The sequence below is a fragment of the Daucus carota genome, chromosome 6 (genome assembly GCF_001625215.2).
Source record: "Daucus carota subsp. sativus chromosome 6, DH1 v3.0, whole genome shotgun sequence".
NCBI classification, from domain to species: domain Eukaryota; kingdom Viridiplantae; phylum Streptophyta; class Magnoliopsida; order Apiales; family Apiaceae; genus Daucus; species Daucus carota.
In genome coordinates, this window is record NC_030386.2 from 30213064 (window position 1) to 30489712 (window position 276649).

The 276649-nt window shown below is 33.7% G+C and overlaps 24 protein-coding genes, 5 long non-coding RNA genes and 20 other non-coding genes across 86 annotated transcripts; 29 read left to right on the top strand and 20 right to left on the bottom strand.

Annotated features, from left to right (window-relative positions):
* Nucleotides 1–3072: 3072 nt before the first annotated feature.
* On the bottom strand, nucleotides 3073–4391 carry LOC108226974 (uncharacterized). The gene is made up of 3 exons (XR_001807767.2): nucleotides 3911–4391; nucleotides 3495–3725; nucleotides 3073–3399 (listed from the first exon to the last, which is right to left on the bottom strand). It is a non-coding gene; the product is annotated as an uncharacterized LOC108226974 (long non-coding RNA).
* Nucleotides 4392–6053: 1662 nt separating this feature from the next.
* LOC108225584 (gibberellin 2-beta-dioxygenase 1) lies at nucleotides 6054–8039 on the bottom strand. Its single transcript, XM_017400487.2, has 3 exons — nucleotides 7400–8039; nucleotides 6976–7315; nucleotides 6054–6485 (listed from the first exon to the last, which is right to left on the bottom strand). The coding sequence occupies exons 1-3, from the start codon at nucleotides 7798–7800 to the stop codon at nucleotides 6234–6236; spliced, it is 993 nt and encodes a 330-aa protein (XP_017255976.1). The 5' UTR covers nucleotides 7801–8039; the 3' UTR covers nucleotides 6054–6233.
* Nucleotides 8040–16824: 8785 nt separating this feature from the next.
* Nucleotides 16825–21673, bottom strand: LOC108225582 (pentatricopeptide repeat-containing protein At1g53600, mitochondrial). Of its 2 annotated transcripts, none has more exons than XM_064078930.1 (2): nucleotides 19229–21673; nucleotides 16825–17240 (listed from the first exon to the last, which is right to left on the bottom strand). In XM_064078930.1, exon 1 carries the CDS (start codon nucleotides 21382–21384, stop codon nucleotides 19261–19263), a length of 2124 nt encoding a protein of 707 aa, XP_063935000.1. In that variant the 5' UTR covers nucleotides 21385–21673; the 3' UTR covers nucleotides 16825–17240; nucleotides 19229–19260. The 2 variants fall into 2 exon arrangements, with proteins under 2 accessions (XP_063935000.1, XP_017255974.1); XM_017400485.2 differs by lacking the exon at nucleotides 16825–17240 and adding an exon at nucleotides 17701–17738.
* A 9809-nt stretch (nucleotides 21674–31482) lies between these two features.
* LOC108227214 (pentatricopeptide repeat-containing protein At3g14580, mitochondrial) lies at nucleotides 31483–34623 on the top strand. 2 transcript variants are annotated; one of them, XM_017402250.2, is made up of 2 exons: nucleotides 31483–32774; nucleotides 33313–34623. In XM_017402250.2, the coding sequence occupies exons 1-2, from the start codon at nucleotides 31586–31588 to the stop codon at nucleotides 33339–33341; spliced, it is 1218 nt and encodes a 405-aa protein (XP_017257739.1). In that variant the 5' UTR covers nucleotides 31483–31585; the 3' UTR covers nucleotides 33342–34623. The 2 variants fall into 2 exon arrangements, with proteins under 2 accessions (XP_017257739.1, XP_017257737.1); XM_017402248.2 differs by having other exon boundaries at nucleotides 31484–32832.
* Nucleotides 34624–35909: 1286 nt separating this feature from the next.
* LOC108227215 (ribokinase) lies at nucleotides 35910–40452 on the top strand. 8 transcript variants are annotated; one of them, XR_001807835.2, is made up of 6 exons: nucleotides 35910–36712; nucleotides 37448–37633; nucleotides 38619–38814; nucleotides 38904–39042; nucleotides 39707–39751; nucleotides 40207–40452. XR_001807835.2 is itself a non-coding variant. In XM_017402252.2 (5 exons), the coding sequence occupies exons 1-4, from the start codon at nucleotides 36071–36073 to the stop codon at nucleotides 38993–38995; spliced, it is 1116 nt and encodes a 371-aa protein (XP_017257741.1). In that variant the 5' UTR covers nucleotides 35910–36070; the 3' UTR covers nucleotides 38996–39042; nucleotides 40207–40452. The 8 variants fall into 8 exon arrangements, 4 of the variants coding, with proteins under 4 accessions (XP_017257741.1, XP_063935823.1, XP_063935824.1 ...); XR_001807833.2 differs by lacking the exon at nucleotides 40207–40452 and adding an exon at nucleotides 39860–40192; XR_001807831.2 differs by lacking the exon at nucleotides 40207–40452 and adding an exon at nucleotides 39880–40192.
* Nucleotides 40453–40818: 366 nt separating this feature from the next.
* On the bottom strand, nucleotides 40819–50672 carry LOC108227216 (uncharacterized). Of its 2 annotated transcripts, none has more exons than XR_001807837.2 (3): nucleotides 50499–50672; nucleotides 48771–49003; nucleotides 40819–43893 (listed from the first exon to the last, which is right to left on the bottom strand). It is a non-coding gene; the product is annotated as an uncharacterized LOC108227216 (long non-coding RNA). The 2 variants fall into 2 exon arrangements; XR_010284610.1 differs by having other exon boundaries at nucleotides 44402–49003.
* LOC135147398 (U2 spliceosomal RNA) lies at nucleotides 41904–42099 on the top strand. Its single transcript, XR_010284976.1, has one exon. It is a non-coding gene; the product is annotated as a U2 spliceosomal RNA (small nuclear RNA).
* Nucleotides 42760–42875, top strand: LOC135147410 (U5 spliceosomal RNA). The gene has a single exon (XR_010284987.1). It is a non-coding gene; the product is annotated as a U5 spliceosomal RNA (small nuclear RNA).
* LOC135147415 (U6 spliceosomal RNA) lies at nucleotides 43430–43532 on the top strand. The gene has a single exon (XR_010284992.1). It is a non-coding gene; the product is annotated as a U6 spliceosomal RNA (small nuclear RNA).
* LOC135147396 (U1 spliceosomal RNA) lies at nucleotides 46338–46502 on the top strand. Its single transcript, XR_010284974.1, has one exon. It is a non-coding gene; the product is annotated as a U1 spliceosomal RNA (small nuclear RNA).
* LOC135147400 (U2 spliceosomal RNA) lies at nucleotides 47014–47209 on the top strand. The gene has a single exon (XR_010284978.1). It is a non-coding gene; the product is annotated as a U2 spliceosomal RNA (small nuclear RNA).
* On the top strand, nucleotides 47870–47985 carry LOC135147412 (U5 spliceosomal RNA). The gene has a single exon (XR_010284989.1). It is a non-coding gene; the product is annotated as a U5 spliceosomal RNA (small nuclear RNA).
* On the top strand, nucleotides 48540–48642 carry LOC135147416 (U6 spliceosomal RNA). Its single transcript, XR_010284993.1, has one exon. It is a non-coding gene; the product is annotated as a U6 spliceosomal RNA (small nuclear RNA).
* A 6100-nt stretch (nucleotides 50673–56772) lies between the features above and the next one.
* Nucleotides 56773–65308, top strand: LOC108227628 (mitogen-activated protein kinase 19). The gene is made up of 10 exons (XM_017402873.2): nucleotides 56773–57416; nucleotides 59194–59602; nucleotides 59760–59887; nucleotides 59979–60038; nucleotides 61830–61979; nucleotides 62067–62222; nucleotides 62409–62620; nucleotides 62765–62860; nucleotides 63927–64090; nucleotides 64588–65308. The coding sequence occupies exons 1-10, from the start codon at nucleotides 57393–57395 to the stop codon at nucleotides 64950–64952; spliced, it is 1764 nt and encodes a 587-aa protein (XP_017258362.1). The 5' UTR covers nucleotides 56773–57392; the 3' UTR covers nucleotides 64953–65308.
* A 6931-nt stretch (nucleotides 65309–72239) lies between these two features.
* On the top strand, nucleotides 72240–74002 carry LOC108224374 (bifunctional dTDP-4-dehydrorhamnose 3,5-epimerase/dTDP-4-dehydrorhamnose reductase). Its single transcript, XM_017398958.2, has 3 exons — nucleotides 72240–72288; nucleotides 72561–73024; nucleotides 73331–74002. The coding sequence occupies exons 2-3, from the start codon at nucleotides 72563–72565 to the stop codon at nucleotides 73772–73774; spliced, it is 906 nt and encodes a 301-aa protein (XP_017254447.1). The 5' UTR covers nucleotides 72240–72288; nucleotides 72561–72562; the 3' UTR covers nucleotides 73775–74002.
* Nucleotides 74003–78185: 4183 nt separating this feature from the next.
* Nucleotides 78186–80072, top strand: LOC108225213 (bifunctional dTDP-4-dehydrorhamnose 3,5-epimerase/dTDP-4-dehydrorhamnose reductase). Of its 2 annotated transcripts, none has more exons than XM_017400039.2 (3): nucleotides 78186–78289; nucleotides 78611–79092; nucleotides 79399–80072. In XM_017400039.2, the coding sequence occupies exons 2-3, from the start codon at nucleotides 78613–78615 to the stop codon at nucleotides 79840–79842; spliced, it is 924 nt and encodes a 307-aa protein (XP_017255528.1). In that variant the 5' UTR covers nucleotides 78186–78289; nucleotides 78611–78612; the 3' UTR covers nucleotides 79843–80072. The 2 variants fall into 2 exon arrangements, with proteins under 2 accessions (XP_017255528.1, XP_017255527.1); XM_017400038.2 differs by lacking the exon at nucleotides 78186–78289 and adding an exon at nucleotides 78306–78432.
* On the bottom strand, nucleotides 80053–82151 carry LOC108225212 (uncharacterized). Its single transcript, XM_017400036.2, has 4 exons — nucleotides 81728–82151; nucleotides 81007–81590; nucleotides 80414–80929; nucleotides 80053–80331 (listed from the first exon to the last, which is right to left on the bottom strand). Exons 1-4 carry the CDS (start codon nucleotides 81984–81986, stop codon nucleotides 80188–80190), a joined length of 1503 nt encoding a protein of 500 aa, XP_017255525.1. The 5' UTR covers nucleotides 81987–82151; the 3' UTR covers nucleotides 80053–80187.
* A 4702-nt stretch (nucleotides 82152–86853) lies between these two features.
* Nucleotides 86854–101578, bottom strand: LOC108224734 (alpha,alpha-trehalose-phosphate synthase [UDP-forming] 1). 3 transcript variants are annotated; one of them, XM_064080502.1, is made up of 18 exons: nucleotides 101189–101578; nucleotides 98234–98603; nucleotides 97970–98067; nucleotides 97445–97833; nucleotides 96767–96881; nucleotides 96243–96344; nucleotides 95112–95259; nucleotides 93311–93399; nucleotides 92300–92348; nucleotides 90952–91052; nucleotides 90027–90214; nucleotides 89564–89681; nucleotides 88832–89011; nucleotides 88630–88752; nucleotides 88466–88553; nucleotides 88248–88375; nucleotides 88028–88123; nucleotides 86854–87418 (listed from the first exon to the last, which is right to left on the bottom strand). In XM_064080502.1, exons 2-18 carry the CDS (start codon nucleotides 98592–98594, stop codon nucleotides 87152–87154), a joined length of 2640 nt encoding a protein of 879 aa, XP_063936572.1. In that variant the 5' UTR covers nucleotides 98595–98603; nucleotides 101189–101578; the 3' UTR covers nucleotides 86854–87151. The 3 variants fall into 3 exon arrangements, with proteins under 3 accessions (XP_063936572.1, XP_017254936.1, XP_063936573.1); XM_017399447.2 differs by lacking the exon at nucleotides 101189–101578 and adding an exon at nucleotides 99562–99850; XM_064080503.1 differs by lacking the exons at nucleotides 96243–96344; nucleotides 101189–101578 and adding an exon at nucleotides 99562–99849.
* A 1807-nt stretch (nucleotides 101579–103385) lies between these two features.
* On the bottom strand, nucleotides 103386–105708 carry LOC108226407 (E3 ubiquitin-protein ligase CCNB1IP1 homolog). Of its 5 annotated transcripts, none has more exons than XM_064080505.1 (8): nucleotides 105576–105708; nucleotides 105411–105483; nucleotides 105098–105143; nucleotides 104902–104932; nucleotides 104408–104663; nucleotides 104118–104281; nucleotides 103602–103869; nucleotides 103386–103525 (listed from the first exon to the last, which is right to left on the bottom strand). In XM_064080505.1, the coding sequence occupies exons 1-8, from the start codon at nucleotides 105643–105645 to the stop codon at nucleotides 103519–103521; spliced, it is 915 nt and encodes a 304-aa protein (XP_063936575.1). In that variant the 5' UTR covers nucleotides 105646–105708; the 3' UTR covers nucleotides 103386–103518. The 5 variants fall into 5 exon arrangements, with proteins under 5 accessions (XP_063936575.1, XP_017256852.1, XP_063936577.1 ...); XM_017401363.2 differs by having other exon boundaries at nucleotides 103602–103899; XM_064080507.1 differs by lacking the exon at nucleotides 105098–105143 and having other exon boundaries at nucleotides 103602–103899; nucleotides 105576–105601.
* A 3746-nt stretch (nucleotides 105709–109454) lies between these two features.
* On the top strand, nucleotides 109455–110666 carry LOC108226229 (NAC domain-containing protein 55-like). Its single transcript, XM_017401176.1, has one exon. It carries the CDS (start codon nucleotides 109455–109457, stop codon nucleotides 110664–110666), a length of 1212 nt encoding a protein of 403 aa, XP_017256665.1.
* A 636-nt stretch (nucleotides 110667–111302) lies between these two features.
* On the bottom strand, nucleotides 111303–111375 carry TRNAA-UGC (transfer RNA alanine (anticodon UGC)). The gene has a single exon. It is a non-coding gene; the product is annotated as a tRNA-Ala (tRNA).
* A 251-nt stretch (nucleotides 111376–111626) lies between these two features.
* LOC108227166 (probable leucine-rich repeat receptor-like serine/threonine-protein kinase At3g14840) lies at nucleotides 111627–124476 on the bottom strand. 3 transcript variants are annotated; one of them, XM_017402175.2, is made up of 25 exons: nucleotides 124328–124476; nucleotides 124001–124063; nucleotides 123720–123861; nucleotides 123472–123546; nucleotides 123271–123339; nucleotides 122845–122916; nucleotides 122692–122763; nucleotides 122422–122493; nucleotides 122259–122330; nucleotides 122110–122181; nucleotides 121943–122014; nucleotides 121788–121859; nucleotides 120961–121035; nucleotides 119629–119697; nucleotides 118642–118695; nucleotides 118525–118560; nucleotides 117945–117985; nucleotides 116556–116926; nucleotides 116050–116245; nucleotides 114145–114282; nucleotides 113875–113993; nucleotides 113555–113765; nucleotides 113196–113433; nucleotides 112797–112947; nucleotides 111627–112203 (listed from the first exon to the last, which is right to left on the bottom strand). In XM_017402175.2, exons 2-25 carry the CDS (start codon nucleotides 124050–124052, stop codon nucleotides 111814–111816), a joined length of 2931 nt encoding a protein of 976 aa, XP_017257664.1. In that variant the 5' UTR covers nucleotides 124053–124063; nucleotides 124328–124476; the 3' UTR covers nucleotides 111627–111813. The 3 variants fall into 3 exon arrangements, with proteins under 3 accessions (XP_017257664.1, XP_017257663.1, XP_063935724.1); XM_017402174.2 differs by lacking the exon at nucleotides 124328–124476 and having other exon boundaries at nucleotides 124001–124258; XM_064079654.1 differs by lacking the exon at nucleotides 124328–124476 and having other exon boundaries at nucleotides 123472–123556; nucleotides 124001–124257.
* Nucleotides 124477–128247: 3771 nt separating this feature from the next.
* On the bottom strand, nucleotides 128248–138881 carry LOC108227165 (probable leucine-rich repeat receptor-like serine/threonine-protein kinase At3g14840). The gene is made up of 24 exons (XM_017402172.2): nucleotides 138631–138881; nucleotides 138148–138322; nucleotides 137146–137220; nucleotides 136971–137039; nucleotides 136745–136816; nucleotides 136594–136665; nucleotides 135972–136043; nucleotides 135810–135881; nucleotides 135654–135725; nucleotides 135491–135562; nucleotides 135348–135419; nucleotides 135159–135230; nucleotides 134806–134871; nucleotides 133644–133709; nucleotides 133502–133537; nucleotides 133292–133329; nucleotides 132066–132439; nucleotides 131502–131697; nucleotides 130407–130553; nucleotides 130086–130204; nucleotides 129780–129990; nucleotides 129440–129677; nucleotides 129011–129161; nucleotides 128248–128800 (listed from the first exon to the last, which is right to left on the bottom strand). Exons 1-24 carry the CDS (start codon nucleotides 138752–138754, stop codon nucleotides 128402–128404), a joined length of 3060 nt encoding a protein of 1019 aa, XP_017257661.1. The 5' UTR covers nucleotides 138755–138881; the 3' UTR covers nucleotides 128248–128401.
* Nucleotides 138882–142301: 3420 nt separating this feature from the next.
* On the bottom strand, nucleotides 142302–151086 carry LOC108227167 (glutamine--tRNA ligase, cytoplasmic). 2 transcript variants are annotated; one of them, XM_017402178.2, is made up of 23 exons: nucleotides 150811–151086; nucleotides 150650–150700; nucleotides 150475–150546; nucleotides 150219–150318; nucleotides 149376–149471; nucleotides 148910–148971; nucleotides 148708–148809; nucleotides 148506–148601; nucleotides 147337–147489; nucleotides 147170–147225; nucleotides 147006–147096; nucleotides 146843–146929; nucleotides 146329–146526; nucleotides 146144–146242; nucleotides 145605–145736; nucleotides 145379–145515; nucleotides 145202–145280; nucleotides 144469–144564; nucleotides 143854–143954; nucleotides 143668–143773; nucleotides 143440–143529; nucleotides 143232–143361; nucleotides 142302–142678 (listed from the first exon to the last, which is right to left on the bottom strand). In XM_017402178.2, exons 1-23 carry the CDS (start codon nucleotides 150931–150933, stop codon nucleotides 142584–142586), a joined length of 2352 nt encoding a protein of 783 aa, XP_017257667.1. In that variant the 5' UTR covers nucleotides 150934–151086; the 3' UTR covers nucleotides 142302–142583. The 2 variants fall into 2 exon arrangements, with proteins under 2 accessions (XP_017257667.1, XP_017257666.1); XM_017402177.2 differs by having other exon boundaries at nucleotides 145181–145280.
* Nucleotides 151087–158853: 7767 nt separating this feature from the next.
* Nucleotides 158854–168124, top strand: LOC108227132 (probable LRR receptor-like serine/threonine-protein kinase At1g53440). Its single transcript, XM_017402133.2, has 24 exons — nucleotides 158854–159167; nucleotides 160041–160212; nucleotides 160633–160704; nucleotides 161057–161125; nucleotides 161322–161393; nucleotides 161483–161554; nucleotides 161983–162054; nucleotides 162130–162201; nucleotides 162312–162383; nucleotides 162496–162567; nucleotides 162646–162720; nucleotides 163097–163171; nucleotides 163299–163364; nucleotides 163490–163549; nucleotides 163637–163675; nucleotides 163751–163800; nucleotides 163914–164275; nucleotides 164437–164632; nucleotides 164709–164846; nucleotides 165526–165647; nucleotides 165922–166132; nucleotides 166230–166467; nucleotides 166894–167044; nucleotides 167490–168124. Exons 1-24 carry the CDS (start codon nucleotides 159071–159073, stop codon nucleotides 167901–167903), a joined length of 3039 nt encoding a protein of 1012 aa, XP_017257622.1. The 5' UTR covers nucleotides 158854–159070; the 3' UTR covers nucleotides 167904–168124.
* A 2546-nt stretch (nucleotides 168125–170670) lies between these two features.
* On the bottom strand, nucleotides 170671–173785 carry LOC108227134 (uncharacterized). The gene is made up of 7 exons (XM_017402135.2): nucleotides 173648–173785; nucleotides 173225–173348; nucleotides 172896–173107; nucleotides 172578–172737; nucleotides 171622–171736; nucleotides 171313–171514; nucleotides 170671–171047 (listed from the first exon to the last, which is right to left on the bottom strand). Exons 3-7 carry the CDS (start codon nucleotides 173008–173010, stop codon nucleotides 170926–170928), a joined length of 714 nt encoding a protein of 237 aa, XP_017257624.1. The 5' UTR covers nucleotides 173011–173107; nucleotides 173225–173348; nucleotides 173648–173785; the 3' UTR covers nucleotides 170671–170925.
* A 10897-nt stretch (nucleotides 173786–184682) lies between these two features.
* LOC108227133 (probable LRR receptor-like serine/threonine-protein kinase At1g53430) lies at nucleotides 184683–194039 on the top strand. Of its 3 annotated transcripts, XM_017402134.2 has the most exons (24): nucleotides 184683–185004; nucleotides 185369–185549; nucleotides 187022–187093; nucleotides 187462–187530; nucleotides 187646–187717; nucleotides 187790–187861; nucleotides 188265–188336; nucleotides 188414–188485; nucleotides 188603–188674; nucleotides 188793–188867; nucleotides 188951–189022; nucleotides 189281–189355; nucleotides 189528–189593; nucleotides 189728–189787; nucleotides 189867–189905; nucleotides 189976–190028; nucleotides 190140–190498; nucleotides 190650–190845; nucleotides 190930–191067; nucleotides 191369–191490; nucleotides 191710–191920; nucleotides 192017–192254; nucleotides 192897–193047; nucleotides 193436–194039. In XM_017402134.2, exons 1-24 carry the CDS (start codon nucleotides 184920–184922, stop codon nucleotides 193838–193840), a joined length of 3027 nt encoding a protein of 1008 aa, XP_017257623.1. In that variant the 5' UTR covers nucleotides 184683–184919; the 3' UTR covers nucleotides 193841–194039. The 3 variants fall into 3 exon arrangements, with proteins under 3 accessions (XP_017257623.1, XP_063935491.1, XP_063935492.1); XM_064079421.1 differs by lacking the exon at nucleotides 189281–189355 and having other exon boundaries at nucleotides 184777–185004; XM_064079422.1 differs by lacking the exon at nucleotides 185369–185549 and having other exon boundaries at nucleotides 184864–185004.
* A 767-nt stretch (nucleotides 194040–194806) lies between these two features.
* On the top strand, nucleotides 194807–197677 carry LOC108225135 (uncharacterized). The gene is made up of 6 exons (XM_017399953.2): nucleotides 194807–195180; nucleotides 195339–195405; nucleotides 195528–195579; nucleotides 195995–196152; nucleotides 197219–197332; nucleotides 197417–197677. Exons 1-6 carry the CDS (start codon nucleotides 194855–194857, stop codon nucleotides 197564–197566), a joined length of 867 nt encoding a protein of 288 aa, XP_017255442.1. The 5' UTR covers nucleotides 194807–194854; the 3' UTR covers nucleotides 197567–197677.
* Nucleotides 197678–199952: 2275 nt separating this feature from the next.
* Nucleotides 199953–205501, top strand: LOC108192764 (uncharacterized). Its single transcript, XM_017359241.2, has 5 exons — nucleotides 199953–200269; nucleotides 201359–202276; nucleotides 202686–202886; nucleotides 203124–203319; nucleotides 204956–205501. Exons 1-5 carry the CDS (start codon nucleotides 200174–200176, stop codon nucleotides 205138–205140), a joined length of 1596 nt encoding a protein of 531 aa, XP_017214730.1. The 5' UTR covers nucleotides 199953–200173; the 3' UTR covers nucleotides 205141–205501.
* A 555-nt stretch (nucleotides 205502–206056) lies between these two features.
* Nucleotides 206057–207499, bottom strand: LOC108226987 (BES1/BZR1 homolog protein 4). The gene is made up of 2 exons (XM_017401982.2): nucleotides 207065–207499; nucleotides 206057–206895 (listed from the first exon to the last, which is right to left on the bottom strand). The coding sequence occupies exons 1-2, from the start codon at nucleotides 207287–207289 to the stop codon at nucleotides 206221–206223; spliced, it is 900 nt and encodes a 299-aa protein (XP_017257471.1). The 5' UTR covers nucleotides 207290–207499; the 3' UTR covers nucleotides 206057–206220.
* A 5263-nt stretch (nucleotides 207500–212762) lies between these two features.
* Nucleotides 212763–216929, top strand: LOC108224366 (protein GRAVITROPIC IN THE LIGHT 1). 3 transcript variants are annotated; one of them, XM_017398947.2, is made up of 3 exons: nucleotides 212764–213191; nucleotides 213285–213333; nucleotides 215279–216929. In XM_017398947.2, the coding sequence occupies exon 3, from the start codon at nucleotides 215279–215281 to the stop codon at nucleotides 216647–216649; it is 1371 nt and encodes a 456-aa protein (XP_017254436.1). In that variant the 5' UTR covers nucleotides 212764–213191; nucleotides 213285–213333; the 3' UTR covers nucleotides 216650–216929. The 3 variants fall into 3 exon arrangements, with proteins under 3 accessions (XP_017254437.1, XP_017254436.1, XP_063935891.1); XM_017398948.2 differs by lacking the exon at nucleotides 213285–213333 and having other exon boundaries at nucleotides 212763–213191; XM_064079821.1 differs by lacking the exons at nucleotides 212764–213191; nucleotides 213285–213333 and adding an exon at nucleotides 213362–215085.
* Nucleotides 216930–217988: 1059 nt separating this feature from the next.
* Nucleotides 217989–226780, bottom strand: LOC108227262 (uncharacterized). 4 transcript variants are annotated; one of them, XR_001807848.2, is made up of 4 exons: nucleotides 226390–226595; nucleotides 222123–222253; nucleotides 219205–219854; nucleotides 217989–218739 (listed from the first exon to the last, which is right to left on the bottom strand). It is a non-coding gene; the product is annotated as an uncharacterized LOC108227262 (long non-coding RNA). The 4 variants fall into 4 exon arrangements; XR_010284350.1 differs by having other exon boundaries at nucleotides 226386–226595; XR_010284349.1 differs by having other exon boundaries at nucleotides 218119–218739; nucleotides 222123–225609; nucleotides 226390–226404.
* LOC135147401 (U2 spliceosomal RNA) lies at nucleotides 220359–220554 on the top strand. Its single transcript, XR_010284979.1, has one exon. It is a non-coding gene; the product is annotated as a U2 spliceosomal RNA (small nuclear RNA).
* LOC135147414 (U5 spliceosomal RNA) lies at nucleotides 221281–221395 on the top strand. Its single transcript, XR_010284991.1, has one exon. It is a non-coding gene; the product is annotated as a U5 spliceosomal RNA (small nuclear RNA).
* On the top strand, nucleotides 221857–221959 carry LOC135147417 (U6 spliceosomal RNA). The gene has a single exon (XR_010284994.1). It is a non-coding gene; the product is annotated as a U6 spliceosomal RNA (small nuclear RNA).
* A 1891-nt stretch (nucleotides 226781–228671) lies between the features above and the next one.
* Nucleotides 228672–239733, bottom strand: LOC108227263 (uncharacterized). Of its 4 annotated transcripts, none has more exons than XR_001807856.2 (4): nucleotides 239514–239733; nucleotides 237543–237696; nucleotides 230129–232946; nucleotides 228672–229303 (listed from the first exon to the last, which is right to left on the bottom strand). It is a non-coding gene; the product is annotated as an uncharacterized LOC108227263 (long non-coding RNA). The 4 variants fall into 4 exon arrangements; XR_001807852.2 differs by having other exon boundaries at nucleotides 239518–239732; XR_010284352.1 differs by lacking the exon at nucleotides 239514–239733 and adding an exon at nucleotides 238283–238681.
* On the top strand, nucleotides 230992–231187 carry LOC135147402 (U2 spliceosomal RNA). Its single transcript, XR_010284980.1, has one exon. It is a non-coding gene; the product is annotated as a U2 spliceosomal RNA (small nuclear RNA).
* LOC135147413 (U5 spliceosomal RNA) lies at nucleotides 231760–231876 on the top strand. Its single transcript, XR_010284990.1, has one exon. It is a non-coding gene; the product is annotated as a U5 spliceosomal RNA (small nuclear RNA).
* Nucleotides 232396–232498, top strand: LOC135147419 (U6 spliceosomal RNA). Its single transcript, XR_010284996.1, has one exon. It is a non-coding gene; the product is annotated as a U6 spliceosomal RNA (small nuclear RNA).
* On the bottom strand, nucleotides 236035–236247 carry LOC135147469 (small nucleolar RNA U3). The gene has a single exon (XR_010285043.1). It is a non-coding gene; the product is annotated as a small nucleolar RNA U3 (small nucleolar RNA).
* A 4107-nt stretch (nucleotides 239734–243840) lies between the features above and the next one.
* Nucleotides 243841–250821, top strand: LOC135146998 (uncharacterized). Its single transcript, XR_010284243.1, has 3 exons — nucleotides 243841–244044; nucleotides 247849–248002; nucleotides 250592–250821. It is a non-coding gene; the product is annotated as an uncharacterized LOC135146998 (long non-coding RNA).
* Nucleotides 249550–249762, top strand: LOC135147470 (small nucleolar RNA U3). Its single transcript, XR_010285044.1, has one exon. It is a non-coding gene; the product is annotated as a small nucleolar RNA U3 (small nucleolar RNA).
* Nucleotides 250822–250971: 150 nt separating the features above from the next.
* On the bottom strand, nucleotides 250972–251074 carry LOC135147418 (U6 spliceosomal RNA). Its single transcript, XR_010284995.1, has one exon. It is a non-coding gene; the product is annotated as a U6 spliceosomal RNA (small nuclear RNA).
* Nucleotides 251075–251810: 736 nt separating this feature from the next.
* On the bottom strand, nucleotides 251811–251926 carry LOC135147408 (U5 spliceosomal RNA). Its single transcript, XR_010284985.1, has one exon. It is a non-coding gene; the product is annotated as a U5 spliceosomal RNA (small nuclear RNA).
* Nucleotides 251927–252966: 1040 nt separating this feature from the next.
* Nucleotides 252967–253162, bottom strand: LOC135147404 (U2 spliceosomal RNA). Its single transcript, XR_010284982.1, has one exon. It is a non-coding gene; the product is annotated as a U2 spliceosomal RNA (small nuclear RNA).
* Nucleotides 253163–253628: 466 nt separating this feature from the next.
* LOC135147394 (U1 spliceosomal RNA) lies at nucleotides 253629–253787 on the bottom strand. Its single transcript, XR_010284972.1, has one exon. It is a non-coding gene; the product is annotated as a U1 spliceosomal RNA (small nuclear RNA).
* A 6199-nt stretch (nucleotides 253788–259986) lies between these two features.
* LOC108226401 (protein ZW2) lies at nucleotides 259987–261141 on the top strand. Its single transcript, XM_017401356.2, has 2 exons — nucleotides 259987–260509; nucleotides 260764–261141. Exons 1-2 carry the CDS (start codon nucleotides 260054–260056, stop codon nucleotides 260995–260997), a joined length of 690 nt encoding a protein of 229 aa, XP_017256845.1. The 5' UTR covers nucleotides 259987–260053; the 3' UTR covers nucleotides 260998–261141.
* A 5711-nt stretch (nucleotides 261142–266852) lies between these two features.
* On the top strand, nucleotides 266853–270353 carry LOC108226392 (uncharacterized). 8 transcript variants are annotated; one of them, XR_010284082.1, is made up of 4 exons: nucleotides 266853–268790; nucleotides 269546–269664; nucleotides 269851–269967; nucleotides 270118–270353. XR_010284082.1 is itself a non-coding variant. In XM_017401345.2 (2 exons), exon 1 carries the CDS (start codon nucleotides 266929–266931, stop codon nucleotides 268762–268764), a length of 1836 nt encoding a protein of 611 aa, XP_017256834.1. In that variant the 5' UTR covers nucleotides 266853–266928; the 3' UTR covers nucleotides 268765–268790; nucleotides 269546–270353. The 8 variants fall into 8 exon arrangements, 2 of the variants coding, with proteins under 2 accessions (XP_017256834.1, XP_017256833.1); XR_010284080.1 differs by having other exon boundaries at nucleotides 269546–269967; XR_010284081.1 differs by having other exon boundaries at nucleotides 269546–269967; nucleotides 270121–270353.
* Nucleotides 270354–271728: 1375 nt separating this feature from the next.
* On the top strand, nucleotides 271729–276169 carry LOC108226397 (uroporphyrinogen decarboxylase 1, chloroplastic). The gene is made up of 5 exons (XM_017401351.2): nucleotides 271729–272157; nucleotides 273872–274254; nucleotides 274406–274690; nucleotides 275151–275386; nucleotides 275671–276169. Exons 1-5 carry the CDS (start codon nucleotides 271998–272000, stop codon nucleotides 275837–275839), a joined length of 1233 nt encoding a protein of 410 aa, XP_017256840.1. The 5' UTR covers nucleotides 271729–271997; the 3' UTR covers nucleotides 275840–276169.
* Nucleotides 276170–276649: the final 480 nt, after the last annotated feature.

Consider the following 276649-nt stretch of genomic DNA (forward strand, 5'->3'; position numbering starts at 1 on the left):
ATAAATTACCCGTAATTTAAAATTTGTCATTTTTAAAGTTTGCATTTTGAAAATCGACTTCGGAAACTAGGATTCTAGACGTCTAAAAGTGATTTGAGTTAATTAATTAGATAACGGTCTTTCTAATGTGTGCCCAGGACACACAATAATCACTAAATTCTATAAAAATTGTCTATTCTGATTGGTGGAGTTGATGTGAATGCAGGGGGGCCATTATCATTTATTATTCCTTCACCAATCAAAAAGAGCTATTTTATTGGAGTCAGGGACTATTGTGTGCCATTGGGCACACCATAGAAAATCCCATTAGATAAATATGCAAACTTGTGACCAGAAATATACTACTCCGTCCCATTTTATGTGAACGGGTTTGACTTTCACGATGATTAAGAAAAAAGTAGTAAATGTAGTTGAAAAGTTGGTAAAGTGGTGGGACCTATCAATATTTAATAATAGATTTGAGATAGTGGAGAAAAGTAATGGGTGTAATAGTGTTTATTTAATAATAAGAGAGTAGTATAAAATATGGAGTTAGTGGGTGTAATAGTGAAAAGTAGTGCTCAAAAATAGTAAGTATTCTAAGTTCATTTTTTTTGAACGTCCCAAAAAAGAAATGAGATCACATAAAATGGGACGGAGGGACTATATACTGAAGCAGAGTTACTGATCTGAACCAAGAATCAACTGATTATGGACAGAATGTATTAGACATGAGGTTACTGAAAGTAAAAATAAAATATAAAAATATAAAATATATTTAAATTTTGAAATTACAGGCCAGCTGCCCCGGAACTCATAGTGTACATGTGTCCTTGATTTCAGCCATCACATTTTCATTCTTCTATCTTCGGGACCGTTCGGGCAAGTTTAAAAAAATTGATTCTGTGCTTAAAGTAAAGAAGTGGATTAGAAGTGAGAAGTAAATAAATTAATAAAGTGTTTGGAAAAAAGATAGAAGCTGTGAGAGAGAAGGTAGTATTCTCAGCTTCTTAAAAATACTTCTACTTATTTAGACAAACGGATCAATAGAAGTAGAAGCTGAGAAGCAACTTTCACTTCTCGTTACCAAACAGGGGCTTCAACTCCTTTAAAATTCTAAAATCATTGGGCCAACTGCCCCCAAAACTCGTAGTGTACATGTGTGCCCGGTTCGAGTCATCAATTTTTCATTCTTCTTTCTCTCCTTAGCAAATTAAACTCTTCTTTCTTTCGTCATCTTTCATATTTACCAGTTTTCTAATAAAATCAAGATCCGATCATTTTTGGATGAGTTTCCGTAGAGTACTTTATTATCAAGGTTGTTGGTCGTGATTATCTTTTTTGGATGTTATTGTATTATATTCAAATATTTCTGTGTGTATTGTATGAATTTCGGTAACTTTTCTAAAAAGAACTTACATGATACTTTGATTAATTCGTAAGACTTGCATCAAATATGAGACCGTGGTGATTACCGTAAAAATTCACTTTTCACAACAAAATTGTTCACATTTTTGGTACATTTGTTGTCATAATATTAGTTGATGTAAGTGATAGTTTTGAATATTAGGCTATAGATGGTACTTGTGTGAATGTCAATTTTAATACAGTTATGTTCACAGCTGATGTAAGTTAGATTGTTCGAGATGTCATTGTAATAATTTTCAAATTAAAAATTTTCGATACTCTATATGTTAAACGATGTAGAAATAAATCGGTTATTTATTGAGTTCGCTTTCTTTTTCATAATCATGTTGTAGCTGAGTCGAATGGATAGTATAAATTTTCCATAACATTTGAATTGAAAATGAGAATAAAAATAAATATTAATTCATAAAATGGGGTTTGGGCTTACGGGAACAAAAGGGCAGGATGAACAAAAATTTAAATATTAGATATATTTTAATTTAAATTTCATTTTAGTCACCCAATCAAATATTTAAACATCATGTTCCATCTCGGGTAGTTGCAGGCCAGAACTAGGCGTAGCACGTGGAAGTTGGAACCTAATTAACTGGACAGGAGCATCATGGCAGATTTCTTTCTGCTTCCTTTTTTCTCTTATGATTTTGGTGCTTTGATTTATAAGAACAGATCACAAAACGCAGTTCCATGCCTAATATGTAGTTGCTATCAAATGTTTACAATTGAGACTGAATCCAACTTTTCCAGATTAAGATTGGAGCAGATGAAACGAGACGTCTGGCTCATTGGGCCGGCAACCGGCTCATGGACCTTGGAATATGTAATTTATGCGGGTCTGGCTTGTTTAAAGGCCGGCCTATACCTGAAACAATTTAAAGCCTGTTTGGGCAGCTTCAAGCTAGGAATTAAAGCTGTTTCTAATTTTAAACCGAAACACGTCTATGTAATAAGTCAGAAGTCGGCTTAAAGTCAAAAATAAGTTAGAAACTGACTTAAAGCCAGAAGTTAGTTTGAGGTACTTTTTTCAACGACTTAATTTTTTTGAACTTTTTTTCCGATAAAAATTACCCTTAAGTCACAAGTTACTCATAAAACACTTTTATTTTTATTATTATATTTGTAATAACCCATAAACCGTTAATAATTCAAAATTATCCAAACAGACATTTTAAATTCCCAGTTTATCAAATAAGTCACGTTAAGTCATAAGTTATAAGCTCAGCTAAACGATTTCTTAATTTTATGAGTAGTTCAATATTATAATAGGCTGGAACCAAAATTTATTAATGTATTTTGTTTCGATGGTCTGAAGATTGATTATATTTTAACAGTTTGTCTTGTGTGTACTCATGGGCACATGTTAAGCGCAGAAATTTTTGCATTTAGATCATTTTGATTGGTGTATTTGCAGGGGGTCCACCATTATTAAGAAGTAGAGCCAATCAAAATGATCTAAACACAAAATTTCCGCGCTTAGCATGTGCCCATGGGCACACCATAGAAAAACCAATATTTTAAATACAATATATTATGTTATATGTATATCAAAACTTTAGTTTTATGTTTCTTTTCAAAATTTATAAAGAAAAATATTTTTTGTTTTTATATTTATTTGCACAATATACATTTCCAATTTTAATTTATATCATGATTCATGTGTTTCAAAATTATATTTTAAATACACAGCACAGTAGAAAATGATACACTATATGTCTATATGTGGACAGTGGGCCACGTGTCTAACAAGCAGCTATAGACCACGTCTTAAACAATTTACAGAAAAGCAGTTATATAGTCTCATTTATAAATTGCAGCTGAGATTAAAAGTTACCCGGTTACGATGATTATAAAGTTCCTCGAACTATTACTCGCCTCTTTTTTTTTCTTTCAAAAATTGCCTTTAACTTTCATTGTTTTCTTTCATCTTCACTTATTTAATTCCATTCCTCCAAACATGCACGATCAGACAGTGCCAAAACTCCATCAAAGAGAGTTCTGAATAATGAGGCCGAGTCATTTTCAGGAAAAAGCGAACAAATTATATAGCTATAGCTTTCCAAACTGCAGCTCAGTCCATATCTAAAAGTTACCTTGCAGACAAGAATCCTATTGTTGCGCACACTGCATCACTGCATGTCAAATTGTAGATGTAAGAGAGAGTTGATTCCGTTTGCAGTAGTCAAATTATTGTACAATCTTTCAGAATCTGCTACACCATGGTCCAGAATATTGTTAGCAGCATACGTCCAGTCGAAAAAAATTGTCCAACATTAAAAATCCTAGAATGTGACAATCTTCCGCTCAATGATATTGTAGGACTCCTGTATATACATCAAAAAATTTAGGTTAACCTGTCCGGCGTTTTTTTTCCGTTGTATCCTACTAACATCCGGCGTTCCCGGACCCTTATTATGTAACGCTACAGTACTGTTACAATGCTAAAAACTTGTAAACAAGGACCTTGTTATATAGAAAGATCAAACAAGAAATAAGACTTAAGCATCACCTTCTGATGTAGGACTCCTTATCTGCTTGAACTGCAATTCAAGAGCATTCTCTCAGTCCTGTCAACAATATATAACGGTCTGATCATGGATATGGATCAGCGAATGAGTGTGCTCTCGGAATCCAGTCAAATTCTACCATAAAACCTTGGACATTAGGGATAGTGGTTTAGCCTAAAAGCAGTAGCACTGTTGTTTCATCAATAGTTCACTAATCAAACACAATCTCTTCTCAGATCATCAGCCCATCTGCTAACAGTTGAAGAATGTCATAGGCCACAACTTTCTCCAAGCTTTCACATAATTATTCACTAAAAGATAGAAAGACAGGACCCTGACGTCCCACCTGCACCTGATGCAAGAACTCTGTGAAGCTATAATGCGGGGCACAAAGAAAATTAGCTTCTATTTTGGCACAATTATTTTTGCTAAATTACAAATTACTTTCTTTCTTTTGTTTTTGTGATAATTACAAATTAGCTTTTGCTTTCACCCGAAATATTGCGCCTAGTAGGGTATGTCTGATTATAGTGACGGACCCAATCTCAGTACGGTCTAGGTTGATAAGCTCCAAAAAGGTTTATACAAACAAATTTAAATCTATTATGTTAAAATGCTGTATTTCAAGAAAGTTTTGCATTCTATTTGTAAGCAAAAATGGACAAGGTTCATCCCGGGAGATTAAAAAAATAGCTTCATTTGAATATCATTTGGTTGATGAATCTTCCAAAGGCCAGAGAATGTAGCAGTTTTTTGGTCGGAGTACTGAAATTGCATTTGCTTCTGAAGGAAATTTCTTTAAATGTTCTGAATATTAGTAGCGATATTTCTTAGTTTTGTTTCCAGACACATTATATAGACTTCTTATGTGGAATTTTGCAATGCCGCACTGAAATTTTTGGTCATGAACCACTTAAAAATTCTTTTAAATCATGACACACTGTAAATGTGTTAATATTTCCGTAGTGGATTCATGTCTGGTACACGGCTATTTCTAATTTTAGCATGGCTGGTACCTGGTTGTACATTGAAGTCATATTCCAATGTCACCGTGTAGCATTGTGTGCCTTGTGTTTAATCATCCACAACCACAATGACAGTATCAGCTGCATTTTCAAGTTCAGAAGCAAATGTGTCCTGCATCTATTGTGTCACTTCCATATTGATTCGTTTTTATGGATCTGACGCTTCACCAAGGCTTTGCGCTGTTGTTCATTTATTATTTTGCGATGAAAATGACAAAGAATAAAACTCAAAATGAAGAGAAGGATCCTCTGGTGAAATTCTTAATCTGCATTCCTCTCACTATTTTTAATGCAAATCATTGGGCTCGATTATCTCTTATTTTTAGCTGCCCATTGGCTTTGCTTGACCAGAAGCTAGATAATGGAGATCAGACGAGTCATGTTATAGCATGGATTTCAGGTGGGCAAACTGATGTAATACTTTGCCCTCGCAGTTGCAAGTTAAGCAGCCGATTGGCTTTGCTTGACCTGCAGTAAAATTCAAATAATTTACTCCTGAAACCAGCATCTTCTTTGAGTCAATATAAAATTTAAAAATAACAAACTGTTCTGCAAACTTTGATAATCAGATAAGTTGAAGCTTTTCTAAAGTAGCAAAGAACTCGTAAAGCAAATGAGCATCCGAGCATAAATAAAAGCTACTAGTACTCAAGCAACTGCAGCAGAACTAAGCTGTAGCTTTCCAGAGCAACTACTGATATGAAAGAGGCTGTACAAAATTACCAGTTTCATCTAAACAATGTTATCAGCAGCATCTAACAGGATATTCAGATGCAAAGCACAAGGACCACCAGACTTGCATTTCTGGCCCCTTCTCAATAACCATTCTTATTTATTCAAAAGAAAGAAAATTTCCGAGATAAACCAGCCTCTTTGCTTATCATGATAATTAAACAGCATCAGTAAATGTCTCGTCGTATATCTAGACATGGGTCCGCCATGCATGGGAAATACTAACTACATAAACGCATTGGAATTTTAAGAAATCTGCAGAACCTCAACAACATTAAGTGATAACACCCTTTATAACATTTTGCATCGATCCACACTCTTTAAGTAATAGTATACTATATGAAGGATTTCAATCTGATGATACTCTTTAAGAGAAAAGGGATGCATGGTATCTAAAAAACAGCTTAAATCAAAATTTGGATACAAGAAATAAGAAATAGAATTACAGTACTCGATAGACTTCTTTCTCAAAATCTTCGGAGGATACCAGCTACTCCTAAAACCTATGTGCTTCTATCAGATAGTAGCATCTCGTAAACGAGGCAGGAAGAAACTTTAAGTATTTCAATTAGGCTATGATTTTCTCAAATAAGCATAATCTGTTGTCAGCAAGCTTCGACTTGTATGCAGATTTTTTGTACTCAAACCAAGTGAACTCCTTGTACAAACTGTTGCTATTTCCTTGCTTGAGCAGTGAAGGCAATGGGGCAATCTTCTCACTCAACGGTGGTCCTCCAAAATATATCATTGATACTCTTGATTTATGACTGTTTGCCAGAACCCTGTGCCGCACACTTTTAAATCTCCCATTGGTCATCACCTGTACAGTCAATTTATAAGAAAACCCCATCAAACAGACTGTAATGAATAACAAGGATATGTCCTTTTCCCAAAAACAAAGACTATATGGCTGCTTAAATGCACTCGTACCACAGTACATATTTTTAAAAATTACCATGCAGACAGAACCCTATATAGCATGCCCCTCAATATCAAGTTGATACTTTAAATAGATATATTTCAAGAATCCACAGAGATTCACATGACTCACCTTCTCAATCATTTTATAACAACCTGTGGTCCATCACACACACACACACAGAGAGACAGAGAGAGAGAGAGAGAGAGAGAGAGAGAGAGAGAGAGATGCTACTAGATATACAGATAAAGTTGAATTCATTAAAGTATTTATTTCGAAGATTGTAGAAACTGCAAGATATTATTGTATCAAAGCAAGAAGCCCACAAACTTGGCATCAACTATATAGAACTGAAATTCACTATTGTGGTAGGGTTTCCTTTATATTTTACCTGCAAGGAGTCACCGACATTGATGAAAAATGAGTCTTGGTCTGCTGGAACTGAAATCCAAGAGCCTTCTTCCAATGATATCTGAAGGCCTGATGTGTTATTGGATCTCAAAATTGATATGATTTGTGGATCAGTGTGTTCTCCGAAACCAATCAAATTTTTACCATTATGCATTGGACATGGTGGATAGTGATTCAGCCTAAAAACAGAGTCACTCTGCTTATCCATCAAGAGTTCACTAAAAACATTTTTTTGCTGAATCATTAGCCCGTCTGCCAGCATTTCAAGGATGTCACAGGCCATCTTTTTCACCTCTTTTACATAATTATTCACACACAAACTGCAATAACATCGAGAAAGCTCCGGTTAGTAAATAAAACTAAATTTTATGACTGCCATGAAAAGGTTTTTCAGTCTTTGTTACCTAAAGTTTTCAGGGGTTTCACCAACAACTGATGCAATTCTTTGACAATCATTCTCAGAATTTGTGGACAAGAGAAGGTATTCAACCCATCCCACGTCGCCATTCGGGCCAATGCTTTTATTTCCATAGCCAACAGGGTCAGGAGGCCCTGCCTTCTCTTTCTCAGACATGGGTGAAGAAAAAAACTCAATTGCTTTCGATTCAAGTTTGGATATAAATTGAGTAGGAATGCCATGGTTGATGACTTTAAAAATGCCGAATTCTTCGCAGGCCTTAACAAGACATGATTTTGAGTCAGGCTGAGAGAGGTCAATGAGGGGAATCAATGTGTTGGCAGACTGCTTAGAATTCACTACACAAAACTGTTCAATCTTTGGAGATTGCTTAGACATGACAACCATAGTTTTGAATGAGAGAATGTAAAGATTTAAGAATGTAATGGTGTGGAATGATGACTTGTATAAGTACTGGTTTAGTAAAGAAATAGGTGAAGATACGAAAATGCTGTACTATGTTTGGTTGTGCAGAGATAGGTGAAGGGTATGGTGGTTTTGCTTGCCTATTTATAGATGTGAGATGGGAAAGAGATTTTGGTGCAACAAGGTAAGGTGGTCTGTGCCCTTTGTTTGAGATATGCTGAAGTATATAAAATGATCTTATTTATACTCGCTTCATACAGCTATCTTTTTACAGTTTTTCTCATGTTGGCAGGTGTTTTAGAGTGTATAAAGTATAACTTTTTAGAATTTTTTAAGTTTTTTCCGGTATTTAGAAGAGTATCTATATTATACATATATATAATTTTTACTATATATTCTCTCCGTCCTATCAGCCTTCTTCCTTTTTTCCTTCTTCCTTTTTTCTAAACTAACTCATCGTACTATTAGGACTGTAAATGAGTTGATACGCTCGATAACCGCTCGATGTTCGGTTCGAAAAAAGCTCGGTTTGATCTCGGTTCGATTCATAAACGAGTCGATCTTGAGCACAATTTTAAGATTCGTTTTATAAACGAGCTGAACTTGAGCACAGTAGAGTTCGACTCGATAGTTCGCGAACAGGTTCGAATTATGAGTTCGTAAACATGGTTCGTGAACTTGGCTCGTGAACCTGGCTCGTGCACATGGCTCGTGGATGTGGGAGTTTTATTAATGGATGATTTATTATGAATTTATGATTCTTTAGAGCATAAATTAAAATATTGTTAGAATTTTAATTTATTTTTTTAATTAAATTAAATAACAAACAAGCTCGTAAATAAATTTATGAGCATAAGCTAGCTCATTAGCAAAGTTTATTAAACAAGCCCGTGAACAAAATTAATGAGCGGTTGATGAACAAAAATTTGTGAGACATATTCATGAGCGTAAGTTAATGAGCGGTTCGTGAGCAAAAACTCGCGACACAACTCGTGAGACATGTTCGTGAGTGGTTCGTGAACAGAATTGTTTCTTAATGAGTCGATACTCAAACAGTATTTTTGGCTCGATCCAAGCTCGAGTTCGAGTTCGTTAATTTTTTAACAAACGATACACGAGCACCCTAGAATTCGGCTCGGCTCGACTCATTTACACCCCTACGTACTATGACATAGTAATATTACAGTATCGGGCTGATATACGGCGGGAATACAGTACCGTATATCTCCGTACATCAGCCCGATATTGTACTATGTAATAGTATATATTCCCTACATTATAGTTGTGTTATTTGCACGTATTTCGAGTTTCTTATAAAGTACTCCCTCCGTCCCCCTGAGTTGTATACATTGGGGGACGGGGACGCGGCACAGACTTTAATGCTCTTGTAAAGTGTAGTTGTGTAATTTATTTTTGAAATTTTCTTTTTCTGAATTAAAGTTTGGATGTTATATTTTTATTCAGAAAAAGAAAATTTCAAAAATAAGTTACGGCACTGTATTTTATAAGAGCATTGAAATGCGTGTCGAGCAGTTGAAAAGAAACGTATACAATTAAATGGGACAGAGGGAGTATTGTTTTATAATGATTTTTTAAAATTGTATATTTTTTTAATAAAAAACCTAAATTTTGTTCAGGAAAAAGTTCATAAAAAATGTTATAAAAATAATACCTCTTAAAAACTGTTAAAATAATGTATAAATCAATATCAATATACTTATATAAAGGAGAAGCGAGGGGCGTCTAGGTGGCGCCTCTCACATCGCTCCGTTCTATTTTTCTAATTTTCTGAAATTTCTGGATGAAAATATCAAAAATTAGAACTACTTTTTTTAGTTTCGGGTATATTAGAAGCAAGTTTCAGAATCTGATTTTGTTTCAGATTATTTATGGAATATAGTAGCTTGAAAGTTTTAATCTGATTTTGTTTCGGATTATTATATTAGAAGCAAGTTTCAGAATCTGATTTTGTTTCAGATTATTTATGGAATATAGTAGCTTGAAAGTTTTAATCTGATTTTGTTTCGGATTATTTAATTATGGGAAATATAGATTATTTATGGAATACAATAACTTGAAAATTTTATTCTGATTTTGTTCAGATTATTTAATTATGGAAAAGAGTAGCAAACAAGTATCTCTGCACCTATAAATACCCGTATAGATCGTAGGGTTTTGGATTATCTAAACACAACCTCCTCTCTCAATACCACAAACCTACCTCTTTCTCGTGATAGTTCTCTTACTCGATCTCGATTTTTAAAGGAGAAGCGAGGGGGCGTGTAGGTGGCGCCTCTCACATCGCTCCGTTCTATTTTTCTAATTTTCTGAAATTTTTGGATAAAAAATATCAAAAATTAGAATTATCTTTCTCTTGCTCGATTCTTCTGCAACGATAAGTGAAGGCTGTTTATACAGTATTAAGAAAAACAAAGATTGTTGCAAACAAAGGTAGTTATAGACCGTTATATCGGAGTCCACAAATCCAAACACGGAAAAGAATATAGTCTTGACATGATATTGATGGTTGATATCAACAAAATAAACTGTTAGTGATGTATGTTTGTTGGTTATTCTTTTATAATATATGTTTTGTTCATCAGACATGTTTGTTGTCGTTAATTTTTATATGATTTACTTTGTATACAGAAAAAAATTATTCATGCATTATCTGTTTGCTCCGTTCAAGCAGCTTTTAAGAGGGTAGTTATAGACCGCTATCTCACAGATTTAAGTTAGATGTTTTTGTGCACAATCAATCAAAAAAATTGGAGGAAAGTGACAATGCAAGAACATGATTACTTTTCAAAAAAAATAATTAAGATTCGTCATGCTTTAAATTGTTAATTACGTGTAAAAATTTATTTTCATTTTTTCACCATGAACTATAGTCCAATTTTGCAATTTTATATATTAGTATTGGTATTATATCAAGATTTTTATAATATAAATTTATTTTATCGTACAAATATTAACTTTGAAACATTAATATACTTTTTATAGACCGCCAAAAAATATTTTATTCTATAAATATTAATATTGAATCATTAATATAATTTTTATAGGCCGCCGCAACGCGCGGCTTATCAACTAGTCAATATACTTATATAAAGGAGAAGCGAGGGGCGTGTAGGTGTCGCCTCTCACATCGCTCCGTTCTATTTTTCTAATTTTCTCGAATTTTTGGATGAAAAATATCAAAAATTAGAGTTACCTTTTTTAGTTTCGGGTATATTAGAAGCAAGTTTCAGAATCTGATTTTGTTTCGGATTATTTATGGAATATAGTAGCTTGAAAGTTTTAATCTGATTTTGTTTCAGATTATTTAATTATGGGAAAGACAAATTATTTATGGAATATAGTAGCTTGAAAATTTTGATCTGATTTTGTCAAATTATTTAATTATGGGAAAGAGTAGCAAACAAGTCTCTCTGCACCTATAAATACCTGCATAGATCGTAGAGTTTTGGATCATCTACAAACAACCTCCTCTCTCAATACCACAAACCTACCTGATAGTTCTCTTACTCGATTTTTAAAGGATAAACGAGGGGCATGTAGGTGGCGCCTCTCACATCGCTCCGTTCTATTTTTCTAATTTTCTAAGATTTTTGGATGAAAAATATCAAAAATTAGAAATACCTTTCTCTTGCTCGATTTCTAACTCGGGGTTGTCGTTCTTCCAACAATAAGTGAAGGCTGTTTATACAGTAAAGGTTGTTGCAAGCAAATTAAGTTATAGACCGTTATATTGGAGTCGACAAATCCAAATACGGGAAAAGAATATAGTCTTGACATGATAATGGTTGATGTCAATAAATTAACTATTGGTGATGTATGTTTTTCGGTTATTCTTTTATAATATTTGTTTTGTTCATCGGACATGTTTGTTGTTGTTAATTTTTATATTATTTACTTTGTATACATAAAAAAATTATTCATGCATTATCTGTTTGCTCCGTTCAAGCAACTTTTAAGAGGGTAGTTATATTTAAGTTAGATGTTTTTGTGCACAATCACTCCAAAAAAATTGGAGGAAGGTGACAATGTATGAACATGATTACTTTTCAAAAAAAAAAACAAAAAAAATTAAGATTCGTCATACTTTAAATTGTTAATTACGTGTATAAATATATTTTCATTTTTCATCATGAATTATAGTCCAAGTTTGCAATTTTATATATTAGTATTGGTATTACATCAAGATTTTATAATATAAATTTATTTTATCCTACAAATATTAACTTTGAAACATTAATATATTTTTTATAGATAATCATAAAATTATTTTATTCCACAAATATTAATATTAAATTATTAATATAATTTTTATAACCCGCCGCAACGCGCGGCTTCTCAACTAGTTTAATATGAGCGGGAATAACACAAAACAACGGGGAACAAAGGGTGGAATGACAACGTTGCCCTGTCAAAATACACAATAAAATCCGGAAAAGAATGGGATTATAACCGAACTAAAGCAATGTCGTGTCACAAATGTCATCCACTAGTACCGGTATGGTGGGGGGCGGATATGTTATAACAGATGACGTGGCTTCTTTATAATCATGTATTTTCCATGTCGGCTTCAACTTTATTCTTTACTCAAGTTGCTCATTTTAGTCCACGTCACGCTGTTCTTCCCCACCCCATGCAATATATTTAAAAAATCGAATTAAATTCCATTTTTTATAAAATATATTATCGAAAAACACAAATTTAAGACATTTACTTGAGAAAAACTAATGGTCTTTCATGTTCTGTCGTAAAACCACTTAAATTTGTTAAAATATTAAATACTTCTCATTAACTGAAGTCAATCTTTATAAATGGAAACTATGGGTCGTTTGCAGGGACGGATACAGGGTGGGGGCAGTGGGGTACTTGCCCCCACTGACTTTCAGCTTAAATCCATATCTCTACTACTAATTTAATCAAATGCTTAAGTTGCCCCCACGGTTAGTATGTTGTACGTTCTCACTATAGGTGCAGGTTCGATTCCTCAGGACATTTGTGTAGTTGATTATTTAGTTTTTTGCCCTTGAAAAAAAGAAGCAGAAGCTGTGAGAGAGAAGGTAGACTTCTCAGCTTTTTAAAAGTGATTCTACTTTTTTATACACAGATCAAGAAAAGCAGAAGAAGTCAGAAACAACTCCAAACTTCTTGTGAACAAACACCACCTATGTTGTGAGCCAAATTAATGGAAGTGGATTGTGAATTGACCGGAAGTTTCTATTGTTGCTTTTGTCACAAATATCTGAATTGATTAGGAGCATCTATTGTTGTTTGTAACAAAAATCTGCAGCTACTTGCTACTTGTGCTTTACAACGTGATTCTCATCAACAATACTATTCCTGTTTCCTCCACTGACATGTGTATTTATAAATTACCAGCATTGCCAGTTATATAAAATTTTCAGTTAAAAATATTTTATAAGAATTATATATTATATATAAAAACTTATCAATTCTGATGAGAAACTTTTTTTGATTAAAAAGTTATTCTGATTATATTTGTCGGACAATTTTAGATTAATTTATTCGAGTTGCATAACAAAATTTCATAAAATTCTCTTATCATATTAAAATAATTTAATTCACAACAATTTAAAATAAAAATTACATATTTTATTTAAAATATAATCAATCAAATTTTATCCGACCACGAAGTAATATAATTTTATATTTTATATAATTGATATTTAATATCATTTTTGCCAGTTTTCAGGATTGTTGAAAAGATCTTGCATGTCATTGAACTTTCTTTATTCATGTCAAATCGAATCGAATAACTGGACTTTGGCTGCTTTGCCGCACAACTCCCTCAGATTATTAAATAAATCATTTATGCGAAAATTTTAAATTTCATACTTAGATAATAATAATAATTATTATTATTATTATAAACGAATATAACGAATGCTGTGTTACAGAAATCGGGAATCGGACCTAATCGGCTGAGCTACCGATTCAGGGATTAATCGGAAATCGGGGATCAATCGGAAGGATTAATCGGAGTGAAAATCGGATATATTTTAATATTAAAATATTTAGTTATTATTATATTAGCTATTTAGTAACTATTATATTTGTTATATTCATAAACTCTATAATTATTCATATTTAAGTAATATAGTATTTTAATTTTAATAATTTATCATATATACTTCGATTAAGGATATATATAAGGATTAATCGGATTTCAAAGATCGAATTGGTGGCCGACCTTGCAGGGGATTAATCGGGGATTAATCGGTTAAATCGGGGATTTTTAGAACAGTGCGAATGCATGTTCACGGTTACTTCCGTACGAGGTTTAAAAAGTGGCTTTATATTACGCATAACTTCTGGAGAATTATTATGAAAAATATAGGAAATTGATAAATAAGCTTCACATTTTACTATTTAAGCTCCAATTTCATATTTTATACCACATTTACCCATGCTTTCTACACATGTTTCATCCATATTATAGGTGATTATGCTATTTGGGTAAAAGAAAAAAATTGAAATGGAGTTTAAATAGTAAAATTTGGAGCTTATTTATCAATTTCTAAAATATATTGTAAAATTGATATTTAGGGTTTAGCTGATCTTTTCACTGAATTCAAAGTTTAGCCAATTTACAGACTCATCTTGAATTGAATTTGAATTTATAATGAGCCCCAGCGGATTATTAGTCGAAGGCGATTATTATAAGATGAAGATACAATATGTTTGATGGATTGAACTGGCGGCCGTTTAGGTATTATCAAGTTCCGTTTAGATATTTCTTCTAATTCTTCATGGCGTCAAGCCGTCAATTGCTTTGATTTACAAACTATCGATCCACAAAAGGAAGAAGATAATACACCTGTGCATGGTCCTATTTTGCAAGATATAATCAACAAGTAGGCCAAATTTAATCAGAAGACATCTCTTACAACTTAATTATATGCTACGGACCCGTTTCTTTGTTCATAATGCAGCTCCATATAGTATTCATTACCCCTTACTTACTCATGTCACGTCTATAATTTTGTTAGGTGCATTAAGAATCCATGATTACATGAAGGTTCTTTCGATTTCTGAATGTATCTTTTTGTTGTTGGAATATATATTAAGGTTTTGGATAGTTTAATCCTCAATATTTTGAGAATATATTAATATGTCTTCAATATTTTAACTCGGCCGATTCAACTCTCCAAATAGGTGATATATTTCGAGTAGACCTCAATACTAGGAAGAGTAAAAAAAAGATATATGACAGAGGGTAAACATGACAATTACTGTTGAAGATTAAGTTGTCCGCTTCTTTTAACCCAAAAGAATATATTAAATGTTCTTTTTAACCCATGAAAATATATTAGATATATAATTTAACGTTTTTAATCCTTAATGTTTAATGTCCTTTTAACCCTCACGAGTGTGAAATGTCATAATTGAATCGGTTGAATTAAAATATTGAGACCGTATCAGTACACACCCAAAATATTGAGAATCAAAAGAGCATTTAGCATGTATATTATTCCATTCGTCCCACTCAATTATATATATTGGATGTGGACACAGAGACTAAACATTGTTCGTTGCAAACGTGCAAATGAGAATAGAATACTATTATCTTAACGGTTTTTCTATTGTGTGCTCATGGGCGCACACACTAAACACAAAATTTAATAAAGTCCTCTTGTTTTAATTGGCCTACACTCTTGAATAATGGTGGATCCCTGCAACTACAACAACCACACCAATCAAAAACATCCAATTTCATTGATTTCAGTGCTTAACATGTGTATATGAGCACACTCTAGATAAATCTTTATCTTAAATATATACGCTCTGTCCAAACAATTGTATATATTGGGTTGGAACACGGAAACTCTGAAAATGTGTAAAAAAAAATGAGTAAAGTTAGATGAAAAATAGATAAAGTGATGAAATTAATTTATATTTAACAGTAGATTTGAGAATATGAGGGAAAGTATTTGGTTTAATAATATTTTATATTATATATTATTATTGAATAGAGATAGTGGGAAGAAAGCTGTGGATATGATAATATTTTATATTATTAAATTATTATTTTATAATATATCGAAATGAATGGGGAGCAGTAGGCAGAGTAGTTAGCCAGGTTGTAGGATGGTACCATTATAATTGGTGGTTTTATATAAGATGTCCCCCAGTCTTGTCAAATAATTTGGTAACAGGAGTATGAAAGATGGGATGTGACTTGTGAGCGTAGAATATATATGATATTAAATAATTAACAAAAATATTTTGAAGCTTATTATTATAATTTCAATAAATATAATTTCTAATATTTTTTTGATAAAATAAATATAAATGTCAGTCAAAATTTAATTAATTTAACTAATTAAAAGTCAAATATTCAAAATCGGGAACATATAATAAAGTATAGAAGAAAACAGTCAAGTTTTCGAATTAACATTAATTCAAATGACGTGAGGCAGCTGTGAATAATTTAAATATGACATTAATGTGAATTTAGAATTGGTGCATTTTATTTTATTATGACATGATCAGTTATAAAATGTCATGTATAATCTAGAGCCGTTTAAACATCTAATCTAATCACAGAATTTTAGGATTTTTTTAAAAACCGAAATATCGTACTTAATTGGTGAAGTCACTGAATAAGAATTAATCGAAGATTAATTAGATTGATGAAATTAATCAGATGATTAATTGGATAATCAATTATTTAATTAGTTTGATAAGTTACGGAACATGGATTAATGGGTGATTAATCAAAATTAATCAACTAAAGTTTTGATTGGATAAGTCATAAGATGTTGTTAATGTCTATTCGCAAATCTTGTGTGCATAAATTTCAATGAGAGATCGGCGGTACTATTTTTTAAGAGATTCTTTAATCATAAACTTTTTGTGTATTTCATCACAATTTCGCATCAGACCTGTCTCGTTTCACCTCGAAGCCGGATTGCAGCACCAAAGAGTCTATTATTATAGTCTCTCTCTAAATGAATAAACAACTGAAAACAACGGCAATTTTATTTATATTACGACAGTTGTGTTATCAATAACCTTAAACAAGACCAAACCAGTACAATTGATACTAGCATCCTTTCTTGTAAGTTTTAGTCTGAATGTATTTTTTTTCTTCTCACACACTGTTCATATATGCCGATTTATAAGTGCATAGCCGAACTAATTTGTCTTTATGACTATTCAAGTCCAATATTTTTTTAAACCTATATAGAAGGTTCTGAATGCATATATATCTCCAGTTGCACTTCTTCATTTTGTTCACATTTCTGGAATCTTCTATGAACAAGATCCCTGTCTTCTCTCGATCCTTACGGTTACAGAGACTACTACTAGACCTGAAACCCCTGTTCACAAGTGTTCGTCGACTTTTGGTGCGACTTCAGTTGTCTCATCATCAGGCATCAGCACTATATTATATGGGAATATGATGTAGTTAAAGTAACTCATCCTTGATGTTATATGGGAATATGAGCAAGTCCAATGCTAGATGCTATATATCTATTGCTATTGCTATAATATAGCATCAAAAAGTGTTTTTTGGTGCTAAAATAAAACTTGCACTCCAATGCTAAGTTCTATAACTTGTTTCAAATTTAACCAACTCATTAACTTTTACCTAACTTCTATATAGAACCAACTCTTTAACTTTTACCTAACTCATTAACTCATTAACTAGTTTCCAATTTCTATTTATTGATGATGTGGCAACATGGATGGATCCATCCTTGGTTTCAAATATAGAACCAAGGATGCATCTATGCATGGATGCATCCAAATATAGCACCCCTTTGGAGTTGAGTTTTTTTACTTTTGATGCTATAATATAGCAATAGAACCAAGTATAGCATTGCATTGGAGTTGCTCTAAACTACGAACACCACGAAGTCCTTATGTAACTCATTAATCTACAACAAACATGAACGGGTTAATACTAATCAATCATGCAAGCCAACAGTGAAATTAAAAACTCATTTGTTACTCCAACAAAATCTAAACATTTGTAAATATACTCTTTCACACATATCCTAAACAATATCGATATAGTGTACAAAGACACCTTTATTTCCCTTGATTCATTATAGAACTTCTCTAAGCACTTCAGAATAAACTTTGTATATCAATAAGAACCATGTCTATATTATAAAATGAGTCCCCTACCGTTGATCCTGTGACATAGAACCAAATGAGTTCTTGGATATCTGTAAAACTTACCTAGGTATAAACAGTATTTCCCGAGATAAGAATTTTATTATCGTATGACGTATGATTTTAGTTCCGTGGTAATTGGAACTCTCAGTATCACATTCGGTTTATATAAAAGAACTAAATGTAGTCTGACCTTGTGAAAAAACTGAACTCTGCCTCACAGCTCGCATTCCTTTAATGTACAACTCTCTACCAAGCTATCGAAGATTAAAATGTTAACAAAACTAACAGTCATTCATAAGCATCCCTACCTATAATGTTGTGTTTAGTTGGGGTGAATGAATTCAGGAGGAATGGAATGAAATTTAAACTATGTTATAAGCAATTGTTTATAAATCTTAGCTCTTCCTCCATTCCATTCCTTATACCCTCTACTAGACATCACACAACCCCAATTTAGGAAGGAATGGCCCATTCCCTACTATACTCAATTTCTTTTCAAATCTCATCATAACAATTTTGCACTCACTCGATTTTTTTCAAAACTTTCCTCCTGCCTCTATTATTTTCATTTATATTTAGTCATTCCATTCTCCCCAACCAAACACAACATAAGAGAATGATAACACAATTTGTACTCTTAGGTTGAATCTTCATGGCATTCTGTACTTGTTTATATTGTTAGGACTTAGAGAGCCATAGATAAAACTTAATCGACCATAGATAAAGCTTTGGCAAATTGCAAGGCTCGGGTATTAATATAAGAAAAGTAAAACCTTAATTGTTACTTTACACTATAATATGGCTGTATTGTTATTTGTGTAACTAATGTAACTAATAAGCTAATGTTCATATTTCTGTAACAACAGCATAAGAGAAAACCATGATGTCGAAATTCTGATGGAATTTTTATATATTTCTCTGTTTACAGTTGAATTCATTTGAAATTACTTTTTTCTTGTATGATCTAATTATATATTGTATATTAAAGGCACTCACAAAATATTATTGATCTTTATTTTTAATAGAATTGCTCTTAATATGTATTAGTAAATATTGTTTAAAATTATTTTGTGAGTATATCATTTTATAATAAAATAGCATCTATGGTTATAATATATTAGAGGATATTAGCTTTTGAGAATCACAAAAGCACCCCCCCCCCCCCCCAACCCCAAGATACAGTTATGGAGAAGCAGAACAGATTCTGAAAATCAGGGACAGCCAAACAGTATAATCAGAAACTTACCTTGTAAATAGTGTTTATCGAGTCTAGTTTGTTTAGCAGTAGTGTAAGTCATTTGTTTGAAAATCCTTCTGCTTCATTTCGTCAACAATATGCCTCAAACTACTTCTAATGTCTGCAAATTCCATATGGGATTGATCACCCGAAAGAAACAATAAGATCTTGTCCTTTACAATGATCCAGCTGCATCCAGGATTCTTTTTAATCCCTTTCAGTTTTTTAAGTATCCTCACTTGTTCCTCATCCTCCTTTTTACCTGCAATAGAGTAGAGGTCTGATAAGACCACGTAAGGTGTTGCGTTATTAGGATCCAAGTCAGACAGATGTTGAGCTGCGACCTTTGCAATATCAACCCGTAAAAATGTTCTACTTGCAGCAAGGAGAGCACCCCAGACTCCACAATGAGGCTCAACTGGCATGGAATAAATTAACTTGAAAGCATCATTCAGCAAACCAGCTCTTCCAAGGAGGTCAACCATGCATGCGTAATGATCAGGACCAGGTTCGATGTTATATGAGCATTTCATGGACCTGAAGTGGTGCCACCCTTCTTCCACCAGCCCCACATGAGTGCAGGCTGACAGTACTCCAAGGAATGTAATTTCATTTGGACTTACACATTTCTCTTCCATTTTTCTGAACAATAAAAGTGCTTCATTTCCATAACCATTTTGAGAATATCCGGTAAGCATCGAGTTAAAAGAAACAACATTTGGGTCACTGATGGATTTGAAAACCCTGCAGGCATCACCGAGGCTTCCACACTTAGAGTACATTGAGACCAGCGTGTTTTGGATGGACAAATCATATTCCATATCCATTTTCACAACATGAGCATGTAACTGCTGGCCTTGGTTTAAGATTGCCAAACTAGCTGACGAACTGAGTACACTGCTTAAAGTATGAGGATTTGGTCTAACATCTCTACGGAGCATATTCATAAACCAGTAGATAGCCTTTTCATATTCTCTATTATTCTCCAATCCTGAAATAACGGCAGTCCAGGCAATAGCATCGCGTTGATCAGGCATCATTTCAAACAATTCAATAAATTTCTGAGTTGACCCACTGCTAGAAAACCCCTTTATCACAGTAGTCCAGGAAACTACATCTTTATCAGGCATTTGCTTAAAGAGTTCAAAAGCCCCATCAATGTCACCAGCTTGAACATACCCAGCAATAATAGAATTCCAAGACACTGTGTTCTTTTTGTCAATCACATGAAAAATGTTAGCAGCTGCATCTACACAACCAAATCTACAATACATGGTAATAACTGTATTTCCCAAAAAGACATCAAAACCTAATCCCATGTGCAAAACTAAAGCATGTAGTTGACAAGCCTCTACATATCTACCAAGCCTTCCACAAGCTTCAAACAGTATAGTCAATGTATTACAATTAACCTCTACACTATCTTCATGTCTCATATGCACAAACAATCCGAATCCATCTTCAAAGCACTCCAACTTCAAATACCCATGAATCATAGTACTCCATGTAACCACGTTTCTCTCCGTCATTCTATTAAACAATTCTCTCGCTTCACTAATTCTCCCTTCTTTGCAATACCCATCAAGCATTGAGCTCCAAGTAACCACATTTTTCTCCCCCATACCCTCAAAAACTCTCACCGCCTCCTCCAACTTCCCCATCTTTACATACCCAGATATCAAAACATTCGAAGAAACCGGATCACGCAAACTCAACGGCACTTCATTATACAGCTTTTCAGCCTTATCAAACCTCCCAGCCTGAACAAGCCCATTCAACATCGCCCCATAAGAAACTGCATTCCTCTCAGGCATTCCAAGAAATATCCGAAGGGTTTCATCTACCCCAACCCTATTACGTATATAACCCGATAAAATCGCGTTCCACGACTCAACACTTCTCTCAGGCATTTTATCAAACACTTGACGAGCTTTCTTGATTAGACCATTCCCAGCGTACGCTGTGAGCATGGCAGTCCAGGAAATAATGTTTTTGCAGGGCATGCGATTAAAAACAAACTCGGCTTGTTTGATATCACCGGATCTGGCATGCTTAGAGATGAGGGAGTTAGAGTAAATGATAGCTCGCGTGGTTTTTCTTGAGAGGGGAGAAGCTGAAAAGAAGCGGAGAGAGATGCGCGTACAACCTCGCTTGGGTGACAACATTTGAATCAAGGCACCCCAAACACAAACACGGCGATTATATTCACTTATATAGCTGTTACAGTCTCTTTCCCGCGCGAACCGCGCCTTCAAATTTGTTTTTTTTTTTTTTACAAATCAAATTTGTTTTTTTGGTAATCATGAATAATGATTAATTGAATTGTTGCTAAAAAAAATGATTAATTGAATTAGAACATATCCAACCATACAAACCCCTTAGCTAAAAAGTGAGTTGACATTCCAAATATAAAAAGTTTAGCCAACTTGTTGAAAAAATCATATTCCAACCACGTGAATCTGTTATCTATAATTTTAGTCAACCTCCTGTGGATAACTATATTTGTCGAACCTCTACAGGTCTGTAAAATATCTGTAGAATGATTACATATCATTTATTATCATATTAAACTAATATATTCTATTTTAACAAACTAAAATATTAATAATATTCTATTTTTAAATTATAACCAACGAATATAACCAATACTGTTGAAGTACAATGTCTTACAGGTTGAGCAAATTTTACATAATGTCTTACAGGTTCAATTTAACCAACGATTATAGCCAACGCCGTTGGAATGCTCTTACTATTAATTTCTAATGGGTCAATAATGTTGGCCGGGAAGGCGAGTTCAACAATATGTTAAAACGATATCTATAAAACTAAAAATATTCATGAAAATTAAATATTTCAATAATAAAATATTAGAATATTATGTCTTAGTTTTGATATACTGTTATGCATTATTCAAAATTTTATCAATAAAAACCTGGTTTCATCCTTTTAACAAGTCTATCTCTTTTCATCTTTTCACTTCCCTCTATAACAATTCAAATATATTATTATTTTAATAAGAATGCACATGTTGCTGAAATTCAACATCAAAATAATGTTCTAAATCATTACTTTTCCTGGTTTTAAATAAATAAATCATTACTTCGTATATTACACACCTGTAACAAATTACACAACTAATTGAAATCTTTTAATATTTCTTACAAAAAATCGGTTTTGATATAAAGAAAGCATAAACAACCATACTTACGCAGAAACAACTTGTCTATATCAAGAACTTGTTATATATGTACCTTTGCCTTCAAGAATCAATTTAGTCAAGGTATAATTTAATCAATCACAAAAATAATGCTAAACCACTAAGGGGTCGTTTGGTTCACGAGACAGTATGGGTTTGGAATCAGGAATCGGGTTAAGCTGGTATGGGGTTGAGGAATCATTCTTGATATCTTGTGTTTGGTTTAGTACCGGAATGAAAATAAATAATTTATGTACTGGAATGAAAATAAATAATTAGTAATAACTAATATTACTAATTAATAGTAAATAAAAATAAGTATAACTTATTTCAATTCTCAAAAAAAAAAAAGTATAACTTATTTCAAATTAAAAAATATCATATTTAATTTATGTGTTTTGAGATTGTATTTAACTTTATAAATAAAAATTATTAATAAAATTTTCATTTGATACCTCATACCCCTCTCTCATACCCACCTCCCCCCTAAGGTATCAAATCTAATTCCAAGTGGGTTTGAGGTATGGGTATCAGATTATAAAAATAAACAACCAAACATCAGGTATGGATTTGGAATGAACAAAACCCATACCTGATACCAGAATCAGCTGAACCAAACGACCCCTAATACAGTTAAGCTGCGGAAATGTGAGGCTAGTTATTTTATGTGTTTGGGCTCTTTTGTAATTATGGATCATATCAAGCATTATTAGAGCATCTCCAACCATACAAACCCCTTAGCTAAAAAATGAGTTGTCATTCCAAATATAAAAAATTTAGCCAACCTGTTGAAAAAATCATACTCCAACCACGTGAACCTGTTTTCTATAATTTTAGCCAACCTCCTATGGATGATTATATTTGTCGAACATCTACATGTCTGTAAGAAATCTGTAGGATGATTGCACATCATTTATTACCATATTAAACTGATATATTCTATTCTAACAAACTAAAATATTAATAACATTCTACTTTTAAATTATAGTCAACCAATATAGCTAAAACCATTGAAGTACAATGTCTTACAGGTTCAACAAATTTTACATAATGTCTTACAGGTTCAATTTAGCCAACGATTATAGCCAACACCGTTGGAGATGCTCTTATTCACCAAAAAAAGCATAAACAGCTAATTATCAAACATCAAAATTCACATAGATGGAATTGGATATTTGGATGGTACATCTCCATAATAGAAACTTGGTTGGTGTGGGAGCTTCCTTGAAACAAAAAACAATTCTATATCAAGATCCACCTAAGCTGTCTACATACATGTACGAGTGTCTACTACTCCCTCCGTCCCTCCCATTTCTTATCGAATGGGTTGGGCACGGAGGTTAAGAAATATGAATAAAGTAGTGGAAAAGAGAAAGAAAAATGGGTGAAGTGGTAGGACCCATTGATTTTTAATGCATAAAAAGAAGATAGTGGAGTAAAAGTAGTGTGAAAAGGAAAGAAAAGTGAAGAAGTGGTGGGACCCATTGACTATTTTTGGTAAGTTTTGAAATGTAAAGAATTGGATGGGACACCCAAAAAAGGAAAGTGTAAAGAAATGGAAGGGACGGAGGGAGTAATTAAAAACAGATCTTCATGCAATCATTTTTCAGTTGGAACAAATAATTAAAGGCCTAGTTTGAAGAATTACAATATATAAGTGGGTGTGAAGAGCATCTCCAACGGTGTTGGTTATAATCGTTGGCTAAACTGGATCTGTAAGATGTCATGTAAAATTTGCTGAACCTGTAAGACATTTCGCTTCAATGGTATTGGCTATATTGGTTGGTTATAATTTAAAAATAGTATGTTATTAATATTTTAGATTGTTAAAATAGAAAATATCAGTTCAATTTGTTAATAAATGATGTGCAATTTTCCTACAGATTTCTTACAGACCTGTAGAGGTTCGACAAATTTAGCCATCCATAGGAAGTTGACTAAATTTATAGACAACAGATCACTATGGTTAGAGTGTGAACTTTTGAATTGGTTGGCTAAATTTTTTATTTTTGGCATGACAACTCACTTTTTAGCTAAGGGGTTTTCATGGTTGGAGATGCTCTAAAAGAACAACTTTAAGTCACTTGAGGAGATAGATTTATATACATTCTTGTAAGCTTTTTTTAAATTAAAGCAGACATCAACTGAACTATATTCCTCTTGTTAGGAACCATCAAGTGAACCGTTTTCGCAGGCACATGGCGTTGCCTGTGATACCACCACCAATAAATAATGTGAATTATATTCTAAATCATTTTTGGGGATATTCCCTAATTCCCGTTTTTTAATCAAGTACTTCGGGCTAGACATTTGGGCAACTACAAGTAGTTTAATACAGACACTTTCTCAACTTGCATACGCCGTTGAGCAAGTTCGAATTAAAATCAGTTTCGTTATATAAACAAATGAGTTTAAGTTAGAATCAGTTTTCAGAGTTTAATTGATTAGACTCTAATTGATACATATTCTGCACATTTTATAGAGACAAGAATAGTGTTTAAGTTGTTATTCATACAAATGTACTATCTTGAATAGATCCGATTCAATAATTTGAACTTATTTTTGTAGACAGGACTCGTATATAAGTTATTCAAGCAAATGTAAGTATATTATAGGCCAGACTCAATAATCTCGAAGTCTGTGCAAAATTAAGATATTAATTTTTAACATAAAGTTATAAATTTAATATATATGGGTACTGGTCCCTGGCATGTGATTGCCAGGAACATGTTAAATAACACATAGTTTTTTGACTGTTGGATGAATATCCAGCGGTCAGGATTATAACATTTTTCTTAATCCGTCTAGCGCTTTTTAACCGCTAGACGGGGATAACGGTGAGCGCTAGACGGGGATAACGGTCAGAAAACCATGGGCCAGTTAACCAGTCCACAGCTATCGATGACTGTGGACCAGGACCCAATATCAATACCCTTTATTAATAAGCGAAACCACATTTCGGTGGAACATCGGTACTTTTAGTACCAAAATTTGGTCACTTTCATATTAATTAGGATTTTATAATCATTATTATACTATTATCAAAAGACTTCTATATTGAATAGGATTTTATATTAAAGACCTCAATATTCATTAGGACAGCGAAAGACTTCTATATTAATTAGAATTTTATGTAAAGACTTCTATATTGATTCGGATTTTATTATTAAAAATTTCAATATTGGTCGGATTTTATTATTAAAAATTTCAATATTGGTTAAGATTATTATACTACTATAAAAAGATTTTTATGGTGTTTAGAATTTTGTAATATAACAGTTATCCTATCCGCACAGTTAAATCGCTAACAATTTAACTTACGAAACAATTCTATAAAATTCATATCAAAATTTCGCTATCATCATATTATTTTTTATTTAACAATTACTATTATAAAAAAAACTTCTATATTTGACAGGATTTTATATTATAACAATTATCTCACTAATAAAAATATATTCCCAACAAAATTATTTGTTTTAAATTTTTAAAACTCAAATAATTTAATATACGGAACAACTCTATAAATCTTTTAGCATGCTTCAGAGTTCAAATAAATAAGGAGTTCATATTGATATTAATGTAATATCCAATCAATAGAATAATAATGTCAACGGAATTATTCGTTTTAATTTTTAAAAATCATACAATTTAATTTATGATAAATTTATAAATTTTGTATCATATTTCATAATTAAAATAAACAAGATTCAATATTGATACTAAAGTACCTGATCATATATTTTTTTAATAATTATTATTATTATTATTATCATTCAGTATTTTTTAGAAGATTGCCATAAGGGGGTGGTAACACTACTTGACAAATAAGAACTCAAAGAAAAGGAAGTCATTGTCCATATTACAACATATAATAAAAGAACCGAAAATCTAGACATACGTCAAATATTCGTTTTAATTTTTAAAATTCATACAATTTAATTTACGAAACAAAACTATAAAATTTCTATCATATTTCAGAATTAAAAACCTCAATATTCATTAGGACAGTGAAAGACTTCTATATTGATTCGGATTTTATTATTAAAAATTTCAATATTGGTTAAGATTATTATACTACTATAAAAACATTTCTATGGTGTTTAGGATTTTGTAATATAACATTTATCCTATCCGCACAGTTAAATCGCTAACAATTTAACTTATGAAATAATTCTATAAAATTCATATCAAAATTTTGCTATCATCATTTTTTTATTTAACAATTATTACTGTTATCAAAAAACTTCTATATTTGACAGAATTTTGTATTGTAACAATTATCTTACTAATAAAAATATATTATCAACAAAATTATTTGTTTTAATTTTTTAAAACTCAAATAATTTAATATACGGAACAACTCTATAAATCTTTTAGCATGCTTCAGAATTCAAATAAATAAGGAGTTCAAATTGATATCAACATAATATCCTATCACTAGAATAATAATGTCAACGAAATTATTTATTTTAATTTTTAAAAATCATACAATTTAATTTACGATAAATTTATAGAATTTATATCATATTTCATAATTAAAATAAACAAGATTCAATATTGATACTAAAGTACCGAAAAACCTGGTCATATATTTTTTTAATAAATAATAATTATTATCATTCAATATTTTTCAGAAAATTGCGATAAAGACGAATAAGTCGATGGTAAATGACTTGACAAATAGAAACTCAAAGAAGATGAAGTCATTGTCCATATTGCAACATATAATTAAAGAACCGAAACTCTAGACATACGTCAAATATTCGTTTTAATTTTTAAAACTCATACAATTCAATTTACGAAACAAATTTATAAAATTTCTATCATATTTCAGAATTAAAATAAACAAGATTCAATATTGATATCAAAGTACCAAAAAATCTGGTCATATATTTTTTAATAATAATAATCATTATCATTCAAGTGTTTTTCAGAATATTGCCATAAAGACGAATAAGGCGGTGGTAACACTGACTTGACAAATTGAAACTCAAAGAAAATGAAGTTAATGTACATATTGCAACATATAATAAAAGAACCGAAACTCTAGACATACGTCAAAATATTTGATATCAAATTAGTTTTGAAAAGTTAATTAATTTTGTCAAAGTTACAATATTAGTTTATCAAACAACTACAACAACTGTTAGATCTACAAAAACTCCAACTAGAATTATATATAATGTTTGCCTATTAAATGAATAAAATAATTGCGACTTAAAATTCTAAATTTTTGTTCAAAATTAAAAACGCTATAAACGAACTTATATGTGTTGATCTTGAATATTATTTTCACAATTTAATAATCATCAAACAACATAGTAATTTTACTAAAATAAAACATACTATTAGAGTTAAGTTCCATAAAATCCGCAATTAAGCCATAGTAAGTAACAGTCATAATCTTTTAGTTTAATCATAAATAATATCTTTAATTATTCAAATCAATATACTTATATAAAGGAGAAGCGAGGGGCGTGTAGGTGGCACCTCTCACATCGCTCCGTTCTATTTTTCTAATTTTCTGGAACTTTTGGATGAAAAATATTAAAAATTAGAACTACCTTTTTTAGTTTCGGGTATATTAAAGCAAGTTTCAGAATCTGATTTTGTTTCAAATTATTTATGGAATATAGTAGCTTGAAAGTTTTAATCTGATTTTATTTCAAATTATTTAATTATGGGAAAGACAAATTATTTAAGGAATATAGTAGCTTGAAAATTTTAATCTGATTTTGTTTCAGATTATTTAATTATGGGAAAGAGTAGCACACAAGTCTCTCTATACCTATAAATACCCCTATAGATTGTAGGGTTTTGTATCATCTAAACACAACCTTCTCTATCTCAATATCACAACCTACATCTTTCTGGTGATAGTTCTCTTGCTCAATTTTTAAAAGAGAAGCGAGGGGCATGTAGGTGGCGCCTCTCACATCGCTCCGTTCTATTATTCTAATTTTCTGGAATTTTTGGATGAAAAATATCAAAAATTCGAACTGCCTTTTTTTAGTTTTGGGTATATATATTAGAAGCAAGTTTTAGAATCTGATTTTGTTTCAAATTATTTATGGAATATAGTAGCTTGAAAGTTTTAATCTGATTTTATTTCAGATTATATAATTATATGAAAGAGTAGCACACAAGTCTCTCTGCACTTATAAATACCCCTGTAGATTGTAGGGTTTTGGACCATCTAAACATAACATCCTCTCTCTCAATACCACAGCCCTACCTCTCTCCGGTGATATTTTTCTTACTCGATTTCTAACTCGAAGGTTCCATTCTTCTGCAACGATAAGTGAATGTTGTTTATACAATATTAAAAAAATAAAGGTTGTTGCAAGCAAAGGTAGTTATAGACCGCTATATTAGAGTCGACAAATCCAAACACGGGAAAAAAATATAGTCTTGACATGATATTGATGGTTGATATCAATAAATTAACTATTAGTGGTGTATGTTTGTTGGTTATCCTTTTATAATATTTGTTTTGTTTATCGTACATGTTTGTTGTTGTTAATTTTATATGATTTACTTTGTATACATGAAAAAATCATACATGCATTATCTGTTTGCTCCGTTCAAGCAGCTTTTAATTAAAGGTTGTTACAAGCAAGAGTAGTTATAGACCGCTATCTCACAAATTTAAGTTAGATGTTTTTGTGCACAATCAATCCAAATTTTTTTGAGGAAGGTGATAATGTAAGAACATGATTACTTTTAAAAAAAACAAATAAAAATTAAGATTCGTCATGCTTAAATTGTTAATTACGTGTATAAATTTATTTTCATTTTTTCACCATGAAGTATAGTCCAATTTTGCAATTTTATATATTAATATTGGTATTACATCAAGATTTTTATAATAGAAATTTATTTTATCCGACAAATATTGATATTGAAACATTAATATATACTTTTTATAGACAGCCACAAAATTATTTTATTCTACAAATATTAGCATTTTTTTAATATAATTTTTATATGCCGCCGCAACGCGCGGTTTCTCAACTAGTTTATATATAATTTACCATCTTTGAGTACTTTTAAATATATAATTATCAATTAATCATTAACATTTTTCAACATTAACAATCATTAAAATCATTTTTTACTTATGAGTTATATGTTAGAACATATATAATGTTTAGTGATTTATAAAATAATTATTTTATCTTTTGATTCCAATGATTATATTGTGGAACATAACCTGCAAATTGTCAGATGTTCACAAATATTGTAGACTAAAAAAATTAAAATTGAAATGAGTAGATTATTTTTAAATAATTTTGAAATCCAATACTCTTATTTTGTGGACTCCGTAGAACGAGTACCCATATTATTATGAAATAAATTTGAAGTAGGATCAAATTTTAATATATAGAAAGTCTTATATTAAATAACAATAATTTAAATATCATTTAAAAATAATAATTTAAATAGGTATGATAAAAATATGATAAATAATTAAAAAAAGATATTATTGTTTCAATAAATAACAAATTTTAAAATTTTATTTAAGCTCTTGCTTGGCACGGGTTATCAACTAGTATATATAATTATATATATATATATTAATACATATAACATATAAAAAATAATTATCATAACGTGATAAGGAATAAAAGTTATATTAGTTCTTCAATCTTCACTAAAGGTCATGTTCCTGGCTTACATTTACGGGGGCCGGGCAGTTCCTGGCTTGCACTTTGGTTCCGCCCCTGCAAAATTTTATATTTATATCGAATATCAAGACTAAGAATCTAAAGGCCATGTTTGGAAGTTAGAGGTTTGAGGTGATTTAGAGGTTTGATCACTAGAATCCGCTGATATAAGTGTTTAGTAGTTGGCGGATTGTAACAGAGGTTTGAACCCAAAAAGCTAATTTTGAAAAAACTACTTTGAGGAGTTTTTTGGGTTAGAAGTTTTGGTTTGTGTCAGAAAAAGCTAATCAATCAGCTAATAACCAAACAATTTTACGGAAAACAGCTAATTCAGTCCGCTAGTCAAAACATCTTATTAAATCCGCTAACCGCTAACAACTAATTCCCAAACAGGGCCAAAATTACTACAAACGCTTGCACACCTTGTAGCTGAAGGGAAATGATCTTTTGTCACTCCACGCATCCAATGCTTAACAATTCATCGTACAAATAATTAACCTAAATATTTATTAGGCCATAGCCCATATGGCTGTTTGGTCGACTCCAAAGGCTGTCGACTCTTAGTCATTACCTTAGCACTTTAGTATATATAAACCTGGTTTAGTATCCTCTGAACTCATCTATATCTCTTGCTTTCATTTCCTGCAAAGAGCAGATTGTTCTTGCAAAATATCATGGCCTCAGTTGTACCTCAAAACTGGCCCTTAATCACTAAAGACGGACATGCTTTCAGCGCGCTTGAAGCCATGGAAATGGATGATAGTGCTCTTATAATGTCACTACTCCAAGATTCACAGGTTGAAGATATCGACGATGAAAGACTGTGTAGCGCTATTCAATCATTAGAAGCCGAGATTGGTACCAATGATATGATGAATGATCATGATCACGGAATTTCCTCTGCTGTACCAAGCCTAGAGGACTTTCAGCCATCTGATGTGTTGCGAATGAAGGATCAACATTTTTCGATATCATTGGATGATCATATGGATTTTAGTTGGATTAATGATGTGGAGATGGTCATTTCTTCTCCAGGAGAAGATGAGATGAATTTATGGTCCATGGACATGAATTGCGATTATTATGAATTCGGTAATAGAGTCGAATTCGGAGAAGCTGCAGATTATTTTTATCAAAGTAGTTGTCAGCAAATGTTTGATTTGGAAGAGCCTGCAGAACAGCACACTTCTTTGTGGCAAGAAACTTATGAACCAGTTTTCTACAGCTAGTATTCATCAAAGATCAATCTGTATTAGATCCACAAAAATAAATTAACTAAAATTTCGCAAAAAATGATTTCTTTGGATTTTATTTTGTCAAGTTAAAAGTTTACTCTGTTCCCGCAGTTAAAATAAGAAGAATGCTCTATAAAATATTTACCGAACATAAATAGGCTTAATATCAGATAGTACATTTCAAAAACTCTCACTATATAAATGCCATTTTGATCTGAAAGAAAAATCCTAGGGCAAGAAGACCTCATTATCTAATTCATAATCCATGACAAAATTCATCAATTCAAACATGATGATACCATTAATTGTTTCTGATGTTGCCAAAATTCAAAAACCCATGTATCAAGTTTTACTTCTTTACTCAAATCTTGCATCAAAATCATCTTCTACTTCACTTTCTTCATCTGGGTCAATTCAAGAATTCGATAATTTCAACATTCTCAAACACAAAGACTGGTTAAGCCCAACTGAGCTTGTCAAGATATTCCAAAACCTAAAAGATCCAAACTTGTCTCTAAATCTTTTGAATCAAGTCTCGAAACGCAAAGATTACAAGCCCAATCAACTTTTCTACACTACTGTGATCAATAATCTTGCTGCAGCTAAAAATTTTGATGGGGTTGAAGAAGTTATGAAGAGGATTAAAGTTGAAAAAAGGTGCAGACTTGATGATGATTTTTTCTATAATGTTATTAAAATTTATGGGCATTTTGCTGGTAGAATAAATAGAGCTGTTGAGACTCTTTTTGCTATGCCTCAATATAGTTGTTGGCCTACTGTGAAAACTTTTAATTTTGTATTGAACTTGCTTGTTACGTCGAAGCAGTTTGATATTGTACATGAGGTTTATATGGGTGCTTCAAATTTGGGTGTTGAGGTTGATGCTTGTTGTTTAAATATAATTATTAAGGGGTTGTGTGAGTGTGGTGATGTTGAGGCTGCGCTTAAGGTGCTTGAGGAATTTCCCAAGCAGAATTGTGTTCCAAATGTGAGGACTTTTTCGACATTAATGCATGGATTGTGCAGGCATGGGAAGGTTGAGGAGGCGTTAAGGTTGTTTGAGAGGATGGAAAATGAGGGTGTTGAAGCTGACGCTATCACGTTTAATATTTTGATTGTTGGACTTCGGAAACATGGGAGAGCAGAAGAGGGGATTAAGCTTTTTGATAGGATGATGCTTAAAGGTTGTGCACCTAATCCAGGAACCTATCAGGAGGTCTTGTATGGTTTGCTTGATATGGAAAAATTTGTAGAGGCAAAGGAGTTCATGAGTAGTCGAATGTTTCAAAAGGGTGTTAAGCCGAGTTTTGAGTCGTATAAATTGTTATTACAAGGTATTTGTGATCAAAACCTTGTGGAGGATGCACACTGGGTTCTCAAGAAACTGGTGCACCAAGGATTTTTGCCAAAAATGAAGATGTGGAAGCAGCTTATCCAATGTGTAGTGTCAGGAAGTAAGAATATCGAATGTATCTCATATGAAAATATAACTGAGAAATAGTCAACAGAAAGGTGAACTTTTGCTAACAGAAAGTAAATCAAATGTTATGGTTTATAAGATTTTTAATGTACTGTGACAAACAATTTTTATTTTACTTTCAGGTTCTTGCATTTCCCAAGTTCTCTCTATATAAATATTTTTGAAAAACATTGGGTGATCATGTATGCAATCATGCAAGTTTTTAACTGAACTTGCCCATACTTTAATTTCTTAGTACTTTCTAGGTTTTACTACATAGCCAATTACAAAGTCTGCCCCCTTTCATAATTTTGATGCAGCTACTAAGCTATAAAAGGGACTTGTTAAGATAAGTAAATCTCATTTCCTCTCCACAGAGTTTTAAACATTACTAATATCCATGAAATTAGGTGATTGCATGGAGGGCCAATAAATTTGGATTTTAGGTTAGCAGGATTCCCAATATTTTAATTCTTTTTCAAAAAAGATAATAAGTTGTTACTCATAATCTACCTGTATAACCAATATTGCAGGAATACATTGTACCCTAGTCCCTGGATGATGCAAGCTGTGCCAACATGTTCACGGCTGTAAACAACAAACTAAATTGCTACCTAGTTGCATCAAATTGCATTCTGCTTCTTAAAACCATAAACAAATAAACCTCACTTCTGCTTTTGATGATAAAGCTGTTCACAAGAATGATTGTCGTCATTTGACCTCCAAATATCAGGCTAGGGGGTTCTGATAGAATGATCAGATTCTGCACGGCTGTTCCTCCCCATTGTCTTTATTGCAGTTCTACATCAGAATTAATTCTACATCTGTTCTTTGAGTGTACTTTCATTTCTCTGAACTTGTCATGTTGAGATCACAATTGGAATTGGATGTTAGATGATCAGTTCTTTCTAAACCTGCATTGCCAAAACACACGACAAGTCAAAGCTCCCTGGCAGCTAGTTGTTGATATTCTGAAGATGGTTCTGGTCTTCTGGACTTCTGGTTAAGTTCTTTAAATCTTAATGTTGTACTAGTTTTGTTTTGTTCGTCTCCTTTGTGGTTTAGTTCTTTAAATTTTAATGTTCTAGTTGGGATTGTGCACTCTTATTGCTTTCCTAGGGTATGCCCTAGCATTGATGTATTTTTATGTTAGGTTGATAGAATTATCACTTGGCAAACTCCAGTGTAAATGTATTATTCGGCAGTGACTATGTTGCTGTCAGGATCTTGAAGCTCAAATTTCATGATCGAGCCAACATCTTTCCCTTCTGTGTCTGATGCCTGTTTCTCGTCTCATCTGAACCTTCAACACTAATGTAGTGTAACACTGTTGTGGCTGCAGGGTTATCCAAACTTTTCTGAGCCGAATGTACTCTTTACTTGATAAAATCACTCCCAAGTGCCAAAGCCAGATGCAAAGCTGGGAACATAGAGCTTGCCTGAATTGGTTACCAATGTGACGCTTTAAACTCGTCAAACACAGCCATGTCAATGCCAGGAGTCTCTAAGCCTAATTCACCTTATGATCTGTCCAACTCTTTTCGTGAGAGTGCACACTTCAAGCTGCAAGTAAAATTTCCCCAGTATGCTTCCACAGTATGCCTGCTTTCTGGTTTATTTCACTCCATGTTTCTCTTCGATTCCACATTTCCACTCACACTGAAATAAATTGGCTCGGACATGAGTTGAAGAATGACTTGGTACTGGCTTTGTTTTTGTTCATCACCAGACACGGATCCAAGGGGGGATATGGGGTGCCCCCCCAAACCTTCCCCAAGCCCTTATATATAATCAATTTATATGTATTGACACGGATCCAAGGGGGGATATGGGGTGCCCCCCCAAACCTTCCCCAAGCCCTTATATATAATCAATTTATATGTATTTTGTCCTTCAAATTTTTTTAGTAAAATCCCGCCCCCCGGAATTTTTCTGGTTCCGTCCCTGTTCATCACAATTATGTAATTCTTGAGATCTTGTGTTTGCATGCGAAATTATATAGCTCGTAATTTGGAGAAAGGAGCAAGGAGTAGAAGAATGAAGCAAACAAAGTTAGGAAATACCAAAATGTACTCCACTTAGTTCCCACATCGAGAGAAAGGAAGGAAAAATAGAGAGCAGGGCCTATAAATAACAGGGGAGCCCAAGTTAACAAACCAACCCGTCCTGTCAGGGTGAGGGGCGACGCGTCAATGATCGTATAGAGACGGCGGGTCGTGCCAACACCTATATTAACGAACACACTTTTAGCGCGAGCGAGCCCCTGCCCTCTTTTGGCATGCTTGCCCGTCACTTTTTGGAAGCCCACTTTACTCTAGTGGGCTCACAAACCTCAAAGCAAAAATAGAAGTTAAATCGAAATTTAATTAGTTAAACGAACGATTAGTTTTTTTTGTGTGTATGTTTTTATAGGGAATTTTCTAAAATTGTTTTTTCAAACAAGATGAAGTATTTGTTGAAGCTTTTCAGAAAATATTTGCAACAAACTAATCCTCGTCCCTTTTTACTTATTTTGATGTTTTGCACGTCATAAGGTGATTGAAAAACTTATTTCTCCTTATTATTTTTAAGATATTTTTTTTCTGAATAAAAATATAAGCTGTAGATCTCAAAAAGAAAAAAGAAAAATATGAGCTATAACTTTAATTTTGAAAAAAAACATTTTAAAAATAATAAGTGGAAGTATGTTTTTCAATCAATTTAAATCACGTGTAAAAAGTCAAAATGACAAATAGAAATGGACGAAGGAAGTATTAATTTTGAATTTATGATTTTCAGGAACTAATCGGTAAAGTAGGGATATAATATGAGAAAATGATTATGTTTTAGCACAAAAATAATTTGTAAAGTTAAAATAAGACTTCGACAAGTATTTAATATAACACAAATTATCTACATATAATTATATTTTACTCGTCAAATCTTTAAATATATCAATTTATTTGTCAATAATGCATTATATATTAATTTCCTTCCTTGCATACTTCGACAGCTTCCTTGAACTTACGCTAAGATGCAATTAGTTGGCCTTTGGTCCTTTACCTCAAATATTTGTAGACTTTAACAAATAAATATTAAATAAAAAACAAGAAAACATTATTTAAGAATAAATTAAACATCAGTATTCTGTGTTTATACAAACACTCTTTGTTTATGTCAAGGTTGCTCCTATGTAATTTGGGCGGGTTCAGTTAACCAGGATCCAATCTCCAAGTTACCAGTCAAACTCAGCATCACAGAAACAATCAGAGCAACAAGTGAAGAACACAAGAGCACCCAATTTGTGACACCATGGAAAGCATAGCTGCAATTTCACCATCAAAACACTTTCATCTTACACAATCAAACACCCCCACTAACCCCTTTCTTAAATCAATCAAAACCCAAGTCCCAACCCAATTCATCACGAAATCAACAACCCCATTTCGAAGATTCATCATAAAAAGCTCCCTAAAAGCCCAAACCAACCCAAGCCCAAAACCCCCACTCGTAGTTGTGGGATCAGCCAATGCTGATATTTATGTAGAGATTGATAGACTTCCATTAGAGGGGGAGACTATTTCAGCCCACACTGGTCAAACATTGGCTGGTGGGAAAGGTGCTAATCAGGCTGTTTGTAGTGCTAAGCTTGATTATCCTACTTTTTTTGTGGGCCAGGTTGGGGAAGATGCTCATGGGAAATTGATCATTGGGGCACTTGAGGATGGTGGGGTTGGTGTTGATTATTTGAGTGTTGTGTGTGATGCACCTACTGGGCATGCTGTTGTTATGCTCCAGCCTGATGGGCAGAACTCGATTATTATTGTTGGGGGTGCCAATATGAGTTGTTGGCCCGAGAGGTTGGGTGACGGTGGTTTGGAGGTTGTGAGGAATGCTGGCATTGTTTTGCTTCAGAGGGAGATTCCTGATTCTGTTAATATTCAAGTTGCCAAGGTGGGACTTTTAATTGTGTTTTAATGCTGTCGTATGTTTGTTTTAAGGCTTTGAGCTAAGTGCAGGATTTGGGGATTTGGAAATAGGTTTCTGGCATTTTCTTATGCTCTTTATGTATAATGTGATCATTTATAGTGGTGATGGTTATTAATTTGTAGGTCTTATGCAAAAGTAGATTCATATCTCATCTAAGATGATGCATATATGCTTGTGTCCTTTACTCGTTGTCTTGTCTTGATGTTGGATTTTTATAGCTTTTTGTTTAAATGATACTGTAAATGTTTTTTTGTTGAATATGGAGATAAAGAAGATAAAGGGGTACTTGTTGAGCTGGTTTTATAACTCTTGTTCGGATTTGAACTCTGCACTTTATGTTTAATATTGAGAACATCGAGATGCAAACTTTATCATGGATGTGGAATAGATGCCACAACTTGAAAGTGTGATTAATTACTGTACAGATGAACCTATCCACTACAAGTAACTTTTATCTATATTCTCTATAAATAAAGATGAAGATAGTTTTGTCATTTTTGATTGTTTACATACATTACATCATTGTTTGATTTAGTTGCAACTCTGATCAGAACATCAAGACGGAACATTATATTTGTTTAAATACATTAAATTGTAGTTTACCTGCTTTTTCTTGATTTTCTCTTCAGGTTGTTAAGGTGATATTATTGGTACTTTTTGTATGATACTAACGGTTTCTTCCATCCATTATATAATCAGGAAGCCAATAGGTCAGGTGTTCCAGTCATTTTGGATGCTGGAGGTGCAGATGGACCAGTACCATCAGAACTTCTGAATTTTGTTGATATATTAAGCCCAAATGAAACCGAGCTTGCTCGTTTAACGGGGCTGCCAACTGAAAATTTTGAACAGATCAGCCAAGCTGTGGTTAAATGTCACGAACTAGTAAGTTTGACTTTCAATACTATTTAATAGCATTTATCCATTGTCAGTTCTAATGTCCATCCAGACCTGGTCTTAGTGCATGTACAAGTTGCAAAACAAACCATCCCATCCCTTTCTCTTCTTTTTTCCTTGGGAGCAATTATTAAAATCCAAGTAATGCTGACATTATCTTCAAGGATTGGAATTTAAGGAGATGGATTGTGCTCTGTATGTCTTTTCTATATAGACTGATCCCCTGTTGTTTTACTTCTCCGATTTTAGAAACAACTTGAATTGGGGAAACAAGGACATTATAAGATCTAGATAGAAGCTTTTTTTCCCCCTAAATAATTAATAGAAGCTTTTATCAAATAGAACTTTCTGTATATTTCATTGGTGCATATTTTATATGGTTCATATGAAGCAGATCAGAGCGTGGGGGCGTACAACATATTTTCTTATGTTATAGGTGCAAATGTAGTTTAGTTTGGTTAGAAGCTTGAAATGATGAAGGTGCAGTTATATTTTATACATAAACCCAAACTTTATAAAGCAACAAAAGGAACCAAGTTCTATACAAACTTCAAAAGTTCTCTCGGTATAGGCCCTGTTTGGAAGCTGGAGGTTTGACCATGTGAATAAGCTTTTTGGATTAGAGGATTGACATGTGTCTACTTAAAATACAAAAAGCTAATTAAACATCTATTTACCAAACAGTTTCACAAGAAACAGCTAATTCAATCGGCTAGTTAAAACAACTACTTCAATCAGTTAGTCAAAAGAGCTAACTCAATCCGCTAAGAGCTAACCGGCTAACCACTAATTGCCAAACAGGGCAATAGTAGTCGAGGGCCAGATTGCTTCTAGATATACCAAAGATCGGACTAGTTAGACTCCTTGTCACAAACATAAAAACTTATATTAGACCTGTTGGATGCTGGTTGACAATCCATCTGTTTTTTAATGGTCCATTGTTTTCACCATGTAACAAGGTTCCTTTTTTCAGGGAGTTAATAAAGTTCTTGTGAAACTTGGAGCCAAAGGGTCGGCTCTATTCATTAAAGGTGAAGAGCCAATTAAACAACCAATAATATCAGCTTCAAAAGTCCTAGATACAACCGGGGCTGGTGATACTTTTACTGCTGCTTTTGCTATAGCTCTTGTAGAAGGAAAATCCCAAAAGGATTGCATGAAATTTGCTGGTGTGCCATTTCTCGTTAAGTTTTTCTATACTGTAATAGTTGTACTTTCAGTCACAACATTTTTGATACACTTCCTTTCTATTTTGCAGCTGCAGCGGCCTCTTTGTGTGTTCAAGTGAAGGGAGCTATTCCTAGCATGCCTGACAGGAAATCAGTCTTGGACCTTCTTCAGTCTGTTTGAGACTTTCCTTGAACTAAATTATGCGAATTTTAGCATATAAATAAGAGGTGACTATTTTTTCTTGCAGAATTTTCAACCCCACAAGTTTCTTTAATTTCTAGATTTCATTTCAGTCATCATGCTTATGTAAATGGGATGTGAAGGCCTTTTATATTCTTTTCTCTGTCATTCTTTTAAATCGTAATTTATCAATTAATCAACTAGTCACACTTTTGGTTTTGCCTTGCGGTTGTGGCAGGAGAAAAATTAGAGCCATTTGGTCTGCCCTGCTTTTGTTTTTTCGAGAAGCATCGCTAAATCATGAATTGCACTTCTGCACTGCTCATATCTAAAAGAGTGACCAAATAACACACTAAAACATTTATACCCATTAGTGCATTATATGCTTATGGGATAGCAGTCTCTCGTTAATACATTGATTTGTTTCAATATATCCATCCCTTTCCATCTTTTATACTTTGGCTACTCCTTTATCAATCTCTTTTTCCCTCTTGCAAAAGTTTGACAGCTTATTCTGTAGGAACTTCAAGTATTTATAGATAAGATATCCATTATTATTATTGCACTCTCTCGTCTGTCCCCATATCCAAACTTTTTGATGAGAATTCCTGGAAGTTGTAACTGGTCTTCAGAGTTTCTTTGCAATTTCTCGGATTGTTTGTAGACTGTAGTTGTGCCCACAATTTCTGATGATTTTACCCCTTAATGCAGAGGCTTGACATATTAGGTACGTCAGATAAGAATCTGCTAAACAAGGTAATCATTGCTGTATATATCATATAAACAGAATTCTTTTGCCATTAGGTTTCTTGTTTTCATTCGTCTTGTTCCACCATCCTCCTCTTTGTGTTGTTGCCAACATAGTTCTCTCAACTGTGATGAAGGAGAATTATGGTTGCACAAACTACCTTCTGGATCCGATACTACCAGTAGCTCTCACCCATTCAAGGGAACTGTAAGAAGCTAGCCAGAGCCAGATTTTATTGGCTTTTTGTATCTCACGAGTCAGCGTTCTCCAATCTCCAATAAACAAAGCTTAAGACTAGGAACTGCATGATACTCAGAGAACTGACCATTTATGTTTGTGTTTGTGTAACAATTTCATGATTTTCTTCATCTCCTAAATAGTATATAACAAGATTTTACCTCTTAAGTTTTCCGGTATTTGGATATATATCTCATTGTAGTTTTCGGCTATGTACATTTTTCAGGAATTACATCATCTTGATTTAGAAAACCCGAGGAAAGATTGCCAGTCCAGCTAGTTTAATATATTTGGCCCACGGAGATTCGTTCAGCTGTTAAATTTATGTGATGCATAAATGCCTCATAACCGATCTTCTCTTTTATTCTAGTATTTTATGCAGTTAAAATTATTTTTGGAAAACTTCGGTTTTGTAAATTGTAGTCTTCACTAAATGTTTATATTCACAAGATTAAACAAATGATTCCAACAAGGTGGTCAAAGATCTAGCGTCGAAAAGCCGAGCAAGTAATGTCTAAGAACGTAATAAAAATAGATAGGAAGAAAATGGATTGAATTTAAACAAGACAGAAAATTAAAAGAATAATTCAAAAGATTTTGCATCTATAAGTTTAAATTCTGTTTTACATAACCAAAGCCATATAGATCTTTTGTAGTAGGGTAATTACATAACTTACGAAACCTAGGTTCTTTTTAAAAAGTATGTTGATTACTACGACAACCTATTCCAAAAGTATGCAAGTATACACCCATTGTAACCAATCAACCAAAATCAATAACAAATACAACTCAAAAAATTAATACGGCTTTCAACTATTTTAACCATATTTACAACCAATCAACCAAAATCAACCTAAAATACATCTTTAAAATTTTAATATTTGAAATCATTTATCAACCAAATTTACAACCGATCAACCAAAATCAACTACAAATACATCTTTAAAATTTAATATTTCAAATCATATTTGAGTACATGCTATGTTGAATAATAAGTTGCGCTTGGTAAAGATGTTCGAAGTGAATCTGAAACCCTTGCGGACTCGAATACTAACTCTATTTCAATAAATTTAATCCAGTGTTTAATCTCCCAAACATTTCTCTCCTCTCTCCTCTCTCCCACTCTCCACACTGCTCTCTATCAGCTCACTAAGCTTCAAGGTCTCAATACTCAAGCGCCATATATCATATTATATTGAGTAATTTCTCCAAAATTTAATAAACTATACATCATACAAGGTTTAAAATATGTCTCAAAACCTCTGCACCCAATATAAAAAGAATCTAGGTGACACAGAGCATTAACTATAATATACAACGATCTGTAAGCCAGTAACAGTGTTTCTATTTTTGCTCGTAAAATTATCATACTCAGTACTAGTACATGTTCCGCTGCAGCATCGCTTAAATTTTAATAAGAAAACAGAGCGATCATCCACTCAAGCAGCTGTCTTTACTCGAAGTTTGACATAAAAAGGGCTACTAGAATGACAACTTTCTGTGAACAATCAGCAGCAATCAAATGATAGTTCATTGCATAAAGGTCATTTTCTGAAATGAAGTGGAATGAAACTAGCGGAACTGCAGACAAAGCTACAAAGCAATTAATTCCAGAACACTGATCAGGAGTATACATTTTCCACCACCTGACAGAGCCATAGGCCAGGAGTATAGATTAACTTCTCTTTCAAAATTTCAGACTCGCGAGGTTGTTTGAGTAGTTGGTATCAAACCATAAACCTCTAGAAGTCTAATACCCGTTTTCCTCCAACTAATTTTAGAACATGTATCTTGCTCAAGCTGTCTTGCAAGCAGTGTCTGTGGACTATGATATTCTTGAAGTGTCTTGTACCACCCCGAGATAAATTTGGCAGAGGTACAAGAGCTGAGCTTTAAAGGGAGAATCACACATTGAAAACAGTCATACCTTTCTCGGCCTTTTGGCTAAGATCAAGTGTAGTATCTGTTCTTATCAGTTTAATATCTGATATGTGGGCCATAGGTCCACATGATATTAAATTTATTTTTTAAGGGGGAAGTCCCACCACAATAGCTTGCTATTGGGGTCTTCGCGTGTCGCCCAAGTGTTGCACTACTGCTCGGGCCTGGCACACCCCACCAAATCAAGTATTCAAATATAATTTGCTAAATTAAATTACTTTGAACCTGCCCCAATTTCAATGGTGGAATCCTGATGTTACCAAATTTGCAGAAGGGAAGAATCAGTCGGGTACATCTGAGCCCCAACTGGAGTATGCAGAAGAGTGGCTGAAGAAATGCACACTCTTGACCCAGTTTGCAGAAGAGTAGAATCTGATGGTACATCCGAAAGGGCATAAGATACTGTGCCAGTATTGGGTCGAACATTGGATCTTTTAAAGAGAAATATGGCAAACATCATGTTTGTTCCCCGGGGAGGGTCCTAAAAGGGATGAATGAACCTCGAATATTGGATCTTTTAAAGAGAAAATTGGCAAACATGGTGTTTGTTCCTAGGGGAGTGTCCTAAAAGGTATGAATGAACCGAACTTGGCATTTACTCGGGATTTAGATCAGTCTTAGGAGTGCCTAGATTCTTGAGGGAGGATAAATTTTTGCACTCCACAAGCAGAGCTACAGACAGGGCATGTTGCAGGGAAAACAAAACCAAAGTGAAGAATGCTCGATAACAGGCCTGCTCAGAAAATAGGACCAAAAAGACCCATATTGAAAAGCATAATCATACTCGCTCCTCTCACAGCAATATCAAGGGACACAAAGCTTCAGTAGCATTTCACGCAGCCATGTAGTGAGCACAAAGCGAACTATTCTTTCGCCTTTTACTAAAGAATACCGTGTGCTCGCTACTTACAGTGGCATACGACCATTTTTGGAGGGAAGTTCCAGTGGAATCATCCCCTACAGTTCAGTTCAAATATTTTTGTCCTACATGCAGCCTATGTTCAAATAAATATTTATGTACGTTGATTCCCCAAAGCTATGATGTCGCATGCCCATTGTCCTATCTATTAATTTTCAAAATCTAAGTCCACATGTTTATTTTGTTTTGGGGACCTTCAAATTCGATGCATTTCCTTTCGACAACGAAGTACAGTTTTGTAATAACAAGACTAGGTGTTAGTATGACATATCAGTACATAGACAGGATTACTTGAACAAAAGATTTCCAAAATTATGTAATAGCAAGACTAGGTGATGAGATGACATATCAGCACATAAATATGATTACTTGATCAAAAAAATTACCACCAATTCACCCATTTGTGCACTACATATAACTTATAATTGGTGATTCCGAAAGTTGGACTCGAGACCGTGTAGAAGTGACTTTCGGAATTCTGGAAAGGTCCCCCAGGACAACTTTCCTTAGATATTGAACAAATGTCCCACATAGGCTAATGTCAGTTACCCTAAGCGATTCATATAACACAGTTCAAAGTCATGTGGTTGTCCCTTCGGGGACATCCGATAAAATTGGAACGATACAGAGAAGATTAGCATGGCCCCTGCGCAAGGATGACACGCACAAATCGAGAAATGGTCCAAATTTTTTTTTCCCCAAAAAAATATATTCAAAACCCCCCTTTTAGATAAAATCACACACACTAGGAGCAACTCATTTGATATGTAAACACAAGATGAAGTTTTTCAAATGCATATATGTATATAGATGATGTTACCTTCATGCTTCACTTAGACCAAGCAACCGCCCATTGGAAAGTAAATCCAATAAATGCTTCCTGGATCCAGCCGATCCTTATTCCTTTGTTCATTTCTTCATCTTCGTCGCAACTTCAGAAAGGCAGAAGACTGGAAATGACTAGTTCACCGATAATTGCTGGTTGTCCAGAGAGACCAAACCAAAATCTTGAGCTTGGAGGTTACATTGGGGCTTTGACATTTGATGAAAAAACTGAGTCATACAGGAAGAACACTTGTATAAGTAGTTGTGCTCGAGAACTATATAATAACAAGCATTACAAACACGATTGCCAAAACCATCAAGCTTTAGAAAAAGATTCATCTTAAAAAATTGCGAAGAAACTTTTTGAGCATATAAATCATATACAACTCATAAGAACCTATTCCCTGCGATTCAGTATTCTTAATCCCTTATAAACTATGCAATTCGTAAAGACAGTTGATGTAAAAAACAAAATCCCACGGAATATTCTTAGTTCTTAAATATTTACATGCTCTTTAGCATTTTTCAAAAGGCATTTGGAGCAATACATGGAAACAATTCATGGAAAAATAGCGCAACAACTATCAGACTTGTATTATCCATAACATAGGTCACGGTAGCTGATTATAAGCCAAAGCAATGGAGGGTTAGAGACACGAATTTTCATTTTCTAAACAGGCAAACAAAGGATCAAGCAAAAACCAAAACAAAGAGAACGAGGGAATCATTTCCTAACCGCAGAAGACAGGCAAGTGTTTCGAAACACTGTAACATGACCGAATACCTGAGTATCATATTTTTCATTTCCTAGGAACCCCACGCAATATGTAGATGCAGAGAATCCTTTGTTGCTGTTTCGGCCCCACTACACCAGCACTTCGACAAACTTATTACACACTCTTTCTATGTGTGATCCACAACATGTTTGCCTACTGAATAAATTATGGCCTGAACATAAAGCTCGCGTAAAGTTGTCTAATTATTAATGAATAAAAGTAATTTCTCCTTATTTATAGTATATAACTAAAGCCTAAACATTAAGTCTTGTTCAGTCCGTCAAGCATTATTTTAGTTAAAACACATTTAACTCTTTTCTTATTTAAAAACATCTCCGGGGCCTACTTAGTTCTAGAGCATATTGTAACGGGCCTATTAAATTGTAGCACATATAACTATTTAAATTTAAACACATTTTTAGGCCTACTTATTCAAAAAATACCTAGTTAACCGGCCTAATTACTTTACATACCTATGCTAATTAAAACACAAATACTTCCTCATATACAAAAACGTACTTTGAGCAAAAGTAAATATAAACTAAAACACAAATATTAAAATCACAAAAATAATAACGTAAAATATATTAGAACTAACTCATGCATGGCTATAAGCTAGCAGATTATTAACAAGTAAATTAACAATTTATTTACATTTATACTTTATACTTGCTATGCTATTAAAAGCCAGGTCAGTGCAATAACGTTTTTGTCTTTCCGTACATTTGGCTACGACATAGACATTATAATAGAAAATCCATATCATGCTATGACAATCGAATCAGGCTTCCTTGGTGGTGGGCCACACTGTAGGTCTCAGATTTAAAATTGTGAAATTTCCACCAGTATCTTATATATAAAGTAAAATATGTGTTCCACATTTTATTCAGATAACTAGTGATGGACTAAAAACAGTACAAGATATGTATTATTTAGTATTAACTTTTTAAAACTGATCTTTTAATAGTATTAAATATATCTTCTGTTACAATCATAGGCTTAAAGCTTATCGAATATCTTTTGTAGTCGGGTCAATCACCCGACGGCCAATCTTTTAATCCTGGACCTTAAGAAAATTGGCTTGAAGTAGGCTTTTATAATATTTTGCGGTAATAGATCAATCTCTACCTTGAGAATAGTTGACAACCAGAATAATTCTAAATAAAGTGGGATAATCAAATCAAACTATTAAATTAAATAAAGTTTTTAGGTAAAAATCTCAAATCTATTTATATGGAGGTGGGCCGGCACTAGGCTGAAGCAAGGATCTTCTTTTTTCCTATGAGATATGAAAGTTGTTGACCAAGTGAAAGGAGAGAATGAGAGCCATTTATGAAACAGCTTGAGCCATACCTATCCTTAACGACTGGAACTTGAAAATGCTAAATCAATTACAAACACATAATTTTCAACGAGACTTGAACCCTCATCCTTCTATTTTACGTATGGAAGATGAAATTGCATCTTTATATACCGTTTGGTGGCAAGGGATAACATGGAAGAGTGAAAATGGAAAAAATTAAAGATACAAGAAAAAAGAGGAAAGACTTGGAACAAATGTCAAAGCAGAGAAGCGCGGAATAGATGAAAGATTAAAACCAGTTATGATGCATGCAAAGAAACGAAAACATAGATAGATACACTCGTGTTCAAATTAATAAAACCGAACTTCAATATGAAGGCCTGGAGTAACGGGATGAAAAATTTAACAAAATACGAGTTTCCGACTCCAACTTAATCTTATTATTCCGCATAAAGTAAACGCATTCATGTGTCGTAGGAAGAGTCGTAGGACATGTAACACCACCTGCATATCAAAGTTGTCCTCATCGTGTGCACAGATCAACAAACATCATCACCGGGTTATAAATAGGGTCGCACAGCCTACCTAAAACCCTACTACCTAGATGGGGTCAATGGTAGATCATGAATGCTCATGCCTTAGGTTACTGGCCTACATTGCACTTAGGAGGAGTGCTCACCTGAGGTCTCCCCGAGGGGGGGGGGGGGGGAGCCTACATCACAATCTGTGACAGGGGCTTGCGTTCGCGCAGCTCCTGAAATTGTAGTTCAAAGTTGAGTCCTTAAACAACTAGGTAACAGTTGAATCACATACAAGATGTTCGCGTAGTTAATATTAACTATATCTACTCATATAACACGGGTAACAGCAGGAAAAGTCGTGTCCTTGAACAAGGTAACAGTTGAACTACAAGATGTTCGTCTGTCAATATTGACTCTAGAGTATACTCTCAACGAATTAGTTTTGCACAAAAGGAACTATTAACGAATTCGTTTTGCATTATTATTAATTTATTCGACTTTCCTCTATTTCAAAATTTCAGACTCGCGAGGTTGTTTGAGTAGTTGTTGGCATCAAACCATAAACCTCTAGAAGTCTAATACCCGTTTTCCTCCAACTAATTTTAGAACATGTATCTTGCCCAAGCTGTCTTGCAAGCAGTGTCTGTGGACTATGATATTCTTGAAGTGTCTTGTACCACCCCGAGATAAATTTGGCAGAGGTACAAGAGCTGAGCTTTAAAGGGAGAATCACACATTGAAAACAGTCATACCTTTCTCGGCCTTTTGGCTAAGATCAAGTGTAGTATCTGTTCTTATCAGTTTAATATCTGATATGTGGGCCATAGGTCCACACGATATTAAATTTATTTTTTAAGGGGGAAGTCCCACCACAATAGCTTGCTATTGGGGTCTTCGCGTGTCGCCCAAGTGTTGCACTACTGCTCGGGCCTGGCACACCCCACCAAATCAAGTATTCAAATATAATTTGCTAAATTAAATTACTTTGAACCTGCCCCAATTTCAATGGTGGAATCCTGATGTTACCAAATTTGCAGAAGGGAAGAATCAGTCGGGTACATCTGAGCCCCAACTGGAGTATGCAGAAGAGTTGCTGAAGAAATGCACACTCTTGACCCAGTTTGCAGAAGAGTAGAATCTGATGGTACATCCGAAAGGGCATAAGATACTGTGCCAGTATTGGGTCGAACATTGGATCTTTTAAAGAGAAATATGGCAAACATCATGTTTGTTCCCCGGGGAGGGTCCTAAAAGGGATGAATGAACCTCGAATATTGGATCTTTTAAAGAGAAAATTGGCAAACATGGTGTTTGTTCCTAGGGGAGTGTCCTAAAAGGTATGAATGAACCGAACTTGGCATTTACTCGGGATTTAGATCAGTCTTAGGAGTGCCTAGATTCTTGAGGGAGGATAAATTTTTGCACTCCACAAGCAGAGCTACAGACAGGGCATGTTGCAGGGAAAACAAAACCAAAGTGAAGAATGCTCGATAACAGGCCTGCTCAGAAAATAGGACCAAAAAGACCCATATTGAAAAGCATAATCATACTCGCTCCTCTCACAGCAATATCAAGGGACACAAAGCTTCAGTAGCATTTCACGCAGCCATGTAGTGAGCACAAAGCGAACTATTCTTTCGCCTTTTACTAAAGAATACCGTGTGCTCGCTACTTACAGTGGCATACGACCATTTTTGGAGGGAAGTTCCAGTGGAATCATCCCCTACAGTTCAGTTCAAATATTTTTGTCCTACATGCAGCCTATGTTCAAATAAATATTTATGTACGTTGATTCCCCAAAGCTATGATGTCGCATGCCCATTGTCCTATCTATTAATTTTCAAAATCTAAGTCCACAGGTTTATTTTGTTTTGGGGACCTTCAAATTCGATGCATTTCCTTTCGACAACGAAGTACAGTTTTGTAATAACAAGACTAGGTGTTAGTATGACATATCAGTACATAGACAGGATTACTTGAACAAAAGATTTCCAAAATTATGTAATAGCAAGACTAGGTGATGAGATGACATATCAGCACATAAATATGATTACTTGATCAAAAAAATTACCACCAATTCACCCATTTGTGCACTACATATAACTTATAATTGGTGATTCCGAAAGTTGGACTCGAGACCGTGTAGAAGTGACTTTCGGAATTCTGGAAAGGTCCCCCAGGACAACTTTCCTTAGATATTGAACAAATGTCCCACATAGGCTAATGTCAGTTACCCTAAGCGATTCATATAACACAGTTCAAAGTCATGTAGTTGTCCCTTCGGGGACATCCGATAAAATTGGAACGATACAGAGAAGATTAGCATGGCCCCTGCGCAAGGATGACACGCACAAATCGAGAAATGGTCCAAATTTTTTTTTCCCCAAAAAAATATATTCAAAACCCCCCTTTTAGATAAAATCACACACACTAGGAGCAACTCATTTGATATGTAAACACAAGATGAAGTTTTTCAAATGCATATATGTATATAGATGATGTTACCTTCATGCTTCACTTAGACCAAGCAACCGCCCATTGGAAAGTAAATCCAATAAATGCTTCCTGGATCCAGCCGATCCTTATTCCTTTGTTCATTTCTTCATCTTCGTCGCAACTTCAAAAAGGCAGAAGACTGGAAATGACTAGTTCACCGATAATTGCTGGTTGTCCAGAGAGACCAAACCAAAATCTTGAGCTTGGAGGTTACATTGGGGCTTTGACATTTGATGAAAAAACTGAGTCATACAGGAAGAACACTTGTATAAGTAGTTGTGCTCGAGAACTATATAATAACAAGCATTACAAACACGATTGCCAAAACCATCAAGCTTTAGAAAAAGATTCATCTTAAAAAATTGCGAAGAAACTTTTTGAGCATATAAATCATATACAACTCATAAGAACCTATTCCCTGCGATTCAGTATATTTACATGCTCTTTAGCATTTTTCAAAAGGCATTTGGAGCAATACATGGAAACAATTCATGGAAAAATAGCGCAACACCTATCAGACTTGTATTATCCATAACATAGGTCACTGTAGCTGATTATAAGCCAAAGTAATGGAGGGTTAGAGACACAAGTATTTTCATTTTCTAAACAGGCAAACAAAGGATCAAGCAAAAACCAAAACAAAGAGAACGAGGAATCATTTCCTAACCGCAGAAGACAGGCAAGTGTTTCAAAACACTGTAACATGACCGAATACCTGAGTATCATAATTTTCATTTCCTAGGAACCCCGCGCAATATGTAGATGCAGAGAACCCTTTGTTTCTGTTTCAGCACCACTACACCAGCACTTCGACAAACTTATTACACACTCTCTCTATGTGTGATCCAGGACATGTTTGCCTCCTGAATAAATTATGGCCTGAACTTAAAGCTCGCGTAAAGTTGTCTTAATTATTGATGAATAAAAGTAATTTCTCCTTATCTGTAGTATATAACTAAAGCCTAAACATTAAGTCTTGTTCATTCCGTCAAGAATTAATATAGTTTAAACACATTTAACTCGTTTCCTATTTAAACACATATCCGGGGCCTACTTAGTTCAAGTACATATTGTAATGGGCCTCATAAATTATAGCACATATAACTATTTAAATTATAACACATGAATGGGGCACTGGTCCTACTGCAAAATTCTCAAAATATTGAATGGGACCAATTAAATCAGATGTGGGAGTTGGGGAACGAAACACATGAGAGCTGCAAGCTGCAACATGCCGAGTGGGGGTGCTGGGGTGCTGATCCTTGTTAATTCAAAACCGAATCCCTCTCAACCCCTTACAAAACTCCTACAAGTTGAACCCGCCCTTTTTAACAAAATTTCCGAATAAGGGTTTTGAGATCAGAACCCATCCATCCCTCCCCACCCCACTATCCACAAACTCCAAATGCATGTTACAAAATCTAATCTACTTTTTGATGCTTCAATTAGGATATACTCCACATAAGATCTCGTGAATATTCTAATACCATAAGTATAAATACAGATGTATAAAAAAATATTAGGTCATAGAGTACTAAACAATTAACCCTTACTTGACATTAATATACTAGACACAAATTATTTACACATAACTACAAAATCGAATTAGACATTGTGCACATCTCTCTCCCCCTCTCTTCCTCCCTCCCTCTCTCTCTCTCCCGTCAACATGCAAATCTACACAAAAAAACTACAGATAAAAAGCTTTAACAAAAAATAAGAGATGAGTTTTGTAACCGGAGACGACAGTTCACTTCGCCGGATGAAGATCGGAAAATTACGTATCCATTTTTGATCTCCTAGAAAACCGAGCGAACGCCCTGTTTCTGTTTGACAACAGGTGTACGTAAGAGAAGAAGACTCTTGCTATTACCGACTCCGTTCTTTTCGCATCTTTGTCTGCCAATAATAATGAGACCAAAAGAATACTAAGTTTATTATTAATATAACTTTTTATTTTTAAAATAATTTCGGTTCTTCTGGTCTGGACCGGATCTAACCGAATTATTTCGGTTCGATCCGATTCAGTCTATTATAAAATTTCGATCCGAAAAAAACTCAAATTTCGATTTTCGGTCTATTCGGTTCGGTCTGGTTTTGGACCGAACCGACTGAATGCTCATCCCTAGTCAGCGGTACACAACTGCACATAGGTAATTTTGATACTATAGATCACGAGTACAAGTTTACAAGCACAAATAAAATTATTAAGCACATATAAATAATTTTAAATAAAATATTTGATAATTTAGAAAATAGAGTATTATTCTGTCAAAAAAAAATAGAGTATTATTATGATAAAAGATCGGAAAAAATAAAAATCATAAAAAAAACTCATTTTATCGGCTTTCGACTCTCTTTCCTACTAAGCTTTTTTGTTTCTTTGGCTAAAAAGCAGTGTTGTAAAAAGCGGGAATCGGACTTAGTCGGTGAAGGCACTGCCCAGCGATTAATCGGATATTCGGAGATTAATCGAAATGATTAATCGGATCATTAATAGTAATCGGATCATTAATCGTAATCAATTTAATATTATTTTTTAAATTATATATATTAATATATCTATATATAGTATAAATATACAGTCATATAAAATCAAAAGATTAATAATTTTTTATAACACAAAACATGCCTTTATATACATATATAAGTCCACTCATCTCATATGCAAACTTGAATTTGATTGAATCTGCGAAAAACGATATTGTAAATTTATGTAATTAGAATTTAGGAGCTAATATTTAAAGAGTGAAAAGTAATAAAAACAACTTTAATTTTTGTGTTTTGTCATTTTCGTGCCTTTTGTTTTATTTAAAATTTTAAATATTTTTACTTTTATTTTTAAAATTTTTAAATTCACCGATTTTTGACCGACTTTTTCCGATTAATCCCGATTTCAGAAAAAACGATTTTTTCACCTATTAACGCTTAATCGAGACGGTGGCCGACCGAACAGTGATTAATCGGCGATTAATCCCGATTAATCGCCGGCTTTTAGAACACTGCTAAAAAATAGTTGAAGAGCTGTTTGTGTTATATTATAATAAGAAAAGGGAAAAGGAACCCCTTCCCAAACAGGGCATAACGAGGCTGTTTGGCAAAAAAAAAAAAAAACTGGTGAGAAGTATATAAAATTTTAATTCTTTTGAAACAAATTCTTATTTTTTGAATAACGAACATGAAATATCATTTTAACATTTATATTTAAAAATATTATTATAAACCACATTTTTTAAATAAAAGCGTTTATTTTCTCCTTGCGTTTAATTGCCAAACAGGAGCAATATACAACAGTCGAGCATGTACAAAAGAACAAAGTCTCCTTGTCAAAACAGAAAGAAAAAAAAAAAACAGAGCCAAACTGAGAGCGTCCTAAATTTAAATAAACATAAAATCAAAAACACTCAGTGCATTAACCCAAACAGCGAGTCCTCACACGAAATCAGGTCGTTCTTCACAGGGGCGGAACCAAGGGGGGCTAGCCCCGGCGCCAGCCCGGGCTGAGAAAAAAATAATAAGTATAATTTATTTATTTTTAACTTTTTAGCCTGGGGACAAATTTAAAAATGATTATATATATAAAAATAATAGCCCACTTAACATGGTGGTTTACATCGAGAAGGTCATATTTAAAGACATAGGCTATGAAGTTATCCTACAACGCTATCAAAATATGCAAAATCATAAAATTTAGTTGTCATCCATTCCTTCCAAAAAAAAAGACAGTAAAGATGTCACCACTTAACCAATTAAGGTATACATATTTACTTTTAATTTTTTTCTGAAATTTTAATAATAGTTTAGCCCGGGGTCGAAATTAATCCTGGTTCCGCCACTGGTTCTTCATGGAGTTGACATGGTTGACGCCGGAAGAAGGATACGTCAAAAGTAGCTACGAGGGTCAGTGAATGGAATGTCAGTTCACAAAGCGGTGCTTACCGGAATGCATGCAGCGGCAGTCTCTTGCCACCAAAATCAACACAGGAAAACAAACTTTATATCACGGCCGGGATGATCACAAGAATTCCACTTATGCAAATCAGAACATCGGAGTATATATATGGGGCGATTGGGAAATGTCAACCTTATATATATGGTCTTTGCAGATCACACTACTTAGCTAGAGACATGGGAATGGCAATGGAAACCATTGCCATCCCTGAGTTGCTGAAGCACCAACCACAGCTAACACTACAGAAGTGCAACATGACCAACCCCTGCCCAGTCAACATATATTAGTAAAATTGTAAATTTTATTTTAAATAGATTGTCATTTTTAAACTTATTTAAAATGACTACAATATTTTCTGAATTTCATTCTAAAAACACGGTTGGCAACCTTAACTTCATTTCAAATTTTGTAAATGTTAATTTTGTAGTTGATTTTTTATATACTAGTGTTCCACTAGCACATGCCGGCCCTCTTATCTGTACGGTTCATCTTTAGGCATACAAATTTACATATTTGCTATACATATATCTGTTTTTCTTATTTTATTCACGTTATTTTTTGACACGCTTCTCATTTAAAGTATATTTTTATAATATATTTTTAAATTTTTTTCCTGAATAAAAGTTTGATATTTAAATTTTTATTCAAAAAAAGAAAATTTTTAAAAAATGTTATGAAACTATACTTTATAGGAGTCTCAAAATGCGTGCAATGCTATACTTTTATTCATTAATACTATAATATTAATTTAATGATGTTAAATGTAAATTATAAATAATTAATTTTAAAATATATATACACATACACTAGTTTCTTATAATTAAATATTAATATCAAAAATATTTTAGTAATCTTCAAATATGCCCAAGTCAACCACCGTCCTGGGGATATCAAATGGTATCATTTAGCGGTTGGTACTATTCTATGCAGCCAGCTTAAAAGCATTAAAATTCTTGTTAGAAGTTCAATAACTAAATTGGTCTCTGAATATGCAACTAAGAAAACAAAGTTGTATTTGAAGGGTCTTTGTGGTTGACGAGATGATGATACTGTCACATAGGGCCGGCAATTTCGGGTTTCGGGTCGGGGTCGGGTTCGGGTCGGGTTGATAGTCGCGGGTCAAAAAATTTACTCAACCCGAACCCGACCCGAAAATTTAATGGGTCAGAATACCCAACCCGAACCCGACCCGCACTACCCGCGGGTAACCCGAACCCGACCCGAAAATTAATATTTATTAATAAAAATATTTTTTAAATAATAAATAAATATTATTTTAATCCAAATAAATTAATTTTTATTAAACTAAATAATTTTTATATTAAATTTAACTAATAAATTTTACAAAAATAATAAAAATAATATAAATATATATAATATTTATATTATATATTAATTTTCGGGTAATTTCAGGTCAATTTCGGGTAACCCGAATTCAACCCGAAAATGACCCGATTTTTCTGGGTTGATTTTGGGTCGACCCGAATTCGACCCGAACCCGAAAACCCCCAACCCGAATTCGTATTTTGCGGGTCGAATTCGTTTCGGGTTGTCGGGTCGGGTCCAATATTGCCACCCCTACTGTCACATTGTTTCTTTTTTACGATATCTATCATTCTTAGATAGATAAGAAGAAAATGGAATTGGATAAGGCAGATATCTAAAATCGGGACACAAAATTGTGATGTCTTGTTGAAAGGAGCTAGCCAATTATTCAGATACAAATATGCAAACTGTCTTGGCTGGTGGGACAACTTGGCACTTGCCCACAATATCTCCTGTGTTAAGAAGACAAAATGACCCATCTAGTCATCTTACAAAATTCCCCATATGATCATCGGGAAAACATGAAAACATAGAGCTACAATTCCCAGAAAAACAAAATATCATGCATAATTTTAATCGTGTATGAAAATAAGAAATTATTTTGATTCTTATCATATTTATATAATATTTTTTTAAAATTGCATATTTGATAGGTGTTTAGTTTTTCTTATTTATAGAAACAAGACACTCACTTCTAGAAACAAACGTATAATTATGTAATTTGTTGAGAAATAAGTCTTAGTTCTTGAAAATAAAATAAGACAAACGTGATTATATTTTAAGAGAATAAAAAAATCATGAATAAAATATTTTAATTGTAATTAGTATTACAATATTTTATAAACTTATGAAAAATAGATATTACTTGATAATAACAATATATTCAACTTTTTTTCATATGTACCTAATATTTTTGGATCTTTGCTTCTTCAATAGGTCGACTGTTATTGTAATCTTAAATAATTAGTTAATCTTCTTATATTATTATCTAGAAATTAATATTTAATTTAGGACTAATTTTTATTTAATAATAGATATTAAATATTTTTGTATAAATATTGATATATATTATATATATATATATATATATATATATATATATATATATATATATATATATATATATATATATATATATATGAATGTGAACATCATTTTGTTGCTTCACAGAATAACAAGCATCCCAAGAGCGGCTTCAAATTCTAATTTAGTTTTCTAAAACATAATAAATATTAAATTTTTAAAAAATTAAAATCTATTTTGCTCCAACAATACTTAGAATCTTAGAAATTTATCAAGAAATTTGGTAATAAAGAGTGTTTAAATTTATAAAATTTATTAAAGTATTTTAACACTTTAATGATCAAAAATTCCGTCCTCAAAATAAACAATATAGAAAAACAAAAAATATAATTTAGTATCAAAAAAATTTCCGACAGTAAAAAGTGCACTTTACAATATTCAAAATAGTTAGAGGAATTCACATCATTATTTTTAATATTTAAAGTGAACCCATATTTCCAAGACTTTGTTTTAGATTATATTTTAAATTAAACTGGCTTCCAAAATACGTTTTAAATTTGAATACAAGTTCAATTAGTTTTTGACTATTCCATATTTTTAAATATTTTTTAAATCCGTTCCCTCTTTTTAACTAATTCTAAATTATACCATATTTTTCAATACAAATTTAACTATTTCCGAGGTTTTGTTTTGAAATATATTTCAAATTAAACTTAACTCCAAAAACTTCTTTGGGTTTTTTCATATATCATATATACCTATATTTTAACTTTTTTTTTACAAAAATTTTGTAATTTTTAAAACAAATTGCGAAAATACTATATTTCAAAAAGGAAATTGCAAAAATGCAGTGGTTGCATTTGCAACCATATCTACAACTCTTAGCAATCCTATGTGCAATCACAATTGCCACCTTGAAAAAGTATGTTAAAATTTATATTTAATTGCCTTGAAAAAGTATGTTAAAATTTATATTTAATTGCATAATGAGTTGCAAGTAGTTGCAATGGTGAAAAACAAGTACTCGTGTGGGCCAATACTGATACCACAAACGCAACCAAAAAATCTGAAATCAACTAAAACAACAAAAACATTATATGTATCCATCTACTCTGTCTGTAGATTTATGACTGCCATTTTCTTCTTCTTCGTCTTAGTTTTTCTGTTTTCCCGACTTCACCTAGTTGATCCTGCCCCGCCCCTTCATCATCATGTCATCTCTCAATTATGCATAATCCGCTCTGTTACGGATCATAGTTGCGCAATCTAATCAATTTCATGATGATTACAATCACAAAAGCGATGTCGACATAGTCAAATTCGGGTAGATCCGACTCGATTACAGGTTACGTATTATCCCTGTCACCTCTAAAAGAAAAGGACGGAGCGTAGATGAAAGAGTCCGACTCTTTCAATGACTCTTTTAATAGTCAAAACAAATGCATACTCTCTGGTCTTTATACAACTTCAACACTACTGTATTTTTGCAAGCGTTTGTATTAGTTTAATGAGAAAATCATATATTTGGGAGAAAAATAGAAGAACGGTGTATTTATAATTAATATGTCAAAAATGGTTAATTTTGCTAAATTTCCAAACCTTCTCTAATTTAAATTTTGATAAAGCGCAATCGAAGAAGTTAATCATCTGACTGCTAGAACTAAGCCCTAAAAATTTACATAAATGCCACTGTGGTAGACAATTAAAACTGGGCCGGACAAAAACCAAGGCAAAGTCATAAAAAGTGTGGATGATAACCGAAGTACAAATCTACACACACATGACTACTAGTCCTCTTGCTTGCACTTGCACCTCCCTTTGTGTCTATCTTATATATACCGCGTGCTAAACGCCCCCTTTACTATTCCTCTCTCTCTCTCAACAAAGACGCTTTCAATCTCTCTCTATCTCTCTCTGTATCTTTATCTCTATCTCTCTCTCCCCCTATCTCTCCCTCCCTCATCCCAATCCAATCATACATACACACAACACATACTCATATACATACACCCTTTCGATTCAACTTGGCGGATTCATCGATGATGAGGGGCTAAGGTTAGGAGGCAACTAGGGTTCTTTGGAATTGAATGAGTAAAGTGGGTCCAGGTGTTGCTGGTGTGTGTTTGTATACTAATTCTGTATCTATAGTTAGTTTTGAAGAGAGTAGAGAGAAGTTTACAAGGAATAGTGGGCTTGTTATTCGAAGTCGCTGTCGATGGGGGAAATGCGGATGATTTGCTAGATACTTTGCTCAACTTGTTGGATTTTTAGTTTTTTATTCTAGTAACTTTATTTATCGATACATAATTTGAGTTCCGGCGTTGTGAATTATGCTGCAGAATCAGCGCAAGAAGGTATAATTCATGATCTTTTATCCTTTTGTTTTTGTTGTTGTGCTTAGATATTGATTGATTTTGCTTCTTGATATGAATAGATTGAATCTTGATTGAATTTAGAATCTCTTTGTGTTAAGCTACTTTGATTAGAGAAATGGAATCTTTCTTGGTTTGGTTGAGTTTTAGTTGCTCTATGTGTTTACTTTATATGGAAGGAGATATTTTAAGCTACTTTGTTTCGAATCTTTTTTGGTTTGGTTAAGTCTTAGTTGCTCTATGTGTTCCATTTTTGTGTAAGGAGAAAATTTTAAGCTGCTTTGGTTTGAAAATGGAATCTTGTTTGGATTGGTTTAGTCTTGGGTGCTTTTTCTGTTTAGTTTTTGTGGAAGTAGATATGTTTCAGCTGCTTTGTATCGAAGAAAAGAATCTTGATTGGACTGGATTCATGCTTAGGTTTTAGTTCCTATTTTCAGGATGTGACTCTTTTGAACAAAATATATCTTTTTGTTGATTTTGATGATTTGTTTCTTCTTTTTTTCCGATTAGACTGATAACTTTTGAGTTCCCACCTCACAGTTGTGCATTTGTTGAATAACTTGTTACGTTTAGGTTTAACAAGGACAAGGATTAACAGGAGGTTAAAATTAAATTTAAGAATATAAAAACTTCAGATTACCATGTATGAAAAACTTTATCTTCTTTTGCTCAGTTTGGGCGCTCCTAGGTCTTCATTTATTACTGTTTTGGAAATTATAGTTACCACGATAAAGATTATTAGAAAAGTTGTCCTCGGGCAGCAATGAATTTATAAATGCACCACTATTGGTGTTTGGTTGGGGTGAATGAAATTGGGAGGTAATAGATTGAAATTTACACTATTTTATGGGTAATGTTTATAATATTTGTTCCTTCTTCCATTCCATTCCTATCAATGTAAATTGGAGCTCAAACCACCAATTGTAGAAGCAGATGCAGACAAACTTTTTACTCCTAGCCAGCTGCCAGTATTAACGTTCTTACTTAAAAAATAGCTAGGATTGAAAAAATAGCTGTCCCAATTAAGAAATAGCTAAATAAAACCAAGTCATATGTACTGTTTCCTGTATACGCCTGTGCTTAATTATAAGGAGTGTATTTATTCTTTTTAGCTGTGATTCAATCTCAACTTCATACTCTTCTTTTTTACTTTCGATATTGTATGATTCCTCATATATCATCCTTTACTAGTTCTTCATGTATATGGAAGTTCTTTCGAAAAGTTTCCTTATGTAATATCTCGTCATGCACTTATTTTTTTAATTTGACATCACAAGTTACCGCAACGTGTAGTTATGTGTATATGTCACCTTACCCGGTTTCATTTTTATTTCGTTTTTGCTAAATGAACTAGGATCAGTTTTAGGCTACATGATGTGGTTTAATCATTTATTTCTAAAACTGTTGATATTGTATAATCACAAAGATAGTATATTCACATCGCTATTTGTAACAGATGCGAGAATCTTGAGTTGTGTTGGTGTCTAGCTGATCAATTCTAAGATTTTGCAGTAGGTCTCTGGTAGCAGTCTTTCAATCAACTATTTGACTTGTGTGATTTATAATCAAACAGTCAGTTTTGTTATACGTTATCATGTTTTAGAAGTAAAGAAGAAATTCTGCCTGCTATATGCTGTTCTAATTATGCATGCATGCCCTTCTTCTGTAAGCCTGGGTTTCTAAACATGCTTATAGTTTTGAATATACAGAGAAAAATTTTATGTTGCCATTACTTACTTTTATACCATGCCTTCTGTAGAATACAAAAGAGTTGGACTTCTTCACTGAATACGGGGAGGCCAACCGGTACAAAATTTTGGAAATTATAGGGAAGGGAAGCTATGGGGTTGTCTGCGCCGCCATTGATACACATACTGGTGAAAAAGTGGCCATAAAAAAAATTAATAACATATTTGAACATGTTTCTGATGCTATTCGGATTTTGCGGGAGATTAAATTGCTAAGGCTATTACGACATCCTGATATTGTTGAAATTAGACGGATCATGGTCCCACCCTCAAGTCGAGACTTTAAGGACATATATGTCGTTTTTGAGCTCATGGAATCTGACCTTCATCAAGTTATTAAAGCCAATGATGATTTGACTCGTGAGCACCATCGGTTTTTCCTGTATCAGATGCTACGTGCATTGAAATTTATGCATACAGGTACTGGTCCAGATAATAGTTGATATTAAATGGTTTGTTTCCTAGGCTGAAGCATAGTTTGATTCTTTGAAATCCTGTTTTTCTTGAATTAGTAATTGTTAAGATGTTTCATATTATTAGAAATGTTATTCTGAGGCTGTAAGCTATTATTTTTCAGCTAATGTGTACCATCGAGACCTAAAACCAAAAAATATTTTGGCCAATGCTAATTGTAAGCTCAAAATATGCGATTTTGGACTAGCAAGAGTTGCTTTCAATGACACTCCAACAACTGTATTCTGGACGGTATGCAATTCTTTTGTATCTTAATTGTAATCTTTTAGAAGCTTGGTGCTCACTGCTGCATCATATATTGTTTACTCGCATCATGATGCAGGATTACATTGCTACAAGATGGTATAGGGCTCCAGAGCTTTGCGGATCATTCCTCTCTAAGGTTCGTAGTCTTTGTTATTAACCTAACAACATGCTTGGAGCATGATTTGAATGATTTGTAATGGTATCTTATTTGGTGACAATGCAATTTCCTTTTACAACTGTGATTTAAGTGCCCTGGGATTTTGAACTTTCGGTAAAGCAGTTTCAGAATCTATTTGATTGCAAGTTAATTGTATTAACTAGTGGCCGGTAAAAGATGAACAAAAACATCGAGTTATAAGTAAATTGTACTACTAATCAGTTTTTGTAAATTTTATTCACAGAAAACTGATTTTATCAAAATGGGTTCCTATTTTAACTAAAATCTATTTTATATGTAACATAAATGTTAAAGTTTTTATTAGTGTAAAGTGCTCTTTGTGTACCTGTACTTTGGTCGTGTCACCACTTTCAATATTAGAGTTTAAAAACAATTAATTGAAATACCAAATTTTGAAAGTCGTCATAGAATGTGCAATTCCGTCTGTCCCAGTTAACTCCGTTAGATCTTTTGGGGGTATTTGCATATTCCTTCCAATAACGACTTTCTGGCCTATTTAATAGAGTAAACAGTCCCAAAATATTACGCGGTCTTCTAGTAAACCCTAAATCATTATTTAGTGTGAGTGTTAACAACAGAATAATTAGGTATATGAGAGGATTGCGTAACATTTAGGGGCTGTCTGCTCTATTAAACAGGCTAGAGAGTCGTTAGACGAACCCCAAAAAATCTAACGGAGTTGACTGGGTTAGATTGAATTGCACATTTTGTAACGAATTTTAAAGTTTGGTATTTCAATTGTTTTTTTTTTCTTTTTAAAATTGAAAGTGGTGTCACAACCAAAGTAGCGGTACACAAAGTGCCCTTTATTCTTTTTATTAATATAGACAACTTCTCTCAGGGACATACTTTCCAAGAAAGATTGTTATGGCAGTACATGTTTGCAAACGTGGCTGATGAGATATGTATGTGTTTTCGAGTATATAGACCAGAATATATTTAAAAGTAAAGCGTTGCTGAATTGTGATATCACTTGTATTGATCTATTTGTGACCATATGAATTTCCCTTTCATGTAATTTCACTTAAATGCACTATTTTAGCTATGACGCTTTTTAGAAATACTCCATTGAGATCAAACCTAAGATTAACATTGAGCCTCTTAACATGTGGATTACATTGAACCTCTTCATAGTTTATTATGTTGTCACGACCATTTGAAATTCCCGTACCTGTAGTTTCACTTAGATGCACAATTTTTGCTATGATGCCTTTTAGGAATACTTCTTTGAGATAAATTTTAGATCAATTAAGGAAATACATTTTCGTATGTGAATAAATTCAGTTACTGAAAATTAGTACAAGTATATAAGTTATTGTTGTAATGAAGCTTCTACATTTAAAAGCATAAGACCTCGTGATACTAGAACAAGGACACTTTGGATTAAAGATCATTTGCTATCACCCTATTTTTACTCTTAGTGTTTTCCCTGTTTTTGAATAATTAATTCATCATTGGTGACTAGGTTAGTGCTTAATAATAATTATTATTAACCTCAGCTGTTGGTCTACATGAACAATGAATCAGTCCTAATGGTATTCAGAAACCTTCTAGTAGCATATTAGCTGGTTTTTCCATGCTAAGTATATGTTCAGTCTGAAACAAATGATTGTTATCAATATTATAAAAAAATAATAAAGTAGCCCCTGATTTTTAGTTCTTTATTGAACTTGCTGGACCTTGTAGTAGTTAATTTGGAGGGTTAGTTGCTATCTTAAAATTGCCTGATACATGATATCATGTTTGCAGTATACCCCTGCTATTGACATATGGAGTATTGGCTGCATCTTTGCGGAGATATTGACAGGAAAGCCATTGTTTCCCGGGAAAAGTGTCGTTCATCAACTGGATCTGATCACCGATCTTCTTGGGTCACCTTCAACGGATACCATTTCTGGAGTAAGTAACACTTCTGTATGATTACTTCTAGTTATGGCTTAAATCCTTGATACCTACCATCTCAATTCACATGTCCAATTAATGCAGGTTCGAAATGAGAAAGCAAGAAAGTACTTGATAGATATGCGTAAAAAGCAGCCTGTCGTATTTGCTGAGAAATTTGCAAACTCGGACCCTCTTGCAATACGTTTGTTGCAAAGACTGTTGGCTTTTGATCCAAAGGATCGGCCAACTGCTGAACAGGTGGCCTTTGTATTTTTCTTGAAGAGTTCTCTTATTGCTTGTATATCATTTAGCAGTGACTGCATTTAATGATCGTTAGACAATTTGTTACTTTAGGAGAAATCAGAGTTTTTTAATTGTAATTATTGGTATTTTTTAAAATCTAATCTTTATCATAATTCAGTATTTTGTATTTTGGTTCCTTAGGCACTGGCTGATCCATATTTTAATGGCCTGGCAAAAGTTGAGCGGGAGCCTTCTTCTCAGCCTATTTCCAATGATGAGTTTGCATTTGAAAGTCGCAAAATGAAAAAGGAGGACATCAGAGCAATCATATATCGTGAGATTTTAGAGTACCATCCCCAATTGCTTAAAGATTACATGGCACAGAAAGAAAGCACCAATGTTTTATATCCTAGGTCTGAACTTCTATACATGAGCATATGTCTGCATGTGATAGCCTACATGGCTACATGTGATAGCCTATTCATTTCATTCTGTGTGAAAGCTTTTGTTACAAATATCATGTACTGATCTTATCCAATATCAAATGATTGTATCAGTGCTGTTGGTCAATTTAAGAAGCAGTTTGCTTATCTAGCTGACAACGGTGGAAAGAGTGGGCCTGTTACAGATAGAAAACATGCATCTGTCCCGCGGTATGGCTTTGGTTCCATTTCACATTTTATTTTGATGTTTTCTAGGCTTCTATTTCTTTCTCTGCACACTTTCTTCTACGATGTGAGGCTCAACACAAGACATTGTGATCAATACCTACATGATATAAGAAATTTCATTTTGTTTTTCTGACATCACAATTATAGACAAGGTTTTTTTCTTGCTGAACTGGAAAAATTATTATCTTAAATGAGAAATATTACATATTGAGAACCTTTGGCTACATTACGCATAAAACAGCTAAATATGTAACTTCTAGTGATTTGACATGTCGAATAATGTGGCAACTCCATGTTTTATCTGATAAAAAGCAACTCCATATTTTATCTTATACTGGGATAAGGATCATGAAGAATCTTCTTCTCTGCCGCTTAGGGTGTCACCTTGTGATGTGATTGTTATCATCAGGACTTGTTGATACATAATATAATGTACAGATCTTTATGAAATTCTTCATTTGTGCACCACACCACCTTTAATGCATGCCTGCCCATTTGTAGACTACTATCACCCTAATATAATTTTTGAGGATCTTTGGTGATTATCTTTAAAGGATGAAATTTCTTTGTAGCAGTAATATCACTGTTATGATTATTATCTATGAGAACCATTTATGTAGTGCGAGTGAGGCGACTTGCTGTGTTCGCGAAACATCAAAAAAAGAAGAACAGAAAATGGGTTATTTTCTTTTCTCTATAAATCTTTTCAAAAGCGGGATGAAATTTTTTGAGACAAATAATTAAAGAATTTCCTCAATTTTTAGGTTTTCTTTCCTTTCTTTCTGGAATTTCTTATTCAGTAATATATTAAAAAATAATCAAATCTTCCACTTTCTTTTCTTCTCTTTTAAACAGAAGTTTTAGTATGAAAGCTGTTACACCTCATAGGTGCTCTCTCTCCCTCTCTAGATGGCTTATCTAACCTGTTTTCACTTGTCTCCATCTTCTTGGTTTTATTCTTTAGTCATCCATTGTTTCAGCTTGGTAGTACATGTGTTGACTTGATTATGTTCTGTGTATCTTCTTCCAACTTATCTTCTACACACAGGTCTGCAGTCAACTCGCGTTCAATACCTCCTAAACCACAGCAAACTTTGGTTCCTTCCGACAATCGTCGAATAGCAGAGGTATCATGTAACAGTACTAAAGGTACAAATTCTATTCCGGGGAATCTGCCCAAAGCTTCACGGCCACCACCACGTATTCCAACAGGTATGGAAACACTTGTACTATATTTCTTTAACACTGGTATAGGAGTGAGAAAAAGAATCATCCCTGCAGCTGGGTCCCTCAATACATAACACCGGCATAATCTTATAAAGATGTCATATAAGTTTCGAAAAAATCCTGTCATACTTTCTTCATCCCAAGTTTCTGTTTCTCACATGTCGAGAGATGATTTTATTGGGTATAAATTTGACATCATTGAGATGATCATTGATGGTTTGCCTGACATTTTCGTATAAACGTTGGTATGACATTCATTTACTTTTGGAAACATCATCATGGGTATAAGTAGGTATTAATAAGAGAAACATGACAATGTGAAGTTACAAGTCACATGATGTATAAATAACCTCTCGTGGAAACTCCGAGTTGGGATATTAGTTTGTCAGGCTTGTTATGAGATAAGGAGTTTTCTATCTCTTCAAAAGGTATTAGGGCTATTACTTAATAACGCTGTAATGTTATTATTCTGGTAAAAGCAGGAAGAGGTTCGGGACCAGTTTTGCCTTATGAGAGTAGTAGCAGAAATGTCATGGGCACTTATGTGCATAATTCAGTGCCTCAGTCACTTTCTCCAAATTATACCTTCAGGACTAACACAAGAGATGTAGAGAAACTTACCAAAGAAGACAAAGTGGATTCTTCTCTGGTCAAACATGCAGTCCCACAGTCCGCGGAAGGAAAAGTTTCCCCTGGCATCGCACCGGACATGAATTCTAACCCTTATCAACAAGGTCAATCAAGCCAATTTAGTGACCCGATGCAAATAGATTCGAAATTGCTACAGGTGCAATCTCAGCTCGGAGCAGTTGGAGCTGGGGCTGTAAATTTTACAACTAGGAGTTAGTGTTCCAGTATGTTCTTGGGTGGAATGGCCTTGAATGAGTGGAGCCAGGCACACATAATACAAGATAGGATGGTGGCAGGTGGGAGCTTTGCTATCTTGTGCTAGTTTAGTTTTTTAGAGGTGTTAAATTATGTTTATGTAAAGTTGCTGTAGTTGTTTTGAATTTATTCGAAAAGTTAATATTTATTTTTCCAACCATAGAATTAGCCTGACCCTTTCTTCTAATCATAGCTAATTAGGTATATCTGCACTTATAGTAAAGATTTTTAAAAATTTCGATTTGCTTGTAAAAGAAAGATGTGTAGTACATTTTTGGGAGATATCAAAGATTCTTACAAGCCTAGTTTTACTTATTTATTTAACATTACAATCCTTTAAGAGCATCTCCAATAGACTCTTAGAATCACTCTTAAATATAATATAAATTATTAGCTTTTAGCAATTTAGTGTACATGTACTCCAACAATGTTCTTTATATCCACTCTTTATTTATTTTTATATTATTAAAAATACATTGATCTCATAAAAAGACAAAAGAAAGTGGAAAGAAAGAGAGTAAGTGGAACAAACTTATAATAAAATATTAGTTAAGAGCTATCTAATGGCTCCTACAATTGAGGAGAGAGAAGAACCTCTTAGAGCATCTCCAAGAGTCTCCTTGTTGGCTCCTAAATATAATATAAAAAATGTGGCTCTTAGTAATTTAGGACAAAGTTAAGAATGTAAACTCCAACAATACTCTCTACATCTATTCTCTATTTCATATTTTATTCATATATTGGGCTCCACTATAACAAAAGAGAGAGAAAGATGGAGGTTGATTGGAGGGAAGGATTTTTTTATTGTGAAAAAATAAGTTAGGAGCCATGTGGTGGCTCTTAACTTTGAGGAGAGAGGAGAGAGAAACAAGAGGCTCTTAAGATTTAAGAGCCACTTAAGAGTCTCTTGGAGCAACATTTTGGTTCTCCCTCCTCAAATCTCAAGTTAGGAGCCTAAATGAAGAGCCTCTTGGAGATGCTCTTAGGCTTTTAAAGAGCCTCTAAGAGTCTATTGGAACTCAAAATTTGACATGATTCTTTATTTTTTTTTATTTTTTAATTTAAGAGCTCAAATAAAGAGCTTATTGCTATTGGAGATGCTCTAAGTCTTTAACCAACAAGACACCATTGATTTCGTAAGTTTCATCTTCCGTTTCGATGTAGTTTGTAGTTTGACCTTAGTCTTGCATGTTGAACTTTTTTTTTTTCCGGCAAAATGAATTACAAAAAATTTAATTACTTAAATACACGTTCGTCGGTCCTGCTATCCCCTTCAATTGTTGGTAATTAAGAAAGAGGGATAAAACTTGTTAATACTCTTACTCCAATTATATTGAAGTGACCATTCTTTAGTACAAGCGCAGTACTTCTCCATTTCTGTCGAGGATTGAATAGACTTTTTCGGGAGAATCTAACATTTTCGCGAAACAAACATATATTGGGGTCGTTTGGATGAACTTAAAATAAGTGTTTCTTATTTAAAATAAAAAAATGGAGCAGAAGTTAGAAGTAAGTTAAGACTTATAAATGATTAAAGTGTTTGGGAAATAAGCAGAAACCCTGAAAAAAAAACTAGCATTTCTAGTTTTTTATAAGTGTTTCTTGACTTTTTAAACAAACGGTACAAATAAATGCTTCTAACTTATAAATCAGAAGCCCAGCTTTGAAACAAACACCCCCATTGTTTTTTTGCTAAATAAAACAAACTTATTTTCATTAACACACGTGAGACATGACAAGAACACATAATACACTCTATCTTTGGCAAAAGCTTAGAATACTTGTATATTACTCCCTCCTCCCTCCCCCCTCCCCATTGAGTTGCATTGAGTTGTATATATTCAAGACGAGATCGCTGTGCACACTTTAATATTTCTGTAAAATATAACCGCCACAAATTTAGGATGTTACAAAAATGCCCTCATAAACTTGCAAATGTAATTGCCATATAAATTATTGCGTAGATTTAAAGAAGCGTGACAAAGAAAAAGGTTATTGTTAGGTTAATTTTCTTTTAGGCTTAAATTTAAAAAAACCATCCAAGTATGCAGTTTTGTACACAGGAACCATTAAAGTAAAAAATCCGATAAGTTGGACACTACACTATACCAAACTGCAACTACTGACCACAACGTCTCTCAATTTAAGTGTGTGGAACTCACTTGCTGGTTAGTGAGATTGTTGCTTACATTGAAGCCTCCTCACTCCTGTGAAGTGGTCATGTAATCTGCAATATAAACTACTATTTTATGCCTTAAATCCTTCTCTTCACTGCAATATTAGAAAACCTACTCAAGCTTGCATGACAAATCGAACAACTTACAAACTGCAATGCATACATTCAAATATTTATGACCAAATGTTGCAACCAAACATAATGAAGGTAGCTTGTAACTACAAAATGATCAAAGCAGGGGCGGACCCGGACATCAACACACACCCGGGCTGGCTGTTCAGTGCTCATCATCCATTGGCCAGTGCTAATTTAAGAAATTGTAAAAAAAATATTTCCATATTTCATTTGTAGTTATAATATATTCTGATTATCTATTTTTAAATAATTATTTTATTTATTCAATTTCAATTTTATTTATTAATTACTTTTTATTTGATAATTGATTTTTGACACACAATTTTAGATATTTTGTCTAAATAGTAAAATTAATTATTTGGGACCACTTTTTTTTGTGAATTAAAATTTTGACTCCAAATTTTTATTCAAAAGTGAAACTTCAAATAAAGAATGAAATATGAGTAGACTCAATATATTACCTAATTTTCTTATCTTTTTTATAATTTATAATTTTCAAAAATTCGTGCATTATTTTAAATATAAAAAATTGGGCATGATAAGTAAAATATATTATTATCCATGTGTGATTAATTTATTGAACCTAGATAATTTAAGATGACATAATTTTATGATTAATTCTAAATACTTTTTACAAAGGAATTAGTAAATCTTATACTTGCAAGATTTGGAGATAATTATAATTACATGATAACATAAAAAATTTCAAGTGTTTGAAAATCATAATTAAAATTAGAGAAAACCTAATAAGCACTCCCTTCGTCCCCCACCAGGTTCTTTACGTTACTTTTTGGCACGCATTTTAATGCTTCTATAAAATATACTTACATTATATATATATTTTTTTAGAAAATTCTTAAAAAAAAGTTTGTAGTTTAAATTTTTATAAAAAAAAGAAAAAATCAAAAATATATTATAGAACTATATTTTACGAGAGCTTCAAAATACGTGCAAACAGTGTACGTAAACTTCCTGACGGGACGGAGGGAGTAGTAAATATAAATAAAATATTTAGAATCTTTATTTAGAAATAGAAATTTCATAACTAATAACATATGTATATTAATATAGGTAAAATGAATTAAATAATAATCTAATTAAAAATTAGAGAACAAATACGTCCTAAATCAGAAGAAGATATGCAGGAAGAATGAAAATGGAGGTAGTGTAGGTGCGTGCTTCAAGTGTTTATAACCGTTACCAAGACAATGAATTTATTCAGAAACAACGATGTTCGTTGTGTCCTCTACTGTTTCCATCTTGGCTGCAATGGTTTAACCTCCAACAGGTGGGAATTGGACTTCACGCTCGGTTCGAACGCACAAAACCGGGAAGGAGATGGCTATCAAGTTCGTTTGAGTTTGTTCGATGGTCATCCTATTGGTTTTTTTACTTTAATGGTTCCTGTGTACAAAACTGCATACTTGGATGGTTTATTTAAATTTAAGCCTTTCTTTTAAAATCACAGGGCTCAACTAATTTTGCATCTAAAGCAGGCCCCAGAAACTAGAAAGTATAAGATGGGGCAGCGGCATGATCTGCTTAAATGCTCCCCCAATCTGATTTTGTCACGTCTCTCGGTTCAGATTTCGTTTTAAATTTTTCATTGGAAAAATGCTAGCCATAAGTTGTTCTCAAATATGATCAATTTGATTCATATTAATAATGGTATGAAGATTTTCTGTATCTGTCATCAAATAATTGAGACAATATTTGAACACGTGACATTACTATTTAGTAGACCCCAAGTTAGTAAATGAATCTATCCACCTACTAATAATTGACATTACTGTTACTACTCTAATTGATATCCACTGTTCGTGATTGTCAAACAGGCATTTGATTTAGACTTGGAAAAGAATAGTTTAGTTGTTTCAAATATGATTATGCGATCAAATCACTTTGACGTTCATGAATTATGCAGAAAATTAGTTTCTTAAATTTTAAAGCAGAATGAACATGAACACATACGTATTCAATTATTCGGCCAACTGGAAGCCACGATAATCCCTCATCTACTCTTCTCCAGCGTTGTGGTTGGACTTGGGTGCGTCACTAGTGATTTTGATTAAGAAATGTTGTTTGTTTATCACTTAAAGGATGGTTTTGATTAAGAAATTGAAACCCATATAAATTATAATGCGAATATATCGATGCTATGATGTTTCATTCTAGTCGATTGATTTAAAATGTTCTGATCGCCTCAATTTAAAAACTTAAAAATTAGAATTTGACATTTTAACTTCTAACAATAGTCAGTGACAGAATGAATCACGAGGGTTACAAAATTTTGTGCAATCGATAGACATTATTAAACTAAAAATAATCTCCTGATAAAAAAAATAAAAATAACCTTTGTTGTGCAGCAAGGTATATTTTCTTCTTACTTCCTTCAAAAGTTGTTTTCCATTAAGATATGAAAAAATATAAATTTATTTAAAAGAGATAAATTTATTTTACAAATACATATAATTATATACTTGAAACCTTTGTAACAACAAAGTAAAATTAGTGTTACATAATTATTTCTTTTGTTCCAATGGATTTTTTATAAAAACCTTAAAATATATGTTGATTAATGCGGAAAAAAAAAAAAAACTGTGGAGAGTTTTTGTAGTTGGACTCTGGTTACTTATCAACGGACCCCGCTTATGGGAAAAATCGTCCCTCGCCATCGTCTCCCTCAGTACTTTCTGTTGCTTAATACTCCCTCCGTCCCATTTTAACTGCTTTTGACTTTTTTACACGTATTTTAAGATGTTAAAAAAATTACATATAAGCATGATTATTTTTTATAAAATTTATATCAAATAAAAGTTTAGAGTCTAAACTTTTATTTGATACAAGAATTGAAATTTTTTATTGAGTGTAGATATTGTTTTTTTACACCTCAATATACGTGTTAAAAAGTCAAACATCAGTTAAAATGGGACAGGGGGAGTAAAAAATACTACCAACTTTTCAGCTGTAATACTATTTATGGGGCAATGCGATAAGACTATAGTGAAAGTGTGAAACTGATGGTTGCTTTTGCTATAAAAAACTATAAAGTATTGAAAATTCTTGCCGTATAATATGAATTTATTATTGGGAATTTGTCAGCTTCTTCCCGGTGTGCTAGTTATGTGATTGTTATATACATAACGAATAGAAAAGTACAAGATTAATTAAATAAGCCAAGATTAATCAAATAACAATAAGCTAAAGAGAAACGAAAACACAGATTTATTAGTTGATGCTTACATTGAGAATTTTATTGATCATCAACGGTGGAGCCAGGGGAGGAACCAGGGGGGGCTAGCCCCGGCGCCAGTCCTGGCTGAAAAAAAAAAATATAATTTATTTATTTTTAGTTTTTTAGCCCGGAGACAAATTTAAAAATGATTATATATATAAAAAATAACCCACTTTAACATGGTGGTTTATATCGAGAAGGCCATATTTAAAGATATAGACGATGAAGTTAATCAATTAAGGTATGCATATTAACTTTTAATTTTTTGGCTGAAATTTTAATAATAGTTTAGCCCGGGGTCGAAATTAATCCTGGTTCCGCCACTGGGTGGAGCCGAAGATCATGCATGATCCGGCGAACGATAACTAAAAACACGAACATAAAAAACGACCCCGTAAACAGATCACGCGCCTTTTTTCAAATGGGATGGACTATAATTCTACGTTTCCATAATTTCCACATGAGATGTTGCTTTTTTGTGTGTACTGGAAAGATGGTTAAATTTTAGGTAGGTAAAATCTTTTATTTGTCAAACATGCATTTAATATGTATGGAGATTGAACCATATCTACCCAATAAGGCGGATACTTCCGATCCTGCTTGGATGAAACGGAAGATATTGTCGATAAATAGAAGTACATCTTGTTCATTAACATCTCGAAAATATTCAGCCATAGTGAGGGTAGTCAAACCAACTCTCATACGAGCTCCCGGCGGTTCATTCATCTGAGGTGACGGACAATCGGACATGATAATTGATAAGTTAATGCTTGGTGCACAAAATTGTGTACAAAAACATGTACATAATGACATGTGGTGGATTTTAATTGGATGGCCCCCTGCATTTACACCAACCACCCCAATTAAAACCCACCACATCATTTGCCACATCATTATGTACAAATTTTCTGTACACAATTATGTGTACCTAGCACTACTTTTATATTTAACTTGATGAGATCTAATCCTTTTCTGCTAACTATATGTTGAGAGATGAACAGTGGCAATTGCCGGGTGTACATGGGTTGGTTAACCCGATCAACCCAATCCAATTGGATTGGAGATATGAGTTTCAATCGGATTAATAATTAAATATATAAATAAGTACTAATATACTATTTCTTACAAATTCACCCATAATGCGAGCCCCATGACCACTGCAATTCTCTGGCCGGACGTTCATTTTGCTAGTTGTAATTAATCTACTTGCAATTAGCTACATGTGTATAATTAATTCATGAGCTGAAGCTTGCACGACTGCAACATGCAACATTTCACATATTATAACTCACAAATACAGATGACGATGCCTAAATGCACCTTATTTTGTATTGTATGAAGATAATATATGATTTGTTAGATATTTGAATAAATGCACCTTAATTCTATGTAAAATGTCTTCTCCATTCAATTTTTAAAATTCGAATTATCGCTATAAATTATTTTAAACAATAAATTAGATTAGTATATCAAATATAATTATTTATAAATCTGATTAGTTCTTCCTATATATCAACTCCGATCATTGATCAGATTATTTTCTAGGCGACAATGATAACAAAAGGGGCCAAAATGCTCCTAACCTCCACCATACGCATTTATACTACACACGTGACACGTGGCTGGCCATACACGTCATGCAATTCCAATTTCCATAGTATCCTTCTTTGTGTATATATAAACATACACAATGCGCTTATACTATCATAACATCTCACTCATTTCCAATCCTTGTCCTTTTTCATCACTTCCGTGAGTATCATCTATTCATCTTCATTAATTACTACAATGTGGTTTAACATTTTAAGTGCTGCATGTTGAACTTGTTAATTTGTTATATTATTTGTTGTGGGCTTGCATGCAGTTAGAATGAGAAGTAATCTTGAATAAACTATTGGTGTGCATGTAAAATTAAATATCATGAATAACTAGTTTTTATTTGCCGCAATTTGTCTTAAACTTCCTATAGAAATCTTACAATTGTGGTCGATCCACCGGTGCTGAAGTGGCCTCTCATTTTACAGACATGGCAATTTTGAATGGGAATATCAGTAGCAGTTGTCCGCAACAAGCATCATACAAGTTCCTGATCTACGGTAAAGGCTGGATTGGTGGTCTACTGGGAAAAATCTGTGAGAAACAAGGAATTCCATTCGAGTATGGAAAAGGACGTCTGGAGAATCGAGAACAGCTTTTGGCTGATATTCAGACTGTTAAGCCCACGCATGTTCTTAATGCTGGTTGTGTAACTGGAAAGCCCAATGTTGATTGGTGCGAAACTCATAAGACAGAAATTATTCGTACTAATGTTGCAGGTACCCTGAATTTAGCTGAAGTCTGCAGAGAGCATGGACTCCTGATGATGAATTATGCTACTGGATGCATATATGAGTACGACGCCAAACATCCAGAAGGTTCTGGCATTGGGTTTAAAGAAGAAGAAACGCCTAATTTTCACGGCTCCTTTTATTCAAAAACTAAGGCCATGGTATATAGTTTTTCCCCATTCATGCATTTCTTTTTATGCACTCGACACTACTACAAAAAGGGCTAATAGCGTCAGTCAAAACATAATTCTAGCGTTGGTCAAGTGCCATAATATTGACACTAAAGTAAAGACGGTTATCTAGGCGACGCTTAAAATAGTCATAAGCGTCTGTTAAAATTAATACCGACGCTATTAAGTGGTAAAGCCACGGTTCTTCGTAGGACTGACGCTAAAAATGCGACACTAAAGGTCTACTTTGTACTAGTGCAAACATAATGAACAAATTTTGTTCTCTTTAACATCCAGGTTGAAGAGCTATTGAAAGAATTTGACAACGTATGCACGCTCAGAGGACGGATGCCAATATCTTCCGACCTCAACAAACCAGGAAACTTCATCAACAAAATCACACGTCATGATAAGGTGATCAACATTCCCAACAGTATGAGCGTGATAGATGAACTTCTTCCAATCTCAATTGAGATGGTAAAGCGCAATCTCACAGGGATATGGAACTTCACCAACCCTGGTGTGATAAGCCATAATGAGGTTCTGGAGCTGTACAAAGAATATATAGATCCAGCTTTTAAATGGTCCAACTTCAGTCTAGAAGAGCAAGCCAAGGTTGTGGTAGCAGCTCGAAGCAACAACGAGTTGGATGTGTCCAAGCTTAAGGCCGAGTTCCCTGAGTTGCTATCAATTAAAGAGTCGCTGATCAAATATGTCTTTGAGCCTAATAAAAAGGTTTAGGGGCCTAATATAACCTGCATAACGTTATTGTCCAGGCAACTTATGAACTTGGGTTGAAAAATAAGAATTAATAATTATGTTTGTGTAATAATGTAAAATTAAAGTCTGGAGTATGAATAGCGTGCAGTATGTGGAATAAGTTAAGTGTGTGGCATGTAATGAATAAGGACAGAGTTTGTAGGTTGTACTACGCATTATAATTTATATATCTCCTGTTTTGATGTGTTCTGTATAATGTTGATGTTTTATTTGCTGGAAATCTATAAAAAAAAGTGATAAATAAAATTCTTGCATAACACAGGCAGCAGCATTTTACATCTTGCAGTGCGGAGAAATTCCCTTATGCCTCAGCAGATTGTGTACAGGGACGAAGCCAGCAAACATCCATAAGGGGGGCCAAAAAATTTTCTTCAACACAATAAAATTTTTCATCAACACAGTGAAATATTCAATATAAAATAAATACAAAAGTACTAATCAAAAAATTATAGTAGAACCTTGTCTTCTTTTAAACCAGGAAATCAAATATATAATTGTGTCAGTTAAAATATTTAGCTATTTGTCTTTAGATATATAAGAGTATAAAATATCAGGAAACTCATCATAATAACTCTAAATTATACGATAATCTTTAATTAGCAAGTAACACACATTAAATGAAATTGTACTTCAAAAAAAATGATATTGTATTTTAAACAAGAGTAAGTAAAATTTTTATAATATCTCAAAAACTAAACATTATGCTTATTAACCTTAAAAAAAATATTATACTTATTTACAAGATGACAAACTATAGTTTAAACAAGTAAAAATATTACCTGGATGATAAAATTTGAATTGACGATGAGTAGAAAAATATTAATATTAATTAAAAAACTGATAATGCACAAAGACTAACTTAATTTATTCTACGAAAATGAATAAGTGGGGTTTAAGTTTCTCGGATAAGAAAGTCCTCCACCAAAAATTCTTATTTTTGTAAAAGAATTATATTGACGTTTACCTTTATCACATAAATCTTTTTCTTAAATAGTATAATTATATATATATATATATATATATATATATATTTGTTTATTTTTATTCATAAATTTGGTCTAATACATAAATTAGAGAAATCTAAAAATTAACACTTCATCTTATAATGTTAATTATCTCTTAAGAGTGAACAAATATTTTTTTGGGGGGCCAAATTTTTATATTTATATAAATATAAAAAGAAAATATAATTTTTTTCAAAATTATATAATACAAATTATAGTATTACGGAAACCCTAGGGGGGCCATGGCCCCTTTTGGCCCCTACATAGCTTCGTCCTGATTGTGTATCAGGAACTATGATGTCGAAATCGCTGACAGTCCACTCTGCCACTTGGTTATCACTGATATAAATCTCAGTTCCTAAGTCAATTGATGGCCAGCGCCTTTCGAAAGGCGCAGCTCCTGGATCCTGCGCCACAGCGCCAGTTTAATGGAAAACTAACAAATGTGGTTAAGTCATCAAAGAAATATGACTAAAAAAAAATGGAAAATACCTGGTAAAAATAAAGTGATTGTGAAAATCTTCCAACAACAAGTTACCAAGTTCTTGGGTCATTAACCCAGCCTTGGCCCTCCCGTATCCGTACTCTCCCCACACCGGATGAGGGAGAATCTGCGGTTTACTTGGTTTACGTATTCTACATTACAGCCTTTCAAGTTTTTAACCAACAAGACACCTTTGATTATTGTATGAATAGGACCTTTCCCTCATTTCTCTCTTTGTTCATTCATTGTGGTTCTTTTACCTGCAGGGTTAAATCCGTAAGTTTCTTCTTCAGTTCGGGTAGTTTGTAGTTTGATCTGTGTCTCCGATTATTACTCTTTACACATCTCTTCTCTCTCGTCTTTTCGACTTTTCCCTTCCCTCCAATTATTATTCAAATATAAATATTATTTTAATTATGAGGCATATTGTTTTAGACTTGTATTTAATACACAAAAATCATGTCTTAAATTACTAGAACACTATATTTTATTATATTTATAATGCATCTAGTAGCAGTAGGACATTGTTAGACTTGCTCTTAGTCATTTTGAGCATAAAATTAATCATCCAAAATGACCAAGTGAGTGATGGACAAGATGATTTAAAGATATTCCCTTAGAAATTTTGAAATGAATACTTGAGTGTGACGATATTTGCGTAAAGGATCTTTCAAGACACATTTGTAGTATTAAGATGTATTACTCGTGTATCTACCACGAAAATGCTACTAACATACGCAGGCTCAGAAGACGGCCCTCAACAAACATTCCCAACAGTAGGAACTTCTTCCTATTTGGATTGAGATGCCAAAACGTACAGAAAAGTCCATCTGAGGTCTGTATGTAAAAGTGCAGTACATGATACTACATGATTGTGCAATCATAATTATATTGAAATGACCATTCCTTAGTACAAGCCTAGTACTTCTCCATTTCTGTCGAGGATTGAATAGATTGTTCCGGAGAATCTAACGTTTTCATGACACAAATATATGTGTTTGCATTGTAGAGCGACTCTATAGACCCCAAGTTAGTAAAGGAAACCATCCACCTACTGATGACTGACATATATGTTAAGTACTCTTTAAACCTCCAATAAAGTACTGTGCCTATAAAATCAGTGACCTTTAATTGTCCCAAATGGTGCACGTTTATGTTTTAATCTTCAACAAGTGGTGCTGGTTCCATGAGGTGATGAGATCTAATCCTTTTCTGATAACTATATGCTGAGAGAAGAGCAGGGGCATGTTTTGTTGCTTTCCTAACGATTTATAAGTTAATTAAGGCATATCCAAGAAAGAAGTTAATCAAGGCATATCTAGCTAAGAAAGAAGAGACTTTGAGCTGTTTGAACTAAATACTTTTATCTAAAATAGCCAGATAGAAATGCGACTAAATGATGACCAATCCTATGTTGGTTATATTTATTAAACTTCCGATATAAGTACAAAGCGCGTGTTATTATATTATAATAATTAATAATATATTATTTATAATATTATAAATAACAATAAATTATCAATTTTGAATTCTAATCAATTATTCTAAGAGCATCTCCAACCATACAAAGCCCTTGTCTAAAAAATGAGTTGGCATTCCAAAATTAAAAAATATAGCCAACGTCCTGAAAAAATAGCACTCCAACCACGTGAACCTGTTGTTTATAATTTTAGCCAACCTCTTATGGATGGCTAAATTTGTCGAACCTCTACAGGTCTGTAAGAAATCTGTAGGAAGATTGCACATCATTTATTACTATATTAAACTGATATATTATATTTTAACAATCTAAAATATTAATAACATACTATTTTTAAATTATAGCCAACCAATATAGCCAATACCATTGAAGCAAAATGTATTACAGGTTCAGCAAATTTTACATAATGTCTTACAGGTCCAATTTAGCCAACGTTTATAGCCAACACCGTTGGAGATGCTCTAATCAATTTTATTGAGTCACACCATCTGTCCTGAAATTGCAACATTTATGTAATTATATCATTCAATTATTTTAATCAACATCATGTGATATATTATTGTTTAAATTAAATCATAATCAAATTTGTTATAACAATTTTTGGGAATAACAGCTTGTTCTCTACAAAAATACTTATCAAGATTCAAGCACCCTCTATATTCTCATTTCTAATATATTTTTTAATACTTATCTTCAACAAAATAATGCATAATTATCTGGTGTGTAAAGCATACGAGTGCATATTATTATTGTAAAGAGCACATGAGAATCCTGGAAAAAAAAAGGGCACATGAGAATAAGATTTTCCCTCCCGTGTCCGGCATATGATACGACTAGTGACATAATTCTAAAAATGGGAATTCTGCTGTGTTTTGTCGATTCGACTTTTAAAATTTGAATAATAATTATAAAATAATATGTTATATAGTAATTCAAATTAATAAAATACTATTATGATATTATAAAATATTTGATTTTCAATTCAATTAAATTTCTAATTAATCTCCAATCATTAAATCAATTACTAATCAGTAATCCCTCTAGGTTTTTTACACATAAATCTAGATTTTTTGACCACATAATTAGAATTAATATTTTTAAAATTTTCTTTTTTAAAATAATATATATATATATATATATATATATATATATATATATATTTCATATTTTAGTTCAAAAAATGAAAATTTATAAAAAAATAATTTTAAACATGTAGTCAAAAATATAATTATGTGTGAAAGTCCAAGTGACTTATAAAAAAGACATCCGATTCCCAATCAACTACAGGACTACTGAATTAAAGACGATGAAAGAGGGGCCAAAATGCTCCTTTCCTCCACCGTACCTATTTATATACACACCTAACCTCAGCCATGCACATTTAGTACACAGGTAGACCTTCTCACCATTTCCATAGTATCCTTCTTTGTGTATATATACGTGCGTGTACATTGCGCTTATCATAAGTTCTCACTCATTTCCAGTCCCTCTCCTTTTTCATCACTTCCGTGAGTATCATCTTTATTAGTACAATGCGGTTTAATTAATATTTTAAGAGCTGCATGTTGAACTTGTTATATTTGCTATTTGTTGAGGGCTTGCATGTAGTTAGTAGTTAGAATGAGAAGTATTCTAAAACGGGAGAGCTATGGTAGGTTCTGTATACCAAAATATATTCTCTTCTCTTGAATGAAGTATTGGTTGTGCTTGTGCATGTAAAATTTCTTGAATAACTAGTTTTTATCTTATGTAATTTGTCTTGTGCTTCCTATTGAAATCTTACAATTGTGGTCGATCCACTGGTCCTGAAGTACCCTCTCATTTTACAGGCATGGCAATTTTGAATGGGAATATTAGTAGCAGTTCTCCGCAACACGCATCATACAAGTTCCTGATCTATGGTAAAGGCTGGGTTGGCGGTCTACTGGGAAAAATCTGCGAGAAACAAGGAATCTGCGAGAAACAAGGAATTCCATTCGAGTATGGAAAAGGACGTCTGGAGAATCGAGAACAGCTTTTGGCTGATATTCAGACTGTTAAGCCCACGCATGTTCTTAATGCTGGTTGTGTAACTGGAAAGCCCAATGTTGATTGGTGCGAAACTCATAAGACAGAAATTATTCGTACTAATGTTGCAGGTACACTGAATTTAGCTGAAGTCTGCAGAGAGCATGGACTCCTGATGATGAATTATGCTACTGGATGCATATATGAGTACGACGCCAAACATCCAGAAGGTTCTGGCATTGGGTTTAAAGAAGAAGAAACGCCTAATTTTCACGGCTCCTTTTATTCAAAAACTAAGGCCATGGTATATAGTTTTTCCCCATTCATGCATTTCTTTTTATGCACTCGACACTACTACAAAAAGGGCTAATAGCGTCAGTCAAAACATAATTCTAGCGTTGGTCAAGTGCCATAATATTGACACTAAAGTAAAGACGGTTATCTAGGCGACGCTTAAAATAGTCATAAGCGTCTGTTAAAATTAATACCGACGCTATTAAGTGGTAAAGCCACGGTTCTTCGTAGGACTGACGCTAAAAATGCGACACTAAAGGTCTACTTTGTACTAGTGCAAACATAATGAACAAATTTTGTTCTCTTTAACATCCAGGTTGAAGAGCTATTGAAAGAATTTGACAATGTATGCACGCTCAGAGGACGGATGCCAATATCTTCGGACCTCAACAAACCAGGAAACTTCATCAACAAAATCACACGTCATAATAAGGTGATCAACATTCCCAACAGTATGAGCGTGATAGATGAACTTCTTCCTATCTCAATTGAGATGGTCAAGCGCAATCTCACGGGAATATGGAACTTCACCAACCCTGGTGTGATAAGCCATAATGAGGTTCTGGAGCTGTACAAAGAATATATAGATCCAGCTTTTAAATGGTCCAACTTCATTCTAGAAGAGCAAGCCAAGGTTGTAGTAGCAGCTCGGAGCAATAACGAGTTGGATGTGTCCAAGCTTAAGGCCGAGTTTCCTGAGTTGCTATCAATTAAAGATTCGCTGATCAAATATGTCTTTGAGCCTAATAAAAAGGTTTAGGGGCCTAAAATATAACCTGCTGAACGTTATTGTCCAGGCAACTTATGAACTTGGGTTGAAAAATAAGAATTAATAATTATGTTTGTGTAATAATGTAAAATTAAAGTCTGGAGTATGAATAGCGTGCAGTATGTGGAATAAGTTAAGTGTGTGGCATGTAATGAATGAGGACAGAGTTTGTAGGTTGTACTATGCATTATATATCTCCTGTTTTGATGTGTTCTGTATAATGTTGATCTTTTATTTGATGGAAATCTATAAACAAAGAGTGATAAATAAAAATCTTGCATAACACAGGCACCAGCATTTACATCTTGCAGTGCGAACAACATTCCCCAATCTCCCCTATGCCTCAGCAGATTGTGTATCAGGAACTATGATGTCGAAATCGCTGACAGTCCACTCTGCCACTTGGTTATCACTGATATAAATCTCAGTTCCTAAGTCAATTGATGGCCAATGCCTTTCAAACGGCGCAGCTCCCGGATCCTGCGCCAGTTTTATGGAATATTAACAAATGTGTTGAAGTCATCAAAGAAATAGTAGTACAATTTAAAGAAATGGAAAATACCTGGTAAAAATAAAGTGATTGTGAGAGTCTGCCAACATCAAGTTCCCAAGTTCTTGAGTCATTAACCCAGCCTTGCCCCTTCCGTATTGGATATCCGTATTCTCCCCACACCGGATGTGGGAGAATCTGCAGTATTTCCTGAGGTTGCGGATTGCTATAAGCATCACAGTAGTTAAACGGGCTCTCAATATGCTCTGCATTTCCAGGGGAACAGTAAATATGATAAGCATCATAAGGGAAGTCTCGTGTATCCGAACGATGAATTTTAGTCCCGTTTAATAGAGTGTGGTAAGGAGGACATTTCCCCAGATCATCTGGCTTGCACCATGCCTCTGTGCCTGGATTGATGATCATCTCACTATAGCGTGTCACGTCTGTGGTGACATCTCCGTCACAAGGCTGTCCATTGTTCTTCCAACAACTTCCGATGTCCATTAGGTAGAACTGGCTCTTAGGACCTCCTCCTTGCTTTATATCCAGTGTGAATCTCACTTTGAAATGTGGTGATTTCGGAACCTTTTTCAAATCAAAAAAACAAATAAATATTTATCACAGGTTACATACTTAAAGAATTAAACTAATTAGGAACTCACAATTTTTGTCATTCCTCTTGTTTGGTAATGATACCCTCCTGAAAATCCGTTGGTAGCATCTGATCTCAAGTAAAGCATCAACCATGGATAGTTCGTTGAGGTCTTCAAGAAATGATGAAAAACCCAACTTCCTTTTCTGCCAATCTCCTTCTCCCAAGTAACAGAGTAATAAGAAGTTTCATTTGCCGTTTTGGCAGTTGTAATATTCGCAGATAAGTCCCATGTTCCGTAAAATCTTCCCTTCATAGAACTGTTCCCCTGAACACTAGTATAATCATGATATATCCTCGGCATGTTCATGCAGCCTTGGCCAAAACAAGGAAACCGAGATTCTTGTGGAAAGGGCTGCGCTTTCTTCCCGTTTTCAGGGCACACAGCAGCTAATGTGTCCATGTTGCCACTCTTGAGCATGATCATCCAAAACTGCCATGGTGTAGGCTTATCTGAAACCTGGCATTTGGTTCCCAAATAAACCTCTTTCCAAGCTGCGTATTTATCAAGATCGATATCCTTCAGTCCTTGCTTCTGCGCATTCATAATCCCATACATGTTATCCGTCTGGTTCACTCTGTGGATCAACTCAACTTCCCTCGCAAGTGGAAACAACAATATACATCAATATCCCCATAATTAAAAGTAATACTAGTGTAATTTTATTTTATTTTGAAATGCAAAAAAGGCGAAAATCGGGCACAGAAGCATAAGATTGAAGAGAACTCACATGGAAGAGATGATGTAGGAGTAGAATGATGAGGCAGAAGATCAAAGCAATCAGCCTGGCGCGGACTGCCCATATCAGGAGCTTCTTCACCAACCTCATTACACTGATTCCATGCCTCTATCGCCACTCTTAGCCCGTCCCTCTTCATCCCCGGATCGCCTATAGCCGTCACATCTCCTCCTCTCACCCATGAAACTGAACACATTAACATAATCATCACACACAAGGACGCTAAATATTTTTCATAATGCACTTCCATACTTGACCGTCGGTTGTAACACTTGATGTATATTATAGAATCAAACTTAGTTAACTATATATAAGTATAATGATCAATGTTAATGTAAATATATGTGTGAGTGCATTATGTGTTGCTTTAAAGTATAAAACAAAGATCAGTCAAGCAACTTCAAGGATTCTCTTGTGTTTGCTTATAAGGATGATATATATTGGATAAGAAAATGGTTTCATACGTTCATGTGTATTTTTTACGTGAAATACTGCAGAATTATCCAAAAGAATGTAACCATATACTTATCAAGATTTCCATAAATATAGAACCAATTTTATGGGGTTTTGAAGGTACAATAACAAATAGCAGCAATATTTGGGATGACTTTCTCTTTTCAAGTTTATCCTGATAAGGCTAAGGAGTCATTACCTGGTGTTTATTTTGATAGTAAATTTGAAATCAGTGGCGGACCCAGATTTTTTTTTAGTGAGTTCTTTATTTTATTTTATTTATATAAATAATAAATATTTAATTAGATATTAATATTTAAATTTTTGATATTAATATTAAATGTTAATTTAAAGAATACCGGAAACTAAAAAGTATATATTTATACAAATATCTTAATAAATATGAGATCTAAAATTATTTCGAACACCAATCGCCCAATAGTTAATAAGATTTCTGAATTATTGAGGTAAATTATGAGTTTGGTAAATATTTAGTGGGTTCCTGCTAAATTTTAAATTAATTTTTAACTGAAATTTATCTTATAATTACACATCGGCGGGAAGTTGAGTGGGTGCCCGGGAACCCATAGCCAAGGCTATGGCTCCGCCCCTGTTTGAAATGACTCGGATTTTTTATTAATTAGATCAGAGAAACAGCAACTCCGAAACTGGGACATAATTCTTGTGAACAATTTATACCGTTCTTATATCTTATTTTCATTTTTATAAAAAAAGACTTTCATGTGTGGAAACAAAATTTGCCGTAGAAAACATGACTAGTTACTAGAATTTTTAAATTATTATAATTGTTATAATTATTACTCCTAATACTAATATTAATGAATTAAACTTATCATATAAGTATGATATGCAGCAACCTAGCGCACATGGTAAAACTCAGTAAGTAATTAAATTCTGTAATTTTCTTTTTTGCAAGTACAATTAGTGCGAAAAGCAAGCTCAATATGCATAAACAGGTGGATAAGACCAACTCTCCTCTCATTTCTGGCACGCAGTTTAAAAAAATATATATATAAATTTATAACTTGTTCTTCATTCTTTTCATAAATGTTTAAACATAAACTTTTATTCTTAAAATTTATAACATAAAAATTTATATCAGGATTCTCTTGTGTTTGCTTATAAGGATATGATATATTGGATAAGAAAATGGTTTCATACTTTCATGTGTATTTTTTTACGTGAAATACTACAGAATTATCCAAAAGAATAACCATATACTTAACAAGATTTCCATAAATATTGAACCAATATTATGGAGTTTTGAAGGTATAATAACAAATAGTAGCAATATTTCGAATGACTTTTTCTTTTCAAATTTATCTTGATAGGCCGAGAAGTGTTTATTTTGCATCTTTATGTCTTTGGCCATAGTAAATTTAAAATGACTCGGATTTTTTATTAATTAGATCAGAGAAACAGCAACTCCGGAACTGGGACAGAAGTCTTATGAACAATTTATACCGTTCTTATATCTTATTTCCATTTTTATAAAAAAAGACTTTCATGCGCAGAAACAAAATTTGCCGTAGAAAACATGATTAGTTACTAAAATTTTTATATTATTATAATTGTTATAATTATTACTCCTAATACTAATATTAATGAATTAAGCTTATCATATAAGTATGATATGCAGCAACGTAGCGCACATTGTAAAACTCAGTAAGAAATTAAATTCTGTAATTTTCTTTTTTGCAAGTACAATTAGCGCGAAAAGCAAGCTCAATATGCATAAACAGGTGGATAAGACCAACTCTCCTCTCATTTCCGGCATGCAGTTTTAAAAAAATATATATATATTCATAACTTGTTCTTCATTCTTTTCATAAAAATTTAAACATAAACTTTTATTTATAAAATTTATAACATAAAAATTTATATCAGGATTCTCTTGTGTTTGATTATAAGGATGATATATATTGGATAAGAAAATGGTTTCATACTTTCATGTGTATTTTTTTATGTGAAATACTACAGAATTATCCAAAAGAATAACCATATACTTAACAAGATTTCCATAAATATAGAACCAATATTATGGGGTTTTGAAAGTACAATAACAAATAGTAGTAATATTTCGGATGATTTTTTCTTTTCAAGTTTATCCTGATAGGGCTGAGAAGTCATTACCTGAGTGTTTATTTTGCATCTTTATGTCTTTGGCCATAGTAAATTTGAAATGACTCGGATTTTTTATTAATTAGATCAGAGAAACAGCAACTCCGGAACTGGGACAGAAGTCTTGTGAACAATTTATACCGTTCTTATATCTTATTTCCATTTTTATAAAAAAAGACTTTCATGCGTGGAAACAAAATTTGCCGTAAAACAAAACTAGTTACTAGAATTTTTATATCATTATAATTGTTATAATTATTACTCCTAATACTAATATTAATGAATTAAACTTATCATAGAAGTATGATATGCAGCAACCTAGCGCACATTGTAAAACTCAGTAACTAATTAAATTCTGTAATTTTATTTTTTTTTGCAAGTACAATTAGCGCGAAAAGCAAGCTCAATATGCATAAACAGGTGGATAAGACCAACACTCCTCTCATTTCTGGCACGCAGTTTTAAAAATATATATATAAATTTATAACTTGTTCTTCATTCTTTTCATAAAAATTTAAACATAAACTTTTATTCATAAAATTTATATCAGGATTCTCTTGTGTTTGCTTATAAAGATGATATATATTGGATAAGAAAGTGGTTTCATACTTTCATGTGTAATTTTTTACGTGAAATACTACAGAATTATCCAAAAGAATATAACCATATACTTAACAAGATTTTCATAAATATAAAACCAATATTATATGGGGTTTTGAAGGTACAATAACAAATAGTAGCAATTTTTCGCATGACTTTTTCTTTTCAAGTTTATCCTGATAGGGATGAGAAGGCATTATCTAAGTGTTTATTTTGCAATGCCTTCTCAGCCTATCAAAATAAACTTGAAAAAAAACTTGAAATGACTCGGATTTTTTATCAAGAAATTTACTATGTCTTTGGCCATAGTAAATTTGAAATGACTCGGATTTTTTATGAAACAGATCAGAGAAGCCATAGTAAATTTGAAATGACTCGGATTTTTTATCAAGCAGATCAGTGAAACAACAGCAACACCGGGACTGGGACAGAAGTCTTGTGAACAATTTATACAGTTCCTATTTTATAAAAAAAGACTTTCATGCGCAAAAATAAAATTTGCCGTAGAAAACATGACTAATTACTAGAAATTTTATATTACATATTTATTATAATTGTTATAATTATTACTCCTAATACTATTGTTAATGAATTAAACTTATCATAAAAGTAGGGAAAATAGATTTTTTTGCCACCCAACTTATTATTTGTTTAGAAACCTACCACTGAACTATAATTTTTTTCTTTTTTGTCACTAATGTTAGGTTCGGACTTTTTTTTGTCACTAACGTTAGGTTCGTATTTGATTATTAACACTATGTTATTTTTTTAGTATTATTAAAATATAGTGTTAGTCTGCAATATAATGGCGATCTGATATGTGTCTATATCTTTATGTAATGTCCTAGGTAGTTTACCTTGGAGGACGAGGGTTGGACACGCATTTTGAGACTCCAAAAAATTTCAAAAATTATTTTATTTTATTTTTTCTGAATAAAATTTAATGTTGGTTTTTTTTTCTTTAAAAAACGTTGGGTTTTTTTTTTGTCACTAACGTTATATTTTGATTTGATTATTAACAATATGTTATTTTTTTAGCATTATAAAAACATAGTGGTAGTCTGCAATATTATGGTGATATGATATGTGTCTATAACATTATATACAGTCATCTATATGTCTCTTAGTTAGTTTACCTTGAAGTATGAGAGTTTAACAGGTATTTTAAGAACCTAAAAAATTTAGTTTTATGAATTATTTTAAGACTCCATAAATATATAGTATCACTTAACTTTATAGTTCTTTACGGCAGAAGATAACGGAAAGAGTGCAAAGTGTCTACGGGTTGAAAGTAAGGGGCTGCATGGTGTTTATTCCAAAACTATTAGGTGCAATGTGCAACATACTGAAATCAAAGGGGTGCCAAATGCAATTAACTCTAAAAAGAATTACATAGTGTTAATAATCAAATCCGAACCTAACGTTAGTGACAAAAAAAAATCCAAACCTAACATTAGTGGCAAAAAAGAAAAAAATTATCGTTCAGTGGTAGATTTCTAAACAAATAATAAGTTGGGTGGCAAAAAAATCTATTTTCCCATAAAAGTATGATACGCAACAACCTAGCGCGCATTGTAAACTCGGCGCATATTGTAAACTCAATAACTAATTAAATTTTGTAATTTCTTTTTTGAAAGTACAATTAGTTCGAAAAGTAAGCTCAATATGCATAAACAGATGGATAAGACCAACTCTCCTCTCATTTCTGACACGCAGTTTTAAAAATATATATAATTTTATAACTTATTCTTCATTCTTTTTTATTAATATTTAAACATGAAACTTTTATTCAGAAAAAAAAATTAAAATAATTTGTAAAACTACCTTTTAAATACTTATAAAATGTATGTCCAACCCTTTGTCACATGTAAACAATCGACTGAGACATTCATGCTTTAACTAATGATGATAATTTGTGCCACTAAACCAAAAGCTTCTCGTATTAACATCAGATTTTAAGACTAAGAGGGCTCTAGTAATATTTCTAGAATTTCAAGAATAGAGTCAAAACTCTACATGAGTATTTTAACTCAAAACTGATCAAGGAGTTCAGTGCATTCCTTGGGCTAATTAAGCCGGCTGGCTAACTTTTATGGGTAAGGCATACCTGGAACCAGTAAACTATGTAAATGCCCTTATCTATCTCAGTTATTCCTTCGACTTCAAGTACATCGAAAAAAGGAAAGGTAGACAAACAGAAACCACAACATGGCGTAACTCTCAGCTCAAGGAAGATGCTGCAGCCAATGCTTTCAGAAGAGAAACAACATCAGATGATGATTCAAGAAAGTAGCGAGCACTGGAACGAGTCCGATCTACAGTACAAGGGAAGTAATTCTCCTTCTTCAGATCAAGCACATTACATGCTGTCTTCTTCCCTGAGACACTTCCACTATTCTGCAGTCTGGGCTCAGACATTCTGTTGCCAGTAGTTCTAGGAGTTTCAACTGGATGCTCTTGCTCAAAGTAAGTATACAGATCCTCATCCTGAGTACAAGGAAATATGAGTCAATGCCAGAATAAAGACCAGTTTGGCTACGCCATATTCTTTTTTCTTTTTTGTCATAAGATTTTCACGTCAGTGACTGAGAGAGTACAAGACTTATCATCAAAAAATCCTTTGCTAACTATTGAAATTATAGCTAAATAGAAAATAATGTCTAGTAACTTAATGCAGTTCATAATGTTAGGCCCTGTAGATAAAGACACTCCATACCGCACAGAAAAGTCAAAATTTCTACATACAACACCACATTTCCACTGTTTATTCAAACCTTTATAATATAAATTCTATATGTCTTCATGAAGCAATAAAATACCTAGTATGCCTTGGAACTTGGAAGTAAAGTTGAATATACATGCAATCAGCAAGGAACGATTTTAATAGGAAATCTTTAAAGTGAATATAATATCGTCATGTGATACTTATCTACTAAAAAGTCGTATAGTTAGTTAAGAATATTATCAAGGAGCATAACATAGTTGCACAAGGAATGCTGAAGGTCCATAAAACAAATATATATATATATATATATATAGATGTACACAAACACACATGTATAAAAGATGCCTAAAGTTGCCCAATAAAAAACATACCTTCCCCAAAAAGTGACCTATGCATAAGACATAATCAATCTGTGTTGGATCTGAATTGCCTGCAAGTTCTCCAAGTATGTGGCGAATACCTGTACCCTGTTTTAAGACGCAAAATGGTTGAATAATGATATGTATGTATATATGTACATATTTATATATTATCAGCTAATCGACTCAAGACATGCAAACACACAAACAACACACATTAAAATGTAATCACCTTTGTGACACCGAGAGCTCTGACCTCAACTGAACTACTGCCTTGAATGACATCAACAAATGCATTTGAAAGGCCAGTGCAAAGATGTTGTAGCAGGTCTATAGCTTGAACTCTACCAAACTTAGCATCTGCAATCATAGTACATGACTGAAAAATAATATGGAAAAATTTGGATAAAAAAAGAACATCAAGGATACAGGATTAACCAAATAACAAACCTGCATACTTGTAGTTCCATACAAGTGAAGTATTTCTGAATTCAAAATATGATCGTGGAGTTCGTTTGGCAAAATACTCAAAGACAGGCTGTAGATTTATTGAAAAAAAGGAGATATAAGACAAGAACCAATGTTGCAAAGAGATGTAACCATACTTTGCAGACCTTAATGCAGTCAATCCAATCCATATTTAAGTGCTCTGGTATAGATGTCATCCATTCTCCCGTCGCAGATCGCAAAAAAATCCCATTCTCTGCCGCCAACCACATTTTGTACTGACAGAAGTTCTGTAAATGAAAGCACGTCAACATGACAGTAACAGAAGGCAAAAATAATAATTAAAGAAGATGTTGCCAGGGGATTTACACCATCTAAAACCAATTTGTTGCTACCACTGAGGACAACAATAGTAGTCTTTGGGTCAGAGCACAGTTCCATAAGGGTGTTTTTCAAGTCTGGATTCAACCTAAGTTCCAGTCCACCGATTGGATCTTCTCCTCGTCTATTCAAACTATCCACCGGTTCAGTTAAGACAGCATTGAATCCCTGTCAACACATATATATTTGGAGTTAAATATAGAGCTTTCTACAGATAGCATGTAGGATACCTGCACACACAGATAGCTTGATAGATGGAAAGGGCAGATTATAACATCAATAGTTGCACAAACAATTAATCTGTTTAAGCTATGTAATACACGATTATGGGAATGCATGTCAGAAATGAATACTATAATTTCTCTCCATTCATAATTTCCAGTTCACTACTTCTTTCTCCCTCTTTTAGCTTTTTGGGTTGTAGTGGGTTAGCAGGACTCTAACATGTATTCTTCCTTGTAAATGTGTAATCATCTGCATGAAATTTTCAATAATTTCAAAGGAATTCAATTTTATAGTCAGAGAAATCTAGCCCACTTCTGTATGCAGTGCATCAGATCAAATAGCTGAAGAAACTAGAGTAAATGCTCGACACTCACAATATACAACAATCACACTACATAGTAAAATAAAAAAAGCACACAGAAAACAGCGTGCCTCAGTAACTAATAGCGAAACAGTTGGTACAATCCACTGGTGTTAGGGAGCATAAGTTTGTACCAGTACGAGTAATCTATTATTTGACTGCAAGTAGTGTTCTATGGCATCTGTTACTGGGAGTGCAGTTGGAACTCCTTTTATCCTTTGCTGAGCTCCAATCACAGCATCATCCAATTCCCTACAAAACACCAGTTTGAGAACAAAATATTTTAGATAACTAGCAGCAAGTATTAAAACCTCTTTCTTAGAAGAGGTTGATAACTGTTGGCCATATGAAAACATGCTTTGAAACTAGCTTCTTAAATCTTCTTTCATTTCCATCTTATATCAACAGACGAGTACCATGTGCAGATGTGCTAGGATGTCAATATTTATTCCAGCATCACATAAAGCAATATAAGAATATGTGAAAAGTTACAGAATATTTCAGTTGTAGAAAGGTGAGCATTCATTGCTGTTTAAACAAAAGCAGGACCTCATGTTACCCAGCATACCAGCTAATAACTGTAATAGTCTACAGTACCTTACAAATGCTTCAGCCCACTCTTGAGAAGTATGGGTTATGACGTGTTGAAAGTTATATTGATGTCTTTTCTTTCTTTCATCGTCTTCCATATTCAAAGCTCGGCCAATTGAAGAAGCTAGCTCTTCAATGTTCCAGGGATTTACAAGGATAGCTCCAGCACCCAGAGACTGTGCAGCACCTGCAAACTAAAAGTGATCATAAAGTATGAGACTTCACAAAATTAACCATCAAAATATCTCCAAATAGAATTTAAATTTGTTATCCATTCTTCCCCTCATACACCCATTTCTCTCCAATTCATGCAATAAAAATATTCAAATTATTTCCTAATTGTTTACTTCTGTTTTATTCTTCCAGTTTCCTGTTTTTCCACTTCGGCAATTGCATAACATGAGATTCAACCCACTACAATAAATCATGAACGAAGGTCCCCAAGAAAAGTTAGGCTAAGAGGGTTTTACATATATCAACATTAATTTTCTCCAAAATAAGAGTGAAACAAAAAACAAATCGCATTCACAAAGAAGTCAGATATTATAGATCGAAGGAACACAAACTAATAGCACATGCTTGCAGTTTCTAATCCGATAATTTCCAAACTTTCGTCATAGAAATGTTAAAAATACGAGACTACAATGAGCATTAAGTATCAGCAAGCCTGTAAAACTGCTAAAAAGATCAACAGTAAAAGTGGGTAACAAAGGTTTAGTGCAGAATAGAAGACGAGCAAAGTATTTTAAGCTCCTGTTTTCTGTTCTGTTATTGGTATAATAACAAATCTAACAATCCCCAGTACCAAATATCATTTGAATTGTTTATCGGCATGAATAGTTATTGAAGAACACCACACTTAAATTTTCAGCATGCAAGCATGCAGCAATTGAATTAAAATACAAAGCATATAGAGGGTATAGACATTTACTTCACTTAGAACGAGGACTCCATTCTTTGATTTTTGGCAAGCCACATACTCATAGCTAACAAGATTCATGCCATCCCGCAAAGGTGTGACAAGAGCAACATCTGATCAACAAGAATATTTGTTAAAGCAATTATTTAGTATCTACTAATGACTAGCTCATTCAACAGTGCAAGACACCAGTTTCTGGTGATATAATCAACGATTTTGATATGGCATACACTAGGTAATGTGACCAGGTGTGCCTATAGATTTAATTTAAAATTATAAAAAGTACTTCCACTTAAGAAGCAGAATTTTTGGTTATGATCCAAAGAATAGATAAGATAAAGCACTTATACACAAAAACTACCACCACAATAAGTAGTTTGCGACTTTGTGCATAGGAAATATTTCCTACTAGAACCATGAGAGAGTTGTCTCTTATAGTACCACTCTGAGAGGGCTGGAAAATTATAGGTATGGAGACCGTGGAAGCTTAAGCTACACAGTAAAATAGTCGAGAGCCAGGGACTAGTTATTCCAACAAAACTGTCCTCTGACTCCTCACTTTGTACCGAATTCATAAAGAATGTATGAACAAGAGAGAGGACTACTTGATGTTTGAATAAAAATAGTACTCATATAAAAACCCTAAAAGATATGATGGTGACAATCAGAGGGTTAGCATATGTTACAGCAGGGTCTTGCTACAAAAAGGAAATAAAGTACTGACAGGTTCTTTCCAGTAGACGCCACGTGAGAAAATTAAAAGAAAGGCTTAAATAATATGGTGATCACAGCTCAAATATCACAGTTATGTAGCCAAGGCACATAGCTTGAATGGACAAGCTATAAGCCTGTGCATTGTTTCCTAGAGCTATAAACCTGTGTCCAGCAGACACCTTGTGAGAGTAGAGCCAAAAATTAGATAATATGGGAGTAACAGTTCGGAAGGTTATATTTTGGTAGCCTAGGCAGGTAGATTTCCAAGAAACAGGATATTGTTGTAATTGTATTTTCCTATCACTACCATAGCGTATTGCTACAATGGGAATAAAGATTAAAATGAAGTGGAGTCATGTTACTAATAGATTAGAAGGTTAATTGTTGGTGGCCTGGACATCGATTTGAAGTACAGACGATAATAGCTACGTGAATCAAAACAAGCTGATTCAACAGAACTACAATCTGGTTCTACGAGAAATCTCTTTAGCCATTCCACTGCCTCATCTTGGTAACTTTTGGATTTTAATTTATTTAGTGTTGATAATTTTGTTTCTGTAGACACTCCAGAATATTTGGTTAAAAGTAAAATTTACCATTTCCTTGCGCAAAATCTCTTAAATTTAGAGGGGAAAAGAATTGGTACCAGCAACTGCGTATAGTGCACATAATGTATGAAACTTGAGAGGTTGATCCTGTGAACACAAAAGATATGTTGCTTAGATTTACCAGACATAAACAAAACCATCTAGTCAGCTATGACTACCAACATGTCATCACCTGTAGCAATAATGATTAATGGACATTTCAATTACAGATTGCCATTTTTTTTGCTTTCACAATTGTCAATAAGTTGAGAATATTCATAAATGTATTTTTTGGATGAAGTCCTATGCCTATAATACACACACATATATAGCTCATAATTGGTCACATGAGAAGCATATACCCTTAATATGCAGACACAATATACAGTTCATAAACCAGAAGTAAAAAATGATATACTGAAATTTAAAGACTATGTTAGCCTGAATTTCTTAGCTCACCTAATGACAAAACCTAAAAGAGGTGGCCTAAATAGATATTTTCCACACAACAAATAAAACAGTCCAATGACTATAAATAACATAAAACAGGACAGACCCTATCACAAAAGGCATATACTAGGCAAAAACTATACCAAGTAGATCCTTGCCTGAATTGGCAGGTAATGTCCATAATTTCTATATGCAAACATCAAGGAATCCACGATATTATTTATGTGTTATATTATATAAAGAGAATAATATTGGGCTATCAATATCTAAGCAACAGGAGGGGCATTGTCTCATTTTGCCAAGATATATTCTCCTATACCATGTTTTACTGATTGAGCAGACACATGAAGTAATACATGCAGTGCTCAAAGGTATAGTCATGCTCTGCATGTTGAACGTATTTCTACAGAACATCAACTTATGAAGTATGCCAAGATATCAACATAATTTCAGCCCATGATATTAATTTTACAAATTAGTTAAGATTTGACGTTTCTGCATCAGGTACTTGTATTACCTATAATCTACTGTTATACTTAACATGCATCTAAAATGTATATGTGTGCTTACACTATAAAGAATTTTGTAGGTCAGTGATTATATATAAGTATATGACTCACCAGATGAATTAGTGGAACATTAGTCAATGTTCCAAATTTACCATTGATGCGCCCAACAAGCATGTGGACCCGGCTTGCAAGTTTCTGATCTGTAATACGTTTTAAATGAAAAAAGTATAATGTCAGTATTGCAGACAAAAAAAGAAAAAGACCAGCCGATCAGTGACAAAAATGGTCATCGCAGATTTAATATTTGTCATTTAATGCGGGTTTAATTCATATTGACATGCTATTTATAGCACCATATGCATATGCTACTACACAATAATCAAATTGGCACTTCACGTGAGCTAATAATAACCTGGTCAGTGCTAGACACCAATGATTTTAATTTTCTGCTTGAACTAAGATTAGAGAGGGATGAATGGAAATTAGAAAAAAATTCGCATCCATCTAGCTCATATGAGCGACAAAATTCAAGTTTGCCAGGATATGATTTACTTGTTTGATAATGAAATATTCAGGTAGTTGTAACTAATGATGTTAGTGTGTCCATGTAATATACAAAACTTCTGCTAAAATAAAACAATAACATCCCAATACTAACATTAATACGAAAGATGATCTACCTCCTTGAACCAACAAAGCGTTGGCATTGCAATCTAGACCCATTTATAATGCCAAGTGTATTGGTTAATTTAATAAGAATCGCTTATGTATTATTATGTATATTTGCATGCTAAGAGTTTCTGTACTGTAGTAATCAATAATTTCTCCTTGTGCACATCAAGGTTTATCACTCCACTTTGCTGCTTTATATATGTTGCTATTCTTTGTAGGCGTAATTGTTTAATAACTATCAATGGTTGCATGATCTTTGCAGATTACTTGATACCTTTGTCTTACTTTTTGTAATAAATGAGTATTATCCCTATAACTCAACGGTTTGAAAGGATAAATGACAAACTACCTTAACTAATAAAATAAAATGTCATACTTCATGTAAAAACACTTCATGTAAAACATTGTTAAATATCTATCTCTTTATGACATAAAAAGAACAGAACAGAGGGCTTAATGAAAAAAGTAGTAGCTGGCTGCATAGAAGAGAAAGACACCTTGACTTCTAATGTCTCAAAAAACTCTGTAACATATAACAAGTATGCCTATTATTATTTATTTTTTTTTGAGGGAAACAAGTATGTACTTTGTAAGGTACAAAACAATAGCTCAGGACAACTATTAGAGTGTGCAATCTTTGTGGGAATATACATTCATACGCAACATATAAACAAAATTTGACATATGGTCCAATTAGATACACAGCAACATGTTCCTACGCCAAAAACAGAGAAGTAAACAGTCAAGTCTAATAACTTATTACAGAAAACCAATTGCAGATATTAAATTCAAATTTAAAGTTCATACTGACAACGTAATACAGGAGAACAGTCTAAGATCTATGTCCTACTATGGACTTCAGAAAGTTTGTTATGGCAACATACTCTGACCTGAAGTCTGACCTGAGTTCTCTTAAGAGCTCGAAGCATATTCACGATGATCCAGAAATAATTGATTTACTTTGGTTGACCACATATATGAATTATAGAACTTACTGGACATGCATGATGGATGCAATTAGAGTTGAAGTCCATACTTAACATACCAATAATCCAAAATTTTAAAATTGCCTATATTTCTTAGATAACAACGCATCATATTTAATTGCTCGATAAAGCTGAACTGGAACTCCGTAATGTCTCCAACACATAAATTTCTCTTCCTATAGTGGAAGCTGGAAAGAGAAACAATTATTGTATAACAATTTGCAGATTCAAAGGAAAAGTGTTAAAGTGCATGCCTTCAGAAAATTCTGGTCTTTTTACTGCTATCTGCAGCAATATGACTTCTTTACGCTGATCTTTGTTGTCTTCAAGAAACTTTTCAAATGCCAGTATCTTTTCAGGAATTCCTTTAACCATATCAAGGCGATCAACACCTAATATCACCTGCCAATATTAGCAAAGGAAAAATAAACACGCACTCCAGAAAACATATTTTACTGTGTTGTTTTCATTCTTGAATCCTTCGACATAAGAAAGATTGAGCGAACTCTTCACCATTACATCAACAACACTAGAACCACACATAATGATATGAAAACAATCTTAACTAATTAAATTAAATCGGTAGGCCTGACTAAAAACTAGTAGTATTAGAACTCTAAGCTTACACAACTCATTTCTTAATGAAATTCCAAACGATTGATCCATGGTTTCATACACATTCAAAGAGCATCTAAAAATCAAAGGAACAACCCAGGATGGAAAAAATGCAGAATATAATATTTACAGAACGTAGGTAAAAGTGCAGCAATAGTCATATATAGGGCCTGGTATCAAAGGCTTCAAACTGATGTGGTTAGAAGTCTACCAGTTGGATATTGGAACTCAGAAGCTAGATAGACTTATAGGGCCTGTTATCAAAGGCTTCAAACTAATGTGGTAAGAAGTCTACCAGTTGGATGTTGGAACTTAGAAGATAGATAGACTTACTCATTAGTCATGAGTCATAACAGGTGAAATTGCCTAGGTATCATATTGAACTGAAAATCACTTCACAGTCTTAAGCAAAGGCATGGAAAGTGGATACATAATACTTTCTCCATTCACAAAATGTGTCCCATTATTCGTCAAAAAAAAAAAAGTGTCCCATTAAACTTAGATTTCCCTCAACAACATTTAAGTTCAAACGATGGGAATCCAAAAAGACACAATGTCTTCAACTTCCATACCATGATACTCATGCCCTCTGATCTAATTTAAAGTATTTTTCTGTTGGGGGTAGACATGAAACAAATATGACTTTGTAATACACCAAGCTTCCCAAATGAGGCTCAGTGGAACAGATGCAGTAATACATAAATTGCATATTTACGACAAGTATCAAGAAGGATAAGAAAAACGACAGAGATGTGGAAAATAACACCAACCTTGCGCCCAGAAAATTTATCTGTGAATTCCTTAATACACTCTCGGACTTCAGGAGTCTCGAGAGCTTCAAAGAATCGATCTGAATATATCCCAATTGGAAACTGTTGTATCGCCATCAGTAAGAAAATTCAATGACGGCTTCTCAAAATTCTAAAAGCAAATCGCACATATACTTGAAAATTGAAATGCTAATTCGATTGAGTACTTTTATTGAATGAATGGAGAAGGGGGAAAATATAGTTGACTGAAGGAAAGAAATATGTTTAAGGCATTGACGATATGGAATAAAATCAGGCATTCATGTATCAGTCGATCCTTTTTAATCTTGCTAAGTTGTATCAGTCAATCTTTGTTTCCTTGTGGAAGAAAGGAGAAGTGAAAAAAATCAGAACCAGTCGGGACAAGCACAACCCCGTCTCCTATATCAGTGTCTTCTACTTTCCCTGATTTATTTTCCTCTTGAAGGAAAAACGTAATAATACAGAAAAGAATTGTTAGACATTTTAAAGTAACTTGCACATACCACAGCCACACGAATGAACCTTCCTTGGTACTCTATTCCTTCTGGTGAACCTTCCACTCCAAGAATACGAATACATGTACCAACAAAGTGTCTCGCATAATCAAAAGTATGGAAACTGGAGAACCATATTTGGTAGTTAGTCTCATGCCAAGGCCAATATGTAATTATGTGTAAAAGAAGGTCAAGAGCTCTATGACTATCAAGTGCAAGCAGAGAAACCCACGTATTGTATGTGAATAAACTCACTGTTCATATAATGAAAACCAATGAATATTTGTACTGTAGGAGCTTAAATAGCAGCAGCAAAGGCATAATATGAATGAAGTGTTAATTTATATTATTTTTCTATTGATTAGTTAAAATCTTGTTCTTGATTTGTGTATGTCGCACTTTAGGAATGGAAATATATATCAACAAATTCACGATTGCTAATAATACATTTCAAAATAATTTAAAAGAAATTATATACTGTGGACCATTGGTGGTGCTGCCAAAAGGTTTAACTAACAAGAAGATAAATGTACTTTTATCAGACCGAGGTATATTACAAATGTAAACTATATTTGAATATATTTCAATCTCAAAGCAGTTCTCACCCTCGGATTTGAGTTGCCACTTTTTATATAACGTCATGGCATATAGGATAAGTCTCTATAACATCAAATAAGTGGAACTCACCCAACTAAATCAGCTGAGAGAAGTGCATTCAGCAGTTCTGATCTAGATGGAAGGGACCTGTGAGCTTCAGAAGATGGAAATGGTGTGTGAAGAAACCAGCCAACTTTTATTTGGCTGTTGTGTTCCTTTAGGTATTTGGGGAGGAACATAAGATGGTAGTCATGACACCAAACAACATCACCTTCCTTGTAGTGTTTGATTACAGCATTGGAAAATATTCGGTTTGCTTCTTTGTATGCATCAAACTGAGACTGATAAGATTTGGTTTTTGCAGGGCCATCTCCTTGCGGAATTCCAAGATAATGAAAAAGAGGCCGCAATGTGTTGTTGCAATATCCATTGTAGTACTGATGGAAAATCTCTTCATCAATGAATACAGGTATACACCTCTGCAATTTGGGAGGGGGGGGGGGGGGTGTCTTAATAATTATCCCAGAAGAGATGGACATAACAAACTCGCCAAGTCAAAGGCATAATGCGTCATATTTCAAAAAGAAACAGTCCCAATATATAAAACAGATGCACCTTCTCAATCAGTGCTTCTGTCAGCTCCTTCTGCCCAGCCTCATCTGTAACATGCATCCCAGCCCACCCGAAATATACTGCCTCAAATTCCTTCAAGCCTAAAACAGTAAAGTACAAGATGTTAACACTACTTCTTTATGTAAAAGACCATATACAAGGAGTGTGGAAGCATATGAATAGATACTGGTGCATACAGTAAAATTCCTTCTAAAGTGAACAGAGGATAAATAAAGATGGACAGAAAAGCATAAGTGTGAAACTTGCCCAGAAGAGAAGTCACTGGCCCACCAGAACTTATTTCTAAAGACCAGGAATTATTGCTTATCCCAACTGCAGAGAATGGTAACCTGTTAGCCACCACCAACAGACGTGGTCTCGGAGCCATGCCTTCCTTGAGCTTTTTTGAAGAGGAAGCCCCTTCCGGATATTTTTCAGCAAGTGAAATGCCTGGGCCAAGCCTCTTCATAGATGGCAGTTTCAGCTCAGAGATCTCAGACGCACTTTTAGTATCACTGGCCTCACTTGATGAGGCCTTACTGCCCTGACTTGACTCTGTGTCTCGTAAGAGCTTCTCTGTCCGGTCTGAAGGGACAGATGAGCTGGCTGTGTACTTATTATCAGACATTTGGAACCTCTGAAAGCATTGGGACTTGAAGTTAGATGTTTTAGATAGTCACTCGTGCTGTTATGAGAGCTAGTTGATGTGAGATAAATTAATGATAATATAGGTAGTTGTTACCATGCTTATTAAGTCGACAAGTCGAGCCTCGGCGCCCGGATGCCTTGGAATCGACTAGTCGACAAGTCGCCCGACTAGTCGAAATAAGTCGACAAGTCGGAATATACATAAATAAATACATAAATAAAAATATATATGGAAGTTACAATCATTGCAGGTTTATGTTAGAATCATCCTAATGCTCATCGGGCAGATGGTGTATAGAAACAGGGCAGGTAGAAGCAGAGCACATGCTTGGCAGAGCAAAACAGAGTATGTAAAAAAAACAGAGCATGAAGCTACTGTCCAGGACTAGAATTGTTTAAATTAAATATGAATTAAAATAATTAAAAAATAATTAAAATAATTTAAAAATAATCATTAAACGTTTCTAATAAAACTGGAGTTATAAAATAAATAAAATTTAAGTAAAATAAAACTAGAATTTAATTCTTAAAAATAAAAGTTGAATAAATATGAATAAAAATTAATTAATACTAAATAAAAAATAATTATTAAAACGTTTTAAATAATTAATTCTAAAAAATATGAATAAAAATTAATTAAATAGTTTTTCAGAAAAAAAGGATAAAAGAATAAATATTAAAAACGTTTTAAATAAATGTTTTTACATAAAATTAGAATTTAGAATTAATTTTGAAAGTAAAATATTAAATAAATCAAAAAACAGTACATATCACAGACGTACGTACACTTGTACGACTTCCCAGTTCCCAACCCACAATATATACACACGCGACCGTGTGTATATACATACGACGGGGTTGATTAAAAATGAAAAAAATCCGAGAGAGAAAAGAGAGGCGAAGAGAGAGAGAGAGAGGAGAGATGGAGGAGAGAAGCAGAAGCTTACCGGAGAGATTCGCGCTGATGAAGTTTGCAGCAGGAAACTTTGTTTTTCACAGTAAGTATAGGGTAAAAATTCGTAATTGGGTCGGGTTTAACTATGTTTGGACCGGGTCGGGTCGGGGTTTACCCACGGGCCGACTTTTCTCCCCAGTCGTTCAGCGACTAATATTTCTTACCGACTTTCCGACTAGTCGGCGACTAGTCGTCGACTAGTCGTCGACTCAATAACAATGGTTGTTACTTAGGAAACATAAGTATCAGAAAAACCTCAATAGAGAAAAAGTAAAAGTTTTCTAGGGTAACCTCACATAACTCCTATATAATAAACAGAAATAATCAGCACAACCTCATCAGAGGTAGTAATTTTTTTAATTTTTTTTTATAATGCAAACCAATTGTTATATAAGAAAAGGAAGTACCAAGCGAAGTCTCGTCAAAGAAAGAGCAAAAGGTATATTTCTTCTAACGTACAACCTCATCACACCCACACACTCAAAGTATTCTGAACCATAACATACAAGTTTTGTTACAAAGGTAATCGGCACAACCTCGTCAGGAAAAAAAAATAAAATTTCAGGCTTAAACTAGAGAAAGTATTTAAGAGAAATTATTCAATACTGTGACCAAAACCTAATCAGCTCAAGCGCAACACCAAAGCTAATTATGGACTAACCTACTTTCTTTGAATTGCTGATCATAGAAAAAATTGTTCAGTTATATCTTAAGCCTTAACATCAAAGCACAAGTGCATTAGACAAAGAGCATTGAGTGATTTGTTAGCACTGAACTTATCGCACTACATCAAATAGGTATAGGCATCAACAATCTGCTCAGCACCACATCAGTAACAAAACCTAATGTGAATCCCTACAGGAAATCACAAACGCTACTATTTGATGCTAAATCCTGAATTACAATATTTCAGAAACAAGTGCAATGTGATAAGATCAATTCATACTTCGAATCAAAGTCAATAATATACTGACAGTAATTAATCAGTTTCATATGAAATGCTGACTGCTGCGACAACATACAATTATATCTTATGCCAAAACTCAAAAGCACAATACACAATTGAGTATTGTGTACAGCACTGTACCTATATAAATGCGACAGTTGCGTAACACCAAAACCTAGAATCACAACTATCAAAAACAAATTCAAAGGACAAGCACATTAAGCATTCGAATAATTTGTACAGCACAGGACTAGTATCACTACATCTAATATGTATTAGCATTAAAACTTCCCTCCGAAAACATCAGTAACAATTCCTCGTGTCTAAACGCTACATTTTGATACCAAAACCTAACTCGCAAACAAGCAATTATCAAAAACAACTTCAAAGCACAAGCACATTAGACGACCGAGTAATTTGTGCCTAACAGGACTACTATCAATATGTCTAATACGTACACGCATCAAAATTCTCCTCCGCAAACACATCAGTAACAAAACCTAAAGCAATTCCTCACGAGAACTCACAAAAACCTAACTCGCAATCATCCAAAACAAGTGCATTGCGATAACAATCAATTCAGACGTCATTCATCAAAAACAAACTCACATTAACAATCGAACAGCAAATCAACAACAATCAACTCGAAGAAACTCAAAGAGCGTAATCTCACTTGATGAACAACTCGAATCGCCGATCGTAGAGGCGTCGCTCAGTGACGCACAAACTCCGAAGCACAATCTCCGAGGCAAAAGCGCGAAGAAGAAACGAAGAGAGTTGGAGAAAGTGAGGAGGAGGAAATGAAACAAACATGTGTGTGTATGAGTATATATAGAGGCGGTGGTGGAGAATTGAGATGCACGAAGAATAAGAGTGAGTAGTGGCGGGAGTTTCACTGGGAGGTAACGGAGAGAAAGCCATGCAGTCAAGTGAATAAGAGCTTGTGAGTAAAGGCTTGCGATACACGTTAAGAGTTAAAAGGGCTTGAGGTTGGGGTGGGTAGTTATTATTGTTACCGGCAACCGGAAATTCGGGTAATTGCTACCGAAAAGTGGAGGGTGGTGGGTTTCAGGCTTTCAGCGGGTGAGGGGATCTGGTTTGGGCTTTTTCAAGTGTTTTGATGGACAAGTTGCGGTGTAACTTGCTTTTTAAAATGTTATTTATAGGTTTCAGAATAATTTATTAATATTTTCCAATCTATTATATTTAAAAATTATCAATATATTAAAATAAAGTGATAATATATTTTCTTATAATACTAAAATTTTAGAAGTCATTATAATGAATTAGAATTTTCAAATTTATAAAGCATAAACCTATTTATAAGTAAAAAAAAACTAACTTATAAATCCTTGGCCAAATAGGCTTATCTTATTGGTAAATCATTTTTCTGAGACTAATTCTGAAACTCAAGTTTATATTATTTCATTAAATGTTCATGTATAATGTTATACAATTTTATTAATATACTCCCTCCGTCCCCCTCAATTGTTTACATTGGAGGGGGACACGGAGACCAAGACAATGTATGAAAAATGAGTAAAGTTAGATGAAAAGTGGGTAAAATGGTGGGACCTATCAATATTTAATAATAGATTTGAGATAGTGGAGGAAAGTAGTGGGTGTAATAGTAGTTTTTATTGTTAAATACTCCCTCCGTCTCAATTTATAGGTCCATTTTGGAAAAAAAAAATTGTCCCAAAATACTTGTCCCTCTCTTCTTTCAATACAAATTTATCTACATATTAATTGTGATTTTTTTGAAACTCAACATTATTCTCATTTCTCAATGGACTAAATCCCTATATTTATTGTGATTTTTTTGAAACTCAACTATATTCTCACTTATCAATGCACTAATTAATGATACATGAGATAAGATTCTATCTAACCGACTTTTTTCTTAATATGCGTGTTTATTCCAAAATGGACCTATAAATTGAGACGGAGGGAGTATGAGATAGTGGGGGAAGATAGTGGGTGTAATGATGAGAAAAACTTACTATTTATGGTAATGTAAAGAAATGAGAGGGACATCCCAAAATAGTAATTGTAAACAAATGAGAGGGATAGAGGGAGTACTATTTTAGGACATCACAGATCCCAATTTATAGATGAAATTTATCGGATTTCATTTAAATTTTAATATAGATTATTCCACCTAAAACATCAAGAAGTTTAAACAAGCATATATCGTTACTATTGTATTATTTAGATATCGGTCAGAAGGCACATACAGTATGTTTACAAAATATTGACAATATGTGACATCACATCATTTCCTGCTAAAAAGCTACTATGTTTATATATATAGTTTTGGTGTCTCCTGACCAGTGAGCTTTTAGAATTTAGATGTATAAAAATGAAGCGTTCACAATCTGACGTTCACTTGTCCACTGAGACCACCTTTTACCTTTATAAAGAGTTTAAAAGCAAGAACGGAAACTGCACTCCAATGTTATGTTTGGTTGGGGAGAATGGAATGGAATGAAATGAGTAAAAATACTTGAAACTAATAGAGATAGAAAGAAAGTTTTGAAAAAAATTTGAAGGAGTGCAAAATTGCTATGATGAGATTTGAGAAGAAATTGAGGATAGGAGAGAATGAAGCATTCCATCTCAAATGGAAGGGATATCTAGCATATGATGTAGGGAATGGAATGAAGGAATGAAATTTCTTTAAAATCATCCATAAGATAGTTCATTTTTCATTCCATTCTTTCCAGAATCATTCACCCCAACCAAACACAACACAAGTGCATAAAACATATACTGTACGTGGTTATATTCTATTTTACCCGGTGTGTTAAAAATAATAGAAACTGCTCGGTTAGTGGCTCAAAAGTATTAGTCTAATCCACATACACAAATTCGCTCCTAAAATTTTGATAAAAAAAACATATGTACAATTTGTTCACTTGGTGTGCAAGCAAGGAACATAAGCTGCTCGCCAAGTAGCTCAAGTATACCAGGTTCAATCCACAAACTCAGATTCACTCCTCTTTACAGCCTGAAAGAAAAAGCAAGGATTTGGTGATGGTACTGAAACCGATGAAACAGAGATGCAGATTTAGTTTAGAGCTTACGTGAACATCTGAGGACGACTTCGGGAGGGTTGAGGTCGCTTTATTGGTGAAATGATGAGATTTCTTAAAGTCATTGATGGGTTTCCTGCTCTCGATCCAGGTCCAGATCCCGCTCCAGCACCAAATGCTGTACGATTAATACCTCTTCTGTTATTAAAATCAGTTGGCCTGACTGACTGTTTTACAGGCGAGCCACCAGAAACATCGAAGGGACCAGAATTAGAACTATTCTGTCTAGCTGCTGAAGGCCATATATCCTCTCGAGCCCCTGGTGTATCAGGAGTGTAAGCCGGCCAATCTGCAAAAAATAAGTAATCTAGTTTTTTTTGCAAGTACACAACCAGTGCTAGCTACAAAATACATGCTTATTAACTATGCGACAACAGAGATTTTATGACATTTAGCGAATGTTTTCAAAATGTTCAGAGATTCATTAGCCAAAAAAATATGAGATACTAAAGACAAATTCTGTAGGTAATATGACCATATGCATTAGAAGAGAACATAATCAGTTACCTTTCCTCAGAGGATCTCTGTTAGGCATCATGTTAGCTGGACTTGCAAACAAATCAGGCTCAGGTCCAGAATAAAAGTTGTTCACAGGTTGAATTGCTGTTCTTTTCATGGACTCGTACTCGCATCTTAGCTGATCATACATTTCATCAAGTTTTCTTTTCTGCCTGGTGGTAAAATTAAGAGCACATCCCAGGAGGTGATTAATCGCCTATTTTTTTTTTATAAAAAGAATAGCTATGGTTACATATAAGGTTTAACATTCTGAGAGAAGCAATGGAAAGAGCACTGACCTGGACTTTTCAGAAAATTTTTCCTGAAGTTCTTGCTTGTCTTTGGATAAACTCTCCATTTCTTGTTCCATCATTTGGCACTTCTTTGCCATTTTCTGATATGCAGTATGCACTTGCTCAAGTTTTTCTGTGAATTTTTCTTGCATTGCCTCACATTTTTGTCGGCACTGAGCCACTATCCTGTTCATCTTAAATTGCATCTCCAGTTCCTTTTGCCCAATGTAAAACATCACACTTCTGTATGCACTTTTCATCACTTGTTTCGTATTAAGGACAGGTGACAAGATTTATTATTTCATTTTATACTTCCTAAGCAAAATATTTAACATCAGTTGCAGATATATAAAAAATCAAAAGCTTCATATATAACTATGTCCATCCTAGTGAAGTTAATATCTGGGAAATGTCTAAAGCTAATATGCAAATATCATATACACATGATAGACACCTTATATAATTTTATAGACACGTGTATAATGTAGATTGAAGGATACATATTTGAGGAGTTATCCCAGCCATGACCATCTGCAAAGAAAATGCAAACCATCAAACAGAATGATGCAGGAGAGTTTGCTAAACTACCAAAATAATCATGCAAGTCATAAATTTAGGGAAGGGCATAGCTTCTAATAGAAAGGAAAGAACTGTAAATATAATGAGTTATTTGAATCATGCTTGCAGCTTGCTTACATTGATCCACTCATCATTTGGATTGATATCCACAGGTCTCATAAGACTGACATTTGAAAAGCATAGTAAGTTAATATACAGCCACACAGAGTTGTCAGGAAAGTTATTCATCTAACATGCAATATAATTAATATGTAATTCAAATTGCATAAAAAAACAAGAATAAGCTAAATCATCACACAACACACTGTGTTTTCTTAAAAAAAAATCTCCAAACTGTCGGGACCATCATTTCTATAAGTTAATGTCTAAATCTTTCAAAAAATAATAAATACACAGCAGAATTCAGACTTGAACGAGTGAATTTACCTACCTTTTAGAGAGTACTTGGTCACAAATTGGGCAGGCTGCATCACTGCTGAGAATCCTACCAGCATCTTCGGTACCTTTTACACTTATTAAGGATTACAACAGGAACATTCTTTAGCAGGATCAGTAAATTCTATGCGAAAATTGGACTACTTTATCATCAGGATACACAATAGGTGACCACAAGAGGTGCTAACAGCTTTCCCTTCTAGGTCCCTCCAGCACGCATTGCATCTCATTGTAGCTTTAGCAATAATACCTACTTTCAAAATATATGGGTGGCTTGCTTCAAGCTTCCTAGAACCAGCATCTGAACAGGAATTTCAAATTTTTATTATTACTGAACAAAAGTAATAGTGATTTTAGTAGATGGAACATAAAACTGGTAGGAAACAATATTATAAGCTTCTCAAGAAGCTTATCCGGTGAATTATTTAAATGTAAAGCAAGTATCCAATTACTGCTGTTAATGCTTACTCCCTCCGTCCCCCTGGATATATACATTGGGGGATGGGGACGCGACACGGACTTTAATGCTCCTGTAAAGTATAGTTGTGCAATTTATTTTTAAAAATTTCTTTTTCTGAATTAAAGTTTGGATGTTAAATTTTTATTCAGAAAAAGAAAATCTCAAAAATAAGTTTCAGAACTATATTTTATAAGAGCATTAAAATGCGTGTCGAGCAGTTGAAAAGAAACGTATAGAATTAAATGGGACAGAGAGAGTATCAGCTAAGAAGTGAGGCTCTCAAACATGGGATGGAAGTTATAAAGGCCAATGCTGAGATCAACAACAAATACAGAAACATGTCAGACTGAAAATCCAAATAAGATCATTTTTATAAGAATTTGCGACATTTCAGTAGCAAGCTTCAGATACCCAACGCAACTCTCCTCCATCCTAGCATGAGATAGAGTTATAGATTTCGCCCAAAAAAATCATTGGCAGCCTCAATATAACTACATGAAGAAATAGCATAGGCCAAATTGCAATAAAGGGATGAACCGACATCAGACTTTTGTGATGAGATACATGTTGTCTGCTTAGTGCTTACAATATCTTCTTAAATGATTAGAAAAATAAGTTGGTTGATATTTTAAGTTCGAGACATGAAGAAGAAACATTGGTAGCTAAGCAGGTTGAAGTACCATTGTTACACTTACAGGATAGCAATTTAAAAATTATGTTGTATATGTCGATAAGCATTGCGGATTTGCAGCACTAAGAAGTAACATATAACATATATTAGGAGTAGATAAGGCTTTCTGGAGAATTTGTTTCTAGTGCGGAGTGTAGGACAAAAACTTAGGAACAAAAAAAAAAATTCATAGTTCCAGACTTTCAATCTGGGAGAAGAGATATTCTCTACATCGAATTATCTGAAGATAAATATCATTATCTTTAGGGAAAGATCAGAACAACTGCAATCAGTGGAACTAAGGTTGTGTTCACTTGAAGTGAATGGAATGGAGGGAGAATGGAATGAATTTTGTACTTTAAAATGGTGTTGATCAAAGAAAATGTATATAATTTTCATTCCTTCAATCATTCCAACTTTATTATTTTAACTATAACTCTAACCCACATGTTTTGGAAGGAATGCTCATTCCATTTCAACATCATGTTTCTTCACAATCTTTCTCACAAAAAAATTAACTACACTCATATTTTGTCACCATTATCTCATATTTTCTTCTTTTTCCTTAAAACTTCTATATAATTTTTCATTCCATTCTGCCCTCATTCCATTCCATGAAGTGAACACAGCCTAAGTGTAATTTGCCATAACAGAGCAAAACAAGATTTCAAGACACTACACAAGTAGGTCTTTAGTGTATTACTAGTATCAAGTTTGGACTGGTATTTTCCATTCCAAACTTTAAATTTCCTAGAAATCAAAACAAGAAATGATCGTACTCGCATAAGTTCCATGTAATTTGTGTAGTGTTTGAACTTAAACATTTCTTGATATCACAATCAATACAGGACAGAATTTGACATACACATGACACTCTATAAGTAAAGCTTCAGTTTTCTTTCAATATACAGAAAACACATATTAAGCCAAAATTGATGGAACTAAAGTTGTGATTAGCACTTCTTACCGTACAATTATCATACTTGCATGTGTCAATTTGCTGTAGAAAATCAAAATTATACTATCTACATAGGACCTAGCCAATTATATGATTCTCAAAAATCAAGACCACGCTCTTCACACAGAATCTAAGAGATTATATATTCGTCACAAAAGATCCTCCAATTTCTAGATAAAGCAGCAAGATAATTTGCGAGTAAGATCGTATTGTTATTCAAAGCCCAAAATTTTAAAATTCCACACTTCAGCAGCACCATCTCAAAGTTATGCAGTTATCATAGGATTTCCGGAAATCAAAACTGAACTCTTCATAACGAACTTGAGAGATCATATACTCGTCACAATCATTCAATTCCAAAAGTTAACAAACAGATGAACACAAAATAGATATCATTAACTAGGGTTTCGCAACTCCAAATCCAAAAATTTAACAATATTTCATCTCAATTTCAACTGAATTCAGGCGCCAATTCAAAATAACCGAAAAAACACGCAAATCGCAATCAAATAAACATACATACATAATATATCGGAGCCTAAACTGTATTGACGAACCGATACTGTTAGCAGCGAACGCGAACGTTGAATCGGAGAATTCGTCGGCGATACAACAGCGCGCGAGAAGAAAATGACAGAGAACAAATCGATGATTCGGTCGAATTCAAAATTTGAAGTTAAAGATATAGAAATCACCTGAGAGTTTTTTGTAGTTGATTTTATTCTTAATCTCTATAGTGATGTATGTATGTTATATATATGAACATTTTGCGCTCTAGTACTTTATTACAAATACAGTGTTTGGCGCGTAAAATTGGGGAAAACCTGGAGCGGAGGCGGGTCGGATTTGATTAAGAACGTCCTTTTGAATTTAAAGATTTGATTAGGAACATCCTTTTGGTTATCATTTATTTTCAGATAAAATGAATATGCTAAAGCCTAAAAAAGTACAGATATTTTATTATTATAAACATGATAGTTCCGCTAAAAAAATCAAAAAAATAAACCAGATAGTTTAAATTATATTTATCTAGCAGTGCAATCATTTATATTTTGATGGACTAATAAACATTAAATTATAAAAATTACAGCAGCTTGCTGGAAAAACGGCGGTAGTATATTAGTCGAATGGTTCGGAACAAAGAAATGGACAGGCGAAAATCATACGGATTCGAAAAGACTTTGTCGATAAGAACTAATTAAAAGAGATATCGAAGTAAAGTAGTTTTGATCCTTGAATAAGATTTTTAGTCTTAGTCTCTTAGAGAAAAAATCGACGATAATATAGTAGCCGCTTTAGAGAATCTAGTTCCAAAGGATATGTGTCTGTGCCTATATATACTCGTTCATCTTTAGGTTAATAGTACAGATACTTTGTTATAAACATGATAAACATGATAGTTCCGCTAAAAATAAATCAAAGAAAAAATAAACATGTAGTTTAAATTATATTTATTTAGCAGTGCAATCATTTATATTCTGATCGACTAATGAACATTAAATTATAAAACGGCGATAATATAGTAGCCGCCTTGAAGAATCTTGTTCGCAAAAGATACGTGTCGCTGCCTATATATAAGGTTAATATCATGAATATGCTAAATTAAACATGCTTAAAATAGTTTTTTTTTATTGAAAATAGGCCTAAAATAGTTAATTATAAACATGTTGGCGTTCCTCTAAAAATAAAAAATAAAATAAAGATGTTGTTTAAATTATTTTAGCAGTTCAACTTGCTGCTGGAAAAACCGCGAGAATATAGTAGCCGGCTCACAGAATCTTGTTGAAAAAGACATGCGTCGGTGCCTATATATACTGCTTCAGGTTAATATCATGAGCAGTTGAGCACATTAATTTTGAGTTACAATTTCTAAACCTAAATTACACACTTAGCAGCCGCACTGTTTCTCTCAGACTTATACTTTTCTTAAGGTTAGGCGTGATAAACAACTATGGGGTTGAAGCTTCCTCCCCACGGCTTCAAATTTACACCGAGTGACAAGCAGTTGCTTGAGGATTTTCTGAGACCCAAGATTCAGGGTACACTTCGTTGGGATATCATCAAGGACAAAGAAATTTACGGTCCGGACGCCAATCCATGGGAGATTTTTAGTGACTCGTCGACTCAGTGGATAACTTCTGGTAGTGAAAAATCTGTTTATGTCTTTTCTCATCTGACAAAGATAGCCGATAAGGAATCATCTGGTACTGGTGGTAATGAACACTATGTTCGGAAAGCGGGTTGTGGTACATGGCATGTTGAAACAGGTCGCAAGATCATCGTGGATGGGAATAATAATCATATCGGGGAGAAGAGGATGTTGGTCTTTCAGATTAATGATGTTAAGGGATTAACGGAGGGAGATAGAAAGTACTGGAAGATGCACGAGTACTTTTTGAAGGGATATGAAGATTATGTGGTTTGTCAGATTACTTCGGATGTGTCGAAAAGAGCCAAGGTGTACACCAAAGATGTTTCGGGAACCAAGTCTAAAGCCAACAAGAAAATTGCTGCGACTCGTACAACTAAGTCTAAGGATGAGAAGGGAAATCAGGGATGTCATGAAGAGAAGACTGAGATGATGAGCTATCAAAATCTGCTGGCCCCAATGAATTCCTTGTGTCTCGGTGGTTCTGACCAAGCGGCAATCATATACCAAGGCATGCCAGTACAATATAATGGGGCAGGGGGTGTGAATTCCAGTGTGGAAGAACAAGAGGCAGAGGCTCAGGGGTTAGAAGTACTTCATGATCATCAGAGACTCAACAATCAAGAAGCCGCCCAGCCAGTGATACCGAGTACAGGTGGGGGTATTGAGAACCTGGGGAGCAACGGTGGATCTCATGACGAAGCATATCTTGACTTGGAGGACTTGTTTGGTGGTGATTTCTGGCCGAATGTTGACAATCTGCTGATGGATGACCCGATGTCCAACGATAATGTACCTTTGAACTTTGAGGGTTTGTTTGATGCAGCTGGTTCTTGGTCAGATAAAAATTTGGAGGAACCTGGGCAGGTCAGCAACAACGTGCAGGAGCAGCAGCAGCAGCAGCAACAACAACAACAACAGGCCGCTACGCGAATGAACATGAGTTGCATGTTGGGGAAAAGGCCATCATTTGAAGCTCAAGAAGCAGGACCTATCAAAAAGTCTCGCATCTGATTTCTCTTAATGTGCTGTTTTATTGGTTTTAAAGTTCTTGCATGCATGTAAACTGTTGAAATTTGTCAGTAGGATGATGTGATGTACTCAACGCTGCATCTGATTTTCAGATTTATATACTTGGTTGCTTGAACAAATACAGTGATTAAATTTACGCATTGTAGAAACTAACTATAGTCTTTTAGGTCAATAGTACGTTATGGTGCATGTCAGTAAATACTTTGCCAATTTATAGTTGAGCAGTATTGCTCTGCAACTAGATTGTGGAGTATTTGTTTTGTATTTAAATTGGCAAAGATTGCATGATGTTATATCAAGATTCTTAAGTAATTGACTCTTCTAGAATGGCATGCAAGATACATCTCTTATAGTAGTTAGAATGTGACACCCATTGGTTGCAATATATAGCTAGGTCTGATAGAACGATGTTGCATGTTACTCAAACTGCTCTGAAATCCGGAAAGGAGGAAGAATAATGAAAAATATGGTTTTAGAAGATACAAATTTTCTAACTTGCTTGCAGAACTTGAGCAAACAGAAATCTGGCTTTCAAAAGAATGACTAGGTGATGGGGGAGACTTTTAAAAACAAATTCTGATGAAGACAGAATATATGTTAGTATAATGAAAATGAAAATGGAGATGCGGGGGATCGAACCCCGTGCCTCTCGCATGCAAAGCGAGCGCTCTACCATTTGAGCTACATCCCCAAATATATGAGCTCTTACAATAAACTCAATACTACTTCTTCAACTACAGCGGATCATAGAACACTAACAGACCTGAATATATAAAAAAATTATGCTCCCAGCGTTTTTTTTCATTCTTTGTTTTGTTTTCTTCCGTTTCATTGCATATACTTGAGCATCAGAGTTTTATTCGACTTGTAGCAACAAGAGAACCTGTAGCCTCTAGGCTGTAGGTACTAATTGAAACATCCATGCAATCTTGCCAATTTAAATACACTGGAGGCAAACATTCATTAAAAAATTGCATCTTGTTTCTTTCAAATAACAAGATCATGTTCACCTACATTTACTCACCCCCCCCCCTCTATATCAAACCTGGAGTTGCACATTTACAACCAAAAAAAATCATTGCTATGGTAGTATAGACAGTATAGTGACTCAAGATCACAGCATGTATCTCTAACTTCCGTTGTTGCTCCCAAAATTTATCGGGTAGAGATCAGTCCTGGAGGTGGAAGATACTGTATTCCATGAATGGGTTGTCGATTCAGCCTTCAACTGAGAGTCCCCAGAGGAGCTTGTTACATAGCTTTGCTGTTGTATATCTGCAAAGTCAGCAGGCTGCTTTCTTCCAGAACTTATGCTCCGGTCTGAAAAATAGTCTTGCATGACAGATCTGCCTTCCAGTATGCCAACTACTGAAGACATAGCAGGCCTAACCACAGGAGAGATGTTAGTGCACAGAAGAGCGAGATTTATAATCACCATTGCCTCTTTTTCATTGTATTCTGATCCTAATCTCTCATCAACAAGATCCTTTAAGTTCCCCTCGGCCTTCAGCTCTTGTGCCTTAATTTACATAAAGACAATGAACGGGAAATTTAGAAAATAACACTGATCCAGTACTGTTGTGTATTCTACAAAAGTGCCATTACAGTTGCATACTAAATTTCTTCAATCCACTCAATTAATTGCATTGTTGCCTAAATCAACAAACCAGCATGCTTAATCATTAATTTCCATACTTTTATGTTGTTTCATGAAGTCTCCTTTTGTTGAAAAAATTTGACAACAATTGTCACTTGTTAAGGTCATTCCAATACTAAAATTCAGCTTCGATGTCACAGAATACTGGTCTTGTTATCAAATTAAGTTATTACTTGAACACTATTATGCTGTAGTGGACAATTTTTCAAGAACTTTTAAAGATGCTTGTGTTTGGACGGAAAGGATTAATAGAAATTTTGATAAAAAAAAATCTGGAATCAAATCAAAAGGAAAAATATGCAATTTGATAAATGTACCAAACAAAGAGAGAGAATAATCAAAATCAAATAGAGATAAAATGTAACTGTGCCTTCTGTGTTTATGCAATGCTCTGTAGGATGTTGAATTATGTAATGACAGAAAAAAGTGAACTATGTTCAACATATTGAAATTACCCAATCAAGAAGATATGAAGGTTCTTTCTTTGATCTGCTACTAGTGTTGCTCATCCCGCTGACAATTTCCAGTGCAACAATTCCAAAACTATAAACATCTGCTTTATCTGTTAGGTAACCTCGCATTGCGTATTCAGGTGCCATATATCCACTAAAAAAAAGAATATTTAACATCAGACGATACATAAATAGAATGAAATGCCTAAGATATGGCTAGTTGCTTTCTTACTGTCATATAATCAATAAAGACCAAGTTCACACAAATGAAATGCCTCAGATAATGCTAGTTGCTGCTAATATTACAAACTTGTAGTTCATATGGAGTTGTAATAGTAGGAAGTGGAACTATCCAATCTACTAACAACAGATAATAAATTGACTAGAAATAATGACACTTACTAAGTTCCTGCAACTCGGGTGCTCATATGAGTCTTCTCCTCCTCAACCAGTTTAGCCAGGCCAAAGTCCGATATCTTGGGATTAAGTTCTCTATCCAGAAGTACATTTGTGGCCTTAATATCTCTATGGACAATCTTTAATCTTGATTCTTCATGTAGATAAGCCAAACCTTTTGCTATGCCAACACAGATTTTGTATCGTGTTGCCCAATCCAATTCTATCTGCTGTTCATCTGGTCCTATATAGACCAATTGAACAAGTACAAGAATTTAATGTTGTGATTTAGGGAAAGAATGTAATTCTGCATCCTACATGTGTGTATTGAACTGATACTGGAAGCTGTAAAGCAGTTGGTTTACCAAATAAAGCTCTGGCAAGGCTGTTGTTTTCCATGTATTCATACACCAGCAATAATTGATTCCCCTCGATACAACACCCATATAGTTTTACAAGATGTGGGTGTTGCAGAGCAGTAATCATGCCTATCTCATTCAAAAACTCACGGTTCCCTTGCTGTGATTTTGAAGATAGCTGCTTCACAGCAATTAAGGTTCCGTCCAATAATAGTCCCTTCAATTAAAATGTATTTACAAGTTAATACAAAATCAAAATCAATTGTGATTGTGAATGCTTATTCTTAGCATATAAGTTTTAGGAAACCAGTTGTCCTTTAGGGTACCTTGTAAACAGGACCAAAGCCACCTTCCCCAATCTTATTAGCAACATCGAAATTATTAGTTGCAGCCCTAATTTGCCGCAAAGTAAATGAGCCTGTGTGCAGGTCAAGACCCTTCAGATCTGTTAAAGAGCCTTTCAAGTTATGTAACGTCATTCAAAACTTATAAGTTATAACCACTTCAATTTGACTCAGGTTCTAACAATTTGTTGATACAGTTGATGTGTTACTTTAGAACATGCAAGGAAAAAGTGAAATGCTTCTGAATTTTACCTAGGTTCATTCTGTCTTTACTCCATAGACAGCCTTTCCACCATAATACCGCAAAAACCAGGACAAAACCAGATACTGCCGCAACCACAATCCCCAAGATAAGGCCCACTGATCTTTTCCCCTCACTTGGGATGCTGTCTGAATGTATATGAAAAAACAATGTCAATTAATTAAATGTGCCCAACATGAGTTCCGCTATATTCAGAGCTTCAAATAATAGAGAAGTACCCAAAAACTATAGCATTTTGCTTGTTAATTATGACTTTAGCTTTTGAAAGCCAAGGAAAAAGCCTCAAAACAACATAATTTGGAAAATAGTTCATTGCACACACCATAAATGTTTATTTTATAAGAAATGTTCTGGATTTTAAATACTAATCTCTTGCATTAAACACAGATCAACTAAAATAATAAGTAAAAAAATGTTGCCCAAAGAAACTACAAACAATATTACTGGGTCTCTAATTGGTAAATTATTGATATAAATGTCTACATGTAGGGACTGTTCACAATATCTGGTTATATCTATCTCAACATTTCCAAAACATAAGTTGCAATAATGCAAGTCCGCCTAATAGTCAGATCATATAGTTTTTTAGATACTGAGTTCTAGACTACTTAAGACTATAGCTTCCCACAAAGTTTGATTCTTTCCATTTAAGTTGAGAATACGGTATGGTTTTCCTTAACCAACATGGCTACTGATTTTAGTCTCCCAAACAGAATCTTTAATACCTCGACTGGAAGTCAACAATCATTCCATGTGCGGATATGAGCAACAAATTTTCCAACTTAACTAAGTAACATTTGGAAAAATGGAAAGGACCCCTTTATATACCGAACTTCTCATTTCATAAGTTTAAATTATGTCAATTAGGTCAATGAAGTTACAGTTGTGTCAATTTCCTGTTTCTCATATTGACCCCAATTAGAGCTGTGACTTACTGATAAATTTCTTAGGGAAAGTTCTATCCAAATATACCTTTATATTGTATTACATAGAGAGATAATACTGATAACATGTCCCATTAAAATTACACCCTCAGACACATACTATAATCCCTACTTCCCCTCCTAAATTTTAAGAATAAAACTCCTAGTACTTTTAATATTACATAAACCATTCCTCCCATTGCAGTTTATAAATAATTAAACACTATAAGATGACGGTGGACTATGACGATGAGTATGACAGGTGATGTGATTAACTCTCTTAGGTCTCAAGGAAACAGCCCTCAGCCTAAATACTGGAAACTAGCAGCCCATTTCAGCGTGGCATGTTTGGTGCTGACGTGCTCTAATGATGATGGTTGTCCAGGTGTTAATAAAACAGGTTGTCATTGTGGTTGGAATTTTTGCGCAGTTAAAATGAACGAGATAATGTGGTCAGGTTCGCATATTGTGGGAATTTAATTGTGAACAAAATTACTGTAGTTAAGGAAGGTCATGCATGGAGTTTCCATTAAGTATATCATCAGGAAAAGGTGAAGTAATTTTAACAGAGGATGACAAATATGTTTCTAATGATATAGACAGAACATTAGGCACTTTACCTCGGTCCCACGAAAGAATTTCCAATTTGGTTTTTGTAGGTCAATTGGCAAAATTTAGTACTACACATCAGATATATAGATTTATATGAATCTATATGATCTCAGTAGTATGTAACTGTCACCTTGAACAAAGAAACCAACATGCACTACAAATATAGTTTATATATAAAGATTTCATGAATCACATTAGTACTTCAATTTAGAAACTCTGTTGATTTTGACAAACGAACAAGAGGTACTGTTAGTGGAATGGAGGGGGTAAATTGAAGTGCAAGTAGAAGTACAGCATCCAAATAATTTCATATCATCATAATGACATCAGAATTGTAAGCTCAAAGATATTTCTGATTACCAGATTCCACAGAGATAGCTGATATCAAAGGTCCATATACACCTTTTTCAGGTATACTTGTTGTCCCTTTTCCAGCCCAATACAGTCGGATCTCCAAATCGCCAGTGCGTAGAGTAACAGGAAAACTCTTTACAATTCCCTTTCCAACTCCGCCTGCTTCAAGTGCAATATTAAAATCTTTCAGTACCAATCTTCCCTGCAATATGTATATGATTTCAGTGCAGGCAACAACAATTTATTGCATATCACTTTGACCCTAATGTTTGTAATGGGTGCTAAACAAAATAAGCTCCATTTTAGTCTGACTTACTCAAACAAAAATTACTAGAAAGAAATAAAATTGACTTGGCAGGTAAGGATTCATAGATTTAAAATTCAAGAATAACAGCTGAAACTTTTATAACAAAAGTTGCTTGGCATTTCAAGTGAAGTAATGGAAAATTTCAATCCATGACTTGAAAAGAATATTTACTCTCCCTATTTATTTTACATTGATTTGGCATTACCTGAATGTAAACATCAAATATGCGTCTTCCAAGGCTGTTATAAGTTTTATCATCAGTGAACATTATCTCTGCAAAGTGAAGCTTTACTGTGTAGTTTCCATTAGAAAGACAGAAACCATAATAAGTCAGCGAAATAGGAGAAACTCGGGCATCCATGTACAGTTCGGGACGGTCCATATATAGCCTTGAAATATTTGTGGAAATAAATTTTCTGTTGCTATCATCCATAAAGTGACCAGTATTGCTAGTTCCCCAGTTAGCTCCACTGCGAGAGAAACTTGCCAGTCCACCTGCTATATCAGCTTCATATTTTGAACCTTGGTCCCCAATTACCTCTCTTCCACCGCAATTTATGTGGATGGAATACAAATCTAGTACAAAACCAGATAACAATATTCTTACAACCACGCGTCAAGCAGGAAGAGGAATCAGAGAAATGGGAAAGGCGAAAAGCATAAACAAAGCATAGAAATCTTATGTTTTATACCCATGTTCATATAGTTAATATACTTATTACAATTTACAAATCTCTGCGCTTATTTCTTTTACATATTTAGCTAAAATTCCGTGACAATGCACATTGACTCACTTCACACAATTCCATTAAACGGGAGTTACGGGACCAGGAAATCTACACTGTCACACAGTTTAATCTGGTTTTTACTAATTACGTAATTTAATATAATGAATGTGTGACATGCACTATAAGGAAAAATCATATAAAGTCTTCTGAATCCTATAAGCTATATACACAATTCTATGCTAGAATTATCCATGCACAGTTTCTTTTTGTTGTTACTCTGTGGAGGTGTTACAAAAGCAGATGACACTTGTGGTATTAGCAAGCATCTAGCCCTGTCAACTTGGGTAGATACTTTAATTGAGAGTGTCCATTCGCACCTGATATAATGTGTTTTGGATGACATATGACCTACCTTGTTGTATCATGGATCATAAGGCTACAAATATCAGCCCCATCTTCTAATATCAGTATACCTCTAGTTCTGCTAGAGTATAATTGTTCAATAGGATAGTTCAGCTAATCTAAATTATGTTCAATCATTTGGAACTACATATAGATTTATAGTCTGAACAGCTATGCTATTCCATCATCAGTTCATCACTGAACTATAGTTGCAATTAGCTTCCTTTATTAAGTGCCCCCCCGGTACAAGTGCAACAGAAGCAGTACAAAAGATATAAAGGAAAAATATAAGCACCTAATCTGTTCTCATTCCCTAAGCAGTAAATTTAAAATCCTCTCCTAATTTAGTATCTTATCATCATTAGCTTCACCTCTAACATCTCAAACTGAATAGATTTATAAGTACAAACATACAGATGATGGAACCAATACAAAACTGTCAATCAAAAGTTAAAAACACTTACTTTGTTGGCAAGGGGGGTTTGCCAAGCATGAAACTATTCCACTGTAGAGAAGAGTAGGGGCAGCAATAATTAGAATGACTTCAACATCATACTTATAATAAAAAATTTAAAAACCATGACAAAAAAAAAAATGAAACACAACTAGTTTCATTAAAATGTAGTCCTTCGAATTACTTGACTGATATGAATTACTTGACTGATATGAGTTTCTATATTGTTTACATAACTAAAGACTTATTTTTTGAAAGATGCAGCCGCTGAGTAACTTATGGTGATAAGAAAACATATACTTGACTAATTAGTCCCGCCTAAATATTAAAGTTGTTATAATTCTGATGACTAATTCGCATATTTAGTTTTGTGCGGAATTTTATAATAATCTGAACATAAAACAAACAGGAATCTACCTGGATGAATATACACTGCGTTTTAGTGATTTATAACTTATGAGGAGTCAGGATCGAGAATTTTATTTAACTTCTTAATACTTGGATTTTTGACAAATGTATCATTTAGCTGGGTACTTTGTACTACAATGATGGTAGCAAGTACAGTGGCACAGCGCTGAGTGAAAACTTACGAAATATTTCGCGTGGAAGAGCTTGCAAACAAGTTTCTGCATGAAAATACCGAATAAATACCTTTGAAAAGATTCGACTTATCTCGCATAAACATTTTAGACAAATGAAAATCTTACATGTCATTTTGCTGACAGAAGGTAGCTGGGGTAAAATTGTTGTATGAGAGATCACTGCACACATCAACAAATAAATCCTTGGGTTATAAAAGCACAGGAAAATGGCCATCCACATGCTGGTATTATATTTGTCATTCTGTTTCCATTTATTTGAATTGACTATAATATAACAAAAGAATTAAAAGATGAAAATAACGATAATAATCATGCATGGATATCTAGCAGCAAAGAGCACATGAGGTGCATTTTTGAGCCCATATAGTCGAAAGGAACAAAGCTAGGTTCCTTGATCAACAATATGTGATTGCAATATCTACAGCACTAAAGCTCATCAGGTTCATGAACTTGATTATGGCCTATTATAAACCAAATACTGATGTATAAATATGTCAAGAAGAAAACACCAATGAAATTGAATGGGATATTCATATGCTAGAAATATAAAAAGTTTCTTATGATATGTCTGTTTAAAAAAAAGTTAGCATACAGATGCATATCAAAAAATCCAGGTAGATACTATATAAAAGTTTTTCGAATACCCCTCCATTTTATATGAACTTTTTCCTCTAATAACTTGACATTTACTTGGCTAGTTGAAAGACATTTCTGAATATGAGGAATATTAGAGGCATTTTAAAGAATCTACGGTATTAGAATATCCAAAAAAAGCGTTATTTTATAGTTGGATAGAAATTAGAGTAGAATAGTCTACTGGACATATATATTATCAAGTAAACAATAAATGTGAGTACCAGAAACAATCCTGAAAAATGAATTAGTACGTACTATTTTTAATCTTACAATATCATCAAGAATCACCCTGATCGAGGATAATGTTTCCGATGATATACAAATATATTACAGAACACGATAATAACAAAGTATATAAAATATGCTAAAAAAGGCATGCATTAATCACATAAAAAATTCAAGACAGAAAAGCATAACGTCTGAAAACTATTGCAAGGTTCAGAAAGAGAACCTTACATGTTGTTTTGCCCTTTTGGCATTCTATTTTCAGGATCTGATCCAGATAGCATGTTTCCAGTTAAATATCTGAACACCAAATACTATAAATTAGATTTTCTTGGTAGAAGAGCATTCATTACTTGTAGCCAAAGCCCAAATATCAAGTTCTAAATATCACTAGGCAAGTAATTTGAATGGATTTTCTAATCTTGCAAAAGATATTTGTCGACAATGAAGACCAGTAGGCTGAAAGATTGGAGATTATATATATTATGACAAGGGAAGAAAAGTAAAGAGTCATGTAGTTTATTCATCTCGCTCAAAAAGACGAATAAGCATTTTACGTGAAATAAGTTGACTCAAGTAAAATTGATTTGAATGCTACAACATAAATAACTCTTGAAAAAGAAGTCTCTCTGAGGCTTTTCAGTTAGATATATGATTCAATAGGGTGTAGTTGTAATTTTGTACATTAATCAACATCAAGGATGGGCGTAATCTATTTCCAACCATCATCCATATTTTCAGAAAGTAGGCTTTTATGACTTTACTAGGGTTGGATCTCATGTGTGTTATATGTAGACTGCTCCTTACTATTTAGCTGAATCACCATCACCTTGCTATAGTTGAGTATCATTTGTGATAACACAGTCTGTTCCTTATGTAATGTGCAATTAAATCAGGAAACACTGCTCTGTGATCTAGCATTTGACTCTCACCTGTATTGTACATGTCATAACATCAATGTCTTCCATCAATGATTTTTAGAAAGTGCAGAGCATATTTATTTCATAGGAGAAGACTTGTTATGTTCATTTAAAAATGATATCAACATCTTTCATTAATGATTTTTAAAAAGTTAACAGGGCCTCACTCAAATCACTAGAATAATTAGCTTCCACGTTCTATCCAGAACAATCATCTAAACAAGCAAATTAAATGTTAGAATTTAACTGCATGACAAGGATTGATTATCCCAGCATTAGTTTGCTAATTTAAAATATTAATTTAGAAAATAGATTACAATAACTAAAATCAAGGAAGAGATGGTTAGGACTTCAGGGTGAGCAAAACTGGATGTCCAGTTCCTTTTTCAAACACAAGATCGGATATCCACTTTTTTGGAACATGAAAATCATAACCCCGACCCAGTCCAGTATAACCGAATATACTGAAAATCAGATCAGATATTGACAAAACAATATTACAAATAAGAACATTCTCTAAAGTCTCATCTATTTATTTGTTACTATTTCATATCATAAATATTAATATAGTAATAAACTTGTCGCTGACATAAGTCAAGGCTTATAAAAAGAAACATATAAGTATATTTAATCAAAATCTTACATTTGCTCGGTATTGGATAGACCACCAGCAAAACTAATTGGTATTTCTCCACTTATTTTGTTAAAGCTAAGATCTCTGCAAGAAAAAGGTTTTAAGTAAGCATTGATAGCAATACATGTATCTAAATATAGTCTTCAGTATTCGAGGTTGGAGTACCAGTTCGAATCAAGTTTGCAACACTATTACTGTACATGCTTTTCAAAATAGGATTGTCAAGGAAAACAAAAGTGCCAAGGCATTTTGGTAACTCTATTATCTCTACTTAGTCTGATGATTTCTAAATGCAAGCAGGCATGCACCTCAAATGTGATTATTTAAACAGATAAACTGCTAAACCAAATATAACTTAGGCTAATGTATTGTGTTTAAACTTACAAAAATAAAACATTAGTTTTCACACAATTCACAAAATATATATATCTTCAGAATTTTTTCCCACTCAATCAGTGATGCAAGGATCGTTATCTGTAAAGCAACCATACAGCAAACTATATATCCAGGCTCAACCTTGACTTTGGTTTGCAAAATTTTTGTGAAACTATGAGATTCACTCTTAATTATGTTAGAAATTATAATTATGAGATTTGATAGTTTTTCATCATATGTTGAGATTCTTGTTGGTGACAAATTCTCACTCTGATATATGTTTGCTTCTTATCATGTGCTTTAATTAATGCAGGATGCTTGCTAAGAAATCTCTGTACTGGAATCTTAAAATTCGACAGCTAAGCTATCATAAAACAAACGCATAAACAGATTGAATACATGGACTTCAGGAAGTAAGTATTCATATCATCAATAAAAGGATGAGAAAAGGTTCCACTAACAAGGTTGTCAAATTTTTCATATCAACAAGATACTCTGGTAATTGTCCGATAATATTGCAGTTCCTTAATACCCTGCAAATTTTGAAATGACAAGGCACTGTTAAGATTCTAATCAAATTTAGCAACCCAGAACCGTAAAAAGATATGAAACTTACAGTCTCTTAATGCTTTTCATGCCACGAAGGGGTGGAAAAGTTTGTTCGGTTCCATTCAAGTCGCTGATTCTCCTGAAAATATTTAACACCAGAAAAAAGAGAGAGAGTTTAAGCAGCAGTACATATAAAGATTAATTATAACAATCTGATTGGAACATAATACCAACAAATCAAATAAATCAGTCAGTTGAGCAATGCCAGAAGGTATTGGCCCATTCAAACGGGTACCCTGTATTATCCTGCATTTGACAAATATACTTCAGTAATCAGCTATTTAAGTTTTATAACAATTAACATGAACAGTTGGATGTCTCACAGTATTTTAACATTGATCCACTTCTCTATGAATTTGGGTATCTTCCCAGTGAAGTTGGTATCAGCAATTCGGCTGCAGTTGCACAAGCAATAAACCCATCAGTTCACTTATACAAGCATACAGAGAAAAAACAAGGAACAGAAGACAAACTTTAGGAACTCACAAGTCCTTCAAAGTAGTCAAGTTTGCAAAGGTTGGAGGCAACTCCCCGTTGAGATCGTTTGAAGAAAGAGTTCTTAAACAGCAATTATACTGACTAGTTAGTATAGACAGATAAATAGATAGATAGATGCTCATGAAAGAAAAAAATTCAGAGGAAATTAAGTTAAACTAAGATTACTTAAAATTTCATTGAATTCAGGTGATAAAGTAAAAAGAACAAAGATAAATTTATTTGCAGTGAGCAAAACGAGTAGTGAATAACATGACTTACATTCTCTCTATAGCAGGGAGATTCCCAATCTCTGGAGGAACAGGTCCTGACAGCTGATTGTGATCTAAAAGTCTAAAAACAACAAATTAGAAAACCTCATTCAGCAATCACTACATAACTAACTGATAAAATTGATTTTAGAAAAATACTTACAATTCTAAAAGAGTGGTGATGTTTCCAAATTCTTTCGGAATTGTACCCGTCAAGCGATTCCCGAGGAGTGTTCTGCCATTGCACAACATTATTAAAGATCATTTAGCAAAAAAAAAACATTATTAAAGATCGAACCACACAAGGAGTGGCATACAAACATTTATGCTCTGTTTGGTCAAAAGCAATGAAATTGAGTATTCATCATTTTCATCCATTTCTCCATTCAATAGATATGACTAAAAGTAGAGCTCAATTCCTCGCAGTTGCAGATGAACGACTTATTACTACTAAAAAAAACTCGTCATGGAAATTCTGCACTCTAACATGTATTTTCTCTCACCCTTAGTTCTGATACAGTCATTTAATACATTCCTTCCACAAACATAGCTCTGAGAAACAGAGATAAGCAAAGCAGAAACCACATACATATTTGTTAGCCGCGACAAACCCCATTCCGGAGGAAGGGAACCGTTAAGGTAATTACGACTCAAGTCTCTGCACATACAGCAATTCAAAATACAATTTAGAAGATCACGTACATAAAATTCAATGTCAATTAGAACTAACTGCAATAAAATTGATATAAAATATGCTAGGGCCATAGCCCATAGGGTTTACGAAACATACAAACTCTGTAGGGAAGGGAGTCTAAGTAACTCTGACGACGGAAGCTTCCCTGCAAGATTTTGCCTCTTGAACGTTCTGCACTCAGCTTCCCAACATGTGAACACATTAAAACAGAACATACAATACAATATCGGAGACCTCTATTTTATTGGAGACCGCGCAGACCATACATGTTCCATCTCTACGATTTCCGATAAAAAGTGGTCTCCATAGAATTTCCCGTTAAATAATACTCCACTGTGACTTACATGGCAACAACATGGCAGACAGTGTTGTGGCAATCACAAGTAATGCTGTTATTTCCTCCGGAGCCTGTGGTATTACACGAATCAGCTCCAAATTTCCAGTCTGTTTTCCCCAGTCTTGTTGCTATTTCCTGTAAAGCTTCCACTGCACATCAACCATATCAATTTAAAACATTTCTTGTTGTTGTATATAAATAATTCCGTGTGTATCGAATTAAATAAAAAGGATCCCCACAAGTGATTGTTGACAACGATCTTTCGTATCCTAATATAAATGAACGTACCTTCATCATTGGGCAAGGTCTGAGCTGAAGCTACAAAGAAGAGAAAGGACATGAGTAGTACTGCTGCACAGAATGAGTAAATTTGAGATGTGAAGAGCATGACTTCTCTGTGGCCTGAAAATCAAAAATGCTGGAGCTACTAGCAATAATTGTCCTATCTGTCTGGGTAGACTTATGTTGCCATGTCTATAAACAGACTATATAGTCCAAGCTTCATATTAATATTTTAATGAAACGGAGAGAGCACGGATAAATAAATGAATAAGTGAAAATGTCCACGTAATAGCATAACGGATACATGTCGAGAGAAGGTACGGTATTAAATACCACGTTTGGGACAAAGACGGGAAGGTTGACAGAGAGAGTTTTGTAGTCAATCACCCTTTTTGGCCAAAGCTTCTCCAGCCGTCTTCTGATTTGGGAAGCGGCTTTTTTGTCTGGGTCGTGGATGCCAAATCAAACATCAGGATCGGGAGAAGATAATCTTAACCCTAAGCCTGTTATTTTACTATTCAATATACTAAAGGCTTAAATTTAAAATAACCATCCAAGTTTGCACAAATGTACACACCAGCCACCAAACAAAAAAACTCGATAGCTTGGGCATCCAGCTTTAGCAGACCCAACACATTGGCCAGAACCATCGATTTGGAAAAGCAGTGTAGCTCAGATGCGGCTTACTGAGAAGATTGAACCGAAGAGCACAGTGCAGCTAGATCTAATACATGGCTTTGTTTAGCCATCGACTGAGTTATTTATAAATAAATAATTAGAAGCAAGTTAGTTATAAATAAATAATTAGAAGCAAGTTGGTAAACACATGGACCGCCCAATTAGTTGGTAAGCATCATTTTTATATAATTATCGTCAACAATCTAATTCCTTAACAATCATCACAATTGTTTCTGCAGTTGACTCCAACCAAATTCATTCATGTCATTTTCCAAAAATCATGATATTAAATAATCTGAAGCCTGTTTTATTTCGAACAGTTTTCCTTCCCTTATTTTTTCACTTGTAATACAATATTTAGTCATTCTGAAGACTCTGAGCCATACATAAACACTCTAAAAAACACAGGGAAGTAATTAATCAAAAAATATATATTTACCACTGAGAAAAACTCACATACATACATTGTTCTAGAAATCCCCGATTTAACCGATTAATCCCCGATTAACAAGTTCGGCCACCGATTCGATTTCTGAAATCCGATTAATCCTTATATATATTTCTTAATCGAAGTATATATGATAAATTATTAAAATTAAAATACTATATTACTTCAAATATGAATAATTATAGAGTTTATGATATAGTAAATATATTAATTACTAAATAACTAATATAATAATAACCAAAATATTAAATAATATTTTAATACTAAAATAAATCCGATTTTCACTCCGATTAATCCTTCCGATTAATCCCTGATTTCCGATTAATTCCTGAATCGGTAGCTCAACCGATTAAGTCCGATTCTCGATTTCTGTAACACTGCATACAGATACCAGGTACTGTGAACATGAACCAAACAAAAAGTGGAACTCAGGTCCTCGGGTATTTACACACATTTTTACTCGAGCAAGAAGATCATAATCCGAGATTTACACGTGCTGGCCTCCTGCTCTGATACTCTCCAAGATTTCCAGAAAATTGAATGGAGTGCATATAATATACAAATGAAAAACCCGGAAGAAACGAGCAAAAAAGACCACTCATAATGCAATCCTCAGAGAGAAACATGATTATTTTCGTCAAAATAATCTACCACTCAGCCGCAAACACAAACCAGGAAGCTCCAAGCAATTGCATGATGCACATATAGCTTATATAAGGAAATCAGGCTATGCTTCTCTTGCCAGACTAGGTCCTTTTCCTTGCAATTTTGCAGACATCAATCATAGAGAATAAGTTATCTCAGTAATTGATGGTCGGACAAGATGATCCAGAGTAGAGCATTTGGCATTAAAATTCTTAACAAGATGATCCATTCATGAAACTTAAATGAAAAAGCTACAAACCTTGATGGTTGTCATGTTCATCACTGTTTCCAACTAGGTTCTTCACCATTGACCTGCAGAAACCAGAGAGTGTAAAGCACTCTCTCACGAACCGGAGTTATTAGCTGTGGAAATGGCCGTACTGTACAAATTCAGAAGCTGGATGCCCAAGCTATCGAGTTTTTTTGTTTGGTGGTTGGTGTGTACATTTGTGCAAACTTGGATGGTTATTTTAAATTTAAGCCTATACTAAATTATACTCCCTTCGTCCAATCACAATGTTTACGTTCACTGTTTACACGCATTTTGAGGTTCTTATAAAGTATAGTTCGATAACATTTTTTTTAATTATTTTTTTTGAATAAAAGTTTAAATGTCAAACTTTTTTTCAGGATTTCTTTTTAAAAATATACATTATGAAACTATGTTTTATATGAGTCTTAAAATGCGTGTCAAAAAATAATATAAAAAACTTGATGGGACGAAGAAAGTATGATTTAGTATTTTGAAATTGTAAACCCTTCTTGATGTAAGGTTTAATCTTATGATGTTATATGTTTTATAAAATAATCTAGTTTTTTTTTTCTTAAAACGGTAACACTGGATTATCGATGTTAATAGATGATATGTTAGATTATTTCTCTTAATTTTATTATTTTAGATATTATTTGTGGTTATTCGAATGATTTCGGAAGAAAATTATGTTGTAAAATTCTATTTTTCAGTTAATTATTATTTTAAAATTTTAATTTTACAAATGTGTGTGAGATAGTTTATACTATTTTTTTATTATATATCAATAATTTGTATATCTATTAACTTATATATATTAAAAAAAAATTCAAACACTTGATTTAAAATTATTTTTTACGTAAAAATTATAAATAATACTCCCTCTGTCCCATTTAATTGTATACGTTTCTTTTCAACTGCTCGACACGCATTTCAATGCTCTTATAAAATATAGTTCCGTAACTTATTTTTGAGATTTTCTTTTCCTGAATAAAAATATAACATCCAAACTTTAATTCAGAAAAAGAAAATTTTAAAAATAAATTACACAACTACACTCTACAGGAGCATTAAAGTCCGTGCCGCGTCCCCGTCCCCCAATGTATACAACTCAGGGGGACGGAGGGAGTATTTATAATTTAGTCAGACAATAATGCGCAATTATTGTAGGTGTCAATTGTCATGTACATATTCATAGCATATCCAACCACCGTTGAATCCAGCAGGGTGTTTACTAACCTTTCGTGTCACATTTTATTTTTCGTTGTTTGACTAATAAAAAATGTTTTGACTTTTACGGTAACTTGTTGAACTTGCTTTTGCGTGTCGGGTACAGTCTCGTTGAACAAAATGTCAATATGGTTTCGTGAATTTTCTACCTGTGGACGAGGAATATGTTATCGTGTCCACACATAAATATTCCGTGCGATAGCTCAATTAGTAGTATCTTTTTTCTCATCTATAAAGCTCTCTTTTGTCTTGTTTTTTTTAGCTTCATACGTAGTTCATACTAAGCTTCATTTTTACTTCCGATAGGCTTATATTATGAGCATCTCACGCCCGTCGAATCCTGTTGATTGATTAATTCGTATAATTTGTTTTATACAGGAACGTAAAATTATCTATTAATAGTTATAAATTAAAATAATTTATTTTATCCTAATCTGATTCAATAAATTAATAAAATTTTATTGATTTAATAATCATTTATCAATATAGTAGTCATGAATATAGTACTTTATAGAAATACACCTATGGGATCGGATTTTGAATGGGTGGGAAAATGTTGTGTTTAATAATCAAAAGCCAGATTGAATTTTGATTTTGATCAAGTCGAGTCGAATGGTCGGTCTTTCACAAAACAGTTGCGTCCATTTATATCTCAAGATAGATCGAACTGAATTTTACAAGGGTTTCCGCACGCGAAGCGCAGCCAAAATTCTCCAGTTTTATTAAAATCTGATCGATCGTATCAAGCTGGGCTTGCTTTTATGTAAAATTATAAAACCCATTGATGGCTATTCTCTGGATCCAGCCTCCAGTACTGTTTAGAAGATCAATATTCATGCCGGAAACGTTAATAATAGTTCTCTTGTGATGGAATTTCTATTTACTCCAACTTATATTATAAAGTTCTTATAACTAAACTATGTATATGATAATAAAATTTTAGTTAAAAAGTTTTGGCAATGATATCAATGACAATGAACTCATGAGAATTAGAATCGGGGCTGCACACAAAGTAGTTGCCTGATTACCAGGTTCACCTTCTATTTCAAAATCAAAGATCAGAATTTGCTTTTGCAATTCACAACAAGATGCATCTCAATCAGACAAACCAAGAGAAGAATTTACATTATGTAGTATAGAAATGGGCAGAGACAACTTAACTCTCGTCATTTTTACCATCACGGCTTTTCCAGTATTCTGACTCGAAATCAACAGGGTATAGGTCAGCGGTAGATGTGGAAGAAGCGGTCCAGGAATCATGGATTGACAGGCTCTGGACAATGCTTGTGTCACTGCTCGATGGATTTGGCTCCTTTATTTCATCGGAACCTGTTTTTTTACGTAATTGGCTTGCATCTGAAATAAATTCTTCAATTATAGCCCCGCCTTCAAGAATGCTAACCACTGAAGACATAGGTGGCCTAACTGATGGCATGACATCAGCACATAGAAGAGCAACATTGATCATCACCATCACCTCTTCTTCATTATAGTCTGATTCCAGTTTCTCGTCGACTAGCTCCATAAGATTCCCCTTCTCCTTCAGATCAAGGGCCTTCAAGTATTGTAGAAGAGAAGATTTAAATTTTGGAAACAGAAATAAGAAACCTAAATGATTCTCGAATGGAATGCTAAGATTACTCGTATTAGTGGATAGACAGGTATATTACACTATGCTTAGGCAGTAGCAGGATTTTTGAATATAAATTATAATGAATCAAGATGATAAAAAAAAATTGTTTAAATTAAATGCTAATGAAGGTACCCAATCAAGAAGATAGAAGGCCTCCTCCTTTGCCCTGAAACTTGTGTTGCTCCTCCCACTTACTATTTCAAGGGCAACAATTCCAAAACTGTAGACATCTGCTTTGTCTGTCAGGTGACCACGCATGGCATATTCAGGTGCCATATACCCACTGGAAAAATTAAAATTACCGAGTACAGTCACAATACATGTACAAACTTTTTCACCGGATATATATACTCTTGCAGAATAGCAATAATCAAATTTAACTTCATTCGATTTGTGCATAGATAGGCTGGTTGAACGGCAAGTTATTATAATTGTTATTTAATGTTTTGCCCAAGTTTATTAACTGCAAACACCTTTCTATAATATTAAAAGCTACGAAGGAGTAATTTCTTGGATTAGGGCCTATTATACACTAACAGTAAATGAAACATGGAGACTCACTATGTTCCAGCAACACGAGTGCTTATGTGAGAATTTTCTGCTTCATCCAGTTTAGCCAGACCAAAGTCAGATATCTTGGGATCAAGATCTTTATCAAGAAGAACATTTGTGGCCTTGATATCTCTATGGACAATCTTCAGTCTTGATTCTTCATGAAGGTAAGCCAAACCTTTTGCTATACCAGTGCATATCTTGTGTCTTGTTGACCAATCTAATTTTAGCTGAAATTCTTTGGGACCTACAGACCATATGGTAATAATGTAATAATGTAATGATATATTTCCAGTATGCAAGTTAATCATGTATTGAATGGTACTGGAAGTTCAGGACCAAAATTTACCAAATAAAGCTCGGGCAAGGCTGTTATTTTCCATATATTCATACACCAGCAGTAACTGGTTTCCTTCAATACAACACCCATATAGCTTGACAAGGTGCGGGTGTTGTAGTGCAGAAATCATGCCTATCTCATTAACAAACTCACGATTCCCTTGCTTAGATTTTGAAGAAAGCTGCTTCACGGCAATTACAGTTCCGTCCAATAAGAGTCCCTTCAGTTTATAATGAATTATTTGGTTAACCCAACGAGAGTTGCATTGAGAAAGCTTAATACTGATCGATAGTCAGAAACTAATATTGACCATACCTTGTAAACAGGACCAAACCCACCTTCCCCAATTTTATTTGCCAAATCGAAGTTATTAGTTGCAGCTTTGATTTGACGCAATGTAAATGAACCAGTACGCAGATCTAGGCTCTTCAAATCTGTTGAAGAACCGAATTAGGTGACATCACGAATAAGATATGATATGTTATCCAATCTGTGACAAACTTTTAGCTAGATGTAAGACAGTTAAAACGAATTTATTAGTGCATAAAGTCATGCAGATCCCCGGGACTAGCAAAGTTGAAACTGTGAATGATGGATATTAATTATAAAACTGCTATATATTTGATAAATGAATACCTAGGTCCATTCTGTCTTTTCTCCGTAGACAGCCTTTCCACCAAAGAATACCCAAAACCAAGAAAACAACAGATACCGCTGCAACCACAATTCCAACAACAGTGCTCACTGATATGCTTGCTCCTTTACCCGATGGTGGAATAAAATCTGAATGTCATAAACTTATAATTAATGTCATAGCAATAGCAATTCACAGTTCACAGCATCCATTCCTTGTCCACTTTTCTTTAAAGACTCCTAATATTTCTAATATGCCAAGAAACCGGCAAGAGTAGCCTATATATTTGAAAACTTTAAGCTTCTCCGTGGGGGCTGGTTCTGGGAGGGGAGAGGATCGTGATTCCCGTAACCGGGATATATTTTATTTGCCCCATTCCCCAGGGGAATAATTTTTTATCCCCATCCCCATCCCATCGGGATATTTTTCTTCCCCGTCCCGTTATTATATATAGTAAATAATTTTGCAGAAAATATAAAGTGCACCACTGTGGCTGGGGCCTGTAAATGGATCAGATATCCAGTCCGATCCGAGCCTATATAAATGGATATTGGTTCGTTGAAAAAATAATCCTTTTTTCTTTTTAATAAAAAAGAACTATAGGAAATATCTTTGGAGTTGGGACAAACTGAAGAATAATCAGTATTCTGTAAGACTGTTTTAACACCCTTTTTTTAACTCCATTATCTCCTATGCACTATAAATATAAACAATTCTAGAATTATATAGTAGATCAGTTATAACTCCAAGTTTCTATTCCTATCAATTTCTTGAAGCTATATCAGTGAAATTAAGGAATAACTACAAAATAGAATAAATTTGGACCTTCCATCCTGTTCATGAAAATCATTGTTTTATAAATGTAGCAGAGACAACCTTAAAGATTGATACTTCATCAGCATAAGCAGGAAAAAGAAAGTTGGCTAAATTTACTGCGAGGATGAATTCCAGTTATATATGTTTGTAATGGAAAAGGAACTCAACAAAAAAAGAATCCCCGCAGAACTGGTATTTGTTATAATTTAGGAGTAGACACGTGATCATAAGCCCAATCATAAAAGAACAAAACTGTAAACTTAAAGGGAATAGTGATTTACCAGGATTAACAGAGATAGCTGATATCAGAGGACCATATACACCTCTAACAGGGATACCTGTTGTCCCTTTTCCAGCCCAATACAATCGAATCTCCAAGGTACTGCTGTTTACGACCACAGTAAATCTTTTTACAACTTCCTTTTGGACCCCGCCTGCTTCAGCTGCAATATTAAAATCCTTTAGCATCAACTTTCCCTGCAATATAGAGATGATGCTCGTTCAGCAAATGATGGTTGGATTTCACTTTATCCCTACTGTTGGAAAGCAGGTGCTGAGAGAATTATACGCCTGTTTATCTGAATAGATATAAATTTTAAAATCTGTTGTTCTAGCATCAGATGAATACTAAACTGTCTGTCTTGATGTATATATTATTTATGCTGATGTCTTAAATTAACGGCTGCTAGAGTCTCTTTTTTCTTGCCAACCAAAGGCCATTATTGTAAATTAAATAAAAATATCCATTAGAATTTGAAGTGGGACTATTCAAATGCAGATATAGTTTCTAAGATGATAAATACATATCAGCCTTACAAGAACAGTTAATCTATGTAAAACATCACCTGAATGTAGACATCAAATACACGTCTCCCAAGGCTGCTGTAGGTTTTGTCATCAGTAAACATGATCTCTGCAAATTGAAGCAGTACTGTATAGTTTCCATTAAGTAAACAGAAACCATAATAAGTCAGTGACGTTGGAGAAAGTCTTGCAGTCGTGTACAAGGTGGACAAGTTCCCATAGAGCCTTGAGGTATTTGTCGAAATATATAAATCTTTAGAGCTATTATCATCCAGGAAGTGACCAGTGCTGCTAGATGCCCAGTTAGTCCCACTCTGAGAGAAAATTGAAGGTCCACCTGCTGTATCGGCTTCATATATTGTAATCCCTTCAGTGACTTCTCGTCCACCGCAATTAATATGGAAAGAGTACCAATCTGTACAACAGCACATAATAGAATTCATACAACTGCAAAGCAGGTAAAAAAAATGAGTAAAGGCAAAGCATAAAATACACCTCTTATGAAGCATCCACCCATATTAACTTACTTGGTAACCCAAACTTTGTCACAGTATCATGTTCTTTACTTGGGTTTGCCTTTATTTAACATAATTTCCTATTTCTGTTTCTTGGGTAAGATAGTTAAACTTTTTTACATTTATTATCTAAAGACAAGGTCACTAACATCTAAAAACATTCCCAAGGTGTTATTGAGGGCTTAATAAGACCATAATTTCTATCTTGACAGTCCCACCCCATATTTGGGTTGAGAGTGGATCACTAGGAGCCCATGTTTAGAGCAATAATCAACCTCAGTGTCCAAATCAGATAATGGAGAGAAATATTGGGGGCAGTAGGGTTCGAACTCTCCCCCATTGGAGCTCTGATACCATGTTAAATTACTAGCTCTCCTAAAACCTAAAAAGAAATTAGCACGGACATGTATTATATCTTAACAATTGCATCGGAAGCCGTGGAATGAACAATAATAGAGTATTAAACTCATTGCAAATTCTCAGCAGTATGGAAACAAGTGATTATGTAGAAGATTATCTTTTTTAAAATGAAGATAATTATTTCTCATTCTTCCCAAAATTAAACAATCAATGCAAGAAAGTCCCATTCTAACTTGCCTTTAATGTCAGTGTGTAGGTTGTAGCTGCAAAATAGCCATATAGATAACAGCATACAAGTAATAGATATAAATTTAAAATGACATTAGATATTTAACAGGTCCAAAACAATGTCGAACTAAAAAGCTGCACTAAACATAATTAAAAACACTTACCTCGTGGGCAACGAAAGCTCAAGCATGAAACCATTGCACTGATAAGGAAAACAGAAAGCGATATTCAGAAGCATCTAACACCAACTCTACCATATGGAATATCGAATATTCCATTAAGGAAAAATACAAGACTAAACACAATTGGTCTACCTCACTTAAAATTGTTATTTACAATTAATCATAATGAGAATTTGTATACAGTTTACTTACGATGCATTGCCTTTAGAAGAACTTGCAAACAAGTTTCTGCATGAAAACAAAAGGCACACTCTGAGTATCTCTGCGGAGTTTTGAAATATCTCGACTAAAAAGCAAAAACTTAGATGTTCAAAACTAAAGGAAGTAAACATACACATTCTTTTGTTGACAATGCGAGGTCCCCGAACTTCCTAATGCGAAATTGTTGTATGAAAGATCACTGTACACATATGTGAAGAGGTTGATTTATTATATCATAGAAGTAGAATGAGACAAGAATCTAGAATTTCTGCATATCTAGTATGTGAAAGGCTAAACTCAAGTTAGAATTTTCATGCATTCGGATGATATTGAACAGAATTTAGCAGATAACAGTCATGACTTGGTCCTTGTGCATTTGGTGCATCTCAGCCTTATCTGACATAGGACGTGACCTAAAAGATGCATGACTAGTAGGCCGTTCAATTGATATGATGTTCCAAGTGGAAATTGTGATCTCTCACTAACATAACCAAAAAAACTAATTTAGCTCAAGCTCTTGGATCTCTAAAATTGGAAACAGAAGTTGGACAACAACCTAACTTAAGACACCTATAATAGCTAAATTACAATGCTATATGACCATTTGCACATGCAAGCTATATATTAAGTAATCAAGTAACGAATATTTGTTAAGATGACGCGAATATACTTAAAACAAGAATAACCCCTTTAAGCATAGTGCTTAAATGAGATTAAAACGACAACAAGACATTCTTCTAGGATTCTTCTTTTAGAGCGGTTAAAATCTTAAGTATTTCTAAGTCTGGTTTTTGTATCAACTTCCTTTCATCTTTGTGGCTATATATTTAATTTTCAAAATTTTATAAAAGATCTTTGCTTTAATTGATCAAGCATAATTAATGTTATTTTCATCTAGATTTATCAAGAAATAGTCTTGGTAGGAAAGGAAAAAGGAGATCCAAAAAATAGGTGGTGAAAGTGTTCCTGCCAGTAGTATCATTTTGCACATAAATTCAGACAAGAGTTTGCAGAATTTCCAGCAATTAGTTGGAAATGAGAACTGCAAAAAAGTAAAAGGAGAGCAGGAACTGAGTGGCATGTCCCGCTTATAATTTAATTTTATTTATTAATATAGGAAGCTGCATTTTTATTCTTCCCTCTAAAGCACCAAAATGTAATCTCATTTATAACAAAGCAAGTTCTAAATGTTGAGAAAAGAAAGGAGAAAGTTCCAAATGCAAATCAAGTCATTATGAAAATTAAATTTGGATAAGGGAGAATAGGAGGGGCCAGGAATTAGAAGAGTATCTTACATCTCACTTCCTCCTTTCAGCATCCAATCAGGTACCGGTCCAGATAGCAGGTTTCCAGATAAATATCTATATCAACAAATAATAGAAATGAGCCCATTATTCCAAAGAGAAAGACTGCAGTCTGCCTCTCGAGTTTACAACCCTAATATATCAATATCATTTATGGGTAGCATCATGTGAAGCAATATATAGTCTAGCTCTGACGGATCACACAGTAACTTAAAACCCTTTTAGACAAATGATGACTTCAGACACCCATTCGGTTACAAAGTTATATTCATTGTGGACTATTCATGCCACATTGGTAAGTAAGCGTTTAAGGGAACTACAAGTATAAATGACTAGAATCTTACATGTAGCCAGCTGCAGATAAGCCACTATAAGTTTTTGGTATTTGTCCACTGATTTTGTTAAAACTCAGATCCCTGTAGTCAGAGAAAGATAACATAATGTTGCCATGATATATTTAGTAATGACATCTCACACAAATTATTCTAATAAAATGCATATAGGCAAAAAAGAAATGAAGAGGATCCACTAACAAGATTTCCAGTTTTTCCATTGCACCAAGATATTCTGGTAATGGGCCAACAATATTGCAACTCCTCAATATCCTTCAAAAAAATCGCTGTGAGAACATTAAAATATTTGCACCATGGGAGTCATATTTGATAGTGCAACATACAGTGTCTTGAGTTTAATCAAGCGGCTAAGGGGTGGAAAAGTTCCTTCAATTCCATTTAAGTCGCTGATTCTCCTGAAGATGAATGCAGCAAAAATACATTAAAATCCGCGAGATATTAGAGGTTTACGGCATTAGGAATAAGTAAACTGAATACATTACTCACAAGTCAGTCAATTTGGTCAAACGAGCAATACCAGAAGGTATGGGGCCGTTCAGATTGCTACCTTGAATCAGTCTGCATTATCAAGCTCCAATGTCAGTGTGCATGCATAAAAATTTCAGAAGAGCTAAAACATATATAAAAATGCTGGTATCTGACAATTTTTCAATGTTTGTCCAATTCTGTATGAACTCCGGTATTTTTCCTGTGAGGCGATTATCCACTGCTCGACTGCATATGTGTAGACATAAATTGAACTGCTAATTAATATAGAAACAAAGACAGAACAAAAGGGCACATGATATAAAGTTAAGAACTCACAAGTCCTTTAAAGTAGTTAACTTTGCAAGTGTTACTGGCAACTCCCCAGTAAAATTGTTTGAAGAAAGAAGTCTTGACCAAAAAAAAAAAAAAAAGATAATCAATTAGTCAGTTGACAACAATGACAAGGTTGTTACAGATATACAAGAACAAAGCAGTAAAAACAAAGTCACTGCATCTGCAACTCCTACAATAGCAGCACAAGTGGATGGTCCACGCCAGCTAGTTAGAGATTATAGATATAGAACAGCTGTATGTAATGGATTCTAGAGGCATCTATCAGCTGTATAAAGTCTACTAGCATATGTGTATTTTAGATTCAAGCTGAATAGAAACATTTTTACATCTTCATTTCTCTGCAACTTTATCATGGTTAATTCACAAAACTGACAAAGGTCAAAGAAAATGATATTGACAACAGTAGCTCAGAAGCTTAATATAAACTTCCTCCATCACTAGAACCAATAAGAGGATCCTTGGCACATATGATGCACTTTTCTCCGATCAACTTGTGCTACTCATTTGATGTTACTATTACAGGATACAATGAGCTAATGGGATACAAACTATTACACATATTAAAATTGAAAATAGTAACAAAAAAAAAAAAAAAAAGCCTCACATTCTTTTTATAGCAGGGAGACTTCCAAGTTCTGGGGGAATAGGTCCAGACAGCTGATTGTACTCTAGGACTCTGGCAGAAACAAATTAATAATATTAAAACAGCAAGCAATGCAAAAACAATTGAAATATGTAGACGGAAAGAAACATACAATTGTTGGAGTGTAGTAATATTTCCGAATTGTTTTGGAATTGAACCAGTCAAGCGATTCCCAATAAGTGATCTGCGAAAAAAATGTGCAATTAAAGCTAGGGTAGGGGGGAGGGTTTGAGAGAGAGAGAGAGAGAGAAGAGAGAGAGGAGAGGAGAGGAGAGAGAGAGAGGGGGGGGGAGAGAGAGAGAAGGAGGGAGGGAAGGGGAGAGAGGGGGTACACATACATGTTGACTAGTTGGGAAGAACCCCATTCCGGAGGGAGAGAGCCGTTGAGGTAATTACGAGTGAAGTCGCTGTACCCGCCAAATCAATTTTGATTATCACATCATACAGGAGTGTAATAGAAGAATAATATTGGAATGAGGGTTGAAAAGAAAAGGAAAGAAGAAGACTGCTTACATATCTTGTAGGAACGGGAGTCCAAGCAATTCAGCTGCTGGAAGTCTGCCCGACAGATTTTGCGCCTTCACAACTCTGTACTTGCCAAATCACCCAACTAAATATCACTTGAAATAAAGCAACCCCGACTGAATTAAATAAGAATTTAACAACGATACGATTTTTTTATTCTTTTTATTGGACTGTATTCACTCAAATAATCCGATCAGAAATCTTTACTTATCTGTCACATTATTGTGTATAGAAATCTGTGAAAAAAATTTAGAATAAGATAACCTTGCCCTTACTACAAATAAAATCTTTCATTTCTTATCTTTAAAAATCTTTAATCAAATCCTTCTGAAACAAATTAAACAAAAATACTTTTAATTTTTTTTTTTGACAGAAAAAATACTTTTAATGTTGAAATCATGTATTAAGCAATTCTATGTTACTATTACTCCTGACTCAAATTTTTAGGAGGGAGAGAGAAAAATATTTTTACAACATTACACTAGGACACCTCCAGTCAACGACAATAAAATATATTATTACTTAATTTTAAGAAATCTCTTTTCACAAATTTATGATGATATCATGATACTATTAATTACTTTTATTTTAAATTACTTATTTGTTTTCTAATATACTACATATAAAGTTATATATAAAGTTATACTCGTTATAGTTTTTCCTAAATTTTGATTTTCAACACATTTTTAGTTGAAGTGGTCGGATAATAAAAATTATTATTTTTAATTTAAAAAAATTTATGATTAATAATTTTGATTGCATATTCCTATTTAAAAAATGACATTTTAGAAATATTATTTTCAAATAGAGATCAAAACACTCGAAAGTGTGTATATATTTAGTAACAAATAGCTACAGTTAATATATATCAGTAGCACTCTGTGATTGTTACCGAATTCCTCCGAGTGTTATGTGTATATATATCGGAGAAATATGCATCAAATTTGAAAGACAAAGATAGGAAGAAGAGTAAAAGTAGTAGTAGTTTACATGCTAACAATATGGCAGAGGGTGTTGTTGGAGAAAGAGCAATTACAGGTCACTGCATTCTCCGAACCTCTCACTGGCTTTAACGTCACCCATCCCCACTCTCCACTGCATGGATCTGCACTGAAGTTCCAGTCTCTCTTTCCCAGAGCTTTCCCTATTTCTTCTAATGCTTTTACTGCATTATATATATATCCATCACCAATCAAAATAAGAATAAACTCTTTAAAGCAGTAATTTTATAAAAAGTCTCCGTCTCATGTTTAATGATGGATAACCTCTTTAAAGTGATAATTTTCTCCTGTCTCATAAATACGGGTTTCAAAAATAATAATAATACATGCAACTAATAATCTCGTTTCTAACAGTGTTGTTCCCTATATATATACCTCGTTCAGAGATCACTGAGGAAACAGTTTCAATATTAACGTAGATTTTGTTCCAGCTGAAGAAGTAAAATCCATATACAAAGTTGATACTACTAACCTTCATCATCTGGGAGAAGAGTAGCTGCGGAAGAAAGTGCTGCAAATAGTACTAGTACTAGTATTGCAGATAATGTATGCTTGGCCACAAGCTGTGCTTGTCTGCTAGAGAACATAACTACCATTACTCGATCAGATCAGCCGATCCTATTGCTATATATATTTGCATGAATGTAATACTTGACCCTGAGTTTGTAATCACTGTCAGCAGGAAAGAATGTGAGTGCTTCAATAGTTGAAGAAAAAATGTCTAAGAGTGGACTTTGGGATAGCTTGGTGACTTAATTTCCTCTAATCCCTGCTAATAATTAATTAATTATAGTAAGTTTGAGATTAGGTGAAGTAAGAAACAATGAAGTGATTGTTTGACTAAATTATTATCCGGATGACCTGCCCTTAAACCGTTTACTTTCATCAACTTGATACTATCATATTACATGCATGCAAGGATCAGTACGGTATGATTAATAATTTCCTCTGTATTTTACACATTTTGAGATCATAGCGTCAGACTTTCACTCGATGCTTTGCATTTGGGCCGGTCTTTTTATGGGTTTAGATTATCTTAAAAAGATTATTATTTATTTAAAATATTTTCAATTATTATGTATATGTTATTATTGATTTGGATAATTTATCGAGTGCTCCCTTTCCTATTTGAAAGAAAGTAAATAAATATAAAATAATTCAGTATTCCATGTATCATCAATCAATCATCAATATATATATATAAAGGAGGATGCGGGCGTCTCTAGAATTGTTCGATTCAGTCTTCTGATTTTTCTTAAATTTCGGATAAAAAATATAACTATAATTCAAAAAATCATGTTCAAGAATTCTAAAGGTAATACAATTCTTTTCTTATCGGATTCTAAAAAGTAATACTCTAGAATCTTGGAAAAAGAATCCTTAAAATAATACAATTCTTTTTCTTATTTAGGAATCATAAGGTAATACAATTCTTATTTTTAATTACATATTAATATAGAACTCTTAATTATTTCATGATTCTATTTTAAGAATGAGTTCTCTAATTTTTTTTTAAATAATTAAAAATTACCTGAATTACTCTTCATAATAAGTTAAAAAAAGGATTTTATATTCGATCCTATCCGATTTTATATAAATTTAAAACTCCTGCATCTCATTCTTGAAATTGTGGAAAGAAGCAAAAGATGCAATTTTAGAATTCCACCGGAAGGAAGCGGTACAACAAGAGATAATTGATGAAATATAACAAAAGTTGGCCAATAAAATAACACCCATCAAATAATATTACCCACGACACTGGAACCTAGAATTCCTAGAAGCAAGAACTAAACTGTGGACAATTAGATACTGCCTGATACAAATTGATCCCATTCCACCAGTACTTAAGCAACATCCTTCAAGCTTGGACTGATGTCATGAAATAATAATTGTTCGATTCAATCTTATATTTTTTTTTTTAAATTTCAGATAAAAAATATACTTATAATTCAAGAAATCAGATTTTTTATTTAGGAATCTTAAAAAGAATATGATTATATTTATTAATCATAGATTAAATACAATTTTTATTTAAGATTTGTAAGGTAATATAATTCTTAATTTTGATTTAATTAGTCTTACAATTATTTTTGAATTTCGAATAGAAAATAAAGGATCGTAGGCGCCTATAGAAATCATTCGTTTAATTTTTCTAATTTTTTGAGAGAAAATAGATAAAATAGCTAAAAGATAGTAATCGTAAAAGAGATATAATTCTAAGTATATAAGAAATAGGAATCTTAACAAAATATAATAGTTAAAATTTTTGAAATTTTAAGTAATTAACAAATAAGAATCTTAAAAGAAAAGAGAAATAATTTTTATTTTAGCCGCTTTCCCGTCGAACATAATACTAATAGTAATAGATTTATTTTTAATAGTCATAGATTTGAGATAGTGTAAGGACGTAGTGGGTGTAATAGTGTTTTTATTATTATAGAAGGGAGATAGTGAGAGAAAGTAGTGGGTGTAATAGTATTTTATATAATAAAAAGTTGCTATTTTGGTAATGTATAGAAATGATGGGACATCCAAAAAGAAAACTGCATAGAAATAAGTGGGACGGGGAGTAAGAAATAAGAATTTTAACAAAAATATAATAGCTAAAATATATGAAATTCTAAGTAGTTAAGATATAGGAATACTAAAAGAAAAGAGAGATAATTCTAAACAATTAAGAATTAGGAATCTTAAAGAAAAATATAATAGCTAAAATATATGAAATTGAATATATTTATCCAATTATAATTATAATTCTATCATAATTTAAATGATTCTTGATTAGTATTGTGTTTTAGGGGAGGGCGGCCCAAACTAATTTTTTATCTAAATAATAATAAATTTTCTATTAGTATTATGTTTGACGGTAAAGCGGTTAAAATAACTTTTTATCTGAGTTATAATGTATTTTTTTTATTAAAACGGGACCACTGCTTAAAATAATTTTAATCCAAATATAATCTTTAACTTTATCATAATTATAATAATTTTTTATTAGTATTGTGTTTGATGGTAGGGCGACTCAATCTAACATCTATATTATAATTTTATGTTATCAGTATTGTGTTTGACAAGAGAGTGGCTCAAACTAATTTTTATTTATATTATTATATTTAATTTTATCATAATTATAATAATTATTGATTAATATTGTCTTTGATGGGAGGGCTGGTCAAACAAATTTTTTTTATTAGTATTGTGTTTGACAGGAGAGTCACTTAAACAAATTTTTATATTAATTATAATATTTTTTATTAATGATATGTTTAACAGGAACATGACTCAAAATAACTTTTATGTGTATTGTGTTAGATTTTTATTATATTATGTTTAACGTGAACATGACTTAAAATAACTTTTATGCGATTATAATATTAATTTGTATTAAAATTTATAAAAAATTCACAACGCCGCCGCGAAGCGCGGCTTTATTCACTAGTTGTATATATATAGTGGAAAAACGAAAAATAAATTTTATTTAACTAGTTGCTTTTAACTACTATAAATTATATTTTTGAATGTTGGAGTATCTTCAAAACTAGTCTATGTTAGGTACCAGCTAATATACATACGTATATATATTCTCATCATCTCATGAATCGGTGAATACAATAGTTAAGAACTGTAGGCAGTTGACGTGCAATTAAGTATAATGTGAAGTCAACGATTCGAGTCATCAGTTTTAAAGAATACCATCAGTGGGGGAATGTTTACAGGCTAGAAACTTGACAAAACAATGGCCTCACTGTTACCGGTCATAGATTGTTAGTTCTGGGTCTCTGAAATTGATCAAAATAACAATTAGGACTAGCTTTAAGCTTTTTAATCGGCTTATTTAATTTTTATAATTTTTTAATAAAAATCAATTACAATACTAAAATATATAAATTATAAATTTATTTTTATAATTATATTTTAATATCTCTTGTATCATCTATGATATAAAATTACCCATGTTTTTAATCGGAGTACTTATCACATTTAATCATAAACCATAAGTCATAATTTTAAACCTGTCCAAACAGGCTCTGGGTTTTTTATAGTTTGATATGCTAAATATTAAACGCCTCTGAAGCTGGCTAAATTCTGGATAACATGTTTCATGGTCAAGACAGAAATCATTGGAATGTATCTTAAGATGGATTACACCACAATACCATGTCCCATATAAAATGAAAGTTAGATTCAACCCCCGTGAAATTTTGACAGACCAACGGGAAACTTGACAGACCAACGGGAAACTGTGTCACGGGCTGTTTTCTACAATACCCAAGTTAAACAAATCTTTTCTTTGATTCTATAATGAGTAGTAAACTACAGTTTAGACACAACTAAAATTTAACTTTCTATTCAGTATAAATAAGCAGAGGCCAGTAATTGTTTTATCTTGCTGCTTGCTGTTCTCGCTCACTTTTTTCAAGCAAATCACTTCCCAACCTTGGCGTAACTATCTCGCAATGTTACAGTTCGATTGAAAACCAACTTATCAGAAGTTGAATCCTTATCAACAGTAAAATAACCTGTAGAAAGATATTACAAAACAAATTAGTAGATGGGATAATAAATAACCACATTTATCACAACCAGGGATCAACACTGTAATATGGTGCAAGTGCCTCAGCAGTAACTTATTTCAAGTAATCTAACATCCTAGAACATGCAGCTCAATTTTTTTATGCAAGTTCTAGTTACTAAAGTCAAATTCATAATGCGTCCTAAAGCCGATCCGTCTAAAATAAATTACATGCATAAGATGTCAGTATAAACAAACTTACCCAGTAAGAAGCCATTTTTTTTTTTCTGTCGACATCTTTCATTTATATGAACATAGAAATTTATCATATTGTCATATTGCCCCCAATGTTCTTGTTCTTTTTATGGAGCTTTCAAGGCTCAAGCATATATAAAGAGAATTCTATAGTTCTTGGTTCTTAACAAACTTCCAACATTTTGCAACTCTACCAATGAAGTCTCCTGAAATCTAAATAGAGGGGAGGGGGCTATAACACAATACCAACATGTTGATGTCTATTTCTTTTCAACTAACATTCATCAATAATATTTGGCATTTACCTAGCCTTTCAAACTGAAAGCTCTCCCCGACTGTAGCATTACGAAGTGTAGGTACAGCATATGCACAAGGCATCACCACTTTAGACTGGGGGTTCAAATCACCAAGCCAGTCATCAAGCTCAGAAGGATTCTGGAAGCAATGATGGAACTGTAAGATACCTTTTAGCAATTAACCATAATGAAAGTTTTACATGAAATAAAGGCCAACCTCAGAAAGAAACAATTTGTCAAACAATCGGACTTCCACCTTCAGTGGCTCAACTCCAGGTGAAGGTTCTCCAACCCAGTGAAGAACTCCCTGCAATTGAAAAGAAAATATACACAGAGTCAGGAGTAAATTACAGGAAATTGCTGGAAATCTTTTTAAAAAAATCAACCAAGGATAAACTGTAACTTATCGGCCAAAAATCTTATGCAACTTCAACCAGTGACTGACCTTGGGCTTTGTCTTCTTCAAGGGATCATATTCCGCGCGAATCTCTAGAACAGTCTCCTTGTCATCTCCAAGTATTACATCTGTGCATTTTATAGGATATGCATACCTGGGCACAAAACAAAATTACGGTGTCTACTTTTATAGTTGTGTTACAAAGAGAACTTAAAACAAAACGTGTAGGTGGACCTTAGTAAAACCGTTTTCCCCGGAGCAAGCCCATAGTAGTCCTTTGAGTCTTTAACTCGAAAGTCGGTGTGCTCAATGTAGACAACATTCGAAAAAGGAACCTGCATTGGGAAAACATATGCAAACTTGGTTCTGAAACTTGCTTCAATATTGATGTAATCATATTGTCAACCCCCAGAAGTGCAAAGAGATTCAATTCTATTGTCAATTTAAGCAGTAAACACACTAAACAGATATAAAATTCTATTTTCTGCATGAAATATAAGCTCATCTGCGAATTCCTCTACAAAGTAAACACACTCGGAAGATATATAATCATATGTTCTGCATAAAAGATAAGCTCATCTGAAAGATATAATTTATCATCAACTCTTTGTGTACCATGTTTGCAAGTGCAAGAGGTATTCAACAGATGGTGCCACATTCCACAACAACAAAATTGTAATCGAGATTAGAAAATAAATGTCATAATATAAAAAGCAGCCTCAAATAGACTCTATATGTGTGGAAAAATATTAACTATATACGCGAATATCATCAAGATTTATGTGCTCCATATATTATCATTTAGATGAATATGTGAATTATGACTTCAGTTCAGAGATGCATTCTCACTTTGTAGAAAGAAGATGGGTCATCTGTTTGAGCATCTGGCCATTTCTTTGCATCAAGATCCATCGATGTGCCTCCTTCCATATTGGTGATTACAACCTAATAATTATAAAATCACTGAAAGTGAAAATTCTATGCATACCACAGCAAAATAAATTTCACAATCTACCAAATGGAATATATATATATATATATATATATAGGGTTGCACTCCACACAGAACACTTTAAAAAAAGAACAACACAGAACACTGTCATAACATTTCATTTCTCACAAATAATTATTTGTTAAGGTTATAACTATATAGCTAAACACTAATTAAACTTAATATATGAAATCTAACATCCAAACTCATCCAAATTATTGATATGAAATATTATAGAATCCAGAACAGAATCCATAATAGAATCCAGAATAGAATCATATAAATATATTTTTTGCGTGATTATTTTACATAAAATCATGTTATTTTTAATAAATATTTATTATTAAACATGGTGGATACTATTATCATTTATAATAAAACATTGTTCAGCTTAAAATCTGAATTTAATTCAAGTTTTAGATGAGATTCTATATTTGATTCTAAAGTGTTCTGTGTTGTTCTTCTTTTAACAGTGTTCTGTTTTGAGCAATGGCCTATATATATATATATATATATATATATATATATATATATATATATATATATATATATATATATATAAAATCATACCTTAAGTGGATTTAGTACTACCATTTTACGAGGTGCTGATTTGTTCAGTTCTTCCCGAATGTGGTGCTCAAGGCGGTCCAAACGAATTATACTACAGTCACTGCAGAACAGAACATCATTAGAACTTGGAAACGTGACAATGATTTAAAAAACCATATATGAATTTGCAGGCCCAAATACTGAAATTCAAATATCAACCTTCGTGTTATTCCAATTCCTCGGACAAAAGCATTTATGGAAGTAGAGGTAACCCCTCTACGTCGTAATCCAGATAATGTCATCAAACGAGGATCATCCCAACCATCAACCCACTTCTCTGTCACAAGACGGTTCAACTGGAAAAACAATGAACACTATCATAAGTATCAATCAAGACTAAGAAGATAAATTAAAGACATTTGAATATTTAAGCTCTTCAAAATACCTTGCGTTTTGACATCACTGTATTGGTGATATTCAAACGCGAGTACTCCCATACAAAAGGCTGGTAAAGCTCAAGCGCATCCAATAACCAATAATATGAAGCACGTCGTGTCTCAAATTCAAGTGTGCAGAGCTGTGTCAAACAAATGAGCAAGAATTGCAAGGTAAAAACACGGTGATTACAAATAACACTAGGAACAACAAAACCAAATTAATGCAGCCTCTGAAAACGAGTTCTGTTCCGAGCAAACTAACATTACACAAATATGAGGTTTTTCATGAGCTTTACTATACTTCATCTAAGCCTGATAATTTGGTTCCTATTTAACAAAAACTAATGTAGCAGAAGTGTGCTAAAAAGCCAAAAAGTTAAATATGCTCTACTCAACCAAGTCAAGGTATGTGTGGTCTGCTCTTGCTCCAGGTAGAACAACAAAAATATCAAGCAAACTTTGCTATTTACAAAATTCAGGAATTAAATATGATAAGCTACATGATAGTAGTAGTGTGATACAAAGTTCACCCAAAAATGTTACATACCGAATGTGTGATATTTTCTAGAGAATCCACGATGCAGTGAGCATAATCGTAGCTTGGATAAATACACCACTTGTCTCCTGCATGTGGATGAGGAGTAAACTAGAAAACACCAAAAACATGTACATTAGGTAATCCATTTTATCAAGAAGTTTAAAAAATTATTTTAAAAAGGGCTTCTAACTTGCCTTGATACGATATGCAATGAGGTCATACATATTAAAGTTATCACTTTGCATGTCCTGTTTCATCCGCAGAGTTGCTTTCCCTTCCTCAATCATGCCTCGTTTCATTTCATCAAACAATTTCAAAGATTGTTCAATTGGCCTATCTCTATAAGGACTGTTCATCTTTTTTTCCCTGTACTCTTTGATCTCCTCAGCTGTCTGAAATACGAAGAAAACTGAGTGTTAAATTAATAAGGACAATTAATATGACAGATAAATTATAGCACTACAATGTCTTCACAGACTGTAGAGGTGGTGTGTTACCAAATAAAGAAAGCAGCCATGCAATTACCATCGACATTCCATTCAATTTACAAGTATGAACAAAGATAAAAGAAGAGATCGGCTTTAAATATATTTTGAACAAGTATTAAAATTTTAAAAAATTTATCAAGGATCAACATTGGAGATTTAGGTTCACAGTAGAACAATATTCAGGTAATAATATCCATATAGGTATACATCATATAGTAACCTGATGATCAACATATGCATGGCCCTTCTGTATGAGCTTCACAGCTAGATCATATAGATCTTGAAAGTAATCACTGGTGTATGTGATCTGCCAAAATTCAAGTATCAGATGCTGCCAATACAGATGAGACACATCGCACATCTATCGTAAGAACATATATTACCTTATATGGCTCCCATCCCATCCACTTAACAATTTCTTCTATATGATCAATGTACTCTTTCTTCTCAGCTTCAGGATTAGTATCATCATACCTAAAGTGTCGACAACAATTTTAATTCTTGTCCAGATAAATTCTCATTAAAATTCTCTGTTCAAGAGTCAGACCTTAGATAGCAGCCTCCATTTCTTTCCTTTGCCAGACCAAAGTCGACAAACATTGCCTGGAATCAGATGAAATCAATAGCCAAAAATATACAATGTGGAGTAACCTCCAGGAGATTAGCTAAAATCAAAAAATCGAAGGAAAAAAACAACAGCTTATTTAATATTACTTTGGCGTGACCTATATGCAGATATCCATTTGGTTCTGGTGGAAAGCGCGTCAAAACTTTTCCACCTGTTTTCTTTAAATGCTTTTCAAGTATTTCCTTTGAATTGCAAGCTCTGAGCACAGGTCGATCGCTGAAAAAAACTTCAGTATGCACCTAAGAAAAGCAAGAGTTATATTACACAAGTAACCGATAGAAAAATAAATAAATAAATAAATAAATAGGAAGATTCACAAGCATGTGGCCACATAATCATCAAGATGATGTGTACTAGAGCACGTGAAAGTATTTATGCACCCGTAATTATAGCCATCTTGGACCTCTATGATTTTAAAAGGTAGACACATAATCCTGATTAAGTCCGAACAGAGTCTGGAAACGGTATGTTCTCTTTTCTGGTATTGATCCGGTGATGCCTAGTCCTTTCAATGTGCTACAGAACTGACTGAATGCCTAGTCCATTAAACTGAAAGCATCCACAGTCTCTAGTAAAACTTGATGGACAACATATGATTGAGAGGCATGGCCAACACCACAAGAAGAGAGCATTTAAAGGGGGAAGTAATCCGGTCTTCCTCCCTATATGTTCAGCATGCTTTTAGTATGATACCGGATTCTTCTATGCACTTTTTGGGATTTTTAGGATCTTTTCATTCTTTTATGCGCTTTTTGGGATTTCAGGAGTTTATCATATAAGACCTTAACCTGGTCAGCATACTATATTGGTGTTTAATTCATAGCATGAGAGAATGGAATCATATCACATGCAAGCATGCATCTAGACCCATTCCCTCCATGCTCTCTGCAAGTCAAACTTAATCAGATTTCTTCCGACCTGTAGGTGTCACAAACATCATATTACCAACAAACAATGACTCGTTCATCACTTGCTCAAACAATTTAGAAAGTAACAAACCAATTAGTAGATTATCCACAGCAAAAAGCGAAGGCAGGGATATCACCACTTACTCTAATACAGATATTGGATACTAGAATTCAATAAAAGATGTATAAAGCTCCACAAGGGATCATCTAACCATGGTATATCTACCTCAGATTATTTGATATTCACCACACCGATTTTACACTTTACAGTTTCATGTAAACTGATACAAGCTGAAGACGATAATCTTCAACTGTCTGATGCAGATACTATGAAGAAATAGGCTTACCTTAAAATTTTCATCAGGTCGAGGAAATACAGCATATGGATTCATATCTTCTTCTGGTGGCTTTGGTACAGTACTTTCTTCAACAGCTTTTTTCTCCTACATAGATGCAATTATTATTATTTGAAAAATACGTTATAATAGTAGCATATGTAGATAACTCATAAAGTCACACTGACAGTCAAAAGATATGCAGTTTACTAACCTCTACTTTGACAGGCTTTTCTTTTTTCTTTTTAGCAGGCTTCTCATTATCTGCAGCAGTCTTTTCACCAAGTAACGCATACAATTTCGTATCTATGAGTTGCTGTTACATACAAATTACATCGACCAAGATGCTTAGATGTTTGTCTTGCATTTAGATGAGGTGAGGGGGATGAAATAAAGCAATAGAAAGGCGATTTGACCTTGACAACTTTCGGATCAGCCCATGGCTGTCTCTTCCGAACATGACCAAAAAGTTCGCCGACTGTAGAAGAAAGATTTGCAAACATCAAGTGTGAAGACAATTAAAGATTTACAAACGACTAAATTGAGCTGCCACTATCAAAAATTACAGACATCTAACAGCTCTAAAAAAATGAACTTTGCTTCTGACATGTAATACACATATACACAGACATACATACTATACATGCATGCATATATGTATATAAATATATGTAAAAGCTACCCAGCTTAGCATGTTGCTACACATGCCTCGTAAAACAAAATATTTATCCTAGATTATGTTTTTATCACAAGCCAAATTTCCTTGTGAAAAAAATAATATAAACAGAAGGAAATGATTATCTTAGAGGTCATACAGACAGTTGTGCATAAACTATTCATCTATGTGAAAGATGCTACAAAACAAAAATGCAAAACTCATACCATTTGTTCGATATCTTTGCTCTATTATAGTATTCTTATTCTCTTCAAATATATCATTTACTGTTTTCTCCATGTCCTCCAAAGACACCTCAATTCCTGTCATCAAAAAAAAAAAAAAAAATGAGTGCCACTTCCTAGCATATACAAACAACAGTTCAACAATATAAAATTTTTGAGAACACAAGTATTAGTTATTTATATAAATAGCCTTATGTACCAAGTAATCTGCAAAACAAGGTCAATAAGGGTTTGAACATGAGGTCACTTTGTCAAGAGGACAAGGCAACTAGAGTTCAGCACAAAATTTATGTTTGTTGCATGTAGGATGACAAAACAATCTGATCCGAAGATACCCAATCATGCAATTGGATTTGGCCGAACCTGAAATTTTGGATTTAATTTTTAAACCCAAAAGGGTTTGGATTTGACTCTAGATTTCATGTGTACCAAACCGAAACCCGATTCAAGGTCCAACTCAAACCCAAAGCCCAAGTAATACATCCAATTACATGACATGAAGCCACACAAAAGATCTATTATAAAACAGGCATAATTCCTTTCTTCCATAATCTATTTGAAGCTGGCAACAGTTCAGCTTATTGGGAAGTTGAAAGTGAGGGAATATTCAATATTGCATTATATTTATACTTAAATTTCGTGATATCCCAGAAGCCTTGATACAATAACCAACAAGAAACTGAGAGAGACGTTATGCACCCAGGTTATCTTCGTATTACTTTTTTATTCTATCAAGTATCAACTCATTCTTTGTTGAATAGTATTTGATAGATTGTTCAAGTGCGCTACAGTAGGCCAACCACTAATGTTAAATGATAATCATACCAACTCCACAAGCTTCTTCAAATTCCTTAACCTTCAAAGTCTCGGAAGCGGTATTTGATAGAAAAGCAAAGGCAGCTTCCAATTGGGCTGGGGTTTTAATCTAGCAACATCAAAGCCAAAATAATAAATACTCCACAATAGTACGTTCATCGACAACAAACACTTGTAAATCCTATCTTATCTACTTCCAAATTCAAAACCCAGGCAGTTAGGTTGTAAAATTAAAAGAACACAAATAAATGAAAAGCACATAAACCTTTGAAGTAACGATGTACTGAAGTAGAGTTGGTCGATGCACGAGGGCATTTGCCGGAAACTTAGTAGCAACCTATAATATCCGAAACAAATTACATAAACTTCCTAATTCACAATCATTTAGAATCTACTAGAAGATTAAATTAAAAAAAAAAAAAAAAACGAAGTGTAACTACCGTGTAAATAAGATTCCCAATAGCCCTTTCACATCCTTCAGCAACACCAGCCTACAAACAAAACACAATCACAAAAATTACATACAGCACATAAGCTAATCACAATTAAAGCAGCTAAAAGAAGACTAATTACAAGTATGAAGTGAAAGGGTGGGGTCTACCTCGTCAATTACAGCCAGGAGATTCTTAGTGACTTTGGTATTAGCCACTGTGTTCTTAGCCGTTCTTTCATCTAAACCGATGCTGAGGAAGAGTTGCACTGATTTTTCACTCTCCACCCCCATTTTTGTAGCCCTGAGATGATAATAATAAAACCCTGCTAACACTTGTTGGGGGGGAGAGAGAGAGAGAGGGAGAGAGGGAGAGATGAAAACCCTTGTTGAGCTGGTGACAAAAGAAACAAGTGGAGAACAAATTCCAATGGGCCAAGACCAGTTGAATTGGGCCAACAGATACTCGCACATTTTTTATTTCTTCTGACATTATTAACGGCTAACACTGCCTTGGTTTTTCGGAGTCCATGAGTATATCAATCAAAGTACCATCACAATTTTGAAATTTAATTATAGATAATGTTTTGATTATAAAATATATAATATATAATTTATTATGTATAAAATGGGGTCGGTTACATGTACACAATTGTACATGAAAGGTAGGTGTACACCATCACTGACTTGAAGTTATTAATAGTGTGCATTAATATATAAATCTTCACATCCGTACGGTTGGATCATCCAGAAATATTTTTTTAAAAATGTAAGTAATAATACATGATAAAACGCTAAATGCTAGTACAAGTCAAACCAATAGTTGACTGCTAAACTCTCCATCCAAATAAAATTATTATTTTCTAAAACTCTTTTAATATCATCAAAATATATAAATCTTCACATCCGTACGGTTGGATCATCCAGATATATTTTTTAAAAAATGTAAGTTGTAATACATGATAAAACACTAGATGCTAGTACAAGTCAAACCACTAGTTGACTGCTAAACTCTCCATCCAAATAAAATTATTTTTTTATGAAATTTTTTTTATATCATCAAAATATATAAATCTTCACATCCGTACGGTTGGATCATCCAGAAATATTTTTTTTAAAATGTAAGCAGTAATACATAATAAAACGCTAAATGCTAGTACAAGTCAAACCAATAGTTGACTGCTAAACTCTTCATCCAAATAAAATTATTATTTTCTAAAACTCTTTTAATATCATCAAAATATATAAATCTTCACATCGGTACGATTGGATCATCCGAATATAATTTAAAAAATGTAAGCTGTAATACATGATAAAACACTGGATGCTAGTACAAGTCAAACCACTAGTTGACTGCTAAACTCTCAATTCAAATAAAATTATTTTTTTTTCCGAAGCTTTTATAATATCATCAAAATATATAAATCTTCTCATCTGTACGGTTGGATCATCCAGAATTATTTTTTTTAAAAATGTAAGCAATAATACATGATAAAACACTAAATGCTATTCCCAGTCAAACCACTAGTTGAGACAAATCTCTCGATCCAAATAAAATTTTTTTTTGAAACTTTTTTAGTATCATCAAAATATATAAATCTTCACATCCGTACGGTTGAATTATCCAGAAATATTTTTTAAAAAATGTAAGCAGTAATACATGATAAAACACTAGATCCTAGTACAAGTCAAACCACTAGTTGACTGCTAAACTCTCCATCCAAATTAAATTATTTTTTATGAAACTTTTTTTATATCATCAAAATATATAAATCTCCACATCTGTACGGTTGGATCATCTAGAAATATTTTTAAAAAAATATAAGTAGTGATACATGATAAAACACTAAATGCTAGTACAAGTCAAACCAATAGTTGACTGCTAATCTCTCCAACCAAATAAAATTATTTTTTTATGAAACATTTTTAATATCATCAAAATATATAAATCTCCACATCCATACGGTTGGATCATCCAGAAATATTTTTAAAAAAATATAAGCAGTAATATATGATAAAACACCGGATACTAGTACAACTCAAAACACTAGTTGACTACTGGATCTCAATCCAAATATAATTATTTTTTCCTGAAATTTCTTCTTAATTAGCATCAAAATATATACATCTTCACATCCGTACGGTTAGATCATTGATCAATATTTTTTTTTAAATGTAAAATGCAATACATGATAAAGTACACGATAATAGTACAAGTCAAACAAACCACTACTTGACTGCTAAAATCTCAATACAAATAGAGTTATTTTTTTTCTTCTGAAATTCATATAATATCACTGATACATTTAGACCTTAACATCCGTAAGTATGAATCATTTAGTAAATTGTAAATAACATTGTACACATCAAGGACTTGAACTCACTGTTGTTATTAATGTATACACCATCAGGGACTTGAACTCACTGTTGTTATTAATGCGGTAAGAGTATGATAGCAAAAGAAATTATGGAGGGGACATCAGTGATATAAAATCACTCATCAGTGACTTTAAGTGACTGATGTACGCAACCAGCACCGTAGATCTCACCCAACCAACGATCACGATTTGTTGGTTGTAAAAGTGGGCTGTACAATTGTGTACATTTAATTTCCCCTGTATAAAATATATACAAATCTGATACAAGTTTCAATGCACACATTTATTAACTCACGTAATTTTCATGATTTACAATACAAATTATGTTAACTTTTAACAAAATGAATGAAAAATTAGTACTCTCTCTGTTTTTAATTAATTGACATTTTGACTTTTGGCACACATCTTTAGATGAGTTAATCGAATAATAAAAATTATTATTTTTGATTGATTTTTTTTGTAAATTAAACTTTTGATTATATATTTTTATTCAAAAAAAATTAAAAATTAATATTTCTAACTACTCGGTCAAAGCACTTAAAAGTACGTGCTGAAAGTCAAAGCGTCAAATATTAAAAAACAGAGGGAGTAGTATTTTTGTATAACTAATATATGATCATAATAATGACATCATAATTAATATGTTCAATTTGTGCAAATTGGTAATATAATGGGAAGTAGGTGAATCTGCTAATATTAACATATGTGATTATTATTCTTTTGAGAAATATTTTTTTTCAGTTATCTACCTTGATTCAATAGATAAAAGTATTGTGTTTATCCTTCTAAAAGCATCTCTGATGGTGCTCTTAAATCATTCTTTAAGTTAGTACATTGAATAACGTGTGAACTCTAATGCTATTTTTTATAATTACTCTTAACTCATATTTTATTATTATTTGAAGGAAAGTTGGAGAGAGAAGTGAATAGAAATAGAAGAAAATGATTATTTTATTCAATGAAAATAAGTTAAGAGCACCTAGATGCCCTTTAAAAGAAAAGAGTGAAGAAACTTTTAAATTTTTAAAGAGCTATTAGGAGACATTGGAGCTCTAATTTTTCATATTCTCCTATATTTTAAAGTTAAGAGCTTGTTTGAGGAACCCATCGGAATTCCTCCAAGTGCAGAAACATTCTTAAACGTGATATGTATGGGCTGGAACATCAACTACCCTACATAAATCGCTGTCTACAGACTACAAGTACGTATATGTGGACCATACTTGGTTAGGTATCAATTATCATCGAGGAATTTATGAGCTATCTAGGACTTCTTCCAGCAAGCAAGTTGATATTCACCGTCTACCATGAACAGTTGTTAATATTGACCATGCCCCGTTACACAGAATTATAATACTTCGTCAGTTCGTCTGTTTTCACTTCTTGCCATCGCGTTCATTTATTATTTTACTTTAGATTTGTCAAATATGTAACTCTCCACACGTCGATTTTCACTAATAAAATCAAAACAAGTGAAAAGTAGTTAACAAATGTTGACAGGTTAAGTCGGGATAAAATTCAATTCGAAACCTACACGGACGCAGACCAAGCGTCGTTAAAGTCAGCATCTACGACGATAAGATGTACTACTACAAGAAATGCTACAGCCGACAACGTCGCTGCATTCCATGACATTCACATGTACTATGATATCACGTTGTCTATTTCTAAGAACTTGGTATTCATATACTCAACTATTCGCAAAATCAAAGATGAATAATTGAAATATATCGATTGTGCTTGGCGAGAAAAAACCTTGAAATGAAACGAAGCAGGACAGATCCAGCGGGGCTATGGGGCTTAAGCACCCCTATCCACAAGAAAAAAGAAAATAATAAATTAAAATTATATATATACTAGCATCAATGCATATCCTAAAATAACTTTGGTTGTGTTTAGTATTGTCTCCTTCAAAATAATAGTTAGGTTTGATTTTTTACCAATAATTTAAGATATAAAAAGAACATATTAAAATATATTATTTTTCGATTTCTTTACAAAATAAATATTTAATATCTACATTTTATGTTTTGCTGTTATCTCAAAATACGCGCAAAAAATAAAAACAAATATTATTTTTAAAATGAATGTTGTATGATCAGCTTATATTTAACACAAAGAACTATCAATGTTTAACAAAACCAGGAGTAGAATTGATATATGTATTTTATTTTATTTTAATTTTCAACGGTGACAAATATAATGATGCCAAGTTTCCCGGTTTGCTAATAGTCACAGGAAAAATCTGAAATCATGAGACCAGTGGAATGAAAAGCTGAATGCGGGAGGATTTTGGCGGAAGAACATGAATAGTAGGAGAGAGACCGATAAACAGTCAATATTGAACAGTGGACTACTGGTCCATGGTATCGATCGGCAAAGATAGGTCGCGTTGGAGCGCTAATTACTGGAGTACTAATAAATAAATATAAATAAATACTCCCTCCGTCCCATTTTATGTAGGGCTGTAAATCGATACGGACTATCCGGTGTCTCGGCTCATATTCGGCTCGAAAATATGATACATGTCTCATATCCGTTTTGAAAACGATCCAAATCTGGCGGAAAAATTAAGCCCGTATAATATATGATCCCGGATACGAGCACACCTATACCCGCTCAGATTCGGTCTCATATAATTTTTCATAATATGATCCTACCCGAATAACCGAATATGATCCACGGTTCATATTCGATTCAAACTCATATACCTATTATATTTTAACACCATCATATTTGCAAGTAAATAGTCATCATTTTATAAAATTGTACTATCTTATTTAATTTAAGTTTATATCTTCATAAAATATGATTTATTTAATGTGATAATGCTTATTATCTTCATATATATTTAATAAATGACATATACCAACACATAACTATAAGTTTTAATTCAAAATTATTATACTTTATAATATTATGTTTACTTAGACTAAATGATAATTATTTGAACAACTGAAATAATAATGATATTTGATGTTAGTGGATCATATCCGGCTCATATTCGATGGATCATAAACTACCCGGTTAATAAATAGAAAATACGATACTGGATCATATCCGGTTCGGATCCGAATCTCAAATACCCGGGATCGGTTTATACCCGAATAAAACGATCCCGGACCCAAATCTGGACAACTTAAAAATAATATGATCCGGTACTTGAGCAGAGGGGTACCCGGGATCACCCGGATCATTTTACAGCCCTAATTTTATGTGACCTCATTTTTTTTTGGGACGTCCCAAAAAGAATGAACATCCGATACTTACTATTTTTGAACAACTACTTTTCACTATTACACCCACTACCTCTATATTTTATACTCTCTTTTTATTAAATAAACATTATTGCACCCACTACTTTTCTCCACTATCTCAAATCTATTATTAAATATTGATGGGTCCCACCATTTTACCCACTTTTCAACTACATTTACTATCTTTTTCTTAATCTCGTGAAAGTCAAACTCATTCACATAAATTGGGACGGTACTATGTAATGCATGCTCATGTTATTACGATTTCCTGTTACATGCGTATATGATACAGCAAAACAGATAATCCAAAACATGTCATTGACTTTTAAAATACGTCTATATATACTTCTAATTATACTTCCTAGAGCGGAGGTTAATTAGTAGCAAGTCTCGTTTAGTTCTTCCATTCCAAATTAGATGAGCTCGTTGATTTCGGGCACATACTTTAAAATTCATTGACTGCATATTTATGTTACTTATTATTAATTTTTTTTTTGTAAATAAAATTTTAAATATGAAATTTTCGTTTACAAAAGAAAAATTAAAAAAAATAAAATTTGGAAGTAGGCGGTCAATGCACTTTAAGTTACATGCCCAAAGTCAACTAGCTCATCTAATTTGGGATGGAGGGAGTATCATTTTGAATACAAATCATGCTGTGTAAGGGAAAATTAATTCTAAAGTCCTTGAATTATAGACACCTTTTTTTCCAGGTCCCTGAACTATAAATATCAACTCATAAGTAATTCAACTCTTGATTTTTTTTCTATATGGGTCCTTCCGTTAGATCTGATTTGACGCTGTTAGTTCTTCTTAAGTTCATGAGAATCAAAGATAACTTTGAAGGTGATTCCGGTATCCAAATTTGAAGCTTGAGTAATTAAATTGCTCGGTTTTCAATCCCCTATCCATCTATACCATCAAAATTTAGTTTGGTAATTTCCGAATTTTAAGTTGAATATTAGTTTTCATTTTAATAGTTTTTATTCGAATTATAATGATGTAGATTGATAGATCGTGTGATTATAAGCATATTCATATAATTTTCGTGATTTTTAATGTTCAAATTAGTCTCGTCGGAAAATTCGAGCTCACCGGATTTGAGCTTTTCCGACCAAGTTCGCCGGAAAAACTAACGACGTCAAATCAGATCTAACGGAAGGACCCATGTAGTAAAAAATCAAGAGTTGAATTACTTATGAATTGATATTTATAGTTCAGGGATCTAGAAAAAAAATGCCTATAGTTTGAGAACTTTAGAATTAATTTTCCCGCTGTGTAATAATTCATGCGGCTTCATCACGATTTAAAATAATAACGATAACAATAACACCTAATAAGCGACTCTATATATTGCGTGTTCAGGTTATTAAAAAGTTAAAGTTTTTACTTATTTTTCTCTTTAAACTAAGAAGATATTTTATCTAGTTTTAAAAAGTCAATGTACAATATATTACAAATGTTTTAATGCAAGTAATACCGTCATCCTGTATCATTACCGGTTATTTTAATTATGGCAGAACTGGATGGTATCAGCTGAAATGCAAGTTGCAACAATTATATTTGATGAGGGCAACTTGCCGAGTAGTGATATAAAATACTACACGTAGGAAATTCAACTTAGGAAAAAGGACACTTGATTGTGGTCAACTCTGCATAGCACATTAAGAAGGTTACTCAGATACACTACGACGTACCATAGTAATGAAAATAGTTCAACAATGTTACACCTCATATTTTAATGTAAACTGGTAGTTGGGTTGAATTTTTAGTTGTAACATTTGCTTTATGCCCGTAAACTGAATATGATAAAGCAGGAGAAAGAAAACCGAAGACAAGCCAAATGAAATTTTGTTATTTTATTTAATTAGTTTGATCTATAGTTATTATTTTCTTCCCAAAATATCCATGATTAACGGTTCTGATATATATTTGAATAAGTGAAAAAGGTCACACAGCTTATGGTAAAAAAAAGGTCAAATAAGACGGGTCAAAGTAAAATAAACACTCTCCATTCCATTTTAATAATTATTTTCGTCAAAATAATATATTTTATAATATTTGTCTCTTTCTTATTCAATGCTACTATTTTCGATATTGATTATCATTAACTCACACCACTTTCAAAAATTAGTAAGCAAATTATCATAAAATTCTAATAATATAAATGGATGAAAGTTGATTATAAATTATTGTGTAATCAACATAACTTTAATGATGACAGTAATAATGAAATATTATATTTAATATTTTTTAATATATATGAAATTTATAAAAAATATTTATTAAAATGGGATGGAGATGATATAACTAATCTTTTAGAAATTTGAAAATATACATTTATAAATTCAACATCTATAAAGTTCACAAATGTGTGTAAATCTATCAAGTTTCTTCTAGGTGCTATTCATTGAACTGAATGTTTTACATTAACGAATAATCAAGGACAAACTAAGATGGTGCTGACTTTTCAAAGCCGTCTCGGTTCTCACCAACTAAAAATGTCGTACATAATCTTTTGACCAAATCCTCAATCTAATCAAACTTTAAATATTTAAGAAAACCATATGATTCCATTTAATGCTTCCGCAGCGTCATTCATTTCCACACATCCTCGAATGTTTCCTTTATTTGACAGTTTTTCTCTCCCGCCTCTCTCTCTATAGCAACTACCCTCTCCCTTCCCTACACACGCGCATATACATACAAATCTCTATATTATATCTACTATTATTCATCAACACTGTGCTTTCTTCTTCATCTATGCGTTGCTCATCTTCATACTAAGTTACATACATGGGTTCTCGTAACGATATTTATGTTCTACTTCTGTTCTGTTTCGTGCTTCTCAGTTGCTTCAGATCTGATGCTCAACTCTTGCCACCAGAAGAAGGTACTGAATCTACTTTATTTCACTTAGATTATTTTATTATTTTATAATATTTTATGGTGGTGTGTTTATTGTCGATGGGTTTTGTTGTTATGGGTTAATCATTTTAGTTGGTACTTTATGATCAACTTGATTATGTTTGGTTTTGGTGCTTTTCTGATGATTCATTAACTGTTTAAGCATTCAGTATTAAAGATGTGTTGCCCTTGATGAATCAGTAGGCATATTTTTTTTTTTTTTTTTTTTGCATTGTCCACAGTCAATGAAAGTAACCGTCTTATATCTCCTTAAAACATAAAGCAACTTCTAGCAAAAAAAAAAAAACATAAAGCAACTGGTTTGTGGCGGGATAGTAACACCTACCAAATTTTGTAGACAGGGTTTCGGAATTGAAATGATGGGATAGTAACAACCACTAAATTTTGTACACAGGGTTTTGGAATTGAAACGATGCCCTTTATGTACTTTAAATGGCACGACGGTACTTTAAATACTGTCAGATTTTAACGAATTTTCATAATCTCGGTCGAATATCACCAGTTTTTACCATAATTGAAAATTCTTTATCATCGTTGTTACTATAATTAAGATATCAATATGTACTTACTTTACATAGAGAAGATACATTTTTGTTTTGCTTTCATCGGACATCAAGGAAAAGTGATCACCAGATGGTGTATTGCTATATGTCCCCATTGCCAATTAATGTCGAAGTTCTACAGACTTCATTAGATAGCCATAGAGATTAATAGGGATTTTCAGTTATGGGGCTATGAATATTAATTTTTAAGCTACTGTAATGCATATGATTCAAAATTTTTTTTAATCTAATGATTATGTTTAAAAACATGTTCCTGAAATATCTTTTTGAAACAGTACGAGCTCTTCAGGCGATATCCACGAGGCTAAATAACACATATTGGACCCTCAGCCAAAGTTCCTGCACTAGTCCTGGAGATTTCAATGTGACATTTACTACCAAGATCCTTAGTAACGTCACCTGTGACTGCTCATTTAATAGGAGCACTGTTTGCCATGTTACCAGCATGTATGTTCTACTAATTCTCAGATCCACAGTGTTCATACATAAAAAACATTATAAAGGAAATAATTAGATGTAATGTTTTTCAATGTTGCTCTTGCACAAACAAAAGGGAACATTTAAAAATTATTACTCTTCAAGTGATTATATTGAGTGTTTAGCTTGCATAGTCAATGTAGCTGCCATGGATGTTTAACTTCTGAAACCAAACAAATGCTTTAGGTATCTTGTATGCTTAATTTCATGTCAAATACTAGTTAGACAAATATCTTTTTTCAAATTAATATTGAGATTTCTCCATGTTATAATTGTAAGCACAGCGATAACCTCTCGAAATTACTGAACTGGCTATTGTTTGCACATTCAGGGCTTTGTAAAACTTTCAGTATTTCTTCGGTCTTTTATGTATTGTTTACATGCTTGCAGAGAGATGAAGGGTTTGAATCTTACTGGAGAATTAGCACCTGAGTTTGCAGACCTGACTAATCTGCTCAGAATGTAAGTATCTTTCTTTTGGCTTGTTTATTTAATTTATATACTCATATGCCACATCGTGATTGTATCCTATAGCTGGTATTTTGCATAAATATGTTTTGTCAACTGAAAAATAGATATTTTGGGGGTAAAATCGTGAGTTGCTGAAGTATTTATTTACCAACTCTGATTTAATAAGTCTTATATAAGTAATCAAGTTCTTAGAACATTCTCCAATCTTCCGTCTTATGCATTGAAGTATATTAACTTGCTATGATTCTTTTGTTCGAGCTTATATATTATTGTCTCTTTAATATTAATGTAAAAGTGAAGCATAGTTATGAACCTAACAGAAATTTTTATATTTTTTATACAGAGATCTTTCCCGTAACAACATCAAAGGAACCATTCCCAGAGCTTTTGGCCGGCTGCGTGTCAAATTTCTGTACGATTTTCTTTTGATACTTATTTATTTCTTAAGGGATTTGTGTGGTGAATGGTGACAGAAGTTCAATAAACACATCTTTCAATTTAAAAGGCCACTCTGTGTGGCTATTGTGGAACAATAATATCCTTTGTTTCAGTTTTCCAAGCATGAACTGCTAGAGTAGTTGTTAAATCAGTACTCTTTCTTTTTGCAGATCCCTTTTGGTAAATCGCGTAAGTGGCTTGATTCCACCGGAAATAGCCAATATTTCTACACTTGAAGAACTGTATGTAAACAATATGATCTGTACATATTTGGAACTAAAAGTAAAAACTTTTTCAATTTTTTTTGATTTAATCTGGACTGAACTTTCAGGGTGTTGGAAGATAATCGACTTGAAGGGCCTCTTCCCAAAGAACTCGGAAGTTTGAGTGGCTTGAGGAGACTGTGAGACTTCTAAACTAAATTTATACATCTATCTTTTGCCAGTGGTTTTGTATGATTAGCATTGTATTATTTGTGTACTTTAATTGAATGGCAAAACACTTTTAGCTGATACCAAGCACTTTTTGGCAAATGGGTTTCTATTAATGATTTATGGTATCAATGTAAGATGGATAAGAAGAAGTTTCCTGCTTGATGTTTAAGGAGAGATCGCGGTGAGAGAGAATTTACCAACTCTTCTCTATATTAGTGAAAAACGGAATGTGTGTGTATACATTTATTAAGTGACTTCAATCGTCCAACTCCACTAGTACTTAATTGAGCGTTCTAGTTCAGTCTCCTTTTTCTGTTTCTGTTTCCCTTTCCTTCATTTTTAAACGCTCTTATCAATATTTAATTTCCTGATGGATTCATGCAAATGATTTGCACAGCTTACTATCAGCAAATAACTTTAATGGAACAATACCACAGACATATGGCGATTTGAAGAATCTAACAGATTTGTAAGTAAAACTCAATTCGTACTATATATATAAATATAAACTATGCAGATTGTCTGAATTATCTACTGCTTACAGTCGGATAGATGGAAGTGGATTATCAGGCCGGATACCTGATTTTATTGGAAACTGGACAAATATCACTAGACTGTGAGTAATTTTTGTCGTTTATGTCAGTTTGTTCTATTAGGCTGCTTGGTATAAAAATAAAGAAAACCATACCAACAGGCTCTCACTGAAATTTCTATAACATGTTTTAGGGACTTGCAGGGCACAGGAATGATAGGTCCCATTCCTTTGAGCATTTCTGTTATGAAAAACCTAAAAGAACTGTAAGAACAGAACAAGTATCTAATGCCTAATAACTTACTTTCATTGGTTTTAGTAAATTTTATATTCACAATTTTCAGTATAGTTGCTGATTTTCTTGCATTCTGTTGGTAGGAGGATATCTGATCTGAGTGGAAGAGATTCACCCTTCCCTGATTTAAAAGATATGAAAAGCATGGAATATCTGTGAGTTAAATCTTAAATAATTTATTATAGAATATTTGATTTAATTATGATTCTCACAAGTGTTTTCTTATGGAGCAGGGTATTGAGAAACTGCTTGATCAGTGGTGAAATTCCAGGATACTTAGGAGAAGGATTCACTAAACTTAAAAACTTGTAAGCTATACTTGTTCTTGTCCATAAATTTTGACGTCTGTGTTTTCTTTCCTATGATAGCTTCTATGAATATAGTTCTCGATAATGTGTGTGTTTGTACATGCGAGAATTCACAATGCACTATCTATTACTGTACATAATCTAAAATGTATTAATCTCAAAGTGTTTGCCAATCAATGGATTATGTCACATCAACTAATTTTTTTTATCAAAGTTGTTTTAAAGGGAGTAATATTTTGATAAGATTTATATCTTTATTTTAGTGTTAAGGCTCTATAATATTAGCATTACATGCTTGTAAACAGTTCTCGTGGAAAGATATCTTATTATTAGTTGTTAGTATGTATTTGAGTTTAACAATGTTTTTAATTCGCAGAGATCTGAGCTTCAACAAGTTGACTGGCCGAATCCCAGATTCACTGGAACCCTTGAACTTGAATATGAACTTTTTGTATGTAAACCTTTTATAGAAGACCAATACTTGAATGATTTTTAGTTTCTTTCTTAAACTTGTTTGTCTCTCTTCAATGTGATATCCTAAATACTCAGAAGTCTAACATATATGCATGTGTCTGCAGGTTTCTGAATAATAATTCGTTAACTGGAGATGTACCACGCTGGATTTTTAGCAGCAAAGAAAATTTGTTAGTTCTCTATCCTAATTTAGGTTCAATATATTACATTTATTAGAATTTATATTTAGGTATATAGAAAACCTTATTCACGGTTAAATCCTTTTTGACGAATTTCATAATCATATTTCCTGCAGTGATGTTTCTTACAACAATTTTACACGGGCAGATCAGTATAGCTGTCAGCCGTCTACTGTGTAAGATTTTGTTCCCTTTGTATTGTATCCTCAATAAATTTCCAATATCCATATTGCTCAGAACACATTTTTCTGTATCTGTTACAGGAACCTAGTTTCTAGTCATTCATCTTCAACAAGCAATTCGTAAGTTCCTATAAAGATTTGATCTACTAGTTTTCTATAAGCATTAAGTGAACTAACTCATAATTTGTATTTCAGTGTTCCTTGGTGCTTGAAAAAAGACCTCCCTTGCTCCCGAAATCCTCAATGTAAGTGCAAAACCAATCTGATACTTCGTCTATGATGCAGCAGTACTTAAAGAGTCAAAATTACTTACCTCCATATGGTAGTGTTATATGAAAAGCTTATGTCAAATCTGCAGATTACCAACTGTTCATCAATTGTGGAGGAACCAAAACAGAATGGGATAGAAATGAGTATGAGGAAGACTCAGTTGGACAAGGTCCATCTTACTTTTCTTATTACTCTTCAGAGAAATGGGCATATAGCAGTACAGGACTGTTTCTGAACAATGACAAAGCTAGCTTTGTTGCATTAAACAATAATATGACTGGAGCAGATATATATAAAACAGCCCGCCTTTCCCCTTCTTCACTTAGATACTATGGTCTTTGCTTGCGGAAAGGTAGTTATAAAGTTCGCCTGCACTTTGCTGAAATTCAGTATTTCAATGACAGCACATTTAGCAGCAGTGGGAGGCGCATTTTTGATGTATCTATCCAAGTAAGTGGGAGGTTAATTATATCAGTACAGGGGAATTAATTTCATATTGACACATGTTCATACATTCAGTTTGATTGGAAAGTTTCTCTTCTTTTTCAGCCTTATAAATAGGGTTGTAGTATGTACTTATTCAAGCAAAAAAAAAAATCTTCTTTATATAGGGAAAAGTTTTAAGGAAGAACTTTGACATTGCTGTGGCTGCCAAGGGATTTGGTTTGCCAACCACCTTGGAATCTGATGTTGATGTCGATGATGGTACTTTGGAGATCCACCTGTATTGGGCAGGAAAGGGGACTACTGCAATTCCAGACAGAGGTGTATATGGACCACTCATATCAGCAATTGCTGTAACCCCAAGTAAGTAACCCTCACATTTTTGCAGTCAACTATATTCATGCCACATTTCCTAAGTTTCTATACTTTCTTCTTGTAGATTTTCATGTTGACACTGGTGGTTTATCTACTGGGACTATAGTCGGCATTGTAGTTGGTTCAGTTTCGGGTGTCTTATTGATCTTATTAGTACTTTGGAGAACAGGTTTCCTAGGAGGAAAGGACATTGAAGATAAAGGTGAGAATTCATTACATAAGTTGATACATGCACTCTTAAACTCATTTGGTTTTTTAATTGGTTTATCCTAAGTTACCTTCACTCGAAAAGGGTCAGAACTTCCTATACATAGTATATGGCTTGGACTTCAGTCTATTAAGTTAAAATGAAGTGGGCACTGCCAAAAAAATTCGAGATAGCAACACTTTGTTTTCAAAACGTTTACCTCCACAATAAAAAGAGTAGATACCGGAAAATTTGGTATTATTTATATAATGGGATTGGCAATTTAAGCTTTAAAATCCCTTTTCTAGGGGTATGCAAGTAACTTAGACTTGCAGCTCACTATAAATGACCTTTTCAGGGATCAGTTTTCGTTGTAAATGCGAAAAACAAATCAAGCAGGTGTAAGATCACCTAATTTTGTATCTCCAGTCCTGTAAGAAGTGAATTCATATGCCTGCATCTACAAGTAGAACATATTTGTCCGAAAATAAATTGCAGTTCAGCAGTGAGTAAGATTCCAATACTCTGGAATTTAGGGTGTGGATGCATACGAACTTGTACAATTAAGTTCAATGGCTCTAAAATTTTGATACTACTTACTAGTTAACATCTTATCATTCTGTATTTTTAATTTTGCAACAATAATGGGTATTAAAATGCATTACAACTATTTTAATCTATATTTTTCTAACAGAACTTCGAGGAGCTATTGAATTACAAACTGGTTATTTTAGCTTAAGACAAATCAAAACTGCCACCAATAACTTTGATCCTGCAAATAAGATTGGTGAAGGTGGATTCGGGCCAGTTTTCAAGGTATCTTACTCACATTTGTTTTCTTTTTACATTTCATAGATTGCAAAATAGACCTTTGAGAATCATGATATCTTGAATGTATGATCAGTCCATGCATCCACATGCAAACAGGAATGCAGTTGTATAAATTTGCATAATTTAGCAATATGTAAATACCTCTTTGGGTTCTCTGCAAAATTTTCTTCCAGAAGGAAATTGTAAATACCATGTTCGGTTGATTCAATATTGATATTTCCCAAGCAAATAACTTTATAAGTTTATTGGCTTCTTGTAGGGCGTCCTACCAGATGACTCAGTAATAGCTGTAAAGCAGCTCTCCTCAAAATCAAAGCAGGGAAACCGTGAATTTGTTAACGAGATAGGCATGATATCTGCTTTGCAACACCCAAACCTTGTGAAGCTCTTCGGCTGCTGTATTGAAGGGAACCAGTTATTGCTTATATACGAGTACTTGGAAAACAATAGTCTTGCTAGAGCACTTTTTGGTAGGAGGTTAACTTCATGTTTTACATTGCTTTTCCCTCGTCGTGAGGTCCTGCTTTTTCATTTGGATTATTTTAATTTGTCTCTTCATTTCTATAGGTCGTGAAGAACAGAGACTAAACTTGGATTGGCCGACTAGAAAGAAGATATTTTTGCAGATAGCAAGAGGCTTAGCTTATCTTCATGAAGAATCAAGGTTGAAAATTGTGCACAGGGACATCAAGGCTACTAATGTATTGCTTGATAAAGATCTTAATGCAAAGATATCTGACTTTGGTTTGGCTAAGCTTGATGAAGAAGAAAATACCCATATCAGCACACGAATTGCTGGAACAATGTGAGCATATGATTTTCATAGTAATTTTAGTACTTCATATCTTGTCTAGTATTAGAAACAAACTGGAATTAGTGTCAAGAGCGAACAAATTACTAAATTCTAAAACGTCTACTAAAAGTCATCTAAAATATGATACTGACGGTTGAGTATATGGAAACCAAGACCACAAAACTTTTTTATGTACAATCATAAAGCCAGTGAGAGATGAGTGATGCATGTTTTTGTGTTCCGATATCCAAATTATCTCATGATTGATTGCTTAACCGTTTTGCATCAAATAAAAGCAATGGCAATATGGCTTTATATTTGCGATAGCTAATTAATTATACATATAGTTCTTTATAATTGTGGAGTTTAATTGTAATACGGATATCGTTGATGTCACGACACTTACCACTTTAGAGATTTTGCATTGCTTCTTCTCAGAGGATATATGGCTCCAGAATATGCAATGAGGGGTTACCTGACTGACAAAGCAGATGTGTACAGCTTTGGGATTGTTGCACTGGAGATTGTTAGTGGGAAAAGCAACACTAATTACAGACCAAAAGAGGAGTTTGTTTATCTTCTTGACTGGGTAAATATCATGCTCTTTCAGGCACTAATTTTCTAGATTTTCTTCCTATCTGTTATTATATATTATATTTCACAAGGAGCTACACCAAATTTCGTTACTGATGAATGTAGTTCACATTCAGCAGCACACTCCAGAGTTTGAAAAATTCCACTTTTCTTGTTAACATTTTTTTGGTATGGGGTCTAGACAACTGATAGATAAACATAGAAAATAGTATTCGAAGTATATTATGTCATATGGTTAATTGACTGAGATTTATTCATAAGTAGGTCAAGTGAGCTGATCATTTCAATATCTCGATTTGAAATAATTTACTACTAGATCTTGTTACATCTTATACGGGAAATAGTTGTTTCATCTCAAAGCTTTGAGTGATCATTTTAATCTGTGAATTCGCTTAAAACATACATAACTATAAATAATGTTCATTTTGGTTTCTCCATAGGCATATGTACTTCAAGAGCAAGGAAATCTTCTAGATATTGTAGACCCGGTTCTTGGCTCAAACTACTCGAAAGAAGAGGCACTTAGGATGCTAAACATGGCACTGTTATGCACGAATCCATCTCCCACACTCAGACCACCAATGTCTACCGTGGTGAGCATGATTGAGGGAAATAAGAAAGTCGATGCACCAACAGTCAGTCGAACCACAACAGATGATGATATGCGGTTCAAATCTTTTGAAAAGCTCTCACATGATAGTTACTCTCAGGAAAGTCGAGGAGAAAGGACCATGTCAATGGATGGTCCCTGGGTTGATACTTCAATGTCATTCCAGAGCAAGGATACTGATATTCACAATCCTAGCTCACAGAGCAAGCTTCTCCCGGATCTGTATGACGTAAATATTGAATGATTTCACAATGATTTCCTGCTCCACTTCAATAATTCGTCAAGTATGCCTATTTGACAATCAGGCATCTTTCTGACCACTGTCTAGTAAATTTCTTACTCATTTATCAAGTATATTACTTCTATCCACGTATATTCATTGAAGTGACATGTAAACATTTACAAATTTTGTTCCATCTCTCATGTAAATAGATATTTCATTTGATTATGTAATTATTTGTACAATTTTTTAGGTGTTCTCTGTATGGTTTGTTCACCTCATAAATATAAAATATGACCTCACAAATATAAATATGTCCACTCCTTGATTTTGAAATGGCCATGGATAGCAAGGAGCAGAGTCCCCGTACATGCTCTAAATAGTAGTTGATTATTCCCTTCGTCCCGGTTCAGTTAAACGAGTTGATCGGTTTATGGTGAAAAACCAACTAACCCGGACCAAGTGGTTCGTTTTTTGATGGTCCGATTAAACGGGTTGATCGGTTTATAACTAAGACTTATATATAATTAGAAATAAGGATTCATGATTCATGTATAATAATAGAAAATAAATTATCATTATTATTTTGTCTCCATAAGTGCACAATTTCACATAGTTAAATTAAAATATAAATTTTAATCTAAAAAAATGCATAAACTTGAATCATTTAGTGTCAAAATTTAATTGAAAATTGCTTTAACAGGAGTTCAGAAGGAATGAATATAATAGAAATGCAACTGTATGATAAACTGAAAGGGTAAAAGTTCTAAACAGCATAACAGCAACCCAACAAATATAAATTAAAAAATTAATATATTTATATAGATATAATATTTTGGACATATATATAATATTAAATTATTTGTGTGTATGCGCGTGTATATGCAGTTCGGTTTTATAACGGGTTGGTTTAATATAAAATCGAAACCAACCCACAAATCATGTTTTTATTAAATTAATCTCATTTCGTTTTCGATTTGGATCGGATTAATATCAGATTGGTTTATGCGGATTTTGTTGTTTAAACCGGCGAGAAGTTGTAAACTCTTTTATATGATTTGTTTTCTTCAATAATCTTTGTCTTCGATAAAAGATTTCTATCATTTTATCAGTTGTAGCTTATTTTTCTGGATCTAAATCGTCGAAACCTTTGGTTTACGTTTTCTTCGATTCAAGCGAAACTTATAGGATTTAAAAGTTAATTGTGTATCGTGTGGCTTCAACTATTAAATCTAAGTCTTTTGTTTTCATTTTGCTTTTATTTCGGTCTTCGACTGGTATTTTCAAGTCGTTTTCTCTTCTTGAGGTTTATTTTCGTTTCTTTATTGTAAATGGTGGTCTTAATTTGAAGGAAGTTTATGTTGAACAGCCTCCAGCATTCATTGATTCAAAGTATCCAAATCATGTTTACAGATTGGATAAGGCACTCTGTGGACTGAAATAAACTCTTTGGACATGGTATGAAACTCTAGCTCAATTCTTGCTGAAAAGTAGTTTCACTAGAGGTACCATTGATAAAATCCTATCTTATTTAAATTATGGTAAGGACTTATTATAGTTCAAATATATGTTTATGATATCATTTTTGGGTTTACTAATGATAAACTCTGTTAGAAATTTGCTAAGCTTATACAGTCTAGATATCAAATTAGTATGATCGAAAAAATGAACTATTTTATAGGATTACAAGTCAAACAAACTAATAAAAGGATCTTCATTGATCAATCCAAATACACTAGAAATATTTTAAATAGATTTGGCATACCAGATAGCTCAACTTCAACTCCCATGCCCAATGCAATCAAACTAGATCTAAACATCGGTTCATCAATAGAAATTAGTAGATACAGAGGTATGATTGGCTCAATCCTATATCTTATTGCTAGTAGTCCGGATATTATGTATGCTACTTGTCTTTGTGCAAGATTCCAAGTTGATCCAACCCTAGGCTCTGCTCGTATCCGACCATATCTAGTGCCTGTTAAAAATTTTTTAAAATATTTTAAAGGAACCATGAACACAAGTCTTTAGTTTCCTAATAATCAGACTTTAAGCTAACAAGTTACTCAGATGCAAATTTTAAAAGATGCAAAATAAACAAAAAAAGGTACAAGCGAGAGATTGCCAAGTTCCTGGAGGGAGGTTAATTTCTAAATTTAGCAAGAAACAAAAGTCAATTTTCAAATTAACAGCAAAAACTAGGTACACTTGTGCTGAAAATTGTTGTGCATAAATTATGAGAAATTAATTACTGTATATTGATTTGTATATAAAGGGAATTAGTTGAGGATAATTTTTGAAGCAGAAATTTAATTTTTTCAATCAATCAAGAGGCTATTATTTATAGTATTTTTGAGTTTAGGAGATTGGAGCAGGCTATATATTTATACTGTATTATTTATGAGTTTAGGAGGTTGGAGCGGTTTGAGATTTTAAGGCTCAAACAAGACTCAAAAAGACTGAAACATGGTGCCTTCATATCGATGAACGGTATCATCAATGCCTTTTTAGGTGGACTATAATGTTCACGCATCTCTTCTTGCCGCATTAAATATAGAAAAATTAGAACAAAGTAAATGGATATAGGCTAGTAGTAAGATTTAGGATTTCAGGCAAACCATAATTTTTTTTCTTTTTAACCCATAGCAGGCAAGAGTTAAAAATTCCAACTTCATTAGCCCCAGACTAAAAGAAAACAATACAAACTTGTCCATTTCCATCTTGAGAATGCAAGCAACAGGAAATAAACACAAAACGTGACGTAAACAACAAACAAGGAAACGAACGCTAATACCAGCAAATATTGACCAGTTCGAAATTTTATAAACTTAACCGGAGAATAAGCATCATATGCAATTCATTGTCCACACTCATGCACCATCAAATACGGTTCTGTAGATAAAAAAATCCTAGTTCAGACTCAAAGAAACAGTTGGATGTCAAAAGAGTTCTATCCATAGTATCTCATGGAATCTAGGTGCTGAAACTTAGCAAGCTGTGAAAGAGTTGATCAATTGTGTCTCTTCTCAGCAAAGGAAGCCCATTTCTAGGGAAAAGTCTTGTATAATGAATCACCGCCACGTACGAATCCTCCATGTTTAGGATGCAGAACATTGTTATACTTGCGACAATAATAGCAGCCATTCGTTTTATCTCCTATTTCATCTCCTGCAAGACAAAGTCCTAGGTTTACCAAATGAAGGAGCCCTTAATCTTGATCACCGATGGACACCAAAACAAATCAATAAGCAAACCAACATAAACATGCAGCTAGTAGCAGTAAGATATAAACTAAATCACATGACCAATTCTACATTAAGAAAAACAAGACTCAATGGACAGACTAACAAAGCAATACGCAAGCCGAAAAAACATGCACCTAATAGCAGTAAGTGACAAATCACATGACAACTTTTACATGTAAAGAACAAACCTAAGGCTGAGTCTCTTGGATGCAAGCGTACACAAAAGTTACAAGATAGAACCTCGCCGGTACTTGTCAGTTCGGCAAAAAACAACTCGCGAGCAACATCAACATCAGTCTCCTTGGCCGTGAAGTTGACATGAATAAGTGAGCATGTCGGCAGGACCACCCGTGTAAAGAAACCCGGCTCCATCAGTTCGTAGCTTCTATGCTATAAATTTCAGGCAAGACAAACAGAAAAGGAAGATCATGAAGGTCCAAAATATGGCGATTGATTTCAGAAAAAAACAAGATAATAACATTCAGAAGAAAGCTGACTGGTTTTCGGTTGAAGAACGTTATGGCTTCAGTTGAATAAGGTGTTGCATCATCAACTTGTTCCCCTATTACACTCTCCTTATTGCATTCAAAATTCTGAGAAACTTCTTTAAGCCTGCATATTTAAATATTAAAACAAAATTCGCTAAAAATTCTGAGCAAATAAAGACCGTTTCAATTTGATTTCATTAATGATAAAGATATGTGTCAAGAAAGCATATCTGAGTTTAGTTTATGAGCCAACTGGGAAACACAGCCCAAGGACAAGTTTAGTACTCGGCTACTCAGGTATGTTTTTTCATCATTGCCTTGTGAGCAAACTGATTAGGGGTCACAGCCAAAATAACCAATGGAATAATACAACAAGGTGACCCCGGTATGAATAACAGGCAAAATAACAGTTTCCAAATCTGTTACTCATATAATATGATCCATTAGACGACCTTTAGGAAAGATTTTCTTGTTTATCTCCAATGTTGTGTTTGGTTGGGGTGAATGTAAAGGAATGGAATGGAATGTAATGGATGAAATTAGATGAAATAAATGGAAATAGGAGGGAAGATTTGGAAAAAAGAATTGAAATGCAAAGTTTTTACGATAAGAATTATGAAGAAAATAATCTCAAATTGGGATGTTTAAATTATAGTTTAGGTGTTAGGAATAGAATGAGTTAAGGAATGAACATTTTAAAAATTATAATCATTTTATACTTAAAATCTCTTTCCATTTCATTCATCCCAACCAAACACAAGAGTAATGAGTGGAGCTTGCACTGCACAAAATTAAAATATGTCCATGCTTCTTGAATGGTTCAAGAATGACAGGTACTTGAAGCCACACTATAGCTTTACTATTAGTGTAAATGTATATATAATGTGCTTCAGTTACAGCCTAGGTTGTGGAGCCTTGTTTGGAGGACAGTTGGAGTTGAATGCAAGAGTCAAATAACTACTTACATGGGTAAGTGCTTTTCTTCGGCATTCAACTTGATGCCACAGATGTCTTCAACTGTTTTGTAAAACGTATCGCCTCCACGTACAAACCCTCCAGCTTTAGGATGATGAACATTGTTTAATCTACGGCAATAATAACAACCATTCAATTTATCTATGTCCCCTGCAAGACGAATTCGTAGAGTTACCAAAAACAAGTAGCCAGTAATCTTGATCAGCAATTGACAAACCAAACAAGTCAATAAGGCAAGCAAAAGAAATGAACATAATTGTAGAAAGACAGAAATTAAATCGCAATACATTTATGTGTCAAAAACAAACCTGAAATAGAGTTTACTGGCCCCAAGGATACACAGAGCCTGACGGACAAAACCTTCCAAGCGCTAGGAGATGTGAGCTCGGCAAAAAAACATCTCCGTTGAAGCATGAGGAGCATCAGTGTTCTTAGCCTCAAAGTCAATATGGTAAAGGTAGTAGTTCGCCAGAATAACAGTTGTAAGACTACCTGGATCCACTAATTTATATCTTTTACCCTATAAATTGCAGGCCACGGAAAACAGAACACAAAGAATAAAGAGAATTAAGCAAAATAGGTGATTAATGTTAAAAAAAAAGTAAAAAGAAATAAAAAAAGAAACAAGAAAACTGACGGAATTTTGGTTATAGGACTTCAAGGCTTCAGTTACATATGGCATAGATGGATCATCAGCTCGTCTTTTAACCGTCCTCCACCCGGGTTTCTTTGGTAACTTGAAATGGGAAACTTGTTTAGGGCTATAATTTAAGACAATTAAACCAAAATCAGATAAACATTTGATAACTTGTTTATTTTCTCCGGGTCTCTCTCTCCCTCTCCCCCATCTCTCTCCCCGTGTCTCTCTGTGTGTGTACGTCTTCTCTCTCTCTCTGTGCGTCTCTCTCTCTGTCTGTCTCTCTCACTCTCTTCCTCTCTCCATGTGTGTGTAAACATGCAGAAAAACCAAGCAGGATCAAAACAAGTTTAGGGATTTCAAAACCCTAAGTCCACATTTAGTATGCTATATACCTTTGTAAAATTACATAAAACGGACTACCTTATCGAGGCGACAGATGATGAAGACGAAGAAGAACTGCCGGTCTTTAAAATCCTCCCTGAGCGCAGAATCACCATCATAATTTTACCCCCTTTCTTTTACCCCCTCTCCTCTCCGACGTGTTCAACCAACCTTTTTACTATCAAGTTTGGGGCCTCTTTTATCTTACGTTTAAAATGGAAAATAGATTTTTTTTACCATCCAATTTATTATTTATTTAGAAACCTATAACTGAATTATAATTTTTTTTTTATCACTAATGTTAGGTTTGGATTTTTCTTTTGTCACTAACGTTAGGTTCGGATATGATTATTAACGTTATGTTATTTTTTTTAGCATTACTAAAATATAGTGGTAGTCTGCAATATAATGGTGATCTGATATGTGTCTATATCTTTATATGTAGTAATCCATATGTGTGTTCAACTCTCGTCCTCCGGGGTGAACTACCTAGGACACATATGTACTATTACATACTCCCTCCATCCCAAATTAGATGAGCTAGTTGACTTTGAGCACGTAATTTAAGGTGCATTGACCATCTAGTTCTGAATTTTTTTTTTAATTTTCCTTTTGTAATCAAAAATTTCATATTTAAATTTTTTATTTGCAAAAATAAAGTTTTAAAAATAAGTAATGTAGCTATGCGGTCAATGGACTTTAAACTGCGTGCCCGAATTCAACAAGCTCGTCTAATTTGGTATGGAGGGAGTATAAAGATATAGACACATATCAGATCACCATAATATTGCAGACTAACACTATATTTTAATAATGCCAAAAAGAATAATATAGTGTTAATAATCAAATCCGAACCTAACGTTAGTGATAAAAAAAATCTGAACCTAACATTAGTGACAAAAAAAAAAATTATAGTTCAGTGGTAGGTTTCTAAATAAATAATAAGTTGGATGGTAAAAAAATCTATTTCCCCGTTTAAAATCAATATAAATAATAAAAAAAGAATAAATCAAACTAAATTAAAAAAAATATGTTAGGACTAACTAATTAAATTAAATAATTATTATATATTAATATTTAAATTATTAATTCATATTAAAAAATTAAAAATTTATATTTAAAATTAATTTTAATAAAAATAAGTAAATCAATATAAGTTTTGTTTTTTGAGGAAATAAATCAAAATAAGTTGAAAAAAAATAAATTAGTAATATTTTCGATAACTTTCAATTAATCAGCATACTAGTATTTCTTATCCGCGCACGGGCATAGAATATTCTTTTATATCATAAATAAATAATTTAATAATCATACAAATAGTGTATCCAATATTTTTAAATTGTATTATGTCGTAAAAAAAAATTATTAATGTCCTTTTAAATCTTAAGATTTGCATTAATATGCTCATCAGATTTTGTAGCTAAAAATCGTATCTTTTTTCCTTTAAATAATGAAAACTTAATTTTTTATCCTTAAACCGGAAAAAAAACAGACATAAATCGACCGATTTAAAAGTAAAACGATATGTTTGCAGTACTATCGGATAAAACGGTTTTGAGCTATAACTATTATATAAGGGCTGGTAGGTACATTATTGTATATCTTAAGATTTGAAAGATTATCTAGCCTAGAAAATTTAGATAAGATTCAGAGTTTTTTTTTTTTTTTTCAGGGTCTACATACTCGTAGATGAGTTGTATCTCGAGATACAATAAGCCGCTACAGGGAATTTCATTCATTCAAAAAAGATTATCATCTAACCGAAAGACATGCAAGATATCTCCGGACGCTTAGAAAATAATGCTTTAATGTCTGATAGGAAAATACCCATTTAAACCTCCCAAGGATCCTGCAAAAAAAAAAACACACGAAAAAAGAAGAAGATAAGTTCATATACAAAATTATATAAGTTAAAAATTATAAAGGATAATATATCCAATAATAAAGTATTTCAGAAGTGTGTGTTTATATTACAAGGGTTTCAAAAAGGAAGGCGCTTCACTGTGCCTTAATGAAGGCGTTAATTGTGCCTCTTTATTGAGGGTGTAATTTGTGCTCCATAATTGATGGAGTTAAATGTGCCTTATTTGAGGTGTTAATTGGCCTTAATTGAGGACGTTAATTGTGTCTTAATTAAGAGCATTAATATTTTATTAATTGTACCTTAATTAAGAGCTTAATTGTCTCAATTATGAGTTATCATAATTGTGGGAATTTTTTGATCATCTCATGCAATATACACGTGATTTTAATATTAATTAATTATTGGATATATTATCTTTTATTTTTATAATATACATAATGTGTTATATATGTCGACTTATATTATTCTTGTTTTCTTTCTTCTATTCTCAGGATTCTTGGAAGAAGACAGGTTTTTCTTTTCGGACATTAAAGTTTTATTGTCTAAATTTCCCCGGTCATCTTGCATGTCCGACGGTTAGATAATAAGCTTTCTTGAATGAAAGAATTATCACGGTGAACTGCTGTTTCATATTGTTGAGATTCATTCTCATTTTCAAAAAAAAAAAAAAAAAAAAAAAAGAAGGATCTTTGGTTAGACACTAAAATAATTAAAAAAAATATTTGATTGCTTCTTACAAGCCAAAATATACGCCATCATTTATGGCCACCCATGAACGGTACAAATTCGCCTCAATCAAGGCACAATTAACAATTAAATCATTTATAAAAAAATTATGACATCAATCAATTCAATTTAAAAGAGTCAATCACTACTTAATGTAATATCTCACCATAATATGAATTTATTACGGTCAAATAACATTAATGAATTTAAAACATTTAGAAAATATATATATTAGCAATTACTCGGTAAACAAAAATTCAAAAATCATCATCAATCAAACAAGTCAAATAAATTCAAAAAATTAGCACAAATTAAGCAATTCAACTAGAGATTTAATATAGCTAAAATTAAATATATCATTTACTACTATTAAAGCCAATTAAATAAAATTAAAGATGGCACCAATTATAGAGATTTAATATTCAAATCAATAATCTATTCAAATCAAAACAAATCAATAATCTATTCGTACATGCAACTAAAAACAATTTTAAAAAATAAAACTTATAATGTTGAAAGATCAAACACACACTAAACACATACACGAACCAAGAACTACCGAGAACACAAAGAATACATATAGAATATCAAAACAAAACCCCGTTTTCAACTATTTTGTAACCAACCACACTAAATCCGGCCAAGACAAAACAAGTTAGAAAAACATAGGCTACTAAACTCAACAAAATTCACAACCTAATCCGAACAAACTTCAACAAATTTACAAAAGAATCCAATCACCCAAAAAAACCCAGAAAAGAAGAGAAATAAACTTGCACATGTACATCTACTATCATAGTAAAATATGAAAACTAATAAAACAAACAAAAAACACAGAACTGAAAAGTAAAAGCATTATATTAATAGACGGCCAAATTACAACCAGAAGATCCAAAATATGCAGTAACTGAGAAGCTGCCAACCAAAATATAAAAATCATTACCTACCAGCATGCAGACAGAATATCTAAACCCGAAAAAACCTACTGGAAGTCTAGAACTCATATTAATTAATACTACTAGACCTAGAAACAACTCCCATACAAACCAGCAAACCTTTCCAAATTCCTTGCAGCATCAACAGCGAATTAGTTTAACATCTCAACGATCTCCACTCTGCCATCTTCTCCCTGAACCTCCTGGCCATCTTGAACATCGTTGTCCACCATCGGAGCCTGAGCATCTACTCCATCCTCCACAGCAGGAACAAGATCCGCTTCATGCACAGCCACAAAGCGCTGCTCAGAAGGCCCTAGCCTTCAGTTATCGTACAAATAGTTATTGCTGTCAAAAAATTTATATGTCTATAATTTTATATTCATCTTGACTTTTCACCAGGCAAATTGACTTTTTGAAAATTAGTCAATTTAACTTTTTGAAAATCAAAATGGATATAAAAGGGCACGGATGGAGTATTAAACTTTCACATCATCTATATGTTTTAGGGAATTTAGCAGGAGTACGTGTTTTTAGGATTTGTTTTGAACAAATACGGTATCCCAAATATCTTGCATATATACTATTTGTGTTATATCATGTTCTGCTTTTACTTTCTTTATCTTTTTTTTCTTTTCTTTTCTCCTCTCTCTCTTCTCCTCTCTCGTTCTTCTCGCTCTCTTCTCTCTCTCTCTTTCTTCTCTTTCCAAGAAAGGCGCCCATGAACCTCTCCGGCAGCTTTACGGGGAAATCAGGCGACCCAGATCCATGAAGAGATAGTTGTAGATCTGTTGATATGTGAAACCCAGTGATAAGATTCTTGATGTTGGGTGTGGTAGGGCTATTGCGGCGTATTCAGAATTGCCAAACGGAATGTGGATGTCCCGTGTCCGTGATGTTGTTTGTCGGTTCCTATTATTGGTTTTTAAGTTAATTTCATGTTTGCTTCCAGTTGATTTTATGGTTGCTTTTGTGATATTAGTATTGGCCCCGCAGGGGTACCCCACTTTTTTCATTTGCAACCACTTGTAACTTATTATGCAACTAAAAGTAATTTTTGATAAATTTTTTCAAAGTTGTATTTGTGGTTGCATATATGGTTGCTGCAGTTGAAGATAAGGTTGCATATGCAACCACCGTATTTTTGCAATTTTTTTTAAAAGATAGTATTTTTGCAATTTGTTTTTAAAAAAATGATAGTATTTTTGCAAAAAATCTTTTAGACTTGAGTATTTATGAGAAAAACCCTATTTTTTATTTTTAATGATTTTGTAACATCCTTAAAATAAGTATATTCCAACTTTTGTATGTTTGGATCTCCAGGAAATATTTTAAATTTCTTTAAAATATTAGTTGAATTTTGAAAAATATATTAAACTTTCAAAAACTACTCGACTTGACTTGATTGTTTAACGAACAACTCGAATTCGAACTCAACATGATTCGTAACGAACTCGTTCGAATAATAATAAATGTTAGGAAAGTTTAACAATCAAAATCGACTCGCATAAAAAACTCGACTCGAGTATTATACCTAATAAAATCATAGAAGAGCCCCAATAAATTCGTTAGGAAAGTCATTTGCCAACTTAAAAGAAAAATCAAGACTCGAGACAAAAGGCTCGTGTTAGGTGGAAAGTCTCAACAGACTGAGAAGCGATCGGAAGCATCGGAGAATCATACCGACAGACACTGGAGATGAAGGGTCGGAGAACGTTACAGCATCTTTGTCCGGGTTCGTTATCAGCTGCACTATTAAGTCTGTGACCTTGCACATACTATTATTTAAAATAAATTATACAAATAATAATATATATTTTTATTTACAGAAAAGATAGTAATTTCGATAATATCATTAGCGAGATTCGAACTTCCAAGGATAGATTCTTTATTAAATATGATAATTTTTAATATAATAACAACTAACAAATACGGTATATTTTTTAACTTTTTTTTGAAAATGAGAATAGATCTCACATATATGAATCGGCAATTCACCGTGATAATTCTTTCATTCAAGAAACCTTATTATCTAACCGTCGGACATGCAAGATGACCGGGGAAATTTAGACAATAAACTTTAATGTCCGAAAAGAAAAATCGGTCTTCTTTCAAGAATCCTGAAAAAAAAAAAAAACAAAAAAATATAAGACGATATATATTAGATCACATAAATTATAAAAATAAAAAATATAATCCAATAATTAATTATTAATAAAATCACGTTTATATGCATGTGCTAATCAAAATATTTACACAATTATGATAACTCATAATTGAGACAATTAAACTCTTAATTAAGACACAATTAATAAAATATTAACGCCCTTAATTAAGACACAATAAAGCCTTTTAAATAAGGCACAATTAACATCCTCAGTTATGAGGCACGGTTAACGCCCTCAATTATGAGGCCCAAATAACGTCTTCAATTAAGACACATTTAATGCTTTACTTTCTGGAAGCGGATCCCTAGAACTACCGTCGTCGCAACCCTCATCCACCGCCACCGTCACCACGCTATCTCTTTAGCACACGATCGCAAAACCATAAACTCAGATTATCAACCGATTACTTAGTAAGACACAAATCAAACAAAAATTTTAATTAAAATCAAACAAATCACTATAATCAACAGCAATTAATGATAATTTAATCAAACAAAAAGAAATTCATTCAACTGGAAAATAAATGAACGAAAGACGCATACGTTTCATCTTTGACGATGAAATTGAGGAGCGCGAGAAGCGCGGACTGAGCGGACTCGACCGAGTCAGAACGGGGCATATCGACGAGCAGTATCATTTGAAAAGAAAAAAGAAGATAAATATATATGGATGTGAAATTTGAATTTCTAACCTTAAAACTGAAATCTGATAAATTGGGTGCGTTGACAAGTGATTAATAAGAGGTGATTGTTGAGAGTGAGATCGTAGATGATGATCCGATGTTGGCCATTTTTGATTGTTATAATTGTAATTTTGTGTGTGTTTTTGTATAAAGAAAATACAGAAGATCCAAAACTATTGTTAAAGATAATTAATTCAGTGATAAACTATTTCTTTGTTCTAGCAAAATTTATTTCTTAAAATTATTTTTGTAGTTGAAGTAGTCGTCCATTGGGAGATTGAGTTTTATGGGTGAAAAGTCCCGCTTTTCAATTTTGGTCACTTTTATTTTATTTTTTTATACTTTTTAATAAGTTTCTAATTTATTTGAATTTTGTTTAATTTTTTTGTGAGTTTTTTATTCATCGTCCAATATTATAGATCTGAGATTTAATGATATTAATTCAACGATAAGGAATTCTGTAATGATACATGTCGAGCGATTGCTCAAAATTAATTATTAATATTATAGAAACATGATCATGCATTTATTCAATTTCGATTACATATATAAATAATATTTTTATTAAAATATTTTTCTACTTAAGAAATACAAACTTTACTTATCTAAATTATTCCTTTGGTCATATGTTCGAATCTTTTGAAAAGGGAGGAGAATTTGTGATTATGTCTGCCGGACCAGAATGTTGATTAAATGTGATTTATCTTGGTTCACTGTTAACCTGTGGGTTTACCCAAATACTTAATAACCCAACAATTCTCACCTCCTCGCTTACTATTCACTTCTTCTTCTTGTTTTATTTTTTAAATATACTATTCACTTCATTATTTAAACAATTAAGCCCTTCCTCGGATCTTTACCAAACATACCGTGATTGAACAAGACATTTTGCCGGAAGAGGTACAATAATTCAACCAAGGGCCATCCCCTTAATTTCCTATGCCAGCGCATGTGATTAATACATATCTACTTTTTATTCCATTCGTTTTTTTTTTTTTTTGAAAAGCAAGAGAATTTCATTGATTGGGGAATAGAATACAGAAAGGCCAGGCAAAGCTGACGAGAAGCTATGATTAAGTACCTAGAGCATATAAAACTACTGCACATCCCAATAGCCATTAAGGCGCCTCCATCCAAAAGCTATCTAGAATAAAACAAAACTGCATGCATGCTAAAAACCCTAATGAGACTGTTGAACTACTACGCAAAAGAAGCTTTTTTGAGCTGTTAGATTATGGCTGGAACGACTTCCTCCCCGTCATCACCATCTGCATTCGCTACTACCTGATCATCTCCGAGCTCATCCGCCACCTCCGGCACTTGATCTTCAACTTCATTCACTACTACCGGAGCTAAATCAGCTTCGTGGACTGCCATAAACCTGTGTTCTACTGGTCCGAGACCCATGTCTTGATGCCAAAGTTCAAAAATCCTGCCAAATGGTTCAGCTATGATGACCATTACCTTGAAGTGGCGGGCGCCATAATCTGCCAGATAAGTTGCTAGTGCATTTGCAGTGGGGTCGCACAAGGCAATCTCCATGTCAAAGTTCGGATCATCATTTCGTTGATTGAGCTGTTGAACAACATATTGGTGATCTGGATGAACTCCTTCTAGGGAAGAGTTCCTCCATTCCCAGAATGCATCCAGATGGTCAGATTCTAAAATATACTGTTCCCAGTCCTCCTCGAATGCTCTTTTGCAGCCTTCGAGCATTGCGTAAAATTCATTTACCCTGCGGTTTTCAATACATAGTGATCCAGACAACATTCTCAGAATCATACCTCGGCTGTTCCGCACCACCACTCCGATGCCTGTGACATTGCCATTGGGTAGAGCCGCTGCGAAAAAACATCCGTGCACGTTAATCTTAACCTTCTCTCCAGTAGGCATCCTCCACCTGGGGAGGGCCTCCACTGGTTCTACTACTTCCATGTGTTTATAAACTGAGTCTAATTCGGTTTAAGAAAAATCAAAAGTATGTTCAAAAACACTTTAAAGACTTCTAAATATGCTGGTCAAAATAAACATTATAAATATTATTTTAGTGGATCAACATCTAAATTTTTTTTCCCCAAAATATTAATGAGTCCATTAATTTCCCGTAAATTAGCAACCCCGTATTCAATTTGCAGCTCGAAGATCGGCATCGCCAAATACACCGTTGGTATTATTAACAAGGGCGAAAAAGTGAGAACGCGACTTTGACCTCAGCTACCGAAAATTCTGTATGGAAATAAATCCCAATAAGATAAATCTATACTATACTATAATAAGTCAACATAGGTATAATTTGTAATCCAAAATTTTAGTTATATTTTTTTTCGTTTGGTACTGTCCTTTTGGTACTACAACTCTACAAATGTGGAGTATATTTGTATTATAAACAGTTTTAAATACTAAAAACACTCATAACAATACATTATCATATAATATTTCATTAAAAAATTATAACGATGTTATAAATAAAATTATAAATATATAGTTTTGAATATCTTTTTTTAACAAAAACTTTCATATAACTCTTTTTAACTTTAACGTGTTCTATTTCAATATAACCATTACATAACTCATTCTAACTCTAATCATAAAAGTTATCGTTGTCAAAAAAACGAAGATTACAAAATTACGTTGAAATTCGATTGATTAAATTACTGAATTTTTCGAAGGTATTACACGATCGACTATGTTTGGAAAAGATTAAAATTTTCTGATTTTTTATTTTTAAATCTACGTGTACTAAATTCAGACTAAATGTACTATATACTAATATATATATATATATATATATATATATATATGGGTTTGTCAATTTTTAAGTAATCGGGAGAAAATATAGTCAGTTGAATAATATAATTTAATTAAAATTATGGATAAAATACTAATAAAATAATGTTAAAATTTAAATTATAAATAATAAATTACGAATTATATACCCGCACGTGCTTCGCACGGGTTAATGGCCGGTAAAAATAAAAAGTTGACGTGACATGTGGTTTTTTTTTTCCTTTTGAAAATTGACATGACATATGGTTGAACGCCAACCACTTGTGTAGAGTAATTGTAGTAGTATGATTGTAGAATAGGCCCGTGGATCTTTGGAACCTACATTTCTGATTTCTAAGCAGGGAGGGGGACAGGGGTCTCCCGCCAGCGGTTTTGACCAAGTCTTGCAAACGTCAGCAAATTACATCATTCACATTTAGTAAAAGTAATAATCTATTTAAATTTTAAAAATTATTTTAAAAATTTATTTAGGCACGCGGCCCACAGTTATATACAAATATTATAATACTCCCTCCATCCCTTTGAGATATATACTACATTTGTATTGGACACGGAAATTAAGAAAAATGTATAAAGTAATGTAAATTAATGAGAAAGAGAAAGAAAAGTGGGTAAAGTGGTGGGATCTATTAATATTTAAGTGATAGTTTTTTTTTTTTTTGACAATGCAGGCTTATATGTCTTACAAATTAATTTCTGTTCTAATACTTTTCGGATGAACCTGAGTCGAACCTGGATCTCCCGGAACAACAGAAGATAAACCCACCCCTTGGGCTATCCAATCGTGTTTAAGGATTTGTGAACATTTTCTGGTGTTATACAATGCAACTCCTTATATTTTTTTTAATTAATCTCTCCATCCCAAATTAGATGAGCTAGTTGATTTTGGTCACGCAACTTAAGGTGCATTGATCGTGTAGTTCCGAAATTTATTTTTGTAATATTTCTTTTGTAAACGAAAATTTCATATTTAAATTTTTATTTGCAAAAATAAATTTTAAAAAATAAATAATATAGCTATGCGGTCAATGAATTTTAAAGTGCGTGGCCGAAGTCAACGAGCTCATCTAATTTCTAATTTGGGATGGAGGTAGTAACAGGGAAAAGGAATTTAGAAGAGTTTCATTAAGTGAAGGTTTTTGGGTGACGATTTTTTTTTTGTTTCTTAGAAATTATTTTATTCTCTATATATTAATATTTTATTTATTTATATTTCTACATTACCTGTCAAATTGGATATTAATACAATATGCAAATTAATCAATAAACGGTGTTGTTAGAATATTAGAGCAAAATTTAATTTGTTGTGCAGTAAAATTTTGATTATTAATACTTAATTAAATAATAACTCATGATAAATTAATATTTGAATTATAATTTTTCGGTGTAATCCTGATGGTGACAATATATATTTAACCTCAATTAATTAACAATTTTGATAAATTAATAAAATTTATCGATTTGAATATTATTAATTTATAAATATTTATGTTACAGATATTATATGAATGTATAATAATGAAAGTATATTAAATGTAACATACATAAAATGATAATATGTATAATTTAGTAATTCATTTGGGACTAGATGTTTCATTAAATCAGACAGAATCAAAATTTATTTAATCCGAATCAAAAATTTTAAAGATAGAATTTCTAAAAATTGGAAAAAAATAAATTGAACTGTATATAATATGTTCGAAATTACGACTGAGTTTGTAACCCAATTGATTTTTATTTTCCTAAGTTGCAAGATTGTACTGTATTTTTCAAAATAATTTATCTAATTCATATGTTTTTCAAAAAAATCTTATAATAACCTACTCGGTTAAGTTCAATTTTTAATTTCGTGCTCGCCCCCAACTTTGAAGAGTCTATGCATTATGCAACACTATAGTCTATAAATATCTCCAGAACATATTGGTAGGCAGAAATTGATTGAAGTCTACAATTATTGTTACTACAATGTTAAAAGATTTACATATCTTATTCATCACAAGCCGAGAGCACATCAGTTTTCGCAACTTGTTCTGTTTTTAAGTCCATCCTTACTTCAATATCCTCTTCCTCTTCATCCATGCTGTCGCTCATTTATATGTCTAGTTGAATCACATAAATATACAGCTACACCGTCTACAAGTCTGAATCAATGGGGTTTCTTCACTCTACATTTGTTCTACTAGTCTTATATTTCATGCTCCTCAGTGACGCTCAACTCTTGCCTGCACAAGAAGGTACAGTTTAATTATAGTTTTTACAAGTTACACAATTGAGCTACTGGATGAATATTCAGTGATATTTTCCTGCATTTTCTAACCGTTGAACGAGCTCGTCTAGCGTTTTTTAACCGGTATACGAAGTCATTTTATCCGTTATCGGTTTAAAAAATGTTGAATATATTAAAATTTTGTTACGATACTGATTAGCGGTCAGCCGATATTCATCCGACATCCGAGAAATATATATGCCGATTAACTGTTCCTGACAATCGACTGTCGGGATCAGCACCCTTATATGAATATGATGATATGATGCACATTGTTTTTTACATATATTTTATGGTTGATTATGTCTTCCTGGACTTTTTGTTTTTGCCAGTACAAACTCTTACAATGATATCCTTGAAGCTAAATAACAAACATTGGAAGACACTTGATCGAAGGTCATGCAATAGACCGGATGATTTTAATAGGACATTTCCGCCACTGGTAGATATCTATAGCAATGTCAGCTGCGATTGCTCGTTCAGTAGGAAGTCAGTGTGCCATGTTACACACATGTAAGATCCTATTCTGACATGTTTAATGTTCAAGATGTCTATATGCTATAACATTAGAGGGAAAGAACTTTCGATTATAGTAATCTTATGTTCTTGCACAAAAGGGGACAGTTAAACATCATGATCTTGAAGTGAATAAATAGTTCTATTGATTGTGCTACACAGCACATGATATATCGAGGCTTAATTGTGCTTCCGGTGTTTTAGAAGGTTTCAATTATCAGGCTTGTAGGATCAGTCTAATTTCTGCGTTGCTAATTTGTTGATAATCGATCTCTTAAACATTTGTGCACAGTACAGGAAACTAGGTGGAATTGCTTTGGTAATTTTAACATTTTTCTTATATCTGTTGTAATCTCACAATTTCTAGGTTAGAAAGATAAAAATGGCATCTCTTGTTGAATTATTCAGATAGTACCAAATTTAAGCAGTAAACAAAAAGAAAGCCAAATTCTGCTTTATAGCATGTGAAATGTTACTTTTTTAATTAGTCACTTGAGAACTAGAGTTTAGAATATGGTCGCTTAAGGAAAAAATGGCAATAGGAAATGTGTTTCTCATTAAGTCCATATAAAGATTAATTGAAGCTGCATATTTTGACCAGAGCAACTCAGGTCTAATTGCCTGAGGGTTGCTTTGGATTAGTTCACCCTGTTTTCATACTTATAATCAGTTTACGGGGATGAGGAATCAGGTATGGGTTTTGTTCATTCCAAACCCATACCTGGTGTTTGGTTTAAAAAAAGATACTTCCAACCCCCAAGGTATGGGTTTTTAATACCCAGAGGAGGAGGTGGGTATGAAATGGTGGTATGGGAATGAATTTATCTTTTAATTTTTTATCTCTATTTAAGTAATTAAATATTAATGCTTAATACAAGAATAATCAATGACGCAAAAATATATAATAATATTAATATTTTTTAATTACCATAAATTAATAGCTTATTTTTTTTTAAATTTAATATATTGATTCCAGCACTCAACCAAACACATGATATCAGATATGATACCTTAAACCTATACCACCTCAACCCGATTCCTCATTCCAACCCGATACCACTCCACGAACCAAACGACCCCTTATATATATATATAACTGCATGGTGTATTTATTTCTTAAATATGCTCTTGACAAGGAAAGCTTGTGGGTTAAAGGTACTTGCTTCCACGTAGCAAAACTGAAAACGTTCTTGAAATTTTTGTTTGCATTCTGAGCACAGTATCGCCATAGATGCCAATTTCTGGACTAAAAGCTTGTTTCAGTTACCTTTTTATGCTAATATGCATGCAGTACGCCAGCTGGGCACATAATATGTGATTTAAGTTACTCCTAAGATTCTCGGCAATATTAGTGTCACCGTAATGATACCCTCTTGAAATTAACTTATACTCTATTACTTGCATATTCAGGCATTGTCTAAGGTTTCAGGTTTTTCTTAGTCTTATATTTACTTTATGCATATTTGCAGCGAGATGAAGGGCTTAAACCTGACCGGAGAATTACCTGCTGAATTTTCAAACCTGACTAATCTACTCGTGATGTAAGTATCTTTCTTTTGGATTGTGTATATAATATCGGTCTCCTCAGATGCCAAATAAGCGATTGTGTACACTCTTTAGTATTTGAGATGACCTTATTGGGAAAATTCCAAAACAGGTATTTACAATTGTATTATAAGTATGCTGAAGTATTCTTTCATGATCTCTGATTAGCAAATCTTGTATAAGAGAAATCAGGTTCTTCACTAATGTTTTAACAAATGCTTCAGTTTCATAGACAAGAAATTTATCTCTCTTAAATTTTGTCAGAACTCAGTTATGATGGTATATCAAATATCATCTCTATAACATTAAGGTAATTGCTAAGTATGATATCGAACTAACAAAAACTTTTCTATGTGTTATACAGAGATCTGTCACGTAACTATATCAACGGAAGCATTCCCAGTGCTTTTGGTCAGATGCACCTCACAAATCTGTATGATTTTTTTTAAAACTTATTTTTTGATCAATATTAATAAACATGATCTTAAATTTAGTTCCAAGCATGAACTGATGGAGCACATAGTAAAGTAGCGCTCTTTTTTCTGCAGATCCCTTGTTGGAAATCGTATTCGTGGTTCGATTCCCCCAGAAATAGGCAACATTGATACACTCGAGGAGCTGTGAGTATAGTACATAATCTGGAGTTCTTAGTGAACCAGACTCTTGACTTATATCTGATTCAAAATTTTCAGTGTGTTGGAAAATAATCAGCTTGAAGGGCCTCTTCCTGCACAACTTGGGAGTATGATTCGCTTAAAGAGACTGTAAGACTTGTAATCTATATGTATCTATCTGTCTTTTGCCAGTGTTTTGATATCGCAATATTCTTGTGCACTACTCAGTTGTTGGGCAAAACACTCATTATATTTAAGATGCTACTAAGCACATGTTTCAAGCAAGTAAGTGTATTTATTCATGACCTGTGGCGTCAATGTAAGATTGATAAGAAATTTCCAGATTAATAGCATAGATCATGATGGGATAGATTTTACAAACTCTTCTATATATTGTTGAAGAAATGGGATGTTTGTGTATTTCTTTGATGAAGTAGCTTTGATCTTCCAAATCCACTAGGATTTAAAGTTTCAAGATTTCAATTTTTCAGAACTGCAATATTGTTATATTTTTATATTTTCATTTCCTTCATTTGGAGCTAAATATTTGCAGCTTACTTTCGGGAAATAATTTTAGTGGAAAGATACCAGAAACATATGGCAATTTGAAGAATCTAACAGATTTGTAAGTAATTCATAGTCTGTACTACATATATAAATTAGCAGACTGTGAGAAGCTGAAAAATTATCTACTCCTTACAGTAGGGTAGATGGGAATGGATTATCTGGGAAGATACCTGAATTTATTGGAAAATGGACAAATATCACGAGATTGTGAGTACTGTTTGTTGATTATGCTTCACTTTGTTTCAACTTGGATATTATTCTGTTAAAATTATAATAACCATACTTCCATGTACCTCTCGCTTGACTTCTGAAAGTTTGTCGTAGGGACTTGCAAGGCACAGGAATGAGTGGTCCCATTCCTTTGGCCATCTCCCTTTTGAATAATCTAGAATACCTGTGAGTAGAGATCGAGTATTTAAACATGTTTTATAACTTTATAATATTTATAGTTGTAATCAATTATAATTTGGACTTGGTGAAAGTTGTTGATTACTTCTGTGCTTTTTGTTGGTAGGAGGATATCTGATCTGAGTGGAACTAATTCTTCAACCATCCCTGATTTAAAAGATATGAAAAGCATAAAAACTTTGTGAGTTATCATGAATAAATCATGTCGCCCTGCAAATGTGTTCCCTCGGTATATGGTTCTAAGAACTTCTTTTGACCGTGCAGGACATTGAGAAATTGCTTGATGAGTGGTGAAATTCCAGAATACATAGGGAAACTAATTACACTAAAAAGCCTGTGAGCTGATCTTTTTATTCCTCTATAAGTTTAATCGTTTTTTGGAGGCATTTTAACAAAGTTTCCTGCAATAGTTGCCAATTCTGAAATTAAATAACAGAAACAGGCCAGAAAGATTATTTATATCACATCAACCAGAGGATTGATATTCTCTTGAAAATACTACATATACAATTTCTTCGAATAAGATTAGCGTTACATGCGTGTATACTGTAATTAATGTTTTAATTTCTCCGAGTTTAACAATCTTATTTGCAGAGATCTGAGCTTCAACAAGTTAACTGGTCCAATCAAAGATGCATTGGAGCCTTTACACTCAAAAATGAACTTTTTGTATGTAAAATATTCACATATGTAAATATTTTTGAAATAATAATGATAAAAATATTAATATGGTAAACATATTACATTTCTATAAATCTTTTCATGCAAACTGGTTTTGCATCTCTTCAGTTTAATTTGCTTATTACTCAGAAGTGTGACACTGAACTGTATGTAAATGCAGGTATCTGAATAACAATTCATTAACTGGGGCAGTTCCGAAATGGATTTCCAACAGCAATGACAATTAGTTAGCTCTTTACCTGGCTCTGGATATGCTTATATCTATAAATGAATAAGAACATATGCATGTGTGAATCTCTATCAGTTTGTTGATTTTACATTATAATTTACTTACATGTGTCAGAACTGTATCTGCTGCAGTGATGCATCTTATAACAATTTTACACAAACTCCCGGATATAACTGTCAGACATCTCGTGTGTAAGATTCTTCCCACTTTGTATCCTCTACTGATTCCAGTGTCCCTGTTGCTAAAAAATGCTTATTGTATCTGTTACAGGAATTTAATTTCTAGCCATTCATCTACAACAGACAATTCGTGAGTTCCTACGGACATACCATCTACTCGTTTTTTATAAACATTACATTAACTAATTCATTGTTTACAGTGGACTTGATTGGTGCTTAAAGAAAGACCTCCCTTGCTCCCGAAAACCTCGATGTAAGTGCAGAACTGATCCGACTCTTCAGCTTTAAAGTGGAATCTGCGAGCACTTTAAAAATCAAAGATACCTCTATATTCTGATTAAAGAAACTATTGTCATGTCGGCAGATCACTCACTTTTTATTAATTGTGGAGGAAATAAAACACAATGGGAGCGAAACGAGTATGAAGAGGACACAAATGAAGAAGGGGCATCGTACTTCTATTCTGATTCTTCGGAGAAATGGGCATATAGCAGTGCAGGAGAGTTTGTAGGCAGAAAAGGAGCTGATTATCTTGCAATAAACGATAATATAACTGAAGAAATTTATAGAACAGCCCGCCTTGCCCCATCTTCACTTAGGTATTACGGTCTTTGCTTGCAAAAAGGTAGTTATAAGGTTCGCCTCCACTTTGCTGAAATACAATATTCTGGTGACAACACGTTTAGCAGCATTGGTAGGCGCATTTTCGATGTATCTATCCAAGTAAGCAGATCATATATATGCTTGCAACTCATATCTTTGATTGATACTTATGTAAAATTTCACACTGCTGGGAACTTGGTCATAATTTTTCTCTTTCAGAAATAGGGTTGTTATAACTACTTTTCCAAGCTTAATTTCTTTTTTAATAAAGGGACATTTAAGGAAGAAGAACTTCAACATTGCTGAAGATGCCAAAGGATTCGGATTGCCAACCACCTTGGAATACAATGTTGAAGTCGATGATGGTACTTTGGAGATCCACCTTTATTGGGCAGGTAAGGGGACTAATGCAATTCCTGACAAAGGTGTATATGGACCACTTATATCGGCAATCACTGTGACACCAAGTAAGTAATTCTGAAATTAGCGCTCTCAATTTGTAGTTTATATTATACCACAGTTTCTGAGTAGTCATCATATTCTTCTTGTAGACTTTAAGGTTGACACTGGCCGTTTATCTACTGGAGCCATAGCTGGTATCGTGGTTTGTTCGATTTCTGGTGTCATCTTGATTTTATTACTTCTTTGGAGAAAAGGTTTCCTGGGAGGAAAAGACATTGAAGATAAAGGTGAGAGATCCATTGCATGAATTAATACAAGCACTCTTGAGATTAGTTGGTTGTTGAGTTGGTCTATACTATCTAACTTACCTTCACTCTCAAAAGAACATATCTGTTGAGAATATTTGGCTTCAGTTCAGCATTGTGTGAATTTGCAATGCTCTGGAAAATAGAGTTAGGATACAATTAAACATGTGCAACTAGGTTCCATGGGCCATATATTATCATACTAGTATAAGGAGCCTTTGAAATGCAACAAAAATAGAGCAAAGGGTATTTCATGCATTTCTGATATTAGTCCTTGTTACAGAACTCCGAGGAGCTATAGAACTACAAACTGGTTATTTTAGCTTAAGACATATCAAAGCTGCCACTAACAACTTCGATCCTGCAAATAAGATTGGTGAAGGTGGATTTGGGCCAGTTTACAAGGTATTTTACTTCCTAAAAATAAAAAATTTATAGCGTTGCTTAAATATCCAATCCATAGGTACACATGTAAACAGCAATACAGTTAAATTTCTTAGCATATATAAGCAATTTGTTCTCTGCAAATATTCTTGCACAAAGGAAACTTATAAATTTAGGCTTTGTTAGCTCTCTTTTTCCCAGAAGTAAATTGACTTTTCGTGTTTGTCGGGCTTGTTGTAGGGTGTCCTATCAGACAATGCAGTAATAGCTGTTAAGCAGCTATCCTCCAAATCTAAACAAGGGAACCGTGAATTTATCAATGAGATAGGCATGATATCTGCTTTGCAACACCCGAATCTTGTGAAGCTTTTTGGATGTTGTATTGAAGGAAACCAGTTGTTGCTAGTATATGAGTACCTGGAGAACAATAGTCTTGCCCGAGCACTTTTTGGTATATACTTCAGTCTGTGTTTTACATTGTTTTTTCCTTATCATGATGGACTTGTGTTTTATATCTGTTCTCTGTATTGGTTGTTGACTTTATAAGGCCACGAGGAACAGAAGCTAAACTTGGATTGGCCGACTAGAAAGAAGATATTTTTGCAGATAGCAAGAGGCTTAGCTTATCTTCATGAAGAATCAAGGTTGAAAATTGTGCACAGGGACATCAAGGCTACTAATGTGTTGCTTGATAAAGATCTTAATGCAAAGATATCAGACTTTGGTTTAGCTAAGCTTGATGAAGAAGAAAACACTCACATCAGCACACGAATTGCTGGAACAATGTGAGCATTTGGTTTTTCATAGTAATTTCTGGTACTTTATGTTGTATCACTTGAACAGTGGAAACAACCCGTGTTGTGTCAAGAACAAGTAAATTTTAACGTATCGAAATGGTAATAAAAATTGTTGATGAGTGTTGAATAATATATGATCCTCATAAAGGCCTTCCTCTATCACCTTAAGGTCTTAAATGAGTTGGTGACTTGAGATTGAGGGGGAGTGTAAATAGTGTTGAAAAATAGATGATCCTCGTAAAGGCCTTACTCTATTACCTTAAGATTTTAGATGAGTTGGTCACTTGACTAAAATGATCATCATGTTACACTGAAGTTTGGATATATGCAACCAAGACAACTATATCACAGAACATTCGCATGCACTGCGGGAGATGTTACTGCATGTTTTCTGTTTCAATGTCGGGATTCTCTCTAGTTGTTTTTTGATATCCTTATATCTGTATTAGGATGAATGCACAAGCTGACCATTGTTTACACTTTAGGTCTTTAGCTTAAACATCAGATGGGAAAATACATAAAGTTAATGCCTAATGTTTATTTTTCTTTATGATTGTTAAATTGCCTTGCATATAAAGCTGATGTTATTACACTTGCCGCTTTGGCGAACTCTAATTATTTTCTTTCCAGCGGATATATGGCTCCAGAATATGCAATGAGAGGTTACCTGACAGACAAAGCAGATGTGTACAGCTTTGGGATTGTTGCACTGGAGATTGTTAGTGGAAAAAGCAACACTAATTACAGACCAAAACAGGAGTTCGTTTATCTTCTTGATTGGGTAAACATTGTGCTAACTAGTATTGTTTTCTCACTTTTATCAGATATTTTTTCTATATAATTGAAACCATTTCAAGTGTGTGGGATATATCTGCAAGTTCAATACAGTTGATAATATTCATAACTAACTAAATCAAATTTTTAGAATGATGTTGTTTTATGTCTGTTAATGCATTCAAACGACATAACCACATATTAAATAAAGCTCTATTTTGTCTGTGTTGATGCATTCATTGTTTATATACGAGTTCTCGTCCTTTTAAAGAATTCAGAAGTGATGAAATTATTTACTTCCCTGAGACGAGAAATAAACGTCGCAGTAAATGTTGTTTTGAATTTTTAAGCTTCAGACTGATATTAGTTACCTATATTGTTTTTATTCTTTACAGGCGTATGTGCTTCAAGAGCAGGGAAAACTTTTAGATCTTGTCGACCCGATACTTGGCTCAAATTACTCCAAGGAAGAGGCACTAAGGATGTTAAACATGGCGCTTTTATGCACCAATCAATCTTTCTCCCTGAGGCCATCAATGTCTACTATCGTGAGCATGACCGAAGGCAAGACAAAAGTTGAAGCACCAATGCGAACCGAATCAGAGGATGATATGAGGTTTAAAGCCTTCGAAAAGGGTGCACATGACAGCCAATCACACTCCTATACATTCTCTCAGGAAAGTCGAGAAAGGAGCATATCCGTGGATGGTCCCTGGGCCGATTCTTCGGTATCGTTCCAGAGCAAGGATGCTTCAACAAGCAAGCTTCTTCCGGATTTGTATGATGTGAATATTGATTGATTTTTCTGTATCTTATCTGTGTTCATCAAGTGTACCCACTCCGACAATCAAGCTTCCTTCTTACCGGTGTCATGTGAATTCTCTGCTCATTTTTCAAGTATAGTATGTATGAGCTATGAAGTGACTGCAAATAACAATATTGTTCAACTTCTGAAGTATAGTATATCGAAGATGCTAAGAAGTATAATTTTTTTTCTCACTAATTTGGCTTGTGACCTTAAAATTGAGCATCTGTTATATTCTTTTAAATTAAAAATTTAAGATTATAAAATTTTGGTTGGTATTCATTTTATATTCCTTAAATTTTTTTTTTCCGACCATTTCTTAATGTTTTTCTTGTCTCATCCGATCCAACTTTTTACATTTAAAATTTATTAAATATAGTAGAAATTTAAAATATAAAAATCAGCTACCATTGTTTTTCTCCACTATTTATTTTATACATTAAATATCAATTATCACATCACTATCCTCAATTTTCTTAATTTCTACTCTTATTTTATATATTTTTTTTAACCATCATACCTAACCCAAATGTAAACATTTGACTGGTCCAAATATAGTATCAAATATGCATATATTTTAAATGAATTTAAAAGATCTTTAATGTATGTATTATGGGTCGAGGTCCCCAGCAATCGATTGCTAGGGGGCCTTTAACGAACACACAATCTTTCAGCCGTCTGATGGACAAATCAACGGCCATGATTTAAAAACCGTTCACGGGGAAACCAATTTTTCCCCCGTCCAGCGCTTTTTTAGCGCTGAACAGGGTTTCCCTCGTCCAGAGCTTTAAAATTTTGTTTTAATCTTGGCCGCTGGATATGCATCCAACGGCCAAGAAACTGTATGATTTTTAACAGGCCCCAGCATACCTACGCTAGGGACCTGGACCCATGTATTATATAATTTATATTAAAGAAAAATGAATTATTAAAAAATTATAATATATCAATACTCCCACTGCACTTGCGCTTCAATCCAAACAGATTAAACGCGACACAGAAGATAACAATGGCAGTGAGAGCTGTGATACAATTAAACCGATGGCATCGCTTCTACTCTTCCCGGCCGGCATTATTCAATCTCATCCACTCACACTCCCCTTTAAACATTCATCACCGTTTCTTTTTCACCGGACTGCCGTGTTACAACCGAGACGTCCGTTTTGAATCACGCGCCCTCAGGTTTCAAAACGCTTCTCTAGAACCTTCCGAGATGAGCGATGCAGATGATAATAAGAAGAGCCGAAACGAGAAGAAACGCGAGGCTCGCCGCGCCGTTGCCTGGGCTGTGGACCTCGCTGCTTTTTCTCCCGCTCAAATTAAACGTATTCTCAGGTACGCATTTAGTAATTAATCGATAATCTGGTCGAATAAATAATTTTATTAGGTCTGAACATGATGGTTTAAAATATGAGTGACCTTCAGCTAGGCATTTTCACAAGCACCTTTATGAGTAGTACAATTGTGAGTGAATGTGTTTGTTTTGTGGCTAGAGTGGCGTCTCTGGAGACGGATGTGTTTGATGAAACGGATGTGTATGATGCTCTCATGCTAGTCAAGGTGAACATTACTTGTATTTCGTTTTCTATTTCGGCTTGTAATTTTTTTTGTTTGAGTATGTTATTTTGTTATGGTTTGCTGGTTGTTGTACTATCGTGTAACTATATGTTTGCGTGTCTCAGAGATTGGGCCGTGATGTTAGGGAAGGCAAGCGGAGGCAGTTCAGCTATATAGGTGCGGCTTACCAATTGAGTCTGTGACACCTTTTTATAGATAAGACTACTTAGGTTTCCCGTTATTAGAAAACAAATATTAATCCTAAATTGCTTTCATAATCCTAAAAAAAGCACTTTGGAATTTTTAGAGAGACTTTGGGTCACTATGAATTTTCATGTACTCGGCACGTTGCCTAGATTCATATCTCCTTGGTAACTTCACTTGTTTTAAAGATAAAACGGATCAAGGTTTAACACTATAGCTTGTTTTAAAATGTAATAATTGGTATGGTTTTTTGACTGATGTATTGTTTTTGATTTTTGGTGCATTTGTAAAGACATGTAGATATGGTCTTGGTTCGCTATATGTTTGACATTATATAAACGCGCATCTCTGGAGTCTGGACTTAGTTACAATTTTAATGTAATGTTAGGAAGGCTAATACGAGACGTGGAACCAGATCTGATGGATGGCTTGATTCAGGCCTCAAAAGACGGGGACATGAGTAAATTTGAGAGTTTGTATACTTCAGAAATAGGGTCCAGTGAGGATGATGTTGAAGAGGAGAGTGGATCTGATGATGACCTTGAGGTAAGCCATAGATATCCCTTATCTGAACAAGGGTTAAACTACTGTAAATTTTTAATACTATCACTTAATGGTTCAAATGACTGAAATATTATAATGCTTTTGAAGAAACTCAACAGTAATTTCAATGCTACATTAAACAGAAAAGCAAAGAATGAGAAACTGAAAGAAGGGAAGTGATAAACCTTTTATTTATATCATTAGAAGAAATAGATATAGAAATGGTCGTGTGCGTGTGTGGTACTTCAAAGTTATAATTCTAAGTGATAGGATGATAAGTAGTTGATTTGTGATAACTCATGCCTCATCAAAAGATTTATCTCTTTATTTTTAATTGCGGATCTGCTTAAAGCCGAATTTAACAATCAGAACTCTTTTTATGATAATAGCTATCCACACCTTCTATGCACTTTTCTTGATGTGCTCATTTCTGATATGCGTGGACAGAAGTAACCCAAAAATCTCTTCATTCAGAGTAAGTCATATGACTAAGTTTAAGATAAGCATACAATAGAATGGAAACAGTTGTTCCTATGCTCATTGCTCAATGAATCGCCATTCTTATATATAAGTGTATTTAGTAGCATATTTGTTCAGATAAATGGTTTTCAATTTTCTCCAGTCTGGGCCATAAGTGTAAAACCAGTAACTGTTAAAACCCCACTGAAGGTCAGCTACATTACCTATTGTTATGAAGGAAAATGCTCTGAACTAATGATAACCAAATAAAATCGTTGAAGAAATCAGCTGTAACGATGGAATCAATTATTGAATAGCAAAAGATAATACCCAAATGCTTCTCACTGTTGAGAGGCGAGGCTCTCCACAAAAGACGCACACACTAAAATTATCTGATAAAAAAAAAACCCTTGTCCCCAGTTGACTCCATATAACTCCCATCCCACACTGGGCAGTTCCTAATATAACCATGGCCCTGAATCACCCTTTTGCACTTGACTGCATCCTGTTGTTTCTTTTCTTCCCCTTTTCTGTTACGGGGGTCTTGAGTCAGACATAGCAGAAAAAAGGTCCCTTAATCTTACTTCGGCTTTTAAATATTATCTTACAGATTCCTGAAGAATGCATTAATACTGCAAATAGATGGTTTGATGGGCTGATGAATAGAGATATGGATATTAGCAATGAAATTTATTCAGTGCGTACTGTTGAATTTGATCGGCAGGTGTGTATGCTTACTTTTCCTAATCTAGTCAGTTCTTGTTCGTTCTAGTTCTTTTTGTTTGTCCATTTATGTATTCTTTAACAGGACTTGCGAAAACTTGTACGTGAAGTATACACTCTGCAAGATGAAATTGCTTCTGAGGAAGCTGAAGGTGAAGATAAAGATCTGATGGCTGCTAAAAAATCCCTTGCTCGTTTTCTCCGAGAAATTGCCAAGCAGCTGCCATTCGAATAAATTTTTGTTTTATTAGAATCAAAGCATGTATACCGTATGGCATATTCTGCAAAAACCACACTAGAACGATATGATAATTAATTAGAAGTGATGCCTCTCTTTATGCTTTTATTATTTGTGCTGGCTACAATCAGGGGCGGATCCAGTGCGCGGAGGGGGGCTGGGGCCTAAAAAAAATTTAGTTGTGTTTAGTAATCGTTTTGATATGCGTGACCTTATCTTTGACATTGAGAACTTGAGATTTTTTTTTTAACTTAGTAAACAGAAGCACCCCCCCCCCCCCCCCCCCCCCCCTCCCCGCGTACACTTCAGTTTTTTTCCTTATATGCGTGATCCTTATGATCACATAAGAGTGAACCTTTACCTGTTTTTAATAACTGCACCTCTTCCCTTACTTGGACTTGTATGTATCCCAACTACTTAATTTAATTTATAAGTTGTTTTCATTTTGTGTCCTTGATAAGAAGGTACTGTATCTGGGTCTTAAGCAGTCCTAGAAAAACCCTCGTGTTGTTTTTGCTGACATCATTTGCTGTATATGATGTCTACTTTCAAACACAACTTTGTGGTGGTGTTCAGTCCATCATTGTCATTATATAGAGCTTTGTTAAAGAAAGTCGTTTTGTGGGCATCCTGTAACTCCAGTGTAGGTCATTTTGGCAATGGAGATTCAGATTTTATAGGCATCGTATCAGTCTTGTTAAACTTTGTGTTTCAAAGTTGATATTCTTGCATCGGCCAAAGTGATAAAGATATGTTTTTTGCACATCAACATTGGTTCTGCATTCCAACTGGAGTAAATAGAAATATTTATTACAGGTATGTGTTTCATAGTGTTTGATTATTTGATTTTTTTTTTGCTTTGATAGTTAAATATGCTAAGAAAATCACTATTCCCCCTTGCAGCTCTAAAGATGGGAAGCAGATCTTATAGCAGGAATACAAGGTATGCCGAGAGCAAATATTCAGTGGCAAGTTTCCTCAAAATCGTGTCACATATATATATATATATATATATATATATATATATATATATATATATATATTTAATTGTTCCTATGCTTTATTGTTTTCATTGTTATATGCTGCAACCAAGATCCAATGTCTACTTTGATATAGTTACATTATCTAATAACTCGTTAATTTTTGTGATCCAGCTGAACTTTTTTCAGATTACTTACAAGAGTAAATCGTTTCCTTTGTCATTAAAACTCTGTCTAACCTTCTCATCTAGACTCAGCTGTTCTATGAAAAAGCAGAAAACCACATTACCAGTAAATTAGAGGTTCCATTCTATGGATGTAGACTACAATTACATTTAACATGAATGTTATAGTCAGTTAAAAGTTAATGCGCTTTATAGAGTTATTAATCAGGAGTCCATGCCAGGGATCATGAAGTGATATGTCCACATGTAAACAGAAATGCAGTTGTATACCTTATCACATTTCAGTAATATGTTGCTAGCAGATAAATTCTGTTAGTTTTCAGTTTCACATACTCCCAGTGAATTTTCTGCAACATATTTTGGCATGAAGGGAACTAGGGAAGTAATAATCAAAAGCTTTATTAGTTTATAATATTTGTTATCCCAAAAGTAAAGTTTTTCATGCTTATTAGGCTTTTTGTAGGGCGTTCTATGAGACCAGCAGTAGTAACTTTAAGCAGCTGTCCATAAGATCAAAACAATCTTCTCGTCTGGTGATAACTTTCATGCTCTGCTCAAACTCGTTGAGAACGATAATAGTTTGATTGTAGTTCAATTCTGTTCTATACAATTTAAATTTTTATCAGGTTTTATTTTGAATTTTTATGGTTTCAGTTTTATTTTTATACTCACCTTGCAGTGACTTTCCAACTTTATCAAAAGTGAGAATTCACAGTTAAAAATAGCGATTCCTGTAATATAATTAGAATGTCAGACCAATGAGATGTATTTTTGCTCGATAATATTACTTTTTAAAGAAATTGTTTTTGAATAAAAGGTTAAATTTTTTATCCTGAAAATTAAATGATTTTTTGACAAATAAATGAAATATTATATTAACTGAAACTCATAACTAAGGAAAATTTCTTGACAAAGTGCAACTCCGAATTAGTTTAGACTCATTAATATTGTTATTGTAGTAAGTTTTTATCAAAAATTTGAAAAAATCACTTTGTTAAATTTGTAAGCAATATTTCTAATTTTGATCAAAAAATTTCCCAAATATTTAGAGACTACTCTCATGGAATTAGCTTTTTGTATCAAAGATCATCGAAAATATTATCTTCTATAATTTATTTTTAAATATATAAATACAAACAAAAATATCAAAATAATTAGTAGAGTTACTCGAATGATGTCAAACAGTTTTAAACGGCAGTTCAACTGAAACCTTAAACAATTACGTGTTCCGGATAGAATTTCCCGATCGAAACAATTGCTAATATAATATGAGTACAGAGTATATGCTAAAGTTAAATTCAATGATTGCTTAGCAATTTCTCATCGTCGTTCCCTTAAATAATTAGACTTCTTAATTTAATATATTTTCTATTCATCACGGCATCACATATACAGGTAACACGTATGTCTCTATATCTCTGCGACTGTAATCTTTGTATATGCCGTCTCATGGATTGATGGAAGCTCCTGAGCCCAAAATCCAATACCCTTTTGTTCATCTTGATGATCTTGATCAAAGTCTTCGCTCTTTATCGGTATTTATTATTCGTTCCCTGCACTGTTTATACATGTTTTTATCTGTATGTATGTTTTTTTTTTTTTGTTTTGTTTATGAAATTGTTTATGTAATCATGATAAAGTTTTGAACTTTTTAACATGGGGTGGCTTGGATATGTGTAGAGTACATGAAATCAAGTTAATTATTGATTTTTTGTTGTTTTGAAGGTTGTTTCTTGACAAGAAAATAGCCAGTTTTGCAGTTTGTGATGTTGATTGAGTATTATTATTACTTTTCTGTTTATGTTTAGAATTAAGTGAGATTTAGTAGAGTTTCGTGTAGTTGTGCTAAAACATATTCGAGGAATTGTTATGTGTTCATGCAAAGATTGAAGATTCACTAATCATGCTTATTTGGGGATTTTGTTAAATGTTTGTTTAGTCATTTTCTTGATGCTGGTTGGAGGAAGTTATTTTGAGTATCTTATACAGGCCAGCGATATTGGGAGAATAGAAGTCAAACCGAAATATACTTGCGGTTTAAATATACATCCTGTTTGTGGTTAGAGAGTATGCCATGCTATGATGGATACTTGATTGCAATTATTAGATTTACTACTAATATGAAGCAGAATCTAATGAATGGAAATTCTCTTCGCATTAATAACTTTCTACTACAATTTGAACACGGCATGTGGTAAATGTAGTCCCTATTTCAGTAATCAGAAACTTTAGATGATAATATAATTGGATTGTCATGTTAATGTAATATCACGGTTAAAGATTACAGATTTTGTTGGCATCAAGCACCCTGGTGTACTAATTTTTTTAGCTATTTGCATAAAAAATAATATATAAAGATATCTATGCAATTATAAGGTAGAGAGTTGAAGGAGCATGTATTTTAATGAGAATTTAGGATTCCATATATGTCCATTTAGGATTCCACATATGTCCTTATTAACCATAAGTAAAGTTCTAGTATTAGCTGAACTATAATTTCAATACAATCTACCCATCTCCATCTGAAATCTTCTTAGTTGACATATCTCTTAACACCAGGTACTACTTCATTAATATTATTATTATCATCATTTATTAATTAGATTTCTTGCTTCGAAGTTTAGGTTGATGAGGACTTAAAAGAGCACAAGCAAGATAATGCATTGATAGGAGCTGGTAAACCTCTGTTCAAAGAAAAGACAAAACCAAAAGATGATGCAAGTTTGTCATCTGATGCAGTGAGTGTGTCACGTTCTGTTCAACATGATTCAGATACTAACAATCATAAACAAAGTGAATATTTCTACTATGATCCCCCGCTCTCTGAGGAAACTGGTGTCTGGATACCAGTTTCAGTCCCACCAATGTCTGAAAATGAACGTATAGAATGGAATAGAGGACTGTGCTTGAATGGCGGATATGCACCTGATAGTGACATGGGCTGGGAACAGTTTGGTGGAGAAGACAGGGAAATGACTATGTGGGATGTGGTTCTTGATATGTTACTCGCAGCTCGAGGAAAAGTTGGTGCTCTTGCTTCTGGTGATGCCCGTGCATGTCAGATTACCTGGCTAACAAACCACCTTCTTCTTGAGCAAACTTGGAAAGAGATGTCTCAAACACTTACAGAGGCTAATTTTAGCAGCATACAGGAGATCCTTGAAGCAGTTCCACCTAAATGGTTAGCTGACAGTGCTGCTTCTGCTTGTATGTTGTGTAATGTTCGTTTTCATCCTATCATGTGCTCCAGACATCATTGTCGCTTCTGTGGAGGGCTTTATTGCAACGAATGCTCCAAAGGAAGAAGCTTGTTGCCTCCTAAGTTTCGAAAAGAGAATCCTGAACGTGTGTGTGATGTATGTTGTGTTCGGCTCGAGTCAGTCCAGTCACATTTGATGGACCAAGTTAGCCGTGCAGCACAATCACCGACCAATGATTTGACAGACCTTAGTACATTGAGGTCATGGCTTAATTTCCCTTGGGGCCAGTCCATGGAGTATGAAATCTATAAAGCTGCAAACACCATTCGAGGCTATGATAAGGTAAAAGTCTTTTAATCTTGTTCGACTGATATGTTAAATGTTATGTGTACAGATTGTTCGTTTACAACTGACTAACACGAACATGTTTCCTTCTATTTAAATATTGAAAATATATGTAATCGTTACACTCATTTTTTCCTCTGGTGAGTAGTCATCTCTTGGTATCTTCTAATTACCTTCCGACTAGGGAGACTTATTTTATTCAAAGTGAAAAAGTTTCTTCCTTTCAGTGAGTATGACAACTGCTCTAATAGAAATGCCAGAGCTATGTCTCCACAAATTTGCATGTTTGTTATTTTGTGACTTGAATTTTTTTTTTGTTTGTTTATTCTAGAAATGGATTCATAACTGAAATAATTTCTTTTGCAAGACTTGTGTGATTAATAACATGGTGGCTATTACTGCCCAGGTTGGCTCGTTGACACCTGAGAAATCCATACCAGATGCTATATTAAAACAAGCAAAAGGGCTTGCAATTCTTTCAATTGCCAAAGTTGGCATGATGGTGACTTACAATGTTGGCACAGGGATAGTTGTTGCTCGTAGAGAAGATGGATCTTGGTCGCCCCCATCTGCGATTTCTTCTTTTGGCATTGGCTGGGGAGCTCAGGTGAAATATGTTCGACTGTGTTGCTTTTTTAGATCTTACTCCTTGAGAATATCAAAGGACGTATTTCCTTCCTTCATAGACTATAATTTTTTATAATGACTATGTATCTTACCCCCACCCCTGCCCAAAAAAACGAACATCTGATACTAGAACTGCTAGGGAGATCCTGACACCCAGTTTCTATCTCTAATGAAGTCTCAGTTTCTTTCTTTAATGTGGTTTTTTAATATTAAACAGGTTGGTGGGGAAGTGACAGATTTCATAATTGTGTTAAGAACAAATGAGGCAGTAAGAATGTTCGGAGGAAATGTGCACTTTTCAATTGGAGCTGGTTTAAGCGCAGCTGTTGGCATAGTTGGAAGAGCTGCAGGAGCTGATTTACGAGCTGGGGATGGGGGTTGTGCTGCTTGTTATACTTACAGCTGTAGTAAAGGTATGTATTGTTCTGTGCTTGGTTTTAGATTTTGGCCTGGCAAATGTCAAGTGCTTCAATCGGTTAGATCAGAATCATATTATTTAATATTAATTGTTCATTATATGTATAAAAATAATTATTTATTGAATAAATTATATTCATCTTTCTGTAAATCTATTATTAAAATTATCAACTGTATATCTATCTTGCACTATTCATGTGGTTATTTTTAAAATTTAATCTAATTTTAGACATTTCATTGAGCACAGAAGTAATAAAGTAGTGCATATACAAAGAAATGAAGAAAAATGATAAAGAAAAACAGTTCTTTAACTCTTTTATTAGCTCTTTAGTCTAGCATGGACTTCGAGAATATCAAAGCAAGGACTTCTCTTCTAGCTCTCTTTTAGTTTTAATGGCTGAGTTGCTCTTAATCATCAAGACTAGTGATTTAAGTTTCTCTGTTACTCCTACTACCCAAATTTTTGATAACATCTTGGCAGTTCATTTCAGCTCTTTGAAGTTATTATTTCGTCACATTACCATTATCTCCTTGCATTGCCATTAATGTTCATTTGTTCAAAAACTGTAACCAAGCAATATGCTTGCATGCCTTACTGGTATAATATCACAAATTCTGGCTGCAGGGTCCTGAATGGACCCTTGTTCCTTGGTGCAACTGCTCGAACAGGCTGGTCTTTTACGTTTCCATGACTTTGGTTAGGCAATATAACATAGCGAAGCAAAAATTTATGTAGACAAAACACTCCATCAATCCTGTTTCTTTGTGAAATATCCTTATTAGTGATGATTTATCATGTGGGGGATAATATATGCATATGCATATGTATGCAATGATGTGGTGTTAGAACAGCGCTCCACAACAAAACACGTAGTAAGAAAATCATTACATTCAACTCTTTACATGAAGTCCTACTCCATATTTTATACTTGTCCACATCTATGTGTATTTTCTATTATCACATTGTCCAAGTGTATTGTCGTCCTTTAACATTGTCTAATGATTGTATCAACCTCCCATCTCCTCGTAATATGTAAATTTTTCATTTATTCTATTTTTGCTTAAGTTTATGTGGGAAAAAAATTCTAAAAATATGTCCTGTTGTGGGCTACCTTACTGACAATACAAGCTTCATTCTCCATTCTGCCATGCAAAGAATCCCATTCTGACTTTTAGAAGTCAATTGATGGCGTATCGACTGTAAAATGGATTTGATTTACGAATCCTAGGGAAGTTTTGTTCATCTGAATATTTTTATAATATTTGTATTAAAGAATAAATGTCGTAGACTCTTAGTATAGTTATACTTGATAAAAATTGAAACAAGACCCTTTTTGCAGAACTGATGTATGCCAGTTCAGTGTCTTGATTTGTTCAATTTCTGATTTATGATCAAAATGCTTGAACACAAGGTTGTCTTAGAAATCAAAACACTATTAGGTATCAGAATAATTTTTACTGAGACATGTATATATATTTCTGTCTCATTTTCTCCTTTTATGTTATTTACTTTCTTCCATGCTGCTTAAAGTGCTTGGGTGGGTGTGATGAATGGTTTTTTCCATCATGGGAAACACAAAATAGATGGTGTTATGAAGCTAATATAAACTATAAATTTTATTATCAAAACAGGTGCATTTGTTGGGTGCTCTCTAGAGGGGAACATGGTGGCTACCCGCATGCAAGAAAATCGCAGGTTCTATGGTAAACCTTCTATTAATACATCGGAGATCCTTCTTGGATCATTGCCACGGCCTCCAGCAGCTGCAGTTCTCTACCGTGCCCTTTCAGAATTGTTCAAAAAAGCTGGGATATGATTGGTAAAGAGTATGGGTTGACAACATATCTACTGCCACAGAGTAATGGATCAGTGCAAGACACGGATCGTCTTGTTGATCCTTTTCCCAGCGTTGCCTATTATTGTGGTTATCATCTGTTCTATGTTCAAGATCAAGTGACTGGTGCCTGAAAATGGCTGTACAGTGTAAGAAAGCCAGATTGGAATCAGACTTGAAGTGTTATTCATTGGGATGGAAAGCTATTAAAGCTGTTCACTGTATATAAATTCATATTCACACATTTACAAGGAGTTTATAAATTCAAATTACTCATTGCAATAACTGAATGTCCATTAAGTTTATATAATATAATATAATCTATCTAGTGATTTTTCTTGCATTTTTGGTTGAGGCTCATTTGCATTAATGGTAATAGTATTTGTGTGTTTATAACTATAAAGAATCCAGAAAAGAATGCATATAATGAAGGATGAAACACACTGCCTTTTCAAGTCATTAATACCAGGTTTATCCTCAATTGTGCTGTCACACCCGGTTCGACTGTTGCTAATATCGAGAACAGTTGTTCGCCTTTCGCTCATTCGATAACTATTACAACATATATTCGTTTGTAAGACTGTATTTTCAAGTCATTAATATCATGTTCTAGGATATTTTACTCTCGCTCATCTGAGAATTATTATTTCGACTATTGCTCAGATACTATTATAACATATATTCATTTGTAAGGTTGCATTTTTAAGTAATTAATATCAGGTTCTAGGATATTACGGGCCTGATCCAGTTCACTTGGAGGTCATTTCATTGGTACCTGAGAAACCATAGGCAAATAGTAGTAATATACTTTGCATTCTTTATTATATATTATACAATGAACTTATTACATATCACAATATTGAACACACATATAGTGGAACAGGTGACAACGCGGTCTACATAGGATGATAGAACACTGATATAGTAACAAACAACATATCATACTCTTAGGACGGAAGATATATAGTATAGTGGTGACTGCACAGACTATATATAATATAAGAGTGTCGATCGTGACGTGGCATGCTTTCAGATGTGAAATTGAAACTGGTTTTCTTCATTTTAATGCTTCTTGTTATCGTTCCTGCTCTGCGGGGTTCCAAGAGTGAGCTTAAGATCATCCGAAACAAACTCTTCATGAATTCTTTCACCTTCCCAAGGATTCATTTGCCTTGTGCTGCCTTTAAATGCAAATTCATCCATCATCTTCGCTTCTTCCATAGAAACATCAGCCTTCTGGTCTGGTTGGGCCACTTCGTTCAAGTCAAATGGATTCGGAGAGATGAGGCTAAATGTTGGAGAGCCTGGGGCGCGTGGTGGTGGAATTTGAGGGCCATTAAGCCATTCTGAATTAGGAAAGATTTGACAGGAAGAGTTCGGGGGCGTGGGAGACACGAAAAAAGAGTTCTGTGGAGTATTCCAGCCTGTTTCAGTTTGGAGTCGCGGGGTGTGAGCCAAGGAGGTCAAAGGAGAAATGACAGGAGCACTGATGGAGCCGAATTGCACACCGACTTGCTGAAGCTGGGAGCAAGACGACGAGGCTGATGAGGATGCATAGGACAGTCTATTGAGCCATGGAATGAGGGAGTTTCCATCAACGTTGACATTAGGCGCAAAAGAGGATGAAGCTGGACTATGCAAGGACGAGGAGCCATAGGGACTCAGGTTATAAGACGAGCAAGGGCTCACTGGTGCAGATCCTCCCACGGCCTCCATATTTTCCACAGGCTTGCATCCCTGCAGTGCGTAGGGTTAATTAATGTTTAAGTGACCAATTCTCACAAAACCTCGAGGTGTTGGGAGGAAGGCTTACCAGGATCATATTATTTCTTATTTTTTTTTGTCACAAAGATCATATTATATTCTAACAGTTAAACGTTTTACATGACAATATTATGTATTATACCTTACGATAAGTAGTGCCATCAGGCTCAACAGTCCATCCAGCCTGATTACAAAGAGCTTTAAGGACTTCATTGTTGTCGCAATGTCTAGGGATGGGGTAGTTTCCCTGCGTTCTCAGTCCAGCAAATATCTTTGAGGTGATGGCTCTCCTCCTCCTCTCTCTTCTCTTGTTGTTCTCTCTCTCCCTATACGAGGGCACACGAGTTCCTCCTCCTCTTGTCGCCATTTATCCGTCTTTCTTTCTCCTGTCTCAAAATACCTGTCACACAGCAATCATTAGTTCCAGATAGTATGAGGATTAATCACTAGTAGATATACGATTTTGTTGAAACGAAACCAAAACGAAAAAGAATAAAAATAGTGTGAACCGATCAAAAAATCTGCAAATAAAAAAGTGCAGAATTTTCTGATTCTCGTAGTTTCACACTTTGTGACTCTAGGCTCTACATGTATCCATGTATAACATTACTTTATAGGAAAAGCTTCAACTTCATTGCCGTAGAATCTATTTTGTGTGTTGTTGAGAGAAATGATACCTGGGGTGAATTGTTGGCCTTGTTTATATATTGCTAGGGCTAACAAACTGACCTTACATTAATGTTTATTTACGAAGTTGCCACAGGTGCATTTCATGCAAACTTTTAGTTACTTGAGTTATAATATTTTCGGTTTGCAGCCTCTCATGAATGTTCTGAATGCTCGCCTCACCGTAATCTAACGTGAAACCTTGAAATATGATAAGGTAGAGCTTAAAAACGGTAGTTCAATAAATTTTTATATTAATTTTCCTGACTAATAAATATAGGAATAATAACTTTTTTATTTGTAGCAAGATGTATAGGGTAGACAATGGTGTGTTTGAACAGCAAAAATAATTCAAAGAAATCTATCAATTGTGCCTTAGCTTGTGCGTGCTATTGTTTCTCATGGTAAATTAATTCACACAATTTATTTAATTTAAAGAAATGAAGGTAATGCAGGGTGTGCAAATAGTCAAACTTGGTTTTAATAAACTTGTTAAAATATTGTTTAGTTTATACCATAAAATTATATATTAAAAACTTTTGTTATATAAACTATCAACCATCAACTTTTGTCAATATAATAGATTAATCATTCATTTCACAACACTTAGAAATAAATATAGAGTTATAGACCACCATCAAGTGTGCATGGGAGTTGATAATCAGTTTCCGAACAGAAGGTGCACAATACATATGTAAACTTTACTTAACTAGTACAGAGGGGAGAGGGTATAACAGGAACAATCGAACTAGAAAACAGCAGATAAAGCATAAAAAATAGGATCACTTCCGTAACGCGTGACCCTCTTCAGACCAAGATGACACTGGTAATATATCACTCATAACAGATTCCTCGTTTATACTCATTTATACATCTGGTATGAGGATGAACAGTGTTGCGGCACGTGTTCCCTTTCATTATTACTTTGTTAAAGCCATGAAATTTAAACTGGAATACCGGAAAAGTCATTTGAGCTTTGCCGCACAGATGACGTACTTGTGTTGTTGTGTTCTTTCATGTTGCTGAAAGTAAGATTTGAAGGCAGAATTCCGGCGGAGTTTAAACTTTTGTTATCACTTATTTGAAAATATTAAATAATCTCGAAACAAAATAGCATCATACCTGAGTCCTTATGTCATTGTAAAATGAAAAATGAAAGACTAAACACCAACCAGGTGTTTGGATGGGTTTTTGGTTAGAGGATGCTTTTAAGTTAATTTGAGACTTACAAATCAGAATCGAAAAAATTAAGAATTTAATTTTTTAGATATTTAATTTTGTTTCGAAATTTGATTTTTTAAAAATATAAAAAAAATTAGAAATTAATCTATAAAACTTTCTTATTATTATATTAATAATTTGTATACTAATATATTGTGAATACAAAAAGTCATCCAAACACATAAAATAAAATTTATTTTTCACTTATGAATAACACGTAAATTATAAATAATAAATAATAAGCACTTTTTAAATTAATCAAAACACCGATAAATTTCTTAATATAGTATGTGATCATGTTTAACCAATACTTACAGATTGAAAATTAGTATTTTATCAATATTTAACTTTTAAAGATTTACTAAATATTTTTAAATAATAACAATGTAGTACACCCATTTCCTACTAAATGTCCGTTTGGACAAACCAGCATTTGAGTTAGGATGAAAAAAGGTTGATAGATTAATTTTTAGATTTTTGTTTGCAAGGAATTAATTTTAGGTTAAATAATTGATAAATATTTCTGACCTATATTTTATTTAAAGCCTATTTGCCACTTAATTAACAACGTGTTATACAACTTAATTAATAAATTATGTCAATATCAATGTTTTCAACTAAAAATGTATTTATTACAAAATACTATATAGAGGGGGCCTTAGTTCAATATTTTGAAATAAGGTTTTCGATTTCTTTTCGGTATAAAGTTGTCAGAGTTTATCTCTGTAAAAAAAAAAAAAAAAAAGTTGTCAGAATTTATCTGTTGACAGATACACAAAATCGAAATAAAATTTTATATGGTCATCTAACTGTCCCAAAAAGAGGCTGAGCCCAATAAGCTAAAATTTTGGGCCAGGAAACATAACTGGGTAAAACCTCCCGGACGCTCTCCGTCTCACTCTCTCACATTTTGTACGCGCATCCAAAGTCCAACCTAGCTCAAAGTTAATATTTAATAAAATATTAGCTGATTTAAATAATTAAAAAGTTATGCTGTAAATGACATGCTTTTTTTTTTGGAAAAAAAGAGAAAAATATTCAATAATAAAAAATCATATGACATTATAAAATAATCGAAATCGAACAAACTCATAATCGCATCACTCTTAAATTCATTCATTTCTTCTTCGTAGGTAACTAAACGATTTTTTGAAAAAACAGGTACATCTTGTAATAATCCCGTTGTTCTTTTGAGCAATCGACTATAAATTCATCACCATACAAATCTTTATCACTAAATCAACACTATGAAAATCTCACGGCTCCGTAATCCCGAACATGATGAACAACAAAAATCAAACTCTTATAAGAAAAGACCAAACAAAACCCAAATAAATTGGAACTTATTGAATAAAAAGAAAAAAAAAGAATTAAAAATAACAAAAGAAGACATGATTGAGGCTTTCCACCACCGATGAAAAGCCCCTTAAATAATAGAGACGATTTCTTCAAGGATAAAGAGAATTTAGTTCTTAGAATGATAAAACAAAACAACATTAATGGGAATATTATGGACTTTCAAAAATTATTTTAGGATTTGTTTTGAAAAAAATTAAGTATTTGTTCAATGATTTTAAAAAAAAATGCAAAATATATCTAGTTCAAATATTTAAATTATTTATATCCTGCGAACAAGATACTTATTTGGATCCTAAGAATAATATAGGATATAACGAGTTAAATAATACAATAACCAAGTTTATAATAAGATATATACTACTTATCACTCGGTACAAAAATACTAGCGATTTAGTATATATCAGATTATTAATTTAAATTTATAATAATCTAAACCTTCTCATTATATTTGATATGTGATGTGACAAATAATCCATCTTATAAATTCGATGTCCTCCCAATTTAATTATAAGCACACGTTATCGATCATCCCTTAAGGGCCTGTCGCCCTCGCATTCAATACGACAAACAATTGTTAATTAATTATCAGTTGCTTATTATACATTTTTTTCTCGTCTCAATTTTCCGTTGGACCAAGTGCATAGGAGAAAGTTATGTCGATTTTATAGTAGAAAATGATGTCTAGCATTTTCTGAATCAACCAAATAAATCAATCGTTGTTACTTGCACATCGTCTATGGGGACTTTGAATGGATGATGTCAACAAGACGAGAGATATATAAATTTGTCCATATATATAAAGTCGGCCATTTATCTCACCGTCAACAACACAAGGCATTTTTCTTAATAGACCACTAAATTAAATAAAAGTTGAGTTCTGATATTTTCTGGACATGGATCATCTCCCTTGCTTTATAAAAGCTTATTTAATTTGTGAATACGTATTTTAACTTCTCTATATTTATATATTTTTTCTATTGATTGTACAAGGGCATCTTCAATAAAATTGAGTAAAACGATTCAAACAAGAAAAAATACTGATCATTTAAGTTTTCGTAATTTTGTAAGTTTTTGTGATTTGATGGGAGAATATATATTAATTGACAACATCTTAAAAATAAAGTCTATCTTTTTTAAATTTATTATAAGTAATACATGACATTTTAATATAATAATAAAAATAATAAGTGATATTAAATTTCTTTCGTGTATTTAGAGGTTCGACAAAGAATAATATCGCATAAAGTTGAATTTATATTACATAATATTCATAATTTCTAAACATATATTAATTATTGTTTGCTAATGATAACATTCCTAAATCATACTCTCTCCGTCCCGTTCATTTATATACAGTTTTTTTTTTGACGTTTCATAATTGTATACATTCTAAAAGTGGTAAATTTTTATAATATAAAACAACATTATACCAACTACTTTCTTCCACCATCTCCCTTCGATAATAATATAAACATTATTACGCTCACACCTTTCTTCATTATCTCAAATCTATTATTAAATATAAATGAATCCCACCACTATAGCTACTTTTCATCTAATTTTACTATTTTTTACACTTCTTCTTAGACCATGTTTGGGTATTAGTGGTTAGCTATCAGCGGATTGAATCAGATGCTTTGACTAGCTGATTGAATTAGATGTTTTGACTAGCGGATTGGATTAGCTGTTTTTCGTAAAACTGTTTGGTAAATAGCTAATTGATTAGCTTTTTCTGACTTAAACCAAAACCTCTAATCCAAAAAACTCCTCACGGTAACTTTTTCAAAATTAGCATTTTGGACCCAAACTTCTATTTCAATCCGCTAACTATCAAACATTAAAATTAGCGGATTCTAATGGTCAAACCTCTGATTTTTGCTCAAATCTCTAATTTCCAAATAGAGCCTTAGTCTCCGTGTCCCAACCAAATGTATAAAATTGGTTGGGACGGAGGGATTATAAATTTGTTTGACAGAGACTTTACTCGGTAACTAAAATTGATATTTTTAGTTTAGTATTAGAACAAAAATATTATTTCAAAATTTATTAAAAAAAACAAAGATCATTTCAAATTTACTTAATATGCGTGAAAACATCGGGCACCTTGTATAATCATTTGTGAAGAATTTGGATTGTTTTTTTTAAACAATTGCGAAGAATTTAGATAAACTTTAGTACTACTAAAGACCAGGAATGAGATCACAACATACATGTCCATCTTCTTCTCACTGGTTTGTACTATTATCACGAAACAAATTAAATGAACATAATATATGTTTCAATCAAGATATAATTCCAATTGACCAATGATTTACAGCAAATTTCAGAATTTAATGTATATATATTTAAATTTATATTTGCTCCCTATGTCAACTTTGTATGAAACACGTGTTAGACCTAAAACCAGCGAAATACAGATATATCTTAATACTTCAATTAATTTTTTTATTATTATTCGATATGCTGCGAGAATCAATAACATAAATATCCCAAGATTATACATGAAATTAAATACGCGTTAATCTAAACTACTTTTCTCCATAATTTCCTGGTTGCAGCCTTTGCAGGCCAAGGGTTATCTACATCCCCATTTTGCCCTTCTCACTTTGAATCTAGCGCCTTGAGTCCACACTAGAATCCAGTCCGGTTCATTCGTAAATAAAACAAACATTAGGGGTATTTAGCAGGGGCAAGACTCACCAGATTGACTTAAATGCCAGAGGACCAATACATTGCACATTTAAAATCCCAATGCACCGGCTTGTCTGAAACGGAGGACATTTTCGTCTTTTCCCAAGTCCTCTTCGTCTCTGCTTTATATTCCCCCTTGTTGTCTCTCTTTATTGAAAAAATCAGACACCAAAATCTTTCATAAAACTCCACAGATTTTATCCCGAATAAACCCATTTATACAAATAAATATATTTAATATTATCTCTCTAAGCCCTTTTGAAAAGCTTCAAAGCAGAGAGAAAGAGTCGTTGAAGTTCAACAATGGCTGTTCTAGCATAAGCTTCTTTCAGGTATGTGTTGCATATATATATGTATGTATATGTATGTATGATGGCTAAAAATGTGTTTGAGCTCAAGGCTTAGAGTTCTGTTTGGTTTTGTAGGTTTTTATTATAAGGTGTTGAGTTAATAGAGATTGAGCTTCTGTATAAGGTAAAGTCCGTCCAAACAAGGACTTATTTTTATCGTACATATTTTCATCTCTTTTGTTATGATAATTCTTCAGAGAGAGAGAGAGAGAGAGAGACAAAAACGAGGAAGAGAGAAGAGAGGTAGCTATCGGAGTTAGATTGTACTGTAGTGTTTTGTTTTTCTCGAGATTCACGCTGTGGAGCCTCTATGTATTTCTGTATGTATATGTATTTTTCTAACGTTAAATTGTTTGTACTCTAGTTGTCTTGGAGCGTTATGTGATGTTTTAATAATGGTCTGATTTAGGGTTAAATATGGTGCTTAGGGTTCGGGTAAAGTCGGGTCGGTGGGAACTTCCCAACGGGTCGTTGCTCACGTGATCTGCAGGCTTGTCTGTTTTAAAGTACTGTGTTGTTTCTCTTTAAAACAATGATTTATAGCCGTTGGATTGAACTAGACTTGTTTGGCTCCTATTTCTATGTACACAGCTGCCCAGGTTTCTTTGTCCAGTCAGCTAATTCAATAAGTATAATTTTTACTGTTCTTCCTGAGTTAAAAACAGTGATAGAGATGAAAGTGAGATCAAATTACCCTGACTTTAACTTTACAAATGTGATTCTATGAAAGTTATGTGAATGACATTTTTTGTTTAAATATATATATATTTTTTTATCATTGTTGGCTTCCTTTAGTTCACTATCATCTTTCGACTAAAAGAGAAATTTGAGTTGGAGGGCATTATCACCTGCTCCAGCTTACGGTTTAGCTGATGTGGTTAACATGTGTATGTAGTAGGCCCTGCCGATATATCGGAGCAGTTGGTTGTTATTTTAATGCTCTTTAGGGGGGATGGGGGCAGTTATTGTTTGATTTATTACTCAATGGAGCCTTATGACCTCTTCAGTTATAATTGATTGTCTGCTTGATACAGATATTATGTGCTCATTTTTCCACTAAAATTCTATATATTTCCCGCACTTCTTGCCGTTTTATGTTTTTATATATTTGCTGTGACCCTTGCATCGTGCATTTTTTAGTTAATGTAATTTTTGTGGATTTATGATACAAACAGACGATTAGCTGCCAGAGTTATACCTTCTGTCGGTATATCAAGTAAACTGGCTATGACTTTTGTAGTGCATTTTAGGCGTATCAAAATGCACTTGCATATATTCGTTTTGTGTTAACTTTTTTCGAATTTAAGTCGTAAGTTCCAAATTTAATTATGAGTTGCACAAACATGCAAAAAGTATGTGCAACAATTTTTCTAGTACGTGGTGAAGAGCTACGATTATTTTAACACCAGAGAAGCATTGCACCTGTAGATTGGAGCTCCCTGTGTAAAATAAAAATGACCCACGTTTAATATTAAACAGATATGTGAATTGTGATAGTACTAAAGTATGGTAACATTTAGTTGGCCTTTTCCTATTCATAAAATACTCACATGGTTGGATTACTTTACACAAGTTGTTCATTCCTCACCTGACATTCTCCCATTTGGTTTGCATTACTTGTGCGTGTGCACCTAGTAACTGCAGCAAAGGCCTGACAGAGTGCCCACCAACCTTTATAAAAATGAAGTATGAACTTTGGACCAATCTATGAACTTAGTTATTCTATCAAATATTCTGTCTCTTAATTCTCATTGTTCATTCTCTCTATTCTTCCTTTAGCCTAATAGTTTAATGAAGTTATGAACTTTTTGATGAAAGCATGCATCCATAGCAAAAAGTAAAGGAAATACCATATGTCCTCGATCTAAGAGCTAAAGTATGGTGCTTTTCTCTTTTTCTTGAAACAATGTCATGATTTACTACTCCATTATCGCGATCTTGAAATTATTCTGCTTGTCTTTTGACTATGTGCTTTATTACATGTAGCTATAGGAAGTTCTTGATCTATGTTCTTGTTTCATTATACATAGTCATTGCTATCATCATTAACTCCTGGTATTTTTCCACAGATGGATCCGGTTAATGTTGCAACAGTGACCCCCAAAAAGACTCGGCTAGCACGTGCTTTTACCAAGGTCTTGCACATTCGAGCTTTGACGGGGATTACCCCTGCTGGAGATCAGCATACTAAGGAACATGTTCAAAAGCATAAGATATTTGATCAAGTCAATCATAATACTGTAAAGACTGATCGCTGTGATTCCTTTGATGAAGATGAGAAGCTTCAGAGAGCAGAAGTTATTGAAGCTTTCCTTGCCAAACTATTTTCTAGTATTTCCTCTATTAAAGCATCTTATGCTGAAATGCAGTTTGCTCAGTCTCCCTATGACAGTGAAAGTATTCAATCTGCTGATGAGATGGTAGTCTCAGAGTTGAAAATTTTATCTGAGTTAAAACAGTGCTACTTCAAAAAACAGATTGATGATTCATCTCCCAGAACTACGCAACTTATGGCAGAAATTAAGGAGCAGAAGAGTCTTACTAGAACCTTACAAATTATGGCAAAGAATTTAGATTCTGAGCATAAGCTAAAACAATCTGAACTAACCTTTGTGAAAGAGAAGTTTGAAGAGGCCAAAAGTGAGAACAAGTTACTCGAGAAGAGATTGAATATGTGTGGGCCATTGTCGCCCCTTGACAATCTTCACTTTTCAGTCCTAAACCCCAACCATTTTGTATTAGTCCTTCGGCAGACTGTTAAAGCTATCAGGAGTTTTGTAAGGTTGATGATCAGTGAGATGGAATCTGCTGGCTGGGATCTGGATGCAGCTGCTAAGTCGATTGAACCAGGTGTTGTGTACTCGAGGGACATGCACAAATGTTTTGCATTTGAATCATTTGTTTGCCAAGAGCTCTTTGATGGTTTTAATTACCCTTACTTCTCTCTTTCACATGAATCCATGTCTGAGAAGAATAGGCAACAAAGGCAATTCTTTGATAGATTCATTGCGATGAAGTCCCATAAGATGAAGGAGTATCTGGCCTGGAAGCCCAAATCCACATTTGCAAAATTTTGCCGTACCAAGTACTTGAGACTTGTTCATCCCAAAATGGAAGCATCTCTATTTGGTAACTTAAGTCAAAGAAATTTGTTGACATCTGGTGATTTCCCAGAAACAGATTTCTTTTCTCTGTTTTCAGAGATGGCGAAGAAGGTGTGGCTACTACATTGCCTAGCCTTTTCTTTCAAGCCAGAAGCCTCTATCTTTCAAGTTAACAAAAAATGTAGATTCACTGATGTTTACATGGAATGTCTAAATCAAGAAGCTTTCTTGTCCCCTTCTGGTACAGTGGATACTGATCCTCGAGTGGCTTTTACGGTGATTCCTGGGTTCAAGATCGGTAAAACTATAATACAGTCTCAGGTATATCTAAACTGATCTTCCACCGAGATTAATCATTAGTTTAGCTATTGGATCATTGTGTCAATCTTGGTCCACTTCATAGGCAACTTTTAATTGAATTTTGGCAAAAAAGTCGGAATCTTGGCTCTCCTGGTTTTGATGGTTTGTGGGGGCATTTACCTTTATTTTTACTTGATGGTGCTGTACTATTTCCCCAGTCTTGTTAATACTCGATCAGAATATGGTAGAGCCCAGGTGTTATGTTGTATATTATGGCGGTTATATATAATTAGCAAGTGCTTCTTAAATTATGTCATACTATCCATTGTTCTTGTAACATTTGTGACAGATCAGGGGCAAGTGCACTACTGCACTTCGTTGAAATTTGGCAATTGCTAAATCTCTATAACCATTCAAATTTTTGGATATTTTGAAAATTAAGAAACACAATGGTCGCAGTTTTGTTAGGATGCCATCGTATTATCGACTTTTATCCAGTAACACAGTTTCAATGTTGTCACTGTATTCATGCTTTATACATGTGAATATGTGATCCTAAGTTTGGGTGAAATTTAAAATTATGTCTGACAAAAAAAAATTGACTTGTAAAATAGCTTATAATTTATATTATAAATAGTTTGTGAGTTGTGACTTATTAAGAAAATAATGATGAATATAGATTTGATTTCATTTGAATGATTAACTTTTGACATAAAAATCACACAAATAAAATAAATTATTCAAAGAAGTATCTTCTATTAATTTATGAGTTTAAATAAGTTTTGATTTATTTTAATGTAAACTCGTTTTTGGTTTATTTGTCTCCTCATATTTGGATATATTCATCAAAATTTAATGAAAATGTGTTCTTGATTATTTTTATTTTTTTTGAAACAAATGTGTTAGTGATTACAAGAGTAATACAGATATTTTGTTACATTGATTTATTTACTTATTATTATTTTTTAATAATTTAGGCTTATATACCTTACATATCTTACGGGTATCCACAACATCAGAGAATAAATCCGTTATAAAATAAATTGTTATATTGTTTCATCAATTATACATTGTACTATAAACCCGTCATAAAATAAATTGTTACGCTGTTTCATCAATTATATAATGTACTTTTGTTACGCTAATTATATAATGTACTTTTGTTACGCTGTTTCATCAATTATATAATGTACTTTAGCAATATAAGCAGTAAGCGAGAGATGCTTTAGAGTGTGAGATGTGATTTAATTTATTTCATTATGTACTTGTTCAATTTCATTTATTTATATAGTCAACATATGACCATCTTCCGATCAATTGCTCAATTGTTTTTCTTTACATAAACACAAAAAATAATAAGAGATTACATGCCAAATGAAAAAATTTGGTTTGCTTCTGCATACTTTTATATTATGATATTATCTATAGTTAAACGAAAAATCGAATTATGCCTCCACTAGTAACTTGATTTGTGTATATCTTCTCTGCTGAGATGCTCGCACCCCTTCCGGAAAAGCATTTTTACATATACATCAGTAATAACTTGATTTGTATATCATTTTCGCTATAAAAAAAAAACTCACTTCCAAGATGTGGCATATCCACAAACAATGATGTCAGTTATACTCTGAATAGATCATAACACAGTTCCAGAAAGGGGGGAAAGCAAAAGGATTAGTATCATATACGGAGAATTGAACAAACTTTGGAGAAAACATGAGGAGCAAAAAAGTGACCTTGAATTTATAAAACATCCCACTGTAATGAAATCACAGCTCGAACATGCAGTTGTTTGAATCTGAACACGAGGCTTGGAAATGGAAGTAGAGGGTTGTGGAGTTACGTCCAAGGGAAGACCTCTCTCCTTTAGGCCATTTGCTATCAAAGTTCCGCAACTGGACATGCAACATACACACCTGGATAGGTTCAAACTTCAAAGGGTGATCATGAATTAAAAAACAGGGTCAGTTATGACTGGATAGTAGAAGAAGGCATAGGAGTATGTCAGAGAACTGACAGACCACCCCAGCCAGGACTCCATCTGGAGACGTTACTCTACTGCTTGAATGACCAACTGATCTGGTTATGTACTCGCATTTCATCCACCAGAGCTGGTCACCTGCCTCCTTGTAAATCAAAGATACAGAGTTATGAGCCCATAGAAAAGATCTTGTTCAAGTAAGGTCATAAGCTGGATACAATATATCCTTTCAATATGGAACTAGTCACCAGGCTGTGTTTGCCGCTATTTAAATATAATTTTAAATTTAGAGAAAGACAAGGTAAGGTCCAGGACCAAACTAAGCATGCAACAGGACCTAGTGATTTCATTATCTTGATAATATGAAGTAATACAACACTCAAATCCTAAAATTCCTTTTTATCATGCTTCTTAGAAACTGTTCAGACTGCTATACTGACTAGACAGCGTTTGCGTCAACTAACTTCTTGGAAGCATAGATATTTTCGGAAGCATCTATATAATTTGAACTGTAGATATAACATTAATAGCTGAAAATGATAAAATCCCAACTTCAGCTAGGAACTATACCCAGAATATTATGTGCATCATTAAGGTCAAATGAACATACTTTGTATTGGGACTGCTATACTGACTAGACAGCATCTGCATTAACTAACTTCTTGAAAGCATAAATATATTCTGAAGCATCTCAATAGCTTGCTATTGGGGTCTTCACGCGCCTCAGTGTTGAACTACTGCTTGACAAAACAAAGAGATAATCAGCAAATATCATTGTTTTATCATGAGTAGGGACCTAAAGGGTTAACGAACCAATATTATTTGCAAAACGGTAGGGTCTTGAAGGGGGATGAATGAACCAAATATTGCAGTTAATCATAATGCTCAAGCTGGTCTTGTAATGAACCAAAAGGTTCCCATGGTGATGTAAGTTTTTCCTGTCCACTGGACATGTATTCATCACCCTTCGCAACTTAGAAATTAACAAGTTTATCACTGTTATATACCAAGAAACTCTGCTCAACCAAAAAGTACCATCTTCAACAAATTTGCAGGGAGACAAAGCCGAAGTAAGAAGAATTTTCACCAATAGGGTCGTACAGCCTACCTAGAATCATACTAGCTTCTATGGGGTGAATGGGAGATCATGAATGCTAATGGTTAGGTTAGTGGCCTCCATTGCACTTACGAGGAGTGCTCACCTGAGGGAGGAGCCTACATCATAGAATTCTGTGATAGAGGATTGCGTTCGCGCAGCTCCTGCAATTGTAGTACAAGTTGAGTCCTTAAACAACTAGGTAACAGTTAAATTACATACAAGATGTTGACTACTTAATATTAACTATATCTACTTATATAACACTTAACAGTTGAACTACAAAAAGAAAGTTTTTCAATATTGACTCTAGAGTATACACACAACACGGATGGCAGCAGCAAGGAACAGGTACTGTCAACGAATTTGTTTTGCACAACAAGGAGCTGTTAAGGAATTCGTTTTGCATTTTAATTAATTTATTCGACTTTCCTCTCTTTCAAAATTTCAGACTCGTCAGGGTGTTTGAGTAATAGTTTGTATCATCTAGAAGTCTGATACCCGTTTTCCTCCAACTAGTTTTAGAACATTTATTATCTTGCTCAAGCTGTCTTGCAAGCAGTGAATGTAGAACATGATATTCTTGAAGTGTCTTGTACCACCTCGAGATATATTTGGCAGAGGTAAGAGCTGAGCTTTAAAGAGAGAATCACACATAGAAAACAGTCATACCTTTCTCGGCCTTTTGGCTAAGATCAAGTGTAGTATCTGTTCTTATCAGTTTAATATCTGATATGTGGGCCATAGGTCCACACGATATTAAATTAATTTTTTAAGGGGGAAGTCCCACCACAATAGCTTGCTATTGGGGTCTTCGCGTGTTGCCCAAGTGTTGCACTACTGCTCGGGCCTGGCACACCCCACCAAATCAAGTATTCAAATTCAAATATATTTTGCTAAATTAGATTACTGTGAACCAGCCCCCCATAATGGTTGAATCTTGATGGTTTTGGTTTACCAAATTTGCATAAGAGGAGAGTTTGATGGTACATTGGAAAGTGCAGAAGTTTCTGTGCCTGTATTGGGTGGAATACTAAAAGAGAAAAATTGGCGCAGACATCATGCTTGTTCCTAGGGGGAGGGTCCTAAAAGGGAAAGATGAATGAACCGAACTTGGCATTTAATCGGGTTCTAGATGAGTCTTAAGAGTGCCTAGGTTCTTGAGGCAAGATAAATTTTTGCACTCAAGCAGAGTTATTCTTAGGAGTGCCTTGGTTCTTGAGGCAGGATAAATTTTTGCACTCAAGCAGAGTTATTCTTAGGAGTGCCTAGGTTCTTGAGGCAGGATAAATTTTTGCACTCCACAAGCAGAACTCTGACAGGGCATGTTGCAGCAATTGGTTCATCACCTTTATGCAGCTTAAGAAGGTGACAAGTTTGTCACTGTTTTTGCTCCACTGAAACTAATATCTCTATTAAGACTAATATCTCTATTAAGAGATTCGCAGGGAAAAGAAAACCAAAGTGAAGAATGCTTGATAACAGGCCTGCTCAGAAAATAGGACCAAAAAGACCCATAATGAAAAGTATAATCATACTCGCTCCTCTCACAACTATATTAAGGGGCACAAGCTTCAGTATCGTTTCATTAAGCCATGAAGTGAGCACAAAGCGAACTATTCTTTCGCCTTTTACTAAAGAATACAGTGGAATCGTCCCCTATAGTTCAGTTCAAATATTTTTGTCCAATATGCAGCCTATGTTTACATGATGTTGCATTTTCAAAATATAAGTCCACAGATTTACATTGTTTAGTGGACTTTCAAATTCGAAACATTCTCGACAAACGAACTACAGTTTTGTAATAACAGGACTTGGTGTTGAGATGACATCAGTACATAGATAGATAGGATTATTTTAAACGAACTACAGTTTTGTAATAACAGGACTTGGTGTTGAGATGACATCAGTACATAGATAGATAGAATTTTATTTTATTTTTTTTGGTCAGGATAGACAGGATTATTTGAACAAAAGATTTCCTTCAAATCACCCATAATTGGTGATTCCGAAAGTTGGACTCGAGACTGTGTAGAAGTATGGACTTCTCGAATTCTGTAATGGTCCCCCAGGAAAACTTTCCTGAGATATTGAATAAATGTCCCACATAGGCTAATGTTAGTTACCCTAATATATTCATATAACACAGTCCAAACTCATGTATCTGTCCCTTCGGGGACATCCGATAAAATTGGAACGATACAGAGAAGATTAGCATGGCCCCTGCGCAAGGATGACACGCACAAATCGAGAAATGGTCCAAATTTTTTTGCTCAAATTAGCAATAAATTTGTTCCAGGACTAAGGTGGTTGTTGCGGGGTGTCTAGCTAAGCCTTGATTCTTTTTTATCAAATGAACTTGGAGAAACTGATTGATATAATGATACGTAATCAAGATGATAAAAAATTGAAGTTGCATGAATACAAGTTACCTTCTCATGCTTCACTTGACCAAGAAACCAGCATTTCAGAGTAATGCCATTACATGCTTCCTGGAACCAGCCAATACGCACTCCTTCGCTTCTTTTATTTCTCTTCTTCCCAACTTTCAGAAGGTGGAAGGCTAAAAATGGATAGTCAGTTCCATGAGAATAAAATCATGAGGATGGCTAATACGGTCATCATGAAAGAAACTTTAATTAGTTGCTCAAGACCAATATAGTAGGAAGCAATACACACATGATCGCTAAAAAAAATCATCTTAAAAAATTGAAATAATTAAATAATTGCAAAGCTATAAAAATTGAAAATTTGAACATTAGACTAGTAACTGAAGTATTATATAATATGACATATTTATTTATTTTTCAAATATATACCCGTACACTTTCTCACGTAGAAAACCACAAAATTCAAAATCAAAATAAATTCGGATGAACCAAATCTTAAGTAAACAAAATCTTAAGCATCAAGGCTAAGGTTTTGACATTTACAGAAGACACCAAGTCATCAAAAAAGAACACATGGATTAGTAAGGGTGCTCGAGAACTGCATGATAAGAGGCATTACTGCATTACGATATATTATGCACATAATCACTAAGACTCTCAAGCTTAACAATTTATTCATATATATCTTAGAACTTTGAAAGAAACTTTTCAACCACATTAGGAGCAATAGATGCAAACAGTGCGAACAAAAATTTGCTAAAGTACAGGACCTGTATTATTAAGAAGATAAGCCCCTGTTGCCGATCATAAGCCAAAGGATTAAATAGACACATACACATGCATTCTTATGCAAGCACAAACCGAGATCCAATTTCTTTTAGACAAATCAAATTGCCTTCTATGACCCAAGCTTGGTAGACTATATGGGGGTTGTATATTACAAGAGACCTGAAAAGAGAAGGGTGGGTGCATATGGCTGCTGCATATTAACGGCAATTCAAAGGAGACTTAAAAAGTACAGGGTGAGTTCACATGGCTGCAGTATATGTATATTACAGGGGACTAGAAAACAATGTCGGTCTATGACTATTGACTGCGGCATATGACAGGAAACAAACAAAAAAAGAAGATATAGGAGTCTGTCAGGCAACTGCAAGATCACCCCAGCCAGGGACTCGGGCAACTGCAGGACCACCCCAGCCAGGGTGGGTGCATATGGCTGCTGCATATTACTGGCGATTCTGGGTGCATATTGGCTGCTGCATATTACCGACGATTCAACAGAGACTTAAAAAGTACAGGGTTAGTCCACATGGTTGCAGTATATACAAGATGTCAAATTCTGCAAATAATATCCTGGTAAAACATTATTGACCTGATGTAGGTAAATGCAGTGTGGATTTTGAGTAATATACAGCCCTGATCAACTCAAAAGCCAGGACCAAATTAACGGTTTTAATAATAGTAAGAAGTCGACAATCTCAGCTACTTATATGATAAATTCATATAAATAATTAAGTTATGTGTCACAAGAAAAAGGACGTCACTATAAAAGAAAGAGCATAAAAGAAAGCAAAGTTTCCACCACATTGTCCAGGGAATGGAGCCAGTATTTGTTTAGAACCCCAGGGAGATGGTCACACTTTCAGCTGGGTCTGGTAGCGCAGGCCTGTAACCCAAGTGGGAGCCATAAGATGGTTGGAGGTTGGATTGGGCCAGAAGGTTGGGCTAGCATGGGGTTATACACTGGCCTGCCCATTCCAAGTAGGGAGCAGGGTCATGGGCTTTGGGCGAAAGCCAGGAGTTCATTTCCCCTAAAGAGGAGGGCATTGCGCTAGGCTGGCTTCACAGAGCAGCGAACACTTCCCTCTCCTGTCGGTGGAAGGATAACAAGTCGGTTCTTCACTAGTCCATCAAACACCGGATGGGTCATTCAACCATACAACCATCTTTTTAAATCTGGTTTAAATAGCCAAGTCACGAGCTTTTTCTGATTCACACCCATCAAACGTGTGGGAAAATGATTAAATGTTTATACACAGGACACTACAAAACATCCCTCCCCTTGCTCCCCTTCCCCCTTTCAATATACTAAGATACGTTCCTGCCTTCCATAAGATAGTATTTACATATAATCACGAAACCAAAAAGGAGTAAAGTTGGTCTATCTGATAACTGCAAACAAATTAAACTATCTTCAATTAGCCTTTTTAATTTTACCCAAAGGAAAGCAATATACAGTTGACAAAGTCTGCTTCCAGGAGACTAAAAAAGAGGACAAAAATAAGGAAAACAGATTAGGGGACAGACACTAAGAAATTTAAACAAAAATGCAAATCATTTACTGACTAAAAGAGGCCAGCAATAAGGGAAAGTACAAGGTTGACAGACCCACTCTCGGTACACTAGATGAGTGATGCATCTTACTGGAGACTTGGAAAGAAAAGGTGGGTCCATATGGCTGCTGCATATTACAGGAGACCAAAAAAAATACGTTCGTTCAGACTGCAGCATATTACAGGAGACTTAAACAATAGGGTTAGTTTACCATAGACTTAAAAAGAAGAGGGTGGGCTTAGATAGCTGCAGTATATTTGCCGATAAAAAGAGGAGAGTGATGAGAGGGAGTAAATGGTTGACAAACCCAAGCTCGGTAGACTATATCAGGGTTGTATAATACCAGAAACCTGAAATGAAAAGTGTGGGTGCATATGGCTTCTGCATATAACAGGAGACCAAAAAAACAGGGTCAATCCGGCAGCTGCATATTACAGGCGATTCAACGGAGACTTAAAGAGTACAGGGTGAGTCCACATGGCTGCTGAATATTGCAGGGGCATGGAAAAACAAGGTCGGTCCATGACTGCGGCATATGACAGGAGACAAGAAAAAAGTTATAGGAGTCTGTCAGACAACGACCACCCCAGCCAGGGACTCCAGCTGAGAACGATCCTCTACTACTTGAATGGTCAACTGACCAAACTGGCTGTTAATCACGCTCTGGTCATGCAGTCATGTTTCATCAACCAGACTTGGTCACCTGCCTCCACCACATTGTCCAGGGAATGGAGCCTGTGTTTGTTTACAGCCCCAGGGAGATGGTCACACTTTCAGCTGGGTCTGGTAGCACAGGCCTGTAACCCAAGTGGGAGCCATAAGATGGTTGGAGGTTGGATTGGGCCAGAAGGTTGGGCTAGCATGGGGTTATACACTGACCTGCCCATTCCAAGTAGGGAGCAGGGTCATGGGCTTTGGACGAAAGCCAGGAGTTCATTTCCCCTAAAGAGGAGGGCATTGCGCTAGGCTGGCTTCACAGAGCAGCGAACACTTCCCTCTCCTGTCGGTGGAAGGATAACAAGTCGGTTCTTCACTAGTCCATCAAACACCGGATGGGTCATTCGACCATACAACCATCTTTTTTAATCTGGTTTAAATAGCCAAAGTCAAAAGCTTCTTCTCATTCACACCCTCATCACACACCTAATGAGTCATTCAACCATACAACCATCTTTCAAGATCGTTTTCTTATCTACACACAATGGGACATAATGCTTAGTAAAAACCCTGATCGGCCATTCAACCACACAACCATCTTTCAATTTATGCCTAAGGAACATACTGCTTACTAAAAACCAATCAAAACATGCTCATAAAATCTGTCAAGTCTAGATTGCGAATTTCTTTTAGGACAGAGAGTTGGTAGTATTATAAAAGGTAAATAAAGAATCGTTATCAAAGTCTCTGCACAAACAAGTAACACAAACCCCATATCGGTAATTTAGTAAACCATTATTTGTGCGCAACATGTGTCGGGCTACAATCTGTGCTAATAATGAAGTGTTGAACAAAAATCACAAATTTAAAATAAGGGATGTACAATGAAATAGTTGTGAATTGAAAATCTACCAAGTGTTATTTAAGATACAGATACATGTAGGCCCATGACAAGCAATTAAAAAAATGTCCACGAAGCAGGCAACTCAATGAAACATGTACACATACACACTATAAGGATATAAATCAACAGTTCATCTTACACAAACAAATCTACTTCTTAATGAGTTAATTAGGCCACAATCCACATAGATCTCGTAGATATTCTACTAAAATATGGATCCCGATGTTAAAAGGGATTAGGCCATACTAAAAAGTTAACCCTAACTTACCATTTGATATTTATACACATCAAACTACAAAATCTCTCTCTCTCTGTCCCCCTCTCTCTCTCTCTCTCAAACAAAAATCCGCATGCATATGTAAACACACAATAAAAGAATAAACACATTAAGAAGAGTGGCGTTTTACCAACCGGCCGGAGTAAGATCGGAGACTCGCTGATGGGAATTTTCATCTCCTAGAAACACGCGCAAAAAGAAGGGGAGGAGATGACGCAAAGAAGACTCTTGCTAAACCTCCGGATAATATATATGGCATGTTTTTCTGCTGGATAAAAGAACCCGGCATACTTCCAAGTTTTTTGAGAGCACTGTCGAGTGAAACAAGTTAAATTAAATATAGTAAAGTTTGAGCACGGTTGGATAAAGAGTTTATCCTCTGTCGTCCTCGAGAGTTTCGTAGAACAGATACTTATTTGTAAGGTTATAAGTCATTTTTGTCAAAAAATATATATATATATAGTAAAAAAAAATTTGTGAAGGAAATTAAATTTGAGTCACAAGTTCGGAAGAATAATATAGACTTATTTTCTCACATGTTAAGAATATATTTAAAAATATAAGTTCATATTTAAAAAGATAAAATCTCTTTAGTAAGAATATATTGATATTATATAAAAATAATAATTCAACTTTTTTGCTTATTTTTCTCTTTCTCTTTATTTTCTAGCAAAACACGAGAGAATTTTATAAGATTTGTTTCCTTCAATTTTTTTAGTCCTTTTTTATAACTAATCATAAAGTAGTCTTATTAAATGGTTAGTCATTATTCAGTTTCGATTCGCTCCGAAACAAAAGTATATTACACGATTGTACATAGTCATGTACGTTATTGGACAAAAGTATACCACACGCTTGTACATAGTCTTGTATTATCCTTCAGTTTTTTTAAATCCTAGTTTTTTTCTATTATAAGACAAAATTATATCACACGCTTATCGTGGCAGATTCAAAATTTTACGAAGAAAGAGACTTTATTAATATAAAAAAAATGTATTGAATGGAGGGAGAAGACATTAGATTTTTTCCAAAAACATTTTGGGTGACAATCTTTATAAATATGTAATTATCTTGAATATATTAACCATTTCTTTCTTTTCCAACCGCCGTCGAAAATACTTGGGCGAACAGCAGGAATTGAACGTGCACATGGTGGATTCACAATCCACTGTCATTGAATGCATACGGTGAGCTATAATAATGATTAAAAGCTCTACATTTCGAATATTACACCAATCAAAAAACTCGAAAAAACTCCCTATAATTAATGGGTCGGGCTCAACATTAAATCTAATAGACTAGTTTTTTTGTTAAGAAAAAAAACACTAAATTCGTTTTATATGGGAACAAATTTTCAAAAACATTGAAGATGTTATGGGCTCAGGGATAGCCCCTTGAGCCCCCTTCTTCATCCGCCTCCGGATGTTTATAAATACACGGATCTAAATTCAATACAAGAATGCAAAAGATTCTTGCGTCGATTTAAGTGTCTGTGTCTCATAAGAAATTCTTATAATGATAACAATGCAATAATACCACTAAAAATTTATTAGTCCTGAATCTGATATTTAACATTTATAAAATTTTAATATTTTGAGTTAAATAATATATTATATATGAGCTTATTAGTGATAACTTAATAACTATATTTAGTTTGACACATATAAAATTTAATATTTATATATTTGTTTATATTATAAAGAGAGTTCTATAGTTTTTAAAAATTTATACATTTAAATCAATTTTGACGAGGCCGTTATTTTGGAGATTTCACGTCCTTACACTTCCATATAGTGTAGACCGGACATGTAAAAGACTAGAGTCTCGTGAGTTCTGTCACTGTGAACAGTGAATAGAAATACTACACACACAAAAAAAGTCTGCTAATCTTCTTGCTTAGTCTAGAACAGCAGAGGGTTTCTTACCCGAGCACGGATTCCCAGGAGCCAAAAAAATATAGACGCGCAAGTTTCCGATCAGGGCGATCCTGAGATGTGATTTAATTTATTTCATTATGTACTTGTTCAATTTCATTTATTTATATAGTCAACATATGACCATCTTCCGATCAATTGCTCAATTGTTTTTCTTTACATAAACACAAAGAATAATAAGAGATTACATGCCAAACGAAAAAATTTGGTTTGCTTCTACATACTTTTACATTATGATATCTATACTTTAACGAAAAATCGAAATATTAAACCTTGAACACTATAAAGCCTTTAAGAAGATACAAGCTTTTATTTCTCAATTAATTTCATTTTTTTCCCCTGAAAACAAATGCAAACTTTAGTTCTAATCTCGTACATCCAAATAGGTACATATAGACAATGTTGAATGTTTATCTAATATGTAATTTAAAAATAATAGCCGAGCAATTGCAAATGATCTTTATTGAAAAATAAAAGAAAAGGAAAAGACAATTGCTACGCATCCTGATTTTATGCCTCCACTGGTAACTTGATTTTTACATATACGTCAGTAATAACTCACACTTCCAAGATGTGGCATATCCACAAACAATCATGTCAGCTATATTCTAAATAGTCATAACACGTTCCAGAAAGGGGGGAAAGCAAAAGAATTAGTATCATATACGGAGAATTGAACAAACTTTGGAGAAAACATAAGGAGCAAAAAAATGACCTGGAATTTAAAACACATCCCACTGTAACGAAATCACTGCTCGAACATGCAGTTGTTTGAATCTGAACACGAGGCTTGGAAATGGAAGTAGAGGGTTGTGGAGTTATGTCCAAGGGAAGACCTTTCTCCTTTAGGCCATTTTGCTATCAAAGTTCCGCAACTGGATGCACACAGTAGCATGCAACATACACACCTGGATAGGTTCAAACTTCAAAGGGTGATCATGAATTAAAAAACAGGGTCAGTTATGACTGGAGACAAGGCATAGGAGTATGTCAGAGAACTGACAGACCACCCAGCCAGGACTCCGTCTGGAGACGTTACTCTACTACTGCTTAAATGACCAACTGATCTGGTTATGTACTCGCATTTCATCCACCAGAGCTGGTCACCTGCCTCCTTGTAAATCAAAGATACAGAGTTAGAGCAAGTCCAAGATATGCCATATATGATGTCCTAAGTCATAATTTAGGACATTTGGTAAAAAGACTTGATCCAACAATGTCCTAGTGATGCCTTATATCACTAGGACGAGCTCCTCAAGCCTTATTTTTGAAGCACATCTTTGCTTGCCCTATCCTATATTTTATAGTAAAATATTACCCATCTCTTCCTTTTATTGTCCTTTAATGATGAAAGAAAACTTCTAATAATAAAATATTAAATTTGTAATAAGGATAAGGCACATTGTTGGAGTTGAAGTTAGTTAAGTATGTCCTAAATCACTGGGACATAATTTTCTATATTATATTTAAGACATCAACTAGGACACTCTTGGACTTGCTCTATGAGCCCATAGAAAAGATCTAGTTCAAGTAAGGTCATAAGCTGGAAACAATATTTCCTTTCAATATGGAACTAGTCCCCAGGTTGCGCCTGCCACTATTTAAATATAATTTTAAGTTTAGAGAAAGACAAGGTAAGGTCCAGGACCAAACTAAGCATGCAACAGGACCAAGTGATTTCATTATCTTGATAATATGAAGTAATACAACACTCAAATCCTAAAATTCCTTTTTATCATGCTTCTTAGAAACCGTTAAGACTGCTATACTGACTAGACAGCATTTGCGTTAACTAACTTCTTGGAAGCACAGATATTTTCGGAAGCATCTACATAAAACTGTAGATAAAACATTAATAGCTGAAAATGATAAAATCCCAACTTCAGCTAGGAACTATAGCCAGAATATTATGTGCATCATTAAGGTCAAATGAACATACTTTGTATTGGGACTGCTATACTGACTAGACAGCATCTGCATTAACTAACTTCTTGAAAGCATAAATATATTCTGAAGCATCTCAATAGCTTGCTATTGGGGTCTTCACGCGCCTCAGTGTTGAACTACTGCTTGACAAAACAAAGAGATTATCAGCAAATATCATTGTTTTATCATGAGTAGGGACCTAAAGGGTTAATGAACCAATATTATTTGCAAAACGGTAGGGTCTTGAGGGGATGAATGAACCAAATATTGCAGTTAATCATAATGCTCAAGCTGGTCTCGTAATGAACCGAAAGGTTCCCATGGTGATATAAGTTTTTCCTGTCCACTGGACATGTATTCATCACCCTTTGCAACTTAAAAATTAACAAGTTTGTCACTGTTATAAACCAAGAAACTCTGCTCGACCAAAAACTACCATCTTCAACAAATTTGCAGGGAAACAAAGCCAAGTAAGAAGAATTTTCACCAACAGGCATGGTCAAAAAACAGTACCAAAAGGGCAAAAAAAGACTCATATTGAAAAGTCTAGCATAGGCACTCCCCTTTCACAATAATATGAAGTGTCACTAGCTGCACATATGTTTCACCCAGCATGTAGTGAGCACAGAGCAAACTATTCTTTTGCCTTAACTCTGAATATATGACCATTTTTGGAGGGAAATTCCAATGGAATCGTCCCCTGCAGCTGAAGTCCAATTAGTTTTAGAACATTTATTATCTTTGCTCAAGCTGTCTTCTTGCAAGCAGTGAATGTAGAACATGATATTCTTGAAGTGTCTTGTACCATCTCGAGATATATTTGGCAGAGGTACAAGAGCTGAGCTTTAAAGAGAGAATCACACATAGAAAAGAGTCATACCTTTCTCGGCCTTTTGGCTAAGATCAAGTGTAGTATCTGTTCTTATCAGTTTAATATCTGATATGTGGGCCATAGGTCCACACGATATTAAATTAATTTTTTAAGGGGGAAGTCCCACCACAATAGCTTGCTATTGGGGTCTTCGCGTGTCGCCCAAGTGTCGCACCACTGCTCGGGCCTGGCACACCCCACCAAATCAAGTATTCAAATATATTTTGCTAAATTAAGTTACTGTGAACATGCCCCAATTCTAATGGTTGAATCTTGATGGTTTTGGTTACCAAATTTGTTGGTACATTTGAAAGTGCAGAAGTTTCTGTGCCTGTATTGGGTCGAATACTAAAAGAGAAAAATTGGCGCAGACATCATGCTTGTTCCTAGGAGGAGGGTCGTAAAAGGCATGAATGAATGAACTGAACTTGGCATTTAATCAGGTTCTAGATGAGTCTTAGGAGTGCCTAGGTTCTTGAGGCAGGATAAATTTTTGCACTCCACAAGCAGAGCCATGACAGGGCATGTTGCAGCAATTGGTTCATCACCTTCATGCAGCTTAAAAAGGTGACAAGTTTGTCACTGTTTTGGCTCCACTGAAACTAATATCTCTATTAAGAGATTCGCAGGGAAAAGAAAACCAAAGTGAAGAATGCTCGATAACAGGTCTGCTCAGACGATAGGACCAAAAAGACCCATATTGAAAAGTATAATCATACTCGCTCCTCTCACAGCAATATCAAGGGGCACAAAACTTCAGTATCATCTCATGCAGCCATGTAGTGAGCACAAAAGCGAACTATTCTTTCGCCTTTTACTAAAGAATACCGTGTGCTCGCTACTTATAGTGGCATACGCCCATTTTTGGAGGGAAGTTCCAGTGGAATCATCCCCTATAGTTCAGTTCAAATCTTTTTGTCCAATATGCATAGTGGCATACGACCATTTTTGGAGGGAAGTTCCAGTGGAATCGTCCCCTATAGTTCAGTTCAAATATTTTTGTCCAATATGCAGCCTATGTTTACATGAATATATTTACCAAAGCTATGATTAAGCATTTTCAAAATATAAGTCCACGTTGTTTAGTGGACTTTCAAATTCGAAACATTCTCGACAAACGAAATACAGTTTTGTAATAACATGACTTGGTGTTGAGATGACATCAGTACATAGATAGATAGGATTATTTGAACAAAAGATTTCCATCAAATCACCCATTTCTGCACTACATATAACTTATAATTGGCGATTCCGAAAGTTGGACTCGAGACTGTGTAGAAGTATGGACTTTTCGAATTCTGTAATGGTCCCCCAGGACAACTTTCCTGAGATATTGAATAAATGTCCCACATAGGCTAATGTTAGTTACTCTAATGTATTCATATAACACAGTCCAGACTCATGTATCTGTCCCTTCGGGGACATCCGATAAAATTGGAACGATACAGAGAAGATTAGCATGGCCCCTGCGCAAGGATGACACGCACAAATCGGGAAATGGTCCAAATTTTTTTCCCCAAATTAGCAATAAATTTGTTCCAGGACTAAGGTGGTTGTTGCAGGGTGTCTACCTAACCTTTGATTCTTTTTTATCAAATGAACTTGGAGAAACTGATTGATGTAATGATACGTAATCAAGATGATAAAAAATTAAAGTTGCATGAATACAAGTTACCTTCTCATGCTTCACTTGACCAAGAAACCAGCATTTCAGAGTAATGCCATTACATACCCTTGATTCTTTTTTATCAAATGAACTTGGAGAAACTGATTAATATAATGATACGTAATCAAAATGATTTAAAATTAAAGTTGCATGAATACAAGTTACCTTCTCATGCTTCACTTGACCAAGAAACCAGCATTCAGAGTAATGCCATTACATGCTTCCTGGAACCAGCCAATACACACTCCTTCGCTTCTTTTATTCTCTTCTTCCCAACTTTCAGAAGGTGGAGGACTGAAAATGAATAGTCAGTTCCATGAGAATAAAATCATGAGGATGGCTAATACAGTCATCATGAAAGAAAACTCTAATTAGTTGCTCAAGACCAATGTAGTAGGAAGCAATACACACACGATCGCTAAAACTATCAAGCTTTCCAAGAAAAAAAATCATCTTAAAAAATTAACACAAGCTTTTTAACCATATGAATTCTTTATAACGCAAAAACCTATTCCCTGTAATTTAAGATCCTTAATACTTCATAATTCCTTATGAAACTTGATGTGCAAACAGAATCTTCTTGCTTTCCCATTATTTTCATGCTCTTTAGCCTTTATCGAAGAAACTAAAAGCGATAGATGGAAGCATTGAAACATAAATATTGCATTAAATATTAAGACTTGTATTATAATAATTAAATAATTACAAAGTTATAAAAATTGAAAATTTGAACATTAGACTAATAACTGAAGTATTATATAATATGACATATTTATTTATTTTTCAAATATATACCCGTACACTTTCTCATGTAGAAAACCACAAAATTCAAAATAAAATAAATTCGGATGAACCAAATCTTAAGCATCAAGGCTAAGGTTTTGACATTTACAGAAGACACTGAGTTATCCAAAAAGAACACATGGATTAGTAGGGGTGCTCGGGAACTGCATAATAAGAGGCATTACCGCATTACGATATATTATGCACATAATCACTAAAACTCTCAAGCCTTACAATTTATTCATATTTATCTTAAAACTTTGAAAGCAACTTTCTAACCAGATAAAATTCTCTAGAACTCAAAAAACCTATTGGCTATAATTCAAGAATTTCAATACTTTATAATTCCTTGAGACAGTTGACGAGCAAACGAATTCCTGTGGAATGTTCTCAGTTCCTATTATTCTAATGCTTATTATAAACATTAGGAGCAATAGCTGCAAACAGTGCGAACAAAAATTCGCTAAAAGTACAAGACCTGTATTATTAAGAAGATAAGCCCCTGTTGCCGATCATAAGCCAAAGGATTAAACAGACACATACACATGCATTCTTATGCAAGCACAAACCGAGATCCAATTTCTTTTAGACAAATCAAATTGCCTTCTATGACCCAAGTTTGGCAGACTATATGGGGATTGCATATTACAAGAGACTTGAAAAGAGAAGGGTGGGTGCATATGGCTGCTGCATATTAACGGCGATTCAACGGAGACTTAAAAAGTACAGGGCTAGTCCACATGGCTGCAGTACAGGGAACTAGAAAAACAATTACGGTCAATGACTGCAGCATATGACAGGAGACCAAAAATAGTTATAGGAGTCGGTCAGGCAACTGCAAGATCACCCCAGCCAGGGACTCAGGCAACTGCAAGACCACCCCAGACAGGGTGGGTGCATATGGCTCCCGCATATTACTGGCGATTCTGCGATTCTGGGTGCATATGGCTGCTGCATATTACCGACGATTCAATGGAGACTTAAAAAAAACAGGCGAGTCCACATGGCTGCAGTATATATAAGATGTTAAATTCTGCAAATAATATCCTGGTAAAACATTATTGACCTGCTGCAGGTAAATGCAGTGTGGATTTTGAGCAATATACAGCCCTGATCAAATAAAAAGCCAGAACCAAATTAACGCTTTTAATAATAGTAAGAAGTCGACAATCTCAGCTACTTGCATGATAAATCCATATGCATAATTAAGTTGTGTCACAAGAAAAAGAACGTCACTATATAAGAAAGAGCATAGAAGAAAGCTAAGTTTCCACCACATTGTCCAGGGAATGGAGCCGGTGTTTGTTTAGAACCCCAGGGAGATGGTCACACTTTCAGCTGGGTCTGGTAGCGCAGGCCTGTAACCCAAGTGGGAGCCATAAGATGGTTGGAGGTTGGATTGGGCCAGAAGGTTGGGCTAGCATGGGGTTATACACTGGCCTGCCCATTCCAAGTAGGGAGCAGGGTCATGGGCTTTGGGCGAAAGCCAGGAGTTCATTTCCCCTAAAGAGGAGGGCATTGCGCTAGGCTGGCTTCACAGAGCAGCGAACACTTCCCTCTCCTGTCGGTGGAAGGATAACAAGTCGGTTCTTCACTAGTCCATCAAACACCGGATGGGTCATTCGACCATACAACCATCTTTTTTAATCTGGTCTAAATAGCCAAGTCAAGAGCTTTTTCTCATTCATGCCCATCAAACGTGTGGAAAAATGATTAAATATACACAGGACACTACAAAGCTCCCCTTCCCCCTTTCAATATACTTAGATACTTTCCTGCCTTCCATAAGATAGTAGTTACATATAATTACGGAACCAAAAAGGAAAAAAGTTGGTCTATCTGATAACTGCAAACAAATTAAACTATCTTCAATTAGCCTTTTTAATTTTACCTAAAGGAAAGCAATATACAGTTGACAGAGTCTGCTTCCAGGAGACTAAGAAAGAGGACAAAAATAAGGAAAACAGAATAGGGGACAGACACTAAGAAATTTAAACGAAAATGCAAATCATTTACTGACTAAAAGAGGCCAGTGATGAGGGGAAGTAAAAGGTTGACAGACCCACTCTCGGTAGACTAGATGAGTGATGTATCTTACCGGAGACTTGGAAAGAAAAGGGTGGGTCCATATGGCTGCTGCATATTACAGGAGACCAAAAAAATAGGTCCACTGCAGCATATCACAGGAGACTTAAACAATAGGGTCAGTTTACCATAGACTTAAAAAGAAGAGGGTGGGCTTAGATGGCTGCAGTATAATTACCAATTAAAAGAGGATAGCAATGAGAGGGAGTAAATGGTTGACAGATCCAAGCTCGGTAGACTAATTCAGGGTTGTATATTACCAGAGACCTGAAAATAAAAGTGTGGGTGCAAATGGCTGCTGCATATAACAGGAGACCAGAAAAACAGGGTCAGTCCGGCTGCTGCATATTACAGGCGATTCAACGGAGACTTAAAGAGAACAGGCTGAGTCCACATGGCTGCTGTATATTACAGGGGGCTAGAAAAACAAGGTCGGTCCATGACTGCCGAATATGACAGGAGACAAGAAAAAATTTCTGCGGCATATGACAGGAGACAAGAAAAAAGTTATAGAAGTCTGTCAGACAACTGCAAGACCACCCCAGCCAGGGACTCCGGCTGAGAACGATCCTCTACTACTTGAATGGTCAACTGACCAAACTGGCTGTTAATCACGCTCTGGTCATGCAGTCATGTTTCATCCACCAGACTTGGTCACCTGCCTCCTTTGAAATCAAGGATACAGAGGTACGAGCCTATAGAACAGATCCTGTTCAAGTAAGGTCGTGAGCTAAAAGATCATACAACTTCTAATTATACATAATATTTAACCTATTTTCTTTCAGTATGGGACTCGTTAATAGCTTGAGCCCGCCACTCTTTGAATATAATTTTAAATTAGAGAAAGTTAAAGTCCATGACCAAACTAAGCATGCAACAGGACCCAGTGATTCTATTATCTTGATTATAATATCAGTGTTTTCAATATATTGATTACAATATCAGTGATTTCTTTATCTTGATTACAATATGAAGTAATACAACACTTTAGTCCTAAAATTATGTTTTGTCATGCATTTATAGCTTCAAACATACTTGTATTAGGACAACTATACCGACTAAGTAGCATCTAAATCAACTTCTTGAAAGCACAAATATTTTATGAATGCATGACCTCTAGCCAATCCTTGGTGCATTTCTCCTATTCATACCTCTATCAAAATAGTAGAAGTTTGACGGCTGGCATGCTTCGTAGTGAAAAGTGTTAATTCAAATCATATGTCATTTTGTTTCTTTTATATTACAATAAATCCTTGGTTCAGCTTTGCAGAATCAAGTGTTTCCACATTAATGCAAGGTCATATATTGCAGTAAAGCAGATTTTATTTACTTTAGCCTTTAGGTGAGCATGATAATTTAACAAGGTAATACAAGCATTAGTTTTTAAATCTTATAGTTCTTCAACAATAGATATTACTTTCTGAAAAGGTCAAGGTCATCGATCTTGGTTTGCATCGTTTTGCATTGTTCAAGGGTTATTAAAGAACTCTTTTATTCTAAACAATCAACAACATGCTTCCCTAAATTGGACGATCGCATAAGAGATCTAGAACTCATTGAATTTCTTGTGCTTCTTCAGTTATACAATTTAACACAGATTCACCAAAATTAGTAACATCCTATCCGTAACCAAGTGTTTATTGAACACATAGTTCCTTTGAAACAGTACTAACATAAGTAGTAGATATACTCTTTTCTTAATTAGGTGCAAATGAATGTTTACCTGAAAACAGTATAAGAGTCTCACATGGTTTAGCATCAGACATATCAAAACAAACATTAAGCTAGTTCAGAGATTTATACACTTCTTTTTACACTTGCAAGAAAAATCACACGAAATCTTCTTACTCTCTTAATAATATCTAGTTGCTTAGATCTTATCAATAAATTAGGAGAACTAGATGGATCATTGCAAAACATAAGTATTACGTGAAGTATTTGACTTGTATTATCATAAAAGTACAATTCACTGTTACACATCATACGCCAAAAAAATGAAGGGTTAAATGGTGATTTCTTTACCTGCGAAGCAGAGGCAGTTGAATTAAATCCTTGGACAGAAAAAAATTTCCGGATGCTTTGAACTATGTATTCGTTATTTCTCTCCATCATACATAAAGAGGCTGACATTGTTAGTCACAAGCCGTGGAGTACCTCAGAATTACAATGTGAGTAGCTGACATTAAAACATTAAATGTCAGAATATGCAAAATCATTACTGTGATTTGACATGCCGTTAAGTAACTTGTCATATGCATGCTAAAATGTAACTTACAATAGTGAATAAATGGTTTTAGTAGTTTTAGTGGTTAGCTAGTTGAAGATAACCAAGATCAAAAATTAAGTGCTGAAGCCAAAAACATTTAAACATTTAACTGCAAACCATCAAATCAGTGAAACGCAAGAGATTGGCAGCCTCAGTACATAGTTTTATCACTGATCAATGCTAATACAAGTGTGTATATGTTGTATACAACAATGATGCTTAAAATTTTGCAAATCTATAAGATATCAAATTCTACAAATAATATCCTGGTAAAACATTACAAGACCTGCTGCAAGTAAATGCAGTGTGGATTTTGAGCAATATACAGCCCTGATCAAATCAGAAGCCAGTGCCAAATTAGCGGTTTTCATAATAGTAAGAAGTCGAAAATCTCAGCTACTTATATGATAATTTCATATGCATAATTAAGTTGTGTGTCACAAGAAAAAGAACGTCACTATATAAGAAAGAGCATAGAAGAAAGCTAAGTTTCCACCACATTGTCCAGGGAATGGAGCCGGTGTTTGTTTAGAAACCCAGGGAGATGGTCACACTTTCAGCTGGGTCTGGTAGCGCAGGCCTGTAACCCAAGTGGGAGCCATAAGATGGTTGGAGGTTGGTTTGGGCCAGAAGGTTGGGCTAGCATGGGGTTATACACTGGCCTGCCCATTCCAAGTAGGGAGCAGGGTCATGGGCTTTGGGCGAAAGCCAGGAGTTCATTTCCCCTAAAGAGGAGGGCATTGCGCTAGGCTGGCTTCACAGAGCAGCGAACACTTCCCTCTCCTGTCGGTGGAAGGATAACAAGTCGGTTCTTCACTAGTCCATCAAACACCGGATGGGTCATTCGACCATACAACCATCTTTTTTAATCTGGTTCAAATAACCAAAGTCAAAAGCTTTTTCTCATTCACACCCCCATCAAACACCTAATGAGTCATTCAACCATACAACCATTTTTCAAGATCGTTTTCTAATTTACACACAATGGGACATAATGCTTAGTAAAAACCCTGATCGGCCATTCAACCACACAACCATCTTCCACTTATGCCTAAGGGACATACTGCTTACTAAAAACCAATCAAAACATGCACATAAAACCTGTCAAGTCTAGATTGCGGATCTCTTTTAGAACAGACTGTTGGTAGCTTTATAAAATTTAATAAAGAATCATTATCAAAGTCTCTGCACAAACAAGTAACACAGACACCCCATATCTGGAATTTTGTAAACCATTATTTGTGCACAACACGTGTCGGGCTACAGTCTGTGCTAATAATGAAGTGTTGAACAAACTTCACAGATTTAAAATAAGGGATGTACAATGAAATAGTTGTGAATTAAAAATCCACCAAGTGTTTATTTAAGATACAAATACATGTAGGCCCATAACAAGCAATTAAAAAAATGTCCACGAAGCAGGCAACTCAATTAAACATGTACACATACACACTATAAAGATATAAATCAACAGTTCATCTTACACAAACAAATCTACTTCTTAATGAGTTAATTAGGCCCCAATCCACATGGATCTCGTAAATATTGTACTAAAATATGGATCCGGATGTTAAAAGGGATTAGGCCATACTAAAAAGTTAACCCTAACTTACCATTTAATATTTTTACACATTATACTACAAAAAATCTCTCTCTCTCTCAAACAAAAATCCACATGCATATGTAAACACACAATGAAAGAATAAACAAGAAGAGTGGCGTTTTACCAACCGGCCGGAGTAAAATCGGAGGCTTGCGGATGGGAATTTTCTTCTCCCAGAAACACGCGCAAAAAGTAAAGGGGGAGATGACGCAAGAAGACTCTTGCTAAACCTCCGGAGTCCGGATATATGGCATGTTTGTCCAGTGGATAAAAGAACCTGGCATACTTCCAAGTTTTTTGAGAGCAGAGGCGAGTGAAACAAGTGAAATTAAATATACTGTGGTAAAGTTTATTAGCGAAATTAAATTTTAGTCGCAAGTTTGGAAGAATAATATAAACTTATTTTCTCACAAATTAAAAATGTATTTTGAAAAATAATTTCATATTCTGAAAGGATAAAATCTCTTTAGTAAGAATATATTGATATTATATAAAAATATAATTCAGCTTTATTACTTATTCTCTTCTTTCTCCTTATTTTCCAGGTAGAGGTATTTTCTAGCAAAAAATTCGAGAGAATTTTATAAATTTGTTTCTATCAATTCTTTTAGTTCTTTTTTATAACTAATCATGAAACAGTCTTATAAAATGATTAGTCATTTTGTATTGTTCAATTTCAATCCACTCTGAAATAAAAAATATATTACACGGTTGTGCATAATCATGTACACTGTTGGACAAGAGTATATCAAACGCTTGTACATAGTCATGTGCTACCTTCAGTTTTTTTAAATCATACTCCCTCTGTCCCCTCAATTGTTTACATTGAAGGGGGACATGAAAATCAAGATAATGTATAAAAAATGAGTAAAGTTAGATGAAAAGTGGGTAAAGTGGTGGAACACTGGAACCTATCAATATTTAATAATATATTTGAGATAGTGGAGGAAAGTAGTGAGTGTAATAGTAGTTTTTATTGTTAAATATGAAATAGTAGGGGAAGATAGTGGGTGTAATGATGGGAAAAACTTACTATTTATGATGACGTAAAGAAATGAGAGGGACATCCAAAAATAGTAACTGTAAAGAAATGAGAGGGACAGAGGGAGTAGTTTTTATTTATTATAAGACAAAATTATATCACACTCTTACAGTGGTGGATCTAGAATTTTACAAAGAAAAAGACATTATTAATATTATTAAAAAAAAATGTATTGAATGGAGGGAGAAAACATTAGATTTTTTTCTGGAGCGTTTTCAGTAATTTTTGTAAATATGTAATTTTTTTGAATATATTAACTCTTTTTTTCCCGAACGCCTCGAAGATACAAATCAGAACTGGGCGAACAACGGGAATTCAACCTGCACATTGGTGGATTCACAATCCACTGTCATAGAATATGTATGGTGAGGTATGATAGTGGTTAAAAACTCTCTATTTCGAGTATTATACCAATCAAAAAACTCAAGAAAATTCCCTATAATTAGTGGGTCGGGTTCAACATTAAATTGAATAGACTTATTTTAGATAGGATGGACTCATTTTACATGTGAACGAAGGTTTAAAAAAATTGAACAAATATAATTTTATAAAATAACATTTTATTTTCAAAAGCTATAAAGTCTAAATTCTTATTTTATTAATTTTTTTTCAAATTATAAAGACGACCACAATCAATCGATATATATAAAGAATCATATACACACATATTACATATTATGGGGTTGGCCTTGGCTCTATGATCGTGATGTGTATCATCGTGGTCGAGAGAATACTTCCCATTTTATGTGCAAGGATAAGGATTGAGTAGAAATAAAATAATAATCTAAAAATCATGTTCAAGATTGTACAAGTAAACCTATTGTAATCGGAATACAATTCTTTTTGGGTATTTATAAAATATACTCCATTTTAGCATCTTAATTGCAATAATACGGTGCCCCAGCAAATATTGTAAACTTACGATTTCCTAACTCAAAACTTTGCAGAAGTACAGTGTCTCTGTGCTTTCTCTCTCTTCTTTCTATCTCCGCGCTTCTTTTCTCTTCATCTCTCCTCAATTTCTCTCTCCATCTCTTTATCAAATTACAAGCCCCGAACCCCGAGATTTCAAAGTCCGACAAGCCAAGCATCTCATTCTCCATCTGCACCCTTCCCAACGCACTCGCGACGCCGTCATCTCCCGCCGATCGAAACCCACTCCCCTTCCATCCTCTCCTTGTGGGTGTGATGGGTGTTGGAGTGTAGTTGATTTTTTGGTTGTTTGTGTGTTATTGCTCTCGGCCCCGCAGGGGCATACATTTTTAACCATTTAGTTGCAACTTATCATTCAACTAAATGTAATTTTTTAAAAAAAAATTCAAAGTTGCGTTTGTGGTTGCATATTTGGTTGCTAGCAGTTGTAGATGAGGTTGCATACGTAACCACCGTATTTTTGCAATTATTTTGAAAGATAGTATTTTTGCAATTTGTTTTAAAAAATGATAGTATTTTCGCAAAAATTCTTTTAGACTTAGGTATTTATGAGAAAAGCCCATTCTTTTTCTTATTTAGGAATCATAAAAAGGTTTAGAATTTTATTTATTCAAAATAGGTGTCGTGGCGTGTCCAAGATTGTTCGACTTAGTCTTTAATTAAGAAAATTATAAGACTAAATTCGATAATTCTAAACACGCTGAGTTAATAAATTTTATGACTCGAACATATTGTGTTATCTAAAAATTATTTTTGCCACTTTCCTGTCAAACATAATACTAATTGAAAATTTATTATTATTTAGATAAAAATTAGTTTGGGTCGCCTCCCGTGCCCGTCAAACACAATACCAATAAAAAATCATCTACATTAACATAAAATCAATATATGATTCCTATTTTATATATCCTATTTTATTTGTTAATTATTTTTATTTTATGATTCCTATTTATTAGTTAAAAACTATTATTCTAAATTTTTTGCTATTAGGTTTTTTAAAGATTATTATCTTTACAATCTTTTATTTTTTATTCAAAATTTAAGAAAATTATAATACTAAATCGAAAATAAAAATTTTACGTATCACCTTACAAATCTTAAATATAAATTTTATTTTATCTATGATTGTTAATTTAAATAAATATAATCCTAATCTTTTCAAGATTCCTAAATAAAAATAAATTGTATTACATTTAGAATCTAAAAAGAAAAAAATTGTATTAATTTTTGGAATCCTGGAACTTGATTTTTTAAATTATAATTATATTTTATATCCGAAATTTAAGAAAATTATAAGATTTTTTTTAAATTTTAGAATCCAATAGAAAAAGAATTGTATTACATCCTTGAACTTGGTTTTTTAAAATCAAGTTTAAGACTCTCTTGCATAAGACCAGACTGACTGCACTCTCTTGGGAGGACATGCAAGCACGACTGTCTGTCTTGTATGTTGGTTCTGGGAGCGTTGCATGCTTGCTATTGATAAGAAAGAATTTTCCGAAATGGCTTGGGGCTTGGTCAATAGTAAGCAAAAATTCTCGTGGGTGGTCAGTAAAAATTGATAATTTATTTACATTTTAATAAATTAATATAATTTATTTAACCATACTATTAATTTTTTAAAATAAATTAAGATGTGAATTATGTCAGAATTATATTTAATTAAAAAAACTAAATTAAAAATTATTTTTAATTCTTAAAAATACTTTATACGATGATCTTTTATTTTAACTGTTTAAAATATGAATTATAACTCAAAATTAGAAAAAAAGGCGGGGAAAAGGAATCCAAATACCTAGTTGGGGGTGGGGAATGAGTTAGGAGCAATATTGGGTAAACCCACTACTAAAAAAGGAGAAAGGGAATGATGATTTTTACAAAACAAACACGTACAAAGGTAATCAGCCTTACCTTTCTCTTTCCTGACTACTCCTAACCAAACGGCGAATCCAATAAGAAAAGAATTGTATTATCTTTAGAACTGTATTAAACCTGATTTTTTGAAGTATAATTATATTTTTTATCTGAAATTTAAGAAAAATCAGAAGACTGAATCGAACAATTGTAGAGACGCACGCATCCTACTTTATATATTGATATATTGATGATCGATGCAAATGATTTTTGTGTTGAATTTAATTGTGTCATAAGAAATTAACGATGTAGTAATACCGCTAAAAATTTATTAGTCATAATATTAACATTTATAAAATTTTAATATTTCGAGTTTAATAATATATTATATTAATATTATATATGAGCTTATTAGTGTTAACTTAATAACTATATATATTTTGACACGTATAAATATTGATTTTATAAAATCTAATATGTATATAGATTTGTTTATATTATAAGGAGAGTTCTATAGTTTTTAAAAATGTATACATTATTATACATTTAAATCAGTTTTGACGAGGCTGTTATTTTGGATATTTCACGTACTTACCCTTCGATATACTGTAGTCCGGACACGCAAACTGTCTCGCGAGTTCTGTGAACACTGAAATAGAATAGTGAGTAGAAAATAAAATAAAAGTCTGCTACTCTTCTTGCTTAGTCTAGAACAGGAGCAGAGGGTTTCTTACCCGAGCACGGTTTCCCAGGAGACTAAAAAAATAGACGCGCAAGTTTCCGATCATCGTCTCGCGATCTTGAAACTTTTGCTCGTCATTCTACGGTTAGTAAACGCTTATTAGTCCTGTTTGTTCTTTTGTCCGTGTTTATTAATATATATACTGAGAGAGGGGAGATGGAGAGAGAGAGAGAGAGAGGGAGAGAGAGACAGAGAGGAGTATGGATGTGTATAGGCTCCTTCAAATTTCTAACCACCCTAAACAACTTCTTTACAAAACTAACCATCCTTTTTTTCACTTCACAAAACTGACCACCCTAATTCATTCACTCCTCGGGCGAACATAAAATTAAAGGGCTTTATATGTTCGTCCCTTCCTCGGGCGAACATCACAAAAAAATATATATATGTTCGCCCTTCCCTCGGGCGAACATACAAGGACTCTAAACTCCTCGTACAAGGACCTGCACCACCTGCAGCTGTGTCGGAGTTTGAGTCTCCAAAGTTGTATATATGGCTGGTATTTTACAGTCTTGAGAATCTGTAGCCGCACCCTTCACTTGCAAAATTAATATAAATGCATACAAAATTCTGAGGAACAACATTTTGTTGAGGGAGCACACATGCTTTTGCCATTTATATATTGTATCCACATCTATCAAAACCTTGTTTAACCGGTGTTACAAAAATGGGGAATCGGACCAAATCGGTTGAGCTACCGATTCAGGGATTAATCGGAAATCGGGGATTAATCGAAAGGATTAATCGGTGTGAAAATCGGATTTATTTTAATAGAAAAATATTATTTAATATTTAGTTATTATTATATTAGCTATTTAGTAACTAATATATTTGCTATATTCATAAACATTATAATTACTCATATTTAAAGTAATATGGTATTTTAATTCTAATAATTTATCACATATACTTCGATTAAGAAATATATATAAGGATTAATCGGATTTCAAAAATCGGATCGGTGGCCAACCTTGCAGGGGATTAATCGGTGTGGAAAAATTTAATTTATAAATAATAAATTAAAATTTTCAATTAAATAAAATTTGAAAAAAAATTCAATTTTTTTTAAAATACTAACTTATAGCCCGTGCAAGGCACGAGAGCTTTTTAATTATTTAGAAATTTTTTAAATATATTTTAAATGGTGTGGAAAAATTTAATTTATAAATAATAAATTAAAATTTTCAATTAAATAAAATTTGAAAAAAAATTTCAATTTTTTTTAAAATACTAGCTTATAGCCCGTGCAAGGCACGAGAGCTTTTTAATTATTTAGAAATTTTTTAAATATATTTTAAATGGTGTGGAAAAATTTAATTTATAAATAATAAATTAAAATTTTCAATTAAATAAAATTTGAAAAAAAAATTCAATTTTTTTTAAAATACTAGCAAATAATTTGGGCCAAATAATTTAAAAAATTTCAATTTTTTTTAAAATACTAGCTTATAGCCCGTGCAAGGCACGAGAGCTTTTTAATTATTTAGAAATTTTTTAAATATATTTTAAATGGTGTGGAAAAATTTACCCGTGCAAGGCACGAGAGCTTTTTAATTATTTAGAAAATATTTTTTAAATTATTTGGCCCAAATTATTTGCTAGTATTTTAAAAAAAATTGAATTTTTTTTTCAAATTTTATTTAATTGAAAATTATAATTTATTATTTATAAATTAAATTTTTCCACACCATTTAAAATATATTTAAAAAATTTCTAAATAATTAAAAAGCTCTCGTGCCTTGCACGGGCTATAAGCTAGTATTTTAAAAAAAATTGAAATTTTTTTTCAAATTTTATTTAATTGAAAATTTTAATTTATTATTTATAAATTAAATTTTTCCACACCATTTAAAATATATTTAAAATATTTTCTAAATAATTAAAAAGCTCTCGTGCCTTGCACGGGCTATAAGCTAGTATTTTAAAAAAAATTGAATTTTTTTTCAAATTTTATTTAATTGAAAATTTTAATTTATTATTTATAAATTAAATTTTTCCACACCGATTAATCCCCTGCAAGGTTGGCCACCGATCCGATTTTTGAAATCCGATTAATCCTTATATATTTCTTAATCGAAGTATATGTGATAAATTATTAGAATTAAAATACCATATTACTTTAAATATGAGTAATTATAAAGTTTATGAATATAGCAAATATATTAGTTACTAAATAGCTAATATAATAATAACTAAATATTAAATAATATTTTTATATTAAAATAAATCCGATTTTCACACCGATTAATCCTTTCGATTAATCCCCGATTTCCGATTAATCCCTGAATCGGTAGCTCAACCGATTTGGTCCGATTCCCCATTTTTGTAACACCGGTTAAACAAGGTTTTGATAGATGTGGATACAATATATAAATGGCAAAAGCATGTGTGCTCCCTCAACAAAATGTTGTTCCTCAGAATTTTGTATGCATTTATATTAATTTTGCAAGTGAAGGGTGCGGCTACAGATTCTCAAGACTGTAAAATACCAGCCATATATACAACTTTGGAGACTCAAACTCCGACACAGCTGCAGGTGGTGCAGGTCCTTGTATGAGGAGTTTAGAGTCCTTGTATGTTCGCCCGACTGGGGGGCGAACATATAATTTTTTTTTGTTATGTTCGCCCGTAGAAGGGGCGAACATATAAAGCCCTTTAATTTTATGTTCGCCCGAGTTGTGAATGAATTAGGGTGGTCAGTTTTGTGAAGTGAAAAAAAAGGTGGTTAGTTTTGTAAAGAAATTGTTTAGGGTGGTTAGAAATTTGAAGGAGCCGATGTGTATATGTCTATTCTGAGTTTGTGGTAGCATGTGCAGGAGTTTGACATATAGAATTAATCACTTAGCCTAATTCCTTCTATTAACACCTGAATCTACATATTATTAGAATATTCACGAGATCTATGTGGCCTAATTAAATCATTAAAAAGTAGACTCGATTGTGCAAGATAAAATTTAGGTTATTATTTTAAGAGTGTGTGCGTTGTGCTTGAAATGGGCCTACATGTTCAACTTTTTCCTTGTATGTCCCTTGGTCCTTTTTCCTTGCATTTCTCTTGTTTTTAATTGGTGAACTCGGTAGAACAGTTTGTTATTAGCACGAATTGTTGCTTGTTTGTAGCATGGCGCTACCGTGCACATATAAAGTTCTGAATCTAACATCGTCCACAGTAATTTTACGGAGTTTTGCTTGGTTTTTACTAAGCATTATGCCCCCTAGACCATAAATGGCAAGATGGTTTGGATGACCCATCAGGAAGATGGTTGTATGGTTTAATGACCCAAGCATTGTGTCCCCTAGACCGTAGTCGTAAGTGGGAAATGTATAAATAAGAAAAGGGCCTTGAAAGTTGGTTGTATTGTCGAATGACTCATTAGGTGTTTGATGAGTGTGTGAATGAGAAAAAGCTTTTGTCGACTTCTTACTATTATTAGAATTGCTAATTTGGTTCTGGCTTTTGATTTGACCAGGGCTGTATATTTCTCAAAATCTACACTGCATTTACTTGCAGCAGGTCAATAATGTTACACCACGATATTATTTGCAGAATTCGACATCTTATATATTTGCAAAATGTTAAACATCATTCTTGTATACAACATATTTGCACTTCTATTAGCATTGATCTAAGATATAACTATATCACTGAGGTTGCCAATTTCTTGCTTTTAACTGATTTGTTGGTTTGAAATTAAATGTTTAAGTGTTTTTGGTTTCAGCACCTAATTTATGATTTTGGTAGTTTTCAACTAGCTGACTGCCTATTTATTTACCATTGCAAGTTAAGTTACATGTTACTATATTAGCATGCTTTTGACAAGTTACGTACGTCATGTCAAATCACACTAATGATTTTGCATATTCTAACATTTAATATTTCAATGTCAGCTTCTCATGTTGTAACTCCGAGGTACTTATGGCTTGTGACTAACAATGTCAGCCTTACTCTGGACGATAGAGAGAAATAACGAATACATACCTCAAAGCATCCAGAATAAAATTCTCTGTCCAGGGATTTAATTCAACTTTCTGTGTGAAGCAGGTAAAGAAACTACCATTTAACTCTTCATTTTTTTTGGCTTATGATGTGTAACAGGGACTCGTACTTTTGATAATACAAGTCGACTACTTCACGTAATACTTCTGTTTTGCAATGATCCATCTATTTCTCCTAATTTTTCTGATAAGATCTAAGCCACGGGATAATAACAAGAAAGTAAGAAGTTTCGTTGTTTTCTTACAAGTATAAAAAGAAGTGTATAAATCTCTGAACTGGCTTTATGTTTCTTTTGATATGTCTGATGCTAAACCATGTGAAGCTCTTTTATTGTTTTAAGGTAAACACTCATTTGCACTTAAATATTGACGGAGTATATTAAGTATTGATGTTAGTACTGTGTCAAAGGAACTATGTGTTCAGTAAACACTTGGTTATGAATAGGATGTTGCTAATGTTGCTGAATCTTTGTTATGTTGTATATATTCAAGAAGCACACGAGGTAGAATGAGTTTTAAATCTCTGATGCGATCGACCAATTTAGTGAAGCATGTTGTTGATTGGTTAGAATAAAAGAAGAATTCTTTAATAACCCATCAACAGTGCAAACTAAGACTAATGACCTTGACCTTTTCAGAAAATAACAGCTACTCTTGAAGAACTGTAAGATTTAAAAACTAATGCTTGTATAACCTTGTAGAATCCTCATGCACACCTAGAGGCTAAAGTAAATTAAATCTCCTTGCATTAATTTGGGAAAGTTGAATTGTAGTTATACTTGGATGATGCAGTTTGAACGGACAACATCCACTAAGCATAGCTAACCGAGGTTCCAATTAAATTGGTATCATTGGAATTAGTATGTATTTAAAGAACTTTTGTAGGCTTTTGGTTCACGATGGGATTTGTGATTCTGTTCTTTTAGCCCTTGTAGAAACACTTGATTCTGCAAGGCTGAACCAAGGATTTATTGTAATATCCAATCATTTTGTTCACAGTTAAGCTAAGTTAATATATATGTTAAAGGTGTGCAAATAATATAAAAGACACAGCATGACACTTGATTTGATTAAATGTCCACCCATATGCACCTCTCTCCCCATGATGTTAGTCTCGAAGCGCTATATTGCACTTCTCACTACGAAGCATGCCAGCTGTCAAACCTCTAGGAATTTGACAGAAAGGAATAAATAGGAGAAATGAACCAAGGATTGGCTAGAGGTCAAGCATTAATGAAACATATATCCTTATAAGAAGTTGATGTAGATGCTACCTAGTTGGTATAGTAGTCCAAATATGTTCCGTGGTTTCTTAGAAGCTATAACTACATGATAAAACAGAATTTAATGGCTATAGTGTTGTGTTACTCCATATTGTAATCAGAATACTGAAATCTTTGAGATTGTAGTCAAGATAATGAAATCACTGGGTCCTGTTGCATGCTTAGTTTGGTTTGGACCTTATCTTTCTTTGAATTTAATATTATAGTCAAACTGTGGCAGGCCATGGGCACAAGCAATTGACAAGTCCCATATTGAAAGATAATTAGTAATATATGATGTATAACTAGAAGCTGTATGAGCTTTTATGTCACGACCTTACTTGAACGGGATCTGTTCTATAGGCTCGTACCTCTGTATCCTTGATTTCAAAGGAGGCAGGTGACCAAGTCTGGTGGATGAAACGTGACTGCATGACCAGAGCGTGATTAACAGCTAGTTTGGTCAGTTGACCATTCAAGCAGTGAAGGATCGTTCTCAGCCAGAGTCTTTGGCTGGGGTGGTCTTGCAGTTGTCTGACAGACTCCTTTTCCTTCTTTTTTAGTCTCCTATACAATATGCAGCGGTCATAATTATTCTTGTTGATATTTTGTTATCTTTAATTTTATGTATATTCTAGATTTTGTCCAAAATATGTATAACAGATGACGAATAATATCAAATTTGACTTAATAATATAAATTATAGCATAAGATGGATATATATACAAAATTCTTGCATCTATTTAGTGGAGGATGTATAATTGGTAAGCTGATAAATAAACTTTATTTTGTGTAATTAGTAATGAAACAAAATTACTTATGTATGAAGGAGTCGTTTGTGTGAAATTGCAACTATAGATCAAAACGGACTTACGAAATGATAATCTTGATATTCTTGGTGTGTAATAATCTGAAATAACTCAAAGGTTATTACAATAATCTTGGGGGCGTATTCTTAATTTCAAAATTTTGGATTTGCAATGATAACTTCTAGTTGTTGCCCAAGCTCCCAAAATTATTAATAATTATCTAGTTCTAAAATCTATTTTTGTTATGTATATTGACATATGTTCTATCCTGATAGGTATCACAGAACTATAGATGCCCTTATTATTTAAATGTTGTTGTACTTGGTTTGTTTTGAAAGTCCATCTCTTATTTTTACCATTACCATTAGAGTTCACACTTTTTATATTCGCGAGACATTTATTAAATCCTAGTTGCATGTAAATGACATTTTAGAAAGTTTCTACCAAATTTTTAAGATGAATCCATTGTTGTTTCCTAGTAAAGTTGCATGTAGTGTTTTATAATATGTAGCTCTTGGGCACATATACTAATCCAGTGGTGTTTGTTCTTTCCGGATGACCCAGTGTATTCAGTGATTGTCGAAGCCTTGGCCTCTGTGCTGAAGCAGATTTTGATCTCGATCTCGATCTCACCGGACATCCTCCTGTTCTCAATTCCCAGTGCAATACTCATTTTCGGCCTTCTTCGAGCTGAAGACCAATAGAATAGACAAAGGAACGTGGACCTGCCTGTTCGGGGAAGCATGTATGTCGCCTACTCTCAAGTTGCTGGTTGCTTGGTCAAGGGAATTAGGGAAGCATGAGAAGGTAACTTCGATCCATGCAATTTTAATATCTTCAACCTCTATCTTGTTTAAGTATATGTGATTTTAACAAAAAAACAAGGGTCCTAGCCTAAGACAGTCAACTTAGCTCCGAAATCCTTATATTGTTAGTTTGGCAAAAAAAATTTGGACCATTTCTCGATTTGTGCGTGTCATCCTTGCGCAGGGGCCATGCTAATCTTCTCTGTATCGTTCCAATTTTATCGGATGTCCCCGAAGGGACAATAATATGGCTCTAAACTGGGTTATTTGAATAGCGTAGAGTAAATGGTATTAGCCAATGTGGGACATTGGTTCAACTTTTGGGGGAACCGGTCCAAGTGAGGTGAAACTCCATATGTCTAAAATTCTGCCCAGCCTCGAGTACAAACTTGGCATATCTCTCCAATATCACCAATCAACAATGATAAGTTGTTTGGACTACACAAATAGATGATCTGGCGAAAATCACAGCAATCTCTTTCTATGCACTGATATGTCATCCTATTACCATATCAACACTCGGATTTGTTATCTCTTTCTATGCACTGATATGTCATCGTATTACCATATCAAAACTTGGATTTGGTATTGTAAGATAGAGATTTGTTTGCAATAATAGGGGATTTGAAGGTTTGCAAAACAATATTTGTATAAATTTTTTTTGAAATGAACTGATAGGAAGTCGGAGGCTGCTTAAGCCGCCTTAGAGACGGGAGAGATAGATGCCACACGTGATAGGGTATATATAGGCTGCATTAGAGTAGGAGGGGAAAAGTACCGAGAAGATATTTAAAATCATGCTTGGATGTAAATATCGAAATCACAAAACTCATAATTAACACGTGAGGTATATATAGGCTGCATTAGAGTAGGAGGGGAAAAGTACCGAGAAGATTTTTAAAATCATGCTTGGATGTAAATATCGAAATCACAAAACTCATAATTAACAGAATTTTTCAGACTTTGAATTGTAGGGGATGATTCCACTGGAAAGTCCCTCCAAAAATGGTCGTATGCCACTATAAGTAGCGAGCACACGGTATTCTTTAGTAAAAGGCGAAAGAATAGTTCGCATTGTGCTCACTACATGGCTGCGTGAAATTAAGTGCAGCTAGTGCTTCTTGATATAGTTGTGAGAGGAGCGTGCATGCTTATACTTTTCCACTATGGGTCTTACATGGTACTGTTTTCTTGCGGGGCCTACGATGGGGGGTTCTTATGACTTTGGATTTGTTCTCGGTACAAATCTGCTGGAGATATAAGTTTCTTTATCAGTTACAGTGATAAACATAACACCTTAGAGCATCTCCAACCATAGAGTACCCTTAGCTAAAATGTGAGTTGGCATACCATAATTAAAAATTATAGCCAACATCGTCAAAAAAGTACACTCCAACCACGCCCACCTGTTGTCTATAATTTTAGCCAACCTCCTATGGATGGCTAAATTTGTCGAACCTCTACAGGTCTGTAAGAAAATCTGTAGGAAGATTGCACATCATTTATTACCATATTGAACTGATATATTCTATTTTAACAATTTGAAATATTAATAACATACTATTTTTAAATTATAGCCAACCAAGATAGCTAATACCATTGATACAAAATGTGTTACAGGTTCAGCAAATTTTACATAAAGTCTTACAGGTCCAATTTAGCCAACGATTATAGCCAACGACGTTGGAGATGCTCTTATAAGCTGCATAAAGGTGATGAATCTGTTGCCGGAATGTCCCTCGCCCAGTCCCTGCCTCACAGCTCCGCGTGTGGAGGGCATAAGTTGGTACTACCTCAACAACCTTCCCTTTAGTCCCTATATGCTCTCCCAAGACTCATCTGAGACCCGCGTGATCATTTTGATCAACTAAACCCATATATGAGATAGAGAGGAATACTGCCATTTTGGGTTCATTCATCCGCTTTTAGGACCCTGCACATGGAACTACCATGATGATTGCCAAGTTTCTCTTTATATGATCGTATATTTGATTCAAGAAAGAGGACGCACCATTTTGTGACTGGAGCTTTCAAATTCCTTCGCAGCCATGCTGGTGGGAGCAAGACGAAACTTGAAGTGTGTGAGGATCTGAAATTATTTATAAAACAGAATATATTTGATAACTTGATTTGGTGGGGTGCGCTAGGCCCGAGCAGTAGTGCAACACTTGGGCGACGCGCAAAGACCCCAATAGCAAGCTATTGTGACGGGCCTTCCCCCTTAAAAAATTAATTTAATATCGTGTGGACCTATGGCCCACATATCAGATATTAAACTGATAAGAACAGATACTACACTTGATCTTAGCCAAAAGGCCGAGAAAGGTATGAGTGCTCTCTATGTGTCATTTTGGTTTTAAAGCTCAGCTGTTGTAGCTCTGTCATATTTAACTCGAGGTGGTACTTGACTCTTCAAGAATGTTTACATCCACTGCTTGTCAGCCATATTTCTTGAGTGATTTCTTGAGTGAGAGAACTACAAATATTAGATGGAGCTAGCCGTGGAAACAGTTGTTTGACTTTGAATGATATGAGAGAATTCTGATATGGTACCCAACAAAATACTAAAATACCCAGATGAGTGGTAATTATTGAAAGAGAAACCTGCTGAAGAACTTGATTGAAACCGAAACATGAACGTTAGTTGTACAGCTACCATTAGCAATTCATGTTGATTTTGTCAGTAGATTTTTATTTGGGTCAGGTGCTTTCAAGACAAGTAAGTTACATCTGGGTAGGACAACCTTTACCTAATTATATCCATTAAAAGGGCACAACTGTTAAACACTAGAATTGCAGGGGCTGCGCGAACGCAGGCCCCCTGTCACAAATTATGATGTAGGCTCCACCACTTGGGTAGACCTTAGGCAAGCACCCCTCCGATGTGCAATGGAGGCCACTAACCCAGGCCATGGGCCTTCATGATCACCCATTGACCCCATCCAGGTAAGTATGTTACAATGTAGGCTGTGTTGCCCTATTTATATCCTGGTGTTGATGTTTGCTGGTTGGTGCAATCGATAAGGGAAATTTGATAGCAAAACTACCTGATGCAGAAAGCGTTAAATGGTCTCTGCAGCCCGCACAACAAATAAAATTATTTATGCAATTAACTTATATGAAAAAATATAATTGAGAGCTTCTACCTTGTACCTTGTCAAATGTTTTTAATTTTCTTCCCTTTGTTCAACACCTCCTGATTGGAGTTTTTAGATTTCGTATGTTTTAGTCGTTCACCACACATTCATCGTAACTAGTTTCACTCTTTCATCCGTTCCCTCTTTGCAACATTCCTTCCACTTTTCAGTTTTGGCTTTTGTTCAACTCTCTCATGCATCTTTGATTATTCATTTTGTTCTTGCAACATGTTATTCCTCTCAACCGAAGGAAAATAAAATCTTAAGTTTGTCTTTCGTCCGTAACAGGTCGTCTAGGGTTTGATGAAATTTATGTGTGGGCGAGTTTTTGAACTTTGTAGTAGATTTAACATTTTAATAAGAATGTGTATTTATCCGTGAATTTAAATATTGGTAGTAGAACGAGTAATAATACAGTGCTATTACTGGTATTATATATAAGTTTATTCGTTGTTACAGTGTTATAATATGCTATTTGAGTGATTTAGTTAATTTTTGCAGCTGAAACATCTAATACCATCCTGCTCTTGAGTGGTGCTACTCAGAACTAGACCAGTCGCTGAATGGCAGGAGTCTCCAGGATGTGAGAAAACAGGGAACTCACCACTATCAAGTTGGAAGACGGGGAAAAGCCTATTTACCAAAAAGAGAAGTACATTTGATCTAAGGAAGACAGAAGCATCCTAAACGATATAAGACACGATTGTTATCCATGTATACAATCATTATGGTATCTAGCTGCCTTTATAAAGATTATATGTTTTATTATGTTGCCTGATTACCCATCCAGAACAAGGATAGGTATCTATCTCAAAGGTTTGGTGTCTAGAAGCTGAGGACTGGTTCGTTAAGTGTACATATCTTGAATTTGCTTCTGGGATTTAATAGGATTTTGGCAACCCTGGTGAGTTAATAAACTAAAGAGAATAATGACGAGTAACTGTTAAATTAATATATAAAAGATCTGTTAAGAATGGCTTGCATAGTTGCCGGCAAAAGGATATGCTTATAGAAGTAAAAGAGATGATTTATAAATTGTCGTAGTTGTCTTATCTTAGAAATGTAAAATATAAAGGCAAGGAGTGAAAAGTTCAGAGTTGAGAAAACGTAATATATTCAGGTCAGGTTGATTTTGAATTTTAGTTAAATAATTAACACCGTTAGGTTTTCTTTTATAACAGGGGATATGATTTCCATATTTATAGAATTTGATGTATATTAAAATGTTTTGAAAAATAGATCATGTAACATTGGATACAGTTGCTCATTCTCTCATGAGAGCAAGTGGCAGCATCTTTCTCTCACCCTGATCACCTCCATCTCCCCGTCTCTCTGTCTCTCTATTCTACGAGTTCTACCTATAGCTATCTCCATCTACACCTATGTCATTGCTAGCCGCCATCTTACGCAACACCTCTTTTGTTTTTAATTTTCTATCAATAGCATCCTCTTTTATTTGTTTCTTGTTAAGTAAAATAAAATCATTTTGGGTTTTTTCGTTTTCTTCTCTTTGAGTTATTATTTGTACTAGCTTTTAACCCGTGCGAAGCACGGGCGGGTATATAGTTCGTAATTTATTATTTATAATTTAAATTTTAACATCATTTTATTAGTATTTTAATATTAATGGATTGAATTTTAATTAAATTATATTATTTAGCTGACTATATTTTCTCCAGATTACTTGAAAATACCCTAATAATATGTATATAAACATGGACGATTGTGTAATACTTTTGAAAGATTCAGTAATCTAATCAATCGAATTTCATTTTGTAATCTTGGTTTTTTTTACAACAAAAACTTTCAAGATTAAAGTCAGAAAGGGTTTATGTAATGGTTTGTGTTTATATTGAAATAGAACACGTTAAATTTTAAAAAAAAGTTATATAAAGGTTCTTGTTGAAAAAAGATATTCAAAATTGTATATTTATAATTTTATTTGTAACATCGTTATAATTTTTTTTAATGAAATATTAAATGATAATATATTATTATGAAAGTTTTTAGTATTTGAAACTGTTTAACAATGTAATACTAATAGATAGACTCCAAATTTATAGACTTGCAGTACCAAAAGGAGAGTACCAAACCAAAAAATATAACTAAAATTTTGGACTACAAATTATACCCATGTTGGCTTATAATATAGATGTCCGAGTGTATTGTCTTGTGCAATGTGTTTCGTTTTATGTGATGTGCTCATTGTGTTGAAATTGAATTACATGACATTTAGGTTGTGTTCACTTGGAGTGAATGGAATGAAGGGAGAATGAAATGAATTTTGTATTCTAAAATGATGTTGATCAATGAAAATGTACATAATTTTCATTCCTTCAATCATTCCAATCTTACTATTTTAACTATAACTCTAACCCACATGTTTTGAAAGGAATGTTCATTCGATCTCTACATCATGTTTCTTCACAATCTTTCTCACAATTTTTTTTTCTTTGAAACTTTTATATAATTTTTCATTCCATTCTCCCCTCATTCTTTTCCATGAAGTGAACACAGCTTTAGAGATCCGAAAATCTTATCTCGACAACATTTTCGGTAGATTTGTAGTTGATATTCGTCACCTAAAGAGTTAGGGTGCGTTTGGACGATACATATCTTTGAAAAATTCTATTAAAAAAGCTTAGCTAATAAAAATTAAATTAGAGCAATTCTGAAGTCCCCCGTGTAAAAATTATTTACGGAACCGAACTCTGTAAATTGGTAAATGGTGATCAGAGCCGTGCCTGAAGGTGTTCCAAATGTTCAACGGAATAGGGTCCAAAATTTTTGGGAGCCCATTTTTTAGTGCCTTATACACATAATATATAGTGTTGATAAAAAGTAATTATAATTTCATTTCAAAAAAGAAAAGTGCAGATTGAATAAAGTTTAAAAAATAATACATGCTAACTAATTATCAATTATAATTATAAGTAAACTTAAAACATGTTATATTGATTTTAAAGATTAAAATTAATCATAATAATTTAATATAGACTACTAGTCTTACTTATTTCATTAAAATATAATACAACCGTGAACACTAGGGTTTTGTAGACAACTTCTACATTTTATCATTTTTTTAGTAATTTATTTTATTTTATAACTACATGCAATGTTTACATATTAAATGAAAAATATTAACTTATAAAATTACATTGATTAAATTATATATTTATATAAAATTTACATAGGTTTACATATAAATTACGTTTATGTCATTGTTTTTTTGTTTATAATGATTACATCTTATTAATTATGTACTTGTAATTTATTTCTTGATTTTCGATGTATTTAAATTATATTATAGAAGAAGATATTTAGTTAATTTTTGTATTTTATTTGCTTTATTATTTTATTTTATTTTAATTATAGGGCACCAGTTTAAAATTTTGTACATGACATATAAAATCTCAGGTACAGCTCTGATGGTGACGAGGAATAAAATACCGTGCGGCCGTGCCTACCAACTCCTGCAGTCTGCAGGACCAATGGACTGTAACACCGCCTCTCTTGCAGCGTTCACACCGGAAATATCACTGTACAATATTTAATTCGTCACTTCTTTGTTCCTCCCCCTTCAACTCTAGAAGGCTGTGTCATATCGTAACATTTGTACGCTATATATTATCCGTTGCACACGCATGATTCTAGTTTACCGACTCTCGAATACTTTTCAAAATTTATTCCCTTCCCCCGTTGGTAGAGAAGAGCATGGCCGGTTCGGTTCGGTTTCCGGGTAAAACCGGAACCACAACTATATATCCTCGGTTTTTAAAATCAAAAATCGCAACCGCCGGTTCGGATTCGGTTTAAAAAATCCGGTTCGGTTATAATCGGTTCGGTTTCGGTTACAAAACCGACAACTACAAAATTGAAAAATAATAGACGAGTAATTCTTAGTATTACAAAAGCACTGCACCACTTATTTTTGAAAATGAGTAACCTGATAATAAACAGACCAGGGAATCTATTACTTGCAAAGGTACTGTATCCACTGCATCTATACTATACTATAATAAGCCAACATGGGTATAATTTGTAGTCCAAGGTTTTAGTTATATTTTTTGGTTGGTACTTTCCTTTTGGTACTACAAGTCTACAAATGTGGAGTCTATTAGTATTATATTGTTAAACAGTTTCAAATACTAAAAACACTTATAACAATTCATTATCATATAATATTTCATTAAAAAAATTATAATAATGTTATAAATAAAATTATAAATATACAATTTTGAATATCTTCTTTTAACAAGAACCTTTATATAACTCTTTTTAACTTTAACGTGTTTTATTTCAATATAAACACGAACCATTACATAACTATTTCTAACTCTAATCTTAAAAGATATTGTTGTCAAAAAAACCAAGATTACAAAATTACGTTGATTGATTAGATTACTGAATCTTTTAAAGGTATTACACCATCGGCTATGTTTGGAAAATATTTGAATTTTCTGATTTTTTTATTTTTAAATTTACGTATACTAAATTCGGATTAAATGTACTAAAATCCTGATATATATACACACATTAGGGTTTGTCTATTTTCAAGTAATCAGGAGAAAATATAGTCAGTTGAATAATATATTTTAATTAGAATTCAATCCACTAATACTGAAATACTAATAAAATGATGTTAAAATTTGAATTATAATAATAAATTACGAACTATATACCGCCCGTGCTTCGCACGGGTTAAAGGCTAGTATAATGTAACAAGAAACCACTACATGTAATGTAAGCCTTTAGAATGTAACAAGAAACCACTACATGTAATGTAATGTAAGCCATCTTTAGAACACTGCTTGAAATATGCATTGTTCAAGGAATCCTAGTTGTTTAGAATAACCATGACATTATCTAATTTAGACTGAAACCAGACACTCCCATTATATATAAGCACATATAAACAACTGAACTTCCTAGTTGATGCATTATAATAAGTCATGTGCCCCAGAGTATCTTCCTGAACACCATCAAAATTACCTGGGCAATTGATCATTTCAGTTTTTCGCAAATACTACCTTATTCATCTGGTACTCTTACTAGTTCCTCCTGTCAAAAACAAAAAATAGTATCTCACGCTTTGTTTAATCTCTTTCTTCTTACCCATTATGGATGTTATTATCTACAATATTTATATTCCTACCCACTTAAATTTTTATTCACTCAGTATTTGTTACTCAAAAATCAAAAATTTACAAAAATTTATTATATAGATTATAAAAAATTATATTTAATTATTTATTTTAATAATCGGTTCGGTTCGGTTTTCTTCGGTTCGGTTTTGCAAGATAACCGGAACCGAACCAATTAAATCGGTTCGGTTTAATTTTTTCGGTTTCGGTTTTTTACGGTTCGGTTTTAACTGGTTTTTCCCGATTTCGGTTTCGGTTCGGTTTGAGATCGGTTTTTTGCTCACCCCTACCCGTTGGTATATACTGAAGGACTTGTCCGTATTTCAATACTTATGTGTCTTATTTTAAAGGTTTTTTCTCAAAGATATATTTTATGAGTTGCAAAATTATATTTTATTTTATAAGAGTATAAAAGTCCATGACGATGAGTGCAAAAAAGCTGTATAGAATTAAATGAGACAAAGAGAGTAATAATGAAAAAATATTTAAATTTATTAATATTAATAATGGGAATTATTAAATATTTCAAAATTATTTTCATTTTTTCTCAAATTTTGATGATGATGATGATGATGATGATGATGATGATGATGATGATGATGATGATGATGATGATGATGATGATGATGATCCAGCGTGCAAGATTCGGTAGGGGTAGTATTACACTATTACTGATTCACAATGGGCCTGTTTGGAATCAAAAGTTCTGAATTCTGTTTTTGTTAGCCGTGTTTATATAAAAAAGTAGAAGTACAAGAATATTAACTTTTCTCACAGCTCCGATTTATTTTCCAAACAATTTATTTTTCACGTTTATTCGACTTCTTTATTATAAATTAAAAAATCATTTTTTTTAATCTTGACCAAACTGTCCCAAAAGATAACATAAGTGTATAACAAGCGTATTATTGAGCCACTTTTCAAGTGCAAAGAAGAGAAATGGGATTCCAGAGTTTTCACGAGAGATGGCACCAGCAGCTGCACCAACTGGTCCAGAAGCTGAACAAATCCCCAAGACCCCCAGCTTCCGACGAAGAAAACAACAATCTGGTTAAGCTCGCCCAAAAATTCCTTTCGCACATGAGCGATTACTATCGAGTCAAGGCGGCGTTGGCTCATCAAGATGTTCTTTTCCTCCTGGACGCCCCATGGGCCACCAAATTCGAGGCTTCCCTCAAATGGATGGCTGGATGGCGGCCCTCTACGGTCTTCCAAGTCATCCACACCGAGTCCAACATCCTTTTCGAGAATTACCTCCTTGAAATGCTCGACGGCGGGGCCCAAACCGGAGATCTCGGCAACCTGAGTCCTCACCAGATTAAGTGCCTCAGTGATCTCCAGTGTCAGACCACCCGCGAAGAAAATGATCTCGATGACCAGTTTGCGGAATGGCAGGTACTTTGATATTTGATATTTGAGTTTGGATAACTCAAGTGATTAAGAGCTTATTCTCTGAAACTCTGTTGTCCCAGGTCTTACCGTTTTGGGTTCGACCCTGACTTACCGAAAATTTTTAGAATAGATACTCATTTGTTAAGTTATAAGTCATATTTGTCAAAAAAAAAAGTAGCAGGTTTCGCTTATTAACAAAGAGTAAAGACGGAAATGATTTTTAAGTATCGTGTGTAAATTAAAAATATGTGGTGCAGGATGCTGCGAGTGACATGATGCTAATGAGGTACGAGAAGGACATGGATGAAATGATGGATGGTCTTGGGGCAATTGTGAGAAAGGGAGATGAGCTGCGGATGAGGACGTTAGAGAAGGCGGTGCAGTTTCTGACGCCGCATCAAACAGTGGATTTCTTGGTTGCAGCGGCTCATTTGCACTCCCTGGTTCGCGCCTGGGGCGAGAATCGTGACATTGGAGACGGCATTCAGTGAGTGCTCACCGTGCACCTGGTGGTTGATGAAATCCATCCCTTGTTTGGTTTCATGCCTTTCAATTATTCTAGAATATGTATTTCTGTTTACAATTGTATTAGCTAGCTACTCAGATTTGAGTTTTAATGAATTTAAATTTGAGTTCCGTCATATATTTGAGTTGAGTTCGTTAGTAATCGAGTCAGTTCAAATTATTAATGGACAAGTCTGTTTGAATCGCGAGTTAGATTGATAATTTTTTTCGTCTTTATAGCAAAGATTAGGCATAAACAAGTCCGGTATATATTGAAATGAAAATTTATAAATGTATATGATTTAGTTTCAAAATATTCTAGATATTTATAAATTTACGCTAAAACTTTAATAATGGAATAATAAAAACTAAAAGTTAACTACCCAAATAAATATAAATCTGGCATATTAAATCTATAACTCTCTACGAGTCGTTAATTTGTTTTAGTCATATTTATCATTAATTTTGCTTAATTTATATGTATTATTTGTTTATTGAATCGGTTTTGTTTTCTTGACAAAATATTAGATTATTATTTTAGATTTGTTTTTTCAACTGCAATAATGTTTTGGTGCGGTGTTGTGTTATGTATGTATTCAGTATTCATGGACTCCCTCCGTCCCACTCATTTCTTATCGAATGGGTTGGACACGGAGGTTAAGAAATATGTATAAAGTAGTAGAAAAGAGGAAGAAAAGTGGGGAAAATTGTGGGACCCATTGATTTTTAATGTATAAAAAGAGGATAGTGGAGTAAAAGTAGTATGAAAAGGAAAGAAAAGTAGAGAAGTGGTGGGACCCATTAACTATTTTTGGTAAGTTTTGAAATGTAAAGAATTGGGTGGGACATCCAAAAAAGGAAAGTGTAAAAAAATGGATGGGACGGATTGTATGCTCAGATTCTTGGCACGACGATCTAGCATATTCAACAGTACCCATGCAAGCTGCCATCTGTCAGACAGAGGATGTGTTGTCAAATAATTATTTTGACACGTGTAGTGTGAAAAGTATGACTCAATTTTTTATTCTGGCACCACTACATGTCCTCCCTCGTCCTTTTATGTGCTATGTTCAATATCATGCACATAATATCTAAAATTTTCTTCGTTAAGGTTATCCTCTGTTGGCCCAGGTCCTGAGTTCGATATTGGCTCATCTCGAGAATATCTTAGAACAGATACTCAAATTGTAAGGTTATAAGCCACATTAATAAAAAAAATTCCATAATATTTATAATATATATTATTAAGTGAAATATTTAAAATTTTGATAGAACAATATTTAATGACATATTATTTTTTTGCTTGCCCATCAAACTGCAATGAATTTTGTAAATTAAGTTCAAAATTGTCCATATGCAGAATTAAAATTAGAAGAAATTAGGGTTTTGAGAGTCGACTCCCAAAACTAGCCATCACTTCTCTATTCTTCACCTTCATCCACCAAATCCTTTTCGCTCTCCAATCTTCTCCACTATTTATCAATTTTTTGTTTTTCAATAAAATCGAGTGTTGCTTAAACCTCGAAAATTTCAATCGAGTTTTATTCTCAGATCTGTTTCAGATTTGAGCTTGGGCTTGATTGTTTTCGGAATAAATCAGATCTTTTGAAATCAAAGGTCCGATTGTGTTTTCTCGTCTCGCCTTTTGACGTGTGTTGATTTATTACCCAATTTTTGGGTGATTCTGCGTTGTTATATTTGTGGTTGTTATGTCTTTCTGTGTTATCAATGAGAATGATTGGGATGGAGTTTTGGGAGATCTGACTTATCGCATCATTAATACTTTCGACATGTCTATAGCTGGCTCCCGACATGTAGATAGCTGGGGTATGCTTGGAACGGTGGCGATCGCATGTGCTCACCTTTCACAAATTATATGAAAGGACATCTTCGATAAATGATTATTTTGGTATTTGTATAACTCACATAAAATTTAAATACACTTAGAATCCTCTCCAATAGGACATCATTATTTAATTGATTCCGTCAAAAGTCAAATAGTCAAACTAGCTCAAAAAGAATTTCTAAAATTATACTCCTTATTTTCAAAAAGATTCTCAATATTCTTTAAGGAGTACTCAAAATTTTTACACCGCAATTTATCGGACGAGAAATATCGAGGTATGATATTTTCTTGTTTTACAATTGCTAAAGCAAAATGCAAAAGAAGCTTGAAGAAGGAATATACATCCATTATATTCTTTAGAACACTCTTCTGACATTTATTAGAAAAGACAAAAATTTATTATGCAAGTCTTTTATTTTTAAAGTAATTTATTCCTAATTATTCAATTTATCATTTTACGGAATAAATTATTTTAAACTCTCAAAATATTTTCTTCAAAACTCAAAATATTTTGTATTCAAAAAAATATATTTCAAAGTGTTTACTCAAGTCAAAATATTAGCCAAAGTTCTGTTCAAACTCGCAAAAGGCTAATCGTATTTTATTCAAACCCGGAGATAGGCTTTTATCGTTTTAAATCCAAATAAAATACTTCTACTTGCTAGAATGACTTGAAACTTGGGATGGATGATTTGAATAATGTTTTTGGTGCATAGTAAAAGTTTCGTAATTTTCTGAGAAGTTTGCTCCGGACGCTATTTTTTAGGGGCTGACTGGGATCTTTGACTGGACATTTGACCAAGTCAACATTGACCAAAATTGACAGATCACCATTTTCCAATATTCTATGATTTATCATATTTTTGGTGTATTTTATTAGAGGTTTCGAAAAATCGTCGTATTTAATAACGATACAAAGTTACGTTATTAATCAAACTCTCGGGAAGCGTTTTTGTCTTTTTGTGACACAACTCAGCTGAGAATTCTCCCATAAAGTTGTTTGTCTTATTCTACAAGTGGACAACTAATACAACTAAACCACAATCCACACCTTTTCAATCTCCACCCTTCATTTTCCTTTCATCTTAACCATTCATTCCACCCACTTCCGTCTATAAATACACACCTCCTACACACCAAATACTTCCAAGGTAAGAGCCAAGAAAGTGCTGAGATTTTGAGAAGTTATCAAGAAATTCAAGTTTATACTGTCTCTCTAAAATACTTCTCCACCAAAACCTTCTCTCTCTCAAATATATATTCATATATTCAAGGTTTTGATCTACAAGCTTTCTTACATTAACCGAGCTCAACCACAACCACTTCCAAGCCTTTGTAAGGGCTGCCCAAGTAAATTCCAAATGCCAAAATACGGCCGAACCTCCGGCGAACTTTTCCGTTCATCTCCCGTAAGTGGTTTCTACTTAGCTTCTTATTTGTGTCTTAACCGACCATTTTGTTTTAGAACTTTGTACTTAAACTCTCTTCATCTTACAAGTTCTTCTACAAGGTTCTCTAAAAGAGAACAAAATATCCGGATTTGTTCAAGATATACAAGAGATATATCTACCTCTTTGATAGAGTGGAAATAACGAACAAATATCCGTGAAAGTACTCGACCTCTTGTAAAGTGGCGTTTGATTTGAACGAAAGGTTCAAAAGTACTTATCTCTTAAAGAGATTTATTTGACGAATAGTCAAATTTGTGATAAAAGAATCGTCGTCCTCCCATCTATCACCATAGTGTTGTGTGGGAGAAAAATATACGACCAAAAAGATCTTTTATTCACAAAAGCTTCGAAAGAAAAAGTTTAGCAACATTATCAACTTAGCTAAACTTTAAAGAAGCTAAAGAAAGCATATTCGATCCCAAACTAACCTAACTTTATTATCTTGGGAAATATATCGAATATTCCGAACTTCGTTCGTGAAAGCTTTCTTACATCCTCCACTTCGAAAAGATTGTGTACGAAGTTAAAAGAGAGGATATTTTACAATCTCCGAGATTTTCAAGTATATCTCAGAAAGGAGTTCTTGTAAAATAAGTATTCTTTGATCATAGAATTGATTGGAACAAGTGAAGTCCTAAGCTTTTAAGCTTACAAAGAAAAAGACTTCTTTGATTACTCCCCAATTAAGTTTTCTTGGAGTAATCAATCGTATACTTGATCAAAAAGAATAGATCAAAAGAAAGTATACTTTACTTGACTTTAATATTCATAACTTGAATATTATTGTCAATCCCGAACTAGTACAGTAACATACTAGTTCAAAACTCCTATTTTATAAACTGTTTGTTTTTCGTAGATATTGTATTCTAACTTTTGCAGTGAGGTGAAGTGAAGTGAGGTGATTCTTGTTCTAAGACCCAAGTCTTAGACGTACTAACGGGGAGTTAGTCGTCTTCGCACCGTGAAGAAAAGAAAAGATCCAAGATCTAAGACCTAAGATCCAAGACCGGCAAAAACGTAGGAGTACAAAGACTACATCAAGGTTCTACACCGACTTTGAAGAAGTAACGGGAAGTTACGTTCTAAGATAAGTCACGTAGAGGTTTTACATTTATTGTGAGGTTGTAACGGGTAGTTACGAACCAAGATAAATATTTGTAAGTATTAGATTGTAAAGGCTTCTCCGCCGGCTATAAGGAGTACATCTTTCTTATAGTGAAAAATCTCGAGTTCGGAGAGGAGCTCGGGGACTGGACTAGGGGTGAGGGAATCTATTAGAGGTTGCTCCACCGCGAACCAGGATAAAATCAACCGTGTCATATTTGCTTTCTACTTCCGCACATATAATTGCTAAACAACACGGTAAAAATATTTAAAAATTGGAAAATATTTTTAAAAGGGAATAATAATTTTTAAATTGGACATTAAGCTATTCAGCCCCCCCCTTCTAGCTTAATTCAACGCCTTATTCAGGACCTAACATTATAGTTGTTCATTATTCGAGGACTCTTGTTCCTCATTGCTTGAAGGGGCGTATTGGATTGAGATTTTAAAGCATTTTTTTGCATTCATGAAATCCGAGGGTATTCGATTGGTATTGTTTGAAATCCATTAAAATCTTGAGGTATTCAATTGGGATTTTAAATTATGCTACAAAATCCGATGGTTTCCAATTGGGATTTTAAATTATGCTTCAAAATCCGATGGTATTCAATTGGGATTTTTTTAAATCCATTAAAATCTGATAGTATTCAAATGCTGATGGATTTTTTTGCATTTCATAAAATGATGAATTTTGTGACATTCTTCAATGTATTTTAAGTTTTTTGAAATCCCACCAAAATCAATGGGATTTTGAAGCATTGTGCTTAAATCCTATAAACTCTGCGACATTTTATCAAGAATCCGTACAAAATCAAAATCACACACAATCCATTAAAATCCATAAACTAAAAACAATTCATTAAAATCTCAATCGAATACACCCCCGTTAGTTTTTATAACTGAGTCGCCTGAACACCGCAACAATCATGGAAATTGTGAAGATCAATTGTGAAGCTACCATTTTCGGGATTGATGTAGGCCGGATTACTCGAGAAGCCTTTGTATTCATTTTTCAGTTTCAAGAATCCTTGGATTCAGTGCGTTAAGCAATCTGGAAATAATGCGGCTATTTGTTTAGCTTGTTTTATTATTTATCAACCAGATTGCATTGTCAGCTGGGGATTTGTCCCGACTAGACTTATTTTAATCTAATGGAATGAATTTGCATTTTGTCAAAAAAAATAAAAAAAATTAGAAGAAATTGTATTGTACAGTTATAAATATTCAATGCACCATGTAAAGAAGCGCAAATTTATTACATGTTCAGATTTTCAATTGACTTCTTCACGAAATTTATTTACTATTCCCTGTGTCTGAGCAGAGTTTTTTGACGTTACTCCCAAAAGTACAGTTAGATAATATTTTAACCAAAATTTTCTTGAATTTTTTTTAATATTTAAATTTATATTAAAAAATTAAGAAAAACGTCGCCAAACTAACAGCCTCAACATTTGTGTTCTGTCGGACGAAACCGTTTAGCTTTCGTCGAAAATTATCTCCCACCTTATCCTGAAAAAATGCTCCCCCAAAACCCCTGCGTGCCCAAAACCCTAAACACTAATTTACCTCTCAAATCAACTTTCTTGCCCAAATTGACAAACCCTTTTCACAGATCAACCATATCAACATTTCTCAGCTCTTCAAGAACACCCAAACTCATAAAGATTCGATCTTTTTATACAAACCCCAATTTCATATCCACCATTGAAAATGTTAGCAACACAAGAAGAGATGTTAGTTTATGTGCTGGCCGGAGTAAGAAGAAGCCTGGTGGACCATCCTCTGGCCGGATTGAAGGTAATGCTGATTTTCGGCGAGAAGTTAAGAAAAATGCTCGCCGGAAAAACAAGAAACTGGCCGAGAGTTTGTTTTATAGGCTAAAGAATCCTCATAAGAATTACCCGGATAATTTTAGTGAAGAGGAACTTCAAATGATTGGTTTGGGATATGATAGGTTGGTTAGGTTTATGGATAAAGATGATCCTAATTTGAAACACCCTTATGATTGGTATAAGTATGGTGAGTTTGGTCCGTATTCGTGGCGTGGGGTTGTTCTTGGTGATCCTATTCGTGGCGGAATTTCTGATGAATGTGTGAGTATGATTGGTGAAGTTAGGGACCAGGAGGAGTGGGAGAAGATTGAACAGCATGAAATGGCCGTTGATTTTGGGAAGAGATTGAGTGATATGGATAAGAGTGCGGGTTTTCGATATTTTTGGGTGTTTGTTAGGCACCCGAAATGGAGAGTTAATGAGTTGCCATGGGAACAGTGGACTTTGGTTTCTGAAGTTGTGGTTGAAGCTGGAAAACAGAGGTTGGATAAATGGAATTTGATGGGGAGGCTTGGTAACCAGACGAGGACTTTAATTACGAAATGTGCAGCTTGGATGAGGCCAGATATAGTATATGTTAAGAAGCCGGTTTATCAATGTAGGTTTGAGCCTCAAGATGATTTTTTTGGGGCAATGATTCCTTTGCTTGATCCGAAGACAGAGCGGGAATTTTTATGTGAAGTGGAAAATGATGATGGGAGCATTGATACGTGTTCTTTTTATGAGGGTTTGTGTAAGATTGTGAAGGTGAATAAGAAGGCATTTGTGGATGATGTTGTCAAGGCTTATGAGAAGTTGAGTGATGAAAAGAAGTCTAAATGTTGGGCGTTTATACTTGGTTATCATCCGAAGGAGCTGTTGCATCCGTATACGAAAGAGTGGAAGGCCAAGTTGGAGGAACTGGAGTTTGGTTGTGATGCCCCTGATGATGAAGATGATAATCGAAGTAGAACAGCAGAAGTGTTTGATTGGATAGAGGATGATGGTGATGATGACGATGACGACGACGACGACGAGTATGTGGATGTTAATCAAGATGATATTGTTTTAGATGTCGGAGGTAGTGGAGTTGATAGCATTGGTCCAGAAGAAGATGATGAGGAAGTCAGTACAGAAGATGATGAGGATTTAAGTCCAGAAGAGGATGAGAATTATTGGGATGAGGAGTTTAACAAAGCTGTGAACAGCAATGAAGCTATGGAAAAGCTTGTCACAAGAAGTGTAAAAAGCTCTACTAAATTGTATGAAGAGATGGCCAAGTCAATGGAAGAGAAGGAGCAAAAGGGAGCTTCAGAAGATGGGGATGAATTGACGATGAGGCGGACAAGGGCCAAGATTAGCCCAGATGAATGGAAACGGATTGGAAATGGTCCACGGATGAGAAAAACCAAGAAGAGCAGAATTCCTCCCGAGCTGTTCTTGCGAGCTGCCGTGAGACCATTCACTTACAGGAACCTTTTAAAGGAGATTGTCTTGACCAGACACGCAATTGTGGAGGGTGAGATTGGTGCCAAAAAGTGAAGAATGATTTGCCAGCGTCTGTAGTTGTAAGATCTTGTTTACTTCCCATAATTATACCTCTATAGGCTTAGAAGTAGAACTATATATGAATATTTTGGATGACATCTTTTGAGAAAATTATTAAAATCTATCGGAGAAGTATTGGTGTGACAATGTGATTGTTAACATAAGACTAAGCATTTATATCCATCAAGTGCAGACCCTTGCAACTTGTCCAAATATTTTGTATAATCTTCTAAGAATGATGCATACATGCATATTTACTTATTTTTATTTACTGTGGGTCAGTTTTCCGGGGACAGTTTTTGCATAAGAAATGTATGCAGGTAATATGATTTTGCAGCACGCAGGTAAAATCACTTTCTTCTCCATTGAGTATCAGCTGCTTATCTGGCTTTGATTCCAATTATTTGCAGACAACACTTGAGGAGTTGATACGAGAAACTACTAGCAGTACTGAGATTTATGATCTATATTGATACTTTTAAGTCACTTGCTACTATTATGTAACATATACAGTAGTAAGCATCTATCTGAACAGACACAAAGGCTATTTACAAGCCAAAGCTAATGGCTTCCTCCCTCCCTCTCATATTTTGTTACCTTTACTTTATCAGCTCTTTACCTGCACTGCCAAAATCTACATACATCTTGATAAACCTGAATCATCCCTCAATCTGAACTGATAAAGAATATTCATCCATTGCCTGCTTAGAATTACCATACTCATAGATTGCCCGCAACTCATTCTTCAACAAAGCTAAGACAACACATTGGGCAGGTCTCTGAATCTTGCTACTCCATCACTGCTGCTGATTTTATAGAAAATTATGAAGGAAATGCTCTCATTGAGTTGCGGACTTTGGCTTAACGGAGTTATGTTTCACCTCATGAATCTTGGTATGTGAAATATGTCTGAGTTCATTGCAGCAATATTTTACTGGTATTTCCAGGCATGAACCTTTTAGGGAGGTTATGGTTAAATAAATGGTAATGTTGTTTGTGTGCATTTGGACATTTGTTGTGATACTGATCCGATGATCTGCGACTGCAGTGAGGTAATCTAACCACCCTTCCTATTACCAGGGGCACTGGCGTGAACCTCGAAAGGTTCTCAGATTTTTGAAAGGACATCATAGAATGAGATTGTACAACAAGTAAACAATATGTTTTCTTGGATAATTAACTTGACAATTACTTTTGGTAAGAAAGGGCAGGCTTCTCACTTCTATGCTTATATAACCTTGCAATCATGTGGAAAACAAGATGGTTACAAGTATAATAGCTGCAGATATTATTGTTACTCATGAACCATGATTGCACATTATATTGATTACACATTATTCATGACAGAAGGTAACAAGTGCAGTCGAAGGCAGCCACTTGAACAAGCCTACAGGGATAGTGCTGCCCTGCTTGAAGTTAAGTAAAGTAGACAAGTTTATAATCTTGGTCTTTTGACTTGTAATTGCTGCTCGGTGGTTATACTTCAGGTTGGGTAATCCATATCAACTTTTTTAGTTTCCTATTACAGAGATGTAACATGTAAGATTATCAATATAAATTATCATATGACATATATTATATAAGATCACAAGGAGCATGACATATATGATAATTGAGTGCTGAATATTGTCAGATATATATTAGTTTAATCAGTATTATAAAAGACGTGAATTGCACTTAATTTATAAGTTCATGAAATAAGAATCAGGTAGTGTTTGGCATTGCTTGCTGTTAAAACTGTTAGTAGCTTTTAGCTGAAAAGCTGCTTGTAGTTTCTCCCATGTTTTTTGAAAAAATTGTGGGTGTTTGGAACACCCAACTTCCCACTTTTTTTTTATATAATTTGAGCTAAGTTTATTTACATGCGTTTGGATGCCGAAGCTAGGAGTGGCTTTTCGGCCTTTTTAAATCAGAAGTTGAAAGTTAGAAATGCTAGTTTTTTTTGAGCTTCTTTTCGTGATTTGCATTTTTATGAAGTTTTTAAAATTTTAATATGTAATAAATTTTATTTATTAATAATGTTTTTTGTATTTTTATAATTTGAATTTTTCTAATTTATAAATTTAAATTACCAAACACTCAATTGATTTATAAGTGAAGTTATCCAAATACTTTTGATAACTTATAAGTTAAGTTCACTTATCACTTATTATTCTTTTCTTTATTTTAAGTAATAAGTCACTTTTTTTAAGTTAAGCCAAACGACCCCATTGTTTTCGACTTTACAAATTTCAATATAAAACCTCACCAAAAATTATTTATTTTTATATTATAACTCAAAATAAGTAAATATTAAAAAAATATATATAACAATACTTTTTTTATTAACACTTTATCTGGTCGCATAGTAATTTTTAACAGAAGTACCAAACAGACCCTTAATCGAAAATGATCGAATAATTAATTAGATCATCATATATTTAACCAATTTGACGAGTTATAATTTAAAATAACAATTAAATATATATGATTACTGATATTCCTGATAATAATAGATAAAATTTTTCTCAAAACAAATTTTCGGTTCAAGATCGTGGGGTAATAATTACTATCCATATAACCAATTATTTTTTTCCCATGACACATAAAAATTCTTCGGCTAATACCAAAACAAATGATTATATATCTACAATTAATTGTAAGCTGCCTTTATTTTTGATATATTTCGATAGATGTTAATCCTATTGCTTCTGATTCTTAAATCAAATAAATATTTTTACTAGGAAAATGTTTATTATTTACTGGAACCCATACAAATCAATATTAATCAAATTTAAAATAGAGAATTGTAATTAAATGGTTGACTTATAAATTCAGTATTTATCGATTTTTTTTATTTAACTAAAATATAATCAAAATGAATTTTAAAAATTTAATCATGAATTTTTTTTTAATAAATCAGCATATCCAGTGCAGAGATTAGGAACGGTAAATGAACTCTCTCCCAGTATTTGACTGCCGGCAAGACAAGCCAAGAAATCCAGAGCGTCAACAGTAATTGGTCAATCATCTGCAAACAGTTGGTGTCCTGTTATCCAGATAGATACACACAGATAGCTGTATATAGATCACTCCTTTCTATTTCTTGGTGGGCATAAGCTCATATCCATATCTATACACACACTTATACACACACATCTAAAGAAAAGAAAGAGGTCAAAATGAGAACCCTTATAGTGTGATTCTATCAAAACAAGCATAAAGTTCCAGTCTTTATTATAAAAAAAATGAGAAGCTTCTTCACTTGTGTTCCAAGTAGTTGTAATATTGGATGGAAATCATCATCTACCCTGTTTCAAGAATTAGGGCTTCTCTCTAATAATAGTTCTCTTTTTATCTCCCCCAGGCCCAAATCTTTTCAAGTTTCTGCATCCTCTTCTAATGCTGGTATGTATATTCCTTTACTTTTAATTCATAAATTTCTTCTTTATTTTGAGTATTAGATGTTTTATTTTGCTTCATTTTTGCTGTGTTTTAGTTTGGCTTACTGTTTTGATACGACCCAAAACTATAGCTGCCATTGTTTGCAAGCTTCAGAAATGCTCCTGCAACCAGAACACAATTGTTACTACTGAAATTGTAGTTTGTTGTTAATGTTTGAACTTGAATTGGTCACATTATATATTAGTATATTGTAATTCATGTTAAGTTGAATTCACTTCAAGAAAAATACAACACTGGGTGATAGCGATTTATTTCTTCTGAAATCTCATGTCATTGAAACGAGGCCTTGACATATTCCAAACAAGATCCCTGGCGCTTTAAACTGGCGCAGTATCGTAATTAAATTGAGTTTTTTTTTTAATTCATGACTACTACTTGTTTCTGCTAATATATTTCCGCCTGCTTACTCGCCTTTGTTATGTCTTATATTATGTTTGGTTAGAGGGGCCAAAATTGTGAAAATGGAATAAAATTGGTAATATATTAAGGGTAAAAACTTATGAATTGCGTTCCTTCCTTCTTTTTGTTCTTAGCAAAAGTTGAAATAGAATTTAAAGCCACCAACTTGATAAGCAATGCTCCATTCTCTACCTTACCAATTTTTTTCACAAATCTCATCATTAAAAATTTGCACTTCCTCATTTCTTTAACCCCCCCCCACCCCCCACCCCCATTTTTTCCAATTTTGTTGAAAATTCTTCATTTCATTATTCACAACCAACGTGAGCATTAGAACTAACCATCTAAATTTCGTAAGTATTTAAAAAACCTAAGCAAATTGTCGCTTGTTACTTGCTACCAAGTGAAGAGGGGATCCACTAGACTACAATGCTAACTGCTAAGAAGCATATCAAAACTGAGTCTTACCTCCTTTTTATATACATCTATCAGTAAACTTTGAATTACTTTTGAGTAAGACCACATTTGGTATCGCTGTTGTAGTAACAACAATAACAGCTAGCTGAAAACAAATTGTTTGGTAAATCTAAAAGTAACTTTCTGAACATCAGATTTGATTTTGGCTCAAGAGTTGCTTTTAGAGAAATTAGATCCCCTTATACTTTTGGAAAAAACTGCTTCTCAGCTTTTGTGGAAAGCTAACACATATTTCAGTAATAAACCTCACCAAAAATATTATTTTATTATATTATAACTAAAAATATAAAAAATTAAAAAAAATACCAAAAGGTTGTTTGATTTTTGCAACAACACTTTTTCTAACATCATGGAAGTTTTGAACATCACTTCCAAAAAAATCCTAATTGTCCTTCATAAGATTTTTCTGAGATCACATGAAATTATATATAACATCTGAACCCATTTTGAATTTGATTATATTTCCTTGATTTTGACTACCCGCAGCTTCATTTTGTGCCGAACTTTACTGCAAATAGTTCGTTTTTATTTGTCACATATGATTTTGGTGTCTATTCATCTATGATAAGTTGATAACTGATATTCAGATGACGACAGTTGTGTTGGAAAACTGAGAGCGCTGAATTTCAGCTACTACTTTCTATATCTTCTTCATTACTCATGTTAAATTCTTTTGGCATGTTGGTGGTGGTGGAGGGGTTTGGGGTCCAAACAGTATTCTTACAGTATTTGTCTTGCACGTATCAACATGCCTTTTATATTCGTCCTCTAAATCATTCAGATCCACTTCTGGTCAAGGCTGCAAAAGGAGAGCCTGTACCCCGTCCACCAGCATGGATGATGCGTCAGGCTGGAAGATATATGGCTGTTTACAAAAAGCTAGCACAGAAACATCCATCCTTCAGAGAGAGATCAGAGACAACTGATCTCATTGTCGAAATTTCTCTGCAGCCCTGGGAAGCTTTCCATCCTGATGGTGTTATTCTCTTTTCTGATATACTAACCCCTCTACCTGCATTTGGTGTCCCATTTGACATAGAAGAATTGAGAGGACCTGTGATTCAATCCCCAATCCGTTTGGAGGAGGACCTGAAAAAATTGCATGCAATTGACCTGGAAAAACTACATTTTGTTGGGGACTCCTTAAAAATCTTGCGGCAGCAGGTATCTATACTATTCTTCTCTGCACAATATTTTGAAGGTTAGTTAGAGATGTTCCTGGTCGATGCTCCTTTACGATAAGTTTTATCTTGCATCATTTTGAATTGTAGCAGTATATTTCGAAAAACTAATCTGGTTAACGTTTCCTATGTAGGTTGGAACTCAAGCTGCAGTTTTGGGCTTTGTTGGGGCCCCGTGGACGATTGCTACATATATTGTAGAAGGCGGTACAACTAGAACTTATACCACAATTAAGAGCATGTGCCATACAGCACCGCATGTATTGAGAGCTTTGTTGTCTCACATAGCAACTGCCATATCTGACTATGTTGTTTTCCAAGTGGAATCTGGCGCTCATTGTGTACAAATTTTTGATTCATGGGGTGGACAACTACCGCCTGATATGTGGGAGCGCTGGTCCAAGCCTTATATTGATCAGGTAACATAGTTTCATCTTTTATGGTCTAGATGAAATGTTCTTTGGTTATTCTAGCTCTGCGTCTATCTCATTTATATATGATTTATGCTTCCGAGCTCCTTTTCAGCATACTAAATTTACAAGGCTCTCCTGAAATTTATAATTGTTTTTTAGTCTGATATTTTCTTTTCAAGTATGGTTGCCACGATGTGCACCACCTTAAACTCGTATTGCTTGTCATTGATCTTTTGTATTCACAGATGAATATGTCTTGTCGAAAGTTAAAAAAGGATATGAATATGTCAATTGTCAGGTTGTATAAGAGTTGCGCATCAATTGTGTTTTTACTTTATCTATTGCACATTGATCATAGAAGTGTTTCTAAATGTTACTGTATATATCTGCTTAAAACATGCATTATATGTGATTACTTATCACAATCTCGTCCCTCCATTCAATTTGGAGCTTTCTGAAACTGCAGATTGTGAGTGTAGTTAGGAAAAAGTGCCCAGATACGCCACTTGTCCTCTACATTAATGGAAATGGTGGATTTCTCGAAAGGATGAAAGCAACTGGAGTGGATGTGATTGGACTGGACTGGACAGTGGATATGGCAGATGGAAGAAGAAGACTGGGAAATGATATCAGTATACAGGGCAACGTTGATCCTGCATACTTATTTTCTACCCTCCCTGCATTGACCGAAGAAATTAAAAGGTAAGGGATATATTCTACAAGTCATCTAATCTATACAATGGCTGACAAGGGAGTCATTACATGAGTTCCATGTGATTTTAGTATATGTCAATACTTCCAAGGTAGAAAGAAAGATCCTGTGACAAAAGGTAGCAAAAAAGAAGTCTGCTATGACAATAAATGTAGAAGGTTCTATAATTCTATTGTTTGGTTGCATACAGATATAGTAGCATATGCCCTTCGGTAAGTAGTCTGTTTTAGAAGTGACGATTGTCTACTGACTTCTGTTTGAAAATTACTTGCAGAGTTGTAAAGTGTGCAGGGCCGAGGGGTCATATACTTAATTTGGGGCACGGTGTTCTAGTCGGGACACCAGAGGAAGCTGTTGCTCATTTCTTTGATGTTGCAAGAAGCTTGGAGTTTGATACACCAGCCGAAAATATTGTGAAAGGGGAACCTAAATTGGTAGTTTGACAAGAAATTGTCATTTGCTAGATTTAATTTTTATTGCGGAGGCTGAATTTAACCTGGTCAGTGTCGAATTGCTTGCACTTTTAAGCGCTTGGCAGAGGCTTAATGGTATGTTTAGTTTACATGCTTGCAAAGTTACCGAGGCAGAAGGTTTGATTAGTGGAGGATGAGTCAATTAATTTTGTAAGATTTATACTTTATTAAGATTCATTAGATGGATAACCTAGATCACTCATTTTTGCTTGGTATATACCCATGCCATCCAGTTGTAGTGTTAAACATGACAGAAACTTGACTTGGGACTTTCTGATATAAATTTCAGTCTCAGGTTTATTAATGTGTTAAATTAAATTTGAATTAGTTCTAAACTGATGCTCTACAAAATTACGCCCTTAAGAAAATGATCTGGAACCTGGAATCCTGGTGCACAGTTTGAACTCTGAACCTATGGTGTGATGTTTTTGGTCAACTCTAGTGAAATGTGTAAAGCTCTGGGTTCGTTTATTTCCACCGGAAGGACAGGCTTTTAAGATCACATCTGGCGTATCACTGGTAGATTGTGCACTATAATATATTTACTACCACCTTTTTCTTTGTTTATTCCTTTTCCGCGATAAATGGATGAATGGACATTATATGTTGTTACTATTTCTGGATCCTCGTCAATGTACTATCATTAGTTCATTATTAAATTCCTCCGAATTACTGCACCACTTAATTACATTTCGGATCACCAAATGGAGATCCTCTCATTTTTTATACCTTTCTCGGTTTCGTATCAATCTTTGACCATAATAGTTTTACCGTTTTTTC

What these genes read in the sequence shown, in the direction of transcription:
- LOC108225584 (XM_017400487.2), bottom strand. Translation starts at nt 7,800, where the DNA reads ATGGTTGTCATGTCTAAGCAATCTCCAAAGATTGAACAGTTTTGTGTA. An exon ending in GAAACCCCTGAAAACTTTAG is followed by an intron (nt 7,316 to 7,399) that starts GTAACAAAGACT and finishes ATGTTATTGCAG; the next exon opens with TTTGTGTGTGAATAATTATG. An exon ending in ATGTCGGTGACTCCTTGCAG is followed by an intron (nt 6,486 to 6,975) that starts GTAAAATATAAA and finishes TTGACTGTACAG; the next exon opens with GTGATGACCAATGGGAGATT.
- LOC108225582 (XM_064078930.1), bottom strand. Translation starts at nt 21,384, where the DNA reads ATGTTGTCACCCAAGCGAGGTTGTACGCGCATCTCTCTCCGCTTCTTT.
- LOC108227214 (XM_017402248.2), top strand. Translation starts at nt 31,586, where the DNA reads ATGACAAAATTCATCAATTCAAACATGATGATACCATTAATTGTTTCT.
- LOC108227215 (XM_017402252.2), top strand. Translation starts at nt 36,071, where the DNA reads ATGGAAAGCATAGCTGCAATTTCACCATCAAAACACTTTCATCTTACA. An exon ending in TTAATATTCAAGTTGCCAAG is followed by an intron (nt 36,713 to 37,447) that starts GTGGGACTTTTA and finishes TTATATAATCAG; the next exon opens with GAAGCCAATAGGTCAGGTGT. An exon ending in GGATTGCATGAAATTTGCTG is followed by an intron (nt 38,815 to 38,903) that starts GTGTGCCATTTC and finishes TCTATTTTGCAG; the next exon opens with CTGCAGCGGCCTCTTTGTGT.
- LOC108227628 (XM_017402873.2), top strand. Translation starts at nt 57,393, where the DNA reads ATGCTGCAGAATCAGCGCAAGAAG. An exon ending in CAACGGATACCATTTCTGGA is followed by an intron (nt 61,980 to 62,066) that starts GTAAGTAACACT and finishes CAATTAATGCAG; the next exon opens with GTTCGAAATGAGAAAGCAAG. An exon ending in ATCGGCCAACTGCTGAACAG is followed by an intron (nt 62,223 to 62,408) that starts GTGGCCTTTGTA and finishes TTGGTTCCTTAG; the next exon opens with GCACTGGCTGATCCATATTT.
- LOC108224374 (XM_017398958.2), top strand. Translation starts at nt 72,563, where the DNA reads ATGGCAATTTTGAATGGGAATATCAGTAGCAGTTGTCCGCAACAAGCA. An exon ending in ATTCAAAAACTAAGGCCATG is followed by an intron (nt 73,025 to 73,330) that starts GTATATAGTTTT and finishes TTTAACATCCAG; the next exon opens with GTTGAAGAGCTATTGAAAGA.
- LOC108225213 (XM_017400038.2), top strand. Translation starts at nt 78,402, where the DNA reads ATGAGAAGTATTCTAAAACGGGAGAGCTATG. An exon ending in TCTAAAACGGGAGAGCTATG is followed by an intron (nt 78,433 to 78,610) that starts GTAGGTTCTGTA and finishes CTCATTTTACAG; the next exon opens with GCATGGCAATTTTGAATGGG. An exon ending in ATTCAAAAACTAAGGCCATG is followed by an intron (nt 79,093 to 79,398) that starts GTATATAGTTTT and finishes TTTAACATCCAG; the next exon opens with GTTGAAGAGCTATTGAAAGA.
- LOC108225212 (XM_017400036.2), bottom strand. Translation starts at nt 81,986, where the DNA reads ATGGAAGTGCATTATGAAAAATATTTAGCGTCCTTGTGTGTGATGATT. An exon ending in TCCTACATCATCTCTTCCAT is followed by an intron (nt 81,591 to 81,727) that starts GTGAGTTCTCTT and finishes TTGCGAGGGAAG; the next exon opens with TTGAGTTGATCCACAGAGTG. An exon ending in CAAGAGGAATGACAAAAATT is followed by an intron (nt 80,930 to 81,006) that starts GTGAGTTCCTAA and finishes GATTTGAAAAAG; the next exon opens with GTTCCGAAATCACCACATTT.
- LOC108224734 (XM_064080502.1), bottom strand. Translation starts at nt 98,594, where the DNA reads ATGTCTGATAATAAGTACACAGCCAGCTCATCTGTCCCTTCAGACCGG. An exon ending in ATAAATTTTCTGGGCGCAAG is followed by an intron (nt 95,260 to 96,242) that starts GTTGGTGTTATT and finishes TAATATTGGCAG; the next exon opens with GTGATATTAGGTGTTGATCG. An exon ending in ATAATAGATTACTCGTACTG is followed by an intron (nt 89,012 to 89,563) that starts GTACAAACTTAT and finishes ATGTGTTGACAG; the next exon opens with GGATTCAATGCTGTCTTAAC.
- LOC108226407 (XM_017401363.2), bottom strand. Translation starts at nt 105,645, where the DNA reads ATGAGATGCAATGCGTGCTGGAGGGACCTAGAAGGGAAAGCTGTTAGC. An exon ending in CTCTTGTGGTCACCTATTGT is followed by an intron (nt 105,484 to 105,575) that starts GTATCCTGATGA and finishes TAAGTGTAAAAG; the next exon opens with GTACCGAAGATGCTGGTAGG. An exon ending in GACCAAGTACTCTCTAAAAG is followed by an intron (nt 105,144 to 105,410) that starts GTAGGTAAATTC and finishes TTCAAATGTCAG; the next exon opens with TCTTATGAGACCTGTGGATA.
- LOC108226229 (XM_017401176.1), top strand. Translation starts at nt 109,455, where the DNA reads ATGGGGTTGAAGCTTCCTCCCCACGGCTTCAAATTTACACCGAGTGAC.
- LOC108227166 (XM_017402174.2), bottom strand. Translation starts at nt 124,100, where the DNA reads ATGCTCTTCACATCTCAAATTTACTCATTCTGTGCAGCAGTACTACTC. An exon ending in CTGACTGATTTATTTGATTT is followed by an intron (nt 122,015 to 122,109) that starts GTTGGTATTATG and finishes AAATATTTTCAG; the next exon opens with GAGAATCAGCGACTTGAATG. An exon ending in CTTCATATCTTCTTGATTGG is followed by an intron (nt 112,204 to 112,796) that starts GTAATTTCAATA and finishes ATGTAAATTAAG; the next exon opens with GCACAAGAGCTGAAGGCCGA.
- LOC108227165 (XM_017402172.2), bottom strand. Translation starts at nt 138,754, where the DNA reads ATGGTAGTTATGTTCTCTAGCAGACAAGCACAGCTTGTGGCCAAGCAT. An exon ending in TCTTCCCAACTAGTCAACAT is followed by an intron (nt 136,817 to 136,970) that starts GTATGTGTACCC and finishes TTTTTTTCGCAG; the next exon opens with ATCACTTATTGGGAATCGCT. An exon ending in ACTCGTGTTGCTGGAACATA is followed by an intron (nt 129,162 to 129,439) that starts GTGAGTCTCCAT and finishes TAATTTTTCCAG; the next exon opens with TGGGTATATGGCACCTGAAT.
- LOC108227167 (XM_017402177.2), bottom strand. Translation starts at nt 150,933, where the DNA reads ATGGGGGTGGAGAGTGAAAAATCAGTGCAACTCTTCCTCAGCATCGGT. An exon ending in TCATTGCATATCGTATCAAG is followed by an intron (nt 146,243 to 146,328) that starts GCAAGTTAGAAG and finishes GGTGTTTTCTAG; the next exon opens with TTTACTCCTCATCCACATGC. An exon ending in CAGTGATGTCAAAACGCAAG is followed by an intron (nt 145,516 to 145,604) that starts GTATTTTGAAGA and finishes TTGTTTTTCCAG; the next exon opens with TTGAACCGTCTTGTGACAGA.
- LOC108227132 (XM_017402133.2), top strand. Translation starts at nt 159,071, where the DNA reads ATGGGTTCTCGTAACGATATTTATGTTCTACTTCTGTTCTGTTTCGTG. An exon ending in TGGACAAATATCACTAGACT is followed by an intron (nt 162,202 to 162,311) that starts GTGAGTAATTTT and finishes AACATGTTTTAG; the next exon opens with GGACTTGCAGGGCACAGGAA. An exon ending in TTGTTTATCTTCTTGACTGG is followed by an intron (nt 167,045 to 167,489) that starts GTAAATATCATG and finishes GTTTCTCCATAG; the next exon opens with GCATATGTACTTCAAGAGCA.
- LOC108227134 (XM_017402135.2), bottom strand. Translation starts at nt 173,010, where the DNA reads ATGCTCCTCATGCTTCAACGGAGATGTTTTTTTGCCGAGCTCACATCT. An exon ending in GAAGAAAAGCACTTACCCAT is followed by an intron (nt 171,737 to 172,577) that starts GTAAGTAGTTAT and finishes TTAAATATGCAG; the next exon opens with GCTTAAAGAAGTTTCTCAGA. An exon ending in TCCAAGAGACTCAGCCTTAG is followed by an intron (nt 171,048 to 171,312) that starts GTTTGTTCTTTA and finishes TTTGTCTTGCAG; the next exon opens with GAGATGAAATAGGAGATAAA.
- LOC108227133 (XM_017402134.2), top strand. Translation starts at nt 184,920, where the DNA reads ATGGGGTTTCTTCACTCTACATTTGTTCTACTAGTCTTATATTTCATG. An exon ending in ATGATTCGCTTAAAGAGACT is followed by an intron (nt 187,862 to 188,264) that starts GTAAGACTTGTA and finishes AAATATTTGCAG; the next exon opens with CTTACTTTCGGGAAATAATT. An exon ending in TTGAATAATCTAGAATACCT is followed by an intron (nt 188,675 to 188,792) that starts GTGAGTAGAGAT and finishes TTTTGTTGGTAG; the next exon opens with GAGGATATCTGATCTGAGTG.
- LOC108225135 (XM_017399953.2), top strand. Translation starts at nt 194,855, where the DNA reads ATGGCAGTGAGAGCTGTGATACAATTAAACCGATGGCATCGCTTCTAC. An exon ending in GAGGCAGTTCAGCTATATAG is followed by an intron (nt 195,580 to 195,994) that starts GTGCGGCTTACC and finishes ATGTAATGTTAG; the next exon opens with GAAGGCTAATACGAGACGTG. An exon ending in GATCTGATGATGACCTTGAG is followed by an intron (nt 196,153 to 197,218) that starts GTAAGCCATAGA and finishes ATTATCTTACAG; the next exon opens with ATTCCTGAAGAATGCATTAA.
- LOC108192764 (XM_017359241.2), top strand. Translation starts at nt 200,174, where the DNA reads ATGCCGTCTCATGGATTGATGGAAGCTCCTGAGCCCAAAATCCAATAC. An exon ending in GCATTGGCTGGGGAGCTCAG is followed by an intron (nt 202,887 to 203,123) that starts GTGAAATATGTT and finishes AATATTAAACAG; the next exon opens with GTTGGTGGGGAAGTGACAGA. An exon ending in TACTTACAGCTGTAGTAAAG is followed by an intron (nt 203,320 to 204,955) that starts GTATGTATTGTT and finishes TTATCAAAACAG; the next exon opens with GTGCATTTGTTGGGTGCTCT.
- LOC108226987 (XM_017401982.2), bottom strand. Translation starts at nt 207,289, where the DNA reads ATGGCGACAAGAGGAGGAGGAACTCGTGTGCCCTCGTATAGGGAGAGA. An exon ending in ATGGCACTACTTATCGTAAG is followed by an intron (nt 206,896 to 207,064) that starts GTATAATACATA and finishes TACGCACTGCAG; the next exon opens with GGATGCAAGCCTGTGGAAAA.
- LOC108224366 (XM_017398948.2), top strand. Translation starts at nt 215,279, where the DNA reads ATGGATCCGGTTAATGTTGCAACAGTGACCCCCAAAAAGACTCGGCTA.
- LOC108226401 (XM_017401356.2), top strand. Translation starts at nt 260,054, where the DNA reads ATGGGATTCCAGAGTTTTCACGAGAGATGGCACCAGCAGCTGCACCAA. An exon ending in ACCAGTTTGCGGAATGGCAG is followed by an intron (nt 260,510 to 260,763) that starts GTACTTTGATAT and finishes TATGTGGTGCAG; the next exon opens with GATGCTGCGAGTGACATGAT.
- LOC108226392 (XM_017401345.2), top strand. Translation starts at nt 266,929, where the DNA reads ATGCTCCCCCAAAACCCCTGCGTGCCCAAAACCCTAAACACTAATTTA.
- LOC108226397 (XM_017401351.2), top strand. Translation starts at nt 271,998, where the DNA reads ATGAGAAGCTTCTTCACTTGTGTTCCAAGTAGTTGTAATATTGGATGG. An exon ending in TGCATCCTCTTCTAATGCTG is followed by an intron (nt 272,158 to 273,871) that starts GTATGTATATTC and finishes TAAATCATTCAG; the next exon opens with ATCCACTTCTGGTCAAGGCT. An exon ending in TTGACCGAAGAAATTAAAAG is followed by an intron (nt 275,387 to 275,670) that starts GTAAGGGATATA and finishes AATTACTTGCAG; the next exon opens with AGTTGTAAAGTGTGCAGGGC.